Source organism: Delphinapterus leucas, chromosome 1 (assembly GCF_059928025.1).
Source record: "Delphinapterus leucas isolate spDelLeu-1000000601 "Yukka" chromosome 1, BTC_Dleu_Yukka2, whole genome shotgun sequence".
NCBI lineage: Eukaryota > Metazoa > Chordata > Mammalia > Artiodactyla > Monodontidae > Delphinapterus > Delphinapterus leucas.
The window spans coordinates 101,998,259-102,259,528 of record NC_143129.1 but is presented as its reverse complement, the minus strand read 5'-3'; the positions used below and the strand labels follow the sequence as shown (position 1 = coordinate 102,259,528).

Below are 261,270 nucleotides of genomic sequence, written 5' to 3'. Positions count from 1 at the left end.
GATGATAGTATTGCTTGCTATTTGTATTTTCAGGGAGTAAATTTTATAAGTTAATTTCTATAACACATAAGGCATGAAATGTCTTTCTATTTTAGAGTCAAACTACACTTTTAGTACAGCTGTTGGAGGGGCTGTGATAAGTTTGGGGGTTTTAAGACTAGTGATGATATCTGCTGCTTCTGATGAGGTGTGTGGCAGTGTTAACGAGGTAGGTTGGAATGCAGAGATTGGGAATTTTGGAGCAAGAGATTTAAGGTCAGCAGTGTACATGATGGGTTTATGATTAACCTTGGCTTGGGTGTGTCACTACTGTTAGTCTCAGCTTGGGTAAAATAAAGGTGGGACTACTGCAAAGAAATTTTTGTGAAGTTCTTGAAGAAGATGTTTATTTTCCTCAAACAAAATTGTACTTCTGTTCCTACTTCTGTATCTGAAATTGTATTGATATTTCAGTATGCATCTTCATTTTTTAATAACGACCTAATCCAAGTAATTCTGTTGATTGGACCCTGTGTGCACAATGGGTACATTTAATATTCTTTAAAAATATTCTTTAGTGACTTTCAAGCAAGGGTATTCATACCACTTGAGTTTCACAGAGCCTTCCCATGAACTTCAAGTTTTCAGATGTCAGTAGTTTTTAGAGAATATGTTTCCAAATTTCTCTACTTAAATATGTACTTCTTTCTAAAATAGAGTTGCTGGCAGTCAAAGTAGGACTTTGCAGTTTCTCCTTTTTAGCTTCTCTTTCACAATCTCCATTTTCCCTCTTTACAAAAGGAAAGTTTATTTTTTACCCAGCCTAATTTTCCTATGGTGTATTCCCCTGGAATATAAGAAAATCTCAAAGGCACCAAATAAAGGGACAATCTGAAATATTAGTCTCTGAAAATTCTTCTCAAACTAAGAGATAAACCTGTACCTTATTATATATATTTGCATGATTTTAAGTAAGGAGATGAAAGCTCCAATGTTTACTTTCCACAGATCAACATGACACCTTTAAATAAAGCTTATTTTTCTGATTATTAGGAGAAACATTTTCAGTAACTTTGCTGAAAGGCTACTAGAAAATATAAATCTTTTTTTAAAAATTAATTTATCTTATTTTATTTTATTTTTGACTGCGTTGGGTCTTCATTGCTGTGCACGGGCATTTCTCTGGTTGCAGCGAGCAGGGGCTACTCTTCGTTGTGGTGCGTGGGCTTCTCATTGCAGTGGCTTCTCTTGTTGCGGAGCACGGGCTTCTAGGCTTGCAGGTTTCAGCAGTTGTGGCTCACGGTCTCTAGAGTGCAGCCTCAGTAGTTGTGGTGCACGGGCTTAGCTGCTCCGCGGCACGTGGGATCTTCCTGGACCAGGGCTCGAACCCGTGTCCCCTGCATTGGCAGGTGGATTCTTAACCACTGTGCCACCAGGGAGGCCCTAAATCTATTTCTTTTTAAACTTTGGTAGATTACTGCTTAGTAAGAATTATGAGTTACTTCTCTGCTATCTGTTCACCCCTGCCATGTGGAGTGTGTTGTAGCTTCTATAATCTATATTATTAATATTTTGTAAATATACACACAACAATTATATATTTTTAAGCCCCACACTTGATAACCTTTTTGTTATTGATTTCCATTGAGCTATATCTCATCCCAATAATTAACATTATCTGTCCATAGATACATGATCTAATTTTTTTAAAAAGAACATCGGTTTCATTAAGAGATATATTTCTTTTTCTTCTTTCCCTATTTTTTGGCCACAGTGCGTGGCATTCAGGATCTTAGTTCCCATACCAGGGATCGAACCCATGCCCCCTGCAATGGAAGTGTGGCATCTTAACCACCGCACCGCCAGGGAAGTCCCAAGAGATGTATTTCCATAAATTTTACTTTTATATTTAGTGGCATATCAAAACATGTTTGTTATGCTCCATTTTGTAATAATGCTGATAGTAATTAATCAAGCCAGAAGAAATTTAAAAAAATTTAAGAGTCTTGTGTTCACTGAAAATTTTAAAACAATGTAAATTAAAATACATATTTTTATTGCAGAGAAATATAGCGAGGTGAACTATTAAGCATAAAACTATAAAATTGTGGGGGAAGGGAATGTATTTTTTTAATGGAGATGGTAGATATTAAACAGCTATGGTTTTTAGAGTCTAGTAGATAAGTTTGAGAGTGATGGAACAGTTTTATTTTAAAATGACAATATTTATAACATTGGTTACCTTCTTTCCTAGAACTGTTGAAATTTATGATGAAAAATTTTGAATCCCAGATCTGTTTAAACAGTATTTTTTTGTGTGTCCGTGAGGATGTTTCCGGAAGAGATTAGCAGCTGAATTGGTGAACTGAGTAAAGTAGAGTGCCCTCCCATATGCAGGTGTACTTCATATAATCCTTTGAGGGCCTGAATAGAACAAAAAGGTAGAGGAAGGTTGAATTTGCCCTTTGCCTGATTGCTGGAGCTGGGACATCAATTTTTCCCTGCCCTTTGTGCTCCCGATTCTCAGGCCTTCAGACTCAGACTAGAACCTACACCATTGGCTCTCTGGCTCTCAGGCTTTTGAACAACACTTCTGGCCTTCCTGGGTCCCCAGTTTGCAGATGTGGGACTTCTCAGCCTCCATAATCACATGAGCAAATACCTTGTAAGTCGCTCTCTGTCTGTCTATATGTCTTTCTGTATATCTTTCTCCTATTGGTTCTATTTCTTTGGAGACCCCATGACTAATACAAGTGATTTTATCAGAACCTACAACTTTGAAGGAGGGGCTCTCTGGGACTGATCATGTCTCTCAAGAAAGGGTACTCTTTAGCTGGTTATCAGACCTCAGGAGCATTGTGGTTGGTACTCAGACTTTTAAAGGAGAGGGATGCAACCTGGCAGGTGCTTAGATGGTTCAGGTGGTACGGCCCAGCAGGTGAGGGAGCACAGCGGAACTAATATCCTTACTGCCAAGGGAGCGTAGCAGGGTATGTGGCAGGGCCAGCTGAAGAAAGCTTGGTTGGAGCCATAGCTGGCGGCTGCTGTTGTTGCTGCTGCTGGAGCATCCCTGACAGGAGCTGAAAGCAGGAAGAGTCCTTTCTTCTCTCCTCTTTCCAAGTTCCACCTTGGGCTTCCCTTTTGCAGAATCTAACCAGAAACCAGTTGGCAAGGGAGTCTGGAAGTTTTAGTTTGTACACCCAAACATCATGGACAGAGTCTTGAAAGGTGTGCTTGGAGCTGAGAGACAGTGAATAGCTATAGCAGAATCTATTTTTTTTGGTCGTTCAATATCCATTTACATGTTTCTATCTTACAACAATAACATTCTTTGCTTTTGCTTCACAAGATGCAACTGTCCTTTTTACAAACAAAGATATTTCCATCCTCTTCTTCAAAAGAAATCTAAAGTCCCAACAGTCACCATAGCCATCTCTGGGGGATGTTATCTGTTTTACTCAATCCCAACTAAATAAATATTCTGTAGCATACAGACCAAATTGTAAAGTTAATCACCAGTAATAGTCCTCATAGAAAATAAAGAGGGACAATGAAGGGCAAGGAAAAAATAAGTATATATATATTAATATATACATAAGGAGGAAGGAGGAAAATTTGCATAACTGCTGCAGTTGTGTGCACTCATATCTGCTATAAATTCTCTGTTTTCTCTACCCTCAGCTGGCACCACAGCCAGTCAGCATTCTTTTCCTGATGGAGGCAATCCAAAACTTCACTCCCAAAGGGTCTAAATCTTAGTGGTCTGTGTTTTTATTTTTAACATGGGCAAATAAAACAATGCTTTATTTCTAATACCTAAAAAAAGTATTCTAATATAACATTATTTCAGGAGGTAAACCCACATGTATTTTTCTATATTTTTATATCATTGTGTAACTTTAAAACACCTAAATACCCTAAATCTGTTCTTAGTGGTCTGTCTTTAATGTGTTGCTGTAGTTTTGCCTTAACTTGTACAACCAGATTTGAGAGAACTCAGAGAATGCCTTGGACTCTAGACATAGTCCTCCTGGACTGTTATAGCAGCTACTCAGTTTACCCTTAGTAATTGGGAGCAACTGCCCCAGGAAAAGCAATGATCTCTTCCTTGTTATTTCAATAGCATGAGAAGCTCAGCATAGCCAGTGGAAGTCTTATCTTCCAGTTCATTGGAGGTATTGTCATGTTCTCTGGTGGGAGCATTCTGCCTTTGGGAATTAAAACCTCTAAACCAAGAGCAATCACACTTGCAAGGAAGGAAAACAAAATTTGGGCAGGGTGGTTGTAATTAACTATTATATTGAAGGAGCCTCTCCCACTTCTACCCCTTGGTTCATGTATTCAGGCTATGGGAGAAAAGAATACCCTATATTAGTTTCTGATCCCAAGAATAGCCTACATCCTACAGGATAGCGCCCTAACCTTTCAGTGTGTTATTTCTCAGCCTGCACTGTGACTGATTCACTAGGCTCTTTTATCAGCTCTCCTGCTTCTGAGGGATGTCCTTCCTAGCTGGCAAGACCAATAAACCCAGTGGGCATGAGCTTACTGGCACACTTTTTTAGTTGAGAAATGAGTTCCTTGGTCAGAAGCAATATTGTGTAGAACAACCGTAAGTCCACAGATAGTCATTATATTTATCCATTATTGCATAGCAGATTGCTTCAAAATTTAGCAGCTTAAAACAGCAAACATTTATTATTTCACAGTTTCTGTTGCTCAGGTGTACAGGACCAGCTTAGCTCGGTGGTTCTGGCTCATGGCATCTCCTGAGGTTGCAATCTAGCCAAGCCACTGGGCGGAGTTACAGTCACCTTAAGGCTTGAGTAGGGTTGAAGGATCTACTTCCAACCTCACTCATAGTTGTTGGCAGGCTTCATTCAGTTCCTTCCAGGCTGATAAACTGTGGGCCTTTCCATAGGGCTTCTCACAGCAAGGCAGCTTGCTTGCTTTCCCTAGTGTGAGTGGAGAGAGAGAGAGACAGACAGACAGGCAGAGACAGATACTGACTTGAAAATGGAAGCCACAGTCTTTTTATAACCTAATCTCAAGTTACATCCCATCATTTTGCATATTCTATTAAGTAGCAAGCCGCTAGTGCAGCTCATACCCAAGGGAATGGGATTAAGGGCATGAGTAACAGGAGATGGGGATCATTGAGAACCATTTTAAAGCCTGGCTACAACAGTCATGCTAGCAAAAGCACAGGCCACTAGGGTTTTGGAATAGATAACTATCCTTTTCAGAAACAGCTCTTGGTTTGCTACTGGATCCTGGTACCAACTGAACCTCTGATCTGGGACATCTAAGAGACCGTATGACCTGAGCTTCCTATGATGAACTGGATGTTTTCTCATCCACCAAGATACAAGGTTGGTTGAAGGCATCAGCAATCCACCATCAGGTGGAAATGGTATAAATAAGATTAAGTGCAAGCAGCTCCTGAAGACATAAGCATCTGATTTTCACAGTGTGTTGGCATCAACTGGAAGCAGATGGCTGCAGCATTACAACTCCATTCAGGGGTGTCCCTGCAAGACCGTTGTGGTGGAAAATCCTCTCAGCGAGTAGAACTTTGAGCAATGCATTTGTCCCCTGTGTCTGCATTGAGAGATGGTCAAAAATGCAAATATACTGATTCATGGATACTGGCTGGCAGTTTGTCTAAAAGTTGGGGACTCAGAAAAAAGTTTTGGCAGGTTGGTGACAAAGAAGATGGGGAAAGAGGTATGTGCATGAAACTTTCAGAATGAATATAGAGTGTGAAAAAAAATTGGGTCCCGTAATACTCAGCAAAGGGCATCCATGTAGAGGAGACTTTCAGTAAACAGGTGGACAAAACGACCTGTTCTGTGAGTGACAGGCAGCCTCCTTCTGCAGTTACCTCAGTGCTTGCTCACCAGCCACAGTGGTGGGGGTAAAGGTTATGTGTGGGCCCAACAACGTGTACCCACCCCGCTCCCCCAGGGCTGGTGTGGCTATCCTCATTGCTGAGTGCCTAACCTGCCAACAGCAGAGACTGATGCTGTGCCCTTTACACAGCCCTTTCCCCAAGAAAGACCAGAAGGATACCTCATGGCAGGTCGATCACAATGGAGGGGGCAGCCGTTTGTCCTCACTGGAAAGAACTTCCTCAGGATATGGGTTTGCCATTCCTGACCACAATGGTTCTGCCAATATGACTATCCTTGTACTAATGGAGATTTGACACAATATTGCTTTTGACTAAGTTCATTTTTAAGTCATCCTTATGTTACAAAAAAGCAGCTTTCTTGGAAGAAAAGAAAAAGAGAAGGTAGGAAGGTAATATATCAAAATGTTAAAAGTAGCTGTCTAGTGGGAATTGCTGTTTCCATTTTTCCAAATTAGCATGTATCTGGAGTAATATATTAAAATAAATTATGAAGGCAATTGAAGATAGTTTTTAAACTGCACTCCTAAAAAAGTTCAGTTTCCTGACTCAGGATTTCCTGAAGGCTACTCTTTTTTTTTTTTAATTAATTTTTATTGGAGTATAGTTGCTTTACAATGTTGTGTTAGTTCCTACTGTACAGCAAAACGAATCAGCTCTACATATAAATATATCCCCTCTTTTTTGGATTTCCTTCTCATTTAGGTCACCCCATTGCATTAAGTAGAGTTCTCTTGCTGTACACTATGTTCTCATTAGTTATCTATTTTATACATAGTATCAATAGTGTATATGTGTCAATCCCAATCTCCCAATTCCTCCCACCCCCTTTCCCCCTTGGTATCCATACATTTGTTCTCTATGTCTGTGTCTCTATTTCTGCTTTGCAAATAAGATCGTCTGTACCATTTTTCTAGATTCCACATATATGCGTTAATATGCGATGTTTGTTTTTCTGACTTACTTCACTCTGTATGACACTCTCTAAGTCCATCCACGTCTCTACAAATGACCCAGTTTCGTTCCTTTTTATGGCTGAGTAATATTCCAAGGCTACTCTATTTTAATCATGATTTCAGTTTGGTTATTTTCAGGCAAAGACTGTTGCAGCCTCAGTCAGTGACATTTCTGTATAATCTCAGAACTTCAGTGTACATAAGCCTCCAGGGAGGCATAAACATGAAAACTCTCAGTCCACCTCTCTGTCCTGGAAATACTGACTGGGTGACTCTGGGTGGGATGTAGGAATCTGTATATTTTGAAAAGGAGTCCACCCTTGTTGAGGTGGTCCACATAACATCCTTAAAGGAACACTACTCCAGGAGGCTCCAGGGCTGGGGAAAAGCTAGGAAGAATTCAAATAAGACTCTGGGGAAAAAAACAGGTGTAAGTTGTTATTCTGTTTACAGTAGGATCAGATTCCAGAAATACAAGTAGAAAGACAACCCCAAATCCTTTTTCCTTTGCTTAGCATTGATTCAAAATGTAGCACGTCATTGCACTCACATTACCAATCTAGGTATGCAGAACAGTTCTCTATCTGCATGAGAAAGGCTACACAGCATAATGGGTGCTGGTATCCGATTGCTCTTTCACGACCATATCACAGCCGCCTCCAAAGCCAGTGGAGACATCTGAATTTGAATACGAGCTTCATCATTTATTAGTTGTTGATTTTGGGTGAATTAACTAAGCCCTTGGAACCTTGGATGTTTCATGGGAATAATATTTTTGAGCTCTTACAGAGTATGAGTTCTGTTGAAAGACTTAATCATTGTAGACCTCAGTTCTTCTATAAAATAAAGAGGACTAGAATCTGATATTCTTTCCAGCTCTAAAATTCTTTGTATATTTTACTAGGATCCTATTTTTATTATAAACTAAGTGAAAACATTCAGATACTTGCAGAAAACAAAAAAATCACAATGTAGAGATGAAAGCTGTTAAAATCTGCTTCCTTGGGCAGATTTTTTTTTTTTTTTTAATAATCAGTATACTCCTAAATAGAATAATGAAGGATAAGGCAGTGATTACTTCAGGTGAAACGAGACTACATGGTGAAGCCATAGGGTCTCCTGAATTACAGGCAGTCTTTGGACCTGCCCCCTAAGTGCTGCGTTATCAGACAAATCCTGTGAATGTCCTCAGTGGACCCTCTATCATGAAAAAGAGTGTCCACTGATGACAACCTGAAGTTCCATCACACTGATCCTGACGTTACCAGCTCCAAAGTGGAGTATATGGAGAGTAGATGATGCTAAATTCCTAAGGAGCCTTTGAGCTAAAATAGGGCATGGCATCTCATCTCACCTCTGATGTGTCTCAGATTTCCCCCCTCTCTGTCACCACCAGAGAATACAAAGGGGAAGGGTTTTCCTATCAAAGACCAGGATCCTGGAATCCTGCCTTTTCCCCACTTTCTCTCATTTTCCTGGCACCCACCTGTCTACTCCAACACACATTGTCTAGGTTTGTGTAGACAACTGACCTCTGCTTCACAGTGGGGCTTCTGAGACATGAGTACTCCCTAGTTGGGAGTTTTTTTCTCAAGTGCACTTCATATCATTCAGTTGGTTTACACAGTTACTAAATCTCCTAGGTAGGCATACTTGCCAAACAGTCTTGCAGGTTTAAAGTGCTAAGCAGATATTCTTCTTGGAATTCCACCTAGCTCTTAGGTCTCTATGGGGACCTCACCACTGGGAGTATAGTTACTCTGATGGCTCTTTCTCCCTTTTCCATACTCTGGGTCTTTCTGTTCCCTGGAGGACTTTCCCTCACCCTGAGAGGGAGCAGGCAGCATCACTGAATCAAGGAGAAACAAGAGTAAGTAAATAAACCAGGTTCAAGAGAGCCAGTGAAAAGGCCAAGAGTGAAGCACAATAGAAAACAGAAGGGCTACTCTCAAGTCACCCTGCGAGAAAAATTTCATGAGAGTCCGGGGTCATGTAGAAGTTATAGGTCAAACCAGGGGAGCACTCAGGAAACCAGAAGCAGATATAGAGCAACGCAAATAAGACCTTGAAACTGAACTGAGAAAGGAAGCACTATGTAGGGTTCTCTTTTTGCTGTCTTGCTGAATTCTTGTTGCATGACGAATGCAGGTGACTTACTTTCCCAGACAGGCTGGTCCAATGCAGGGTTGAAAAACTCACCTCGCCTTTGATGAAAGAACTTTATTCCATTCGGTGTGTAATCCAGATCTATACTCTGGCTTTTGGCAAAAGTGGCAATGATTTTTCTTTGTCAATTTGGCTGGTGTAGCTTCTCTTCTGCCCCAGAGATGCTGATTTTTCTGTCACTCCTGTCTTATCCATAAAGATTCTAGATAATCTATTTTTCCCTGTCTCATTTTTTTGGTTTGTTTTTTTCTATCAGACAGTGATATTCTTTGGATTCTTCCTCTTGAGTTTCTCTCTCTTCTTATTTTCCTCCTTTGTCGATGATCTGCTGTCACATTCACTTTTATACCCTGTGCTTTTTTCTGGCAGGTATTTTGGTTATTCTCATAGAGTTTCCCCACCTTTCTCTTGCAGATATTTTTTAGCTCATCATAACTTCAGTCCCTGTTTCTCCTCATTGTCAAATCATCTTAGATAAAGTAGAGATTATCTTGTAGGAATTCTCTTGCTGAAATACATCTTTAGCTTTTTCAGTGTGGCTACCAACTTGATAGCAGTTTTATTGTCTTGCACTGAAACAATGTATATCAAATAGGATGTTTTATACAAGAATTTAAACATTTTTGTTTTTTCAATTCAGTGATTATTTAAGAATTAATGTAAGCATATTCAGGATCATCACAGCAGCCAAATAATGCTATGAAAGTTCAGTATTCACAGTAGCACATATAGACACCAAAGAGAACAGAAGTAGACTTAACATATAAGTGACATGTTTGAACAAAGTGAAGGCTGAATGAGATGAATATTTTTCAGTGATTGAAATACAGAGAACCAGTGGGAGAAGTGAGTTACCACAGCCAAACTAAAGCAAACCTATGCTTTGGCAATTAATACTATGCCTTGTTTAAACCAAATCACATCATTAATCACCTGAAATTAATGTTATTAATTCACTTCTGGATTTGATGATAATTAATTTGTAAAATTTTCAGACTTTTTAGTTGTATAAGAGTTATATGTATAAGGGGCTTATAACTTTTTAATTTGAGGATATTTACATAACAATAAAAAACCCAATTTATCGGGCTTCCACCAAGATGGAATAAACTTACCCTTCTGCCTGAGACAACTTAAAAAGTGAAAAAAATATATATGGAACAATAATTTTCAAGATATTAAGCATCAATGAAGGATAGTGTTCTTTGAGAGATAGAAAACAGCGCCCTGTAATTGCCCCAGCTGACTGCCAAGAGAAAGTTTTCAGGCCATGGCACAGGGAGGGAAAACCCAGGTGGAGCCTGGTGAACGCTCTGATTTGAAGATACTGACTGAGATCTTGAGGTAACCTGGATGGCTAGAGTTTGCAGGACAGAGTACTGGGGAGGAGAGAGAGTGAGCATCATGGAGAAGTCCAAAGACCTGCAGAGGGTTCCCCTCAAGTATTCAGCAGGGTACTGAAGAGTGTGTGCACATGAGGAAACTAACTGAGGCCGTGAAAGAGTCACCCAAGAGGATTAGAGGAACTAACACTTGGTGTTCTCACAGGGCTAAGAAAAGTACCTGTCCGCTGCCCATTCCCGCCCTCCCCCCACCTCCTGCCAAACTAGAAAACCTCATAATTCATAGGACATTGTATAGAAAACTCAGAACAGTCGTGGCTCAAAAGTGAGGAATAATTAGCCCTAGAATAAATGCTGAATTGGGCGCACCTAACAATCTTGAAAGACAGATCTAAAAGGGCCAACTGTCTCCTACTAACTTATGTATGGCGCAGAACCAATCTCCAGGCTATTTGCAAGAATACAGAAATATCTAGCTTCTAACAAGGGAAAAAACAATGTTTGGCATCCAATCAAAAATTACCAGGCAGGGCTTCCCTGGTGGCGCAGTGGTTGAGAGTCTGCCTGCCGATGCATGGGGGCACGGGTTCATGCCCCAGTCCGGGAGGATCCCACATGCCGCGGAGCGGCTGGGCCCGTGAGCCATGGCCACTGAGCCTGCACGTCCGGAGACTGTGCCCCGCAATGGGAGAGGCCACAACAGTGAGAGGCCCGCATACCACAAAAAAAAAAAAAAAAAATTACCAGGCAATCAATGCTGCAGGAAACATGAACCATAACTATAGGAAAAATACATCAATAGAAACTCACCCAAAACTGACAAAGATGTAATTATACATGACAAATTTAAAATAGTATGACTGTATTCCATATGTTCAAAAAGCTAGAGGAAAGATTAAATATGCTAATTAGAGACATAGAAGATATTTTAAAAGATACAATAGAACTTTGAGAGATGAAAACAATGATATCTGACATGTCACAGAGACATCCATCCAGTGTAATTCCCCTTATGAAAACTTCAAAAACATGCAAAACTATACGTTTATTTTATTGGGGTGCAATAAATCCCAAGATAATGCGAAAACTCAATATTTAGAAAAGTAATTACTCTAGAGTAGGGGGAGGGAGAGACAAACAGGCAACAAAAGGCACAAAGCAAGTTTCCAAAGTGCTGGTGATAGTCTATGACTCGAGCTGGTGGTAGGCATGTGGGATGTTATATTGTTCTAAAAAGCACACACATATATGCCATTTTGTATGTATATTTATATTGTACATATGTGTAATATACACATTTCATAACATATTTAATAACAGAAAAGATTACTCTGGTAGCCATGTGGAAGAAGGGAGATTAACAGAGTCAGGGAGAAAATTAAAGCCACTCATGCAGTAGTGATAAAATGGGAAAGGACAACAAAGCTCACAAGTCTTTTGAAATATAACTTAGGACTTGTTAATTAAGTGGATGCTGTAGGTTAAAAAAAAAAAAATGAGGTTTTTTTTCAGTTTCCTAGCTTGTGAGACTTGATTGATTGATTGATTGGCGGCTCCGCGCGGCAGGTGGGATCTTAGTTCCCCAACCAGGGATTGAACCTGCGCCCCCTGCAGTGGAAGCAGGGAGTCTTACACTGGACTGCTAGGGAAGTCCCTGAGACTATACATTTTTATGAATTAATAGAAAATTTCTGAAAGGCTAACTATAAACTGGCAACATTGTTGCTTTCATTAGAGAACAGAATAGTTCCAGGCCCAGGAGGCAGGGTGTCTCTTGAAATCTGAACCGTGTTTGTGTATTAATTACACAAAAAATGGAAAGCAAAATTAAAGAGTAGAGACTTTTGTTTAGCTCAGATATGGCTGCTCTAATTTAATGATGGGAAAATTTTGGTAGTAGCAATATGATTATGGAAATGACTTCACCTGTGTTTGGTGATCTGCTGCTAAATTAGGCTAAATAGCAAATCTTTTGTGTTTATCATAGGCTAGGATGGGAGTCAGGGCTGACTGTGCTCTGGTCAAGCGCTGACTCTTGCTGAGGTAAAATGCGGGTCCCAGGGTTGCCCCTTCAGTAGGGCAATGGGCGGGGCTGTCACCATGATTGACATGTTTAGCATAACAGCACGAAGAAACTATAAAATATTCCCAGGTGGATCCTTGTGGCTAGCAGCACCATTTAAAAACTATGAGCTGAGGTTGAGCCTTGACACTATCTTTCTGTATCTTTTTCCTGGTCATGATCCTCTCCTGCATATAATCCTGCACACATGTTAGCTAGTCTTCAGTAAGCTGCTAACTTACTGATAAAGTCTTAAGGTATTAACCCCTCAAGAGGGTTCTGCATTTTTATCAGAAATCCTAAAAAAAAAAAAACCCCTCAAAACTAAAAAAAAAGGATGTTGTTGTACACTTTCTAATATTTATGCCTTTTCCTTTATACTATTTGACTAATTACTAAGGTTAATCTTGCCTTCATTTTATAATGTCATTTACATAATATAAAAATTTTGATCATTGTTTAATTTTTATTCATACTTTACCTCATTTCACAAAATATTTTCAGAGACTTGTAATAAGCACATACCATAAAGTGGTGAGCTACAAATAAATTAAAAATCAGGCTCAGAAAAACAAAAACTAGAGTAGAAAGTCGTGCCCTGGTATATAAATAGAACACAAATGAACCACTAGAATTGAGTTTCAAGTATGGTCTAGGATTCCTGGCGAAAGTGAAAAAGGAGACGTGATATGTTACTAGTTATTCCCTCCCCCTCCCACTGCCATCCGCACCAAAGCCCACTATTTCCTTAAGGGAAGTATATAGCTTTTCCTACACATGACCCTAGAAGAAATTTCTCACCTGGGCTATAAGCTTTTATTATCACATTCAAATCCACATACCTTTGCAAAATAAAGGACACAAAACCAAAGAGAAAATAAATTTTAGCTGAGCACTGGACAATGAAGGGAAAGTAGGTATAGTTGACATGACTTCAGAGAGGTGTGTATTTGTTTACCAGTTTATATCTCAGTATCAAATAACCAGGGATTTAAGAATCCTCGTTCGTGTGCTTCAGAAATGTCATGCGACCACCTGGTACAGTTGGATCATTTGGGGGGTTCATATGAAAACAGTTGAAGTGATGTTCACTTGAAAATTTTGTTTGCTGAACTTTGTGATACATGTCATTGTTTTATAGTATATTTAAGTTGTTCTCTACAGAATTAAATACCTTTATTTAATGGGCCACTGGGGAAATAATCGTAGTTTCTAAGGAAAAGTTTTGTCCAGCATGTTTATCGTTGACCTGGATGAAGAGAGAATATATTGATTAAAACTGTTCTGAGAAACAGACTCACAGACTTAGAGAACAAACTTATGGTTGCCAGTGGGGGAAGGGTGGGAGGGAAAGGAAAGGGAGTTTGGGATTGACATGTACACACTGTTATATTTAAAATGGATAACCAACAAGGACCTACTGTACAGCACAGGAAACTCTGCTCAATATTCTGTAACAACCTAATTGGGAAAAGAATTTGAAAAAGAATAGATTAAAAAATGAAACAAAACTGTAGTTGACATGAAGCTGGCAGGGTGAATTGGAACCATGAATGACAGAATCTGGATCTCATTTCATCTTGGGTCCGTAAGTGACCATATCACAAGTTGTCTGAAACATGTTTACATCCAGCCAGAAACATTTCTGCCTGTCTGTGGGATTTTTCAGACCACTTCTCCTTCTGAGCTGTTCCCTGCTCTGCTCTGTGGCTCTGCTGGCTCAGCCTCTCTCATCCTAGGATTTTCTGCAGGTCTTTTGCTCATTGACCTATTTGGACCCACTTCTCCAGCTAGGCCCTTGGTGCTGTCTGCTGGAGATGGGCTGGTGTTCAGCCTTTGGCTCTGTGCCCTGAAGCTCTGTGGCAAGGCTGCCCCTGCCCTCCCCTGCTCCTGCAACCGTGACCTGGCTTGGCCCAGCTTACCATGCTTCCTCATGGTATGGGAGTGTGTCGGGGTATCTCCTTTGTGTGTTGACTAGAGTCAAGAGTGAGGAAACCTAAGTGCTGCTCTGAGTTGTTTAAAAAACAAAAAAGCTCAAGGGTATATTCATTCATTCATTCATCATTCATTCATTCATTGTCCTTTGTGTGCTGGGTACTGAGAACACTGAGGTAAAAATGACACGCTGTTCATCTTCACAGAGTTGAATTAATAGCAAAGGAGGAAGTAATTTTAAGGCAGCCTTCTATGTATGTGATTTATTTATCATTTAGTTACCTAGTAGACGTAGTTGATGGGACACTTAGGCAAGAGTGATAAGACAAAGATGGTAATGTCCTTAACAGCAGTTATTAATTGTTCTACCACAGTGGTTCTCAGACTGAGGTGATTTTGCTTTCCTTTCCTCCCCCAGAGACATTCAGCAATGTCTAGAGACATTACTGGATGTCACAACTGAGGCAGTGCCCCGTAGTGGTTAGATGTCAAGGATGCTGCTAAACATCCTACAGTGCTTAGGACGGTCCCCCATAACAGAATTATCGAGTCTAAAATGCCAACAGTACTGACTGAGAATCCTTGACTAGTGTATGTGTCGATTGTGTGTTTCTGAGAGAGCAACTATCAGGAAAGCTTTCTTTAGCCTGATATTTATTATTATTAGCTGTAGCTGACATTCGTTGAGGGCTTACTATATGCCAGGCATTTATGGTAAACACTTTAAATGGATTATCCCATTTAATCATCAAAAACTCTATTGAGTAGGTATTATTATTAGCTCTGTTTTACAAATGGAGAAACAGGTTTAGTGGTGTTAAGAAACTTGGCCAAGATCTCATTGCTAACAAGTGGTAGAGTGGGGAGTTGAATGCAGGATGCTTGGCTCTTCACTCTTCACCACCACAAACAGTTAGCATCTCTAACTCAGAGGCCAGACCCTCCCTTCGGCTGGGACTTAGCTCCTGAGAAGTTGCTTTTAATGACAGGCTGAGCTAGCTCAGTCCTTTATTGGCTATAGGCTACTATTGGATGCCTGAGGGGAAAGAGAGGTTAATTTAAGAGTATAATTCAAACCAATTTTGGGAGAAGAGAATCTAATATTACTTTAAACATCAACATCTAGTTTATGATGAATGGTTCTCCCACATGGGTGTGCAGCTGGCTCATTAATCTGACCCAATTAAACAGGATCAACCCGAACTGTTAGTCATATCTAATTCAGCAATGATTGTGTTGATACAGAGTGAGCCACAGCACTATAAATAGCAGAATGGAGCTAATAGGCTCTGATGCAGTCAGCTTTCATCATCTTACACTTTAGCTTTACTTTTCATTATTTTACACTTCTGCTTTACTGAGAGATTCTGGGCAGTTTTTGGTAAAATCTTAGGCGCAGACTGCACTTTTTGTCAGTTTGGTGTTTTCCGAGGGCAAAGCAGCAGTCCACTGTCATCCATACCTTTACTTGCATTACAATGCCTGAACACTCCTGGACTGTAATTTGATCTAGTTCCTTAACCCCATAATCTAACTGATAGAAGGTAATCGAACACCACGTCTGCCCATGTGATAGGGCAGAATTCTTCTGTCTTCTCACCTGAGTACAACAGGCTTGTGCCACCCAGAAGAATGAAAAGGTAACTCAGAATATGTGGGGTCCTTATAGCCCAAGCGGATATCCTTGTGAAGAAGAGGAAGTATGGGCCCTACAGATCTCAGGTTAGTGTGAACCGAGTGTGGTTTTGGTCCCAGTAAGTTTCTGAAATGACACTCTGAGAACAGTATATGTGTGCTTCATTTTGAGGTCCTAGGAATTTTTAGAGAGAGTAACTTCCCTGGAATTCCTATCTGTTTGGCTGACTGTGAAAACACCTTTGTACTCAGGGCCAGTAACAGCTTCCAGTGGGCTGAATGTTAAGGATGTTTTCTTCTTTATTATACCTGTAGTATGAACTGGTATCATGTAGAGGGGAGGTTGGCAGGTGAAGATTTTTGGTGGGTGAGCACCTTTTTTCTTGCTTGTTATCAAGACTGTTGTATTACCTTTCCCCCATATCATTCAATAGGTCTCATAGACGCTATTTCATTAATCACCTCTCAGAATTCCTGGGGCTACTGCCTGGTGGGTTTCTTTTTTCTTGTCCTTTAAAAGTTATGGAAAGGTTAAATATCTTAAACTGAGCGATAATATAGTAGTGATAATAGCAGCTATCATTTATTGATGGCAATGTGCTAAGCACAGTACTGACTGGCTTGAATGTGCTGCATTCTCTCCATCTGCATAACAGCCCTTTTATTTATTCATCCCCATTTTATAGAGGATAGAAGTGAAACTTATATTAAGCAATACATTTTGGATTAAGTCTGGTAAGAAGGCAGCTGGTAAGAAGGCAACTAGGCTGGGATTTGAATACAGGTCTGCCGGTACCGAGGTTCCTGTGATTAACCACTCTCCTGCACTGGGCACCCTTCTTGGGCTCAGGGTTTAGCTGAAGGATTATAGAGCATAGAGATAATAGAATAAGAAGTGAAAGAATAGAGTGGGGGTAAAGGAGTGGAACTCCCTTCCAGGAGACTGGATATCGGTTTGTTTCTATTTTTCTCAGCCAGGTCCTGCTTCTGTATTCCACAACAGTTCTAAAAAGTGGCAAAGTGCTCTAGGAAAACTGATGTCACCTTCCAGATAGGTAATACAATATTTCATGAACATCATTTTTAAGGGCACACACTTAATACATTTTCCTAGTGTTACAGATCTCAGGCTTACTTCAGAATTTCCCACCCTGCTCTTTTCCCTTTAAGAGGCAAATAGAAGCTTAAATAAGTCTCTTAGTTAAGAAGCTAGTACAAGTGTAGTAGTCATTTGATCAGAGATGTAATATGTTTAGTTATAATTTCTATCCAAAAGTCTGTATGTCTTTAGAAGGACGTTTCCCAATACTTAAGCTTTGCAGTCTTTGCACAGACTGTGAATCTTTAGGGGAAAATAGGAAACGTAGGTTCTTTTTGAATGTTTTCCAATACTTCTTGATTCTTACCTGCTTTTGACTCAACTGTCATACCTGCAAAATTTTCACCCGATTCAACTGCAAAAGATGGTTATAGAGTGGTAGTTAAATAAGCTGGTACTTCACTGTAACATCTAATAATAGCTAATGTTTATTGGGCACTCAACTATCTGGCCCTGTGCTGAGGCTAGGTACTTTACATCACACTATGTCATTCATCCTCACAACCCAATGTATAGGTACCAGTGTCATCCCTTTTACAGATGATAAAACTGAAGTTCAGAGAGGTTTGGAAACTAGCACAGTTAGTGACAGAGCCTAGGCTCAATCATAGGTCTGACTCCAAATTCAATATTTTCAATTTTGCCTCAGTGGTGTTTGAGTTTCAGACTCATGAGGGTAATATGTATGAGAGCATTTTTTTCTTTCACTGTCTGCTAAAAATCTGAGTGCTCTATTTTTGAATGCTGACACAGACTTTTAGCTTTAAAAACCACTATTAGCCTTATTTACTGTAAATGGAAGAGCAAGGCGTCAGGAGGCATAGGTTTGTGCTGTAACACTCCCTATGCCTCAGCTGGTGTTAGAAATCTCCATTATTTTTCTAGTTTTATATCCCAGAACTTCCTTTCATGTGCTCTTTGCTCCAGTCACATCGGATTACTCATCTTACCCCAGGCATAATTCACCTTTTAATTTTAATTTAATTTTATTTTTTTTTACAGTTTAATTAATTGATTTGAGGCTGCATTGGGTCTTTGTTGCTTCATGCTGGCTTTCTTTAGTTGCAGCGAGCGGGGGCTACCCTTCGTTGCGGTGTGCGGGCTTCTCACTGTGGTGTCTTCTCTTGTTGCGGAGCACGGGCTCTAGGCGAGTGGGCTTCAGTAGTTCTGGCACGCGAGCTCAGCAGTTGTGGCTCGCGGGCTCTAGAGCACAGGCTCATTAGTTGTGGTGCACAGCCTAGTTGCTCCGCGGCATGTGGGATCTTCCTGGACCAGGGATCGAACCTGTGTCCCCTGCATTGGCAGGTGGATTCTTATCCATTGCACCACCAAGGAAGTCCCACTTCACCTTTTTTTTTTTTTTTTTGCGGTACGCAGGCCTCTCACTGTTGTGGCCTCTCTCGTTGCGGAGCACAGGCTTCGGACGCGCAGGCTCAGTGACCCTGGCTCATGGGCCCAGCTGCTCCGCGGCATGTGGGATCTTCCCGGACCGGGGCACGAACCCGTGTCCCCTGCATTGGCAGGCGGACTCTCAATCACTGCGCCACCAGGAAAGCCCAACTTCACCTTTTTAATGTAACAAATTTGTCAAGGATTTAATAGATGTAAGGCACCCCTTAAATATGGGGAAATTTAAAGAAGAATAGGCAGTTCATAGCCAAGTGAAATCCAAGGATAAAGGCAGCTCATTTCTTCCATTATGATTGATCCAGTGATGTCCCAAGTCCTCTTCTATTCCTCTCTCCATTCTGCCTTCCACAGGCTGGCTTTATCCTTGGATTTCACTTGGGGGTAAAAAGTGTAGTTACAGCTCTAGACATTATCTTTTCTAGCTATACCATCCACCTGTGGGGAAGGAACAGCTTTTTTGAAGTTGCTCTGGCAAGGAGTTTGGGATTCATTCCCTTTCTTTGATGCACATTGTGTCCCCTTTTCATCCCCGGCTCTGTCACTGTGACCACTATGGGGGACAGAGTATGCTGACTGGCTAAGCTGGCTAGAGCCCACCTCTAGACCTAAGTGGGGAGGCCGAGGTTAATGCTACCACAACGATGTGTTCGAGGGTGGTTGAGGGATGAATATTTCAAAGGAAAATTAGGGTTTTATTGGAGGAAGAAAGTAAAAGTAGATGCTAGGGAGCCAGCCAAGACAAGACTAGCTTTAGCCTGTCTCTTTCAGGTAATTGACCTTCTCTGTTCCCAAGACTGGTCCTGATGCACCACAACTGTAATGGACTGGTTTCTAATATCAGTTGGGCAGTATCCTCCCCCACCCCCATGCTGTTTCATTTCTATATTTCAAGTATTTCAAATATCCACCCCTCTCCAAAAAGTCTCTACCTAGTCCCACTCTTCTGTTAGGTGATCCCAACTTCTAATTCATAAAGAAAATAGCAGTAATTAGACAAGTATACCATTTTTACCACTTGCCAATCCAATTAATAAATGTAAGTACATTTGCTCTTATTCTTACCTTCTCCCCTCTAATCTTAGAGTTGAGGTTGGCGAACTACAGTGTCTGGGTCTGCCATGTGCTTTTGTAAATAGAATTTTATTGGGAGACAGCTGTGCCCATTTGTTTATGTATTGTCTACGGCTTTTTCTGCAATCTGAAGGTCAAGTTGAGTAGTTGCGACAGAGACCCTGTGATGCGAAAAGCCTAAGCCTATTTGGCCCTTTAAGATAAAGTTTGCTGATCTCTGTCTTAGAAGATGGGGTGATCCTCACATGATCAAGGCTAATCTTTCTCATTCTTAATCTTGTTCCCTTCAGATCATTTAGGCTCTCCCTCTGTCTTCTGCCTCTCCAACTCCATTGGCCCCTTTCCCTCAGTCTATCAGTGTGCTCAAACATACCAGCCTTAAGACAAAACAAAACAAAACAAAACAAAATGCAACTTTCCTTTGGTCTTTCAACACTCTCATGACCTTGTCTTATTTCTCATCTTCCCTACTGACCCAAGCTTCTTAAAAGTGTTGCTTTCATGATTGATCTCGTATTTCTCAATTTCTAGTCACTCCTCGAACCACTTATCTGTCTCTATTTCTGCCTTGTAAACCGGTTCATCTGTACCATTTTTCAGGCTTGCTTTTGTCCTCACCATTTGCTGTTAATTACTTAATTAAACCAATCAGTTTAATTAATTACACCATTTAGTCAATCAATTAAAATATTTGTTGGGTTACCACCACGTGCCAGGTTATGTACTAGGCTCTGAGGACACCATTCGGTGAACCAAACTGGCAGAAATTCTTGCCATGAGGAATTTATAATCTGGTTGGGGAGACAGACAATGAACAAAATAAGTAAGTAAAATATCGAATATTTTAGAAAGTGGTAAGTACTGTGGAGGAAAATCAATCAGGGAAGGGAGATAGGGAGTGTTGGTTGGGGGTGGGACGTTCAGATTTTAAAAGAGTAGTCATAGAAGGATTCAATGAGAATATGACATTTGAGCAAAGACCTAAAGGAGGTGAGTGAGTGAGTCCCTGGCAGAGAGAACAGCAGGGCAAGAGCCCTGAAGTGGGAGTGTGTCTAGAATGTTCAAGGAACTACAAGGACCAATGTGGCTGGCGTGAATAGGAATAAAGGGCAGAGTGATAGGAGGAGGGACTGGAGGAATAATGGGAGGCTCTGTCACTTAGAGCCTTACAAGCCATTTAAAGGCTTTTACTCTGAATGATTTGGGACATTTTGAGCCAAGAAGTGATATGATCTGACTTATCATTTTAAAGAAACTTCCGGTTGCTCTGTTAAGACAAGACCATAGTTGACAAGGGCAGGATGAGGGAAGCCAGTTAGGAGACTGTTACAGCTATTCCCAGATGATGGTGGCTTGGATGTGTGTGGTAGTGAAGAACTGTTCCAGTTCTCAATATAATTTGAGGTAGAGGTGACAAGATTTGCTACAGATTAGGTGCAGTATGTGACATAGAGAGGTGGGTCAAGGATAAATCCAAGGTTTTAGACTGAGGCACTGGAAAGGTAGAATTGCCGTTAATTGAGATGAAGAAGTTTGTATGAGGAGAAAGTTTTGGGAGAAAGATCAGGAGTTTGGGACACACTGAGTTTGAGGTGCCTTTTAAATATTCAAGTGAAAATATCTAGTTGGATGTATAAGTCAGGAGATCAGTGGAGACGTCAGGGTTGGAGGTAAACTTGTGAAGGTCAGCACATCAATCAGAGTTAAAGCCAAAAAATGAGCTGCGTTGGAACAGGAGTGGCCGAGATAGAGAAGAGAAGTGTATAGGCTCTGAGCCCTGGGGTACCCCAATTTTAAGAGGTTGAGAAAACGGGGAGGAACAGAGTGCAAAAAAGCAGTAGCCAGTGAGACTGAAGGAGAAGGAGAATCAGGAGTTGTGGTGTCAGGGAAGCCAAGTGAGGAAAGTGATTCGAGGAGGAAGAGGTGGGAAACAATGGGGTTCAGTGTTGCTAGTAGGTCAAATAAAATGAGGACAGAGAATCAACTGTTTAATTTAGCATTGTGTGGGTCATTGGTGACCTTGACAAGAGTAGTTTTGATGGAATAGTGGGGATAGACGCCTGATTGGAGTGTGTTCAAGAGAGAATGAGAGGCAGAATTGGCAACAGGGAGGAAAGAAACATTTTGAGGAGTTTTGTCATGAAAGGCAGCAATGAAACAGCCTCTAATGGACAAGTCCAAAGACACTCGTCATTTCTGAGTTTGTTTACCTGTTATCTTTGACTCTATGGACTGTCACCTCCACTGGCTTCTAAGACTTCCATCTGCCAACCTCTGCATCTTTGTGCTTAAGGAGTCTCTCTGAAACATGCGTGCACCAAAGGGAAGTGTCAGAGAATTAACACCCCCAGGAGTAGCCCTCAATCAATGGATGGTGAGGGGTGGTAGACAAACATCAGATGTCCTTTGCCCTTTGGGTGAGTTGGGGGTACTCTGGGACAGGTGGTTTTACACCCTTATCCAGTACACTGAGTGGTAGATGGCCTTGAAAACATACCCTCTATTGGTTGACTTCCCTTCCCTGCCCACTTCCTCACTCCCCAGGTGAAGTTCCTTGCACCTCCCAAATAAATTACTTGCGTTTGAACCCTTGTTTCAGAATCTACTTCTTGGGAAACATAAACTAAGACACTGCATATACAGATATAATCTAAATAAAGGTCAAATGGCCTCATGTTAATAAATACTGATTTTTGGCTTATAGTTCATGTATTTGCAATTAAAAGCCCCTTCTTAACAAGTAGTTTTGGGCAGTGTACCCAGGCATTAGAAAATGGAAAGATTGGGAAAGCCTCCTTTCCCAAATAATCCCTAGGCTTTTCTTTTTCTACCTGTGATAAGAAATCTATATTTGGTCTTTTTCTGTTCCTGACACAGAGCTTCTAAAACCCTTGGAATTTCCTGAGTGGAAGGGGTGAGGGGAGCATCTTTTGTTATTTGCAACAAATCCTACCTGAGTTTATGCTAATGAGGTGAAGCCTGGTGGGCCCACAGTTACCTCCTGGAGGGCATAGGTGTTGGTTACCAGAGGAACGAACCTTTTAATTAGAAGGTTGGAACTTTCAGCCTCACTCCCAGACAGCCGAGAAGGGGAGAGAGGCTTGAGACTGAGTTCCCTAATGGCCAACGATTAAAAGAAAGGATTTGGAGAGCTTCAGAGTAGGTGAACACATCAAGGTGCTGGGAGGGTGACATGCCCAGAGAGGAAGGACGTGGGTGCTCTGAGCCCCTCTCTCCCCCAGACGTTGCCTTATGCACCTCTTCCATTTGGCTTTTCCTGATTTGTATCCTTTGTAATAAACTTGTGTTAGTAAATAAAATATTTTCCTTAGTCTTGTGAGCTATTCTAGCAAATTATTGAACCTGAGGAGGGAGTCATGGGAATCCCTGATTTATAGCTGGTTGGTCAGAAATACAGGTGGCAACCTGGGACTTGTGACAGGCATCTGATGTAGGGGCAGTCTTGTGGGACAAAGCTATGGGGTTTGTGCTATCTCTAGGTAGACAGTGTCAGAATTGAATTGAATTGTAGAACACCTAGTTAACGTCCACAGAGAACTGGAGAATTGCTTGGTGTGAAAAAACCCCACATATTTGGTGTCAGAAGTACTGTGAGTAGAAATAGTACAGAACTATCAAAAACTATTTTTAAAAGGTACATTTCCTGCATTTTAAAGGCATTACCACACTATGAGCATTGCCGGATATGGGGATGAGAGTAAAAGTCTGATTTCATGCCAGGTGAATTAATTTTGTATCTGTGGTATCTAATCACGTAAAGTCTAGGAAACTATTAATTAGACAATAATACTCAGTGCTCTTAAGTGATTTTCCTTTTGGAACACTTTATGAATGTTCATTATTCAACCTAGAATCTGTGAAAGACATTATTTTATGGTCAGAGTAGCTTTATTCCTTTTGAGAGCCTGTGCTTTTTCCTAATACAGCACACTCAAAAGCTTTTAAAATGTGAGGCTTCTTTATAACTGGAAAAAGGATACTAGACACTTCCCGTTCAATGTAGCTAAAGACTTTCCTTCTCTCTTGTGGAACCTGTAAACGTTATACTTCTAAAACCATCTGAGAGCCTGCCTGTTAAAGTTGTAGAGAATCTGGCAGGAGCAGTTAAGCCCCAATTCTCTTATTACCTCTATGTCTCAATGTCTCAGTTTTGATGGCTTTGGAGGAAAAAAAACTATTGAAGTTTTTTCTCATTTTCTTTCAGGAGTACCTATTTCTTTACCCACACCTTAAAGTGTTAATATTCCTCATGGCTAATTCTGGTTTTCTTCAACTTTTGTTCCATACACTCTTTCTTTCTTTTTAAATTTAAGTTTTATTTAATATTGGGGTATAGTTGATTTCATATACTCTTTCTTGGAGACCATTTTTATTTGAAAAATATGTGTATGAATGTTTACTGTGTGCTGTGCACTATTCTAAGGAAACAAACTGGTTTCATCTTTGTTAAAAATTTTAATTTAATTAACTTACTTTTTATACATCAGGTTCTTATTAGTTATCTATTTTATATATATGCCAATCTCCCAGTTCATCCCACCACCACCACCCCTGCCACTGCTTTCCCCCCTTGGTGTCCATACGTTTGTTCTCCAAATCTGTGTCTCTATTCCTGCCTTGTAAACCAGTTCATCTGTACCATTTTTCTAGATTCCACATGTATGCGTTAATATACAATACTTGTTTTTCTATTTCTGACTTCACTCTGTATGACGGTCTCTAGGTCCATCCATGTCTCTACAAATGATCCAATTATGTTCCTTTTTATGGCTGAGTAATATTCCATTGTATATGTATACCACATCTTCTTTATCCATTCATCTGTTGATGGGCATTTAGGTTGCTTCCATGACCTGGCTATTGTAAATAGTGCTGCAATGAACATTGGGGTGCATGTGTCTTTTTGAATTATGGTTTTCTCTGGGGATATGCCCAGTAGTGGGATTGCTGGGTCATATGGTAATTCTATTTTTAGTTTTTTAAGGAACCTCCATACTGTTCTCCATAGTGGCTGTATCAATTTACATTCCCACCAACAGTGCAAGAGGGTTCACTTTTCTCCACACCTTCTCCACTATTTGTTGCTTGTAGATTTTCTGATGATGCCCATTCTTACTGGTGTGAGGTGATACCTCACTGTAGTTTGATTTGCATTTCTCAAATGATTAGTGATGTTGAGCATTCTTTCATGTGTTTGTTGTCAATCTGTATATCTTCTTTGGAGAGATGTCTATTTAGGTCTTTTGCCCATTTTTGGATTGGGTTGTTTTTTTTTGATATTGAGCTGCACGAGCTGCTTGTATATTTTGGAGATTAATCCTTTGTCAGTTGCTTCATTTGCAAATATTTTCTCCCATTCTAAGGGTTGTCTTTTCGTCTTATTTATGTTCCCCTTTGCTGTGCAAAAGCTTTTAAGTTTCATTAGGTCCCATTTGTTTATTTTTGTTTTTATTTCCATTTCTCTAACAGGTGGGTCAAAAAGGATCTTACTGTGATTTATGTCATGGAGTATTCTGCCTATGTTTCCCTATAAGAGTTTTATAGTGTCCACTCTTACATTAAGGTCTCTAATCCATTTGGAGTTTATTTTTGTGTATGGTGTTAGGGAGTGTTCTAATTTCATTCTTTTACATGTAGCTGTCCAGTTTTCTCAGCATCACTTATTGAAGAGGTTGTCTTTTCTCCATTGTATATTCTTGCCTCCTTTATCAAAAATAAGTTGACCATAGGTGCGCAGGTTTACCTCTGGGGTTTCTATCCTGTTCCATTGATCTATATGTCTCTTTTTGTGCCAGTACCATACTGTCTTGATTACTGTAGCTTTGTAGTATAGTCTGAAGTCTGGGAGCCTGATTCCTCCAGCTCCGTTTTTCTTTCTCAAGATTGCTTTGGTTATTCGGGGTCTTTTGTGTTTCCATACAGACTGTGAAAATTTTTGTTCTAGCTCTGTGAAAAATGCCATTGGTAGTTTGATAGGGATTGCATTGAATCTGTAGATTGCTTTGAGTAGTATAGTCATTTTCACAATATTGATTCTTCCAATCCAAGCACATGGTATATCTCTCCACCTGTTTGTATCATCCTTCATTTCTTTCATCAGTGTCTTAAAGTTTTCTGTATACAGGTCTTTTGTCTCCTTAGGTAGGTTTATTCCTAGGTATTTCATTCTTTTTGTTGAATGGTAAATGGGAGTGTTTCCTTAATTTCTCTTTCAGATTTTCATCATTAGTGTATAGGAATGCAAGAGATTTCTGTGCATTAATTTTGTATCCTGCTACTTTACCAAATTCATTGATTAGCTCCAGTAGTTTTCTGGTAGCATCTTTAGGATTCTCTATGTATAGTATCATGTCATCTGCAAACAGTGACAGCTTTACTTCTTCTTTTCCGATTTGGATTCCTTTTATTTCCTTTTCTTCTCTGATTGCTGTGGCTAAAACTTCCAAAACTATGTTGAATAACAGTGGTGAGAGTGGACAACCTTGTCTTATTCCTGATCTTACAGGAAATGGTTTCAGTTTTTCACCATTGAGAACGATGTTGGCTGTGTGTTTGTCATATATGGCCTTTATTATGTTGAGGTAATTTGCCTCTATGCCTATTTTCTGGAGGTTTTTTTTTTTTTTTGTGGTATGCGGGCCTCTCACTGTTGTGGCCTCTCCCGTTGCGGAGCACAGGCTCCAGACGCACAGGCTCAGTGGCCATGGCTCACAGGCCTAGCTGCTCCGCGGCATGTGGGATCTTCCTGGACCGGGGCACGAACCCCTGTCCCCTGCATCGGCAGGCGGACTTTCAACCACTGCACCACCAGGGAAGCCCGACTTTGTCTTTTTAATAGTGAGAGGAAAAGGAGAGAATGAAAGAGCCTGTTAAGTGGAGCTTAGTCTATATTCTTATTGTAATTCTGCCTCTTTGGGGATTAATGGGGTAAGCTCCAATCTATTTACAATTAGCGTAACTACTTTGTAGACTATTTCCAGCAATTTTTAAATCCCCACCTGACTAGGCTTTTTCTACTTAATATATTTCATTTTGGTGACCTATTGCCCTCTGGATAACGTCCACATTTTTAACCTTTCTTACCAAGATCCTTTCCCCTCTCCTCCCACTTCACACTCTGTGCTGGAGCCAAATGGAACTATTTCAGATCCCTGAATTAGCCTTTCTCATGATTGTTTACCAGCCAGTGTACATCATGTTTTCTCAGCCTGGGACTCTCTCCTTGCATCTTCCTCCTTCCCACCTCCCCTGCTACTTTGCTCCCTTCTCAATCTGGCTACCTCCACCTGGCTAATGCCTGTTCAAATTCAAGTCTAGGATTCTGCAGGGAACGCTTGCCTCACTTCTCAGCGCTAATGTTTTCCACAAAGGCTTCCTGATGCTCTGTACTTTCTCCAGCCTATCATATGTCTCTTGCTTATGGAGACTGCTTCCTTATCTATATCACTTTATAGAATGTAAATTCCTTAAGAAAACGATCTGCCTTGTTCTTGATTGTTATCCTAGCACCTAGTACAGTGCCAGGCAAATAGTAAACAGCAGATATTTGCTGAATGAATGAATACATAAATATAAAAAGAAAATATATGTTTGATGTTACGGGAAATAAAACACGGTTATGAAGAGAAATATTTTAGGATAAGCAGAAATTATTTTTGTTTGTGTGCACATTATTCATATCGTTATTATCCTACACTAACAAGTCCAAATTATACTTTAGATAGAACCTGAAGAATAACATAGAATCTTCATGCAGGAAGGCTTGGTACACAGAAGATATTGTGTGTTTTTTCCCATTGGAATCAATACAATTATAGGTGTTAATAACAACAACAGCAGCAAGAACAACCATCAGGAATCTGTTCAGTAATTGTATAGCATTTTGTGATTGGAAAAATGAAAACCAAGGATCTCCCATTAGTTTGTTGAAATTATTTTCTCCTGGAGTTTCTGCACAGGGGTAGGCACCAGAAAACCTGGGATTCCAAAGGGGCACCAAGGGTCACCATGGGAACCAGAGGGAGCAACATTTGTGTTCCAGGCTTCTGGAACAGAACGATTGAAAGAACGTGAGCCAGAGCAGGGGAATTTAGGAATCCATGGAGGATGCCTGAATGAGGTCGTTGGCCCCAATCACATTCTAGGGACAGTACCATGCTTCAGGCAATCAGAAATGAAAGACAACATTAACTTGTATCCTGTGGAATTGTCTTCAGTTGATAAAAAGAGCTTCTCTGTGAGTGTATATTTTGCTTGTGTTTTTTGTTTGTTTTTAACATCTTTATTGGAGTATAATTGCTTTACGATGGTGTGTTAGTTTCTGCTTTATAACAAAGTGAATCAGTTATACATATACATATTTCCCCATATCTCCTCCCTCTTGCGTCTCCCTCCCACCCTCCCTATCCCACCCCTCTATGTGGTCACAAAGCACTGAGCTGATCTCCCTGTGCTATGCGGCTGCTTCCCACTAGCTATCTGTTTTACATTTGGTACTGTATATATGTCCATGCCACTCTCTCACTTCGTCCCAACTTACCCTTCCCCCTCCCTGTGTCCTCAAGTCCATTCTCTATGTCTATGTCTTTATTCCTGTCCCGCCCCTAGGTTCTTTAGAACCATTTTTTTTTTTTTTTAGATTCCATATATATGTGTTAGCATATGGTATTTGTCTTTTTCTTTCTGACTTACTTCACTCTGTATGATAGTCTCTAGGTCCATCCACCTCACTACAAATAACTCAATTTCGTTTCTTTTTATGGCTGAGTAATATTCCATTGTATATATGTGCCACATCTTCTTTATCCATTCATCTGCCAATGGACACTTAGGTTGCTGCCATGTCCTGGCTATTGTAAATACTTTGCTTGTGTTTTTAATCTAGGAGTAAATTAAGTAACGATACCTAGATCCAAATTGATGTAATTTGAGGCTTCTGATCATCATATTTTGGAAATAATTTAGTATTTAATATCGGCTTTAACACTAATAACAAATATTTGTATACAATGGCATCACAGCATGGTAGTCTTATTTAATTCTACTCTTATTCCTGTGAGTTAGAAATTATTATAATTCCCATTTAACACCAGAGGAAATAGTCTAAGATAATGCATACTGTTGGTGATAGAGCGGTGCCTGAAACCCAGGCTTCTGATTATAAATCCGGTATTTTTTCCACTACTCTAGGCTACAGATATAATTTACATATCCAAGCAATTCACATAAGTTCACCTCCCAACCTTTTTTTTTTAACTATGAAATTCATTTTTATTTTCACAATTATGGACAAAAATACAATTATAAGATTAACTGCAGGAAAGATAGGTAAGAAATGACAATGTGAATAGAGCCTGGTAGTAGAGATCAACTCCCAACATTTTAATTACTCATTTATTTATTTATTCTCCAAATATTCCATGAGCATCGTTTTGTGGCAGTTTCCTCAACTGTAAAATGGGCGTAATCATAGTACCTACCTCATAGGCAACTGATGTGAGACCTGAGGTATAGATTGCCCTGCTTGGTTTTCGATAAAACTTAACTATTATTTTCCTGATAGAAACATATACAGAGTATAGTAGGGGCATGTATTAAATATGCATGTGGGAGTGAACATGGAAACAAGATTAAAACATGAGCTCACTAATGATATTTCTTAACAGGGCGATGGTAAAGGGGTGGTGGTAAGTTGAGGCAGTGGTGATGAGGGCAAGGAGTGGTGTGAGGAATATTATTTTATATATTCTCGGAGAAAAAAATGTCCACTTCTTCATTTCTTCTCCAAAAAGAGTATAGAAATGACAGATAAATGTAGATGGATAAACTATGTAAATTTTAAAACCGCATTTTAGCCTATTTGAAAAATGTAGCAAAGTGGTTAATAAATTGAGCAATCGTATGTATACTGACCTGCCCATGGAACTTTCTTTTACCTTCTAAAACTACATCATTCTTTCCTGGCTGCACTAGTCAAGGATGAGATGATTATCAAATTATTTTATTTAATGTTCACTAAAACAGTATTTCTTAAGCTATGTTCTGTAGAACGCTGGTACACTATTAATAAATTACAGGAGTGGAAAAATAATTCAGATTTTTATAGAAGCCACATGACAATAATAGCAGTGGCAGATAATGAAGCATCTTTTATTTTTTCATTCTGAGTTTAAATCATTTTCTCTAAAATTTTGAAGAAAAAAGTTATTAATATACATTATATTGCTTGATACTTTATCATCTCAAAAGTTTCAGAACCTATGAACTAAACAATGTTAGATAAGCTAAGTTAGAGGAAAACTGAGAAAAGATTGCTGGTATTAGAGCAAATAATGAATACTGGTCTCGAGTCTACCACCAATAAGCTACATAACTTTGGAAAATTGATTACCAACTGCGGACCTCAGTTTCTTCTCTTTTCTTTCCTCTATTTTGACACATACTCTTTTACAAATGAAATATTTTGTAAAAGCCCTGCCTGCTCATCTTTCCCTCTCCACCCCCAACCCCATGTGGGGTCTCTTGCTATTTTAGACTCCATGGAGTCTTTGTGAAAACTGGACCTAGCTGATCTTCCAGGTCCCTTCTGGTTTTTACTGTCTTTGATTCTGGCTTGAAATCCTTAAACAGAATTAATGTGATGCAGAATATGGCTGGGTCAGGCCAAGATCTTAGCATCTGTGGGCAGTCATGTTGTCTACAAATTTTTGGTATTCTTTTTGTACTGTAATGACTTTTTTTTGCGGGGGGGGTTACTATTCCTTTTATTGCACTCAGATTTTCAACAATCCATGTGTAACATATTTGGCAGTGATGATAATAAAGTCGAAAACCCCATTCTTCCCCATTTTTCAAGGAAGCTTCCTGAATCAGATACTGACAGGAACAGGGGAGAACAATAATGGCCTGGGAAGGTTGTTTTTACAAACAGGATGAGTGCAGAGTAGATGAGCTGAAAAATAAGGGCAGAATTCTCATTCTGGATTTGAATCTTTTTTTTTTTTTTTTTGCGGTACGCGGGCCTCCCACTGCTGCGGCCTCTCCCATTGCAGAGCACAGGCTCCGGACGCGCAGGCCCAGCGGCCATGGCCCACGGGCCCAGCCGCTCCGCGGCATGCGGGATCCTCCCGGACCAGGGCACGAACCCGCGCCCCCTGCATAGGCAGGCGGATCCCCCAACCACTGCGCCAGCAGGGAAGCCCTGTATCTTTAATTGTAAAAGAAAACTAAAGAATGATCATTAAAAAAATACTATTATAATACTCCATAATAATAATACTCTATAATAATAATATACAATATAATATATATTAATATATAATATAATATATAATAATATTCTATAATAATAAACCTCAATTGTTTTCTGCCATTATTCACTTTTGTATACATTCTCATCAGATTGGGACAGGCTTGTAATGACTTTTTTGGCATATATATTTTACTAAAAGCTGCTTTAAATTATTTTTGGCATTATATAAGCAATTTATCTAATTACTTTGATTACTTTGAATTTCATATTACTCAGCAGTGTAGGTTTCTACTGTCCCTTGGTTCATAGTTAAACTGAAAATTGATTTTTAGAAAGAATTCAAAGTATGTATTATATATTCCCTTTTATTTGCTTAGATAACATAATCATGACTGAACAAACAACTAAAAGAGCATGTTAAAATCAGATATTCTGAGAAATGAAGATAATTTTAAAAGAATAGAATATGTAAATATCACAGCTGTCAGGCCTTTGACTATCCTGAGCAACTTTTTCCCCCTCTTCCAACGAGAGAATATTTCCTTTTTTGCAACTAAATAATAAAACTTAGTTCTTTTATGTTTTTCAGTGTTTTTGTTCCCATCTGAATTTTCATCAGTGCTTTTTTTTTCTGATCTCAGAACTAGTCACACCAGGTCACCACAGGCCTGCATTCAGTTCTGGGACACACTTTATGAGGGATGCAGACAAATTGGAAAAGAGAGTGACTGGACAGCAGGGCTTGAAGCCATGTAATTTAAGAAAAGGTTGAAGAAAATGGAGATTTTAATCTGGGAAATACCAAAGGGGAAGAAGTGGCCCAAGGGAGCTGCCTTTGTATTTTTGAAGAGTTGTCATATGCAAGAGTAACTAAGGGAGTTCAGCACAGCCTTAAGGAGCAGAATTAGAACCAGAGGGTGACAACATATTTTAGAGCTGCCTCTAGCAGTGAGTTTTCTAGCTCTCCAGGTGCATGAGCATAGGCTGGAGACTACCCTCAGGGCACTGGAGGCAGGATTCAAGCTACGTTTGCAGAGTTAGAATAAATGTTGTCATTTTCAAACTTGAGACACTTCTATACTTACTAAATTTCTTTTTTTAAAAAAAAATTATTTATTTAATTTAGGCTCCGTTGGGTCTTCGTTGCTGCGCACGGGCTTTCTCTAGTTGCGGTGAGTGGGGGTTACTCTTCGTTGCGGTGTGCAGGATTCTCATTGCGGTATCTTCTCTTGCTGCGGAGCACGGGCTCTAGGTGAGGAGGCTTCAGTAGTCGTGGCTCACAGGCTCTAGAGCGCAGGCTCAGTAGTTGTGGCTCATGGGCTTAGTTGCTCCGCGGCATGTGGAATCTTCCCGGACCAGGGCTCCAACCCGTGTCCCCTGCGTTGGCAGGCGAACTCTTAACCCCTGCGCCACCAGGGAAGCCCTATACTTAACTAAATTTCTCTGTATAACATTACCTTCCCTTTCTGCAGTTGAGTGAAATCTTTATTCTCCTAGTATTTTCTTTATGTGTGCAACACCATTCTTTATTGTTGTTTAAGATAAAGTCTTCCTAACATTTATTCTGAGTGATTGGAAAGTTTTTTCCATATCTTCCTCCATAGACTGTGAAGTCATGCCTTTATTATGAAACTACAACCAATAAGAACTCTGACCTCATGATAATTGAGAGAATATAGTATTTTATGATCTCATTAGAACCTTGACATGTATGTGTGCTGTATGAGCACTATCTTGTTCATAATTTTTCTTGTAGGATTTTTTTATACCATTTAGGTTGTGCAGACTTTGGTTTAGAGAGATTTGATTATACTGACAATCACTTATTTTCCTTTCATTGAGCTTCAAAAAAAACATTATAAAGTCTTAACAACTTCAAAAATTTTATTGTAATACTCATACTGTAAATATGCTAAGGAAAAATAAACTTTTTCATTTTGAGTTCTTAATTTTAAGGACTTCTATTTGTTCAGGTCATAATTCATTCCTCATGACCAAAATTTCTAAGCAGGAGAATTATATGAAAGAGAATGTTTTTGTAAATTCATTTCAGAAAATAACAAGAGGTGTTTAATTCAATCTGACTTCTCTGAACATGTAGATTTAGAGTTCTTTTCATTAGTCTATTTACTTAGTAAAATTAAAAGTTTATGCGTTGAATGAGAACCTGGGCTTCTTTTTCTAAAGCAGTTTTTCTAATACAACACTTGGATGAAAAGTTGTTAGGAAATTTGTTAAGAGAATTTAGGTTCTACACGAATTTCACATCATAAAATTTGGAAATAGATTGCCATCATTGAATTAGCTTTTTTAAACAAAGTGGGTAAGTTTACTGAGACATTCATACACTTTGCTTTTCCATAACTGTCACATATAAAGTCTCAGTTGGAACTTTTCAACAAAATAATATGAATTGGCTAACATGATTGTTGACACACGATTTGTGGGAGTAAATATCAGGCAAAATTCGAAGAATTGTTGAGTGTGGACAATACATTTAGAGATACTTCATTCTTTAGAATTCCGTAGCCATGGCCAGGGGCCTGGAAAACATGGACTGCATCTCAGCAGAGTGGAACACTCATGACAACTCATATTTTCAGGACTTTTACGGTTTTAAAAACTCTTTTGAGATAGTCTTTCCTCGTGGGAAGATTAGGGGATGGTAGGAGGTCGTCTTTAGTGATTCTTCCAGCTTTAAATTTATACGGTTCTTACCTCAGAGTTTAAAGATTTGGAATGTTAGGATAGGTTTTCTTTTAACTGTCTTGCAAGGGCATGTTCTATTAGAATTACTGATATGTTCAGAATATTTTTTCTGAATATCTAAGTAATATTCATTTATCATTTTTCTGTGGGCTCTTTAGCTTTTTGGAGAGCCAGTAAAGCTAACGGGTTGAGACCAAGAGATTGAGCTTTACTTGCTGACCTCAGAGCGGTCCTTCAAAGTCAGTGGACTCTTTCTCTTGCGCGCCCCCTTTCTCCAAGAGGTAAACAAACGACTGCGAAACCGAAGGCTGGCACAAATCCCTGTCTGTTTCTGGAGAAACCACTCAGAGCGCATGCTCTTCCGGTGATGGGTCTGTAGCGCCATTTTCACATGGAAGGGACTGCTCTCAAATTAGGCACACCGGTAGGACACCCTGCTTTAAAGTTGTTCGAGCTGTACGAGAAGCCTCACAGAAACAAGTCAAGGGCTTCTTTGAGATGAACCACTCTCTGCAGCGCTTCAGCTAAGACTGTGTAAAGATATTCTTTTGTGATAATTTTCCCTGTGGACAAGTGGCCCTCTTCCCTCTCCCCTATTCCCTCCCCTCCCCCCCGGCTGGCCTCGCTCCTCCGCCCCGCCCCCCTCCAGAACCAGAGCCACATAAAGGTTAGGTATTTGTGATGATTTTGCGCCCACAGCGGCGACCCAAATGAGAGGACGTGGGGAACCGGATGGGAACCTTTTACCCAGTGAGAACAAAGCACAAGTTAATTCAGAGTCCAATATGTGTAGAGGAAACCAGTAGGTGTTCTTCTGAGCTACGAGGTAGGGCTTCTTTTTTTAGTAAAGATAGAGGTCTGTCAGTGGTGAGGATGGGGGTTGGTTGAAAGATTAGCTATAGGTAAGGTGGGGCACGGAGTTCTGAGATCTTTAAGGGTGTGTGTGTGTGTGTGTGTGTGTGTGTGTCCACGCGCGCATGCAAGAGTTTAGAAGAACAAGGGTGAGTGGGGAGAGAGAGGTAGAGAATGAGAGAGACAGACGAAAAATCTGGAATAGGAAGAAGACTAAGTGGGTGCAGAAAACGGAGGGGCGCGGGCTCATTCTTGCCTGCGAAGCCGCTTCAGCACCCTCCGGGACCACTCCCAACTCCACCGTTTCATTCATAACTTTCTGGTCTGGAGGCCCCGCCCGGCTCCTCATGGCCCAGGACCGCGTTTCCCGTACAGCAATTGGTGGACGGCAACAAAGCCTTAGCAACCGGCTCTTAGTGATCCGCGGGGCGCTTGGTAACTGGGGCGCGGTGCAGGCGCGGAGAAAGGAGCGGCGCTGTCCCTTTAAGGGATGGCCGCGGAGCCTTGAAAGTGGAGGGGGCTGAGGGAGGGCGGGGAAGAAGGTCTGGGGGCGGACCCAGGGGCAGGAGGAGGAGGAAGAGTTGCTGCTGAAAGAAGGTGGCGAAGGAGGAGCGGGAGCAGCTGCTGCCAGCCGGCGGGCACCAGGGTCCTGCCCGCTGCCGCATGAGTAGCCACGGGCGCGAGCGGGGCCAGAAGTCTCCTCCTCCATGATCCCTTTGGGAGCCGGGGGAAGACTTTGCCCGGCCGTGAGAGCTGGTCTGCGTTTCCCAGGCGCGGCGGCGGCGGAGCAGCGGCAGCAGCCGGGTCCGAAGCGGAGTGGCCACAGACCGGGGCGTGTGCGCCCCGCTCGGAGGGTGCTCGGGTTCCCCACGGAATGTCCCCGGGGCGCCCTGCGCGCTGACCCCCCAGCCGCCTCCGCCCTCGGCGCCTGCTGCCTCTTTCGGGCGGGCTCGGTGTTCGTGACAGCAAGCTTCCCGGCTCCTGGGCAGTGGGGAAGCCCCCGGGGGCGGGTGACCTCAGCTGGCCAGGACCCAGCCCTCCCCCGTGCGTATCTCGCTTAAGATGGCAGCGGAGTCAGGGGAACTAATCGGGGCTTGCGAGTTCATGAAAGGTGAGGAGCAGCCGCCCCGCATCCTCCAACCCTCCGTCGCCCCCAACTCTTTTCACTTCTCGCCCCAACGTCCCAACCACTGTCTCCGGCTTCTTCCTGGGCCCCCAGCGTATTGCGGTCGCTGCGCGGGCTCTCGTCCCCTCTCGGTGCTATCCTCTCCCCGAGGACCCCCTGCTTCCGGCTTCTCTGTCTTTCTTGCGTCCCTCGTTCCCTCTGCAGCACGCTCGGAAGGCCTCCCCGCCCGATAATGGGACGGCGCCGGCCTCTCCCGGGCTCCTGCATGCAGCGGCTTGTGCGGATCCTTTCGGTTGCCTTTATCCTTCTACTGCTGGACTCGGTTTTCGGGACATCTCCAGACACAAACCCCGTCTCTCCTCCCTTCCTCTTCTTGAAGTCTCCGGAGCTGCAGGGGAGAGGCTCGCCTCTGGCCTCTCCCTTCCCCTTCCGCAGCTGCTGAGGTCTGGACATTTCTGAACCAAACTTGCATCTCCAGTGCTACGGGTACCCTCAGCTTCTACCTGCTCCCGCTGGCCTGAACAAGGGGGATATGGGAGCTCTGCCCACCGCTGAGTTCCTCAGTCGGGCCCTCTTCTCGCTTCTCTAACTGGTATGCTCTTGGATCTCTGTCGCTTTGTGGGAGAGATCAGGGCTCTGCAAGAATTCCATGTGTTAATGGGGTCTTTAAATAATGGGTGGCTGTTGTTATTTTGATCTTGTTGCATTAGCAACCCCCCCTGCCCCCAGCTTCCCTACTTCTCATATGTTTTCTCCTGTCTTTTAAACTTGTCTTTCAGATCGGTTATATTTTGCTACTTTAAGGAATAGACCAAAAAGCACAGTAAATACCCACTATTTCTCCATCGATGAGGAGCTGGTCTATGAAAAGTAAGTTTCTTTCTTTCTTTCTTTTTTTCTTTTTTTTCTCAACCATTTAGTTTGTTGGCTCTTTGGTGAGGAAATGCAGTGCACCTTTATGGCGGTTTTATTCACCTTCCCCCAGTGGTGCAAGCAACAAATCCAATTTCTTTAGGCTCAGATGCTTGGGGAGAGGTGCAGGGAAAGTTAACATAATTTGAACCTATCGTCACGTCATTTCTTTTAGACCTCTATCTATATTAGTTCTTCCTACCACCACAATAAACTGCAACCGTAGATTCCTAACACTCCCCAGCGCAGGACCAGGGAGACGCACCCTCTGTCCTTGCCAGATCCTGTAGTAGGCCTGTGAATCAGTCATGGAGTATTTATTGGAGCACCTACAGAGTACAGGGCAGTGTGTGTATTGAGTTTATCTGTGTGGTAAATTATTGAGTTATTTTATTTGGGTGCCCCAAGCTTCACAGTATTATTATTTTTGCCTTTGAGGAAGTGGTATAGGAGTGCTAATTTACATTCTTTGTTTACTCTGCCTCTGTGGGATTAGGATTTGAGAGTGTAAGATACAAGTAGGGAACTGTTTTCTGTGAAAGACCATTGATCTACAGGAAAAAGATATCGTATAGTATAGTAAAAACTTAATTAAAGAGAGATAAATCTCTACTTAATAAAAGCAACATATAATAAGGAATAAGAAGGCTGAGTTGACATAATTATGTCCTTTTATTAAAAGAGCTAGTGTTTCAGAGTTGTCCAACATATTCTAACAAACATTTAATTTTACTTCCTTGTTTTCTTAACCAAACGTGCAATTAAATGAACATAGTTAAATGAACCATAGTTACTTAGTAAGCTTCCTAGGATTTGTCCTGTTAAGAGGGATTTTGGCAGTTCTGCCAAAGGATTTGTGGGTACCACCAGGTATTGGAAGAGTGAGAGTATTCTCGGACTTCAAGAGCATATCTTTTATTTGAGGGAAAACATTCTTTAATTTCACTTAATCATAGGGATTCTTGAAACTGATGTCTTTGGGACATTTCTGTCAGTGGTGCTGGGAGCAGGATGCTCCTTGAATGGCTGAAGTGAAAGTGGGAATGAAAGAGCCCTTTGCTGCTGCTCATGAATGCCCAGAGTTGCTGGGCAAAGAGGTCTAAATCCCTGGTGTCAGATTACAGCTATGCTCCTAGATAGCATGGAGTACTGCACTGCCTGCTCTCTGACCTCTGGTACCTGGATGATGTCACTGCCAGCAGTGTTTATGGAGTGTTCATTCTGTTGTTGGGAATGTGCATTGTTGTCGCCCTCTTTTTCTGGGTGTAGGGTTTGGGGACCTCTCATGAGTCCGAGGGTAGGGACTGTGTATATGCCGTTACGTTTAATTCTTCAGTGATGTGCCAGAAGTTCATATGTCACTGAACAAGCTCCAGGCCTTGAGAGTTGCTTCTCTTGGGATTGCTAGATGGTAGATCTAGCAGAAAATTACATTTAGTCAACTAAACACAGTCAGTACTCAGTGGTTTTTTGATTCTAATATTAATATACGAGGAAAATTTTTTGTGTGATTTTAATGTTAGTATTTTCGGATAGGGCTACAAACCACATTCTTCTTATATTGATTCTCCTGTATTTCTGGTGTCCTGTAAAGAAAGACTTGCTGGAGAGACCATCCAATTTATATTGTGAGTTTTGATGTCATTCAAAACTATGATGAGGACTCCAGTCTGGGCAGAGTGTGTATTTCTTTTTATTTGATGTGCCTAACTACTATGCCACAGTAGTGGCTATGGTTCTGATCACCCACACCTCCGTTTTTTTGTCACCTCAACATATTTCACAGGACTAGAGGATGTAGTGAATACACGGATGATGGATGCATATGTTACCTTCAAGGAGCTCCAAACCTGCAGGGAGAAAGACAGGACTGCAGTGAGACGGAGAGAAAAGATAACTGCCATAGAGTAACATAACCCCTGTGCTGGGGGGAATTCATGGGCATTGGGGAGCACTTCTGGTTGAGGGGTTCAGCAAAGTCTTCATGAAGGAGTTAAGACTGGCTTGAAGGATGGACAGAGATATGAGATGAGAGATCCCAGAAGTGGGAACAGTGAGCATGAGGAGGGAGGCTCTGGCGTGTGTTCAGGGAGTAGTAAGACCTCTGATTTGCCTGGTGTGTGTACAGGTTCAAGTGGGGCTGTGTGATATGAAGCTGAAAGGTCAGCTGGGCAGATTGAATGCAGCATGGTATGCCATGGGACTTTCTTGAGGATCTGGGGGCAGTCCAGGATATGACTGGACCTATGCTAGCTGCAAATAATGGCAAACATTTATTGAGCATTTAAATGCATGCCAGATGCTGTTCTAGGTGCCCCAGAACTATTAATTTATTTTATGTTCACAACAGTTTTGAGGCAGCTACTATTACCATCCTTAGTGTACAAACGATGAGAGTAAGGTACAGAGAGGTTAGGTAACTTGCCCAAGGTCACAGAAGTAAGAAGTAGCAGACCTGGAGTTTAAAACCAAGCCCTCTGGTTCCAGAGTACATATATCCTCTCTAAAAAAATTAATATGATGCTACCATCACTTAAGATGGATTAGAGAGGAGGTAGAGCCCACTTAGAAAAATTCCGAAATGTTCAGTGGGGAGAAATAAGTGTCTAGATTAGGACTGGTGGCAATGGTGGTGGAAAGAAGGGCTCTGCATCCATGTGACTTGGGAACAGATCAGGTGGGTGGGTTGGTGGGGTGCTGAGGAAAAAGAGGGGTCAAAGAAGTCTTTAAGACAGCCTGGGTCATGGTGAACCTGCTGGGGCCATTGACTGAAATAAGAAATAGGGCAGAAGAATTGGCTTTAGTGGGGAGATCAGGCATTCCATGTTGCAGGTTGGAATTAAGGAATTTAAGGGATGTGCACGTCAGTGTTGGATATCACATAAATTTGAAGTCCTTAAATTTGGGAATTTTCCACAAAGAGATGATAAAGCCTTGAGAATGATGTGATTTCTGGGGAGAAAGAGAAAATATCAAGGCCTGTATTTCATAGGCATGACCAGGATGAGAGGAGCAAGGGAAAGAGGTGGAAATAAGCAGCCAAAGAGGTGGACAAATGCCGAAGGAGAGAGAAGAAAGGGGAGAGGGACAGAAGTGGTGCAATCCATCTCTTCAGCTCCACTTCAGGGAGGTATTGAATGAGAGAGACTGTAAAGCCCCTGAAGGATGAGTAATATCTGGGTTTTTCTATGGAGGATGGCTTATGGTGAGGAAAACCTTGACTATCATATCAGATTGTACATGTCTCTAAGGAAAGGGGAATATTAGTATACATAATCACACAGGGCCTTGTACAGCCCTGTATCTGTGTACTTATTTGCTGAATGTATAAGTGAAATACTGCCTCTCTGACTAAATTATCACCCTGGAAATGCAACTATTATTTTTGAATCAGGAAGTAGACTCTTTAAATATTAGGCTATGGGCATTCTGGACACAGCTGTGTTTTGTGCAGATGTTTATTTAGCTATGGAGAGACATTAGTGCGTTATGATTGAAATGGTAACCTTCTGAGAAGCTGGTGGAGAAAATTTAACAAAGTGGCCTTATGAGGTCAGGCTGTTTATTAGAAATGAAAGTATGAATTTTCTCCTTGATTTTTTTTTTTTTTTTTTTGCGGTACATGGGCGTCTCACTGTTGTGGCCTCTCCCATTGCGGAGCACAGGCTCCGGACGCGCAGGTTCAGCGGCCATGGCTCACGGGCCCAGCCGCTCCGCGGCATGTGGGTTCTTCCCGGACCGGGGCACGAACCCATGTCCCCTGCATCAGCAGGCGGACTCCCAACCACTGCGCCACCAGGGAAGCCCTCTCCTTGATTTTTAAACAGAATTTATCACATTGATATAAAGGCCTGAGCAGTTTTAGTAAAATGTGGTTGATAATAAACATACATTTGTCCTTGGTTTATGATTTCACAGATCAGAATTAACATCAGCGTATAGACTAACACACTTGTGGGAAAAAAATAGCCCCATAAAAAGGGAGCCTTTCAAAGATTTGTCTGTATGTGATTAAGCTACAAATAATGTACAACCCTCCAGAAAGGCTAGTTCTTTGGTTTTGGAATTGGGCCTTGTAATCTAAATAGAGGCTTACTTTTTATAACTTGGCTAAAATATTTTTTGGCTCAAAAGTTAGCAAAATCAAATATTTTAATTATTATAACCTTTGTGTGCCCCTCTTAACGGTGATGGGTGTAGGGTTGGATGTTTATGCATAGAAAGCCAGTTTGCTATAAAGGAGAGTGTAGAGGTGTTGTCCATTTTCATTTCTTCTCTCCTTGTGTTTGCACAGGAAAGGTATTGAAAATGCAGGAGAGAACTCTTCATGGTCATACTCTGGGGACTGAATATTAAGCAGTTTCTGAAACGATTCAAAGGATTTCACCAAATGTTTTAGCATGGAAGAATGAGCAGCCTCTAATGAGGACTAATTAGCTAACTTGAAGATTTAAATAATTTAAAATGTTCAATTTTCATTTAAACTTTATTAAAGCAGCCTGATATTAATACAACCGGGAATTTTTGGATAAGTAATTTATAGAAGAATGATTTCTTTTATGTAGCCTGTAGCATAGGTTTGAGTTGAAATGTGAGCCTAGGACATCTTTGAGAGAAATACAGAAAAACTTCTCTTGCCCGGAAATACTTGTGGGAATGGATATTTAGGTTAGATAGAGGTAGGAAGAAACACTTTTGGTTTTTCAATTTTTATTTTAAATTTAATGTGTAACAAGTAGGTTTATTTAACGGACAGCTGAATGCCATCTAAGCACATATATACATACACAGATATGTGATCTTATAAGAGCCTTAGGGCCATCATTTGGTACCTTAGCTTTCATTATAAATTGCCATGATGTAGACAGATATTTATAGTCCTGTGACAGGCAATGTTCTATATCCTTTATACACATTAACTCAATCTTCAGAGCAACCCTAGGAGTTAGGTGCTATTATTATCACCACTTTATAGATAAGGAAACTGAGGCCCAGAGAGGGTTATGTAGAGCTTAAGGTCATTGAGCTAGTAAATTTGCCCTGAAGTCTTGCTCTTATGCTTCCAGCAAGTTCCCAGTTGTCCTGAGCCTGGTTGGGGGGAGGGTGCAGAACAGCTTTGCCCCTCCCTGGCTCACGTGGCCCTTCTAACTTGGGTGGTGATGGCTTTGGCAGTAAATGTGCTGCTGACGTTGTGTGCAGGCTGTATCTGGGAATGTGTGATAGTAATTAAAATGTTTTTCCACGGCTCCACTTTTGTGGGTGTAATTTTGCTTTTTCTCCTTTCAGTGGACTGCCCTGCCTAAAAAGGAGAGAGAAAGTAAATTGAGTTAATTATCATTATATATTAATAGGAGAGATGAGAACAAAAGCCCAGTTTTTATAAGCCTGTGAAAACTTTTTGCAGGCTGTCTGGTGAAATGTTCTTGCTGCTTAACTGGTGTAACATAAGATGTAATGATTTCTGTATAGAATTCTCCTAAAAACTTGGAAAACTCTTTAGCTTTTAAAAGATGGTATAGGTTTCTACTTTCTTCCCCTTTTCTCCTTCCTCTCATCCTAACCTTGCAGAAATAACCCAGTATTGTTCAGGGCCACTTTTTCCACTCTCTGTTGTGAACACATGAGTTTTAGGCGTGTGCTTGTGTATGTGTACACCTGTGCACATAACCAGGAGTACTATGCTGTGTACGTGATGAGGAAATAGACGTATCTGTATACATTCACTGGTCAGTTCTTAATTCTGTGTGACCCACTGGAGTCAACTGTTACTTTCAGGATATTGGTTTATTAAATAGTTGCTGTTTTGACCTCCTAGGCATTCACAGTGGGTAGTCAGTCTCTGCTCTTCATAAGGACAAATTGTTACTCAGTTCTTTCAGTTTGCTTGAGATAAGCCTGGTGAAAATGCAAAATTTAACGGAGGTGCTGAGGACTCGGTTAAAACTGACAGGGCTAGTCTTAAAAGGGCAGCCTGAGAGAGGGATCCGAATGGACTGTACTGAGAGTCCAATGAGGAGCTGTCTGCCGTCCAAGTTCTTTGTCAGCCAAGTCACCACAGGGCAGCTTCATTATTGTGTTTGAAGTAGATCCCTAAGACATCAGATGTTCTCATTTGTAAGTTCATAAACACATTCAAAAGCTGAAAGTAAATGACCTTTACTTGGCCACAGCTTAATACACCTTCGTGCTTAAAAAACAAAGAAAAAGAAAAAAAGACTTGACACATTTTTATGGGAAGTGAAAAAAGCAAAATTTAAAAGAAAGTTGTAAGCGGTTGGAAATAGAGAAAACTTAACATTTAGATGGGATAGATTTTGGTGCAGAGCACTGTGCTAATGCTTTGGGGATACACAGATGCATAAAGAAGGAAGTGGAAACAATACATTGCAAGGCAATATATGACAAAAACTGTAAATGTACATATTAGAAATCTAAGAAAGGAAGAGATATAAAGGCTATGATATTTGAACTAGCTTTTGAAGGGTGTGTAAGAGCAAAAGAGTAAATTTTATGATCTCCGTGAGGACAAGTACTGCCTATTTTTGCTTACCACTGTATCCCTATACCCAGCACAGTGCCTGGCATAGAGATGGTGTACAAGAAATTTTAGCTGAATGAATGAGTGAGTGAAGAAGGAGGAAAGAAAGAAAGATTTCAGTGTTGGGGAATAGCAAGATTCTGTCAGGTGAGGCAAAATACTTGCAGTGCCAGAGAGGTCACAGGTGAGGCTGGAAACATGGTTGGGGACTGGCCTATGGAAAGCTGTTTGGATCTCAGTTCTGCTGGTTTATGAATGACAGGGAGACAGAGCAGAGCTCTGCTTAGGACAAATACTCCCATGGCTGGGAGGTGGGGTGTCTGTTGTCTGTGGCCGGGCTGGTTTATGGTTGTAGCAATGGGAACAGAAAGGCCCGGTGGGGGAGAGGCTAGAGAGGATGGAGTGACTATATTTGGGACTGACCAGATGAGGGGGTGGGGGAATTGAAGGTTAAGTTCAAGGTTTCTGACTTGGGTGATTGGGAGAAAGGGACACCTTAAAGTAGGCCATGTCTGTAAATCAGATGGAGGAGCTGCCTTTTTTGTTGCCTTGTTTTATTTTGGGGATGGCGAAGAGAAGTAAAAAAGGGGGGGTCTATAATGAAAGTGGACGAGGAGTCTTTGTGTTTTGTGATCTTTCAGCAGAAAATAGACAATGTCTGCCCTGGATATTTAGATATTTACTTGTTTAAAATCGGGGGAGGTGGGTGGGACAGCTGATCTCAAGTTCCTTTCTGGCTCACTGATTTGAGTTGGGCTTAAGCGTGGAATTCATTGTTTCTTTACAAAATTTTTTTATATTTAAAAAGTTGGTTTTGGGCTTCCCTGGTGGCGCAGTGGTTGAGAGTCCGCCTGCCGATGCAGGGGACACGGGTTCGTGCCCCGGTCCGGGAAGATCCCACATGCCGCGGAGCGGCTAGGCCTGTGAGCCCTGGCTGCTGGGCCTGCGCGTCCGGAGCCTGTGCCCCGCAAAGGGAGAGGCCACAACAGTGAGAGGCCCGCATACCGCAAAGAAAAAAAAATAGTTGGTTTTGTTAATCACCTAAATACTTCCAGGACCACCAAAGAATCAGATGTTGAATGAGAACCATCAAATATATTGCCGTATTTATTAAAGGATGTAACAGTCCCGGTCCTTGACAACTTGGAAACATCTGAAAAAGGATCACGATTACTTGTGATTCATAGAGAATTCCTTTATGGAAAATAGTTTGTGTGAACTAGAGTTTTTGAATAAAATGTTTCATTTATTAATTTATTAGTTTAATATTTTGGTCTTAAAGACGGTCACGTCCTATTGACAAATTAAAGAATTTGCTAGTTTGGACTTCTTCTTTTCTTATAAAATTTAATTTTCTTTTGAGAACCGGAAAAGATGGTTTATTTCAGATTTGCTCTCCTTAATGGATATACTCTTGTAATGCATTTATCTTGTCTGAGAATGTGGCATTTCACTGGGGCAGCTTCTACAAAGAGTTAGAAAATCACATCTTAAAATATCAAAGCAGTTTTGTCATTTATGGAAACCTTCCTAAAATGAATGTACATTTTTGCCTTGTTAAAGAATTTACTGATTATGATTTGCTTTTTTTTCTGTAATACTCAGACTCTATTATTATGAATACATTGGTTGTATAGTTTCACTGTAATTCAGGGATAGTTTTAGGAGCTCCTAAGGAATAAAGGGATCTCTGCTTATGTAGCAGATGGTGCCTGCTTGCTAAATGTCTTTTGTCTTTTAGTGGTTTTAATTTGTTCAGTCAGTTTTTGATGATGACTACCATGAGTACTTTCTAGGTGTTGCATACTGTTGGGTTAGCTTTTGACATTACTGTCAGTGTACCAGCTGCCAGTAGCTGCCTCCTGCCTATGATCTGTCTGATGAGTCTAATATAATGTGGGCATAGGAACTAGATATCACATTTTATACAAAATAAGGCTAAATAGGACTCCAGGCGAGTCTGAGAGTGTCTTATAAACATCGCTAAAGGGCATGGGTTTGTGACAGGCTTTAGAAAAAGCAATGTGACTTTGTTTTTTGCCTTACTTGTGATTCTCACTTATATTCCAGATTGAGATTTCTGAGTTGGGGATCCTTGTATAACTAATTTCTTATTCTGTACATTTATCGTCCTTTTAAGAGAGTGTGCAATATATACAGCATTTATATTAGTCCTGGTAGTCAAATTATTGATCATCGGCAGCTGAATTAACCTGAAATGCTAAAAACATTTTATTTTTTTCTAAGTGTGTGATAAAGAAAAGGGTTAAAAGGTCTTTTCTAGGGAGCTGTGAATAGTGGGCTTGAAAATAGTGTCTTTCATGTTCTGCCAGATGCTTTAACTAGTGTCAAATGTGTTTTATTTTATATCGCCTATAGCAGATTGCCTACAGTTCTAGAAAACCCAAAAGTAAAGGTTTAGAATGATTTTAACTTGGCAAAACTCTCAGATAGAATTGAAGGGGCTGCTAAGCAAAAAAGGAGTTGGGATGGTGCTTAGTTGGGGTGAGTCTTTTTAGATTGGGGGTTACTTCTGGAGCAGGTCACATTGGGAGCAAGCCAGTAATAAAGATGCAGGCCGGGTGGGGGGAGACTGTGGAGATGGGTGCTCCCAACCTTTCCCTGCTCTAGAGAGGCGGATGACCTCGCCATTCTCCATCCCCCTCACTGTCCTTTCCTTCTTAGGTTATTTTTGTCAATTTTGTCTACTTAGTTCAATTTTGTACCCAAAGCTAGTAAAATGTGATGTCGGATATCTTTCCCCAGATTTGACCTGGTGTATAGCTTAGGATTAAATGGAAGAAGGCGGTATTTTTGCAGATGAACCAACCACGTCAATCTTTCATTCATTTACTCAGTCATCTCTGTGCCAGGTCCTAGGGAGACATTAATGAGCAAATTTTAACCCAACCCTGTTCTCATAGAGTTTATAGTCCAGTGAGGCTTTGGGAGGCTATTAATCAAATATTGAGACATAGGACTGTTTTGTAAGTTCTCTGAAGGAAAGACCTGTGGTTTTGGAAGCACATAACAACGAAAACTGGCCTGCAGGGTGAGGGGGTACGTGTACGTGTGCGTGTGCGCGTGCGTGTGTGTATGTGTGTGAAGTGGGGTGACAACGGAGGTGGAGGTAGAGGTGGGGGAGGGATCAGAGAAGAATTCACTGAGGAAGTGTGACTGGTGCTGAGACCTAGAGGATAAGTGGGTGTTAATTAGGCCAGGGAGGGTAAAGTGCCAAGGGCCTGAGGCAAGAATTAAAAGAAACAGCTTGGTTGGAGCTTGCTAGTACTAAAATGGGGGAAATGGTGCAAAATGAGGCCCCAAAGAGAGATAGGTAGGGGCTGCATCACCCTGGGCCTCACAGACAAGTTTGAGGGTTTTGGTTTTACTTCCAAGAGCTTAGAGAGGTAATGTGATCATTGCTGGGTTTTAGAGTAATTATTTTCCTTTTCAGGACCTCACTTGCTTTATGACGTATGAGGAAGGTTAGTCTTTTGTGTAAAGGGGATCAGTCCCCATTCTGTTTTTTACCAAAGTCACATGCATACTGTCTGCATGGCCCTCTTGCCTTCAATACCTGCCATTAAACAAAGGGGTTAATTTCCACTGCTTGAGAGTGTTTCTGTGGGAGTGAATTTTAATCTTGCCAGTGCATTCCTGAAAAAGTCTTCTTTTGTTTATGTTAGTTTGAGAGTCAATGCGGTTTTTAATTAATTGACCTGCTCCAAAGAGGGAAGTTACAGGATTACAGACCCTGGTGCTGAAGGTTCCTTGATATCATTTAGTCTGTCTTTTGGCTTTAAGGCAAAGCAGCAACCCATTTTACAGAAGCAGCAGCTGAAGGCTTAGGTGGCCCTGCTACTTGCCCCAGGTTAATAAGGTGGTGAGTGGAGAAGGGTTCCTCATATTCCCAGTTGTGTATCTGGACTTTCCTAAAAACCTAGATAATGTACCAAAGGACAGGCGTGAGAGTTGATATTGGGATCCTCTCCTTCCTTGGTGATCTCAACAAATTTACTTACCTACGTAAGGTAAGGTATTTACTTACCTTACGTAGGTAAGTAAATAGTACTGATGTGAAGGTTCCTACCTCATGAAGCCGCTCTCTGGACTGTGGCTTTGTTTTCCGGCTATGTAGAAAGCATAGTGAATATTAGGAAGAAAGCTGTGAGGATCTTTCTATTCTCTGAGGAAAATGCCTTCTGTACCTAGACCCAACACATTGAGAGGGCAGAGTGCATCAGATAGGGCAAGCAGCCCTTGAAAAACATTTGAACTGTTGAATGGTTTGTCTAGTATGGATAACTAGAGTCATAGACAATCTAGACTATTTTATTTATATATATATATATACACACACACACTACAATATATATAATATATATACAATATTATATATTATATATACTACAATATATTATTATATTATATTATATATAATATATATAATATGTGTAATATATATACACACTATAATATATAATATATATAATAGTCATATATAATGGCTAGGAATGTGATATGATAGGGTAATATAATATAATATAATAGCTGGAAAGAACTTTAGAAGCCATCTAATTCAGCATTTTTATTGATAGATGAGGATGTGGAGTCCCAGAGAGGCTAAGGCATCAGCCCAGGGACTTTGAGGGATCAAGTTGAGACACGAACCCCTTGCTTCCCAATGGTCTTTAGTTTTCCATCAGTCTCTAGGTGACTGATGTGGAGCGGGAAGCTTCTTAGATGTCTAGCCTCTCTTCCGTAGGAGGTAGACATCAATGTGACTGTGGTTTGTTATACTTGAGCAAAAACTCAGACTTGTACTTTGATCTTAGATTAATGTTTGCTGAGCATTTGAGACCTTTTTGAAATGTGATCATTGTGAGTTTAAGCCATGTACAGGATCTTTATCATCAGACTGGAGGGGTGCTGATAATATTTTAGGGATAGGGAAAATATTAGGTGAAGTGTATAGCCCAGAGATCAGTGCTGATTAATTTCACCAAAATTTTGCACATATGTACATACACACACATACACACACATCTCACTGTGCTTTGGAGGATACTGCTATCTTAGCATTTATCAAAGGTAATTATGTTTACTTGTCTGTCATTGGGTGGTGAGCTCCTTATGGGTAGGGACTGGTAGTCAGCAGTTTTTCAGTAATATTTGAGTGAGTGAGTGAATGAATGAACAGACGAAACATGTCAGCAGTGCTGGTAAAAAGTTTGAAGAATTGGCATGCGTTATAATGATCTTACAGAATTTTTTCATATTTTTTTTGTATTGTCAGCACTCTTTCATTATTATGTTAACTTGTAGTGCCTTGCTCAGAGTAGGTGGTCATAAATTTTGTTCAGTGAGTATTGCTTGGAATATAGTTTATCTTTTTGCTGAGGAGTTGACAGTTTTCAGAGGAAACTTCTGATATGTAGAATAAGGTACAACTGTGCTTTAAATTATGATTCCTCTAGGAATGGACCCACTTAAATTAGAGTTTGTTAGAAAAACCAAACACAAAAGAATGATACATCATAAACTTCATAAATCTCGTGAGAAGAGCTAGACATGTAGGGTATAACAGAAAGGCTTCTAGGCCCAAGTTCTATTTCCCTTAAATTCTGTGGGTAGTGGGTGACCCTGGTAAACATTTGCTCTGGTCCCATTTCTTCATTCTCCCCAGAAGATAACCCTATCTTTCCTTCCTTCCCCACTTGCAGGACTCCAATTCTTTTCATTTCTTTCCTATCAAAACAGGGAAGAATTTGATTTTAGCTATTTACACTTACTGAATAAAAAGACAGATTGACTGTTTTTCACTTAATAATTCATGAGTTTCATTCTAGGTATTGACCCATAATTTACCAACCTTACAAGGGGAAATTTATATATACATAAGGGATACTTATTCATTTGTTCATTCGTGCATTCATTTGGAGGGGAAGCTCAGGGTACTCTGCAATAATAAAATAATATATCCATGGTTTTCCTTGTCCAAATGAGACGAGTTTCCCCCCGACCCTAGAAAAAGCGGGGGCCCTTGCTTGACTGTGGCTCTGGAGGCCTCTTCCTGGGAATTGCCACAATGGAGAAGACACTATCATGTATCATTAACCTCAGGTTTAGGAGCCCACTCAGCCCTCGGGTTTCTTTATTGTGTCTCTACACGGCTTATCTCTGCCATTTCTCCTCTCCATTTTCGCTGTCCCCAGCTTGATGACTTTCCAGTTCTCCTCTTCTGCCCTGAGCCCAATTCTTTTATTCTCCTGCCTTGGTTCCAAGTTGCTCAAGTACATATTTTATACCTTTTAGCATATTTGAGTTATTTCAATTGTTATCAGTTGATTTTTGTATTTTAACATTTCCCTCTAGCTAATGGTCTGGCCTGTAAATGTGTTTCCATTTTCCCCACCTCTGGTGAGGAATTTTCTTACAAAGAGGCATGTTGTTGGAAGGTGTCTTCTCTGTTCATGGCATTTTATTATATCTAAGTCAGTGATAACCTAGCATGGTGTGAGCAGCTGTGACCATTTTTTCTTCAATGCTCTTGACATTTTCAGAAATGTATTTAGCTTGTTAGAAAATTATATGTATATAAAACTATATTATAAATACATATATATTTTTAGAACTGTAAGCACTGTAAGGAAAGGATATATAAAATGACCTTAAGATAGAGTTTGTTGGCTTTATATTTGTCTGTGACAATTCTGACTTTTGAAGACATGTTCTAAATTGCTCTTGGCTGTGCAAAATTTTTGACTGAATTTCTTAGTGTGACTTGAAAGCCATCCCTCCTTTTGTAGGATATAAACGCTGGCTCATTGAGCTTCAAGGTATTGTGAGGTTAGAAACCTTCTAGGTTAAGATTGCTTGTTTTTCTTCTACCCTTAACCTGGGGCTGTGGTCAAGATAGAGGTATACATCTTTCATTGTAGCTATCTGATGCTCTGAGCTAACTGTCTCTTTGAGGGACTGTGAAGGGTAGTGGGGACTAGGTCCTCTTCTATTTTTCCACCCTCTTCTGTCCTAGGTCCCAAACTGGCTTTCTGGAACTATGACCCCCTTGAACAGGAAGGGACAAGAATTACCAGAGCCTAATCTCACTGTTGGGAAAAAATGTGGGCCCCTGAAAGGAAAGGACATTGTCCTTAAACATTTCATCTATACCTCACTCATGGTGCTTCATTATTTCTCTAGTTATTTTAAATAAGTTATTTATTTATATTTCTTTAGTTGTTTGTTATTTTTTGTTTCTTTTTTTTAAAATCTTGATCAGTGTTGTCTATCAGCACATAACATTTTCTGCAGTGATGGAAATGTTATATATCTGTATTGTACATCTTGGTAGCCATTAGCCGCATGTGGCTTTTGAACTCTTGAAATGGGCTAATATGATGGGAGAACTAAATTTTTAATTTATTTAACTTCAATTAATTTAAATTTACATAGCCACGTGTGGCTAGTGGCTGCCATATTGGAGAGTGCAGATCAACTTAAGGACGAGGTTTGTATTTGATTTACTTTTTCCTGTGCTGTTGGAGTATACCAATTTATTTTCATGTTGTTTGGTGAAATAGGTGTGTTCATTAACCATGTTGCTTCCAAAAGTACGTGTGGCTAAGCTGGCTCTATTGTTAGGAATAGCTTTGAGTCTGGAATTGAAGTTGGCTTATAATGGTTAGTATGAAACTGGAATTAGATGACCTGAATTCTATATGCTTTCCTAAAATTTGTTCATAGTGAGTTAAAAAAGTTGAAATAATCTTAACTAAAAATTCCAGATTTACCTTAAAGTTCTATGTCTCAATATTCATGTTCAGGGCTTCCCTGGTGGCGCAGTGGTTGAGAGTCCACCTGCCGATGCAGGGGACATGGGTTCGTGCCCCGGTCTGGGAAGATCCCACATGCCACGGAGCGGCTGGGCCCGTGAGCCATGGCCGCTGAGCCTGCGCGTCCAGAGCCTGTGCTCCGCAACGGGAGAGGCCACAACAGTGAGAGGCCCATGTACCGCAAAAAAAAAAAAAAAAAATTCATGTTCAAGTAGCAAAATAAGATATATTAGTTGAGTTTTGCTTACAATAACCCAAGGATAAGGAAATCTCTGTGATAGAAACAAGGCTGCCTTAATCAGTGCTGGTACATACTTATTTGTACAGTCTTTTCATTTTGGTTCTTTTGAGTGGATTCTTGTCGACAGGGCTTGAACTTGTCGGTAATTGTTGTAGGCATAGTGCATTTTGGATTCATGGGTATTTTTTTATACTTAGAGCACAGCATCACACTGGGGACTAGAAATAGAAGAACTTTTAATTTCAAATTGTTGCAGGTTTCCTTTTTTGGCAAGTCTACTCTTACTCTCATGAAACCTGTGTGCAGGAACGGCTAATTTTCATGTTACCTTGAATATAAGGGCCAAAATATTGTCTACTTGTTTAAGATGGATAAAATATACAAGTATAGTATTCTTTTTTTTTTTGCGGTATGCGGGCCTCTCACTGTTGTGGCCTCTCCCGTTGCGGAGCACAGGCTCCGGATGCGCAGGCTCAGAGGCCATGGCTCACGGGCCCAGCTGCTCCGCGGCATGTGGGATCCTCCCGGACCGGGGCACGAACCCGTGTCCCCTGCATCGGCAGGCGTACTCTCAACCACTGTCCCACCAGGGAAGCCCAAGTATAGTATTCTTAAGTAAGGCAAGGGGCTTTTAGCAGATTTGTAACGACATATCTATGGTAGTGTAATTTGGGTAGCAGAAAAAATTAAATCCTTATTTTTATTTAAAAATTAAATGTCTTTTGGGGATGCTTTTTTTGGAAACATGTTGATATTTAGTAAATTTATAGTCTAGGCTAAATTGAATTTGGGCATTAATGAGCAAAATAGTCATAATGAAGACTTATTTGTTGAAGTTTATTATGAGCAGGACATTCTCAAGATGTCCAGTCCCTGAGTGAGAAACTTACACTGTAGTTGGCCAGGTAGGATCTACACTTAAAAAGATAATTCATAGTATGTGATAGTATGTGTCGTGGGCCAAAACAGTGGCTCAGATGATAAGTTTTGGGAACTTTGAGAGAAGGGTGGTTAGTTTTCTCTTAGGGTGAGTGCAGGAGGTAGGACTTGAACTGGATTTTGAGGAAACTAGAGGGTAGTAGAAAGAGAAAAGGAGAGCATTCCAGGCAAGGAGACCAATCTGAGCAGCGTCTTGGATTAAGAATATGCATGGAGTATTCGAGAATGAGGAATGGACATATTTGTTGGAATGAAGATTCCATATGGGAACTATTAGGAGAGATCAGCCTGGAAGCTAGGGGTGTCATGGTTAGGGCTTTGATTTCTGAGCCAAGGAATTATTCTGAAGGGAGTAAAGAGCCATTAAACATTTTTGAACAGTGAGAGGATATGTGAGAAGTGAGATTTTATAAAGATTAATTTCTAGTGTGGAATATAGGTTGACTGGGCAGGAGAGAGAGAATTAAAACACTAAAGATGTGAGATGAGGAAAGATCTGGACTTTTGTTGCTAAAGTAGGAATAGAAAAGGAAGGGATGACTTAGAGTAGTAGCTTATTTGATATATAATAACTAAATTAATATTTATTTGAACTAAATTAATAGGAAGTTTCATGTCTGAGCAACTGGGAGAAACAAAATGTTTTCAGCCTGGAGGGCTGATTTGAAGGAAAGATGGGTTGAGTTCCAGGTGATGGAAGGACGCATAGATGGGAAGTCCAGCAGGTAGTTGAAGATGGGAAAAACTGATGTTGGGTTTTGGGTTAGGAGCCATCTGTTTTCCATAGTGTTATCGTTTAATTCATGACAGCAGATGATCTGCACACTGATGCGTGTATCCTGGAGAAGTAAAGGGGTGGAGAGAAGGAGACGAGCCAGGGTGTTATATAATACAGAAAGTCCAAGGAGAATGAAACTGAAAATAAGACCACTGGATTTAAGATACTTGAAAATTGAGAGCAAGGTTTGAGTGGAATAGTTGGAATTAGAACTTAGGGTACATGAGCTTTATGACTAAGTAGGTGATAAATAAAACCAGGAAGTGTAGGCCACATATATGTTTTGTTCATGTTGGTTCTTTCAGTGCTTGCTTTTTAATTCTTTTACTTAATGTCCTGGCAGGGAGATAAAAGGAGGTGGAACTCAAAACTGTCCAAATAGTTCCCTGTTACGAGACTGGTTATAGTAACTGGAGGGCATTGGCAGGGTGAAATCACTAGTTATTTGGATTATTATGATTCAGTCGTATACTAACCTTTATTTCCAAAGATAATTGAAACTTGATTGTAACTTTAATGAAAATAAAAATGAGCATTGATGTTACTGAAAATATCTTTACTAAATACTACTTAAAAAAAAATCTCAGTTTCTATGCAGATTTTGGACCTCTGAACTTGGCAATGGTGTACAGATACTGCTGTAAACTAAACAAGAAACTAAAAGTGAGTATTGTGGTGATGTTTATATTTTGGTATTAAAAATTTGAACTGTGAAATCTAACCAGTGGGGTTGCTGTGCATATACCATTTAGTTAGGTAATCTTGATCTTTGGAAATTTAAGTGAGTAGTTCACCTAGAAGTTGAAATTGATCTACCTGATTACCCCACAAAGGACATGTTAACCTCTTTCATTTTTCAGGATCAATGGAAACATGAGCTGAATGAAGTCATTGAAATAGTGATCTAAGAAAGCAAACACAAATCCTTTCAGGTTGTTGTTAATGAGTTTATCAAATTCCCTCCTAGGATGATTTTTCTGAAACCTTCAGGTCCACTTCTGGACACTGTTACCAGGTGATGAAGGGGGCTGGCTCATCATTGCACGGCAGGAGCTCTGGAGCATAAGCTTTTTCTATCTGATCAAGATTGAAATTTTTGTGTATTTCTTGAATGTCACCTCTGTAGAGTTAACAGCCAAGTGAGACTGATCAACTAGCAGCAATAGAGCATGGATTTTACCTGTTATGACAAAATTTGGATCATACATTCACTATTCATCTCTATTTTTTAAATTTTACATGTGGCTTTTTTTCCCTCTTAAATTCTAAGCATATATGAGGAAGAGTGACATCTATATTCCTAGTTTTGGTAAACTTACTTCATCACATAGAAAGAAATATTTATCTTTTTCTCTCAATTTTCTAAATGAGGATCTTAAATGTTTCAGTTTGCAAGGTGAAATCTACACAGCATGCTCTTGAGGATAACCACTAAATTATAATGCTTGGATAGTTTAATCTTTCTGCTGGGTAAAATGTTTCTGGCATGACATAGTGCAGTGCCTTGTATATATTACCTGCTTAATGATATTTTTTGATTTGATTGATTTTTATTGTACTTAGGTATAAAAGACAGTCTATCATGGAGAATTTCCTGTAAAATATGAATTCACAGATTTTTGCCATTGATCTCAAAATGCTAAATGGACATGGAATGATACCAAAGAGAGATTTTTAAAGTCAAAAATCACATAAGATCTGTTGTAATCAACTTTTTAGGGGATTAATTTCTAAAGTAGTGTCTGACTCAGAAATACATAGTATGTACATTCCTTTAACTAAACCTACTTACATTTTTTAAAAATTTTATTTTTTATTCATACTAAATTTTTAAATTTCATTTTCTGTTTTTTTCAACATCTTTATTGGAGTATAATTGCTTTACAATGGTGTGTTAGTTTCTGCTTCATAACAAAGTGAATCAGCTATACATATACATATCTCCCCATATCTCCTCCCTCTTGCGTCTCCCTCCCACCCTCCCTATCCCACCCCTCTAGGTGGTCACAAAGCACCGAGCTGATCTCCCTGTGCTATGCGGCTGCTTCCCACTAGCTATCTGTTTTACGTTTGGTAGTGTATATATGTCCATGCCACTCTCTCACTTTGTCCCAGCTTACCCTTCCCCTTCCCTGTGTCCTCAAGTCCATTTTCTACGTCTGCGTCTTTCTTCCTATCCTGCCCCTAGGTTCTTCAGAACCATTTTTTAGATTCCATATATATGTGTTAGCATATGGTATTTGTTTTTCTCTTTCTGACTTACTTCACTCTGTATGACAGACTCTAGGTCCATCCACCTCACTACAAATAACTCAATTTCTAAACCTACTTACATTTTTCAGAAAAGAAGCTACTGCCTATCGTTTAAAAGATAAAGTTAAAATTTTTGTAATCACCAAGGAAGCAAATAATATCCCCAAAAGGATTTAATAAAAAATGGACTTTTTATGGATGAATGAACAAGGAAAGGATAATTCATAAATAATTAAAAGCCATTTCTTCCTTTTGAGGACCTAGGAGTTTCTTCACTTTCTTGATTAGTCCTGTTAGTATGTAGTTGGTATGAACTGGGTATTATAATCAACAGTGTGGAACCTGTCTACTATCTGGAATGATTGAAGAGAAAGGAATCATTATCAGGAAAACAAATTTTCTGGTCTGACTCAGTGCTCTACATAACAAGTACATAAGAGTAGATGGATTGAATTAAGACTATTTTACTGTCATGGTCTATACTAAACAGTATGGGTAAGCATATACAAGGACTTGTTTTGATTTTTTTCATTTACAAAGCTTTCTTTCAACATTATACAAATTTAATAAAGTTCAGACAGTCCCCTCTGTTCATTTCAGTGATCAGGTAATCTGATGGATGCCTGGAATGAATGACCTTTTTAGCTTTAGTACAGTTAGTGGGACCCTTGTTACTTGCTGAGGGAATGAATTTTAAATGTTAGTAAGTCATGGGTTATCTCAATAAAGCATACCAAGTAGAATCTCTTTATCAGGAGAAAAAGACTTACATTACCAATTCAAAGCTGCAGTCGCTTCAGCATTGTAGAATCTGTTTCTTCAGCTCTAAAATAGGGCTTATAGAGCTTTCACAGAAAGGTGGTTAGGATTATATATGTACAGAGGTTAGAAAATATGTGTAAGAGAGCTTTGTAAATTTTGAAGTCCTATACAAAAGAAAGTTACTAAGGTAACATTCGTGAATTCTGATAGGAGATACAATAAAGACAGTTCTTCAACAAAGTTTACGAACACCTTCTCAGCCTCATAGCTATCATTTCCATATGCGAAAGCTATCCGATATCATTTTAGGAATCCAAATAACCATTTAGTCCAGGCTCCTGATTTCATAGGTGCAGAAAGGGAAGCCCAGGAGAGGCATGTGACTTCCCCAAGGCTGCAGGGTAAGGTCGGGGCCGGTTCTCAGGCCCTTGACTGCATCATTCATACACTTCTCTCCACCTTCACTGGTAGCTGCAGCCTCTGGTTTATCATCTTGCTGCACTCACCCACAGCACTGCCCTGACTAACTTCCCCTTGTTGTCCCATGGTGGCCTCATAGCTCCTCTGCTTCTTTTTTACTCCAGTGACCGTTCCTGCCACTCCGGCTGTTTTGCCTCCTGGAACCCAGACTCTAGCCTTTCCGATTTTGAATGTACCCCCTTGTTACACGCCTCCCACATCGTCTCTCTCACCCTTGTGTAATCTCCAGGCCTTCAGTCTCCCTATTCTTTTAGGCTCTCAGCTCCCTTCCGATGTCTCTTGTCTGCAGCCCATCGTCACTCATTTTGGTAAGACCTTTGGCACCATACTTCCATGCCTTTTGTCTTGCTCACTTTGACAACTCCCACCCTTGGCATCTTCCCAGTGGGTGATTTCATGCACTAACTTACTGAGTTACTGAAGATTGCAGTACCCCTGCTGCTCCTAGCCTTGAACTTTACCCCGAACCACAGCGCTGCTCCACACAATTGCGTGTGACACCCAGTATGGCTGGAGTGCCCTTGCCCTCTGGTTTGATAACTCCTCATTCTTTAAGACCTTGTGCAAGCACCACCACCTCTAGTAAGCATCTCCTTGTGCTGCTGGACAAAGTGGGAGGTGCCTCCTTTGTTTTCCTGTAATTCTTTGTGCAGATCTCTGTTACTGATGAGTTGTAATTTTAATTTTAATTGAAATAATAATTTCAGTTATAATTTGCAATTTTCAATTGCATCTATCTTTCTCACTAGACTTTGAGCTCCTAGAGGATGGAGGCATGCCTTATCAAAAGATGGAGACTTTTGTCTCCAAGTGTCCAGCACAGGGTCACTAAACACACAGAAACTGCTTTGGCCTTATCATGATCCCCATGACTTACAGATCCTCTTCCATCCTTTTGCCTCTAGAGGTTTCAATATCCTGCCCTCAGCATGTTTACATCCTTACTTCACACTGATTTCTTATCATTTACTCTCCTACCTTTGTCTTCCTAACTGTGCTGAAACTGCTCTAGTGACATCTTAAATACCCAATCTGATGCCACTGACTTGGTCCTCAAACTCCTTTCCTTCTCTGAATAATTGGCATTATTTTAACAAATAACTTTTGTTAAAATAACTTAAATAACTTCTGTTCTTTTAACAAAGAACTTCTTAGAATTCTTTTTCTGTGTGGTTTCCTAACTCTTTGAGGCGCATTTTATTTTCTACTTTGGAAATTTTTATTTCTTCCAGTAAACCTCTTATTATTTTTTCCCCTTTATTTGGTACCTTAGGTAGATAGGTAATATTTTACAGTACATTCTATTCCAAACCCAAATTTCTTATTTTTTATATGTTAAAAGGTTTTTTTTTAAAGTTGATGATTTGAGGTGATGATTTACTGATTTTTTTTGTGTGTATTTGTATTCATTCTTTTCCCAATGGTCTTCATTTTAATTATATGAATTAAAATGGAAAATTATCCATTACACATTTACTTAGATTAAAAACCCAAAATCAGAAACCACTACCACCAGCAAAAACCCTGTTTCTCATTTTAAACTATACTTTAAAAAATGCAAGTATTAAGAGTTATACAGTAATAGGTAGTAGTTTGCTATTTCTGGTCAAGAGTTACCATAATAAGGGAATCAGTCAAAGGAAGAAGATTTAATGAAGTGAGGACAGTTTGCAAAACTGTGTATGTTATTTAATTTAAAATGTCATCAGTGATTGATAGGCTAGACCCATTACTGTAATCTTATACTTCAAAGAATCCATAAACTCCTGAAATTATATATAAAATTTTGTATGTATTTACATTTTTCTTCTGAGAGGATTCATAACTTTTTAATAGGTTCTCAAAGGGATTTTTGGCACAGACAATGCTAAGAACACTGGGCTGGAATATATGAGCTTCTAAAAGAGAAGACTGTAGTAATTAAAGACAAGGTAGTGGTATTTTGAAAAGCAGAGTACCTTTTTCAAAGTTAATCAGTTAAGAAAATCTTTCAATTACTGATTCAATAATTTGACAGTATTATAAACATAATATGATTGAACTGGCTTTTTCTAAAATAATCAACACAGTTTTAACTGTTGATTTCACTTTTCCTCTGAGAAAAATAAAACCCCAGCCTGCGGGAAAAAAGAGTGTCTCTGAAAAAAGGGGACGTTTTCTAGGGCAGTGATTTTTTTTTTTTTAATACCTGCTCTTATGAATCAACAGGACAATCACAGTAATCTTGGGGACAATTTAGAAAGATTTAAAAGAATATTGCCAGAAAGGTAATTTTAAATGTACAAAACATCCCACATGGCCCTTTCAGGGTAAAAGCAAAAAGGGGAGGGGGGCATGGTGAAATGGATGATTATATTAAAGCACTGAAAGTACCTGGCAGATGGTAGGGCTCAGGGAATGTCCTTGTTGCTGAATGAATCAGTGCAGTAATCCTATCTGGTAACCAGGTACCTGCCACGGTATCAGGTGGTTGTACACAAGCACTCTTTTGATACAGTGATCAGACCACCCTCTTATTATAACTACAAAAACATGTTGAAGATTTCTTCATGAGGTTATCTTCTGTTGCAGGTTCATGGGCTTTTGGGGGAAGAAGAGCAAGCTACATTCTGGAGAGTGTTCATGTAGTTTAAAGAGGTTTCAGGGGTGCTAAAAGTGTTAATTCCCACAGGAGTGAGCTTACCTAGAGTTTGCAAGGCCTGGAGCCCTTATGCCCATTCAGAAGCCTCAGGCAAGAAAACCCCCTTTTATAGAGAATCCCCAAATACCTTCAACTATATTATCAGCCTGATCGATTAACCTTTATGAGCAACTTTTCTTGATGTTTTGACTTCTACTTTGATCAAAGGTGCCATTTCATTAAATGAAACATACTGGGTTTGAAACAAAATGGACCATAAAGAGACACCGTTTTCTTTTTAAATAAACTATTCGATCTGTTTTATTTTAGCTTTAAATAAAAACATAAACCGTATTTTGTTTTGTACAGCCAAAGAAAATTTTCAAGAATATCCCTTTCCTGGGGAAGTTGGAGGTAAAACATGTAGAGGTCATGGCTGCTCACAGGAAGACCTGTTCTTTTTATCGCTTTTGCAATGGAATGACCACTGATTGCTATGGAGACGCTGATTGCTGCGGCCATTACTGGGCTAGCCTAGTCACTGTAAGAGAATGATGCCTTGGTCACCATGGTCCCTGTGCTGTAATCTACTTAATCTGACCACCATCATTGGCAGAGCTTGCTTGTTTAGGGAAGTGCATGGGCTCAGTTTGTTTTTTATTAAAGGGCATATAATCCAGGCTGCACTAATGTCTTCCTTAGCTTAATCAGGCCGAATGACACAGCTTAAACATCCCATTCTAACCACTCGACTTGAAGATTTTACTTTTAAGCATGGCAAACAACTTTACCGAATGGCTGCCCCCCAAATCTGTTTTTTTAAAATTGGCCATTAACTCTTTTGCTTTTTGGCTTTGAGCTTAATTGCATCACCTTTTAATTTTGAATGGTTAAGTAGTTTGTGGTCTCCTGACCTAAACTGAACAAGTGCATGATTTGTGTCTGTCACCATAACTCAAGGATAGCCTGGGGTATTTGTGATTTGTGTAGCATGTCATCATTTTCTCTCTCTGTCTGAGTTGCCGTGGCTTGTTTTTCACCAGGAGTGATCCCATTAGAATGCAACTTTTCACATAGCTTTCCTTTCTGAGATAGAAAATGTCTGTCTGGGGTCAATATCCTCATCTTAGTTTGTATTTTTCTAATATGGCAGTCATTGTACTTGGGTTTACAAGTACCATCAAACATTTATATGCTATATTACACACTTGTCATGATTTACGTAAGAGTGGTGGAACTTTAATTCTTACTCAGGTAAGCAGTACAGGTCTGGAAATTTCCATAGGTTTGCTTATGTTAATTGATAGATATTCATTACTAAATCCCATCTTTTAGTTACTATGTTTTTACCTTGTTAAGTGAAACAATTATTGTACCTGTAATTAAGATCATTCCATTGGACCTTGCTGTGCTGTGAATGCCTCCCTAGGTAGTTATTCTCTTCCATTTGTAATAAGCCTTGGCTAATATTTTCCCCTGGTTTAGCATCAAATATTCATTAGACTTTGAGCACTTAGAAGGCTAGAGACTGGGGTTCTGCTTCCCTTGTTACCATGTTGCTCAGCACTGTGCTTGACACACAACAGGTGCTCAATTCATGCTGATTGGATCATTAGAACTTTCTTCAGCTGCAGTATCCCAGCACTCAGATTCAGCAAACTGATTGCCTATGGGCTGCTTTCAGTCCACAGACATGGTTTTTTTGGCATGAATGCTGTTTAAAAATTTTGAATTTATGGTCAACATCTGTAATTTATGAAAATTTTCATTAAATTTTAGATTTCTGGCTTCTTTTATATATTGCGGTATCTTATTTGGGCCCAGATTCCTGCATGAGAGCTAGGTCTGCATTGGGTAGGGCATGCTTTTCTAGTTTCCCAGCTGACCCACTTTAAATTCTTGGCCCCTGAGGGCATCTGAATTTGGAACCTCTGGAATAACACCATTATTTATTTATTTATTTATTTATTTAGTTTTGGCTGAGTTGGGTCTTCGTTGCTGTGCGTGGGCTTCCTCTAGTTGCGGCGAGCGGGGGTTACTCTTCGTTGCGGTGCGCCGGCTTCTTATTGTCGTGGCTTCCCTTGTTGCGGAGCATGGGCTCTAGGCACGTGGGCTTCAGTAGTTGTGGCTCGCAGGCTCTAGAACGCAGGCTCAGTAGTTGTGGAGCATGGGCTTAGTTGCTCTGCAGCATGTGGGATCTTCCTGGACCAGGGCTCAAACCCGTGTCTCCTGCATTGGCAGGCGGATTCTCAATCACTGCACCAGCAGGGAAGCCCTGGAATAACACCATTTAAAGCAGCTTAGTTACTGAAACATTAAAGAAACTTTTTCCTTAAGTGTTATCAGCTGGAATGCAAGAATTTACAAATTGTAATAAAGTTTTCTGAGGAATCTGGGGAAATATGTTTTCTATAACATGCCTTTAAAAGTCACATGGCATGATTTGGAGTTCCTAAAAGAATTTAAGTGTCTTTTGGGGCTACTTGACCAGATGGACGGTATTTTAGGATCCATATAGAGCATTTCCAGGAATGGGGCCTTTTCCCACATTTTCATGCACTCTTTTCCAAAATTTAGCAATATCTTAGCACAGTGGATTTCAGTGTGTGGTCCCTGGACCAGCAGCATCAGTATTAATTACCAAGGAATTGTTAGAAATGCATATTCTCTGGCCCTTCCCTGCTGAATCGGAAACTCTAGGGGTGGGGCCCAGCAATCTGTGGTTTAATAAGCTCTCTAGGTGACTCTGAATCAGTCTGTTAAGAGGATGAAATACAATATGGTAATATAATAAAATATAATTTAGATTGAAATTTAGTTTGTTTTTTATTTCTGAAAAGTTTTAAAATTATTGACCAATTCAACCTGAGAATTATTTAAATTTTGAACTGTGAAACTTGTTATGGCCTTATAATTGAGAATTAAGGTTTACACAAGTTATCAAGCTCAGTGAGAGAGTTCTGGATTCCTCCCATCTACCACACTTGTGGAGAGCACTCAACTCTCTCATCTGGCCTGGGAGCTATTGGCCAAGTGTGTTAAGCCAGGCCCTCCATGGCTCCAGGCTTATGTTCTCTTGGTAAAAGAGAGACACAGCATGCTCATTATACTTCAGCCTTGCCCAGGACCTCTGGTTTGGGAGTCACTCTGTGTCTGGTCAAACTGGACGCCTTTGGCACTGTCCTACTGCTTTGAGAAATAATGGCATGTAGCAAGTGACTAATAAATATTACTGTTGTTGTTGTTATTATAGAGGGCTGGCTGTGTCCACTTAGGTTAAGAAGATTCACAAAGCTGTATACTCCAGTTTCCACATAGAAATCTACAGTATAGTGTGGATAGTGGCTGCATGTTATAATTTGCAATGGGTCATGTGCAGCCTTGCTGCAGAGCAGACAAATAGTCCAGAGGTCTTAGTGTTCCTTCTGTGACATCCTCCTCTTTATATTTAAGACTATATTCATTTGTTTTACCAATTTCTATCTTTACTTTGCTATTGTGCACAGTGTTTTTGTAATCTCTAAGCTTTTCATGTAAAGCAGAAAGAATCTGTATTAGAGCAAGGAGCTCACTAAAAGCCAGAGGTGATGGTATGGTTTAGCAAGTAATCTCCATGAAGGGTGTGGCCGGTACACTGGACTGTAGGGGTGGCAGCCAGGTAAGGAAGAGGCAACTGTCCAGTTTGGAGGCATGAAATTCTCCTGATATTACAGCAGAACTTGAAAAAATATCTTCGGGGCTCATTTATAAAATAGAGTCCTATTGTCTGCAGGACTTTCTTTTCTTGCATGGTAAAGTTCTTCCATATGAAAGATCTCAAAGGACGAGCCAAATGTTCCTCTAAAGGCACTTTAGTCATCAGTGTGCTTTGATATGTAATAGGTAGTTTTTGTTTTTAAGATAAGGACATGTTTAATATTTGGAAGGAGAAAACGTTAAAGAGGTTGTGTAGATCAACTCAATCATATAAAGCACCACCTGAACGATTGGCAAAATGTTTTGTTATCCCTGAAATTTTTCATCCTAGTACCAGAATATCTCCTCTGTTGAACAGCGTTACTGCTGCAAGACTGGGATATGCTGACCCATAAGAGGAAGGCCTGGCTGTGACAGGGAGGGAAATTAGGACAAGGCTTGTAATATATAAGATTTTTCTCTGTTATCCTTCACTTTGAATTAGTTTTGATTCCTTGAGTGAGAACTCACCTCTCTGTGATCTGACCTAGGAGATATTGGCCAAGCTTCACTAAACAGAAGATCATTTCTTGACTTGCAGTGCTGAGAAAAACACTTGAATTCCAAAATATCTAACCCTAAGCAAGGTAAATGCTAGGAGTTTTAAAAGCTTTCCTGAAAGTCAGATACAGAACTCTCATTTTAAAAAGTCAGTTATTGTAATGTACAGCATGGTGACTACAGTTAATAACACTGTATTGCATGTGTGAAAGCTGCTGAGAGAGTAAGTCCTGAAATTTCTCATCACAAGAAAAAAAATTTTGTTAGTAGGTAGGGTGACAGATGTTTTAAAAAAAGTCAATTATGTTTGCATCCTGTAGGCAGCTTCCAACAGGAGGTATTCCATTTTATTTTATTTTATTTTTTAATTTATTTAATTTATTATTTTTATTTTTGTCTGTGTTGGGTCTTTGTTGCTGCGCATGGGCTTTCTCTAGTTTTGGCGAGTGGGGGCTGCTCTTGGTTGCGGTGCGCGGGCTTCTCATTGTGGTGGCTTCTCTTTTTGTGGAGCACGGGCTCTAGGCGCACAGGCTTCAGTAGTTGTGGCTCGCGGACTCTAGAGCACAGGCTCAGTAGTTGTGGCGCACGGGCTTTGTTGCTCCGCGGCATGTGGGATCTTCCTGGACCAGGGCTCGAACCCGTGTCCCCTACATTGGCAGGCGGATGCTTAACCACTACGCCACCAGTGAAGTCCAGGTATTTTAAAATAGTTAAAATTTCTAGGTAGATTTTGTGAAGAATATTCTTTATCTGATATAATTTCTGAAAGCTTGTAAAGGTAAAAAAAAATCTTCCCTTAAAATTTTAATTTGTATTATGTTTACTTTAAAAAATGTATAAGTATACAGTGAAAAGAAAATTTCCTTCAGAATTCTGTCCCCATGGTTCCCATTGTAGGATGGTTCTCTGCATTCCGTATACTTTAGAATTAGAGAGAAAAACAAAAAAGAAGCAAACACAAAAAGTTCAAAAACAATCCAACAGTAAAGACCATTGGCGATGAAGAAACAGCCATAGGAGTTTGTCACTGTTGGTGAGTAAATTTGTAAAATAAATTTAATTCCACATTATTTAATGATGAGAGTAGCTTGTTACGAAACCTAAACTCTTAGTAGGAAAGGGCATCGAAACAGATAATTTAAACTTCCTCAGAGGTGTGTTAGGGATCCAGGAAATGAAAATAGTGAGAGGCTGAGAGCCAGAAGAGCTGAGTCCTTGTGTTCCATCTGACTCATGTTAACGGGGTCATGGCCTCTGTAAGGCAGTCTTTAGGTAGTGTAGGATTTAGAGACAGTAGAAGAAGCTTAGGTCTTAAGAGCCTTGATTCTTCTTTCAATAAATCAAACATAACTTATTGATGGAGATAAATCACTGGCAAAAACAAACAAATGAGAAATGTCCAGCAGGTAACAATTCCAAATTGAGAAAGTAAGTAGACAAGTGTCAACACCACTGATAGTGACCTTGAAGTCTTTAGATAACTTGTGTGCTTTAACTCCACTGACCTGAATTCAATAAAATGTACTCTTTAAAAAAAAATTTATTATTATTGTTTTTAAATGTACTCTTTTAAACTTTATATCATAGGGGTATTTTAGTAAGCTTGTCTGGAAATAAGGACTTTGGTAATAAGAGACCAAACCTCAAGGAGGTTTGAGGCAAACACTTATTTTTCAAAGTTCAATTTAAAAGAGCAGTGCTGGACTTCCCTGGTGGCGCAGTGGTTAAGAATCCGCCTGCCAATGCAGGGGACGCAGGTTTGAGCCCATGTCTGGGAAGATCTCACATGCTGCAGAGCACCTAACCCTGTGTGCCACAACTACTGAGCCTGTGCCTTAGAGCCCACGAGCCACAACTACGGAGCCTGCATGCCACAGCTACTGAAGCCTGCGCGCCTAGAGCCCGTGCTCCGCAACAAGAGAAGCCACCACAGTGAGAAGCCCGCGCACCTCAACTAGAGAAAGCCCGTGTGCAGCAGTGAAGACCCAATACAGCCAAAGATAAATAAATAAATTTAAAAAAAAATAAAAGAGCAGTGCCATTTTCAGAACATGATTCTTGGTTATCAAAGAAATGCCTGACTTGGGACGGTGAGGGCTTCTAGGCTTACAGCCATGATGCATAGAACTATGTTTTCTGTGGTTACACATTAAAGCCAGAATGTTGCTGTTTCATCTTAGAATGGACTTCAGAGTTTTAGAAGAGCTTCTTTTCCTTGTAGAAAACAGCAGGGTAAAGAAAGGTATATAGTTGAGTTCTTACATTTTTAAGGGGGCTCTAAAAGCAGATATTCTGTGGGTTGTGGTTAGTGTGTAGAGTATAAAAAGCTGCCTTTCTAGTCGGTATGAATTTATAGATAAATATGAAAATGTACTTATGTGTCTGTATTTTGAAAACCATTTGTTTTGAAATATGAGGAAAACCATATAACTGTTTTGAAATATGAGGAAATGGAGTGGATTTCATTGAGTTGTATCATGTTCTCATTGTCTTATGTTTGAACTTTTACTAATAATTTGATTTCATTTTAACAGATCTTTTTGTTTTTACCTTCTTTTCATGTTTAGCATGTGTACAATATACTATGTCGCTTATTTTGGATTTAGTTGAGCATGCAGCATATTGCCTGGCGTATAGCAGCTGGTGCTTAATAACTGTTCATTTGAGTCCATGAATTTAATATATGGCTATTGTATTAAGATGTTTGCTGACATAATCCTTTTGATGGTTCATTTTTTTCCATTAACCATTTATTTTCAGGTAATTAAAAGGAGATTTTTTAATAGAACATTATAAAAAGAAAATATTAATATTGGTGCTCTGGTTAATATAGACATTTAAAAATATTTAGAGAGGAAAATAGATTGGTTGACACATTTAAAAACAAATGGCATAATATGAAAAGCATAGATAAATTTTCTGGGAGTGGGTGTGGTGTGTTAGGGAATGAAAAAGGATGAATAGACTTTACATATAAGATCAAGAGTAAATCTTCAAAAATGATTCCTGCTATAATAAAGATGCCAATAATTTATCTCCCATTGTATCAGTCTCCTTTCTTGGAGAGAAATATATTTGGTATGTGCTAATTCTTACGTTATGGTTGAGCTGTAAAAAGTATGAGCTAGTATCCCTCCATCCCGTACAACTTATGTATGAATGCCATAGAAATTGAAGTCGAAAGTTGTTAAATTTCACTGATTGTGAATTGTCTCTGTGGTTACATGAACTCTTTTTATTCCCTCTTTCTAGTCATACAGTTTATCACGAAAGAAAATTGTGCACTACACCTGTTTTGACCAACGGAAAAGAGCAAATGCAGCATTTTTGATAGGTGCTTATGCCGTAAGTACTTTTTTCATGATTGTTTTCTATAATCAGGCCAATGGAATGCTAACACTGCCAAATAAAATCCAGGCCACTTTTTCAGTGGAATTGGGAGATGGTGAAGATTATTAGCAGCTTAGGAATTGATCTGGAATGGAAAGTGTGGACCAGTATTGATCATCTGTTTACTCTTGGATCTTATTTTCCATTAGCTAATGAGAGAATCTTGGGACTGCAATGTGTAGCTTGTATTCCACAGTTGTATAGGTGTTTTTAATAAAAAGAATACCCAGAAAGGATATTTACAGGAAACAAATATATAGTGGAAGATTATTAAAGACTTAATGGTTTCCTTTTTTTGGGGATAAGAGGAAATCCTTGATTGCATGGGGGAGGATCATTATTATTATTATTATCAGTCCATTTATTTATACAAGTGTTTGCAGTAAGCAAACTGATATAAATCCTGCTTATATTGCAACTTCCCTAATGACTAGACATGACTTTTCAAAAATAATTTTGATTAGAAATTTTGTTCTCTGTAGGCACTAAAATGTAAATGTGAGTTCCCCATGAATATGCTACACAATTTTTTTTTTTTTTTAACTTTTTTTTTCTTCTGTGGTACGCAGGCCTCTCACTGTTGCGGCCTCTCCCATTGCAGAGCACAGGCCCCGGATGTGCAGGCTCACGGGCCATGGCCCACGGGCCCAGCCGCTCCGCGGCATGCGGGATCCTCCCGGACCGGGGCACGAACCCTTGTCCCCTGCATCGGCAGGCGGACTCTCAACCACTGTGCCACCAGGGAAGCCCATGTGCTACACAATTTTGTTGTGAATACTTCTAGAATTTTCTATATATACTGGGATTGGGCAGGCAGGGGAGAGAGGTGTCCTTTTCCCTCTCATCCTTCAGGAAGGTCGGTGTTTCTCTAAAGCCTGGAAGCTCACTGCTGCATGACCTTTCAGCGGCTTCCTTCTGAAGACCTTGATGGAAGGAGGCACCAGCTACTAGACATCAAACTCTGCCACATCAACCCAAAAGCTTTGGGGGAAAAAGCCCAGCTGTGCTGTTGAAAAGACTGTCAGCTGTTGCAGGGTGTAGGCTGCGGATAGGGGCAGGCTGACAGCCAGACCGCAGCCTGGAGCCTTTTTTCCAGAACTGAGATGCCCAGCTCTGTCCACCTTTTCTCATCAGGATGTGGCTACAGTGAAGCCTTGGGCCATCCCTTGTGGTACTTTTCTTTCCTGCTCCGTAGACAGCATGCTATAGTATTTGGAATCATGACTAAGAATCAGAAGCACAGTTTTTCATCCTAAAGTGGCTCTAGGATGAGGGGTAAGCCACTTTATCTTTCTTAGCTTTACTTAGTTTCCTTATCTGTAAAATGAGAGGGTTGGATATAATGACCTCTAAGTTTCCTTCCAATTCTGAGGATACTAGGATTATTTGTAGCGCCAGCCAGGCTCTTGCTTTTATTTTAAGAGCATGCATGAAAAGCTGGCTGTTGGCATGAAGGTTCAGTGAAGTGCTGGTTTAAGCTGAATTAAGCAGGCATGCTTATTTTTCACTTTGATAATTACTATTTATTTGAAACTGATAATTGACACCGTGTTTAAATTATGGAGAGTCTGTAATAACCTCTGGATTCAAGCCACGTAAACAAGCCTGTCTTCCTGAGGGGTTTTGTGATGTTTTTGAGCATGTTATTCGTGAGTCCTTTGTCACAGGGATTGCCCTCAGGAAGAGGTCATTTGCTACTCGCTCCTTCCCCCCTCTTCCCCTCCTTCACCCCTTCTTTCTTTTATTTTCTTTCTTAATGCCCGTCCTTCCTGTTTTTAGTGTCTTCCTTAATTTCAGCATGGCACCTTTGGAATTTTGAATGGAAGTTTAGTTCTAATAGATGCGTTGAGCTTGGGGATAAAATATATCTTCTAATGCAGAAGTTTCCACCACTTTAAAGCAGCCAAATGAAAGAAAAGCAGTCTAAGGAAATGCTGAGGGCAGCATGAGCTTGTCTTAAATGCTGATTGCGGTCCTGAGAGGCAGTGTAATTATTATTTTACTAGTCATTTCCCAGTTGATTTTCTTTTCTAATTTTAGAAATGTGTTCCCCAGAGAGCTTTTTGACACAACCCTTAAAAAATATGAGAACCAGGAATTGTAAACTTTCCTTAAAGAAAATTTTGTACCTTACTTTGTATTATATGTATGCATTTAATAGTTGACTCAAGTATTTTAAGAAGACAGTAATGGCATTATACATACATTTCAGCTAAGATTCATATGTATTACATATTGCTATTTGGGTAAGTCATAATCTCCTGGGGGAATCTTCTTGGACACAAAAGACTTTTACTTTTGGAGTAGCCGTGTAGCCAAACGGGGTGAGCTATGTACATGTGTATTTTTCAGAATCCCCAGCTGTGAAGGTGTTCCTCTTTTTAATATGTGGTATCAGCCCTCTATCAAGGGGCACTGACGACTAATTTGTACTAAGACAAGCCTTTTTCCCTGAGCCTTATTCTTCTCATTTGTAAAATTTGGTTAATACCAGGGTTTTCTGGTCTACTTCACAGGATTATTATCAAGGTCAAATATCTAACTGCCTGTCTGATAGCACCACATAATATATCTAAATGATGTCACATTTACTGTGGCAGAAGTTTTTATTCCTTCTCTCCACAAACCTATTTATTCCCCTACTCATTGCCTTTTTAGTAAATGAGCTCCCATCAGCAACTTACTGAATCAAAGGATAGTAGTCATTTTGATTCCTGTTGTTTCCTCTTCCCACATTATACTCATCAGTAATTTCTAACTCTAAAACACATACTGAGCCAGAATACTTCTTTCCCTCTCTGTTGCTGTCACCTAGTCCAAGCCACTGTCACCGTTCACCTGGATGCCCACCACAGCTTCATACATTGTCTCCTTTTCACACCCTTGCTTCCCTTTAATCCAGTTGCTACACAATTGTCATGTTTTAAAACTATAAATTAGATCATTGCCCCTTTCAAATCTGTCTAATGATCGCTCGCTCTTCTTGGCATGAAATTCAGCCTCCTTACCAATGCCATGAAGGTCCTCCCTGATCTGGCCCTTTCTCCCTCTGTGATCACCTTACTCAAGATGCTCCCATCACACTGGCCTTCTAGCCGTGGAATCGCAAGTGTGCTCCTGCCGGAAGGCCTTGATATTTCTGTTCTCTTTCTCTCACCTCAGGTTTTTACCTCAGACCCTTGCATTGCTTCTTCCTTCTGATCTGATGTCACCTCCTCAGAGAGACTTTCTCTTGACTTACCTTGCTTCCTCCACCTCCAGTCACCCTCTAGCCCTTTGCTGTTTTAGTCATTATTTTGTAGTACTCTACTACTTGAAATTATCTGGTTCATTTGTGTATTTACTTATTATTTCTTTCCTAGACTAGAGGGTAGGGACCTTGTCAGTTTTGTTCATTGCTGTGTCTAGGAGGTGATAAACTATTTAATCAGGGGTTAGGCCCAAGCATTCACCAGTTGAACTGGAAACTGGCCACAGTGGGGCCTTTCTGCTGTGCTGAATCATGGGAAAGTCCAGGGTCGGGGGCAGGGCCTCAGGGAAGAGACGAGGTGGCCAGCCTGGAGGGGACTGGAGGATTTACCAACTGGAATGGAACTATTTCGGTACTTGAACACTGAGCATCAGTTTAGAACGGTGCCTGGCCTATGGTAGATGCTCCATAAATATCTACTGAATGAATGAATAATGGAATGGTAAAATATGAAAGAAAGAAGGAAGGTGACTTTCTTTGGGTAACTTCAGAGAGAAACTGAAAATGATCAAATTGGATCAAATTGGACATAAAGTTTAAAGTCACGTCTTCCTCATTACTGGAAATATTTGCAGTAATGATTGAGCCAACCATTTTTTTCTTTTTAATTTATTTATTAAAAAAAAATTTTTGGCTGCGTTGGGTCTTCCTTGCTGCACAAGGGCTTTCTCTAGTTGTGGTGAGTGGGGGCTACTCTTCGTTGCGATGTGCGGGCTTCTCATTGCAGTGGCTTCTCTTTGTTGTGGAGCACGGGCTCTAGGCGTGCGGGCTTCAGTAGTTGTGGCACTTGGGCTCCGTAGTTGTGGCTTGCAGGCTGTAGAATGCAGGCTCAGTAGTTGTGGTACAGGGGCTTAGTTGCTCCGCGGCATGTGGGATCTTCCCAGACCAGTGCTCGAACCCGTGTCCCCTGCATTGGCAGGTGGATTCTTAACCACTGTACCACCAGGGAAGTCCCTCAACCATGATCTTTAAAGATGCAGAATCAAAGCAAAGGTTATAGACCAAGGACAGTACCTGTATACAAAGTCACATCACTATCTTGCTTCTTTTTTTTTTTCTTTTTTGATAAACTTTGTTTTCAATTATTTTTATTATGGTAAAATACTATGTGTAAAATTTACTATATTAATAATGTTTTCTTTGTTTTTTATTATTTTTTATTGAGGTATAACTGACATAACATATTAGTTTCAGAGGTACAACAAAATGATTCAATATCTGCAGATAATTGCAAAATGGCACTGCAACCAATCCAGTGAACATCTGCCACTATAGTTACCAAAAATCTGTTTTTCTTCGATGAATCTTAAGCATTTTTAAGGGTATAGTTCAGTAGTATTAGGTACGTTCATATTGTTGTACAGCTATCATCCCTTGCTTTTGAGTGTGACATCTTGTGCAGACATTATGTACCTACAGAGTCAGGGCTTTGCCTGTGGTTTCTCTGTTAGATCATGACTTTAAGTATGTCACAGAAGCTTTTGTGTTTCTATTTCCTTATCTGTAAGTGAGGGAGAGCCTTTCTATGTTCTATCTCCTAGAGGTGTCATGAGTATCAAAAAGGAGATAAAATACAGAACATCATGTTCAGTAGGAAATCCACAAACCCTTCTCTGTGGGTGATCTGAAAGCCAGAGTTGCTGGAATGATGTGGCCACTGGAGATCACAGTGACGCTCAGCAGATGACAGGCACCCATTTCAGGGCAGTCCCCACTCATGGAGCATCTCTTTATCCCTAAGCTGTGACGTTGTGCTCCTTGAGATGGAGGGCTCAGATTTTAAGAACAGACCAACTTTGTTGGAAAGGTGTTTCCCTTCCAGGACAATACTCAGTGCAGTTTCTGTTTTAGAGTTAGGATGCTTAGATTATCATAACATCCAAAATACTCCCATATGAATTTGAAGAAGATGGCTTTTAAAAAATTAAAAGCATGAATTAATTAGGCTCTTGCCACACGCTTAGAGACCAAATCCTCACTTGTTTCTGTATTGTTTTCGGTTCACAGAACTATGGTAAAGAGATCAAGGAGAATTTGGAGCAGGCCATGATGATTGAAGGATTGGAAAATAATTCAGAGTTAAAGAATTAAGAATTTTTTCAGCTATGTGGAGGATTCTGGTTACCACATTGTATGTTCCTTAACGCACTTGTTAAGGCCTCATATTGCTAAATAAGGGGTCTAATTATGGATTAACTGGGACTGGCCTGAACCAGATGTCATGTCTGAATCAGGGATGACAAGGCTAAGGTTTGTAGACTTTTTAACCATATCTATGTCTGCTGTTTGTTTTGTAGACTATACTTAAGGCCTTAGCAGTTATATTATACCTCTAAGTCTACTACTAATTGCAGAGAAGCCGTTCTCCATCTGGTGTAGTGGTTGAGAGCAAAGACTTCAGCAGAGCCACAGGCTTGGCCTTGAATTCACTTGTTTTTTGTGTGTCTTGACCAAGTTATTTAACTCATCCAAACTCCAGTTTTTTCCATCTTTAAAACAGAGATAATAACACCCCGCCTAACATAGTTGCAGTGAGGACTGAAGGAGGTCATGCTCATGAAGGTGTCAGGGCAGTGCCTGGCATTTTAAGCACTTAGGAGTGGCTGGTGCTCTAGGCAGGAAAGTTATGTGGCCTTCCAAATCATTTTCTGAGCCATTGTCTTACTTTGCCTGAAGAGCCAAAGGCTGCTCGCCTCTTTTTCTCTTCTTGTCTTCCCTCCTTTCCATCCCTTTTCACACTTAGATCCTTCCTTGACTCAGTAACACTCAGAAGGTTGTTAATGTGATGATTGCTTAGAATAATTCACTGGAAGCTGTGAAGGTGTGTGTATGAGTTTTTTTTCCCCCTCCTAGGACGTTATCTGCATTCTAAAGGAAGAACCTGTCTAAAGCAAATGAATTTCTCATTTTTGAGATGTGTATTCAGGTATTCGTTAGTTCAGTGAGTATTTATTTAGCTCACATGAGCTCGACTCAGCATTGTGGTGGGCTCTGGGAAATAAAATAAAAATTTTTTAAAAAAGAAAGAAATAAAAAACGAAGAAAGAATGAATGCCTAGCTTTAGAATAGGGGAACAGATGAGCAACAAGTAATTTGGGAGAAGTGTGTAGTAATAAGTGCCAAATTTGGATAAAAATTCATTCAACAAGTGTTTTTCCAGGCCTTGTCATACATGAGGTATTGTTCTAGGAGTTGAGGATACTAAGGTGAATAGCTCCCTGCCTTCTGGTGTTGGTGTTGGGGGACCAGGGTCAAACCTGGAGAGATCTGAGAGGGATCAAGGATGACCAACCCCAGTAGGCCAAGTTGGGAAGGGAATATCAGATGGGGGGCATGGCATGGAGGGGAGGATGCTTTTTGGGGAGGATAGGAGGGGTTGGGAAATGATTAAATTATTTTAAACATCTAGTTTGAAAAGAGGATAATTTAATGAATTTAACCTAACAAATTGGCATAACCACATTATGGAAGAAAAGTAGAAAGTTTCTCTTGTAATTATATCTCTCTAAGTTTGAACTATTTACTTAGGTATAATTGCAGTGTAGTTTTGTGAACCTTTTTTCTCTTGGCCTACATATGTTTTGCCTTTTTGTTACCTACGTGACCAAATAATATTCCCTTTAGAGTACATACCATTGTTTAACATTTTAGATTCTTTTCAAAATTTTTTATGATGTGACAAACAACTTTCTGCACTGTGAATGCTTCTTTCTGTGGATTTTTGTCTTTAGATTGCCAGAAGTGTGATTAATAGATTAAAAAAAATCAGCATAACTTTAGGCTCTTGGAGTATATTACCATATTTAAGCCAATTTCCACTAAATTTGGTATCATGTGGACTCTTCAGTGTTATATACCTTTGCATAATGGGGATAAACACTAAAGATTTAAAAATTTACTTGGTGGGGCTGGGGGAGGGAAGGATTGGGAGTTTGGGGATTGCAGATGCAAACTAGTATATATAGGACGGATAAACAACACGGTCCTACTGTATAGCACAGGGGACTCTATTCAATATTCTGTGATAAACCATAATGGAAAAGAATATGAAAAAGAATATATATGTATAACTGAATCACTTTGCTGTACAGCAGAAATTAACACGTTGTAAATCAACTATACTTCAGTAAAATAAAAAAACATAAAAATTTAATTGGTGAAAATATTTCATTGTTTTACTAATCATTTTTTAATGATTAGTACCTAGGTTGATTTTTCCTGTAGTTTTATTTGTGGGTTTATTAACTTTTTGAATAGCTTGTGTTTTTAAAATTTGTTTATTACTGTATTTGGACCATTAAAAGTTGAAAAGTTACTATCAGTCTCTTTCCTTTAAAAAAAGAAGTCATTTCCCTGTGTCTAATTTGTCTAAATAGATGTAGACCCCTAGAAATCACATCCACCAGTCGAAGTTTCTGTAAGAAATTAGGAAGTCCGTAAACCTTAAGTTCTGTTACTTATCAAAATGCTGTATTAATAAGTACTTCTGTGTGGTTGAATACAAAGATGGTTAATTGGAACTGCTGATAATGGACTTATTGATTATTTAACACTGAGTGGCTTACTGAATTTTACAAAAAATTATATTTGGGACAGTATTATTTAAAAGTGGTTAACGTGTGTGTGTGTGTGTGTGTGTGTGTTTAAATCATTGGAAAATGGTAAACGAGGCCAACTGACTCTGAATTTGTTTTTGTCTTATTTCTGACTCACAGTTCATCCATAAATTGCAATTTCAGAACTGCTTTAAATTATCATTAAAAAAACTATAGGTTAAACAAATGTTATTTAAAATGTAGGTAAAATTATCAAGAAAATAGTTGGTTCAAAATAATAAAGGTGTTTACCTTAAATATTTATTAAAATAGTAATAAAGTGGATGTCAGCTACCCGTGTTCTGTCAACCTCTGTGGCTTCTTGGTAAACCTACCAGGTAGCGTTTGCTTCTGCTTATAGAAATTGTGGAGAGGAAGGGAGGAGTGGCTTATGGCTGGGGCAGGGCAATTTCCTGTTTGCAGTTCTTTCCTTTTATAGCTTGATAGGCAAGAATGCTAGTGCCTGCAAGTGGGCCAGAGAGGCTTTTATCCTTGCATTTTTGGTGTCTTTAAGCAGGTCAGTCTCCCTAAAATCATATAGCATTTTCAATTTCAAACTCTTTGAATTTGGAAATTCTGTTAATCTTCTGCATATGGATAGAGCAATATTATCTTTTTCAACTCTCCTTACATGTTTCATTTAGCTGTGGACTAGAGAAATTAGCTGTTTGCTTTTCACTTGTGGAAGGTTTGTTTCTCAAGTTTAACTGTCTTTTCAGTCTTTTTTTTCCCCCTTCTTCCTGCTAACAAGTTTCCTCTGTGCTGTAAACACACACACACAGACACACACACACACAGACACACACACACTGTATTTTTCAAGGTCAGTATATTTCAAGGGTGATACTGTGTCTGCTCACACAGTTTTGAATCTCATTAGTAGCCTTGAAAAGGCATATACTTTCTATGTGAAAAGCTTATGTCCGTTTGTTTCATTTCCATACTGAATTCAGGGGATGTACTTTTTTTTTTTTAATTTATTTTATTTTTGGCTGCATTGGGTCTTCCTTGCTGCACATGGGCTTTCTCCAGTTGCGGTGAGCGGGGTCTACTCCTTGTTGCGGCGCGCAGGCTTCTTGTTGCGGTGGCCTCTCCCGTTGTGGAGCATGGGGCTCCAGAGCGCAGGCTCAGTAGTTGTGGCGCACGGGCTTAGTTGCTCCGCGGCACGCGGGATCTTCCCGGAACAGGGCTCGAACCTGTGTCCCCCTCATTGGCAGGCGGACTCCCAACCACTGCACCCCCAGGGAAGCCAGGGATGTACTTACTTAATGCTTGGAATGGGAAATTTCGTTTTGTTCCCCACAGCAGCCGCAGCATCTAGAGCAGTGTCTGACGCATCCTAAGTGCTCAGTGAATACTTGCATGAATGACCGAATGTTTAATTGATAAATAAACATTAGTAACATTGATAAACACATTGATAAATAAGTTATCTTCCACGATTCTTGAAAGTTTGATATGGGGTAATTAAAAAGCTGGAGTGCTTAAAAATAAATTAGGAAGTCAGTACTAATTATAGAAATAACAACAAGAATCACAGTGTTTTGAGGTATTACTTTTTTAAATTTACGGAGTAAAATAAGGTGTTTTTTAATTTTTTAAATTTACGGAGTAAAATAAGGTGATTAAATAAGGTGATTTAATAAGGTGATTTAAAATAAGGTGATAAAATAAGGTGATATTTTAAATAAGAATTTAAAATAAGGTGATAAAATAAGGTGATTAAAATAAATTTAAATTTTTTAAATTTACTTTTTGAAATTTACGGAGTAAAATAAGGTGTTTTTATACCGCAAAAAAAAAAAGTCAATCACTTTTTTAACAGTTGTCCATATACTCTCCATATACTTTTCAATAAGAACTAATTCAAATACTCAAAAAAAAAAAAAGAATACTGGAAAAATTTTCAATCAGTTGCATTAAAAAAATTTAACTGTATTCATTTTTTTTGTTTTTTGTTTTTTGTTTTTTTTTGCGGTACCCGGGCCTCTCACTGTTGTGGCCTCTCCCGCTGCGGAGCACAGGCTCCGGACGCGCAGGCTCAGCGGCCATGGCTCACGGCCTCAGCCGCTCCGCGGCATGTGGGATCTTCCTGGACCGGGGCATGAACCTGTGTCCCCTGCATCGGCAGGCGGACTCTCAACCACTGCGCCACCAGGGAAGCCCAACTGTATTCATTTTTTATGGAAAAAAATTAGAAAAGAGACACTGAAAGCCATGAAGACATTATTCATTATCATCATGTGACTTGGTGCTAAAAAAAACCCAAAAGACTCACTTTTGCAGAACCACTGAAGTATCTCTGTAAGAAACTGACTAGGAAAAAAAAATCCTGCTCCAGTCCTGCTTTCTCAGATGGAGAATCTGAGACCAGAGAGGTCAAGTATCTTGCCCAGGGTCAAATCCAGTTAGTGAAAGAGAGAGACTAGAACCCTCCGCCAAGTTCTCAGTTGGAGGTATATCCACCCACAGCACATAGCTGAGCAGTGCTAGTCTTGTAATAATACTGTGTCTAAACCACAATATTCTGCAGAAGATTCAAAACAGCATGTAGTGTGAAAGGGTAGGATGTTCCAGTTGGAAAGCAATGTTTCCAATACACTGGTCATGCAGTTTCTCTTCCAGGCAGCATCTAAGCTCTAATTCTGGCTGATGGCGCTAACACTCCAATAAGTTTGTGTAGCAACCAGGTGAAATGGCAGTTTTCCTCACATTCGCCTCAGTGATGTCTATGAATGTCCTAAAGTGGTTCTAAGTGTCAGGAATGATAGAAAACAGGAGATAGAAAAACAGGAGAACCAAGGAGTGACATGAAGTAGTTTATCTTAGGACTGGGTTTTCCAAGCTTTTTTCACTATAATCCACAGTAAGAAACATATTTTACATTGCAGCTTAGTTCACATACTCATACACACACACACACACACACACACACACACAGACACACACACAGACACACAGACATGCACATACCATTCACATGAATAATTGAAACAAAAGGTTCATGAAACAATTTTTATCTTACAATGGGTGAGGTATACTGACATTTTATATTCTGTCCTATTTTATTAAAGAAAAGTCTTTATCCATTAAATTGATTTTGCTGCTCACAGCCATTGGAGAATCTGCTTGCTGTGCTTAGATCTGAAATGTATTTGCATGTTTTTTAGGGCATCAATTTTGACACTGAACATGCAGGTGATTGTTTGGCCCATCTGGGTTAGTCTACAATTAATGCCAACAGCTTAAGTAAATTTTAAAGTGTCCTGAACTCCTCAGAGGTGCCTCTCTCTAAATATCAAGATGTACAGCTGGCTCCCACATGATTTTCATTCATTGGCTACTTGATTATTAGAAAAAGCTGAGTTTGTTTTAAGCCCTCGAATAATACAATTTATCTTTGCACATCGCACTTCCATTTAAATCACTGTGTTTCCCTCAAACTCCTCTCCTACACATCCCCTTCTTCCTGGCAGCCCAAATGTGCATTTATTCATTTGGGGACAACCTTGAATGAGAAACGTCTGTGCTTGGGTCAGCACTGGGGGCCCTGAGGAGCCAGCGCTGAGCCTGCCTCTGGGTCTGTTATGTGAGTGCCTGTCCAGTTTAGTTTCTGAATTTGTGCTCATGATATGTAATGCCCTATTGACCTCACGACATCTAATCTTAAACCTTAGGTTTGTAAGGGTTTTTGAGTGCATACTTTTAATCTTTGTAAATTTTATTTCAAGTCTTTCTTTTCTATTTGACATAGTGAATAAAATAGTGGCCGTTTCCCCATTATGGACAGTGAACTAATAACTGAAAAGCCCTCTCCATATGTACTTTCTGAAATTTTAAATAAAGCAGGAGCTAACTGCAGCTCCATTGAGGTTGCTGTGTGTTGAGTTATTCCTAAGACTCTTAGTGCCCCAAATATGGTCACCACGGCAATAAACTCAGACCGTGCCCATGCTGGCTACTAGGTCCCATGTCAGCGCCACTCTGCCCCTGCATCTTTCTTAGTTCTCTCCTTCACTGTGCCTCTGCCTCAGCCTTGCTTCCTGGTGTCCACCCCCTCTCACCTTCCATAATAAATGCTTAGAGGGCTTCTGAATTTTCATTATGGAAAACCAGGCTCTTATGATGAGAACCTAAAGCGAGGGATGTAGTTGGTCAGCAAATTCACGGTTAAAGTAAATAGTCAGGCTAGGTAAGTGTAAGTTCAGCCTGAAAGAGATATTTAGAGTTGCTGTAGTACCTCAGAGAATTATTTAATAGGGGAGTAACATTTGTGGTTCATAGTTTCAAATTAAGGCGCAGACAGACAAGCCTTTCCGTGTGAAGATACATACTGTAGGATGAATCAGACTTTAAAGTTCTTTCGTGAGTGGGTGTGTGAGTCAATTAGTGGGGCCTACTTTGGGAAATTTGTAAATTGATTAAAAAAAAAACACCCCATAATTCCTTTCTCAGAGAAACTTTCTGATGTTTTTTCCGTAATTGGTCCAGTCTCCTCTCCTCTCCTCTCCTCCCGACTGTTTATTTTGTCATTTCTTATTATCTGACCCAGAACCTGGCTTAATTATAGCTTTTCTCACCTTGTCTTGTAATTAATTACGTGTGATATAATCCACTAGAATGAGCTCTTTGCTATTACTTGCTTTGCCATCTCTCTCCTACTAGAATGAGCTCCTTGAGTAGAGGAATGACTGTTACTCACATTTATATCCTCGGTACCTAACATAGTGCCTGTCTGTGTTGTTTTAAGGAATAAGGAATGAACAAGGTAGGAGACAGCCGTGGAGGGAATTCAGATTCCCAAGGTGACTGATCTTGTGTTAACAGTGTGTGAGAAATAATGCAGACTCCAAGCTCCAGGTCTTCATCACACCACTCCTACCCCCAGGTCCTGCAGTTGACTTCTGTAACCCAGGTCTCAGCTGCAGTGCTTTCAATTTGAAATCCACTGCTTATGAAAACTTATGGGAATGGACCCATCCTGTACAAAGAATTTAGGGTTATGCTGTAACTCTCTTAATAGCGTTGCAGGGTATTGTCTGTCTTGGAGTTGGGAAAGCCTTAAATCCCATTAGTTTGAAGGTGGTATTATGTTCCCTTCAGAAATGTGTGAAGTTTGGAGAAAATTCTCAGTGTCTGTAAGGGAGTTGCAGTTTTGGCAGCAAGCTGCATATTTTGCCAGGAGCCAAATTTTAAGTTTTATTGTCTTTCTGGAAACACATCTGTGAAATAATGGAAATAGTGACAAAATGTGCTTAATATTTTAAAACAGTTTCTAAAATCATTTTGTTTACTTGTCTCCAAGTCAGATATTTGAATTAAAAAACAACAACTTTTAGAATACCCTGACATTGGGCTATGACATTATTAACACAAAGTTTAAAAAATATATTAGATATTAAATTTTATATATGTGTACTGGCTAATGACAGTATTTTACTTCTGAATTCATGGAAGAGGAAGTTAGATTTTAGTTGTTGATTAAGATCATTCTATTACAGTTAAAAATTGGGGGATTTACCCAGAATGTGGGCAAGTGGATTTCCTTGATAAACTTTATCTTACTTTTTTTTTTTTTAAAGGAACAGTAGTTGACCTAGACCTTGAGTTAAACACAACGACTACAGGGTGAGATGGTGGTGGGAGTTGTCTACTCTAGCAATCCAGAGAGTAATTCCTCCTCTGAAGAACTGCTCCAGTCGAGCTGTATACAGTGATTCTCCCCTAAGTTACAGAAATAGACGGACCTTAGATAGGCTCTCCCCTCACCCTGCCTGCCCTCCCGTACCCTTCCCTCCTCCTCTGCCTCATTGTACTAGGAGACCTCGAGAAATTAAGTAACTGTCACAAGAGGCAGAACAGGGAGGGACAAGAACCCCCTATATCATTGGCATTCCATTTCTTCCCCTCTTTGTTAGCAGCACCCCCTGTTCAGGTAGACACCCATAGCCAAGTTACCACCATGTGTGAAGTAACCAGTTACCTCTTTTCTCACACTTCGCTCTTGGCTTTCCTTTATGCCTGTTACTCGTTCACATTCCTTGTTATCTCTGTGTAGCTCTCCACTTCATCTTTTTTTTTCCCTACTATTTCCATCTCTTTCTCCTTCCTCTGTTTCTGAACACATCTCTCCCATTGCTCTGTTCTCTTCCTTTCGCCCCTCCTTCTGTCTTAATTGGCTGGTATATAGAATAGAAATATTGTAATAATTGGAGTTTTTTTGTTATGTGTAACAGAAACTGGCTCTGACTTGCTTAAGCTCAAAACTTTAGAATGAATTTCCTTGTAGTTTAGTCAAAAGAGGGAAGTAGAGGGCTCCTGTAGCCTTCACTGTTTAATAAAAACTCTATTCATTTTAATGGGAAATAGCCTTTCCCTCTCCCCTTCTATCTGGTTCATTTGTTCATTCTGTCATTGAGCAAATAATTATTGAGCAGCTGTGCCAGATACTCTTCTAGGCTCTAAGGATATAGCAATGAACGAGAGAGGTAAAAATCCCTGTCCTCATAGAGCTTATATTCTGCTGGGGGAGACAAACAAAGAAATAAAAGGTCAGTGATAATGGCTTTGTGGTGGTGTGCTAGTGTTTGGCTAGTTCAGATTGGAAGTTCAGAGAAGCTGAACTTTGTCTTTGAGGTGATAACAGTTAAGCTGATAAAGAGGAAGAACGTTCTAGGCAGAGGTAATAGCAAGTACAAAGGCTTTAAGGTGGGCATGAACTTGTGTATGACTGAGGAGCCAAGAGAAAGCCGATGTGGCTGGAGCACAGCGGGTGAAAAGGCTGACGCAGCGATGAAGTGTGAGGTCTCTGCCAGTGTTTGTGTGTGAGGGGAAGAGTTTGGATTTTATTCTCCATGACTTGGGAAGGTGTTAGAGAGTTGAAATGATCTGATTTGCACTTAAAAGGACTTTTAAAACTCATCTTTTAGAAACCTACTCAAAGCTCTCCATGATACCAGTTATCTCTGGGTTTCAAATTTCTCTTATGCTACTGTGCCACGATGGTCTGAGTGTTTATGTGTCTGCCTTCCCTGTCATCTTCATTTTTATATCCCTAAAATATAGCTCAGTGTCTACAAGCAGACAGTGAAAGAAGAGGTGCATTTGTCACATGGTTGTCACGGGCATTGGCAAAGCCTATTGTGCCGTTGGAAGTTCATTGAGAATGGAGACCTCCTTTCTTATATTAGCTATCACTTAAAGCTAAGGGAATAATATTTGTAGTACTGTGATGTAATTCAGGTACCGAGCCTTCCGACTTCTATAAGAATAACATTTCTAATATTGGTCGTCAACTATAATTATGTATCAAATACCTGTGGGCCTGACCTGTCATATCTGGCAAATCAGAATCTCAGATGGGAGAAGCTAAGATATCTATATCTTAAACAGCTTTAAAGGTTTTTCTGAGGAATATTTGAAGTTGTGATCCCCTGGCTTGGAAGATCTGAAGTAACATACAAAGGATGCTCCCTGAGGTCAGGAATATATTTGCCTGTTCTTGCATATTATCCATGGTGCCTGGTACCAGTAACTGCTGTATGAAGAAATTAATTACCTGTGTGTAGAACTTTGGAGAATTCTCTGCTCATTTCCTTTTCCTTTCTTCTCCCTCTTCCTAATTTTCCTTACTATGAGTAAATCTGCAATGCAGGTCTTTTTTTTTTTTTGCAATGCAAGTCTTTTTCTTTTTTTTGCAATGCAAGTCTTGATGCTGATGAAAAGATGGTGGTGAGAAATTGCTGGCCAGGGGTGAAGGGGGTGTTTTCTGGAAGTAGTGAGGTCTGTCTACCTGCAGTAGTGAGCTGGAATGAGAGGGAAATTTCCAGTAGCTGCAGGGAAGGTGGATGGACTTCTATATATTACATATTGGGTATGTATGCAATAGATAGATCTGTGGGTTGGATTTAAATTATTTTTATTAAGTTGAAGTTTCCTTCACTTGCTTCAGTTCTACTGTTGGGAAATCAGTAAACTAAAGTATTTAAGGAATGTGGTTACTTCTTAAAAAAAGTATATACATTTAAGAATGATAAACCATATTATGTTCTTGTAGGATACATTTGTCATGTGGCATCTATTTGAACAGTTTGGGATAATGCACAGTAAAATTGCCACTGAATCCTTTCTGCAAACACCTGCCTGGTGGGCAAAGCTCTTGCTTCTCTGCTTTCTCTAAGCAACAACTCTTTGTAAATACTGGAAGAGAACAACCAGTTCCTCATTTGTGTTCATTGTTGGCTTTCTATTCTTGAGTCAATTCAAAGAACAGCAGCTTACAAGTTACTATGAGATTCTAGATCTGAGATTTAGTTCACATGCTGTGTGGCTTCTGTCTTAGAAGTTTTCAAATTGAAAAAGCATAAGGTGACTATATTCAAAAAGGAAAAAGCTTTTTTGTTTTTGGTCCCTCAGGTGCATGCTCTAGTTACGAACATGAATACAATGGATTGTCTGGTCTACCTCCTTCCTTCCTAGGAAATCTTAGGCAGCTGTAAGTTGCCTTAAGTCATAGGAAGCGAGCCACACTTTTGTCTTATGGAGCCTGGGTTGGGTTCCATACCTGGCAAGTTTGGCCATATTCCTCTTGTGTGTGTCCAGAAAGTTTTTGACCTTTCTCATTCGTTTTTCTTCCAATTATTTTGCTATATTTACATTGAGAAAATCTTTTTCCTCTCATATTTTCCCTGCCTCCCATTGCCTCAGATTTGAAATTAGTCCTAATCATAATGCCAAATATTGAGGAAAGCTATGCATTTTGAAGTGGAATTAGATGTAATAAAGTACCAGTCAGACATTTGAAATAATTCAAGGTTCACTTTAGAGTCATTGTAAACATGTTCATTGATCTCATGTTTTTCTAACCTAGCCTTTCCTCAAGTACTAGCATTGAGAGAAAATAATTTAAAAAGCAAACATACTTATTTAATTTAATTATTTTGTTTTAGTTTTTGAAATATGTTTTCTACTACATTTTATTTCAGATATCTGATTTCAATGATAATATGGAATATATCATCATTTTTGGACTAGGCTACAAGACTAACAACCATAAGATTTTATCTTTGGGAAACTATTTCCAGAAATCTAAATATTAGCTTTTGGAATAGAATTCAAATAAGCTTTTGGAATAGAATTCATTTGCAAGTTAAGGGCTTTCTATAATTGGTCATAGGTATTAAGAGGATTTAAACACTGATTCTTGGTCTATTACAGTGGATCTACCATCTGCATCTTCATAATAAATGAAGTTATGGTTCTTGCCTTCTAAGCTTGATCGAATTCAGTTCTTGGTTTAAGGAACTACTCTTCTCACTTTTTTTTTTTTTACTTTTCTTTTTTAATTTGAAAGGTTTTATGAAATAAGTCTCATATTATACCCAGAATTAAACAGTGAATGTCAGTATGAGGAGTTTTTAATATGAAACCATTTCGTTTGAGAGTATGTATTATTCAAGTGGTATTCCGGAGTGAGTCTATTTTTGTGCTTTATGCAGAGACTGCCTTCTGATGATGAATGATAGATGATATACAAGGTGTATCATTTATCTGTGTGTATTTATCTGTGTGTTATAACATAACAGCCCTGTACTCAGCTTATGTGAGACTAGGGACTCAGGTTTTCTTGGGACCAAATATTTTCTCCTTTTCCCCTTTAAAGGTGTCCCTTTAGACTTCTGTGTGCTGAGAATATTGGCTTAGTGTTTCCTTGGTTTGCTTAACAAGGGGCTGGACTAGTTCAATGAGATACAACCAGCTCAGCAGTATCTGTTTTGGGACATGATCTCTCCTCAGGCAGGAGAAGGCTGTGGTACTGAGACACTACTAGCAAGAGATGTATATTTGTCGTGGCTATAGCTGTCAGTTCTGGAAGGACATCTTTTCAGGCTGATTCTGACAGTTCTGTTTCCCATCAAATTAGATGGAAAGATACACATGGCTGATGTTGTCTGCAATTTTCCTAAATTACCCATCAAAGAGCTCCCAGTGGTTTCACCCTAATTACACCCATGAGGGTGATGGAGAGAGGATTTCTATTTTAAACTAATTCTCACATAAATAAAGCCTGCTCCCTACTCACTGAATGTCAAATCCCAAATTCAAATTCAAATGTGAAGCAACAACACATGAGAGTATTACAGAGCAGACATCACCTTACCAAAAAGCACAGTCATTTCTAGACCTTGTTCTGAAGAGGATGCCAGATGATTTTTAAGTATTTTTTGGGCAGAAGTAAGTGATGGAGATAGAGACCTAACATGAGGTTCTGCCTTTCTTCTATAATTAGTGTTGCCTCCATATTTTCAAGCAGATGCATTGTCTAACACTCTGCAGGCCTTGTAATCTGTGGTTTATAATAGACTCAAAACTTGAAGAACAGGAAGAATGACTTTCTTTAACAGTGTGTTCAAAGACTCAAGATGCATTCATTCTTGTTCTGTTTTAATTAGACCAGTAGAATAAACTTAAAATAGACTGAATAATGCAAGTTGTTTTAACTATACAGTTGCATTTCTGGTTTGTAATTAGTCTTACCTATCTAATTTGTGATTGTTTAACACTGAATATTTTTATTTCTGTAAGCAGTTAGAACAAAAGTAGAATCAGCTGTGCGTTTGGGAAATGTTTGCCTTTTTCCTATTTTAAAATTTTATTTTAAAGTTGAATGCAGATATTGTTTTCTCAGTCTCTGGTTATAATGGGAGGAAATGATAAAGAAGAAAAATGTTGCTAAAAATAAAAAATTAAGCATTTTATTTGTGCTTGTGTATGACAGTTAAGACTTAATGCTGTCTTCAGGAAAAAGCAGTTTATAAATTAAGTGCCCTGACACTTAAGAAGTCTGAGAACCAAGTCTTGGGAGGCAAGGAAGGGACTTTAAAAGTTTTGTTTCAGCCCTTTGCAGTTTCTCACCTCATCATGTGTTTTTATAGATGTTCATTCCATGGACTTCTGTGGTTTATGTTTTGTAGATAACTGGTAATTGCTCTCCTCTCCTAAAAACAAACCCAACCTGGTAATCTTATTCTTCAGCTCGTGAGAAGTTCACATAAGGAAAAATGAGTACAACATCCACTCTCTTCTGGTTACTTTGTTAGAGAGAGATGTGGGCCACATCAGCGAGCTTCTGATATTTTGACAATGGGTTGATAAAACAGGAACCAGTGCATTTATTTTGTGGTTGTTGATACTAAGGCACCAGGAGACTCAGGAGACCCTTTGAACAGGCAAAACTGAGAGTAGGATCGATATCTGTATGCTAAAATGAGAGGGTTGAACTAAATGATGGTCTGTATGTTGCACCTTTGGTATATAGCAATCATGAGGGATGTTTACATCCTCATGTTTTGATGTTTATATGTATAGGCAGGCTTTAGGGCTAAGGTGTCAGAAGTAATAGCAGTTGTGGATCCTGATTCACATGGATACAGGTGGTGAAAAGGAGAAGAAAAAAATATTTTGGGATCAAAGTTTATCTTTTTCCTGTGGTCCCTTGCTATAGAAGAGCCATGTGTCAGGTACAATTCTGAGCACTTTACATACATTATTAATTCACTTAATCTTCCCAACAAGCAGCCTAATGAGGCAATTACAGTTTTATCCCCACTTCATAGGTAAGAATATGGAAGCACAGTAATACAGCTCATAAGTGAAGAGCATGGCAGTTTGGCTGTGGACTTGGGGTGCCTAACCACTCCACACTGTCACCTACTCTCTGGAGAGGTGATCAGTATTCTGTGACCCTGTCATGCTTGTTCTCACATAAAACACTCTCTTTCTCTCCACTGTTTTATCCTGCAGCCGTTAAACATTTTTTGAGTGTGTGCTGTGTGCCAGGCACAGTGGTGAGTCTTGTAGATACAGAAGAGATAGAAATCCTGCTCTCAGAGATACAAGCCTAGCCAGGGAGATAGACTAAAATAACCACAGAAACATGTGATGACAAACAAGGGTAAGAGTTGGAAGGAGAAGGGCAGGGAGCTTTGAGAACATAAGGCGGGGGCCTGATCTCATCAAGTTGCCAAAGAAGGCTGCCCTGCCAAAGTGGCTTAGAGCTGTGGTGCCAGGAGGCCATCCAAATGCTACCGTGATGCAAGGAAGACTCAGGTGGAGTCTGGTCCCTTTGTGGACCATTCCCCAGCCCCCTTTAGAGCCCTTGCTCTCAATAGCTTTAAGTACCATAATGACGTTGCAGACTTTTCCTTGTGTCCCTGTATGTGTGCAGGTTCCTATGCAGATTATAAGCATGAAGTAAATACATGCTGGTCTTTGGTGACTGTGTTCTGTTCCACTTCTTGCTTCCTGCCTTTTATCACATTTTGGGAGTGGCCGAGTGTTGCTTCAGAACAGACACGGGGAAGTGGGAGAGTGAATGTCTGGGTCGGGTAGCCTGCCTTGGCTCTCGAAATACTTTCTGTAAGCTTATACAGATCGTTTGATCTTTTGCCCCTGTGTTTGAAATCAGTTTCTTTCTTACTTTCTCTTTTAGCACACCATTGAAGTATTGTCTCTAAGTATGTAGTTTGATGTTTTCATATAACTGGGATCAGAAAGTTAATTCCACTAGGTCCTCTGGGCATTACCACTAAAGTTGTAGCGACACATTTAAAAAATCTCATTCACTAATTATTAAATGAGCTGAATTAACCCTCTAGGGCAGGTGCACTCGTTGTATCTTACCAGGTTAATGTAGTCATTCACTAAACATATACATATTTACTGAGCATCTTCAAACGAGGCCTTGTAAGGCTTATAGAAGTATGGAGCACTTGGTTACTGCACTTAAGGAGCTTCCTACTTTAGCATAAAGGAAAATAATTGCAACAGAGTTGTGAGGGGCCCATCAGGAAGTGGACTGGAGGGCCTGTGGGAGCTAGACTGCCTGACTCCACTGCACCCTAGCTTTGTGGCCTTGAGGCAACGGGTTCTCTGCATTTCACACGTAAAAGGGAAATTGTGATTGTGAGGATTAATGAGCCAAATTATGTAAAGTGCTTAGAATAGTGCCTGGCACATAGTATATACTATATATCTTTTATTGTTATTATTATCATCATCATTATCACGGTCACTATCACTCTTATGGTCAAGCCTAAAGGCAAGGGGAAGGGTTTCTGAACTAAAGGAGAAAGACATCGTGGAGGTGGTATTTGAGTTAGGTCTCAAATGAAATGGGAAGAATTTTAATAGGCAGAGAGGGTGTGGAGAGGATTCCAAGAAGCCTCAGGTGCTAGAAAGTATCACCTATGATTAGGGAATGGTGAGGAGTCCAGGCTAGTGGATGAAGTTCTTTCAAGAAACAATGACAAATTCACCTGGAAAGGTGGATTAGGACCTTATCTTGGTGAAGAGTTGGCAATCTGGCCGGGCTTTTTGAGCAGGATTGAGTCTCTCAGAGCCCTGCTCTAGAATTCCTGCAGTAGGCAGGAAATGGAGGCTGAGAGAAATAGTGTAAGTCTTAGCATGTGACGATAGGGCTTGAAAAAAGGTGATGATGATAGTCATGAAAAAAAGGTCAAGAGCATATCTGCTGGAGAACTAATGAAACTTAAATAGTCAGGGCCCCTCACATGCTCAGAATCCTAGTGGTGGTTTTGTAAAATTTGAAAAGCTATTTGTATCCTTTGCTTCTTTCTCTAAACGGTATGTTTCAGACCCCCAAACCTGGTTCCACGCCATAATTGAAAGAGACTGTGGAGAAAGAATCAGTCTGTATATTGATTTGATGAGGGTAGATAGAGTGAAGCAGAGAGACCAGAGTTAAAGACAACTTGTGAGATTTTGTCTGGGTGATGGGGAGGGACCTGATAGGAAAGGGGGATGATGGGAGAAGCCAATTAGGGAGCAGTGGTTTCAAACCGAGCGAGTGTTCTAGATTGGTTAGCTTCACCAGGGAAAGAACATTTTCTTTTCTTTAAACCTCTGCCCATCCCTATCCTCAATTGCTGTGTCGCAAGTGTGATAATTTTAAGTTATATGGGGGCTGGAGAAAGGGCTGCAAAGATGACTGCTGATTAGTGGGCTAGAACCCAAGCACATGTCTTCGGGACATCTTTGTAATGTCTACATGTAGTACTCTGTGTATGCTAAGCCTAGTTTTCTGAAAACTTTAAAGAAAGTCTCTCCTTTTTTGGTATATCTTTGGTATAGATTCTTCTATATTCAGCAAATTTTAGTGCTTCTAGACTATTTTCAAGTTATAACATCTGTTTTCTGGAAACTTCTATTTTGAAGAAATTTAATTGACTCAGAAGTGGTTGGTAATGCTGATTTCATAGCTATCATGTCAGTGTTCCTGTGGCAGTACCTGACTGGTAAAGGCTGTTCTCAGCCTTTGTTACCTCTTTCATAAACAAGTAAAATATTAAATAACAGGGAATCAAAAGCCAAAATTGAAGAATACTCTCTCAGATGGCCAAATAGAATCTTCAAGACTATTTTTACTTTCCAGATCACAAAATATAAATATAATTTACATAGGGGCTCAGGCTTCATTTTTAAATATATTACGGGTGTGTGTTGGCTTTGCCATCAGGCTTTTTGTGGGAAATAATAACACCTAAAAACAGAGCTAAAAACATAGTAAGATCTGAGGCAAATGTCCCCAGGGAAAGACCATTAGCAAATTCATGACTCAGAGTCTGGTTTAGACTTCTATATTAAACCATGTGTTGTTTAAAGAATCATCCCTTGTGTATCAGAGGGATTAAATTATCTGAGTAGAGAAATACAGTTGTAGATTTCAAACTGCTTCTGAAATTCACATATATTATTTTTTGACAGGCTTTAAGAATTTAATGACCATAGGATTTAGTTTAAAGAAATGATTTAGAAGTATTTGCAGATTAATTCTAAGAGGATTTTATTTTATTTTATTTTATTTTTAACATCTTTATTGGGGTATAATTGCTTTACAATGGTGTGTTAGTTTCTGCTTTATAACAAAGAGAATCAGTTATACATATACATATGTTCCCATATCTCTTCCCTCTTGCGTCTCCCTCCCTCCCACCCTCCCTATCCCACCCCTCCAGGCGGTCACAAAGTGCCGAGCCGATATCCCTGTGCCATGAGGCTGCTTCCCACTAGCTATCTACCTGACGTTTGTTAGTGTGTATATGTCTATGACTCTCTCTCGCCCTGTCACAGCTCACCCTTCCCCCTCCCCATATCCTCAAGTCCGTTCTCCAGTACGTCTGTGTCTTTATTCCTGTCTTACCCCTAGGTTCTTTATGACATTTTTTTTTCTTAAATTCCATATATATGTGTTAGCATACGGTATTTGTCTTTTTCTTTCTGACTTACTTCACTCTGTATGACAGACTCTGGGTCTATCCACCTCATTACAAATAGCTCAATTTTGTTTCTTTTTATGGCTGAGTAATATTCCATTGTATATATGTGCCACATCTTCTTTATCCATTGATCCGATGATGGGCACTTAGGTTGTTTCCATCTCCAGACTATTGTAAATAGAGCTGCAATGAACATTTTGGTACATGACTGTTTTTGAATTTTGGTTTTCTCAGGGTATAGGCCCAGTAGTGGGATTGCTCGGTCATATGGTAGTTCTATTTGTAGTTTTTTAAGGAACCTCCATACTGTTCTCCATAGTGGCTGAACCAATTCACATTCCCACCAGCAGTGCAAGAATGTTCCCTTTTCTCCACACCCTCTCCAGCATTTATTGTTTCTAGATTTTTTGATGATGGCCATTCTGACTGGTGTGAGATGATATCTCATTGTAGTTTTGATTTGCATTTTTCTAATGATTAATGATGTTGAGCATTCTTTCATGTGTTTGTTGGCAGTCTGTATATCTTCTTTGGAGAGATGTCTATTTAGGTCTTCTGCCCATTTTTGGATTGGGTTGTTTGTTTTTTTGTTATTGAGCTGCATGAGCTGCTTGTAAATTTTGGAGATTAATCCTTTGTCAGTTGCTTCATTGGCAAATATTTTCTCCCATTCTGAGGGTTGTCTTTTGGTCTTGTTTATGGTTTCCTTTGCTGTGCAAAAGCTTTGAAGTTTCATTAGGTCCCATTTGTTTATTTTTGTTTTTATTTCCATTACTCTAGGAGGTGGGTCAGAAAGGATCTTGCTGTGATTTATGTCATAGAGTGTTCTGCCTATGTTTTCCTCTAGGAGTTTGATAGTTTCTGGCCTTACGTTTAGGTCTTTAATCCATTTTGAGGTTATTTTTGTGCATGGTGTTAGGGAGTGATCTAATCTCATACTTTTACATGTATCTGTCCAGTTTTCCCAGCACCACTTATTGAAGAGGCTGTCCTTTCTCCACTGTACATTCCTGCCACCTTTATCAAAGATAAGGTGTCCATATGTGCGTGGGTTTATCTCTGGGCTTTCTATCCTGTTGCATTGATCTATCTTTCTATTTTTGTGCCAGTACCGTACTGTCTGGATTACTGTAGCTTTGTAGTATAGTCTGAAGTCAGGGAGCCTGATTCCTCCAGCTCCTTTTTTCGTTCTCAAGATTGCTTTGGCTATTCGGGGTCTTTTGTGTTTCCATACAAATTGCGAAATTTTTTGTTCTAGTTCTGTGAAAAATGCCAGTGGTAGTTTGATAGGGATCGCATTGAATCTATAGATTGCTTTGGGTAGTAGAGTCATTTTCACAATGTTGATTCTTCCAATCCAAGAACATGGTATATCTCTCCATCTATTTGTATCATCTTTAATTTCTTTCATCAGTGTCTTATAATTTTCTGCATACAGGTCTTTCGTCTCCTTAGGTAGGTTTATTCCTAGATATTTTATTCTTTTTGTTGCAATGGTAAATGGGAGTGTTTTCTTGATTTCAATTTCAGATTTTTCATCATTAGTATATAGGAATGCCAGAGATTTCTGTGCATTAATTTTGTATCCCGCTACTTTACCAAATTCATTGATTAGCTCTAGTAGTTTTCTGGTAGCATCTTTAGGATTCTCTATGTATAGTATCATGTCATCTGCAAACAGTGACAGCTTTACTTCTTCTTTTCCGATTTGGATTCCTTTTATTTCCTTTTCTTCTCTGATTGCTGTGGCTAAAACTTCCAAAACTATGTTGAATAAGAGTGGTGAGAGTGGGCAACCTTGTCTTGTTCCTGATCTTAGTGGAAATGCTTTCAGTTTTTCACCATTGAGGATGATGTTGGCTGTGGGTTTGTCATATATGGCCTTTATTATGTTGAGGAAAGTTCCCTCTATGCCTACTTTCTGCAGGGTTTTTATCATAAATGGGTGTTGAATTTTGTCAGAAGCTTTCTCTGCATCTATTGAGATGATCATATGGTTTTTCTTCTTCAATTTGTTATTATGGTTTATCACATTGATAGATTTGCGTGTATTGAAGAATCCTTGCATTCCTGGAATAAACCCCACTTGATCATGGTGTATGATCCTTTTAATGTGCTGTTGGATTCTGTTTGCTAGTATTTTGTTGAGGATTTTTGCATCTATGTTCATCAGTGATATTGACCTGTAGTTTTCTTTCTTTGTGACATCCTTGTCTGGTTTTGGTATCAGGGTGATGGTGGCCTCGTAGAAGGAATTTGGGAGTGTTCCTGCCTCTGCTATATTTTGGAAGAGTTTCAGAAGGATAGGTGTTAGCTCTTCTCTAAATGTTTGATAGAATTCACCTGTGAAGCCATCTGGTCCTGGGCTTTTGTTTGTTGGAAGATTTTTAATCACAGTTTCAATTTCAGTGCTTGTGATTGGTCTGTTCATATTTTCTATTTCTTCCTGATTCAGTCTTGGCAGGTTGTGCATTTCTAAGAATTTGTCTATTTCTTCCAGATTGTCCATTTTATTGGCATAGAGTTGCTTGTAGTAATCTCTCATGTTCTTTTTTATTTCTGCAGTGTCAGTTGTTACTTCTCCTTTTTCATTTCTAATTCTATTGATTTGAGTCTTCTCCCTTTTTTTCTTGATGAGTGTGGCTAGTGGTTTATCTATTTTGTTTATCTTCTCAAAGAACCACCTTTTAGTTTTATTGATCTTTGCTATTGTTTCCTTCATTTCTTTTTCATTTATTTCTGATCTGATTTTTATGATTTCTTTCCTTCTGCTAGCTTTGGGGTTTTTTTGTTCTTCTTTCTCTAATTGCTTGAGGTGCAAGGTTAGGTTGTTTATTCGAGGTGTTTCCTGCTTTTTAAGGTGGGCTTGTATTGCTATAAACTTCCCCCTTAGAACTGCTTTTGCTGCATCCCATAGGTTTTGGGTCGTTGTGTCTCCATTGTCATTTGTTTCTAGGTATTTTTTTATTTTCTCTTTGATTTCTTTAGTGATCACTTCATTATTAAGTAGTGTATTGTTTAGCCTCCATGTGTTTGTATTTTTTACAGATCTCTTCCTGTAATTGATATCTAGTCTCATGGCATTGTGGCCGGAAAAGATACTTGATACAATTTCAATTTTCTTAAATTTACCGAGACTTGATTTGTGACCCAAGATATGATCTATCCTGGAGAATGTTCCATGAGCACTTGAGAAAAATGTGTATTCTGTTGTTTTTGGATGGAGTGTCCTATAAATATCAATTAAGTCCATCTTGTTTAATGTATCATTTAAAGCTTGTGTTTCCTTATTTATTTTCATTTTGGATGATCTGTCTGTGGGTGAAAGTGGGGTGTTAAAGTCCCCTACTATGAAGTTACTGTCGATTTCCCCTTTTATGGCTGTTAGCATTTGCCTTATGTATTGAGGTGCTCCTATGTTGGGTGCATAAATATTTACAATTGTTATATCTTCTTCTTGGATCGATCCCTTGATCATTATGTAGTGTCCTTCTTTGTCTCTTCTAATAGTCCTTATTTTAAAGTCTATTTTGTCTGATACGAGAATTGCTACTCCAGCTTTCTTTTGGTTTCCATTTGCATGGAATATCTTTTTCCATCCCCTTACTTTCAGTCTGTATGTGTCTCTAGGTCTGAAGTGGGTCTCTTGTAGACAGCATATATAAGGGTCTTGTTTTTGTATCCATTCAGCCAATCTGTGTGTTTTGGTGGGAGCATTTAGTCCATTTACATTTAAGGTAATTATCGATATGTGTTCCTATTCCCATTTTCTTAATTGTTTTGGGTTCGTTATTGTAGGTCTTTTCCTTCTCTTGTCTTTCTTGCCTAGACAATTTCCTTTAGCAGTTGTTGTAGACCTGGTTTGGTGGTGCTGAGCTCTCTCAGCTTTTGCTTGTCTGTAAAGGTTTTAATTTCTCCATCAAATCTGAATGAGATCCTTGCTGGGTAGAGTAATCTTGGTTGCAGGTTTTTCTCCTTCATCACTTTAAATATGTCCTGCCACTCCCTTCTGGCTTGTAGGGTTTCTGCTGAGAGATCAGCTGTTAACCTTATGGGGATTCCCTTGTGTGTTATTTGTTGTTTTTCCCTTGCTGCTTTTAATATGCTTTCTTTGTATTTAATTTTTGACAGTTTGATTAATATGTGTCTTGGCGTATTTCTCCTTGGATTTATCCTGTATGGGACTCTCTGTGCTTCCTGGACTTGATTAACTATTTCCTTTCCCATATTAGGGAAGTTTTCAACTATAATCTCTTCAAATATTTTCTTGATCACTTTCTTTTTCTCTTCTTCTTCTGGAACCCCTATAATTCAAATGTTGGTGCGTTTAATGTTGTCCCAGAGGTCTCTGAGACTGTCCTCAGTTCTTTTCATTCTTTTTTCTTTATTCTGCTCTGCAGTAGTTATTTCCACTATTTTATCTTCCAGGTCACTTATCCGTTCTTCTGCCTCAGTTATTCTGCTATTGATCCCATCTAGAGTACTTTTAATTTCATTTATTGTGTTGTTCATCGTTGCTTGTTTCATCTTTATTTCTTCTAGGTCCTTGTTAACTGTTTCTTGCATTTTGTCCATTCTATTTCCAAGATTTTGGATCATCCTTACTATCATTATTCTGAATTCTTTTTCAGGTAGACTGCCTATTTCCTCTTCATTTGTTAGGCCTGGTGCATTTTTATCTTGCTCCTTTATCTGCTGTGTGTTTTTCTGTCTTCTCATTTTGCTTATCTTACTGTGTTTGGGGTCTCCTTTTTGCAGGCTGCAGGTTCGTAGTTCCCGCTGTTTTTGATGTCTGTCTCCAGTGGCTAAGGTTGGTTCAGTGGGTTGTGTAGGCTTCCTGGTGGAGGGGACTTGTGCCTGTGTTGTGGTGGATGAGGCTGGATCTTGTCTCTCTAGTGGGCAGGTTCACATCTGGTGGTGTGTTTTGGGGTGTCTGTGGCCTTATTATGATTTTAGGCATCCTCTCTGCTAATGGGTGGGGTTGTGTTCCTGTTTTGCTAGTTGTTTGGCATAGGTTGTCCAGCACTGTAGCTTGCTGGTTGTTCAGTGAAGCTGGGTGCTGGTGTTAAGATGGAGGTCTTTGGGAGATTTTCGCCGTTTGATATCATGTGGAGCTGGGAGGTCTCTTGTTGACCAGTGTCCTGAAGTTGGCTCTCCCACCTCAGAGGCAGAGCCCTGACTCCTGGCTGGAGCACCAAGAGACTTTCATCCACACGGCTCAGAATAAAAGGGAGAAAAAGTAGAGAGAATTAGTAGAAGTATGAAGAAAGAAAGAAAGAAAGGAGGGAAGCAAGGAAGGAAGGAAGAAAGAAAGAAAGAAAGAAGCAAAGAAGGAAAGAAGGCAAGAAGGAAACAAAGGAGGGAGGGAGGGAGGAAGGAAGGAAGGAGGGAAGGAAGGAAAAAATAAAGAGAGAAGATACAGTAAAATAAAATAAAGTATAATAAAGTTATTGAATTAAAAAATAATTATTTAGAAAAAAAAACGGGATGGATAGAACCTTAGGATAAATGTTGGAAGCAAAGGTATGCAGACAAAATCTTACACAGAAGCATACACATACACCCTCACAAAGAGAGGTAAAGGGGAAAAAATCATAAATCTTGCTCTCAGAGACCACCTCCTCAATTTGGGATGATTTGTTGTCTAAAGGAGGGAAGGAAGGAAGGAAGGAAAGAAAGAAAGAAAGAAAGAAAGAAAGAAGGTAAAGTATAATAAAGTTATTAAAATTAATTATTAAGAAAAAAATTAAAAAAAAAAAAACCATGAACGGATAGAACCCTAGGACAAATGGTGGAAGCAACACTATACAGACAAGATCTCACACAGAAGCATACACATACACATTCACAAAAAGAGGAAAAGGGGAAAAAATCATAGATCTTGCTCTCGAAGCCCACCTCCTCAGTTTGGGATGACTTGTTGTCTATTCAGGTATTCCACAGACGCAGGGTACATCAAGTTGATTGTGGAGCTTTAATCCGCTGTTTCTGAGGCTGCTGGGAGAGATTTCCCTTTCTTTTCTTTGTTCTCACAGCTCACAGGGGCTCAGCTTTGGATTTGGCCCTGCCTCTGCGTGTAGGTCGCTGGAGGGCGTCTGTTTTTTGCTCAGACAGGACGGGGTTAAAGGAGCCGCTGATTCGGGGGCTCTGGCGCACTCAGGCCGGGCGGGGGAGGGAGGGGCACTGCGTGCGGGGCGGGCCTGCGGCGGCAGAGGCCGGCGTAACGTTGCACCAGCCTGAGGCCTGCCGTGCGTTCTCCCGGGGAAGTTGTCCCTGGATCCCGGGAACCTGGCAGTGGCGGGCTGCACAGGCTCCGCGGAAGAGGGGTGTGGAGAGTGACCTGTGCTCGCACACAGGCCCTTGGTGGCGGCAGCAGCAGCCTTAGCGTCTCCCGCCCGTCCCTGGGGTCCGCGCTTTTAGCCTCGGCTCGTGCCTGTCTCTCCTAAGAGGATTTTAATTTACCAGGTTGGTCTGCTGTTCTATAAAATTGGTCCAAACTTTATATTTGTTACATTGTTTCTCAATGTGGGGTGTGCACAAACATTTTATTTTATTTTACTTTTTTCTTCCACATTTATTGATACAATTGACATACAGCATTGTATACGTTTAACTATTAACATACAGCATTGTATAAGTTTAAGGTGTGTAACAATGATTTGAGTCACATACATCATGAAATATTATCAGTGTAAGTTTAGTGAACATCCATCATCTCAGATACAAAATTAAAGAAACAGAATTATTATTATTTTTTTTTGCGTTACGCGGGCCTCTCACTGTTGTGGCCTCTCCCGTTGCGGAGCACAAGCTCCGGACGCACAGGCTCAGCGGCCATGGCTCACAGGCCGAGCCGCTCCGCGGCATGTGGGTTCTTCCCGAACCGGGGCACAAACCTGCATCGGCAGGCGGACTCTCAACCACTGCGCCACCAGGGAAGCCCGAAACAGAATTTTTTTATGATGAGAATTCTTAGGATTTACACTCTTAACAGCTTTCATATATAACATACAACAGTGCTAATTATATTTATCATGTTGTACATTACATCCCTAGTACTTATTTATCTTATAACTGGAAGTTTGTACCTTTTGACCACCTTCATTCAATTCCCCCTCCTGTGAGCCCCTACGTCTGGTAACCACAAATCTGATCTCTCTTTCTATGAGTTTGTTTGTTTTTGAGATATAATACTTACAATACTATGTTAGTTCCTGTTACATAACATAGTGATTTGGTATTTCTGTACATTTCAAAATTATCAACATGGTAATAGTCTAGTTGTGATATGTCACCATTCAAGATACTGTATAGTTATTGACTATATTCCCCACATGGTGCATTTCATACCCATGACTTATTTATTTTGCATCTGGAAGTTTGTACCTCTTCATCTCCCTTACCTATTTCTTTCCTCCCCTCACCTCCCTCACCTCTGGCAAGCATTCTGTTTTATGTTTGTTCATTTGTTTTTTAGATTTCACATATACGTAAAATCATACAGTACTTGTCTTTCTCTGTCTATTTCACTTAGCATAATACTCTCTAGGTCTGTCCATGTTGTTGCAAATGGCAAGATTTCATTCTTTTTCATGGCTCAGTAATATTCCATTGTGTATTACATCTTCTTTATTCATCTATTGATGGGCACTTGGGTTGCTTGCATATCTTGGCTATTTTTGTAAATAATGCTGCAACAAATATAGGGGGGGCATATATCTTTTCAAATTAGTGTTTTTGTTTTCTTTGAATAAATACCCAGGGGTGGAATTTCTGGATCCTATGGTAGTTTTATTTTTAATTTTTTGAGGAGTCTCCCTACTTTTTTCCATAGCAGCTGTACCAATTTACATTCCCAGTGCAGTGCAGAAGGGTTTTGTTTTCTTCATTTGCTGTTTGTTGTCTTTTTTGATAACAGCCATTCTGACAGGTGTGAGGTGATATCTCATTGGGGTTTTGATTTGCATTTCCCTGTTGGTTAGTGATGTTGGGCATCTTTTCATGTGGCTGTTGGTCATCTGTATGTCTTCTTTGGAAAAGAGTCTATTCAGATCCTCTGCCCATCTTTTAATTGGGTTGTTTATTATTTTTATTTTTTTATTTTTTTTGCGGTACGCGGGCCTCTCACTGTTGTGGCCTCTCCCGTTGCGGAGCACAGGCTCCGGACGTGCAGGCTCAGCGGCCATGGCTCACGGGCCCAGCCGCTCCGTGGCATGTGGGATCTTCCCAGACCGGGGCACGAACCCGTGTCCCCTGCATCGGCAGGCGGACTCTCAACCACTGCGCCACCAGGGAAGCCTGGGTTGTTTATTTTTTTGATGTTGAGTTGTATGAGTTCTTTGTATATTTTGGATATTAACCCCTCATCAGATATATCATTTACAAATATCTTCTCCCATTCAGTAGGTGTTCTTTTTGTTTTTCTGATAGTTTCCTTCACTGTGCAAAGCTTCTTAGTTTGATATAGTCCCCTTTATTTTTGCTTTTGTTTCCCTTGCCTGAAAAGACATATCCAGAAAAATATTGAGATTGTTGTCAAAGAGAGTACTATGTTTTATTCCAGAAGTTTTATGATTTCAAGTCTTATATTTAAATCTTTAATCCATTTTGAATTTGTTTTTGTGCATAATGTGAGAGAGTAGTCCAGTTTGATACTTATGCATGTAGCTGTCCAGTTTTTCCAATACCATTTATTGAAGAGCCTGTCTTTCCCACATTGTATATTCTTACCTCCTTTGTTGTAGATTAATTGCCCAATGGCATTTTTCACAGAACTAGAATAATGCTTAACTGTGTATGGAAACACAAAGACTTCAAATAACCAAAACTATCTTGAGAAAGAAGAGCTAGAGGTATCATGCTCCCTGATTTCAAACTATACTACAAAGCTGCAGTCATCAAAGCAGTATGATACTGGCACAAAAACAGACACATAGATCAACAGAATAGAATAGAGAGCCCAGATATGAACCCACACTTGTATGTGCAATTAATCTTCACAAACATTTTACAGATTTAAGAGTTATATATTTTAAAATTCATTTATGTGTAGACTCTGTGGCAAGTGATACTGGTTTTCCATTTATAGCAATGATATAAACCACTTTAGAATACATTGATTTAAGTTAAAAGGGTATGTCTTTAAAGAGAAATGGTAATACGTGGTGCTACGTGTGGTGGCAGAAGTTGAGAAAGTTGATGCATGATTAATTGAAGTTTGGGAAACATTGGCTTATTTGTAAATAATATTTTATACTAGCTTGTAGTACTGTAATTTCAATTAATTGTTAAATAAAAACCTCATAGTCATTTTAATTGTTTGACTCTTACTTAGTTAAAAGTAAGAACATATATGTCAAATGCTGTTCTATTGAGAAGGTTTGTAGGACTTCCTGGCAAAGAGTAGGGCAATTTTATAAAAGTCATACATATACTCACTAATTTCAAGGATAAATTGGCATGGCAAACCAAGCACTATGCAAAGGGCTTTTGTTAAATTTTATCAATCAAAAGTTGCGGAAGATTCTTCTGGTTTGGGTTCATATATGCTAATATTTAGTGAGAAGAGTAGACAGCATATTATTTTTTCCCTGAGAAGCAGAAAAGGAAAACCAGGATATTTAGAATATGCTTTGAAGTTAATTTTATCCAGAAAGCATTTTTAGAAATATTAGAATATCTGGGAACAAATCTTTGAGTAATAGTTAAATATAGATTTTATTTTTATTTAACATTTCATAACTGATTTAGTTACTCCACATTTAAAAAACAAATTAATACACCTTACTACAAAATACAAGAAATATGGAGATAGTAGAAAATATAAGTAGGAATTCCTTCTTCTTCTACTAATATTCCCCCAGCCCTATTCCTTAGGCACAACTACTGTTAACAGTTTGAAGTCACCTAATTTTATTTTATTTATTTATATTTTTGACTGTGCCATGCGGTTTGTGGGATCTTAGTTCCCCGACCAGGGATTGAACACGGGCCACAGGGAACCCATGGCTGCTAGGGAATTCCCCTGAAGTCACCTATATTTTTTTAATAAATTTATTTTTAAAAATTTTTGGCTGTGTTGGTCTTCGTTGCTGCGCACGGGCTTTCTCTAGTTGTGGCGAGCGGGGGCTACTCTTCGTTGCCTATTGCGGTGGCTTCTTTTGTTGTGGAGCATGGGCTGTAGGTGTGTGGGCTTTGGTAGTTGTGGCACGCAGCTCGGTAGTTGTGGCTCTAGAGTGCAGGCTCAGTAGTTGTGGCGCACAGGCTTAGTTGCTCCGTGGCATGTGGGATCTTCCCAGACCAGGGATAGAACCCGTGTCCCCTGCGTTGGCAGGTGGATTCTTAACCACTGTGCCACCAAGGACGCCCTGAAGTCACCTAATTTTTTTTTTTTTTTTGTGGTACGCAGGCCTCTCACTGTTGTGGCCTCTCCCGTTGCGGAGCACAGGCTCCGGACGCGCAGGCTCAGTGGCCATAGCTCACGGGCCCAGCCGCTCCGCGGCATGTGGGATCTTCCCGGACCGGGGCACAAACCCGTGTCCCTTGCATCGGCAGGAGGACTCTCAACCACTGTGCCACCAGGGAAGCCCTGAAGTCACCTAATTTTAAAAGTCAAGTGTAATGGCATTTAGAAATTGGAAGAGTAGGAATCTTTTTGTTGTTGTTGTTCCAGATTCTGCTTCCATTACCTGCATCTACATTTTTAAGCAGATATGATGTATGGAATTACTGTGGGCTTTGGAGTCAGATCTGTGTTCGAATTCTAACCGCATCACAGAGCAGCAATGAGAGTTTGGGAAGTTCCTTACCTCTCTGAGCTTTAGGTTCCTCAACAGCAAAGGCTTAATGTTTTATTTCCAGCCTCTGATCTGGCCTAGTCTGTCTCTCTGTCTTTTTTTAATAGGAAACATATCTAAGAAGACCTGGCATAAGAATCCATGACATTTTTTCTCCTGGAGAAATGGAATTTGGTATTTTAATGACCACAGTGTACATACATTCAGTAATACACTCCTTTATTAGAACATTTCACCACCCTCCCAAGTACCTATCATCAGGTTGTAAAAGGACATTGTATTTACCTGCCCCTGGAATCTTCCTGGAATTTAGATGGCCTCTGTTGGGTTTCACTTTGCACTTATTAATAATTTAACATTGGGATAAAAATAAAAAACAAAGACTCTCATCTTACAGTGTGAGAACATGGGTCATGTGTGCTAAGTCATGCAGGTAAGATGAGTAGCAAAACTCAGTGGGGTATCCAGTCTAAAGAGGTCTTTCATGTGGGCTGTTGTGTCCCTCCTGTAGAATGATTGCCTTAGAATTAAAGAGAATTAATGTAATTGCTCCTGAAGAGGGAAATGTATTTTTGCTTTTCAAAGGTGGTTGTATAAGCTTTAATTATCTAATCCAAATACAGGAGCTTTCTACAAGCAGCTTTCCCTTTTACCAGGCATAGTCAGCTTGCAAATACTGCTGCATCTTTAGGTTTGAAAAATCACTGCATCATAATCAACTCTGTTGAGTATATTGTATAACCTACTCGTTAGGGAACAACAAAGTCCTGTTTTAATATTGGTTACTGAAAATGGTCTTTAAAGCTAGGGTTGGTTTACGTGGATTTTTGTAATTATTTGAGCTGCAGCTTGAGATATGGTTCTCCGTTGGTGGAATCTGTGTCTCATGTCTCGATCATTGTTTTACTGTGGTTTCATTTTCTGTGCTGTTTTTGTTTCATATTCAATTTGCTTTGTTTGGTGTGTGCTTTATCAGACCTTCTTGTTTACTTGTCACAGGAATATGGAGCTTTCTTAATAAAGTTAGAAGTATCTTTTTATGTATTTATTTTAGCTTTCTTTCTTTAGAGAATTGAAGTGTTTTCTAGTCCTGAAATTATTAATAATTAAGTACATGTAATATATTGCTAGTGGAACAGCGTAAAGCTCAAAGAAACTTTGTAAGTAGAGAAGAAAACCCTACTTTTTAAGAACTGGGACTCTGTCATTCTTGTTGAAATGCATACTTTTTTTTTTTTTTTTTTTTTGTGGTATGCGGGCCTCTCACTGTTGTGGCCTCTCCCGTTGCGGGGCACAGGCTCCGGACGCGCAGGCCCAGCGGCCATGGCTCACGGGCCTAGCCGCTCTGTGGCATGTGGGACCTTACCGGACTGGGGCACGAACCTGTGTCCCCTGCATCAGCAGGTGGACTCTCAACCACTGCGCCACCAGGGAAGCCCCATAGGGTTTCTTTTTTGTTTTTTGATATCTGTATATCCATAGGAATAACTGATATTTATGGAAAACTATTTTAGTCTACAGTGCCTAGTCAACCATTTCAAAAATTATTTCTCTCTTGTCTTTACAAGCTTATAAATATATATGCATATATGTATATATACATATACATTATATGTATTTATTTATATAAATATATAAAAAATTATATGTAATATTACTATATGTACTAATGCATAGGGTTTTGATGTTGGAACATATTAAGGAAATAATGTCATTCTTTCTAGGTAGAGAGGATTTTAGGGATGAAAGTTGATTCAAACTATAGAGGAAAATGATCAGTGCTCCTGTCTGAGAATTAAAATATTAAATTGCTCTTAGAATAAAACCAACCTCTCCTCATGGTTTGCAGTGCTCTTCACAATCTGAACACTACCTGGCTTTCCCTTCGCCCGCTGCTCTAGTCACACTCATCTCCTCTGTCCAACTCACCAAGCTCTTCCCCCCTCAAGAACCCTGGCCCTTGTTGTTCCTCCTTTCCCTTAGCTGTTCCCATGGCTCTCCTCCTGAATGTCTCCAAGAGACCCCTCCCTGACCACGTCAAGGTATTAAGTAAGTCTACTCTCTTTCCAATACTCTGCTTATTTCCTTTTCAGCACTTATCTCAGACTGTATTTCTTTTTGTTAATTACTTTGTTTTGCCCCACAAATGTGATTTCTATTAAGAGAGGTGCCAGTACCTGATAAAGTGCCTAGCAGCTAGTATATAGTCAATAAGTTGATTAAATGGAAGTTATTTACTGGTTTTAAGAGCTCTTTTTTGTTTGTTTCTTTATTTATGATTAGTTTATCATGCTGGACTGGAGGGATTTAAGTATCCTTGACATCAAGAGCCAAGCCAATATGCTTTCCAGTGCTCTTACCTGCATGCATTTCTCCCCATTTCATTGTGATTTTATTGATTGTTTGGAGAGCAACATGCGCTTTCCTCAGAGGAGACAGAGAACTCTGTAGATCTCCCAAGGGTATTGTGCCCTGAGATGTCTTTCAGAATTCACCAGGAACTAAATTACCTCGCAGCAGATCTTCTACGAAGGACAGGGAAGTCTGTATTGGTCTTTGGTGAACACACAGTTCAATAATGGAGGTACAATTATTCTGCTCCCAAAAGGGAAAACCTTGCCATTGTATCTGTTCAATGTGCCTTGTAAACAGCCCTGGATGGCCCCTTTATGGATTTGCCCTGTGTCTTTAAGCTCTTACTCATCCTTAAGCCAAAGGCTGTTGTTCCGCTTCAAGCTGAAAAGGAAATTTTGGCAGCTTGCTTGCTGTCTAAAGATCAACATTATCACCATGACAGTTGTCACTTTCAAAGTGGAAGAAGGGAAATGCAAATTTGGTGAGTAATTAAGTTTTGTGTCATTCTTTGGTGGTGTTCTAAATGTTGCTATTTATTTGTCTTAGGTAATCTATTTAAAGAAGACACCAGAAGAAGCCTACAGAGCACTCCTATCTGGCTCAAATCCCCCCTATCTTCCATTCAGGTATAACTGCTTGTGAGACTTGAGCTATGGCAACTTTGCTAGACAGCTCGCTACTTTAGAATTGGAGAATTGTGTTTTTTAATTGTATGAAGAGTGTGACCATGATATTACATGGAATGAAATGAGACAGTAGTTTTTATTATTTTGTTTTTGTAGAGACCCCCTCCCCCGTCTAGTAAGAATAAAATAGCTTTCCCTTTTCAGGAACTAATTTTTTTCCTTGAATTCTTTCTATACCTTGACAGTTTAAGCACAAACAGTGCCTGATTTATGACCTAATAACCACGTCAAGATTTGTTAGATTTCAGTCATCTACATCACTGATTCATCCATTCATTCTTTCATTTTGTGAGCATTGATTGATCTCTGACCAAATGTCAGGGGCTGGGAATATAGAATAAGAGCCTCAAAGCACCTTCCCAGAAGTACATATTTAGTGGCGACCCTAATCACCTGTTGAGCAGACAAATCTAGCTTCCATCCTGAGGAAGGCTGTCTCTCATTACAGTGCTGGAAAAGAATGTTTTGTAAGTGTCACCTGAAGAAGATATTTTAAAAATTTCGTGTAAACTTGAGCTTATTTAAAGAGTAGAAGGAAATGTACTACTTCTACTTCAGAAGAACTTCCACAACAGTCATCTCTGAAATGTACTACTTCTACTTCACAAGAACTTCCACAACAGTCATCAACAGAATTGTGAATGATTCTAATATTTTTGCCTTTTTGTTTATTTGTGTGTCCAAATCTACAAGCACATGGATTGCTTCTTATTGTTACTAATATCAAAATTACCAACAATAATGAAAGAAAGGAACAGGAAAGAATGAGGCGGCCTCTTTGTCTTCATTACTCTCCTGTAAACTCACAGAGGGCAGGTCTCAGTGCCTGACACTTAAAAGTGCTTTTTGTAAATATTTATTTTAATGAATAAGTTAAGACTAAATCCCCTAAGATCCAAAGGATTCCCACGTCTGTTTCTCAGACCACAAGAGGGAGAGTTATTAGGCACAGGGTGGGTGTCAGGTGAGGAGGATATAGGGACAACAACAGCTAGTATGCTTGATCTTCTCAGTGAAAGCAAGGGGTAAAGTACTGGAGTTGGGACAGTGAGAGGAAAATATCCTCAAGCAACCTAGAGAATGAGCTAATTAGCCATTGAAGGACAGATAAAAGGTTACAGATTATGTAGAAGAGAGTTTTAATGATGAGGACAAAGCTTTTTTTCTCCCACTTCTAATGGCTTCTATAATTTGAAAGCTCTTTGTACAATTCTATTTTTTAGAAAAGGGTAATTGTTTTAGTTAATTTGGGCTGTTGTAACAAAGTACCATAGACTGGGTGGGTTGTAAACAACAGAAATTTGTTTCTCACAGTTCTGCAGACTGATCAGGTGCCAGCATGGTCAAGTTCTGGTGAGGGCTCTCTTCAGGGCTGTAGACTGCTTACTTCTCGCTGTGTCCTCACATAGTGGAAAGAGGGCAGAAAAACGCTCTGGGGTACCTCTTATTAGTGCCCTCTTATAAGGGCACTAATCGCATTCATGAGGGCTCTACCCTCATGACCTAACTACTTCCCAAGGTCCCACCTCCTAATACCATCCCATTGGGGATTAGACTTTCAACATATGACTTTTGGGGGGACACAAACTTCCGTTTCATTGCAGTAATAATGATAATATTAATCACTTCCTAAATTTTAAGCAAAGTGGTTAAGAGTACATGATTTGGAGGCAGAGACACTGCCTGGGTTCGAAGGTTCATTCTGCTCTTTTCTATATGTAATAAGTAAGTATATGTAACTTGGGCAAATTACTTATCCTCTCTGAGCTTCAGCTTCCTTTTCTGTACAATGGCTTCAGAGCTATCCTGAGGATTAAATGAGGTAATACATATATCACCGTGCCTGGTGCAGTACCTGGTTTTTGTTTTTCTTGTTGTTGTTAGTACTATTACTATTATTCATAAGAAATAAGGATTATCCACAAGGATATAAATATGAATAGGAAGTATTTCTAATGATCACACATTCTAGTAGGGGCAGGTAGCTCTATAGGCACGTAATTAATTGTTAAAAAGTTGGGTTTTATAAAAATAGAAGAAAAGATTCTGACAGAAATACGAGAAAGTATCAGACTCATTTAAACTAAACTTTTAAAGGGTTTCGCAGGTAGAGGAGGAAAAGTTAGGCATCTGTGTACCCTACTGGAAAGCCCTGGAAGGGATTGTGTCTGAGGCAACTTCCAACATCCTCTGTGGTAGGAGCCATAGCATCTGTGGTGAGAGAGGGGCCAGCGACTGTGAAGGGATCATAGGTGTACTTTTCCTTGAGACAGTGAGGACTCATTAAATTTGTTTTTTAAATCAGAAAAATGTTTACAATTTTTTGTTGTTATTTTGAAAACAACACATGCACCTGGGGATTGTAATGCTGTAACATTTGTAAAATTGTAATTCCAGTCAATAGGCCCAGTGGACATTGTGGCTATTCAGACATTTTAAGTGGAAAATATATATTAATTTTTATGCTTGTGATAGTATCCACTCAGAAGTCATGGGAGATGTATTTGTTTCACAAGCCAGGTGAGCCTTGCTAACCTTAATTGTGAATTTAGATGAAGATACTGGAGAAGGAGAAGGAAAGAATGAATTCTTCCTTTAATCATAATTATATTTTAGCTTATATGTGATAGGTAATTAATTTGTTTCCTGAGAACTAGAATCTTTGAATAATTGATAAGATTGGAATGGAAGAAAAGATATAAAAAATTATTACTACTTAACGTAGAATAAAATCATAATTGTTATAATTGTAGCTTATTTTTCCAAACTGTTTTTATTTAAATATTTGAAAATATAAATACATTAACATGGTTCAAATATTTTAAAATATATATAGTTTATAGTGAAAACTCTCTCTCCCACCCTTGATTCTTATCTGTCCAGTCCTTTCCAAATAACTTCTGGTATTAGTTTATTCTATATCCTTTCTTTATGCATATATAAGCAAATACAGATGTACAGTCTTATTTTCCCCATTTTATCACAAAATGTAACATACTGTATGTACTATTCTGCGTCTTGATTTTTTTTTCACTTAACTCATCTTGGATATATCTTTTCACATCAGTAAATAGAGAGCTTCCTTCCTCATTCTGTCTTACTGCTGTATAATGTACAAGAATGCATTTAATTGGTCTCTGACAGGTAGACATTTAGGTCATTTCCTATCTTTTTAACTGTAGCTTTTTAAGTCACATGGTCTCAACTGTATTTTAGAAGAAAGAAATTGAGACAATACTCTGGAGAATATTGTAGTGTTGTTAGACATAGAGAATTTTAGTTATTTGTTTACCTGAAAAAAAGAATGCTTAACACAGACGTCAGGCATTTTTTCCCCTTAGTTTAGGCACCTATTTCCAACTAAAAGTTTGACCTTGAATATAACTAAGCTGTATTTCTCTGATAATGTGACACCAAGAGTTGGTGTACAACTTAATGTATTTACATTAAGTTGCATTTCTAAATCCAGACTCTTCATAAATCCTACATTTGAAGCAGAAAATACCACACAGTGTGCATTTATAATTCAGTGGAAAATTTAGTTGATAGAATACTACTAGTTTTCTGGAATTTTGCTACAGAAACAATTTTTTTCCTAATGCTGAGATAAGATGTGAGTTGATTTTAGTCTACTGCCCAGATCAACTAAAGCTAATGCAGTATTATCAAGAATCATCTTCATACTAGTCCTAGTCAGTCATCATTGCCTTTGCCTTCCTTTGATAATCTGGATTCTATCATCCACTAGGTTTTCCACCCCATTTATTGTTAAATTACATCTTTATCTTCATTGTCTAGATTTTTTTATCCCACTTCTGCATTAATACTTTTATTTGTAAAACAGGAAGCCTCAAAGGAACTTCTATTTAAATGTGATTGTTTTATTGTCTAAAAATTAAGAAAAATGAGGACAGTTTTGGAGGCTTGTTGACGTGTGGTTGGTATCTTTACATGCCCTCTTTACTGAAATGCCTATTTACCATTTGTGCTATAGGGTTTTAGTCTTTCTAATAAAAGTATTTTAAGGTTTTAATTTAAATAATGCTGTTCTTCAAGATTTATTGATTTAACAAACATTTATTGGAGCAGTCTCTTCCGTAGCACCTTTGCTCATTTTTCTAGAGAGGGTTGGCATGTCCTGTGCCTATAATTTCCTATTACATTTTGTTCATGCCCCATTACATTTGCTACATACACCATTAAAACAGATGTCTTATATTGTAATTATTTGTTTGCATGGCTGACTTTCCACCAAATATGGCTGACTCTTCTCTCAAGGGCTGGGATTGGGTTCTTTCCTTATTTGTGTGCCAGGGAATACATAATTAATTTATTGCTTTTTCTGTGCCAGTCACTATGTTAGACTTATGGATCTAAAGATTATTAGGACAACTAGGTACCTGCTCCAGGAGGAAGGAGATTTAACACTGGAACTGGAGATTGGAGGAGCTGTTAGGGGTAGGCATCATGAATGCCTTTCACATTACGATGAAAATGGAGAATAACAATCCAGGTACTGGCTTTAGGTGCTGTAAGTTTTCATTTGTATGGCATAGGTTGTTTTTTATAATGGTAGGTTAGGTAGGATACTATATAATATGATGCTTGCAGTGTATTACTATAACCACAAGTACTGTCTAATTGAGTTTTTCTATTTGGATTTATCTTAAAAATTTTAAATTAATAGTTTTCTACTAACCTAGTTAAAAATTCACTAAAGATGAAGCAAATTAAAAAAAAAGATTTGGGTAGATTTACTGCTTATTCTTTTTTTTCTGTCAGTTTTATTGAGATATAGTTGATATACAACACTGTATAAATTTAAGGTGTACCGCTCAATGACTTGACTTTCATATATTGTGAAATGATTACCACAATAAGTTTAGTTAATACTTATCACCTCATATAGTTACAATTTTTTTTCTTATGATGAGAACCTTTGGGATCTACTCCCTTAGCAACATTCAAATACCCCATAGAGCAGTGTTAACTATAGTCACCATGTTGCATATTACATCCCCAGTACTTATTTACCTTATAACTGGAGGTTTGTACCTTTTGACCACCTTCACTCAATTCCTCCCCCAACCCCCATTTACTGCCTATTTTTTTAAAGATTTTTTCCCATTTTATTCCATTTTCTTTTGTTTTTAATTAATTCATTTTATTTTTGGCTGCGTTGGGTCTTCATTGCTGAGCGCGGGCTTTCTCTAGTTGCGGCGAGCTGGGGCTAGTCTTCATTGCAGTGAGCTGGCTTCTCATTGTGGTGGCTTCTCTTGTGGCGGAGCACGGGCTCTAGGCACACGGGCTTCAGTAGTTGTGGCACGCAGGCTCAGTAGTTGTGGCTCTAGAGCGCAGGCTCAGTAGTTGTGGTGCACAGGCTTAATTGCTCCGTGCCATGTGGGATCTTCCTGGACCAGGGATCGAACTCGTGTCCTCTGCATTGGCAGGTGGATTCTTAACCACTGCGCCACCAGGGAAGTCCCTACTGTCTATTCTTGATTACATGAAGTATAGTAGACTTTGGAGGCATTTGAATTTCTGGCTTGGTGTGACACTCAAGGAGTATTTGTTGTGATGTTACTGTCTGCAAGTCAGTTTTAGGGTGTTCCATTTAATGGTAAAGTAGGTCTGTCGAAAACTGTACTCTTCACTTGTACTAAGGATAGCCAATGTGTTTTGTCAACAGTGACTTTATCTCAAAACTAGGGAAAGAGGGTATTTTTCACCTATTTTAATTCTTTAAGTCCATCCATCTTTACTGTAGGCTTGCTTGGCAGTTGGCCTTCAAGGGAACAAGGGGCTTTTCAGTTCTGGGGCCAGAGTCGGAGTTTGAATTGGCAAGCCCAGTATGAATCTTTTTAGGTTCTCTTCCTGTCAGTCAGTGTACTACCAAATTGATAGTCCATACTGTTGACCAGTCATTCTACAAGGTCATATTAATTGCAGCCTCTCTACAGTCCCATGAGACCACCAACCCTTATTGGAATTCTTAGATTATTTTCTTGGCAGTGGTTTTTAAATCTGCATTTTTGGGTGTTCATAAAACAGGTGTTTGTGAAAACTTTCTAAATCTCACAGAACACTGAAAAGGTAACCCATCTAAGTTGCACAACTCTGCTTTTAGATCTTTTTTTGTGCTTTCAAATTCACTTTGTGCTTACTTCTTTTTTTATTCGTCCATATGTATTAGCTTGGTAACTTTTTGGGTATTAATGATTCATAAATCTGCTAAAACCCAATTTTTCTAGGACATATAAAATTAAATGGGGAATACAACTATACAGACAATAAATAACATCTAGGGGCCCAGTTTCGAAGACAAATATAGAAAGCATGACTTAAAAACTAATGACTAGGTGCAGAGGTGAGGTTGAGGTAGGGTGCCGTGCTGATATCCAGTGGAATAAAGCTGGTTGAAAGTTGGATGTCCTATCATCACCAGTTTTTAGTTTAGTGTGTTTTATTTTTTTGGTGGGTCTCTTCCTGTTTAGGTCCAGGAACATATATTTGTGTGGCTATTTTATTTTAGTTTGGAGAAGAGGCTTATAGGTCAGTGTTTCCCAAAGTTACATTGGTTCTCATACTTGGTTTTAAAAAGTCTGGGAAGCGCAGTGGTTAAGAATCCAGCTGCCAGTGCAGGGGACACAGGTTCAATCCCTGGTCCGGGAAGATCCGGCATGCCGTGGAGCAACTAAGCCCCTGCACCACAGCTACTGACCCGGTGCTCTAGAGCCCACGAGCCACAGCTACTGAAGCCCGTGCGCCTAGAGCCTGTGCTCTGCAACAAGAGAAGCCACCGCAATGAGAAGCCCGTGCACCGCAACAAAGAGTAGCCCCCGCTCTCTGCAACTAGAGAAAGCCCGCGCACGGCAACGAAGACCCTACGCAGCCAAAAAAAGTCTGGGAAGCTTTAAAAAATATTGATGCCAGGTTCTACTCCCAGAAATTCTGATATAATTGGCTTGGGGTGAAGTCTGGGTGTTGGGATTTTTAAAAACTACCTACATGATTCCAATATCCTGCCAAGGTTGTGCACTACTGCTCTATAAGGTTTACCGTGGCAAAAAAAAAAAAAAAAAATTCAACAGTCAAATAAGTTTAGAACTCTCCATCTTGGAGATTTTACAGAGCACATTCCCATTTTAAAGATTCTGCATGGTTCTGAGTAATAAAGTAACCTGTTTAACTCAGAATTTTCCCAAGTACTTCAGCCTGAAATCGGTCCCCATCCCCCTCCCACTTCTATTAACATTCCAGCAGAACTAGCTTTCTGAAACTCTAGCATACATTTCCTGATCCACACCTGTGTGGAACAGAATAGATCTCTTGGGATTAGAATAATAAGCTTCCATTTGGGGAAATGTTTTTGCGTGGTTTCCTGAGTTTTAGAAATAGATGGCTTATCAAATAATGATATTTTATCTAATATGAACAGGAATAACGAATTTTCTCTTAAAGCAGACTTGACGCCAGAAAACCTTCCTTAACAGAGAACCCACAAACCTCCCTCTATCAATCCTTTAATGACGTTTGTCATTAAAATGAACCCATACTGTTTGTGTTCAGGGATGGGTTTGTTGTGTTTTGGGGATGACCCCTAGTGATATCCCGTTTGCTGAGCTAGTGTTAATGTGGCTGAGTCTTAATGGGAAATCTCACCTGGGCATGCCAGAACTTGCAGGTCTCTTAACAAAGGCCCAGAGGGGTCAACTACTTAGAACTTGGCATTAGGCTGCCTTCTTTCTTCTAAAGCAAAGTAAACATGTGCTGGTAGATGTTAGATGCAATTATAAAATGTATCTCTTTACATAAAATGTTAAATCAGATATTTGTTAGTTTAAATATGATACTGTGATTTTTGTTAAAGTTTATTTAGCATTAACTTTGTACTTCAAAGGGAAAGTTCTCTTTACCATGTTTTTTCCCTGAGTATCAAAAATGTAGAAACAAAATTTATTTTATGCTCTCTTAAGACTTTCATTCTCAACTTTTCTTTATGATGGCTAACTCCCTGCTTCTCAGTGTTGATCTTTGGGGTCATTTCTACCTCCATGGATCTTTAATAAACCTTTACTTTTGATGCTTGATGTGATGGGAAAGAATCTGCATTAGTTTTGATTAGTGAGGATGGGCCAGTTTCCTGAGTCTTGAAAATAGAACAAAATAAATTATCCAGTCCGAACTGTGGAATCTATTTTCAACAGCTGGGGCATATTGAATAACTGAGACCACTATGAAAAGCAGACTCTTTATCCGGTTTTCTTGTTAAAGTGTTAAATAAGCACCACTATTCAGGATCTGAGGACAGAAACAACTGTCAAGGTTTCTAGGACCCAATAATATGCAGAAGGAAGTGAGTAATATCTATTATTATTTATTTTTTTTTTTTGGGGACATGGCAGTGCTTCAGTGGTTTGAGTTGTGAAAATTGGCTCAGATTACTTTTTTTGTTTTTCCTGTTTTTATGGTTTCAGACCAGTGTACCAAACTTTCTGTAGAAGGGTAAGTGCCAAATTTTTGTACTCTTTACAGTACTTTTCCGATAGCCAGCCTTAGTTGATAAAGGTGGTTTGGAATAAGTTTGCAATCATTTATGTTGATGAACATAGTTATTTTGTTGAATGCCTCATATATGAAGCTCTTATTTTCAATATTGGAGTCAAAGATAATTTACTATTATTTTTATCTTTAAAACAAAATTACTGTGGTTAAATAGGGGATAGTCAGGTGTTGATAAAAGGCCCAGAGCACAGCCCTTGGCCTGTTTTTCTGGTATCTGTTATTGCTAGGGATTCTGTTCTGCTGACTTATGACCTTTTAAGCCATGACTTAGAAATGAATTTTCACAAATCTCTGTTTCTTTAGATGAGCAAAATGATTAGTGTATAGCTTTATGTTAAATCTGAAAAGCAGGAGATTCTGTGTCCTGTTTTTTTGTTGGGTACTGGTCATGTTCAATTTTTGGCTCTGCCCCGTGAAGCCATTTGATTTTTGTTCTTTTGTAAGTGGGAAATAGCTTCGTTCTCCCCACTAATTCTTAGCAAATACATTTTTATCTTATAGGTCTAGATAATATAAACCATTGGCTTGCTCTTTTCCCTGGAGCTGGTGCATATATAGCGTGGATGTGTTCAGAGACTGGAAACCAGGTGTAATTTGGACAATTGTGTAAAGTATTTTTGGACATTGTCTAATTCCCAAGTATCCATACAAATTAGGGCTGAATTGTCTAGTACAGTAGCTATTACCTACATGTGCCATTCAGCACTTGCAATTTGTTTAGTCCAAACTGAAATAGACTACAAGCCTATAAAATACACATTCGATTTCACAGGTTTAGTATAAGAAAAGTAAAATATCTTATTTATAATTGTGTTGATTACATGCTGAAATATTTCAGATACATTGGATTAAACAAAATATATTATTAAAATTAATATTATTTATTTCTTTTTATTTTAATATGGTTGTGAAAAAAATTAAAATTACACATGTGGCTCTCTTTTGTGGCTTTCATTATATTTCCATTGGAAAGCAGTGATTTAGATTACATTTTTGTGATTGTACACAGTTTATGATTACAGATTTTTTAATATAATTTTTGCTTTGAAATGTCCGTAGTTCCCAGCCACTTAGAGTTGTTCAGGCATATGTTGAATGGTCTCCTTGTAATGGTTATTCATTCATTCATTCATTCATTCAACAGCTACATGAGAGTAATGTGCCCAACACTGTACTAGATTGTGGGCATACAACATAAAGGACACATTCCCTGTCCTTAGGAAGCTCTTGATCTTGTGCTGGTTGTGTAGATGGGATTCAGTTCAGTGATTGGAAGGGTGCTCAGATGACCTTTGAGATCCTTTCTAACCCATTGCTCTGCAGATATTTGCCTGCCTCATAACTACTTGTTATCTGGAGAATTTACAGAGAATCAGAATCAAGATGTGTAAATCACAGCCATTTCTGTTATTTCTTATCCATTTACTATAGCTCTGTTTTATTCTTTAATGTAGTCTCCACATTGTAAACACTGTGATTCTGTTTTTCATTTATTCTTCATTTCAAACAACTTCATTACCAGAAATGCTTTCTTATTGTTTTGTGTAAATATGTTCTTTCATCTCTGGTTTCATCTGCTCATTATTAACATTGACAGGGTTGCTTCATTCTGAGTGATTTCTTAGATTCGTAGGTTGCAAACAGTGGTGTGTTGGTAAACCGGCTCTGTAATTAAAGAGCATTTGCTGATTTGTGTGGTGTAAATTTTCCCTCCAATGCTGATTTGGGCTCTCAAAATTTTTGAATATCTAACAGTTGACTCTTGAGAGCCTGTAGAAAGACAGCTTTAGTACAATAGGGAATCAAGCCCTTTCTCTTTGTATCTCTTTGTGGGTGGTGATTCTAGTTTTCTTAAATTTAATTTTCCTTCTACTGCTTCTCTGCAAAATAAATGTAAAAATAAACAAAAAATCCCAATTGCTTCACCTATAAAATATTCATAATTCAGTCTTCCATTCAACAAATATTTATTGACTGCCAGTGATTTTTATAACCACTTCATCATAGTTTTATGGTTCAGTTGACTATTATGCCAGAAATCACATTTAGAAAGATAGAATTGCCGGGATGGATAGAATTTGGATGGTCAAGCATGAGGTTGAGCTAAATTTGTATTTGGATGTGTCTAGATAGCTGTTGGTTGTAACATTAGTCTTCTGTGTTGGGGGTTAGAGACACACGATGTATTCTTCAGCAGGGATGAATGATTAGAAATCCTGGGTGTTTGGGGTATTATTACCTTATGTCCTGAATGAAGAGCAGCCTTGTGTTTACCTGTTTAAGGGAGTGATGCAATATATGGTAAAGCTGTCGTGGTATGGAAGTGTTAGAGCTGTAGTTTTCCCAGGCATCACAGGATGTGCAAGTGTTTCCCCTCAATTGACGTCTATGGGATTTCAGTGGTCCTTTATGAGGGAGGTGGAAAAATACATGTCCTCTTATTCAACTCAGTAACTATTTGGCTCAATAAATATAAATGAATGCATGGATGAATGAGTAAAAAAGCAAACCAGGAGTTAAATAAACAACTGGGAACCAAAACCGCAATAAAAACTGTGGGAGTATAAAACTTTGTAGCACATTGGTATAGTGATTTAAATCCTGAAAGCTCTGTGTAGCCTCTCTAAAGTGTCTGGGTTAAAATAAAAGTGTGTTTAATACCACTTGACAAAGAAAGAGAAAACTACTTTGAACGTCACTGCTTTTTAGCTTTATTCAGTTAATACTCTTTGGCAAAGAGAACAGAAAGAAATGATCTTAAATGGACAGAAGGGATTTGGGGTTAATGCAAAGAAAGCTCTTCTTGCTAGTGAGGATGGAGGTGTCAGGCTCTCGAGTTAACAAAAGTGGCCATAGGAGATCATCGAACATTTTCTTGGGATGATCTCCCAAGCTCCTTTACTTAATTGAAACATTTATTGACAAACATTTATTGACTATTTCATGTCAGGCACTGTATTAGGTACTAAAGAGACAATGGTGAGTAAAAAAACATATAGATCCCGTCTTCTTAGGGACTATTGTAGAGAGAGAGTCAGGGAACCAAATAAGCACATCATGATATAATGTCAAACTGTAGTTAAGTCCAGTGGAAAAAAATGGGGACCTGATCTAGCCGGAGTGGGGTTGGAGGATTTTCCCTGAGACAAGTCATCTTTGAGCTGGGATCTGAAGGGTGAGTAGGGTGACCTAGGCAAGGCGATTGGAGAACATGTGACCAGGGGAGCAAAGGTTCAGAGTGCCCCTCTGAGGAGCTCAGGGAAGGGGGTTGTGATGGGCACAGAGAGTGAGGGAGCATGATGTGAGGAGGAGACTGGAGAGGCGGGCAGGGCCAGATACCACAGGCCTTGCATCCATTTTAGGATTTGAACCTTCCCTCGAGAGAGCAGTGGAAATCAGAGAAGGGCTACAGTAGAAGAGTGGCTGGGTCAGACTTGCCTTTTAAAAGAAATCACTCTGGCTGCAGTGAAGAGAACTGATTAGAAAGGCGAGGGGTGGATGTGGGGAGGCTCTTGTAGTGTGTGGAGAGATGCTACGTGAGAGGCAGCAGAACCGAGGAGAAGTAAATGCGTTCACAAGATGTTCAGGAGGGAAACACAGTGGGGCACGGTGCAGTAGGGTACGGGAAATGAGAGAGACAGAAGGACTTCTGGGCTGTAGCTTGAGTGATTGTGGAAGCTGTGTCTTTTACCAAGTTACAGAGGGTTGGAGGATCAGATTATTGTTGTTGTTTTGAGGTAGGGGCAGATTGAAGAGATTCTTCTTCCACAATGAGTTTGAGATGCCTTAAGACACCCAAATGGAAATGTCATGTATGTGGTTGGCTGTTCTGCCTTGGAGTTTTAAGGACTTTGTGCTAGGGAGATAAATTTGAGGGTTATTGGCAGATAGATGGTACCTTACATAGATGAGATTGTGTAGGGCAGGGATTTTCAAAATGTGGTCCCTCCTACCAGCAGCACTGATACCGCCTGGAAACTTGTTAGAAATGCAGATTCTCAGACCCCGTTCCATACCTACTGAATCAGAAACTCGGGTGGGGCCCAGCATTCTGTGTTTAAGAAGCCATCTCGGTGATGCTGATGCTGATGAATGCTCAAGTTTGAGAGCACCTGGTCTCGGAAGAGAGCATGGAGTGTGGAGAATTTCAGTCTGGAATTGAATCTTGAAGAGACTGGGAGGTGAAGGATGACTTTGCAGAGGAGATTGGGAAGGAGTAGTGTTTAGAGAGGTCAAAGCAAAATCCAGGAACAGTGAAGAGAATATTCAGAGGGAATTACTTGTTCTTGACCGAGTAAATAAAATGATGCTTGCAGAATGTTCCCTGAACTTAGAATAAGCAAATCTAGAGACAGAAAGTAGATTAGTGATCGCCAGGGTTGGAGTGGGGACGGGGAATGAATGAGGAGTTATTGCAAATGGGTATAGAGTTTCTTTCTGGTGGTAAAATGGTTTTGAATTAGTGGTGTGCATTGTGACTATACTAAAAATCACAGCATTATGAATACATTGAAAATCACTGAATTGTACATTTTAGAAAGGCTAAAATGGTGAATTTTATCTCAATTTAAAAAAAAGTCCCCTGGGCTTAGCCATATGGAGATCATTGGTGACCTTAGTGAGAAATGTTTATGGCATGGATGAGGGTGGAAGCAGAACAGAGGAGGTTAAGATGTGAGAGAAGAGAAAGTGGGGGCAGGAAGATGAATAGTTTTTCAGAGAAGCCCTGTTTTAAAGAGGAGGCCAAAGAGAGGGTGGTGGCTGAAGTTAAGAAAATTTCAGATATTTTTTTTCTTTTAAAGATGGTAGGGACTTGAAAATGTTTGACTGCTATTGGGAAGGATCCAAGAGAGAGATACGGAGAGGAAAGAAATCATCCACTGTGTTGAATAATGATGCAGTTTCAGGGTAGGAAAGGACTTTTGAGTTTACTAGAGCCTGGTGTTTTCCTAATCTTCACCTCCATTTCCTATAACAATGTAGGTGAAAAATATTTCTTGCAAGCCATCTGCCAATTCAAACTTGAACGTCGTGTGGGGCAGGTTATCTTGCTGCCTTCCAGGACCAACCATTTTATTTTTAGATGGTTCTAACTACATTGGGTGGTTGAGGAAACTCAACAGGTAAGATTTATTTATAAAGTAGGAGATAATATTGCTTTTATAGAGTAAAATTTTTCAGCTTCTTAAAGTACTTTCAAACTTATTATAGTCATTTCCTTCATTCTTATTTCCAGAAGAACCCAGTGCTGCCACTTCCTGAGCCTTTTGCGAATTATCTGGTATTAGTTGGGTTGATGCTCTGATTTTTCCCCTGTCACCTTAGTATTCAATTTTCTTGGTCTTCTAATTTATTATCACTCATGTATCTGACTTCCAGCTTTCAGAATTTTATTGCTGTTGTCTGTTCTCATTCTCCCTGACCTTGTTGGATTCCATTTTAAAAAGCCTTTTAAAATTCTCTTTTTAGTGGTGTTTTTGTAGATAACATGGATTTACTCTGCCACCTTTATCTTTCTCCCTTTTTTTCCCCCAGAGAATATGTAACATGTTTTTGTGTCCCTTCACTTTTATGGTTACTTTCCTTTGACTATGTATGAACCAGGTGCCACTAATAAGCCATTTCTCTCTTGCCTAGTTATGAGGGCAGGTTTTGGGAACCTGTTGCCTTCATGAGGATTAAATGTGTTAATGCATCTAAATTACCCAGCATAGTAAGTGTTGGAAAAAGGTATGTCATCAACTTTCCCCAGTCCTGAGGATGTGACTTAATTTTATTGCATCCTTTATTATATATCAGTTTGTGAATGTCAGCCTGTCTTTCTAGCCTGCTGTAACTGCTTTGTATCCTAATTTTGTCAGGTGGCCTGTTAACGCACCCTCGCTCTCAGGTCTGCACATTTGATCACCAAGTCACCAGAGCTCTCTTTTCAGTTGTTGGTAAAAACTGTGGCTATGCTAAGACAAGAGATATCATGATAATCTCACCATGCTTTGCAGACAGTACGAGAGACTGGATCTGGAGCTTTTCTGATAACTTACATTTGTGGATCGGTCTAGCTGCGTCTAGGTGGGAAGATACACTTGAGGGAAGTAAGGAGCACCTTCAATTCTTATCATTTCTTTTACTCTTTTTAAATACAGATACGTTTTTTTCCTAAGTTTTTTTCTCTACCAAAGCAGTAGTTTTTAAACTAGGGTCTATAGAGAGAATTCAGATGACAAAAATATCTTTTTTTAAAAAATTATTTATTTATTTATTCTTGGCTGTGTTGGGTCTTCGTTTCTGTGCGAGGGCTTTCTCTAGTTGCAGCGAGCGGGGGCCACCCTTCATCGTGGTGCGCGGGCCTCTCACTATCGCGGCCTCTCTTGTTGCAGAGCACAGGCTCTAGGCGCGTAGGCTCAGTGGCTGTGGCTCACGGGCTTAGTTGCTCATGGGCCTAGTTGCTCACGGGCCTAGTTGCTCCGCGGCATGTGGGATCTTCCCATACCAGGGCTTGAAGCCGTGTCCCCTGCATCGGCAGGCGGACTCCCAACCACTGTGCCACCAGGGAAGCCCACAAAAATATCTTTATTTTCACTAGCTGTGTAAGTTATAAGATTGCATCCAATTATAAATGTTGGAAGTAAACTATAGTAGTATTAGCAATATAAGTGACTTTTTCACAATAGAAACTACATTTTTATATCCCATTGCAGTTGTTGCATATATCTTAAGATATTTATGTTCATTTCTTCTTTAAAATTATAGTTGTTATCAAACCTGCTACTAGATCTTGTTATATATCAATATTAACAATAAAGTATGGTATTATAAATTTGTTTTGTTACATTTTGATGACTTTACATTTAATTGCATTAGTGTTCTGTTATTTCTATGTATTTTATTTTATGCATTTAAAAACATTCTGAGAATAGACATTCACAGGCTTCATCAGAATGATGAAGGGGGGTCCTGCTGAAGGGGGGTCCATGACACACAAAAGATTCTGAACTCTTGTCCTAAAAAGACAAGTTCCTACAAAGGAATGTGTGGTTATTTATATAAACTAGTATTTTGTCTTAGATCCCCAGCTACTCCTTTCTCTGGTTTAATCCCTTAAAATTTGCTTCTTAATATATGGCTTATATCTTTACAAGATATTTGAAATGGGGTTATTTGTTTTTCACTGACCCATGAGTTCAGATGGCATTAAAAAAAGAACTCTTGAAATCACGATTAAATATCTAGAATAACCCTTCCTTAACATAGGTTAACTTTGATGTTTCAGGACTTAAACATTTCTGTTAGGCTGCTTTGCTAACTTACTATTTTTAAATTAGGTTATCAGGATGCTGAAACTCAGTGATGTTGACATTGCATTTAAATTCGTGGCTTAGCAGCCATAGTTTCAAGTTACCTTAGATGGTTGTGATACAAGATTCAGTTTTATGTTAATTATGTGTTAAAGCCTTTAATAGTCATTTTCTCCCCATGGAGCATCTTCTGTGGCCGCCCCCTTCCTCCCCACCTTGGACCAACTTTGTGTGGTACATTTGACTTTGTGATTGGCAGGTGCCTGACAGCTCTATTCCTTCAGGTCAGCAGTGGGGGCTGGGAAGAGCGACTGAGAGCCTTGAGGTCAAGTTTCTTGCCTTGGACACCTTGGAACATTGTTAGTGTTAAAGCTCCAGTGCCAGTTCTTGCTAACTGACCTGAACTTGATACTTCAGTTTTATGTTGCCTAAAGCAGGCCTGCTAAGTTGCTCTAAAAATTTAAATAAAGGATGAAGCACTCAGTTTTCGGTGCAGTAGGTCTCCACTCCTTTTGATATAACACTTCATGGTGCATTAGAAGCTCTCCTGGATCCTGAGAGGAGATTGTTTGGAAGCATTTTCCTTGGCATTTTTTTTTGTGGGGGGGTGGGGGAATGAGGGTGGGGCAGGGGGCAAAATGGAGGTAGTGGCATATAATCCATGAAAACAACTGCCAGGTTCTGTTGATCTGCATGCATTGTCCCATTTAAATTTTTATGCTAGTATTTGCCATATTCCTGACAGATGGTTGTTTCTCTGTCTGAATACTTCTCATGATGATGCATGTTTTCGTTAATGAAATACTCACTGTTAATAATAATAAGAATAGTCATAATATTTATTGTTTCCTTTGTGCTAGGCACTATAGGAAGGACTTTATATTTTTTAAATGTAATCTGACAACAATCCTGTGAACAGTAGCTGCTATCAGTACCTTCATTTCACAGATGAGGAAACCAAGACTCATAGAGGTAAAATAACTTGCTTGAGGTCCCAGCCAATTCGTGGCAGAGTTGGAATTTGAAGGCAGCCTGATTCCAGAGCTCAGGTTCCTAAACCTGCTTTCTTATTAATTCAGCTAGTTGGATTAAAGCAATTTCAGAAGTTCTGGAGTTAAGCTAGTAGGATATGATGTGTTACATAAGTTTACCGTGTTGACAGCTGTGAATCCAAATAAGCATGTCTCCAACTGACTTTGGTATTTTATTATTTGAGTGTTCTAAATGCATGTTTTTAATGTTAAGTTTTTTTGTGTTCATAGGGATGCTTCCTTTGGAAATTGCACTTACAATCTCACCATCCTCGACTGTTTGCACGGAATCAGAAAGGTAATAACAATCTCCTTGCTGTGGTCGACATTGTAGTTTAACAGTATGAAAAAAGAATTATGTCTATATCCTTGTTTGTTGTTGGAGGGAAGAGAGGGGAGGGAATAAGAAGGCAGCTTTCCACTTCTTAAACAATGATGGATCTGTAATACACAGACCACAGGGCAAATAGGGGTGGTGTTTCAAGGGATAACTCTTCTTAAAGAAGTGGAAGGGGTCTCCCTTTCTCACTTAAACTATTTGTGTTATCACTTCTGTCTGCTGCCGTGCCTGTGATGTTGCTTTGTCACCTGCTCAGCTTCATTATCAAGCTAGATCTTGGTGTGGGAGGGACAGGAAGTTATCTAAGTCTCCTCTGTTAATGTGGAGAACATTTCCACATTGTTTTTCTAACTGGATAGTATTACATGCCCATGAACATGAAGTAGTAAGCAGGTCAGATATTATTATCTCATTTTTACAGTTGAGGAAACAACCCCAGCGAGGTTAAGTCACTCTCAGGGCCACAGGGAGTTATTAGGAGGGCTCGTTCTAACTCAGATTTCCATATCAATATGGAGTTCTTTCTCATATCCTATCCAGGTATGTCATAAATCAATGGTTGTCAAATGGTGGGGACTTGTGGAGAGATGCAAATTCTCAGACCTCATCCGAGACTGATTGAACCATAAATTCTGGGAGTGGTGCCCTGCTGTCTGTGTTTGTATAATCCCTCCACGTGATTTGATGCACTCTGAAGTTTAGAGTCATAATTATTTAGTTATTTATATATATTATGGAGAAGTTAATCTAAAAGATCTTTGAGAACTTTGGAACATGTTTTAGAAACATTGATTTACAAGCTGAGAAGTCATGCATGCTATACTGTGAATTCTAATGAAGGTTCAAGGTACATCATTCCATCTAGAACATATAGTCATGACTTATGAGTCAGGAATGTACGTGTTTCAGAACCCATTGGCAAGGGTCATCGTGGACTGTAAATATAGTATCAGTAGTGAGTCTTGTTCTAGTTTCTTTTCTCTGATGTAATATAACATTGCTTTGGCCCTGTTTTAATTTGAGAAAATTGCTATGGTAAAATATGCTACTTGTTTTCTGTATGTATATTTTTGACTTTGATACTTCATCTAGAAATGAATTTAGACTCTGTAAAACTTTAGTTCTCTTTTCACTTAAAAACTATCAAGATAATCTAGCCTATCCCCTGCAAATAACATCAACACACACTTCCAGTAACACCAGTTAAGAACCCTTATATATCCAGTATACCCTTATGTATACTGGATATATCACCCAGTATACAACCTAAAATTGTAGCATTTAAAAAAGTAATTTACTTATTGTTACATTATTATTATTTTGCCTATCCTGCCATCTGGTACAGGCTTTCTTTTATAAAACTTATGAAATTGAAAAAGAGTTCACACTGGAATATCCTTGCCTGTTATTATGGTAACTGGTAACTTGATATAGACATTTATGACATCCTTCCTGTTACAAAGGAAAGGCACGACTTTGTTCATTAAGGTCTTCTGTAAATTTCTTGTTTCATCAAATGCTGGGTTTATTTTACCCAAATGAAGATGAGATTTTAGAGGATCTGATAGATTGTTCAACATGTCTTTAAGCAACTGGGACACACTTTCCCTCTGTACATTCTTCTATAAAGCATCGTGTGCTGGGCTATTTTTGTGGCAATGAGCATCATACCTCCTAAGAAGGTAGACAGACTATGGCCACATTTTTCCCTTTGTTAAGAAGCATATCTTTCTGATTTTGATGTATTAGCGTCATTATAAGCATCAGTTATATATGTGTGAACCACACACAGAGGCATACACAAACACAAACACATTTAAAAAAAGAGGAAGGAAAGTGATACTTCAGGGCATTATATTCTCACCATTTTCTCTGAAATGGTACATATGGCTGAAGCAAGCGTCTTTGTTTCAATGTGGAATAATTTAAATAGCTTGTTCTGCTTATCCTGTAGAGGTTTTCTAAATCAGTGTTGTCAGAATTTATAAGAATCACCTAGCAAGGCATTTTAAAAATGATGATCCCACCCCCAAAGAACCTGATTTCATAGTTCTGGGATGGGGCCTAACGGTCTGTATTTTAAATATAAATTACCTTAAGTGCAGGTGGTCCATGTTCTACATTTTGGAAAACACTGGTCTCTAAGGTATTTTCAAAGATAGATGTACTAAACTTGGCTTAACAGTTTCTTCTATTTTTAAGGACTTGATCATGTAAGTTTCACAAGTAACTGTGGTTTTGTATTCTATTGTAATCTGTATAGCTTCATGACATACAAAGAAAAAGACTGTCCTCTTCAAAATATTTTTTCTGAGTAAGCCAGATAGTTTTTAGTTCTAAGTCATTGGTTACAAAAAGGAGTATGAAATTTTTCTTCATGTTGTTAAACAGATCAATTCTTCCTTCTAAATTGTAAGAGTAGTCAAGTACATTTTTACTCTGTCAGAAACTATCACCATAAAACAAATTCTCTCAATGTAGAGTTTTAGGAACAAATAAGGGCCTAAAATGCTCTTTTTACTAAGTATCTCACTAATGATAAAAGGAAAATAAAACCTAAGAATAATTGTTTTTTCTTCTAACTGAAAATTTAATCACTATTATATACTCTGTCATAGTTAGGTATAAATTAATTGCATAGTTCCCAATAGGTTTTAACTATACATTTGCTAGTATGTTCCATTTGATATACATAAGTAATTTTACATACAAACTAATGTATATTAGACCTTAAGAGACATATTTTGTGGGACATATTTTCATGTTTTTCTAAGTGTTTAGTCCCACTGGCAAGAAAATCTCAAAGCAAAATTAGATGTTAGATGATTGCTTGGTATGCATTACAAATAAATGTTTCAAGCTTTCTCCTTCAGATCAGGCAGGATCATTTGTGAGCAGGAATTCCAGAAACAGCTAGAAGTCGTTATCAATTTCACATGCAAAAACTAATTAAAATTCTTATTTTAGGGATTACAACATGGATTTTTTGACTTTGAGACCTTTGATGTGGATGAATATGAACATTATGAGGTTTGTACACTTTATCTTTTTGCAAGATATAATTTCACATTGATTAAATTGTTCTTTTTTTCCTAGCACTCAGGTATTGCAAATTGATTGGCTGCTAAATAAAAGCATTCTGCAGTTTTCTATAGTTGTCAGTTTAATCCTTTCAGCTTTGGTTATTGCCTTTGAACCAGGACTTATCATAATTTTCGTTGGGAAAATGCCATACCTCTCTATATTCTTTCATCAAACCTTTATTGACAATTACTTTGAACCTTCAGCTTGTAAGAAAAAATAATTTAAAACTACATTTTGGTAGTAAAATTTTGTTACTTTTATTTTTTTAAGTTTATGTTTTGGTTAAAACAAAACCGGATTTATGCCGTATAATATTTTTGACTGCATATATTTTATTTTGAAATACATCTGAATGTACTCAGTTCTAAGAGTTGGCTGCATTTTTTCCCCATGGTGCCATTACAAAGCTTTCGAATAGTATCTTGCCTGTTCAGTGAAGCAATTTAGGCAAAGGCTGTCCAAGTTACATTGTGCTATAAGGAGATGTTGAGGAAGAGCACTTCCGGGGTAGTAGAGGAGTCTAGAAGTAGTTAACTTTTCCTAAAGATGAGACATCTGTAGACTCTGAGTAGTCTGACCACTCCATGAAACTGAGCTCGTCTGTTGTGGCTCTCCTGAGGAGTTATAACATTTATCACTCTCCTTAGCAAGACAAGGGTAGCCCTCCCATTCTGGGCTCTAGTTCAGGATGTGTCTATTTGGATATCCTGCTTACATGTTAAACTTAACACATCTGAGAAGGAATTAATCATCTTTCACCCAAACATGGGCTTCTGCTTTGTTCCTCTGTATTAATGGCATCACCATTCTACTGTTCACCCAGGCTCAAGACTAGAAACATTACTTTTTTCCCACCCCCCCAGTCTAATGAGTATTTGAGTTCCCGTTGCTAGGGACCCAGGGTGTATATCATCTCTTTCTTCCTTTCTGTTCTCACTTCCTTCCCCTGGCTCAGGTCTTGTGTCCCATCCGGTAGACTATTACAACTGCTCTTCAAGCAGCCCAGGCCCTTCTCCTCTTGGTCTTTCACACACTTGACTGAGTGGTCTTAAAACAGAACTCTCATCTTGTCTTGGCCCCAAACTGGCTGCTGCTCTCATTACTCGGCTCAAATGAGGATAAACTCCCCTGTCCTCGTATTGTTAGCTTTGGATGAGGTCCAGCCCACCTTGCTAGCCTGTCTCCTGTTTCTCCCCTGTATGCACTCTCTGTTCCAGCCGCACCGAGCTGCTTATTTACTGTTTCTTGAATGTCTCTGCACTCTGGCTGAGCTTTCTTTCTCCAGATACCTGTCTCCTTTAACATTTCCCTCCTCCACTTGTGTGTGTAAAATCCTCCACAGGTCAGCTCTCACTCTCTACTGAATTCTCTCCCCCTCAATTTCATGTGTCACAATTTGTGCTTTCCATTTTTCTTACATCATGGCTATTTGCACACAAGCCTTATTTTCCTTATTAGATTGTAAATTCCTTGTGGGTGGGACATGACTAAATGGAAAATATGTATTGTGTTCTTGGATAGAAAGATTTAACATCATAAAACTGCCACTTCTCCCCAAATTAATACATGTAGTACAATTTATTAAAAATCTCCAAAGTATTTCTTCTTTTTAAACTCCAAAAGCATCGTTATTGTGGCATTTCTAGTAGTGTCAAAAGAAAAAAAATCCTCCCCCCCCCAGAAGAAAAGAACTAGAAACAAAAAGACTATGTACTTATAAGGGGAAAGGTTGAATAAATAACCTGTAGTACAGATACACCATGGAATGTTACACAGTCATTTGAAAAAATTGATGTGAGCTATACCACTTGTCTTGGAATGATTTCTATTATATATTGACGGGAAAAAGTTGATACAGAAGAGTGCTTATAGTATAATCCCCCCTTTTTAACTAACAATGACAAGACCCCCTCCACCCTGTACATGTATATGTGTATCTGTGTTATATGAGCAAAGGTAATTTCCTGTGAAGCGAACGAAGCTTAAATTTTAGAGGGCCCCACTTGCATGGGCGCCTTTTTTGTGTTCTTAACATTGTATTCTTTTCTTAAAATGGGCCTCCACATTAGCTAAGTTTCAGTTGCCGCCAAAACCTGAATCTCTGTCCCACGTATATGAACCTGGAGAAAAATATATGGTGAAACTCTAAAGCCATTTCAGTGAAAGGAGAGATTACAGTGGAGGCTAGAGAGGGAGGAGGGGGAGGACATGCCACAGTAAAGAAAGAAAACTTGTCAATGTCTTACTTATTCCTTTAGCTTTTTAAAAACTTTAATGGTGATGTTGAGAGTTAGTTGAAAAAGCTATTGAAAAACCTGAAACATAGTACAATTTCATTCTTGAGAACCAACTGACAAACCAAACATCTGGTAAGAGTGTGGTCACACTGTAACCTGAATAAATAACCACTACCACCACCACCACCACCACCACGAGCACCACCACGCCCACCACCATCACCAGTACCACCATCACCACCACCACCACCAGCACCACCACTCAGGTAATGGCAGGAGGGAGAGGAGGCAGTTGGTGAGCATTTGAAAAGTTTTCCGTTAGATAACTTCCTCTTTGAGAATGATATATCCATTCTGTCATAAAGCCAAAAAATAGAAAAGCACAAGTCGAAGCGTGATCGGCAGGTGGTGGGCATTTCATAAACGCTGCTTAAGGAATAAATGGATATAAGTAAAGGAACTCTCTTCCCGACAAACTGTGGACCATTCGTTCCTTGTCATAACTTCTCCCACTGTTTGCTCTGCTTCGGTGAGTCTGGACATTTGGTAAACTTGTGGAATAGCTAAGTTCATAGGCTTCATTAGCTCCAACAGTGTCAGTATTCCAATGTTGTTTGTAGTTTTCAAAGTAAAATTTTATCACTGATAGCAAATTATGAGAATGTTAAGTCTTAGATAATATGGCAATGCTCAAGTTAAAGCTTTTTAAAAAGGCATTTCTGGACTAAACCACATTTAATATATAATATGACTCAAGAAAAAACCTAAAGTAATGATGTGGCAGTTCTATGTGAGATTAAAAGGGAGTCTTATGGAAGAAAAAAAAAGAGAGTCTTTATGGTAACAGTGCTGCTTATAAATGCTGTTAATGACAAGGTCAGCACAAGAACCACTCTGCTCATTCTGCAAAAGGGTCTAGAGCAGTGCTGTCCAATAGAAATATATGAGAGTATATCTATCTATATATATATATTTTAAAATTCTAGCAGCCATATTTAGAAAAAGTAAAGAGAAATGATGAAATTAATTTTAATGATATATATTTAATGCAATATACCAGAAGTATTATTTCAACATGTAATCAATATAAAAATTATTAATGAGGTATTTTATGTTTCTAACTTTGAACTGAGCCTTTGAAACCCAGTGTGTAGTTTATACTACGGCACATCTCAGTTTGGACCAGCCACATTTCAAGTGCTTGGTAGCCACACGTAGCTAAAGTGCAGATTCTGCAAGGACAGGCTTGCCAATGAACTATCATAGCCCCTCAGAATGACATGAAGCCTAGGATGAGCAGTACAGGTTGCACCTTCTAGCTTCAGGTGATCTAAATGTTCACATAAGAATTAATTTCAAGGCTCTGTTCTATTTAGAAGGCTTGGGGTAAGATATCTCAGATAGCTTGCTTAATTTTCTTGTGGCTTCCAAATAGTCCACTGTATTAATTATTGATAAACAAATGTATCTTCTAAAATATGGTCTCTCAGGTTCTTTGCCAAGCTGATGTGGAACTGTACATTCTTCATATTTGCACTGATCAAATAGATATAAGCCTGGGAGCTATGCTGGGAAGGTCCAGTAAAGTAACTGCAAGATGGTGGCCCAGAAGCTTCTGCTAGGAATCAGTGTCACCTTTTCCAACAGGCTTCTTAAGGTATTTTCCAAGAACTTGAGAAATCTAACCATTGATCAGTACATTTGAAAAATAGAAATAGACCTTTTGCCCTCAGGAAAAACAATGAAGATGAAAGAGTTTGAATATTCAATCGAGTTATGTACCTGTAGGTATGTGAGGAACTGTATCCTCTCTAGTAGTAAAGCTTAGTGGTTTATTGCTAATATAGGACAATATTCTGCTTGTAAGACCCTGAAGTGGCACCCATATAGAGGCTGCCTTCAGTCAACTCCTGTTCTTTTGGGAAACTATCCTTACCAAGTAAGACCTTGTCTAAACACCACCGATCACTAATGATGCTACTCTTAAGCAGTCATTATTCATCAAAGAGAATTTGAAGTTGTGTCTTCAGTTCCTTATATTGGGTGTCCCCTAAGCAAAGCAAAATGGGACTTTCCACTGTTTACCAGAAGGCTTGCCATATTTGATGACGTCCCTGTGTTGGCCATGCAGAGATGAGCTCACAGAGCAGTACCATGTGCCTAGTTGAGGGGAGGGGAGAGGGAGAGAAATGCAAAGAAATGCAGCTTCAGTGGCAGCATTTGGAGATGCCTTATCAGTGTGGCTTACATTAATTACTGCATCCAGAATTTGGTCCATGCAACTTTGAGGAGCTGCCTTAAATACCCTTTTGGGAATCATCTGGAGCTTAAAGTTCACGTAAAACCTACTTCCAACGCTAAGAAATTACTTTGACTTCTTTCTTTGAGCTATTTCATATCCGCCATTATTTTTTTTCTCCATAAATCATTCCTTTATTTTGAGAAAAAAATGCTTTCTATGAAATAATTTTGTCAATATGAGGATATTTTCCCAGAATATCAAGTTATTATTGACTTGCCCCTGTGCTTTTTCATGCTGGCAAACCTGGGACACTTCTTCACCATGGGTTACTTGATGGAAGTGGTTAGAGCTGGGCTTGGCTTCTGTAGGCCTGGTGACAGACAAATTGGTTCCTGCCTATTTGAGAGTGGAGTCACAGCATAAGGCTTCCTCTTGTTTCTCCTGTCACGGCACACGTGGAAAATGTGACAGTATTTGATCAGCACTGTGTGATCATAGCTCACAGCTTACGGCAGCTGGCTGGGGAACTCTGGCTGCCCCAGCACCTGCCCAGGAAACTCCATTCTGTTACACCAATTGGGAAGCTCTGTTCTACAGAAATAACGGTGTACAGGTCAACGTTTGTTTTTCTTTTTTTTTTTTTCATTTTTAAATTTATTTTTGACTGCGTTGGGTCTTTGTTGCTGCAGGCAGGCTTTCTCTAGTTGCGGCGAGTGGGGGCTACTCTTCATTGCAGTGGCTTCTCTTGGTGCGGAGCACGGGCTCCAGAGCACAGGCTCAGTAGTTGTGGCACACGGGCTTAGTTGCTCCGTGGCATGTGGGACCTTCCCGGACCAGGGCTCGAACCTGTGTCCCCTGCACTGGCAGGCGGATTCTTAACCACTGTGCCACCAGGGAAGCCCTTTTTTTTTCATTTTTAAAAGGTTTATTATCTGTCTGTCACTTAAGTACAAAAAATATTTCAAGTGAATGTTGTATTTCTACCCTCTAAAATATATATTTTTTCTATTTTATTTTATGTATTTTTTTATACAGCAGGTTCTTATTAGTCATCCATTTTATACACATCAGTGTATACATGTCAATCCCAATCGCCTGGTTCATCCCACCACCACCCCCAACCCCCTGCCGCTTCCCTGCCTTGGTGTCCATACATTTGTTCTCTACATCTGTGTCTCAATTTCTGCCCTGCAAGCTGGTTCATCTGTACCATTTTTCTAGGTTCCACATATATGTGTTAATATATGGTATTTGTTTTTCTCTTTCTGACTTACTTCACTCTGTATGACAGTCTCTAGATTCATCCACATCTCTACAAATGGCCTAGTTTCATTCCTTTTTATGGCTGAGTAATATTCCATTGTATATATATACCACATCTTCTTTATCCATTCATCTGTCGATGGGCATTGAGGTTGCTTCCATGACCTGGATATTGCAAACAATGCTGCAATGAACATTGGGGTGCATGTGTCTTTTTGAGTTATGGTTTTCTCTGGGTATATGCCCAGTAGTGGGATTGCTGGGTCATATGGTAATTCTATTTTTAGTTTTTTAAGGAACCTCCATACTGTTCTCCATAGTGGCTGTAACAATTTACATTCCCACCAACAGTGCAAGAGGGTTCCCTTTTCTCCACACTCTCTCCAGCATTTGTTGTTTGTAGATTTTCTGATGATGCCCATTCTATCTGTTGTGAGCCAAGAAGATGTATCACACTCTTTACGGCCTCAATTTGGTAACTTTTCAGTTAATTTATTGAACAGATGTTTATTAAGTACTTCCTGTTTGCTCAGTATATTTACTAGGCTAATATTTTTTTTCGGAAGGCCTCCTGTAATTTTGTCTCTTCATGGGTGGGGTTAGAGCCTTTCTTCTTATCACCTGCTGTCGTAGATTCCATATATCCTTGTGCCTCATTCTGCAGATGTTATCATGTTTGACCCTTCTCATATGTTATACTTCCATCTTCATGTTTATCAGATTGTCTACACAGAATTTCTCACTGATCTATGACAGGCTGAATGTCATAGTGAGAATCAGTGAGAAATTCAGCAATTCATAATCCATCATTATTGCTATTATCACTAAAGGATGCTCTTTTGGGAAAAGAGCATTGCTGTTCTAGAAGGTGATTTCACATTATCTTGGCCACATTGCAATGTAGCCCATCTGGGAACTGTTGGTGAGAAAGTGTTGGTCAATTCTGGATGCCTGGGACTGGGTCTTGGCTCTTGGGCCGCTTCTGTCAAGTCTCCACATAACTCTCAGAGTCTATGTTTTAGAAATTAAGTAAGTCTGATTACATCACTCCCCTACTTTAAGTCTTTCATGGGCTCCATCCTGACTGAAGGTGTGGAGGAAATGCCAACTCCTGAATGCAGCGCATAAAGCCCTTCTGGACATGGGCTTTGCCATCTTCCCCATTTTCGTCCTTTTCCCTTCCCTCCTCATACCCAAGTCCACGCAGCAGTGCATCTTCATGCTGTTGTACCTTCAGACATGCTCGTTCCCTCCTCCTCTTCCCTGTGGTCCTTCCTCCTCTGCCCACCGAATTCATGTATTTACATGTCTAAGGCATTTTTAGCTCTATGGGAGCTCTTCTCACACAGCGTGTGTGATGCTCTGTTTACACACCTGTGTCTTCCCTGCACTCTGGGTATTTGAAGTCAAGAATGTGTCTCTCTGGACATATATACACTACCAAATGTAAGGTAGATAGCTAGTGGGAAGCAGCCGCATAGCACAGGGAGATCAGCTTGGTGCTTTGTGACCGCCTGGAGGGGTGGGATAGGGAGGGTGGGAGGGAGGGAGACACAAGAGGGAAGAGATATGGGGATATATGTACATGTATAACTGATTCACTTTGTTACAAAGCAGAAACTAACACACCATTGTGAAGCAATTATACTCTAATAAAGATGTAAAAAAAAACCCACACAGATAACAAATGTTGGCAAGGATGCAGAGAAAAGGGAACCTTAGTGCACTGTTGGTATGAATGTAAATTTGTACAGCCCCTGTGGAAAACATTATAAAAAAAAGAATGTGTCTCATCTTTGTGTCAATAAGTAACCCACTGGCACAGTACACTTGTAGTGGGCAGTCATTAAATGTTTGTAGAATGAAAGAACTAATGAATAAATGAGTCAATAAGTTCTAAAAAAAAAGCAGTATAGCACATTTCAAGATATTTTATATAATCTGTTAAAAGTAACTACTTTTCAATGGAAAATGACCAAGACATATTAATTAAGAATCCATTCTGATTTTGTAGTAACACTCCAGGGGGAGAATGTATTGACTATGGTAGACAACTTCCTGAAATGCTGTTTCTGTTTTTTCATTACCAGCCAATCTATGCAGCAAGAGTGAGTTGTTGTTGTTTTTTTTCCAACCAGTTATTTGCAGCACAGATCGCTAGATATTGTAATCTTCAACCAGGGCTTGCGTGTAAGGCCAGTTTAGTTTAATATTACTAAACCTGGAGAGACTGTCTCCAGGTTGACTATGTCATCCTTCATTGCAGTTAATAAGTAAATTGTCAAGTGATAAGGTGGTGTAGACTCCCAACATTGCCCTTTTGCATACACATTGAGAACTAATAAGGTTTGTTAGGCCTCTTATCTCTCAGTGTGTCACCTCAGGTCAACAGCAGGAATAATTGAACATCTAGGGGATGATGTTTCAAGGCTTTGCTTTGGATTAGAATTTGTACAGCAATTTAGAATGTAACCTGGATTCTGCTTGATTTGCCCTCGACTTGTTCATGAATTATAGAACTGGAAAAATGTGAATTTCTGCCACCGTAATTGTGAATTCCTGCCATAAGACTGGGATCAGGCAAGCTCCAGAATGCAGGGATATGGGCATGTCCTCACACCTGGAGGAAATGGGGAGCTGTGCACCCCACGGTGATTTGACTGTTCAGAGAACTATTAGAAGCATTTCCCTGAAGCTATCCTGTAGTATTGATTATACCCCTCAAAGGCCACAAGTTTAAGGAAGCAAGATTCAATCCTTCCTGGACCCAGTGTTTCCACATCTTCTAATACAGTGCACCCATTGCTGGTTCAGAGATTATGTTGGTTAAATCTATAAAATGTTTAGAGGTCTGAGAAATTTCCCATGTTTTTCCCTTCCTCTTTAATTATTGTTTGTTCTCTGTCCCTTCTTTTACCTCCACTTCTTAAGAGAGCAACCTTGACTCTGTTTTCACGCAGTCAGTCAAAGTTATGGTCTGGCCTTTACTCTCGTGACTCAACGGAAACTGTTCTTGCTTAATGGCAACACTTAGCCAAACCGAATTGTTGTGCTTGGTCTTCTTCCTACTTGATTTACTCTGTGGCCGCTCTCTAATTCTAGAAACTCACTTTCTTTCCCTAACCTCAAAAGTTCTGTCTCGGGCTTCCCTGGTGGCACAGTGGTTGAGAGTCCGCCTGCCTATGCAGAGGACATGGGTTCGTGCCCTGATCCGGGAAGATCCGACATGCCGCGGAGCGGCTGGGCCTGTGAGCCATGGCCACTGAGCCTGTGTGTCCAGAGCCTGTGCTCCGCAACGGGAGAGGCCACAACAGTGAGAGGCCTGCGTACCGCAAAAAAAAAAAAAGGTTCTGTCTCTTACTTTTCTCCTCCTTCCATCTCTGGCCATCTGTCTCAGGATCCCCTGCAAGTCCTTTCTCTTCCCTTGCCCACCTGAAATGTGCTGGTCTCTAGGGCCATGTGATTTCTGGTTAAATACATTCTCCATGAGTGAGGGGACTGTCTCCAAATTTCAACAACCATGTATGTGCTGCTGGCCTCAAATCTTCATGTCTTGAGCACTGGAAAGGTACCTGCACACGTGCACTAGATTCTTGCTCCCTGTGGTTGCATTAGCACGGCGTTCACTGGGTGGGGCTGCGAAAGCAGGCCGCTAAATGTTTTCTATGTTTAGAGGTGAAGCAGTCGTCCACCTGGGGCTCCTCTTTCCCTCTACCACACTGTTTCTCTCAAAAGTAAATCCTAAGTAATAATCTAGAGTTTTACTATTATTTAAAGCCAAATGGCAAGGGAACTTAATTTAAACCAAATACCTCAAATATTTACTTTGATTTAAGCTCATAAAGTACCAAATTTGACAGCATATTTGCTGTTTACGTAATACAACTATACTATCAACGCTGTTTTATTGTTTCAGAAGTAAGGAAATATAAAGAAGGTGCTTTTTAATGAATAAAAAAGACTATGTAGTTCTGTCTTTATTTTTAAAATAATCTTTGTGCCACCATTAAACCTCTTATGTACTTGTATTGTAACATTTATCAAAGTTTAATGCAACTTTTTCTTTAATGGGTATCTTAGTTCAGGCTGATATAACAAAATATCATAGACTGTGTGGCTTAAACAATAGACATTTATTTCTCACAGTTCTGGAGGCTGGGAAGTCCAAGATCAAGGCACCAGCAGAACTGTTGTCTGGAGATAGCGCTCTTCCTGGTTCGTAGATGGCCACATTCTTCCATGTCCTCCCTGTGTCCTCATAGAGGGAGCTCTCTGGGGGTTTCTTTTATAAGGTCACTAATCCCATTTATAAGGGCTCCATCTTCATGACCTAATCACCTCCCAAAGGGCCCACTTCCTAATACCATCACGTTGGGGATTCGGTTTCAACATATGAATTTTGTGGGGGACACAAACATTCAGCCTATCGCAATGGGTAAAATGGAGATGGTAATAACGCCTACCTCACAGGGTTGCCCTAAAGATGGAATGAGTTGCATGTCATAGAGTAGTGCCTAGCAGAGAGTCCGTGGTATATCTGTTAGCTGCTATTATTATTAATGTGTTTTGTTACTTGTTTTCAGACTCCTTAAGGGCACAGAGGGAATGCTTTTTATTATTTTATGTGTGACACCAAGTTATAGTCCTTGATATATAATAAAAGCTCAGCAAATGTTTTAATGAATGTTGAATTGTGCTTCGGAACTGTTTATCCATGTTGTCTTAGAAAACACATCTGTTGATAAAGGGAACCAATCCAATAATTGTCAACCTGAAGGTCTGTCTTTTCTCTCTTACTGTCTGTTTAACATTTGGTAAAAAGGCCAAATGTTTTTCAGTGTTTTAACTGAAAAGTATCTCTGTGACCATTAGAACAGAGGCATGCCTTACTGGCACAGATTTATTTCTTAGAAGTTATAAAAATCCATGTTTTCAAGTCAAATTAGATTTTATTTAATTTTTTTTCAGTTTTAATACAGTTTGTTTTTACTTTGTAAGACACTTTGATTTCTTTTTATTTTTTCAAATTTTATTTTAAATGCACCAGGAGAGTTAGCTATTCCAAAGAAATCTGGTGAGTCTTATATGTAAGCTGAAGGATCTTATAGTAACATGAATATTAACAACTAACTGTATCAGTTTCAAGAATTCACATTTTCATTTTGGGGTTTTCTTGTAGTGAAGAACATCTGCAGTTTCTCTACATAGTACTTGGTAGGTTGTAGGCTTTGGATTGGAAGAGGTAAAATTATTCTCTCACCTCATCTTTGCCTAGACATTTGTTTATAAAATGTGGTAATGTTGGAAAGTACCTTAAGTTCCTATCTGATCTAGGTTTCTTGGAAGTGTGTGTGCACTCGCACTTGTGCACAAACACATTTAATTAGAAAAACCAGCTTGTGCTATCTTAAATATTTTGTTATTGATAAATATTGACATTTGTATAATCCACTGTGAAAGAAGGCACAGATACTAATTTTGGAAGCTTACCAGTAAGGTTATGTTATATTATTCAGTTAAAAGCTGTAACTGTCTTATTCATTTTTTTTCAGATTTGGATCTAAGACATAAATCTTTTTGTTTACTCCATCAACCTTGTCCAGGTTACTGAATATAGCCCAATATTATCTAATGTTTATCTTTTTGGGTAGGCAGATTTGCAAACATATTCTTTTGGTTCTGTGAGTGAGTTCATTGCTTCTCTCCATATGATTGATTATAAAAGGTTACTATTTAACCAAATGGATGTCTATAATCCAAATAAACAGACATAGCACAATGTATATATTTATCTAGGCCAACTTCGTGGTCAAGGATACAGGAATAGTGAACATAGAAACCTGTTTTCTCCTACTGTTCATAAATAATTGGTTTTAGCCTTTTGATGGTTAGAGCATACCCTTATTTTTGAATTTTTAAATAATGTTTTAAGCTTAAGTATTACTTGAGATGGATGTTAAATTCTTTATCCAAATTGTTCTAAATAGATAGCTATGCTTGAGATTTAATTTGGCATGTGTAATCATAACACTTGGCATCTCTAAGATTTTATTTAGGGCATTATGGAGATTTTATGTTTATTATGATTAGATTAATGCAATTCAGACGTTTACAAGGTGTCATGTAAAGTTTCATTTGTAACTTTTTATAACTGGGAAGAAACATCTGCATTTTAAACATGAAAATTATACAGCCAAGTTATGATTTTTGTGGAAATCAAATCTAATGGGTAGTATAAGTAATTAAAGTAGAGGCTCCAGATTTCCTTGGTAGGATTACTCCAATTTATTTTAACAAATACTTATGAGCTCTTACAGCAGAGTGCAGACTCTGTATTGACACAGATTCCTACCATTGAAGTCTGTGCCATGTAGTGGAGCAGAGAGCCTTTTCTGTGGATAACCTTGGCCCAGCAAAGAGAACTGCCTTCCTTCCCTGCCTGGGGAGGTATCTATGCAGTGCTGTAGAGGGTGGAGACTTGGAGACTAAAAGCTGTGCCTGGTGGTGGAGGATGGGAGTAGGACTGGTGTTGGGGGTGGGTGAAAGAATGCTTAGGGGAAGAAGAGATACATATATTTTGTGATGCATTGCACAGCTGTGTCCCAATAGCCTGCAAAGTTTGGGTCCCCTCAGCCCTGCCCCAGTGTTCCCTGGGTTCAGAGGCACACCAGGAAGGGAAGGAAATGAAGGAGGTAATGGAGCAGTGGGAGGATGCTTGGCCCCTTGCCTGGTCTTCAGGCCTTTTCTGAGGACCCTGGAGTGTGTGGACCAGAGGCTGACAGCTGGTGATCAAAGTCAGCCCACAGATGTGTTTTATTTGCTTTCCTAGTATTAAAAAACAATTTAAAACAGTCAACATTTCAAATATAGAGAGATTTTACATGAACATCCAATTGGAAGATCAGCTATGTTCAGTCAAGCTTTCCTGTGGTCAGTTGGCCAGAGCTGAGGAGCATTTGCCTTTATTTATGTCTCTTGCCTGACCCTTGTAGCTGTTTGGTTTGCAGCTCCTGCAGGAGACTGTGGCAGTCTCCAGTTTGTGGTACACCCTGAGGGTTTGATGAGCCTCTATTCCTCACTCCTGTCTTCTGTTTCCCCGTCTAAAAATCAGCACCGACAACAGATAGAAACCTGTAAAAACAAACAAAAAATGGAGGTGTGTTCATCATGACCCTGATATTTATAGATTTTTTTCATTGTTTAAAGTATGTTTACCATGTTCATGGAAAGTGCTTATATTTTCTGTCTTCTCTTATTTCCCATTATTTCTTGCTGGGGCAAGCAATGTTTGTTTTCATTTCATTCCATTGCAGAGTGGCCAAGAGACAAAATTATTTTCAGCAAAGTACCTCCACTTTAAGTAAAGTTTTCTAAACTTTTCTTATGGTCTAGATAAAAATTTTTCGAAGTGGATTGAATTCATAACCATTTTGAGAATCAGATGCATGTTTTTATTTTAAGCTATATTATTTTGTCTTCATGTATGTCCAACTAGTCTAGTACTAATAGAGTGAAAAACGGTTATATTTGTAAGGGTTTCCTAAATTGTATAAGAATTATAAAATATTTTTCTTCTCTTTTCTCACAAAATTCTCCCAGCGAGTTGAAAATGGTGACTTCAACTGGATTGTTCCAGGAAAATTTTTAGCATTTAGTGGACCACATCCAAAAAGCAAAATTGAAAATGGTAGGTTTTTATTTACTTTACCCTCCAAAAATTTATTTCAATTCATCTTCTTTGAGTTCTTAATATCCTCAGATAATCCTTTCTATTGGTAATATGCTCCAAAGAATATTTATTAATTAAAAAAATTGAACAGTATTTCAATTGTTAAATTACTAATTAGTGTGTTAAATATTAGAGTTTAGTAAGTGGAACTATAATCACTGTTTTAAGACTATCAAATTTTTAGGTTGCCATAAATAGGGTGTTCACTTTACCTTGACCCAATTATTAAAGAAGAATCTGAGAAACCAACTGGTCAAAACAGTAAGCAGATTGCTGCATTCTGTCAGTGGTTCTCAGATTTATTTGGTGGTGGTGGCGTGCTATACCTCAAGGTATTCTTTGGTAACACCATGTTGAATAATGACGATGATGGTGACAATAGGTGTCATTTATTAAGTGCTAGTTACTAGCTAATCACAGCATCATCTCATTTAGTGCACACACAACTCTATGAGGTGTAGGAACTATTACCTCTGTTTCACAGAGGAGGAAACCGAGGCATATGAGTAGGAAGTTTGCCCAAGTTCACGAAGTACTAGGCAGAACTGGTGACACTCCAGCCAAGAGCGGGGCTCCTAAGCATTGCCACTACACTGATCTGTTTAGTTCCATCATGGCAACTAGGAACAATTTTCTAGCTGACAATAATTTAATTACTTACTTGCAGTATATGTAGAGCCAGGGGCATACATATTCAGGAAAATAAAGCATGACAAAAAAATAAGCCTCTTGAATGAAACATGATAGGCTATGTGTGTCTTCCCATTAACATATATTTTTTACTTAATTATTTTTTTTTAACCTCAGATTCCCAGAAGACAAGTAATGATAGGTACCAAAGGTTTAAGAATAGTTGATGGGAGAAGTACATAAAATTAAGAAAATATCACCCATGAACATAATAGCTCCTTTTTTGCTCCCTCTCTAGCCTTAGAGCTGGAACACTAGTCCTTGGAGGAACATAATTTGAAACGCTTAGTCTAGATTTATAAGTTTGTTCTTCTTTCATAACCATCATCATCATCGTAAGTATTCTGAAATCTAGTGTCATTGTATATGGTTGTTCATGCATTTAGATTTGATAATTCTTTTTGAGTTTCCACACATGTGCTTAGCATTTTATACCTATGACATATCTCACAGGGAACTCTGCTTAAATCATGGGGATTGAATCATCCGCTCTGGGGATGGGTAATCCAGGTCTACAGAGTTACCCTAACAAATAGGATGTCTCTGTACTGAAACCATAATTAGATCTTCTCATTTACACATTTGCTCATGAATCCGGTTCGCTACAGACATTGACTGAATAACCTGTTATGTTGGCTTGTTAGGAATAACTTGTTAAGTGCCCGAGGAAACTGCTCTCCACCGTTGGTCTTTCAAGACAGGATTGATTAAACCTCCCTTTAGCCTTCTGTGCAAAATGATCTGACTCAGACCCAGAAAACCTTAGTAGGTGTATGGTTTTAGTAGTGGCTTTGTTGTTGGGTGTTCATTTGGTGAAACAAAGAAATTTGCCATATAGGATTCACTTTTTAAATGAAATTTTCTTAAAGAGAAGATGAGAGGTGTAATTTAAAAAACCCATTTAAAATATTTTTATAGAGATAATGCATGATTTTTTTAAAAAAGAAAATGCAGATGGACTCATAAAAACAGCATTAAAGTGGCCTATAATTCTACCCACGTTTTCTAGGTTTACTAGTTGGTGGTGGGATTATTGGGGATTTTAATTTTCTTTCCATCTGCTTCTCTGTATTTTTTATTTGCACATATTTTTTCTCTCTTAAAGAATATATATACACACACACAGACTTACAAAAATATTCCTTTTTTTTTAACTAGCATGGAGTCATAACATGATTACTGTCTTATAGCAGCTTTTTTTTCACTTAATATATCACATACTCCTTTCCATGGCAATAAATGTAGATCTTCGTTATAATTTTCCATGACTGCATTCAATGACTATGCCATAATTTTACTAATCAATCACTTAATTTTTGAATGAGATCTAAGTTGTTCAGTTTTTCACTTTTTAAAAACTACAGTGGTTGGTATACATGTCCATACATCTTTTTTGCAGCCCTGGTTTCTTTTCTAAATTCTTGGAAGTAGAATCACAAGATAAAAGGACGTATTTTGTGTGTCAATTGTTACTTGTCAAAAGTCTTAAAAAAATTATTTTTGGTCCTATATTACAATATAGGGAAATAATTATCCACCATTTGCTTATATGCTGGGAGTGGTGCTAATAAGCCTTTTGTGCACACCTCATCTATTTAATAAGCAGAAACACCCCCTGGAACAGGTGGTAGTTATTTTGTGGAAGAGAAGATGGAGACTTGGTAACCTAACTTGCCCAGGTTGACATAGCCAGAAAGTGGCAGTGTGTGGATTCAAACACAGGTCTCTTTGATTCCAAATTCTGTGTCCTTTTTAATTTTACTACAGAGAAAGAACATGTTCACTACAGAACTTTAAGCAATCTAGATAAAAAGTCACCTGTAATTATATAATCTAGAAATAACCACTGTTGAGATATCGTTCTCTCTATATCTTTTTTTTCTATGCATATACTGTGCCCTCTCACATTGAGAAAAAAAGGTGTGAAAGTGCTGCTTACCTAATACTTGCCAGTTTTTATGTCTAGAATAATTTCATTTAAGGCTGTTGTTGGTAAAATATTGATATTTTACTGGAATCCCCATTTTAAGATCTGATATTCACTAGAAGTGTCATTTTTTTTGTAAAGTGGTTTAACTCTGTAAATTCTTTTTGAACTTAAGAAATTTTTTTTTTTTTAGTTGAGAAACCCCTGTATTTTCTGAGGTGGCTGAAAGTCATTTTAGGGGTCTGTTAGTAGAAAAAGGTAGATTTTTTAAGGAGTTAGCACTGAAATAGCTGTTGCTAGGATGTAGCAAAAGGAAGCACTAAAATCTTGGGGTCTGGCAGAATGCATTATAGCAGTCTTAAGTGTGTGTTGTCAGCAGAGACCAACTAGGAGTTCCTTTCAGCCATCTTTGTTCACATTGTTTTGACAGGGGGGACAAGAGGAGCCCTAACCCTTTTTTGATTAAACAAGTGTGACTTGATAAATGAATAATATAGCAGTAGAACAAATTGGATTTCAGATTTTCCCCCAAAACCCTCAAACTCTTAGGTGGCAATGTCCTCATCTCTACTTCAGAAAGAAAGAAAGAAAAAGGAAAGAAAGAACAGGGAAAGACAGCTCGAGACAGGGAATCCAAACAGTTTGAAGCATCAGCCTGCTCATTGAATGAGAGAAGCTAGGTGTGAAGAGCCTGGGCTGCTTGACGTCTGGCTCTGCCCCTAACTGGCTGTGTGAACTTCGTGAGTTCCTCAACTTCTCTCAACATCAAACGGGGAAATAGGATGCACACTGCAGGCGTTTGGTGAAGATTAGGGATATTATAGGAAGTGAGTGCCTTGCACAGTGTCGGGCACATGAGTAAGTGCTTATTAGGTAGCAGATATTCTGATTACATTTTTATCATTAATGAACCTGATAAACATATTTTATTGCTTTCCACATTTGCCTGCCTATTTTGCAGTTTTTACTTTTAATGAATGGGTGGACTAATCATTTGACTCTGCTGCTCTTCTGTTTCCTTTAAATGAGGGTCTGGGAAGAGATGAATTTTACAGCCTCTCTCTGCTTTGAAATTGGTCAGCGCCAGGGCTCTGCCTGTGCTTTACTGATGCCAGGGCACCATCTAGTGGCCAGATGGAGTAAGGGTCGGATGAAAGCTCGGTCAGCTCCGTGCACATTGCTAAAACCAGTCCTCCATCAGAAGCAAGCAAATACAACGAAAACAGTTGTTCAGAGGTCAGAAGATATTGTCATTGTTGGTTATAACTCATTTGAAACGCTTTTGAGGATTTTTAAGAAACTGCCTCACAAATCCAGGAAGTGCAGCCCCTAATGTTCACGTAATGTCCCTGTTTTGGAGATCTAACAAATAGAATTGAGTTGGATTTTACCTTAAATCATCCCCAGCACTGGCCCTAGAATCTGACTGTCAGGGTTCAAATGCTGCCTCTGTCTCTTCCCAGCAGTGTGTGCCTGGCTGGGCCCGTTCACTTTCCCAGGCATCAGTGACTGATAATTGTAAGGTTTAATGAGATGATGTACACAAAACACTTAGCTTAGTGCCTGGCACATAGTAAGCGCTCAATAAATGTTAGGTGCTATGATTACCATTACTGTTATTATTTCAGTGCCCTATTACCATATTTGGATAACTGTTCAGTGTTCTTTTCTCAAAAGATATAAGCAGTTTCTCTTGATAGTAGATTTAGGTATATTATCTGTAATGCCATTTACTCATGATGGGAAATCATATATGTAAAGAGAAGTTCTTACAGCCTTGGTGGAGGAGGGAAGGGACAGACACCAAAAGAACCATGAGCGTGCTTCCTGACAGGTGCCATCATAGAGGTGCCAGTGATCACTAGGAACCCAGGGTTAGAAGTGCCTGTCAGACTGTCACACCATGTCCCATCCCATGTGTTCCTAAGCCCTCTCCTTCCCATTCCTTACATGATAGAAAAGCTCTTGTTTCCTTATGCCAACCACAGTTCTTTTTCCCTTTAGGCTGGAAAATGATTTGAGCAAACCAACCAACTAGGAAAACAGATTTGATTTTTTTCCAAGTGGAAAGGATCTGTTTTCTCTAAATGTGTATAAGTCACTGTTTCTACACAGAAGATTGTAAGTAAGCTCTGTCTTACCTGTTTGCTCAAAAGCAGCCTGGCCTGTGAAAATCGTGTATGTGGGCTGCCTGCCAATGCTGCCTTCACCCCTTGTGTGACCTTGGCTAAGGCTGCCAGTGAGGGCTCTTGGTTGCACGCAGCAGATATTGGAAGTATGCTGGGGAGCTCACAGTCTCCAAGCGAAGGCTGGAAAATGAGGCTTAGAAAATGAACAGGGTCTAAGGGAGGTCATGTATCAGCAGGATCCAGGCAGGAATGGAAACCACTTTATTTCAAACAGAGGGAATGCAATATAAGGAATTTGTTAGAAGGAAGGCTAAAAAGTAAAAGGGCAACTCTGAAAAAAACAGCATATTAAGGAAGAAATAGCTATTGCCTTTAAGGCAACGAGGGACAGAAAGGAAAACGTGGGGTTAGCAGGACCTGGGACCTTGGCAGGTGCTGGGAGCTCCGAAGGGCTGGTGCTTGCATTTGGAGCCTGAGGAGTGGGGACCCTGAGGCTGGGCTGCAGGCTGGTGCCGGGAGTGCCAAACTAAGCTGGGAGTTCCTCTCTTCTGCTGCTGAAGCCATGCTGGCAGGAAAACAGAAGATATCCCTTCTCCCTCCTCTGGCCTCCAGTTGCTCCGGCAGTGCTTTAGTGACTCCCACTTTTCAGATGGACAGGAGCCCAGTGGGAAAGGTAGCTTGGGAAATGTTGTATGTACACCCTAGCCCCGGCCTATGAGTTGGCTTGCAACTGAGAGAAAATAGGAAATGACCAGGCTATGCAAGATTTGAGGCAGCAGGAAGTACAGCCACAGTGCAGAAACTGCTGGTTCACTTTGCTGGCTGCTGCTGCCAGCACCACTCGGAGCCCACCATCATGAATGAGTTCTGAGCGAGATCCCCTCACCTGGTATGCCCTGAATGGCTTACAGATGTGGTAATCAACGGACTGAGAAATTAGTCCTTTTAAACCCTGGGGCCACTAGGCAAGGCTTGCAGTGGTCAAAGCCCCCAGTGGTCACCTTGATTGACTGGCCAAGTCGAGGCCATGTGTCTGTAACCCAGCTGACTGCAGCTCCACGTGGTGCTGGACCCACTCACAGTAGAACGGGGTTAGAGCCCGACCACTTGTTCTGCTCAAAGAAGGAAATGTCTACAAAAATGACCGCTTAACCTCTAGTTTCTTTTTATTGCTTTTTTTTTTTTTTGCGGTACGCGGGCCTCTCACTGTTGTGGCCTACTCCCATTGCGGAGCACAGGCTCCGGACGCACAGGCTCAGCGGCCATGGCTCACGGGCCCAGCCGCTCCGCGGCATGTGGGATCTTCCCGGACCGGGGCACGAACCCGTGTCCCCTACATCGGCAGGCGGACTTTCAACCACTGCGCCACCAGGGAAGCCCTCTTTAGTTTCTTAACTGTTACATGGGGTTTACTATTTTTATCTTAATAGGCTGTTTCGAGAATTAAAAGAAATTTATGCAATTGTGACTTGTACATGGTAGGTGCTTAATAATCAGTCTCTCTTGTGGGGGACTGCATTGTAGATTAAAACTGTACACCTGGCAAAAAGGCTGCGGTTCAAAAGTATTTGTCAAGAGGAGTAAAAAGGACAGAGTCCTTCCAGGCCTACTGTACACATCTGAGGGCCTCAGGAATGCCTTTGTTTTGGCTTGGGAGGCGTGTGCTCCCAGGATTTGAAGCCTAAAGCTTGAGGTTTTGAACGTTCACGAGCTATTTCCAATACTCAGAAGAGGTTTTTTTTCCCCCCTCCTATGGTGTTTTTCTCAGTTTTTCAGACTGCTGCTTTTAGGAACGTTGCTTCGACCTTACTCTCTCCTGAAATGTGCTTTCCTCCTAAGCTCTGTTGAGACTGATCATCTTTATTGTCAAGGGTTTTCGTGTTCCTGGGTTACGTAAGACGAAATGCGTGCCTTTTGCTTACAGCCCCTGCTTTCCTTTAGGTTACCCTCTTCATGCCCCCGAAGCCTACTTTCCTTATTTCAAAAAGCATAACGTGACTGCAATCGTGAGGCTGAACAAAAAGATTTACGAGGCGAAGCGCTTCACTGATGCTGGCTTCGAGCACTATGACCTCTTCTTCATCGATGGCAGCACACCCAGCGACAACATCGTGCGAAGGTTCCTGAATATCTGTGAGAACACGGAGGGGGCGATCGCGGTTCACTGCAAAGGTGCGAGCGAGGAGGCCTCGGTGGGCACTGGGTTTCTGAGAGGGGGTGAGCCAAAAGACAGCAAAACGTGAAACAAAGCCAGTTAGCGGCTTAGGAAACAGATGAGTTGTTTTTAGTTTGAGAAAACTGGAACACAAACCCATTTAAATGACCCCTTCCTAAAGAAAGGATCGCTTGGATGTGGACAGTCGGTGGTGTGCGGCTTTCTGGACAAGGCAGTTGTTCTGGCCTTACCTTCCCCAATTCACAATCGCTGACACCAGGTGCCATGAGGAGGGGAAATCGCAGCAGCACTGTCGGTAGGCTGGCACAGTTGTCAGGAGGCAAGGGTTGTTTGTTCCCCTTTCTCCTTCTCTTCCATAATTGCCCATCCTTTTTCCATCCTCCTCCACCCATCTGATGTTTAATGCTCCCATTTCGTGACCCAGCTATCTGGAGCCTCACTTCGCACCCCCCTCTTCCTCTCCCCTATTAGCCTTTTGCATCGTGGAACAGAGTGTCTTACTTGCCCATTGCAAGGGGGCGGCAGCATACCTAACCCTAACCCTGACCCTAACCCTAACCCTAGGGGCGGCAGCATACCCGGCTCATCGCTAGCTTCCTTGCCACAGGTCTGTTACTGCCTCTTTGAAAGATTGAAAGACTTATGTAAATGCATCTGTGGTCTCCAGGAGTGGGTACTTTGGAACAGGAGTCGCCAGATTTAGCAAATAAAAATACAAGATGCCCAGTTAAATTTGAATTTTAGATAAACAGTGAGTACTTTTTTAGCATGTCTCAAATAGTGCACCAAGCATACATTCTGTATTTTACCTGGCAACCTTGCGTCAGCTACTCAGAAAATATGAAATACCATTTGCTCTAAGCCTAGTTGTTATAGACTCTGAGGAGGCTCGCATGGTAGATTTTCCAGCACGGTGGAAGGTATTTTACGGGGGTCTTTCTTTTCAGTGAGGAGAAATCACTTTGGCCACCAGGGATGGAGCCTGTAGTTCCTCACATGCAGCTTTTCATACCGCCACTGGGTGGTGCTGTTCTCCGGTGTTGAGTGTGAGAACCGGTTTCTGTGGCGTTTTATGCTAATTGTCTGGTAGGTGTTGGGGATTGTACTGTTCTTTTCATGTGCCTAGTGCTGCTGTAACTGACTTACTCAGACGAGGTGGCTTTGGTTCTAACAGAAATTAAAATACCATTTTGTAGGCCCTTGTTTCTATGTTTAAGATTTGAGTAGGTGGAGGTACTTTGCTGAACATGTGAGCGGTAACTGGAAGCGGCATTTTGCGGGAGCCCCGGCGAGGGAAACGAGCTGCACGTGGCCCCTGGTTCATTGGAGGGCTCCTCAGTCAAGCTTCGTCCACGTTGACAGAGTCCCCTCCCGCCCCTCCGCGTTTCTCAGCAGGACGGGGCCCCGACTTGCTGGACTTCCTGGACTTCCTGTCTCGGGGGTGCGGGGGGCGTGGGTCTGTTAGGAAGGACTGCTGCTTTCGGTTCTGCCCAGGTCACTGTGGGGTTGGCGGTGTCTGCCTTGCCCCCGAGTGATCCATATGCGCCCTGGCTTTGCCTCTCCATCCCATTTTGTTAAAGATTGCCCAGACCCAAGGAAAAGCCTGCATTTCACACGCAGTCGGCCCTCCGTGGTATCCGGGGTTTCCGCATCCGCCAAAGTGACTATAAGGGACTTGAGTATCCCCAGATTTTGGAATACGCTGGGGTCCTGGAACCAATCCCTCGCGCATACCAAGAGACCATTGTATTTCAGCTATAAGTGGAACTTGAAAGCTAATGGGAATATGGCAGCTGCTAACGTTTAGTAGGAGCTATTCATATGTTCTGTTTCAAAGCTTATTTTTGTGTCATAAAAATCAGTATTTTTCCTGGGATTAATTTGGCCTTATTTCCTAATCAATTAGTTTTATGGTTACCAAGGCATATAGTTTCTCTGCCTGTCATTGTCTTGGATTGACAAATTCAGGGGAGGAGAAATGCAAAGCTTTCCCTGAAACTCAGCATCTCTCTTGATATTATTCCTCACCTGACAAACATTGGGAAAATGAACCGCTCTGGTGTTAAACATTCTTGTTACAGGTATTCTGTTTATTATATCCTTGACCTGTGAATGTTGACCTTGTAAAGAATATTTTAAGAAATGCATATATTTTATGTTGCAGAGGTTTTTATATTTTAATCAGAACCTTTAGCATCGAAGTCAGTTCTTTTATAGGAAGGTCACAATTACAGGTGGTGACATCTTTTTGAGAGTGTTATTTCATTTGCTTCCACTTGTACACACATGTAGGATTCTTTCATAAGGATTACACTTTTGATTTAATTACAGCTGTATTGTTTTAAATAGCGTGGTTAGCTACTATAGGCCTGTTAATTATTTTGACATCTGCCCTAATTAAGTCAGCTTAGTTTCCTGGTAATTAAAGCAGCACTGAGCATTTTAATTGAACTATAAGGAGGAGGGAAAGAGACCCTTATCCAATGTCAAATGAACTTTGGTAGCTGCTGAAAAAAATGACTATTCCATGCCTCAACATAAAGTACTAAAAATAGAGACAAACTGGAAACTAATTTTCTGGGAATGTGTGAAACCTTACAATGATTCAGTATCTGCAGTTTGCCTCCTGGTTGATAGAAGGGATGGCTATGATTTCGTGAAATTCTCTAGCACAAATAATCATTAAACAACAGCAACACTGTGATGTTCCAGTATGTGATTTTTGATGTTCTATGGGAGTTTCAAAAAACGCCTGGAACTGTAAGGCAATCAGTGCTTAACTTGGTATAAATAGAAGACGTTTCAAAGTCTTCTCTTGCTGTGCCAGGGAGCCCTTTAATTATGAATGCTTTAAAAAATTTGTTAAAGTTTTTATAGAAACTTAGTGAACTGTTCCTATTCTGTTGAACTGTGGTAAGAGCTCCTAACTATTGAGTGCTAAGTAGGTTCTTTTTATAGATCTAAATTATAGACTCTTTTTAAAAGGGGGAAGCAGCTTTAGTTTTAGAGAAAGTTGAAAAATTTCTGCACCACCTTTTTTCCTTGGTGGTGAGTGTGTGTGATGAGGAACGCAACCAAGGGAACGGGCAGCCTCCTGCACAGGGAGGGGTTCAGGGAGAGACAGTGTTGTCTCCGTAGGGAAGGCCATTTTCTTCCCAGATAGAGACCCAAATTGGTGACTTGAAGGAGGACACTGGAAACCAACTGGGCTTCCTGCTTCAGGCTGTCCAGCTGTGTTGTATCAACATGATTGCCTGTAGTCTTGTCAGATGTCTGAGGACTTAACAACTCTGCAGAAACAGAAAATATTTGCTCTGGGCACAAACATGAAGGCAAATAACTCATATTAAAGAAGGAGAGTCCTACTGAGACCATGATTAAGCTTCACTTTTTTCTAAAGAATGTCGATGTTTTATCTGGGGTAAAATGTACTTCAGATGAAAACAGGACACACACACACACACACACACACACACACCCCTCATCTAATAAAATAGTGTAAATATAATTTTTAAAAAGGAAGAGTGAATGGGAAGGGAATGCCAGGCATCCATAAACATGAGCTTGATTGTAATTTCATTTACATTTTTGATATGTATTCTCAACCTCAGGTGATACTGCCCTCAAGGGGGAAAAATTGTTTTGGGGTGGTAAAAAAACATTTTCTTTTTCTGTATACAGTGTAGATTTATACACGGCACATAAAGAAATATGTGGTCTGTCTGTGACAGTAAAATTTCATGGGGTACAGTTAGGGAAAAAATGCCTAGAGAGGCTCTTGTTTGGGGGGGAGGACAATAATGAAGAGAAGATTGAGAAACACTGACTTAGAGACATGCGTTTTTAAAATTTTCACATTTATGAAACTAGGATGGATCTTAAAATTGATCGCATACCATAGTTTAATTTTTTCTTAGTGGAAGTTAAATAATGGTGTATGTTACACCGTTAGATGACATGGTATCTTAGATTTGCTGAAAAATTGTGTATTTCCAAGTACTGAGGAAATTAGAGAAGATTCTCTTTATTATTTGACTAGAAAAAGCTGACAAAAGGCCCCCTCCTTTTGAGGGAGGGGGAGATTCCAAAACATGTAAAAAACGAAGACACCAACACTTTCCTATGTCCTTTTCTAACTAAATGTTTTCATGGATGACATTGTACCAATTTTCCAGGCTAGAAATATCCATTGCCTTTAGCTTTCCCTGTGACCCAATCAAAATGTCTTTCTAATTCAGCTCTTCGTTGTTACCACTGTCTCCCCCGTCCATGCCTGTCAGCCAGCCTTGCTCCTGCCCCAGCCTTCCAGCTCCCCTTTCTGGCTCCCTCTCTGTCCTTTCCAATCCAGAAGTATGCTGCTGCCTCATCCAGCTGCTTTTATCATGTCACATTCTTTGACCCCAAATACATGACAGCTTTATTTTGCCCTTTACATTGATTAAAGGCAAAATCAGATTTTTGCATGATACCAATTGTATGTTTATTAGTTGTTGATAATATCATGAATTTCATAATAGCTTTTTTTTTTTTTTGCGGTACGCGGGGCCTCTCACTGTTGTGGCCTCTCCCGTTGTGGAGCACAGGCTCCGGACGCGCAGGCTCAGCGGCCATGGTTCACGGGCCCAGCCTCTCTGCGGCATGTGGGATCCTCCCAGACTGGGGCATGAACCCGCGTCCCCTGCATCGGCAGGTGGACTCTCAACCACTGCGCCACCAGGGAAGCCGCCATAATACTTTTTAAATGAGTTGAATTTCGTTCATCAGAGGCTCATCTACATGTTTGAGGAGTAATAACACATATATGCAGGAGATGTGCCCTAATCAGTGCTCAGAGAACTTTGCATCTGGATTTGGGGATTCCTAAATAACTCAGCAGTCTTTGGTGTCTTTGGCCCACAGTTGATAACCTGCTTCTGCTAAGTACAGGTTCCTCCACTTAAATCAGAGGTGCCCTTTAATCTGCTTCCTCTATACCCATCTGCCCTTATTTTCTACTCAGCACACACTGACACATTCTCCAGACCAGCCAGGCTTTCCATCACTGGACCCTTTGCTGAAAATATTCCGTGACCTTCCTATTCTTTAGAGTCTGTTGAAGTCCTTGTCATCAATGACACATTCTTTGAAGACACCAACAGCTCACACAGTCCCTTTCTTTGAGAGCCCAATTTCAGTTTAAACCTAATTTCTTTGCTTCTTGGTTAATATTCTTGTGTCTACAACTTCTTTGATAATGTATCCTGGTCAAAATTATATCCTCTACTTATCTCCTTATCCTCTGAGCAAAGCCCTGTCCTGGGTAGCTTTTAGACAGCAAATAAACATTGGACTAGCTGAATCAAAGGATTAAAAGCAAAGAGCCACTTTGTCATTTCTAAGAAGAAGAGTATACGATAGGAAGAGATTAAGTAGTGGAAAAATAACTCAGCACAGTGTCTTGCTCGTGGGTGGTACTTAACAAATAAAAGTTTATAGTACTGAATTTAATTCCAAGAAGCCAGATATGGAAAGATTTAGAAAATGCTTGTAAATAAGCATTAGTGGCTCAGTACTGTATATCTCATGAGGGCAGGCATCCTGCTTGTCTTCATGTTTCTGGCCCCAGCGTCTGTCACAGCACCGCATGCTCAGCCGGTCTTAGTATTTGTAGAATGGAGTGACTGAATGGATGAGCCGAGAGTGGAAAGAACTCTGGGACACTCACAGGACCTCTGGGGATTTTAGTCCTGAATTCCATATTCACTTGTTATGCTAATGTGAGTGAACTGGTTAGTATCTTTGGGCTTCAGTTCTGGTGTGTGAACAACAATCACCATATTTGAAGACCCTATAGCTTGATCAAATTTTTGAATATTTTGGGAAAGGAGGAAGCCAGTGTAGATTAAAAAAAATTGTCTAAAATGTAAAATCCTATCACTTTTTAAAATAGATTTTTATTGCAATATAATTGCTTCACAATACTGTGTTAGTTTCTGTTGTACAACAAAGTGAATCAGCCATATGCATACATATGTCCCCATATCCCCACCCTCTTGAGCCTCCCTCCCATCCTCCGTATCCCACCCCTCTAGGTGGTCACAAAGCACTGAGCTGATCTCCCTGTGCTATGCGGCTGCTTCCCACTAGCTATCTGTTTTACATTTGGTACTGTATATATGTCCATGCCACTCTCTTACTTTGTCCTAGCTTCCCCTTCCCCTTCCCCGTGTCCCCAAGTCCATTCTCTACATCTGCGTCTTTATTCCTGTCCTGCCCCTAGGTTATTCATAACCATTTTTTTTTTTTTTTAGATTCCATATATATGTGTTAGCATACGGTATTTGTCTCTCTCTTTCTGACTTACTTCACTCTGTATGACAGATTCTAGGTCCATCCACCTCACTGCAAACAACTCAATTTCGTTTTTTTTTATGGCTGAGAAATAGTCCATTTTATATACATGCCACATCTTCTTTATCCATTCATCTGTCGATGGACACTTCGGTTGCTTCCATGTCCTGCCTACTGTAAATAGTGCTGCAATGAACACTGTGGTACATGTCTCTTTTTGAATTTTGGTTTTCTCAGGGTATATGCCCAGTAGTGGGATTGCTGGGTCATATGGTAATTCTATTTTTAGTTTTTTAAGGAACCTCCATACTGTTTTCCATAGTGGTTGTATCAATTTACATTCCCACCAACAGTGCAGGAGGGTTCCCTTTTCACCACACCCTTTCCAGCAGTTATTGTTTCTAGATTTTTTGATAATGGCCATTCTGACTGGTGTGAGGTGATACCTCATTGTGGTTTTGGTTTGCATTTCTCTAATAATTAGTGATGTTGAGCATTTTTTCATGTACCTCTTGGCCATCTTGTCTTCCTTGGTGAAATGTCTGTTTAGGTCGTCTGCCCATTTTTAACTGGATTGTTTGTTTCTTTGATAATGAGCTCCATGAGCTGTTTGTATATTTGGAGATTAATCCTTTGTTTGTTGTTTCATTTGCAAATATTATTTCCCATTCTGAGGGTTGTCTTTTTGTCTTGTTTATGGTTTCTTTTGCTGTGCAAAAGCTTTTAAGTTTAATTAAGCCCCATTTGTTTATTTTTGTTTTTATTTCCGTTATTCTAGGAGGTGGGTCAAAAAAGATCTTCCTGTGGTTTATGTCAAAGAGTGTTTTTCCTATGTTTTCCTCTAAGAGTTTTATAGTGTCTGGCCTTACATCTAAGTCCTTAATCCTTTTGGAGTTTATTTTTGTGTATGATGTTAGGGAGTGTTCTAATTTCATTCTTTTACATGTAGCTGTCCAGCTTTCCCAGCACAACTTTTTGAAGAGGATGTCTTTCCTCCATTGTATATTCTCACCTCCTTTGTCATAAATTAGGGGACCATATGTGCATGGGTTTAACTCTGGGCATTCTATCCTGTACCATTGATCTGTATTTCTGTTTTTGTGCCAGTACCATATTGCCTTCATTACTGTAGCTTTGTAGTATAGTCTGAAATCAGGGAGCCTGATTCCTCCAACTCTGTTTTTCTTTCTCAAGATTGCTTTGGCTCTTCGGGGTCTTTTGTGTTTCCATACGAATTGTAAAATTTTTTGTTCTAAATTCTGTGAAGAATGCCACTGGTAGTTTGCTAGGGATTGCACTGAATTTGTAGATTGCTTTGGGTAGTATAGTCATTTTCACAATATTGATTCTTCCAATCCAAGAACATGGTATATTTTTCCATCTGTTTATGTCATCTTTGATTTCTTTCATCAGTGTTTTATAGTTTTCTGAGTACAAGTCTTTTGCCTCCTTAGGCAGGTTTATTCCTAGGTATTTTATTCTTTTTGTTGCAGTGGTAAATGGGAGTGTTTCCTTAATTTCTCTTTCTGATTTTTCGTTGTTGGTGTATAGGAATGCCAGAGATTTCTGTGCATTAATTTTTTATCCTGCAACGTTACCAAATTCATTGATTAGTTCTAGTAGTTTCCTGGTGGCATCTTTAGGTTTTTCTATGTATAGTATCATGTCATCTGCAAACAGTGACAGTTTTACTTCTTCTTTTCCAATTTGTATTCCTTTTATGTCTTTTTCTTCTCTGATTGCTGTGGCTAGGACTTCCAAAACTATGTTGAATAAGAGTGGCGAGAGTGGACACCCTTGCCTCATTGTTCCTGATCTTAGTGGAAATGCTTTCAGTTTTTCACCATTGAGTATGATGCTTGCTGTGGGTTTATCATATATGGCCTTTATTATGTTGAGGTAGGTTCCCTCTCTGCCCATTTTCTGGAGAGTTTTTATCATAAATGGGTGTTGAATTTTGTCGAAAGCTTCTTTTGCATCTATTGAGATGATCATATGGTTTTCATTCCTTAATTTGTTAATATGGTGTGTCACATTGATTGATTTGTGTATATTGAAGAATCCTTGCATCCCTGGGATAAATCCCACTTGATCATGGTGTATGATCTTTTTAATGTGCTGTTGGATTCTGTTTGCTAGTATTTTGTTGAGGATTTTTGCATCTATGTTCATCAGTGATACTGGTCTATAATTTTCTTTTTTTTGTGATACCTTTTTCTGGTTTTGTTATCAGGGTGATGGTGGCTTTGTAGAAAGAATTTGGGAGTGTTTCTCCCTCTGCAATTTTTTGGAAGCGTTTGAGAAGGATCAGTGTTAGCTCTTCTCTAAATGTTTGATAGAATTCACCTGTGAAGCCATCAGGTCCTGGACTTTTGTTTGTTGGAAGATTTTTAATTACGGTTTCAATTTCATTATTTGTGATAGGTCTGTTTATATTTTCTAATTCTTCCTGGTTCAGTCTTGGAAACTTGTACCTTTCCAAGAATTTGTCCATTTCTTCATGGTTGTCCATTTTATTGGCATATAGTTGTTTGTAGTAGTCTCGTATAATCCTTTGTATTTCTGCAGTGTCTGTTGTGATTTCTCCTTTTTCATTTCTAATTTTGTTGATTTGCGTCCTCTCCCTTTTTTTCTTGATGAGTCTGGCTAAGGCTTTATCAGTTCTTTATCAAAAAGAACCAGCTTTTAGTTTTATTGATCTTTGCTATTGTTTTCTTCATTTCTTTTTCATTTATTTCTGATTTGATCTTTATGATTTCTTTCCTTCCACTGACTTTGGGTTTTCTTTGTTCTTCTTTCTCTGGTGGTTTTAAGTGTAGGGTTTGATTGTTTATTTGAGATTTTTCTTGTTTCTTGAGGTGAGATTGAATTGCTATAAACTTCTCTCTTAGAACTGCTTTTGCTGCGTCCTATAGGTTTTGTGTCATTTTGTTTTGTTGTCATTTGTTTCTATGTATTTTTAAATTTCTTCTTTGATTTCTTCAGTGATCTCTTGGTTATTTAGTAGTGCACTGTTTAGCCTCCATGTATTTGTGTTTTTTACAGTTTATTTCCTGCAGTTGATTTCCAATCTCATAGCGCTGTGGTCAGAAAAGATGCTTGATATGATTTCAGTTCTCTTAAATTTTCTGAGGCTTGATTTGTGACCCAAGATGTGATCTATCCTGGATAATGTTCTGTGTGCACTTGAGAAGAAAGTGTATTCTGTCACTTTTGGGTGGAATGTTCTATAAATATCAATTAAATCTACCTGGTTTATTGTATAATTTAAAGCTTGTGTTTCCTTATTTATTTTCTGTCTGGATGATCTGTCCATTGGTTTAAGTGGGGTGTTAAAGTCCCCCACTATTATTGTGTTAGTGTTGATTTCTCCTTTCATGGTGTTAGCATTTGCCTTATGTATTGAGGTGCTCCTATGTTGGGTGCATAAACATTTATAATTGTTATATCTTTTTCTTGGATTGATCCTTTGATCATTATGCAGTGTCCCTCCTTATCTCTTGTAACAGTCTTTATTTTAAAGTCTATTTTGTCTGATACGAGTATCGCTACTCCAGCTTTCTTTTGATTTCCATTTGCCTGGAATATCTTTTTTTATCCCTTCACTTTCAGTCTGTATGAGTCCCTAGGTCTGAAGTGGATCTCTTGTAGACAGCATATATATGTGTCTTGTTTTTGTATCCATTCAGCCAGTCTGTGTCTTTTGGTTGGGGCATTTAATCCATTTACATTCAAGGTTATTATCGATATGTATGTTCCTATCACCATTTTCTTAATTCTTTTGGGTTTGTTTTTGTGGGTCTTTTTCTTCTCTTGTGTTTCCTGCCTAGAGAAGTTTCTTTAGCATTTGTTGTAAAGTGGTTTGGTGGTGCTGATTTCTCTTAGCTTTTGCTTGTCTGAATAGCTTTTGACTTCTCCATCGAATCTGAATGAGATCCTTGCTGGGTAGAGTAATCTTGATTGTAGGTTTTTCTCTTTCCTCACCTTAAGTATATTCTTTTTGTTTTACTTAAGTGAAAAAAACTGTGTGATTTATTAACATATTAAAGCTATAAACCTATTAATGAAAATTTCAAGCAAATCTTCCTTAATTTACGTTTTGGGAGAATTTGTTTGAATGAACAGGGTAAGACAGAACTGTATTCATTTTTTTTTAAACATCTTTATTGCAGTATAATTGCTTTACACTGGTGTGTTAGTTTCTGCTTTTTAACAAAGTGAATCAGTTATACATATGCATATGTCCCCATAGTCTTCCCTCTTGCATCTCCCTCCCTCCCACCCTCCCTATCCCACCCCTCTAGGTGGTCATAAAGCACGGAGCTGATCTCCCTATGCTATGCGGCTGCTTCCCACTAGCTATCTGTTTTACATTTGGTAGTGTATATATGTCCATGCCTCTCTCTCACTTTGTCACAGCTTACCCTTCCCCCTCCCTATATCGTCAAGTCCATTCTCTAGTAGGGCCGTGTCTTTATTCCCGTCTTGCCCCTAGGTTCTTCATGACCTATTTTTTTTTTCTTAGATTCCATATATATGTGTCAGCATACAGTATTTCTTTTTCTCTTTCTGATTTACTTCACTCTGTATAACAGACTCTAGGTCCATCCACCTCACCATAAATAACTCAATTTTGTTTCTTTTCATGGCTGAGTAATATTCCATTGTATATATGTGCCACATCTTCTTTATCCATTCATCTGTTGATGGACACTTAGTGTTCTTCCATGTTCTGGCTATTGTAAATAGAGCTGCAGTGAACATTTTGGTACATGACTCTTTTTGAATTATGGTTTTCTCAGGGTATATGCCCAGTAGTGGGATTGCTGGGTAGTATGGTAGTTCTATTTGTAGTTTTTTAAGGAACCTCCATACTGTTTTCCATAGTGGCTGTATCAACTTACATTCCCACCAACAGTGCAAGAGTGTTCTGTTTTCTCCACACCCTCTCCAACATTTATTGTTTCTAGATATTTTGATGATGGCCATTCTGACCGGCGTGAGATGATATCTCATAGTAGTTTTGATTTGCATTTTTCTAATGATTAATGATGTTGAGCATTCTTTCATGTGTTTGTTGGCAATCTATATATCTTCTTTAGAGAAATGTTTATTTAGGTCTTCTGCCCATTTTTGGATTGGGTTGTTTGTTTTTTTGTTATTGAGCTGCATGAGCTGCTTGTAAATTTTGGAAATTAATCCTTTGTCAGTTGCTTCATTTGCAAATATTTTCTCCCATTCTGAGGGTTGTCTTTTGGTCTTGTTTATGGTTTCCTTTGCTGTGCAAAAGCTTTGAAGTTTCATTAGGTCCCATTTGTTTATTTTTGTTTTTATTTCCATTTCTCTAGGAGGTGGGTCAAAAAGGATCTTGCTGTGATTTATGTCATAGAGTGTTCTGCCTATGTTTTCCTCTAAGAGTTTGATAGTGTCTGGACTTGTATTTAGGTCTTTAATCCATTTTTTGTTTATTTTTGTGTATGGTGTTAGGGAGTGTTCTAATTCCCTACTTTTACATGTACCTGTCCAGTTTTCCCAGCACCACTTATTGAAGAGGCTGTCCTTTCTCCACTGTACATTCCTGCCTCCTTTATCAAAGATAAGGTGACCATATGTGTGTGGGTTTATCTCTGGGCTTTCTATCCTGTTCCATTGATCTATATTTCTGTTTTTGTGACAGTACCATACTGTCTTGATTACTGTAGCTTTGTAGTATAGTCTGAAGTCAGGGAGCCTGATTCCTCCAGCTCCATTTTTTTTTCTCAGGATTGCTTTGGCTATTCGTGGTCTTTTGTGTTTCCATACAAATTGTGAAATTTTTTGTTTTAGTTCTGTGAAAAATGCCAGTGGTAGTTTGATAGGGATTGCACTGAATCTGTAGATTGCTTTGGGTAGTAGAGTCATTTTCACAACGTTGATTCTTCCACTGCAAGAACATGGTATATCTGTCCATCTATTTGTATCATCTTTAATTTCTTTCATCAGTGTCTTATAATTTTCTGCATAGAGATCTTTTGTCTCCTTAGGTAGGTTTATTCCTAGATATTTTATTATTTTTGTTGTAGTGGTAAATGGGAGAGTTTTCTTAATATCCCTTTCAGATTTTTCATCCTTAGTGTATAGGAATGCAAAATATTTCTGTGCATTAATTTTGTATCCCGCTACTTTACCAGATTCATTGATTAGCTCTAGTAGTTTTCTGGTAGCATCTTTAGGATTCTCTATGTATAGTATCATGTCATCTGCAAACAGTGACAGCTTTACTTCTTTTCCGATTTGGATTCCTTTTATTTCCTTTTCTTCTCTGATTGCTGTGGCTAAAACTTCCAAAACTATGTTGAATAAGAGTGGTGAGAGTGGGCAACCTTGTCTTGTTCCTGATCTTAGTGGAAATGCTTTCAGTTTTTCACCATTGAGGATGATGTTGGCTGTGGGTTTGTCATATATGGCCTTTATTATGTTGAGGAAAGTTCCCTCTATGCCTACTTCCTGCAGGGTTTTTATCATAAATGACTGTTGAATTTTGTCGAAAGCTTTCTCTGCATCTATTGAGATGATCATATGGTTTTTCTCCTTCAATTTGTTAATATGGTGTATCACATTGATTGATTTGCTTATATTGAAGAAACCTTGCATTCCTGGGATAAACCCCACTTGATCATGGTGTATGATCCTTTTAACGTGCTGTTGGATATTCTGTTTGCTAGTATTTTGTTGAGGATTTTTACATCTATGTTCATCAGTGATATTGGCCTGTAGTTTTCTTTCTTTGTGACATCCTTGTCTGGTTTTGGTATCAGGGTGATGGTGGCCTCGTAGAAAGAGTTTGGGAGTGTTCCTCCCTCTGCTATATTTTGGAAGAGTTTGAGAAAGATAGGTGTTAGCTCTTCTCTAAATGTTTGATAGAATTCGCCTGTGAAGCCATCTGGTCCTGGGCTTTTGTTTGTTGGAAGACTTTAAATCACAGTTTCAATTTCAGTGCTTGTGATTGGTCTGTTCACATTTTCTATTTCTTCCCGGTTCAGTCTCGGAAGGTTGTGCATTTCTAAGAATTTGTCCATTTCTTCCAGGTTGTCCATTTTATTGGCATATACTTGCTTGTAGTAATCTCTCATAGTCCTTTGTATTTCTGCAGTGTCAGTTGTTAGTTCTCCTTTTTTATTTCTAATTCTATTGATTTGAGTCTCCCTTTTTTCTTTATGAGTCTGGCTGATGGTTTATCAATTTTGTTTGTCTTCTCAAAGAACCAGCTTTTAGTTTTATTGATCTTTGCTATTGTTTTCTTCATTTCTTTTTCATTTATTTCTGATTTGATCTTTATGATGTCTTTCCTTCTTCTAACTTTGGGGGTTTTTTTGTTCTTCTTTCTCTAATTGCTTTAGGTGTAAGGTTAGGTTGTTTATTTGAGACATTTCTTGTTTCTTAAGGTAGGATTGTATTGCTATAAATTTCCCTCTTAGAACTGCTTTTGCTGCATCCTGTAGGTTTTGGGTCGTCATGTTTTCATTGTCATTTGTTTCTAGGTATTTTCTGATTTCCTCTTTGATTTCTTCAGTGATCTCTTGGTTATTAAGTAGTGTATTGTTTAGCCTCCATGTGTTTGTAGTTTTTACAGATTTTTTCCTGTAATTGATATCTAGTCTCATAGGGTGTGTTTGGAAAAGATACTTGATACGATTTCAATTTTCTTAAATTTGCCAAGGCTTGATTTGTGACCCAAGATATGATCTATCCTAGAGAATGTTTCAGGGGCACTTGAGAAGATTGTGTATTCTGTTGTTTTTGGATGGAATGTCCTATAAATATCAATTAAATCCATCTTGTTTAATGTATCATTTAAAGCTTGTGTTTCCTTATTTATTTTCATTTTGGATGATCTGTCCATTGGTGAAAGTGGGTGTTACAGTCCCCTACTATGATTATGTTACTGTCGATTTTTCCTTTTATGGCTGTTTGTATATGCCTTATGTACTGAGGTGCCCCTATGTTGGGTGCATAAATATTTACAATTGTTATATCTTTTTGGATTGATCCCATGATCATTATGTAATGTCCTTCTTTGTCTCTTATAATAGTCTTTGTTTTAAAGTCTATTTTGTCTGATATGAGAATTGCTACTCCAGCTTTCTTTGATTTCCATTTGCATGGATTATCTTTTTCCATCCCCTCACTTTCAGTCTGTATGTGTCCCTAGGTCTGAAGTGGGTCTCTTGTAGACAGCATATATAGAGGTCTTGCTTTTGTATTCATTCAGTCAGTGTATGTGTTTTGGTTGGAGGATTTAATCCATTTACATGTAAGGTAGTTATCGATATGTACGTTCCTATTACTATTTTCTTAATTGTTTTGGCTTTGTTATTGTAGGTCTTTTCATTCTCTTCTGTTTCCTGCCTAGAGAAGTTCTTTTAGCATTTGTTGTAAAGCTGGTTTGGTGGTGCTGAATTCTCTAAACTTTTGCTTGTCTGTAAAGGTTTTAATTTCTCTGTCAGATCTGAATGAGATCCTTGCTGGGTAGAGTAATCTTGGTTGTAGGTTTTTCTCCTTCATCACTTTAAATATGTCATACCACTCCCTCTGGCTTCTAGAGTTTCTGCTGAAAGACCAGCTGTTAACCTTATGGGGATTCCCTTGTATGCTATTTGTTGTTTTTCCCTTGCTGCTTTTAGTATTTTTTATTTGTATTTAATTTTTGATAGTTTCATTAATATGTGTCTTGGCATGTTTCTCCTTGTATTTATCCTGCATGGGACTCTCTATGCTTCCTGGACTTGATTAACTATTTCCTTTCACATATTAGGGAAATTTTTAACTATAATCTCTTCAAATATTTTCTCAGTCCCTTTCTTTTTCTCTTCTTCTTGGACCCGTATAATTCGAATGTTGGTGCATTTAATGTTGTCCCAGAGGTCTCTGAGACTGTCATCAATTCTTTTCATTCTTTTTTCTTTATTCTGCTCTGCAGTAGTTATTTCCACTATTTTACCTTCCAGGTCACTTATCCGTTTTTCTGCCTCAGTTATTCTGCTATTGATCACTTCTAGAGAATTTTTAATATCATGTATTTTGTTGTTCATCACTGTTTGTTTGCTCTGTAGTTCTTCTAGGTCCTTGTTAAACGTTTCTTGTATTTTCTCCATTGTATTTCCAAGATTTGGATCATCTTTACTATCATTATTCTGAATTATTTTTCAGGTAGACTGCCTATTTCCTCTTTACTTGTTAGGTCTGGTGGGTTTTTACCTTGCTCCTTCATCTTCTGTGTGTTTCTCTGTCTTCTCATTTTGCTTAACTGACTGTGTTTGGGGTCTCCTTTTTGCAGGCTGCAAGTTCGTGGTTCCCGTTGTTTTTGGTGTCTGTTCCCAGTGGCTAAGGTTAGTTTAGTGGGTTTTGTAGGCTTCCTCGTGGAGGGGACTATTGCCTGTGTTCTGGTGGATGAGGCTAGATCTTGTCTTTCTGGTGGGCAGGTCCACTTCTGGTGGTGTGTTTTGGGGTGTCTGTGGCCTTATTATGATTTTAGGCAGCCTATCTGCTAATGGATGGGGTTGTGTTCCTGTCTTGGTAGTTGTTTGGCATAGGGTGTCCAGCACTGTAGCTTGTTGGTCGTTGAGTGGAGCTCTGTCTTGGTGTTGAGATGGACATCTCTTGGAGATTTTTGCTGTTTGATATTATGTGGAGCTGGGAGGTCTGTTGTGGACCAGTGTCCTGAACTTGGCTCTCCCACCTCAGAGACACAGCCCTGACGTCTGGCTGGAGCACCAAGAGCCAGCCTTTCATCCACACGGCTCAGAATAAAAGGGGGAAAAAAGAGAAAGAAAGAAAGAAGAAGGTAAAATAAAATAAAATAAAATAAAGTTATTAAAATAAAAAATAATTATTAAAATAATTTTGTTAAGTAATAAAAACATAAAAAAAGAAAGTAGAGAGCAACCAAACCAAAAAACAAATCCACCAATGATAACAAGTGCTAAAAACTATGCTAAAAAAAAAAAAAAAATGGACACACAGAACCCAGGACAAATGGTAAAAACAAAGCTATACAGACAAAATCACAGACAGAAGTATACGCATACACCCCCACAAAAAGAGAAAAGGGGGAAAAATACATATATCATTTCTCCCAAAGTCCATCTCCTCAATTTGGAATGATTTGTTGTCTATTCAGGTATTCCACAGATGCAGGGTATATCAAGTTGAATGTGGAGGTTTAAGAGGCTGCTGGGAGAAATTTCCCTTTCTCTTCTTTGTTCACACAGTTCCTGGGGTTCAGCCTTGGATTTGGACCTGCCTCTGCGTGTAGGTCGCCTGAGGGCATTTGTTCTTCGCTCAGATAGGACGGCGTTAAAGGAGCAGCTGATTCGGGAGCTGTGGCTCACTCAAGCCGGGGGGAGGGAGGGGTACGCAATGTTGGGCGAGCCTGCGGCAGCAGAGGCCGGCATGATGTTGCATCAGCCCGAGGCGTGCTGTGTGTTCTCCCGGGGAAGTTGTCCTTGGATCACGGGACCCTGGCAGTGGCAGGCTGCACAGGCTCCCGGGAGGGGAGGTGTGGATAGTGACCTGTGCTTGCACACAGGCTTCTTGGTGGCTGCAGCAGCTGCCTTAGCGTCTCATGCCCGTCTCTGGGGTCCGCGCTTTTAGCCGCGGCTCGTGCCTGTCTCTGGAGCTCCTTTAAGCAGCGCTCTTAATCCCCTCTCCTCATGCACCAGGAAACAAAGAGGAAAGAAAAAGTCTCTTGCCTCTTCAGCAGGTGCAGACTTTTCCCGCACTCCCTCCCTGCTAGCTGTGGCGCACTAGCCCCCTTCAGGCTGTCTTCACGCCGCCAACCCCAATCCTCTCCCTGGGATCCAACCGAAGCTCGAGCCTCAGCTCCCAGCCCCCGTCCATCCTGACGGGTGAGCAGACAAGCCTCTCGGGCTGGTGAGTGCCGGTCAGCACCGATCCTCTGTGCAGGAATCTCTCTGCTTTGCCCTCAGCACCCCTGTTGCTGCATTGTCCTCCATGGCTCTGAAGCTTCCCCCTCCGCCACCCTCATTCTCTGCCCACGAAGGGGCTTCCTAGTGTGTGGAAACTTTCCCTGCTTCACAGCTCCCTCCCAGTGGTGCCAGTGCCGTCCCTATTCTTTTGTCTCTGTTTTTTCTTTTTTCTTTTTCCCTACCCAGGTACGTGGGGAGTTTCCTGCCTTTTGGGAGGTCTGAGGTCTTCTGCCACCGTTCAGTAGGTGTTCTGTAGGAGTTGTTCCACGTGTAGATGTATTTCTGATTTATCTGTGGGGAGGAAGGTGACCTCCGCGTCTTACTCTTCTGCCATCTTGAAGCTCTTCTCCTCATTCTCCTTACGTATATTCTGCCACTGCCTTCTGGACTGCAGAGTTTCCTTTGAAAAATCGGTTGATAACCTATGGGGATTCCTTTGTGTGTTATTTTTTGTTTTTCCCTTTCTGCTTTTAATAGTTTTTCTTTGAATTTAATTTTTGTTAGTTTGATTAGCATGTGTCTTGGTGTGTTTTTCCTAGGGTTTATTCTGTATGGAACTCTCTGTGCTTCCTGGACTTGGGTGACTATTTCCTTTCCCATGTTAGGGAAGTTTTCAACTATAATCTCTTCAAATATTTTCTCAGACCCTTTCTTTTTCTCTTCTTCTTCTGGGACCCCTCCAGTTTGAATGTTCGTGCATCTAGTGCTACTCCAGAGGTCTCTGAGATTGTCCTCAATTCTTTTCATCCTTTTTTCTTTATTCTGCTCCTTGCAGGTATTTCCATCATTTTGTCTTCCAGCTCACTTCCGTTCTTCTGCCTCAGTTATTCTGCTGTTGATTCCTTCTAGTGTATTTTTCATTTCAGTCATTGTGTTGTTCATCTCTGTTTGTTTGTTCTTTAGTTCTTCTAGATCTTGTTAAACATTTCTTGTATTTTCTCAATCTGTGCCTCCATTCTATTTCCAAGATTCTGGATCATCTTTACTGTCATTGCTCTGAATTCTTTTTTAGGTAGATTGCCTTTTTTCTCTTCATTTATTTGGTCTTGTAGGTTTTTACCTTGCTCCTTCATCTGTGACATCCTTTTTTCTGTCTCTTTTTTTTTGTTATGAGTGGGATTTTGTTCCTGTCTTACTGATTGTTTGGCCTGAGGCTTCCAACAGTGGAGTTTGTAGGCTATTGTGTAGAGCTAAGTTTTGGTGCTGAGATGAGGAACTTTGTGAGACCTCATTCTGATGACTATTCCCTGGGGTCTGAGGTTCTCTGTTTGTCCAGTGGTTCGGACTCGGACCTCCCACCGCAGGAGCTTCAGCCTGACCCCCGGCTTGTGAACTAAGGTCCTGCAAGTTGTGTGGGATGGCCAAAAAAAAAAAAATAGAATAACAAAGTAAAAAAAATTTAGATTAGGAAACTGACAGATATGTTAGAAAGAATATAAAAATAAAAATAGAGATGAATCAACAACCGGAAGGTACATCAGTACCACAATAGTAAAAAAGAGGAGGAGGGAAAAGAAAAATAAATAAATAAAGGAAAAGGCCTTGGCTGTGGAGGGCAGGGCCTAAGCAAGGGCAAGGTTTGGGCGGTGGGTAGGGCCAATGCTCAGGACCCACAGGGCTGGAAAAGGCCCTGGGGGCTGTGGAGGGTGGGGCTTAGGCTCAAGGAACATAAGGGGCCCAGGTGTGCCCCCCATCCCTGGTCTCAGAGAGCAGGGGACCTCACCTGGGAGGCCAGCAGACTTCCTGGGCCTCAGTGAGTGGGGCAGATGCCCTCCTCTCCTCTCCTGCTCCTCCGGTCTGGGAGGGCTCCTCCTGCCTACCTCTCCTGATCTCCCCAGCCTCCCTCCTATGCCCCCAGTGGTGGGGGGCAGCCTTGGAGTGCAGGGAACCGGCCTAGGAGCTCAGCAGGCTCCCCCAGGCCCGAGTTGCCAGGACAATTGCCCTCCGCACCTCTCCCACTCCTCCCAGATGCCTCCTCCCACCTGCCTCTCCTGATCTCCCCAGCCTCCTTCTTATGGCCCCAGGACCCACGTGGCCTTGATGGGGCTTTGGAGAGGGGGTACCGGCTTGGGAGCTCAGCAGGCTCCCTGGAGGGCCAGGTGATCGCCCTCCACTCCTCTCCTGCTCTTCCTGGAGAGTCCCTCCTGCCTGCCTCTCCTGATCTCCCTGGCCTCAGGGGCACCGATCCTGTCTGGCCTCCACTTCTGCTCCCTCCTCAGTCCCCCCACATCCTACTGGTTCACTTGGGGGTTCCTCCCATCTCCTTGGGCGTCAGAGTCCCCCACTGGTGGCTGGCAGGTGCCCTAATCGTGGGGAGATGCTAACTCCGCGTCTTCCCACACCGCCATCTTCATTCTATCACTTTTGTTTCTGTGGAGAGAGGAAAAAGAAATTGCAATTTGTAAAAACCCTTTGAAGAACATTTTGATCATGATCGTAACCAATACATCCTTGAAAATCATTTCTAATTATATTAATTTCTCCTACATACCAGAAATTGGGTTCAACATAAGAAATATGTTGACACAAAAGTTTCCAAAAAATTTAAGAGCCTCAAGAAAGGAAACTTGAGCACTTCTGTTGGCTTGGTTCTTAGTGGATTGTGTGCTGTCATAAGGGCCAGGACCATGTCTGTTTTATTCGTCACCTTATCCCCAGCTTCTAGCACAGTACTTGGCAGGTAGTAGCTGCTCCATCAATACCTATTGGCTGAGGAAATAATGAAATCCTGGTCTCTGAAGGAGTTACATAGAGGTTAGGACCACCTGGTGGAGATAGTATTGAAACAGTCATGAGTTAGGCAGCTAATGGGGCCTGATGATGCTTATGGTGTCTTCTTACTTTGATTCTATAATTCCTTATTCTACGATAAGTTGAAAAAAACCTCACCATTTACATAGCCTTAAAAAAATGACCATGATAATATAATCAGTTACGCTGACTCAGAGTCACACACACAAAGTTTTTTTTTTTTAATTAATTATTTTTTTGTTGCATTGGGTCTTGCTGTGTGTGGGCTTTATCTAGTTGCAGCGAGTGGGGACTACTCTTTGTTGCAGTGCACAGGCTTCTTGTTGCGGTGGCTTCCCTTGTTGCAGAGCACAGGCTCTAGGCGCATGAGCTTCAGTAGTTGTGGCACGTGGGCTCAGTAGTTGTGGTGCACGCGCTTAGTTGCTCCGTGGCATGTGGGATCTTCCCGGGCCAGGGCTTGAACCCACGTCCCCTGCGTTGGAAGGCAGATTCTTAACCACTGCACCACCAGGGAAGTCCACAAACTGTTAACTGAAGGTTCATCTCAGCCTGGGCTGGAGCTAAGGATGGGGAGCATGGGGACACCTGACAGCTGATTTTTTTTTTAAGTTAGTTTATATATTTAAAAGAATTTATTTATTTACTTTTGGCTGAACTGGCTCTTTGGTGTGGCACACAGGCTTCTCTGGTTGCGGTATGTGGGCTTAGTTGCGGCGAAATGTGGGATCTTAGTTCCCCAACCAGGGATCGAACCTGGGCTCCCCCTGCATTGGGAGCGTGGAGTCTTAACCACTGGACCACCAGGGAAGTCCCTGACAGCTGATATTTTGCAAGTGCTTGTCTGGAACCAGTATTGCCTTAACAATGTTCACAGTGACGGTCATTCTCAAAGGCCCTCGGGGGTTGAACTCTCCATAATTTTCAAGATACTTGCTCTGACTTTTATATATATTTTTACGTATGTTTATTTTGATCCTATGATCTATTTTTTTAAAATTTCTTGAGTTAGAATTATCTTTCAACCGCCCCCCCCCCCCCCCCGCCGCCACCCAATCATGAAAAAGCATTACATTATTGCCTGGGTTTAAAAATCTTGTATTATATTTGAAACCATAGCAACTTCTGGACAGGGTTTAATTTCAGAGTTTTTGTGGGTACATTTGCTGTATTTTGTATTTCTTGTTGTGTTTCCCTTTCTTACAGCTGGTCTTGGAAGAACAGGGACCTTGATAGCCTGTTATGTCATGAAACATTACAGGTTTACACACGCGGAAATAATTGCTTGGATCAGAATATGCCGGCCCGGCTCTATTATAGGACCCCAGCAGCACTTCCTGGAAGAGTAAGTATAGTGTCTCCATTATCACATGATGTTCTTGTTCCTGATTATTTCTGCCGCTTGTTCCCTGGTTGTGGACTATGTCAAGCCCGTGGTTGTGAAATGGCTGCATTGTTAGAGAAGGCTGTACCTCTAATGGAACGTTGTTGATTTGACAGCTAATGCATTCTAACTTTGTACCTTTTATATTTCTTAGATCAGGTGAGAGTGAGGAGAAAATCACAGAGCCGTCTCTGCCTACCTTTTTTCTGTCATTTTCTATGTGTGATCTGGCTACAGTGCAATTTTCTTATGTCAGCCCACTTGGCACTTTTCATTCTTTTTTTTTGTTTGCACATCTAAAAGCAGAATGAGAAAAAACACACTACAGAGGTCAGTCCAGGATTTCGATGACATTGCCGCTCCTTTGACAACTAACTAAGCTGCTCATGTAGCTGCAGCTTATGAGTTACCAAGGAAGAAATAAAGAAGACTGGGTTTTAGTCCTGGCTATACCACTAACTAGCTTTATGACCATTATTTAGAAGAATACTTATAAATTCCTTCTTTCATCTGTTCACGTACTCATTCATTAACTGTTTGTCAAACCCCAGCCGGCAAGGCGGAGAGGTTTAACCTGTAAGAGTACAATCCTTTCTGATTTCCCCTTAAAATTTCCGAAATTACCATTAATTTACCCATTAAGAAAATGAAGAGATGAAATTAGCACTAGCTGATTGAGGTCTAGCTCTAAAATCAATTGGTGATGTCTTATACTGAAATTTCATTTTTTCTTTTTATTCTGGTGTGGATCTATACGGAATAGCATTCTTTTCCAGATAATTCCTTTCCCATTTAAATCATTTTATGTCGGTGAGAAACAAATGATCATGAATTTCATAGAAAGATGCTGTAAGCAAGCTTTAAGCATCTGAAATGGATAAAAGGATTTGAAATAGCCTACTGAGCAGTTACTTTAATTGCCAATCCCAGAGGGAATAAGTGATAGGAGAAGACATGCTGAAACATGTGCAGTTATACCTTAGCTTAAAAGAATGAGGTGGAAGTGTAATGAATACACAAGGAAAAAATACCCAAGAACAGGATCATTAAGAAGACAAGTTCCTAGGTTTTTGGCCTGTGAGATACAAATAAAATAATTATATTATTTTAGAGCTTTCTTCTTGTCAGATTCTCTGCCAGAGGTTTCCATTATTTTGCATTATGTGTGCCTACAGCATGGGACTTTGTGCTGTGTATCTGCCAGGGGCTTGTTGTACTAATTACTTACTAAAGTTGGATAAATGGCCTTAGGGTTAGAAAACAAAAAAACATTCCTAAACCTGGATCTTTAAGCCATCTCTTAAAATCATTGTTTGGCAGAATGTTCATTCATTAGGTACCTACCGAATACTCACCTTGCCCCCGGCTCTCTGCTAGGCACAGTTCACAAGGTGAGGAGATTTTCCTGAGAACGCCACTGGTCAAATTCACCTAGATGCCTCAGGCCGCCAGATGCCACAACCTTCCCACTTCATGCCTGCATACTCCTCCTTCCTACTCCCTACTCTGCCTTCTCTCTCTGCCATGTCTCAAAATAATAACAGAAGAAATTAGGGTTATGAGGCAAAGGCATTCTAAGTTGAAGACTTTTTCATTTATAGATACTTAAGCGGCAAAACTTAGGTTATTTACTTAGGTGTGAGTCAATACTGTAGTTTTCTACTATCTGTGAATCTGAGGTGCAGGAATGACTTCCTTATATAACGAGATATTAAAATCAGTTATTACTAATGTTTAGGTCAGAACCTTCCTGAAGGCAGGTTCTCGATCTGAGGCACTATATCTTCTATATTTTGCAGTATTTCCTATAGAGCCATTTCTATGGAGAAATGTCTGCATTACTCATGGGCTTTCACAGGCTTTTCTGATTGCCTCCTTCTACGTATTGGTCTATGGCCTAATTTACTTTATGCCTCTAAGTGGCACCAGACGTAGTATTTTGCTTTACTTAATTGTGTACACTTATTTTGTTTTCTCCTTCTCTCCTATTTTCCTTATTCAAGACTATGTGTTTTGCAAATATTTTCTCCCATTCTGAGGGCTGTCTTTTCATGCTTTGCGATGACCTAGAGGGGTGGGATAAGGAGGGTGGGAGGGAGGCTCAAGAGGGAGGGGATATGGGGATATATGTATGCATATGGCTGATTTGTTGTACAACAGAAACTAACACAGTATTGTGAAGCAATTATACTCCAATAAAGATTACAAAAAGCCCAGCTCACTAAAAAAATAAAAAGAGACTATGTCCTGATGTACCTCATGGCAGAAGACATACTTTACTGTGTTAGTGACATTCATTCTTTCAACAGATGTATGTCAGGTGCACACTCTCTGCCAGGCAATGCTCCTGATCCTGGGGCTGCAACAGTGAATGCAACAGACGAGGTCCTTTCCTCCCAGGGTGTCAGTATCTCTAGTGGAAGGAACACACAATAAACAAGTGTATAAGTTTATATACAAGATGATTTCTGACAGGGACATGACAATAGAGGCCAGCAGCAGGGGAGGGGGATGACTGGTGGGGGAAAGCCGTTCTGGTTGGTGTGAAATAGTATCTTAATTTGTATTTTCCTGATGACTCATGATCTTGAACACCTTTTATATATGTATCTCCTTTGTGAGGTGTTTGGACCAAGTCTTTACCCAGTAAAAATTTTTTTCTGTGGTAGTTCTTTATTTTTTAATTAAAAATATTTGTTGAAGTTAATATAAAACCATTATTTTTCACAGTACTATATACAGAGCTGATGTTGTTATTCTACAAATTATTTAATATTAGGAAAAGCAGTTAAGGTTGTATCTGGCAGCTTTACAAGAGCACTTTTGCTTTTCAGTGAGATTTTTTTTTTTTAATTGAGGCATGATGGACATAAAACATTATATTAGTTTCAGGTGTACAACATAATGATTCAATATTTGTATATATATTTTAGATATGAGTTCTTTGTCAGATGTATGTGCTGTATGTTTTTTAATGAGCAAAATTAAAAATTTTGCTGAAACTGATTTTTAAAAATTAACTTCTTATCCTGCAACCTTACTATTTTCATTCATTAGTTCTGGTAATTTTTTTTTTTTCCTTTTTTCTCGTTGCTAAGATTTCCATTACAGTGTTAGTTAGAAGTGGTGAAAATGGACATCCTTGTCTTGTTCTCAGTCTTAGGGGGAAGGCATTCAGTCTTTCATCGTTAAGTATGACGTTAGCTGTGGGGTTTTCATAGATGACCTTTATCTGAATGAGGAAATTACCTTCTCTTTTTAGTTTGAGAATTTTTATTAATAATGGGTTTTGAATTTTGTCAGTTTTTTTCTACATTTATCAAGATAATCATAATCTTCTAATGTGAATTACATTGATTTTTGAATGTGGAGCTATGATGTGCATGATGTGCTATTATTTTTTCATATGGCTGGATTCAATATGCTAATATTTGTTAAGGATTTCTGTATCTGTATTCATGAAGGACATTGGTATGTAATTTTCTTTTCTTTAATACTTTGGTTAAGTTTTGGTATCAGGGTTATGCTGGCTTCATAAAACAAGTTGTGAAGCATTTCCTTTTCTATTTTCTACAAAGAATCTATGTATAAGACAATATTGGATTTGAGGGTGTGGGATGGGAAATTAGGGGATAAGAGAGTCATTTGGAAATAAGGGCCTGGTTGATGTTGGATTACCTGGAAGTGTTGATCGTCTGGTGTGACAAAGGTAGACCAGGATGTGAGACATGATGGGTTTTGTTCTGAAAAGCTTTTAGAGCCAGGTGGGTCATCAGTAGAGGCCAGAGGGTACGAGTCCTCTGATGACTTTCTACCTAGCAACTTCTGGGGTGTGGTAACCAAGGGGATGAGGGACCACTTGCTTAGGTGGGTAGCAGAGGAGCATGAGGCACCAAGGTAGTCTCCGCTCCTCTGCAGAGCGGTGCTGTGGTCTGCTGGAGGAGGTGCTGGGTCACAGGGAGCCTGGGGGACTCTGGTGGTCAAGCACTTCTGTTCAGTTCCTTCCCTGACTTTTTCTAACCATCCTGCTGGGCAAGGTTATTTAACATGCCTTTCTCTAACCATTCCAAACATGACCTCAAGCCTTCTTCCAAGCTACGTTTTATGCCAGTAGTGATTTTTCTCTTACCTTTCTCATGTTGCTCCTATTAGCTGATAAAAGTTTACTTCCTCTGTTACATATAAACCGTGAGAGGGAAAGGGTTCATTTATGGTTCTACTTTCTTTTAACAAGCTCCTAATGATAAAACTTTAAAATAATTTTCCATCTTGAACATTACTGTTACAATTTTCTGTTGGTTTTAAGTTTTTTTCAGTGGTCTTTAATATACCTGTCCATATCATTCTTGTCCCAGATTGCAGGGATGCCTCCTTTTCTCCCTCATTTCCTGCCTTCCTTCCTTCAACGACTATTTGTTGAAAGCCACTGGTAGGCAGTGTTCTTTGCACCTGGTAAGCTGCAGTGAAAGAGTAATTTCTGACCTATAGAGATGGAAGAAAAAGAAAGAGGACGAGGAGAGGGGGAAGGGGGAGGGGAGGAAGAAGAAGGTGGGGGAGGGTTGATTGGTTGTGTGGTTAATAAAAAAATGCATAAATTATATAGTTTCTCTGACCATGATTGGTGTGATGCAGAAAAATGAAGCACAGAAGAATAGGAGAAGGAAGAGAAGGCAGTTTTAAATAGCGTGGTAGTGGTGGGGCTCATTGAAGACTTTTGAGCAAAGATCTCGAAGAACTGATAGAATAAATCGTGGGTGTTTTGGAGAAGAGGGTTTTCCTCTGAGGGAACAGCTGCTGAGGCTCTGAGTGGGAATGTGTCTGAGGCCACCATGGCTGATGGGGAGAGCAAGGGAGATGAGGCCAAGAGGAAAAAGTCAGATCAGGCATCCTTCTAGGCCTTTGTAGGAGTTTGGCTTTTCTTTGCATGAGATGAAAAGTCAGCAGAGGGTTTTGAGCAGAGGAGTGAAGTGATCCAACTATAATACACACACACACACACACACACACACTTTTTTAATTAAAATTTTTACTTTGGGATAATTGTAGATTAACACGCAGTTGTAAGAAATGACAGAAAGAACTCTTGTGTACCCTTTACCCACTTTCTCCTAATGCTACCATCTAGCAAAACTATAGTATAATATCACAATCAGGATATTGACATTGATACAGTTAAGATATAACATTTCCATCACTGCAAGAATCCCTCACATTGCCTTTTTATAGCTACTCTCACTTCCTCCCTGCCCACATCCCCTCCTTGACTCCTGACAACTGCCAATCTGTCCTTCCTTTATATATTTTGTCATTTCAAGAGTGTTATATATATGGAATTATAGAGCATGTAACCTTTCGGGCTTGGTGTTTTTCACTCAGTATAATTCTCTGGAGATTCCTCCAGGGTGTTGCATGTAGCAATAATTGTTCCTTTTTGTGGCTGAGTAGCATTCCAAGGTATGAATGTACTGCTGTCTGTTAACCATTCACCTGTTGAAGGATAGCTGAACTGTTTCCAGTTTTCAGCTATTATGAATAAAGATGCTATAAATGTTCATGTACAGGTTTGTTCAAACGTAAGTTTTCATTTCTCTGGGTTAAGTGCCCAAAAGTGCAATTGCTGGATTGTATGGTACGTGTTTAGTTTTATAAGAAATGTCAAACTGTTTTCCAGAGTGGCTGTACCATTTTACATTTTCACCAGCAGTGTTTGAGTGATAGAGTTTCTCTTCATATTTGCCAGCATTTTTTTTCAGCCATTCTGCTAGGTGTGTAATGATATATCTTTGTGGGTTTGGTTTGCATTGAAATTGTAACTGTAAGTAATAATGAACAACTTTTCATGTACTTATTTGCCATCCCTATAACTTTTTGATGAAGCATCTGTTCAAATCTTTTGTTTATTCTTTGAGTGATTTGTTTTCTTATTATTGAGTTTTGAGAGTTCTTTAATGTTCTAGGTACTAGTCCTTTGTCTGATAAATGGTTTGCAGATATTTTCTCTGTCTGTAACTTGTCTTTCATCCTCTTAATAGAATCTTTCACAGAGCAAAAGTTTTAAATTTTGATGAAGTCCAATTTATCAGTTTTTTCCTTTTTTAGATCATGCTTTTAGTATCAGATCTAAGATCTCTTTGCTTAGCCATAGATCCCATAGTCATAAGTTTATGACTCCTTTTGAGTTACTTTTGTGTAAGATGTGAGACTTAGGTCAAGGTTCTTTTTTTTTTTTTTTTTTTGCCTATAGATGTCCAGTTGTTGTGGCACCATTTGTTGAAAAGGTTATTTTTTCTCCATTGAATTACTTTTACATCTCTGTCAACAATTAGATGGGCATATTTCTTTGTTCTTTATTCTGTTCCATTGATGTATTTTTCTATTCTTCCTCCAATACTGTACTCTCTTGATACTGTACTTATATAGAGAGCCTTAACAGAAGAATGACTCCTCCCATTTTTCATTCTTTAACAAAATTGTCTTAGCAATGCCAGTTTATTTTCTTTTCCATATAAATTTTAGAATAATCTTGTCCACATCTACAAAAATATCATTCTGCAATTTTGATGCAAATGTGTTAAATCTCTATATCAGTTTTGGGAGAATTGACATCTTTACTGTTGTTGAGTCTTCTAATCCATAAACACAATATGTCTTTTCATTTATTTATATCTTCTTTGATTTCTTTCATCATCATTGTTTAGCTTTCATCATATAAGTCCTGTTTTGTTAGATTTACACCTAAGTATTTCAATTTTTTTGAGTGATTATAAATGATACCGTTTTTTTAATTTCAGTGTCCATGTATTAATTGCTCATACGTAGAAATACAATTGACTTTCTATCTATACTTATTTTGTATCCTGAAATTTAAGAAAGAGAGAGAAAGAAATGTGTGTGAATTCCTGGGGATTGCTGCATAGACAATCATGTCATCTACAAATAGGGAGAATTTTGTTACCTTTCCAATCTCTATGTCTTTTACTTCCCTTTTTTCCCTTGGTGCACCAGCTAGAACTTGAATAATTGTGGCGAAAACAGACACCCTTCCCTTGTTCCCAGTCTTGGTGGGGGAAAATATCCAGGCATTCACCATGAAATATTAATTGGAGGTTTATCAAGTTGAGGAGGTTCCCCTCTATTTCTGTATTTCTGAGAGTTCTTATTATAAGCAGGTGTTGAATTTTGTCAAACGCTTTTTCTTCATTGATATGATCATGTGATTTTCTTCTTTAGCCTGTTAATATGGTGGGTTACACTGATTTTTTAAAAATATTGAATGAGACTTACATCTCTGGAATAAACCCCACTTGATCTTATAAATGGGGAGTTTGCAAATATGATCAAGTAAAAGATCTCAGAGCGAAGAGATTATTCTGATGGGTTCAGTGTAATCACAGGGACACAGGAGGAGTCAACTAGACAAGAAGGTGATGTGATGATAGAAACAGAGATTGGATTGAAGCTGGAGGACGGGACCATACACCAAGGAGTATGGGCAGCCACTGGTGGCTGAAAAAGGCAAGGAAACAGATTCTCCCTTCATAGTCTCCAGAGCGAACCAACCCTGCCAACAATTTGACTTTAGCTCAGTGAAGCTGATGATGGACCCCTGACCTCCACAACTGTACGAAAGTAAATATGTGTTCTTCTAAGCCACTAAGCTTGTGGTAATTTGTGATAGCAGCTTTGTTCAGAGAAGAAACTAATACATCTGTGTACATTGTATACATTTGGGTAGATAGTCAGTAAATATGTACAGTAAGATACACAGATCCTAATTTGAACATGTATATTCCAGACTGCTCTTATTCATCATATTTCTACTTTGGAGTATTTGATGTAGTAGAGTTGCATGATTGACATGTTATTTAAGGAAGATTGGGCTGCAGCAATGTATAAGATGAATAGAATGGAGGGAGATTGTAGTCAGAGAGGCTAAAAAGGAGACTACTACTAAAATCTAGGGGACGGGGACTTGTCAAAGGGGCTGGAAGTTAGACCGAAGAATTAGAGATGGGCACCAGGGCATTTCAAGGAAATCAATCTCAGGCTTTGGAGACTGACTAACGATATGAGAAATGAAGAGCATGATGTCAGTGATGACGTAGAAGCATGAATAAGTAACAGGTTCATTAGGAAAGAAAGAGGATTAAAAAGTTTTCTAATAGGTTTTCATCTGTCGAAAATGACTGAACAAGTTAGAGGGATTGTATTCTTTCAGAAGTGAAAAATCCAGTCAGTGCTTTTTAGATAATGTTAATTCTAAATCTGTGACTTTAGGAAAGCTGGTTCGTCACATCGTGCTAGTCCTTGAACACCAAAGTGTACCCAGGTGTTGATTTCTATGCCTTGAAGAAATCTTCCTCTTAATGTCACCAGCAGTAAGAGAGATGTTTATTAACATCCTTGTGAACTGATGAATTTATGTATTGGCTGATCAAGACATCCCTTTTGTAACGGACTGAAATTTTATATTTAAATTTTTTTCTAGCATATAAATAAAGCTATTTGCAAAACAACCATCAGGTGTTTTTCTTCTACTTGAAGTTCGTATTCTTAAGCTAAAAATACCATTCTGCACCCAAAGTATGTCTTCTACCAAATATCCTCAAAGTTCTTAAAATGCTGCACAACCATGCCTCTTTTGTTACTGAGACAAGTCTAAACTCATCCTTCTCAGAGAGAGCCTGTAGAATATATATAGTATATAGACAGGATCAGGGCTGCTTTTTTTTTTTTTTGTGGTATGAGGGCCTCTCACTGTTGTGGCCTCTCCCGTTGCGGAGCACAGGCTCCGGACACGCAGGCTCAGCGGCCGTGGCTCACGGGCCCAGCTGCTCCACGGCATGTGGGATCTTCCCGGGCCCGTGTCCCCTGCATCGGCAGGCGGACTCTCAACCACTGCGCCACCAGGGAAGCCCCAGGCTGCTTTTATGATTTGTTTTATTGAATATTCACTGTGTGATACTATGCTGACCTCTGGATCATGATCCATTGAAGCTTTCATTCATTAGAAAGGGATCCTTGAGGGACAGGTATGCAGTTCCCATGGGGACTTTCAGCTCACAGAGATCCTTTACTTATGGGAACTGATATGATGTTATTGTTTTTATTTTTTAAAATCCTCCTGAGGCAGTAAGAACTCAGAGCTTAAATCTGGATTCTGCAGGGCGTTCTGTATTTGCAAAGTAGAGCTTTCACTTTGAAGTTATCTTTAAGAAAGCAATGTTGTGGCTGAACTCTTTTGTTCCTAAACCCATAAATCAGAAATTGCCCCATTCTGCTTTATTATCATAGATATTTTCATCAACTTCCAGTAAATTGGATATTTTTCAGCATTGTAATTTAGTTATAAGCCTTTGGTTATCTGCAGTACTTCTCAGCTATTAAAGTGTGTAACATTCATTTGGGGATTTTGTGAAATGCACTTTCCAACAAGCTCCCAGGTGATAACTATGCTACTGGTCCACCAACCACATTGTGTAACAAGAGTCTGTGGCTTATTTTTACTTGTAGATATCAGCTTATTCAACATTTAGTTTGGTGCTTATGGCATTTGGTTAGTTTCACAATTGGATTGAACAACAATAGAAATTAATAGTTCAACCGCTGGTTTTTATTTCAGGAAATTACTAAAAATAAGATGAAGAAAACCTGTTCAAGAAAATGGAGAAGTGCTTAAAAATGTCTAACAATAACTGCTTGAGTTTTAAATTATAATTTATTTATAGTATTTTTTTAAGATACATGGGCTAGGTCAAGAAATATGGATTAAATTTTTTTAATGATCCTTTTTGAAGATTTAAGAACTTGTCTTTCCTAAAATACAGTACTTAAATTTTGAAATATTGTGAACAAAAGAACTTAATAATAGACAATATTGTGATTTGTTTATTAAACTAACAAGCACATTGCATAGGTTTGAGTTTGCACTGTTTATTTGACAGTCATATTTTTGCAGTAACACTCAGCTATATTGCTTTTCAGTATTTACTGTTGCATCATTTGATCCATTTATTGACTCTCAGTTGGCACTGAATCTATTGGCTAAGCAAAAATAAAATTCTAATATGGGTCTAAGTAAAAAGGATAAGGTATATGTAAGAATTTTTGGCAACGATGGCATCAGAAATTTATCTTGAAATACTCCTATCAGTTACTGAAGATAGAAGATTGAATGGTTTTTGTTTTGTTTCCTTTTTTTTCTTATTAAAATGTTTTATTTGTTGACTGAATAATGCTAGTTCTATGTTTCCTGTGTAAAAGGGTTAGAGTTGGAAAAACAAAATGTAAGCCATAAAGCATTAGGTTTACTTATAAAGTTTGTACTTTGGTATGATACCAGTGATCTAGGTCCTAATTGTGGGGTTCTATCCCTAAATGAGAATTAGCTAGTTGAATCTTTTTGGGAATTCCCTAAGTCATTTTTTTCTCTCTTGTGTATTTCAGAATCGAGAACTTTTCCCTACACCCTCATAAATTCTTTCTAAGCATCTTCCTATTAAATCTTCCATTCTTACTCTCCAAAGTAAGAATAGAACTCCTTGAATACCTGTCTCCTTCCCACCCCCTTAATCTTGGGTACTGCTGTCTAGTCTGTCTTCCTTTGATATCAGGTTAGACCATTTCATTAGTCCAATTCTTTAAACCAGGAACTACTCTGTTTCCGAAAGAGCCCTGGGGCAGTGGAAGGAGGCACACAGGGCAGATTGGTGCTCAAGTCACAGCTAGAGGAGGCCTAGGTTGAGCTAGAAAGTTGGTTGGGTTTCTATATGAAATGACCAAATGGTGGCTTTGGATGGACACTGGGGTCAGGATTAGGTCATACTAGAAAAAATATGCGTTGAGGATGGAAGAAGTGATTAAGAGGAAGAGTTAGGATGGTGTGGAGATGGGATTCGGTTACAGTCAGGAAAGTGAGAGAGAAGAGATCAGCCACAAACAGAAGAAGCTGCACTGTGGCTGCCACTGTGTTCTGAATTCAAAACCAGGAATATTTGTAACAATGCAACTGACCTGACTTTCTTTAGAGGAATTTTAAAAGCAGTTTTTGTTTTTTTTTTAAAGACTCATGAAGGTTTTATATCAGAATTAGCTATGACTTGGCTTGTAATGAGGTGAAGTTAATTAGTTTTTTTCTTATGTCCCAGGCTTGGCTAGCCCAAACCTGACTAACCTAGGGCCAGGACATGGCCAAAAATAATGACCCTAGCACTGGCTACTTTTCTCAACAAGACTCCGTTCAAAGTTACTTCAAAGCACTTGTTCTTTTTTGGTAGAGGGTCAGTTATGTCACGCTCTCTTAGAAAATGCACTACTTTACTGGGGGATTTACTTTTGAGTTGGTGTGTTAGCTTCACAGGATTTGATTTTTAAATGCTGAATACTTAAAAATACATGTTTTACTTCTTCTGTTTGAGATGAGTCTTTTAAGGAGTAATAGACACCACAATAAAAGCTAGCGTGGTTTCCACTGTCATTAAAAAAGGTATTTGCGTGAAGTGCTGCTTTTTCTTAAGGAGCACTTGAGTACAGCATCGCTCAGCAACACATAAATCAACTTTGACACCTTATCATCTGTATATTCAGGTTTCAATCAAGTCTTTCCAGTGATGGGACAGATTGAGTCTTTTAAACTGAGCAAGTGAAAGGTGTCATGTTGTCATCTTCATCTTTAGGTTGGCAGAAAGTTTATAACATTTTGGAATTAGAATTTTTTTCAATTTATCCTCTTGGGCCTCCAGCTTCTCAGCTTCTGTTCCCTCTTCATGTTTTTTATACCTAAATATCCTTACAGGGTCTTCTCTTCAGTTCTGAGATCTAAGGTAAGCCCCTTAGCATGGTGCGCAGAGCTTGCCAGGAGCTGCTTCCCTTCTCCTCTCCTATGAAGCAGAAGGGCTTTAGCCAAGCCAAACAACAGTTTTCCATGCATGCTATGTTCTTTGATATCACTGTTTCTTCAAGCCCACATTGTTTTCTTTGTTGGGGAGTACTCTTGCTGGCTAAGCCCTGCTCATCTTTCCAGATAATGTCTGGATTCTCAGACAACTTCAGTCTGATTCTTTCAGTTTGAGTTAAGGGCCCCTTCTCCTAGGCTCCTAAGCAAATCTTGGTCATAGGACTTTAATATTGGATTTCAGTTGTTTACTTGTCTCATACTAACCTGGGAATTTCTTTTTTTTTATTTCTTTTTAATTAATTTATTTTTTATTCATTTATTTATTTTTGGCTGCATTGGGTTTTCGTTGCTGCTCGTGGGCTTTCTCTAGTTGCAGCGAGCGGGGGCTGCTCTTCGTTGCTGTGTGTGGGCTTCTCATTGCGGTGGCTTCTCTTGTTGCAGAGCACAGGCCCTAGGCACACGGGCTTCAGTAGTTGTGGCTCGTGGGCTCTAGAGCACAGGCTCAGTAGTTGTGGTGCACAGGCTTAGTTGCTCCACAGCATGTGGAACCTTCCTGGACCAGGGATCGAACCTGTGTCCCCTGCACTGGCAGGTGGATTCTTAACCACTGCGCCACCAGGGAAGTCCTGGGAATTTCTTGAGGGACAGGAATTCTGTCTTATCTGTTTATCCCTGTCCTTTCTGGGGGTTTCATGCAGCTGATTTTTTCATTATCTGTGACAGGGCTGACTTTTCTTTCCTTGTGAAGAAGTAGTTCTTTATTACTGGGGGGTTTTGACCAGAGGCCCAAGACCTCTATTATTTATAAATTTAACAGTTATTTTTTTGAAGTATCCATACTGTGCCAAGGGCTGTGCTTTTGTTTACTACTACTGGAAGGATATAGATTCAAGCATCATATAAAAGGTTATGCTAGATGTAACAGTAAGTGAAAAAAGTTTGGAGGAGCAAAAAATTAAAGCAAGAATTTTTGAAGATACAAAGTATCAGGAAGGCTATTCCATGGTTTTATGAAGATTTCCACAAGGGGAGAAAAAGTTAAGAAGAGTTCGTTTTGAATACATATTTTTACAACTGGTATAGAAAAATTGCTTCATCAATTTATGTATCCTAAGCTCAGGAAACACTCCTCAGTAGTTTGCTTCCAAGAAGCAAAAAAAATCTGCCATGATAAAAGGTAGATACTGCCATACTCCTTAGTGAATTGGTGTGTGTGGATTTCTGAAATTTTATTCATATATTTAAAAATTCACCAAATTTTTATTTTAAAATTTAATGTATTTAGAAACATTCTTTAATCTAGTTTCAATTTTAGAACAATGTTAGGAATGAAAAGTCAGTCTTGTATGTGGACAGCGTTTTATATCTATAGTGGCTATCTATATCCGTATCATATCTATCTCTACATCTATATCTATATATCTGTATCCATACAGGCTGTCTCAGAAATTATATCTAAAGGTATTTCTTTTTCTCTTTTGCTTTATTTGGAAAATATTGAAAAATGAGCAAAAAGTAAAAGAAAAACAAAATTTCTTATTTGAAAGTAGGGTAGGATATTATATTTAAAATAAAGAAAGCCCCTCAACCATTCATTTCTACCCTATGCTGTTAACATTTGGGCACTTCTTCTCCTGACTTCTAAAGATGCTCTTGTTAACACAGTGTAGTCATGTGCTGCATGCTGTCTTTTATGATAGCAACTTTAAAGGTTCCTTTTCAGAATTACTCTATCTTTGTTCTGCTTTGAGCTATATTTGTATTTATTTATTTTCAGATCATTTATTTTTTACAAAAGCAAACAAAGCACATTGTTTTTAAAAAGAGTAAAAAAGTGTAGACATTATGTAGTAGAAAGCAAAATTTTCCTTTGTCACTGTTCTTCGGGGTAACTCATTAATATTTTGGCATATAGTCTTCTAAATAACTGTGAACTGTGAATTGTAACCTTTTTCCCTTCTGTTTTTGTTTTTTAATAACAGGGTCACACTTTCCACACTCTGTCACTTATATTATTCATTCACTAATGCTTTATTTCATGGCTACTCTTCCCTGTCACCACATGTGAGTCCATCCCAGGCTTTTTACTGACTACGTAATATTTCACGGAATAGATCTACTGTAATAAGCTGTTGTCCATTAGGGTGTCTCCATTATTTTGCTATTAGAAATAACATTGTAACAAGCATGTTTGTATCTTGTACACAAGCGTGTATTTCTGTAGTGTAATACCTAGGTGTGGATTTGCTTGGTTGGAGGGATTGCATATGTAAAGCTTTGCTGTAATTTAAAGGATAAACTCTTCTTCAAGACTTTCAACAATTTTTAACTGTAAACAATAAAGTTCTGATTTGAGAATAAACATGGTTTAAAAGGAAAGACGGATTCCTGTTTAAAAGGAAAGATGGATTCCTTTCCTGAGGGCTCAATGAGACAGTACATTTCAGGGAGGGTTATTTGTTTTTCTCCTCATGTTTTAACCTGGATTTTCTGTGATATGTAGAACCTTTGAGAGAAAGTATTACTCGGTCTCCCTGCTGCTTTACAAAAGAAATCTATGTTCTTATTGGTGGCATCTCCCTGATAATGCTATTATTTCATTGCATGTTGGTATTCCTTGTGATGAACAATAATGTTTTTGGTTGAATTCTAATCTGTACAGTATGGTATAGTACAGAACAAAAACTGTTCTGTGGGGTAATTTATCTTAAAAGAAATACATGAAGGTGACTCGATCAATAAAAATAGTAGCCCCAGATTGTCATTTTACTTACACATTTAAGTTCTTTTCTTATAACCTTGAAAACAGTTGTAAATATGTCTTGTTTGAATAAAGGAAAGCTTATAGATGAACGTCAAATACATTTTCTTTTTCCAAAAGGATCACCTAATTGAGGCTATAAACCTTATTTTTAGGTTATAAGAGTGGGTTTGTAAAGTTATATGTTCATGGCTTTTCATGATACCACATACAATTAGGTGTTTGGTACTTTTTTAAGGTACTATCTCCAGCTAACTTAAGTTTATTCACCTACATCTTTGAGTCCATTTCACTCCAGCTATTTTTACAGATGTATCAAATTGCTATTTGAGAACTATATTACAGATTTCAAATTCATGTTTAAAAGACAAATTGGCTCACTGTCTTTATGGCTGTGGAATTTGTCTTAAACACTGGGAACCTTAATAGTCAACCCATTTAGGGCTATATAGACATATATTGGAAGAAGGGTTTTGTATTTAATATATAACTTTATTTATTTATTTTTTGAATTTTATTTTATTTTCTTATACAGCAGGTTCTTATTAGTTGTCCATTTTATAATCCCAATCGCCCAATTCAGCACACCACCATCCCCACCCTCCCTGCGGCTTTCCCCCCTTGGTTGTTCTCTACATCTGTGTCTCAATTTCTGCCCTGCAAACCAGTTCATCTGTACAACTTTAAATAATTTATTTTGGCATTCAGAAAATGACTTTATTTTTCTTTAAGACTTCATAATCTTTCTAGTCTGATCTGCAAATGTCTATCTGCTATTCTTTTTGTCTATAAGATATACTTTTGAGGAGGTGATACTCACTTATTTCAAAGATTATTTTGTTTTTTTCTCCTTTTTACAGGAAACAGGCATCATTGTGGGTCCAAGGAGACATTTTCCGATCCAAACTGAAAAATAGACCATCCAGTGAAGGAAGTATTAATAAAATCCTTTCTAGCTTGGATGATATGTCTATTGGTGGAAACTTATCTAAAATACAAAACGTGGAGAGATTTGGAGAGGTGAGTTTTTTCCAGGAGGATTTTCGTGTCTCCTTAAGACTAATGTTCTGCATTTCTTTGTTTCCCAATTGAACACATATAACATAGCCACATCTCTTCTCTGAATGCTGCAGTACTAAATTTTTAGGCATGGAGTCAACACCTATAAAGCAATAATAAAAGCAAAGAAAGCAATTATCCTTAAAAAGAAAAAAGCTGTAATTTAAGGAGTACAATTATAAAGGAGTCTACTCTGGTTTGGAAAATACAAAAAAGAAATAGAAAAGCAAACTTTCTCTTTTAAAATGGAAATAGGTATCAACAAGAAAAATCTTAATGGAACAGTTGGATATTACATACCACAAGTGGTACATTGAAGCCTCAAATTCATGATTTCTAAAGTAAGTCCAGAGTTGAAAACATAATCAGGGGCAACCTTTTTTTTTTTTTAATTGAGACTCCATTATAAACAAACCACTTTAAACAATTGACATACATCGTCTGATTTAATCTCCATAACTACCTGGTGAGTTAGTCAATATTATCTCTATTTTATAATAAGGAAATTGAATATTAGAGAAGTTCTCAGTGTCAGAAACATGATTCAGTCCATGTCTATCTGATTTCAAACCCATATTTTTTTCTATTACACTTGCTACCTCAATAAAAATGGTAGTGATTCACTAAGAATTAAGATCATGGGCATTTTTGGAGGTAGAAGCAACCTTGAAATAATTTGTTCTAGTTTCCTCTCTTGTGTGGATCAGAAACCCGGGTCGCACAAAATTTTTTACTTGCCCAAGGTTACAGAGTTTTCAAGTAGTGGGGCCACCTTAAGAGCTGGTAGTCTGACTCCTAGTTTAGCTCTGTCTACCACAATATGCCTGAGGTGAAGCTAAGCACCTAGTTTATATTTATATTTTTATGTCACTAAAGGGGCAAAAAAGCTATTAAAATATTTAAGTAGCAAGTGTAGGTTTACATTCAATTAGGCAGTGACCCATTAGACATGGACAAGGACCTTGAACAAGCTTAGCCCTCAAGGATGGAAAGAATGCATCATAGCTCTGTTAGGTCAACAATTGGCATCCCAAACAGATTTTTTTTCACCAGGAAAGATAACAAGAGTGCTCGGAGATAGGGAATGTTTTCTTCAAGAGGAAGGATGGGGACTGCTGGAGGAACTGAGTTTTCAACCCTGTGGTATGTTCTCCAGGACAGCCACTGATGAAGTGGCTAAGTTTACTGGTTTGAGTCATCTGTCCTGACCAAGCATAAATCTTATTAGCCAAGGTCGTGTTGATGTTCAGAGCCCTTGTAGACCTTTTCTTGTCTCTGTGTTATGGTTTGGCCTTTTCAAAGCAAACAAAAAGGATCTGGACTGACATTTTAATGAGATAATGTAGCTAAACAAGAACACTTTGTTGCTCTGGTCAGCATTTCCTCCCCAGGTTTGAGTTCAAGTAAATAAGGCTTTTGAGTTATGACCTCTGAAGAGGCACATGTGAAACCCATCCATCTATCTGAGAAATATATTTATCTTGCAGGAACATAATGCTTTTTATATCATAATCTGTATTAAACTAACATCTGGTAGTTAGAACATTTCATTCTCATACTTTTTTAGATCCCAGTTTGTTGAACTTGAGACTGATTAACATTTATTTATCACTGGAAGGGTGATGAATGCAATATGATTGAAATTTAAAATAAGTCAGTTTGAAATATGAGCATATATTCAGATGTTGGCTGTTTTACCTCGTTCCTATTTCCCACCCCCCAAATTAATTACTTAGCTCTCATTCAGAAGTGCTATTATTTTTGAAATTAGAGGACAGAAATGAAAGAGTTCAGAAATACTAGAGAATGATGGTGTGGTTAAGATTGTAGACAGTGACATATCTATGGGTTTTGGACGGCTTTATAGTTAGATGATGCTTTGTGCAAGTACCTCTTCTGATTCTGAGCCTTTTTATTGCTATGCTTATCTGGTGCTGTCTCCATGAATATGGGGAGTTAGTTTACTCAAGTGAGTGTAACAGAGTTAGTGATTGCTTTATCATTCTTGTGAATTCCAGTTGGGGAAATACGTCAAGAATGCTGCAAGGGTTTTAATGTTTCAAGTTCTATACCAATGTTCAGGATAGAAGCCCATGGAAATCCTGGATTTATTTAGTTTATATACAGAGAAAGTGCAAAAAGCCAGTGTTCTTCTAGAGGTAGTTTTTTTTTTTTAAGTCAAAAGCAGAGATAGCAAATTATTTTTTGATTTCTATGCCTATAGGAATTTTCCTGTGATTGGTTATTAGGAAGCTTGGGAAGCTCCGTAGTTACCTGATTTGGGGAGCTTGAATGTATAGTTTTTCAGTGCTTACGGGGTGGGTAAAAGGAAAATAATCAAAAGTATGAACCAGAATGATTCAGGCCATAGTAATGGAGTAGGTTGTGGCTTTAATGAATTCTCTTCGCCCACTTAGAGTTATGAGAAATCTTTTAAAAATAGAGGCTTTTCCTTTATTGAACCTGGTCTTCAGTGCTGGGCTAGGAACTATGAAATGTACATAGCCCATCCTGTGGGTCTGGAGGGGGCTCCCTGCTTCACGGCCCTGCCTTGCACTGTCCTTTTCCTCCATGGTCCTTACCTTGCCTTCCTTGCTGGGCAATACGCTTTGTAAGGATGGAGGCTTCTATCTGCCCTCATCATAAGTCTATTCCTAGCCCACAGGGCCTTCGTAAATATTACCTGAATGAGTGAAGACTGACAGTTTCACAGAAAACAAACAAGAATACAGACATGAAACTGGTAGTAATCCAAGCTATCCAAGGGTAGCATATGCTCAAATATAAAATAGTACCAGCAATAAGTGCTCATTTTGACATTGAGTGGCCTTAGGATCCATTCTGTATTGGGGTTATTAAAAAATGGCTTTAAGTGGAATCTAATGCACTTTATTTAAAGTGCCAGATGTATAAGGAGTTAAATGAGGAGCTTACAGGGCAACAACAACAACCTAAATGGCACCTACTATGTGCCCGGCACTGTCCTAAGCACTTTATTACATGGATTAATTTTAGGCCCTAGAAGAGCTGTATGAAATAGGCACCTTTACAAGGTCCATTTCACAGATGACATAACTGAGGTGGAGGAAGCTAAGCTGCCTGCCCAAGGTCACAAAGTACAGAGCGGAGTTGTCATTTGAACCCAGGCACTCTGGCTCCGCAGTCGGCCCCTGACCGTGAGGCCTCTCACAGTGCTATGCTGCCTCTCCACTGGGTCCTCTTTGTGGCTCTAGTACATTTGCATACAGTCATTTTGGACATAACCTTAGCCAGCGTGTCCTCATAAATTTCTCGTGGAACTGCAATTGCTTTTATCTTCTTCCTACTCTAGGGTGATAGTCCAGTATTAGCACACCAGTCAGCGTGTGCTCTTGAGTTAGAGATATTAATTCGATACAGGTGCTGCTGACGTTTAGCCATGAGTTACCATGATTTATAAAACCCTTTGCCCATGAGCAGGGTACATCTTTAAAAAAATCTATGAAGTAAAAATTAAATCTCTAAGGCCCTACTTTTAAGCACCTTTCTTTCCACTCTTAGGCCCACTAAGGCATTCCAGGTCCAATCTGAAAGCCGCAGGGATCCACCAGAGGCTATCAGTAAGGGGAGTGACAGTACACAGATTCACCCTTTGAGGAGCTCACCCTGGCTGTGCTGTGGAAGGGGTGCTGGTGTCTGTGTGTGGCCCGGGGTTGGGAGGCCAGGGAGTTGGTCATGAGGCAGTGGTCCAGGTGACAGAGGTCTGAACCAGTGGCAGGGAAAAGGAAGAGGAGACGAATCTGGGGAGCTCTGATAAATCCAGACTTTTTATTGATCAGAAACAATTTATGAAGGTGACCTCTTTGCCTTTCTCCAACTTTTACATCTCATAGGTTTAACATCTGAGAGATGAAAAGAATTTTAGAGATGACCCAGTCATTTTTCCTTGCCAAATCATTTAAATCTGCTAAAAATTCCATTTTTGTCTTTTTCTTTCAGTCCTTAGACTTCTATTTTTACTTGTTTCTATTTCAAACTCTGCTTTTATGTCATTTTTCTATTATAACTCTTCCATCTTTATTCCATAGTGTGCTATATTTCATCTAAAATATCTTTTCTTAATGGCATACACAATGGCCTCCCTAGTAGTTTTCTCTGTTACCATTTTATTAATGGTGACATTAATAAATAAATTTATTAATGTGTTGGTCAGTAATTTATCCAACTGAAATCTATGGGCACAATTTAATTTATTTGATTTTGGTTTTCATCTTGTCTGCATGTAGAGAACAACTGGTGGAATAAAATACATCTTCATATTTTATGCTATTTGTTCTTTAGCTAGACCATCACCTATAAATAACAATATCTTTAAAAATTCTCCTTCTTTATGTGTTTTAGTTGGCTCTATTTTCCTGTCTTTATGTAGGGCAGGCTTGTATCCAGAAGAAAACGCACTGATGCTCAGACCCTCCAGAGGGCGACAGGGGGTCTGAGAACAGGCCCCCGTCCTTGGGGGAGCCAAGATATCAGGGTCTTCCCTGAACTAGGCTTCTTCACCATTGCCAGCAATCGTGTGGCTTTGTTTCAGGGGATCTGCTGCTTCCAGAGTAGCTGAGAGCAAGAGGGGGGCTACACTGGGACTCTGGGGAAAGGGGCTGGAGCCCAAGAGCACACGGAGGCCTGGGTTAAATTCTCAGCATTTATCGTTTGTGACTTTGTTCATCATTAGTCATCATGAGGAATGAATTTGGTAAAAAGGATGCGGTATAACAGTACCTGATGAGAAACATCTTCAAACTGCCCTCGGTCCCCCAGTTCTTGGGATTGATTTATGCCTCATGACAAATGGAACTCTATTTTCTAATATACTTTTCCCCACGCAGGCACTTGTGACCTAGTATATATTATAAGTGCCCTAATAAATACAGGGGTTGGTTATATTCCTGTCTGCATGACTTATTCAGGATTCCAGGAGACCAAAGTCCTCTTCTATATAGTTTTTTTTTCTTTTTATAAAAATATTTTTTATTGAAGTATAGTTGATTTGCAATGTTGTGTTATTTCTGCTGTACAGAAAAGTGATTCAGTTATATATATATACATTCTTTTTTTAATATTCTTTTCTATTATGGTTTATCATAGGATATTGAATATAGTTCCCTGTGCTATACAGTAGAACCTCGTTGTTTATCCATTCTATATATAAAAGCTTGCATCTGCTAACCCCAACTTCCCATTCCATCCCTCCCCCAACCCCCTCCCACTTGGCAACCACCAGTCTGTTCTCTATGTCTGTGAGTCTGTTTCTATTTCATAGATAGGTTCATTTGTGTCACATTTTAGATTCCACACATAAGTGATATCCTATGGTATTTGTCTTTCTCTTTCTGACTTCATTTAGTGTGATAATCTCTAGTTGCTGCAAATGGCATTATTTTGTTCTTTTTTATGACTGAGTAGTATTCCATTGTATATATGTACCACATTTTCTTTATTCATTCATCTGTTGATGGACATCTAGGTTGTTTCCATGTCTTAGGTATTGTGAATAGTGCTACTGTGAACATAGGGGTGCATGTATCTTTTTGAATTATAGTTTTGTTGATATATGCCCAGGAGTGGGATCGCTGGATCATATGGTAATTCTATTTTTAGTTTTCTGAGGAACCTCCATACTGTTTTGCACAGTGGCTGCACCAACTTACATTCCCACCAACCGTGTAGGAGGGTTCCCTTTTCTCCACATCCTCTCTAGCATTTGTTATTTGTAGACTTTTTAATGATGGTCATTCTGACCAGTGTGAGGTGGAACCTCATTGTAGTTTTGATTTGCATTTCTCTAATAATTAGTGATGTTGAGCACCTTTTCCTGTGCCTATTGGCCATCTGTATTTCTTCTTTGGAGAAATGTGTATTTAGGTCTTCTGCCCATTTTTTGATTGGGTTGTTTGTTTTTTTGTTGTTGAGTTGTATGAGCTGTGTATTTTGGAAATTAAGCCCATGTTGGTTCATCATTTGCAAATGTTTTCTCCCATTCTGTAGGTTGTCTTTTCTTTTTATGGTTTCCTTTGCTGTGCAAAAGCTTGTAAGTTTGATTAGGTCCCACTTGTTTATTTTTGTTTTTATTTCTGTTGCCTTGGGAGACTGATCTAAGAAAACATTGGTATGATTTCTGTCAGAGAATGTTTTGCCTGTGATCTCTTCTAGGAGTTTTATGGTGCCCTGTCTTATGTTTAAGTCTTTAAGCCATTTTGAGTTTATTTTTGTGTGTGGTGAGAGGGTGTGTTCATTGATTTACATGCGGCTATCCAACTTTTCCAACACCACTTGCTGAAGAGACTGTCTCTTTCCCATTGTATATTCTTGCCTCCTTTGTCAAAGATTAATTGACCGTAGGTGTGTGGGGCTTTTTGTTTCTTAATTTTGTAATTTGTGTTTTGAATAACATTGTATATAACTGTTTTTGTCAAGAGTTTGAAGGCTGTTAATCATTCACTAAGAATTTTATAACTCATATATTTTATATTCTTAGTCCTAAAAATGGCTAAAACTTCTTACAGTAGCCACAGAAATAAAATAAGGGGAGATAGGTTGAGACAAAAAAGCCCATGATTTATATTTTAGCAGATATTTTTCAGACCTGTACTGTGTGTCCAGATCTTTTCCCCTCCCTCCTCCTTCCCCAGGTCCTGAGTACCAGGCAGTTTCTCCTACCTTAATCCAATCTGTCCTCTCTCACCAGACCGCTGCTGTGCCCCCCGCCCCCAGTCTTGATCTTTCTGAGTTATTCTCCTCACATTAATCAACTGGGAGGAAATATTTACAACACATTCAAATGAAAGTTTTTTTTATTTTAATGTAAAGAGCTCTTAAGAAATCAATGTGCTGCTTCCCTGGTGGCTCAGTGGTTAAGAATCCACCTACCAATGCAGGGGACATGGGTTTGAGCCCTGGTCCGGGAAGATCCCACATGCCGTGGAGCAAGTAAGCCCGTGTGCCACAACTACTGAGCTTGTGCTCTAGAGCCCACGAGCCACAACTACTGAGCCCACACACCTAGAGCCTGTGTTCCACAAGAGAAGCTACCGCAATGAGAAGACCGCGCACCACAACGAAGAGTAGCCCCTGCTTGCGTCAACTAGAGAAAGCCCGTGCACTGCAATGAAGACCCAATGCACCCAAAAATAAATAAAGAAAATAAATAAATTTATAAAAAAAAATCAATGTGAAGACTCCATGTACACAAATAAAACAAAATGGGGGCCCTTATGGTTGGTAAATATAAAAAAATGTGCTACTTCTCTAGGAATGAAAGAAACACAGATGCTATTTATGCCTATCAACTTGTATGAGGTTAAAGAAATGTATGCAGTATTAGCAAGGGTTTGGGGATTACAAAGCTCTTAAACATTGCTAGTTGGAGTTTAAAATGGTGTAGCCTTTCTGGAGGGCGGTTTGATAACATGTAGCAGGAGACTTTAATCTAGCAATTCCACTTCTATGCACTTATCTTAAGGCAATAATAATAGGACAGTGTTCAGAAACCATGTGTTTGTAGAAGGATGTTTGTTGGAACTGTTTATAGTGATGAAAGACAGCAAACAGCCTGACTTAGGGCAAAATATATAAAATTTGATACATCTCAACAATGGAATTTTATGGAGCAATAAAACATGATAATGTAGAAGATTTTTAAAATTTACCCTGAAACACTTCTGTAGTATATTTAAGTGAAAAAGTAGGTTACAAAGCAGCATGTATAATTCAACCTCCTTTTGAGAGGAAGAAATGTGTTGGTGGGGTATGTATAGATAGCACAGGGGAAAGTCTGGAAGACTATATGACAGAATGCTAATGTGTTTTACTTTGATGGTAAGTATGTAGGTGGCTTTAATATTTTTTTAATCTCTTTTCTGTAGTTTGTTGTTACCTATGACAAACAAGTATTATATGGTAAAATATATATTTTTTTTCTTTGGAAAAGACATGGTTTCCTTCTCCAGAGGTTGAGAGCTGGGACTTAATATATAATGTTTTCATTTTCTTTGAGAGCCAGTGTACCTAAGTAAACTCCTTAGGGAGCTTAAGAAAAAATATATTAATTCTGGGTAGTTAGGTACATGACTGGATGTTACATCATTTTGTTGTTTTCTACGTGTTTGAAATGTATTATAATTTAAAATTTTTTCACCTTTAAGATTTACAATAAAGTGGGAGAAATAAACACATGTAAAGTAACTATAATATAAATATACTGTTACTTTATTTAACTGTATATTTTAAAATTAATTTTTATTTTAGAAAATAATATATGACCACAGTTTTAGAAATAGCAAAAGTACTGAATTCTAATAAAAAATCAGTTCCCTATCCCACCTTTCTGTATCCCCAGACCCATTCTCAAACGGGAGAAACCTGTAAGCAAATTAACTGCCAAATTTCTAAATATCTTTTTTTTTTTTTTTGCGGTACGCGGGCCTCTCACTGTTGTGGCCTCTCCCGTTGCGGAGCACAGGCTCCGGATGCACAGGCTCAGCGGCCATGGCTCACGGGCTTAGCCGCTCCGTGGCATGTGGGATCTTCCCGGACGGGGGCACGAACCCGTGTCCCCTGCATCGGCAGGCGGACTCTCAACCACTGCGCCACCAGGGAAGCCCTAAATATCTTGCTATAATGCTACTTTTAAAAGCTTATCAATTTCGGACATTTTTCTATTGCCTCCTGGTTATGGTAGATAGGATTAGTTCTCCTACCTTGCTATCACCTCTACTTCCCCTAGCCTCCCAATATAGCTATATTATAATTTTTGGTTAAACCCAAATAGTGTATACATTATCACAAATATTGCTCACAGTTGAGCTTAGTAGCCCACTATGACTGATTTCTTTGTTGAAGCTCCTTTTTTCCCCCTAGAGTTATTTGCTCTTTTTATTTGTGTAGTTTTCTGTATATCTGGGAAAAGAGAATGCTACTCTCCCCTCCTCCCCAAATTGTGCCAAGCAATTAAAATTTTTTTCAAAATCTCAACACAGCAAAAAAATCTTACCAAGTCCGTTGTTTTCCTGAAGACACTTCTGCCTTCCAACCTGGACTAATTGTTCTACAGCCCAAATATAGAGTTCTGACCCAAGGCCTTCTCTTCACACTTCTCAGTTGGATCCCTAATTTTCCTGGATCTCATGTTGTCTTCTTTCCTTCTCCTGAAGCATATCCTATAATCGTTTTCGCAGAAAGATTGTCAGGGAGGTAAATTTTTGTACTTCTGTTCTACTTTTACACTTGACAGATAGGTTGAATATTGCAATTTCAAGTTGAGAATTACTTTTCCTTAGAATTTCGAAGGCATTTTAGAGCTGAGAACACAAAGATCCTCCTAGTTGAATAGACAAACGTGCTTTCCTGGCTTTCTCACTAAGGCACTCATTAGACAGTGAAACTGATTGTGGTGTGGATCCGGTCCGACCTTCAAGAAGCTCTCCTTGCCAATCTTATGAAGGCTTATATACTTCTTGATACCCCCTCGTATTTTGGAGCCTCTTGGCTATGTGCTTGTCCTTCTGTCAGGCACATGTAACTGCTACCAACCCAGCATGTTGGGTGCTAGATGAAGCTAAGCTCAGCTTCTCAGGTGTTACTATCCTGCTTGCAAGCCTAGCCTTCAGGCGTGCCTGATTTCTGTTCCTGCAGGCTTCCTTGGGTGGTAGTAGATTTCCCCCCACTGGGATTGTATGGACAAAGATGAATAATATAATTGATTCCTCGGGACTTTATAGGTGGGCATCTCTTAATAACTCTAAGAGAACCCCCTGACTTTGAGGTTCCATGATCCTGTGACTGTTAAATTGGAGTTCTTTGCCAACATGGCCCTTCCTGTGATCTTGGTTTGGCTTGCTTCACTTGTACTCATTCTTTAAGACTCAGCTAAGGGATTGTCTCCTCTGGGAAGCTTTCATCTTCATTTCTTTTCCTTTCCTATTAGCTGTGTATTTTGTATGTCTTTTTTTTTTTTTTTAAATCAGAGCTGTAGTGGTGGGGTGTGGTCTTTTTACCCAGGATATGCCTGCTGAGCCCCAGATGAATCCATGGACCCCAAAATAGATGGCAAGGAACAAAAAAGTGTTTTGATTCAGGAATGGCTGTCAAAAATGACGAAAATGTCACTGAGGGAAGTGCGTTTTTGTACATTCTTCATCAAATAAGACTTCTAGCTTTAAAGAAGAGAGGAGACTCTTATGGCTAGAAATGATCTTAGCAAATTCAAACCTTTTGATTTATTTTCAGGTGAGGAAAAATACAATCTTTATGGTGGAATGTTAGTGTGCCGTGGCATATATTTTAGAAAGAACATTGTATCTGAGGACAAGAAATCTGATTTTAAAATCATAGCTCTGTCATGAAGAGTTTAGGGGAGCTTAGGCAATAGTCTTATCTTCCACAAGCACCTCCTTTTTTCATCTTTAAATTAAGGGTAATGGTGCCCTCCCCACCACCGCTCCCTGGGTTGTGAGAATTAAATGTGACCTGGTATGCAAAAAAGACCTGGTGTGGTACTTATATATATTTTTCCAACTACAAGACTTGTTTCAGCAGGAAACACACTTTCCCAGTCTAGTAAGCTTGGAAAAATCTTGAGTGCTTTTAATAGTGTTAAATGATGTTAATAAGTTACTGTATAGATATCCTAAATTGTTTTATCTTTCACTTATGTAAACAAGCTATGGAATTTGCAGTGATGGGTGCTGGTAGCTTCTGGAAAAATATTTGTACTGTATCTATTGAGCCAACCTATGTCTAAGCTATATTCAAAAGCATAATTTTGTCTGCAAGAAAGTCTCCATGGTTGTGGTCCATTGTAACAGAGCTCCCTTTAATAAAGTCTACCACATCCATACCCATGCTTCTTTGATTTGGAATTTGACCAGTATATTTAATTGGTGATTAGTCCAGCGTTCTTTAGTATATATGTGGCCAATGCTGAATTCATAGTGCGTTAAAACTATTTAAGATAATTTGTATAAAACATATCCATATACCGAGATAATCTATAAACTGTTAAGAAATCTATATAAAGTAGAATTACTCATAATGACCTTTCTGTGGAACATGAATTTTTTTCCAGAATAATTTAGAAGAGGATGAAGATGTGGAAATGAAAAATAATATAACCCAGGGAGACAAACTACGTGCCTTAAAAAGTCAGAGACAGCCACGCTCCTCACCATCGTGTGCATTTAGGTAGATCTATTTGAAACTTCTAAATTTATATTGTACCTCCATTTGTGGATAGAATATTTAATCTTCTCTTTTGAATATCATTCTACAAGTACTATGTTTACCTCTCATTTTTTGGCTTATTACTATTTTGTGTCATTCTTTTATTATTTTATCACCGCGGGGAGTAGCTAGATTTTCGAAGCTTATTGAAAGCAGCTGCTGCATCTTAATCTCTGGAATTCCACCTTAAACTGCTAAGCAGTTGGTTGTCTTCAGGACGCTTCAAAATTCCACTTGGAATGGACTCTTCTCCTGTGAATGGGTTTCCTGTCCTCTGGTGAATTCTCACAGATGTGCCAAGCATTTGTATTTAATCTAGAGTGTGCAGATAAGTATAGTATGCCCAGCTTTTGTTATATCCTAACTCCTTAGCCTTACTTTCTATTTTTGAGAATTAAATAAGCAATTCTTGCCTGTAAAGTTATAAACCATCTTGGTTTGGAGGTCTGAAATTACTCATCAGAATCAATTGATGGGACTTAACTTCTGACCACAACCTTTGAAATCTTCTGATAATTCAGATTAAGTGAAAAAAAAAGACTTCAGAATCAATGTAGGTACAAAAATCTGTAAATATCAAGATTCTTTATTGTAATGTAAGGAATGGCAAGTCCACAAATGAATATAACCAGAAGTGGCTACTTTCCTTTGGTTTTTAAGTGAGAGAAATGCATAGCAAGAGAGATGTTTTGCTAGTATGATAAATGTCAAACAGACTTCTCACAGGGAATTTAGTTTTATGTATTATCTGGGAGGATTATAACACTTAAGTCAGGTTGGGTCTGGTCATACCATTATCTGTGCTTTGGGTACTGGTTTCCTGCCCTGAAAAATGAAGGTTCGTATAGCTCAAAGTTGAGGTGATTGTTTTCTATAGTAAAATGGAAAGGTGGGATAGCAAGTTTGGTACTTAGTAATAATCACCAACTACCACTAGGAAGTTGAGGAAATGTACCATTTACTGAGCAGCTGCTATGGGCCAGGAATCTTGTTAGGTGCCTAGTTTGGACATGAGGATTAACCGAGTTAACACAAAAGGTGTGCACCATTACCCACATTTGTGTTGGTTGCTTGAGGTCAGAGAGGTTAAATCACTCCCTAGCTGTTATTCAAGCCCAGCACTGTTCAAAGTTCATGCTCTTTTCACTATATATATTGTCTAAGTCAGTGGAAGTTTCTTCAAGATCAGTTTACATTACCAATTTTTTTTTTTTTTTTTTTTTGCGGTACGTGGGCCTCTCACTGTTGTGGCCTCTCCTGTTGCGGAGCACAGGCTCCGAACGCGCAGGCTCAGCGGCCATGGCTCACGGGCCCAGCCACTCCGTGGCATGTGGGATCTTCCCGGACCGGGACACGAACCCACGTCCCCTGCATCGGCAGGTGGACTCTCAACCACTGCGCCACCAGGGAAGCCCACCAATCTTTTTTTTTTTTTTTAATTCACCATTTTTTGTTTGAAACTCTAAGAAATTGCATCATATTGATTAAAATTAACTTCATACAGATTTATGTTTGATTTTTAAGAAATCATAGGGGGAGGAAAGGGTAAGTTGGGGTGTAACTTGACAAATAAAAAGGCGAAAGAAGCCAAAGAATCTTCACTACACAAAACTTTAGAAGGTTCGTTCCAACATGGTGTTTTTCTTTTTCTTTTTATCCTCAGAAATATTCTCATTTTTTGGAATTTAGTTTTTCTTAAAAGCATCATGGCACCATGATCAAACATTTTTAACCTGAGTAGATGCAATACCACCTTCTGATGAAAAAGCATTTTGCTGTAAATGAAATTCAAGAGGAAACAAAATGACTAAAATAGATTTCCTGCTGGTTCTAGGATTTATTTTATAAAGTGAATAAATACTAATATCCATTTGCAAGGTTTATCCCTCTTGCCCATTTAATAATTTTGCTGGTCTGACTCCAGATGATGTGACTTTTGGTCTTGGCTTAAATGTGTGACCCTGGTGTTGTGTGAACATTTGTCTTTGGTTTCTGTAGGTTGGAGGATATGAAAGGGCATCCAAGAGCAGTGTCCCAGCCTTCCAGGTACTGTCAACCAGGTTGAATTTCCAGTAGCTTATAAACAAATGCTACCCTTTAGATACATTTCCCAACCCTTAAGCCCATAGAAATAAACTGCCCACAGCTTTTCACTTTTAAAATTCCTTCCTTTCTGTTCTAGATTGTTACAATATGCTTTGTATTTAATGCTCACCATGCAAAAATGTTATTTTCCTGAGGTGTCTACAGGGCCGTATGGCTGTGGGAATGATGCCAATGTACTTGGTGTGCCCAGTGCATGGTGGGATCTCTAATAAACTACAGTGGCTCTGCAACATGCCTTTCAAGCCAGTGATAGATTTTGCCTTGAATTTTTAACATTTCTGTTATTCTTCTTTCCTCCTATTTTTGCACGTATTTGTTCCCTTCCTTTGTTTTCTAGTTTTATTTCCTTCCCTATTCTCCATTTGAGGAGGAAACATTAGTGTTTTTCTCTGGAAAAATGTTCCCTGAACACTCCCTGGTGGTCTAAGTGATACCAGGATCCAGGGTAGGTCTTAGTGAGGGCTGTAGAAATGTTTGCCCAAAACTGTCATCAACAGATGGGGAAAAAAAGCTGATTCACTCCTCAGCTCTGTTCTTATTCAGCTCTAGGTTTTAGGGTTGTTTAGTGAAGGCAGCTCTGAGATGGCCCAGACTTCTCCAGAAGCTTGAGCTGCTTCCTTGTACAACTTTTCCTGTTCTTGATTTAGAGGCAAACCATGTTGTAAGCTGCTGTTTGGAGGGACGATGATGAAGAAAAGAGTCTACAAGTAAATCAGCTTTTCTATAGCAGATAGGAAAACAGTGTCCAGCTACATTAAAAGATTTGTCCAGGACAAAACACATTTGGTATTAAAACCATGGCTGGGCCCTGGTAGTCCAGATTTGAGTCACTTTTCCCTTTTCGTTCACTCAGCAAATATTTCCTGAACACCTACTCTGAGTCTGGCACTGTGCTAGTCTGGGAATTGAAATGAGAAGCAGTTCTTTGCTCGTAATGGAGCTAATTTCGAGGGAAGTAGACGATATTAGACAATGAAATGTGGTACAAGAGCTGTGATTTACTATGAGAATATATGATGAAACTTGATGCTTACCCCGCCTGGGAATTCAGTGAAGGCTTGCTGTAAGAGGTAACAGCTGATTGGACCATTAAAGGATAAGCAATGGGAGTGAGTCAGATGGAGGTGGAAGAAAAAGGTGTGTGTGGAGGTGAGGTAAGGACAGGAGAAGATGCCTTGGCAGGAAAAATAGCGTATGCAAACTGGACAGAGGTGTGGACGCCGTCTATCCAGGCATCTCAGGGCATTTTCTGTAGCTGGAGAAGAGGTGTCTGGTGGGAAAATGTGGAGAATTGGCAAATGCCAGATTTTGGAGGGTTTTAGAAGCCAAGCCAAGAAGTTTAGGCTTTCTGGGCACTGAAGAAAAATTAGATGGTTTAAACAGTGAAGCGACATGATTAGCTATTTTAGATTTTGTTGGAGGCTATTCGGAATGTGAGTTTTAAGGAACCAGATTAAAAGGTGCTGCTAGGTGTCAAGGATAAGAAATAATGATGGCCTCTCCTAGGGCAGTTGCAGAGTGGAAAGGTAAGGATAGATTTGAAATATAGAGAGGTAGAATCTCAGGACTTGGAAGGAATGAATGCCAGTGTCAAGGAAGGGAAGTGATCAAGGATGGCAGGATGGTAGTTACCCCCAGGACTTTGGATCCTGGATTTGAATCCCAGCTTTGCCTCTCGCTCGCTGAGTGACTTTGGACGAGGAGCTTTTCCTTTGTGCCTCCATTTGCTCACTTGCAAAGTGCAGTCTTCGCTACCTCGTGGGGTTGCTGTGAGGAGAAGCTGAGTTAATGTCCGTCAGGTTCTTAGATGAGCGCTCAGCACAGAGTGAGGGCTGCGTCCGTGTTGGCTACTGTTACTAGGACCTGCCATGATCTCTTTAACGTTTATTAGTTTATCTTGTCCTAGTCTATTGCTGAATGTTAAGATAACACAGCTTTTGTGTGACGCTTTGCCCATTTTTCTCCACAAAGATTGAGTTCTTCCCCACAAGGATCTGCATCTGCTTTGAAGACCTCAAAAGTGGCTTTGTCCCCTTCGGTGATGGCCAAGAGGATAAACAGAGGCTCTTTGTCCTCAGGCACCAGTGTAAGAAGGTAATTTTTCTCTCCTCCTTCTGAGGCACTGGCAGGAGGTAAAGGAAGGCAGCAGCAGACAATGAGTTTGGCTGAAGTTTGTGAGAGGAGGGGACTGGGGGAAGGGGAGAAACCACAAAAAGCACTGCGACCCTCTAGGCTTCTGTTCCTGTCTTGAATTGTGGGGACATGGCCATGGAGGGAATGCTGTACGGCATCCCTTTCCAGAGCTTGCCCAACATGATCCAGGGAACAGAGCTCAGTGGCGCAGACTAATAATATACGACATAGTCATTTCTCCCCTGATGTGTATGGGCCGAACTAAAATGGGTAGGGATGTTTGATGTAGTCATATGATTGAATATATAGAAGTTAAATCTTGTACTTAGGTCTGCTTTGTACTCTCCCCTTATATAGTCCTTTTCATTTACTTCCTGCCACAGGGCAAGTAGAAACCCGCACATATTCTATTTCAGGATCTCTGGTCAAACTGTTCTAGCCAGCTTCTTGAGTCCTAACTACTTTTGACAGAGGAACTTACCATGTGTAACTAAAGGCCACATATTATAATATCACCAAGAGCAATTCTGTCACCAGTTGCGTTGATCAGAACTGTCTTCATCCCATTCCCCTAATGTCGTAATCATGTGTTTTAGAAACGTGAACCCTGTGTGAGTATACATGGCTGTCTATGTTCCCCCCCTGCCCCACCTGTGTTTTTCGTTCAGCTTTTCCATGAACTCCCGGCTAGCCAGTTCTCTAGGGAACTTGAACGCTGCAGCAGACGATCCAGAGAACAAAAAGACTGCCTCACCCTCCAAGGTGGGTTTCGTAGGCAACCCGTTCACCAGCCTCTTGAATGGCAGCTCCCAGCTGCCTGCCAGAAATTACCCTGAGCTCAACAACAACCAGTACAGCAGAAGCAACAGCAGCAGTGGGAGTGCCCTGAACAGTCAGCCAGGCCCTCACAGCGCCAAGACCGAGGATCACGCCACCGCCCTGCGGCCCTCCTACACCGGCCTTTCTTCTTCCTCAGCGAGATTCCTGAGCCGATCAATCCCTGTAAGTTCACAGACACCACCTCTTGGCCCTCAGAACCCTGAACACAACTTTTGTGCCTTGCCTTCCCAGCCGAGGCCGCCACCAAAGAAATTTAATTGCGCCAAGGAAGCCTTCTGATCGATGCCTTCCCTCTGTGCTTTGTGAAACTGTCTCTGCACGTACATTCTGCTGGCTCTTCTTCAAGTAAATGCCAAGTGTCGACCCAGTTTTCTTCCTTCCTTCTTTTTCTTCTCCTTTTCCCACTCCTTTTAAAGTGATTTCTCTAGGAAGGGTAGCAGCTTTCATTCCCTTCATCATGGACACCGTTGTCTTCAGTTACTTTTCACTGAAGTTTCGAATCACTCAGCAAAGTCAGGGGTCGAGTCATACGACAGACAGCATCTGCTTTGGTTGTAGTGGCTTTTTTTTATCCTGGCTTTTTCTACATCATTTATCAGTGGATGAATTTGGAGTATTTAAATGTGGAAGGTGTTGAATGAACAGTGTCTTCTCAGAACTAACCATCAAGCCCTTGACTAGGTCACCTGCAGGGAGCTGACCCAGAATTATTAAATGGCAAATGGAGGGTGCTTATATGGCAGGTTTATGGTAGGTACTCGGGATGTAGGGGACGGGAAGGCAGGGTAACAGGAAGACGTTTAAAATTAGCTGTCACTCTTCTAGAGACAGGATGGAAGATCTCCAAACACATTTTACCCATGAGCTCTTCATTTTGGTTACCAAGCCCCCTTTGTGACCAGTAATCCCTATTAGGGTAAAATCTTGTTGGTCCACCCCCCCCCCCGCCGTGAATCACTTTAATCACATATTTTGATTGCCTCAAAGGGAATTGAGATCTATGGGAATGTGAGTTTTGATGTGAGAGAACAAGGACAAGATAGGAAGGAGAAGTAGAAATAGATGCCACAGATCAAGGCAATGTCAGTCAATGTTAAAATGCAACATTGACTCCACTCAGGCACAAGCAAGCCCCAGGTGTTCTGGGAAGGCTGTGGTCTGGCACCCCTTCATGTCCGCTGTTCTTCAAACACTTCCTCAGCCATTATCCTGGAAGAAGCGGGTCTCTGCAGGGGAGGGGAGGGGAGGAGAAGTGCGGGTGGCAGTGTGCCTCTCACCGCCTCTCAGCAAATCCATACCCCACGGTAAAAGCTAATGGGACCCACTTTCCCTAGAAGGCAGTTTAGAAACCACCTTGTGAATGTGAAGATGCAGCGTGTGTGTGTGTGTGTGTGTGTGTGTGTGCGTGTGTGTGTGTGTGTTGGTTGGACTCATTACTACTCCCATCCCTACCTCAGGCCTCTTTCAAAGTTTTTTTTCCACTCTATCCACACACAGTCCTTTCTGGCACATATGATTTCCCCCAATCTGATTTTATTCCCAGTGATGTTTCTCAACATTATTTTAGATTCCTGTAGAGACTATAGCCTAGGCCCACTCTATCCCTTAATTTGACTCTAATCCCACTAAGTTATGGGTACATATGTATCAGTAAAACTTAAATCCTAGTAACTGGGATTAGATGGAAAATGAAGTGTATTTATTATACATTTTTATAACTAGTTTTACAAGTCATTATACTTCACAGCAGGAATTGAGTTCAGTCAATATTTTCATATACTGATTGTGGGTCAGCCTCTTTTTTAGACCAGAGTACAGGTCTCTCCATTTTCAGAAAAAGTGTTATATATATAGGTAGATAATTATATGAATACCTTGTAGATTTCATGGCTAAAGGTTTTGTGTAATCCACATTTATAGCTCAATACCAGAAGGATTGGTAGCTTGATAAGAATGACATTCTACTTGTTCTGGATCTCAGTTTTCCTCTTTGCTAGTGGCAGCATGGGAGCTTCCTTTAGACGATTGTTAGTCCCCTAGCCACCATGTTTATATAACTTGATTTTGGTTTCCTTCCACATTTTCCCTCTCCTGGCCTGAATACAGTGATTTTCCAATAATTAAATTTAAAGTAATACTCTGTGTGGGCAGCTGCTGCTTCTTGCCCTTCTCCTTCTTAAATTTGTCATCTTATTGTAAAGAAAAGCATTTATAAATAGAATTGCCATCAAGACAACATTTTCCTCCCTCTCACCCTCCCAGGAAGTAAGAATAGCCAGGTGTCTTGTAGCCGATTTTCCCTCCTTCATCTTTGCCTAGACAACGTCTGTGAGAGGGAGGGTTCCAAGTCCTACCCCTGCTGGCTCGCTGGCAGAAGGTCTAAATTAAGATGGAAACTCCCATTTTATGGGGAATAAAGTAGGAGGTTGGGAGTTTTTTCCTTTATCGGTTCAATGAAGCTTTTCTGATTGTTACAGGTTTCTTGTCTAAATAAGATGGTCCTTTTTTCCCAATGCTTCTGAAGATGTGAGACATATGATCCTTGAAGAACTAGGAATAAATCACTCAACAAAAATGTTTTTAAATCCTTAGGTAGGAAATGAAGTCTAGATGGCAATATCCTCCTCGCACCTTTAAGAAAGACCCAGAAACTCCTAGGGGACGGGGGTTGCTGGGTGTTTAGAGGGCGTCTAATATTTTAAAAGCTGCAATTAGCATCTCTTCTGAAAGCTGCAATTGCTTCTCACTTTGTGCAGCAGTTCAGCCCCCAGAAAAATGTGGAAATGATTTCCTTGTTCTGTCATTAAATGCTTTAACACAGATAACAAGAACAGATGTTAAGGAATCCTTATGGTTGTGACAGAATTCTGAGAAGCAGATTTTATTTTTAATTGGACTGTTCTGTTAGTCTTGAGGTTTCTACTGACCAGTGCAATGCACCAGGTTTCATTTTGGCCGACCCACCTACTGTAAAAAATCAGTTTTCCCTCCCTGACGTTCAGAGGCGTTTTCAAATCTTAAGAGATGAGGGACGTGTGATTACAGCGTGGGTGGGGTGGAAGTATTTTATTAAATTGAAATTACTTGCGGTATCTGTCTTGAATACTTGCTCTGTGTTATTTTTAAGAGACTTACCACTGAATTGCTATTCATCGGCATTGTCCTTACCTGACCCTGCAAGTCTGGGTTAGGTCACAATGCTTCCCGCATAAGCTCTTCTACACCCTGCCTTGGTCTTAATTGCAATACTCAGATTCTCGCTCTGCATTTTAATCAGCTGTTCACTAGTCTGTATCTTCTGCTAGACTGTAAGTGCTGTGGCGGCAGGGCCAGTGTCTGTTTTTCACGGTTGTATGCTCTGTGCCTTGCATGTAGTAGGCATTCATTAAGTATTTCTTGAATGGGTATATTATGGATGGCTGGGTATTTAAATGAATGAATGTGGTAAGAATTATTGCTTCCATTTTAAAGGTAAATAACTTGAGGGTTTGAGAGTTTAAATATTTTGCCTTAGATTGTACCACAAATATGTAGCAGAGCCATAATTTGTACCTGGGTCAGTTTGACTCCAAGAAAGCATATTCTTTTGATTACATCATGTCATAGATATGCTGTGATATGTGTTTAAAATAGAGGGATATCTAAAGGATATGCCTTTTTTTCCAAGAAGGGTTAGGGAAAGCTATGAAGAAGGCATAACATTTTAGTTGGGCTTTGGAGGATGAATAGGAGCCTTCTAGAAATCTAGTGATGAAAATAGGAAGACGGAGAATGGTCATTTCAGACAATGGGAGCTACAAGAACAGAGGTACAGCCTTAGTACTATAGTTAAGTTCTTAGTTTCTAAAGACGAGTAGACCTGGGTTCAAATCCTGTCTCTACCATTTCCTTGTGGTGAGTACTTTGGCAAGTTATTTAACCTCTCCGAGCCTCAGGAGATGGGAATAATAATTTTCAGGAGCATATTTAGGTTTTGTGCACCTGAAACTTATACAGTTTGGTGAGATCTGTTTAAGATAAAGAGTACAAACTATTTTTGTAAATTGTATACAAACATATGACTGTGTGCTTTGAAAGGGGTTTGTGTGACTGTGAGGCCTTAAAGCTTATGTGGTAATGATAATAATCTTTGTAATAGGGTGGTTGTGATGATTCATTGAGATAAATCATATGAAATAGTTTACACAGTGCCTGTAGATAATGCTCAATAATTTTAGCTATTATTGTTTTAAGAGCAGTGAGTATTCCAGTGTAGCTAAAGCCAGGGGTGGTTACCTAAAGATAAGGCTGGAAAATTAAGCTGAAGCCAAACTGGGAGGTGCAGTGTGAGCTACTGGAATCTTGTCAGCAGGAGTGGCTTGATCAGATCTGATTTGATGAAGATAATCCTGGCATTCATGGGGATGGGAGCTCTTGCTAGAAACCCTGAAGGCAGGAGACCAGTTTGAGCCCTGTCTGCTGTCTCCCAACCCTACCTCAGCAGGTTTCTTTCGGTAAATTCTATGCTTTTCAACAATTACGCTGTGTTTCAATGCACATACGTAGTAGTATAGATACTATTAAATAATCATATATGACCAATAGCTCTAACATATTTTTACTATGAAATTTTAAATGATATATTTATTTTTATAAATGGAAACTTAGCTATTGAAAAAAAATTATGGTCCTTAGAAAACATATTTTTTACAACATTTGACATGAGGAGTTGTAAAATAATGTGCTTTGTTATAAAAATACACATATATAGTCAGGTTGGCTACAAAGAATTTTTTGTGACTTCTGTGTCAGAAATTAATCTTTGCTTGATGGGAACAGCCTTTTATAACAAGCTTTTATCGTATTGACCCGTAGGGAATATAAGCATAAATAAGATAAGCAGTCCTGTAATAAGGTTCTTCTGAAAGCTTCTTCGGGTATCACCTATTAAAATCTTTTTTGTGACTTTTAAAATTGTTAAGTAGTAGCTTATACTAAGCTTTGTTATTCACTCATATATTGATCTTCAAACATTTTCAAGAATATTCTCTTAGTGATGTTGCAGGTTATGTCAGTGATGCCATTCATTGTCTCTTGGAATTTTCCCATTCTTCTCTATTCTGCTGCTTTCTCATCTTCTTTGTTGTGTTAGCCTTGTTGATAATCTTCTTAACTCAGTCTTAATTCATACATTAAACTGGGGTCACAAACTCTTTCTGTAAAGGACCAGAGAGTAAATTTTTGGCTCTGTGTCCCAACTCTTTTATATATGTGTATGGAGGGTGTGGCTGTGTTCCAATGAAGCTTTATTTACAGAAACAGGTGGTGAGCTGGATTTGTCCCCTGGGCTGTAGTTTGCCGATCCCAGCTTGAGAGCATAGCCAGGTAATAGATACTGATCTCATCGTCATTTGAAAGTGACCAGTGATCCCCTAATGCTAGAACATTGATCCTGAATTCCTTTGCTGAGCTTTCAGGCTCTCTGTCCTTTGTTCTCCTTATTGTATCTTTGTACCAGCTTTCCGCTGCTTGACCCTGAGTGTGGTCTCCTCCCCTACCTCTTGGCCTTTGGGAAGCTCTTTCTTGGAAGCCCCCTTCCTTCTTCACTAATTTCTCATTATGAGAAGACATATTATCTTCCATATACGCTCTGAAACGCTTCTCAAGAAATCGAACCCACCAAACGTTTTACTTTTTAACCTCTGTTTCTATTCATGATGACTATTTACTACTTTATCAATATGTAGTGTTGCTTTGCATACACAAGCATCTGTATTTGTTTACATATTGTCTATACATGCAAGACTTTATACATGCAATTTTTATTTGCAAGTCTCCAAATTTTAAACTTTCTTTGTGTAGACATTTTATAAAATTCTTTTCTATTTTATGGTTTCTAATGCAGTTCTAAACACAGAAAAGTATTAAAAATACTCATTTGGTTTAAAGTTGAAAGGAAGATTGAAATGAAATATTGTGTACTACTTTAATGTTCTCCTTATGCCACCGCTGAAATCGCCTTAAATGCAGTTCCCTGTCCCAGTGGTCGTTACCATTTTTATACTCAGCTGGTTAGTCTGCTCTTTGGTTGTGAAGACTCTGTGGATGAGTTTCCACCTCAGATTTGACCAGTGTCAGAACAACCTGGGTAGCCTATGAATAGGTTAAGTTCTGTGTTCTAGCATTAGGGGGAAAATATATATATTTTAAGGTATTATTTGTTCTTAAAGTAGGAATTGGAATAAGATCAAATTATTAGATCCAGCTTTCTGAAATAACCAGTTTGATGAAAATCTGAGCAATTGGTGTGTGCATTAAAGCATGCTTCATTTTTACTTCGGAGTAATGTTAGTGTGACAGTGATGAACTACTTATTGATTGTTTGAACATCCATACCCAATAAAATGCGCCTACTTTCCAATGCTATGTAATAGCTTTTCCTGATTTAACGTCATGTCTTTTCACTCTGCCTGTTCTACATTTAAAAAACTATCATCTTGTCCTGATAAAGGATTAAATATCATTTAATATATAGGGTTAGTACTAGCTTTCTAACCTTGCTGTATGTTCAAATTACTGTGGTTTTTCCATCTCTCCTCTTTGTTGTGGCATTGCCTTAAATTTGATGCAATTTTCCAGCTAAGGGATACTAATACTATCAAGAACATGAGCTCGGTCTCAGTATTGAACTACATCTTTGTCATTCTTTCAGCATTGGTATTCTTCTGTTCCCTTCCCAGGGGGACTTGGGAATGTTACTTGACAAAGCATCAAATTGTTCTGAGGTCAGCACGGTTCAGGTGATGCCTAAATTTACATATAAGTTATTTAGGTACACACGGTATTTGCAGATAGAGCTGAAGGTTGTTCAAGCTTCTAATGTTAAATAGTGGTTTACATTAATTTGCTATATAAATCCTGCAGCTGTTTTTTGTTTTTTGCATTACGCGGGCCTCTCACTGTCGTGGCCTCTCCCGTTGCGGAGCACAGGCTCCGGACGCGCAGGCTCAGTGGCCATGGCTCACGGGCCCAGCCGCTCCGTGCCATGTGGGATCTTCCCAGACGGGGGCATGAACCCGTGTCCCCTGCATCGGCAGGCGGACTCTCAACCACTGCGCCACCAGGGAAGCCCCTGACAGCTGTTTTTGACTCTCCATTTGAAAGGATTCTTTAAAACACAGAACTTCCTTTAATCTCGAATACATTGGAGTTATTGCCTTGGTTGTTCAACTTAATTTGATACTTTTTTTCTTATATAATGTCAACAATATGCTAAATCAATAGAAAAGGATCTTATTTTAATCTTCCTCTAGTTTATTTTTGGCCAGCAGTAAGTGCTTTTTGTATATGTATAGAGGCTTATCCAATTAAAAAATTATCCAATATTTATATGAGTGTCTACCATAAGCTCAGTATTGTTTTAGTGGAGGAAGGTAAGACAAAGATGTGTAAGCCATTGTCTTCCACTAGATTGAAAGCTCCATGAGGGCATCTTCTGGCTTAGTTAATCTTAAGCCATCATTTTCTGGTCCTTCAATCTGTCTTTGTACTGCTGCCAGAGTATGCTTAAAATTCTAGTTTCTTAATGTTATCCTTTGCTTCCAAAGCTTCTCAGTTGAAGAGTAAAACTAATTATTATCAGATTTTTCTCTTTTTCCTTGAAGTTCTACAGTTTCACCATAATATATCTAGATATTGATTCATTATAGTTTGTCCTTTTTTGGCCTCAGTGTGCTTTCAGTCAAAGGGCTGATGACTTTTTCAATTATGGAAAATTGTCAACCATTATCTTTCTGGATAATGCTTTTTGGCCTTTCCTCCTACTCTCTTCTTTTGCAATACGCCTAGACTTATGTTAGAGCATTTCAATCTGTCCTCAGTATTCTTGCCTTCTATTTTATGTTTTGAAATTCCTATTGCTCTGGCTGTGTTCCTTTTTTTAAAAAAAGTTTATGTATTTATTTTTGGTTGCATTGGGTCTTCGTTGCTGTGCGCGGGCTTTCTCTAGGTGCAGAGAGTGGAGGCTACTCTTCATTGCGGTGCGGCGGGCTTCTCATTGTGGTGGCTTCTCCTATTGCCGAGCACGGGCTCTAGGCGCGCAGGCTTCAGTAGTTGTGGCGCACAGGCTTAGTTGCTCCACAGCATGTGGGATCTTCCCGGACCAGGGTTCAAACCTGTATCCCCTGCATTGGCAGGCGGATTCTTAACCGCTGCCCCACCAGGGAAGCCCTCTGGCTGTGTTCTGATTGACTCTCTCCTATTATTTTCCAGTTCACTAATTCTCTTTTAACTGTGTCCATTCTGCAATGTATCCCTAACCTATTTACCTTTTGATTTCCACAGCCATAGCTTTCATTACCAGCATTTATAATTCATTCTTTATGATAGTCATCTGTTCTCATTGGACCTGCCTATTTCATTTAATAAATTCTTATTCTTTTTATGGCTATTCTTCATTTTCTCACCTTGAGGATCTCAGATGATAAGTTGTTTTGAGATTGCTTTGTGATTTGCCTGTTGCTTCAGCCTGTGAGAATTTGTCTCCTGATTGCAGACTTTGTCAGTTCTCTTGGTGTTCACGTTCCTTGTGTGCTTTAGAATTTTCATTTGTAGAGTCACTCTGGATGAGAGTTTTTTGTTTCTCTCCCCTCTCTCTTTGTTTTCCCTGCCTCACCTATTGGCTTTCTTCTTGGCTCCACTTGACGCCCTAGGTATTCCAGTCTAGAAACACATTCTTCATGTCCCAGCTTCTCCTCCCGTGGTGAGCTCGGGAGGCTGACTTCTCAGGCAAGGATGCAGCTGTGCACAAACCTGGCCCAAGGCATTGTTTGTGGCTTCCCTTGGCCCCTTTCACAGGTGGGAGAGCCTGACCCCAGCCTCAGATTCAGGCCAGCAGCTTTTAGCCTGTGTACCCCCAGGAATGGGACACCTGGCCACCTCTACCAGTTTCCAGCTCTGTAGCCAGTGGCCTACCACTGTGTCTTAGTTCATTTCTGGGCCATGAACATGTTGATCTTACTTTTGTGTCCTGTTGTGCCTTTTCTTCCTCACATTTTAAAAATATTTGATTTATACCCAGAGTGGTCATTTGGAGCATAACTTTCAGCTCCATCTTGACATGAAGTAGGTTCAGTCTCTGGGGTTAACCATTCAGGGTCTTTTTGAGTCTTCCCCCCACCCTCATTTCAAATTCATTTCCCTTCACTCCTGAGCATGATCCTTTTACTTCTTCTATGTGGAACTTGAATATTCCCTGCTCCAAGGGCCTTCGTCCTTTTCTTCCATGCTATGCTCCCAACCTGGTTCACCTTTGCTTTCAGACTCCTTCCCTTCAGAAGTTAGCCTAAATCCTACTTCCTCCTCTGTGAAGCCTTCCTTGGCCTCACCCAACTATAGCAGTCTTGACTTTTTCTTAATTTGTCCTCTCTGTATTGGTCATTTGGCCTTTATCATTTCTGTTTCGTATTGAGAGTCACCTTTCCCATGGGTATACGCCTTGGATCCCCACTGAGTTGGTTGGTAAACTTGAGGTTAGAAACCGTGGCAGCTTACTTTTATTAACTTCATAGTATCTAGCATTGGACTCTGCTTACTTATTTGATTATTGGTTTATTTATTCCATATTGTCGTCTTTTCTAATATTGAGTAAGTCATTTATTTCTTCCAAAAATTTGAAATTTACTGTATGTGTGTAAGGCGTTTAAACCAGAAAGGCATGTTTTTATTGCAACCCCCTATTACACACAGACACACATACATGCAGGTGTGCATGCATGTGCAAACAAGCACAGATGTCCCATGCATGTTACTTGTAAAGTCATTGGATCTGCCCCTGATAGAAGAAGTCTTTGGTAAACGACACAGGCTGTTTGCTGTTGAATATCTGAACTCACAGGGCTGATATGTGTGAGAGAGAACCGTTTATCCATAGAAGCAGATATTTCTCTCTCTTGGTCAGACTATTGTGAAACCCTCAGTTCCGTAATATTAATGACTTCATCATCTGTGTGGGCTTTGGCATCCTCAGGTTCAGTCTCTGATTGAAAGTTATTAGATGAAAAGAAAGGACATAAAAAACCAGTATGTTAGTGAGCTCAGCTGCTATAACAAAATACCCTAGACTAGCAGCTTATAAACAACAAATTTATTTCTCACCATTCTGGGGGCTGGAAGCCAGAGATCAGGTGCCAGCATGGTCAGGTTCAGGTGAGGGCTCTCTTCCGGGTTGCAGGCTGCCATCTTCTCATTGTATCCTCACATGGCTGTAAGAGAGTGAGAGAGCTCTCTGGGTCCCTTTTATAAGAATACCAATCCTGCGGCTTCCCTGGTGGCACAGTGGTTAAGAATCCACCTGCCAATGCAGGGGACATGGGTTCTAGCCCTGGTCTGGGAAGATCCCACATGCCGTGGAACAACTAAGCCTGTACACCACAACTACTGAGCCTGTGCTCTAGAGCCCGCGTGCCACAACTACTGAAGCGCATGTGCCTAGAGCCCGTGCTCCTCAACAAGAGAAGCCATTGCAATGAGAAGCCCGCACACCGCAACAAGGAGTAGCCCTCGCTCGCCGCAACTAGAGAAAGCCCATGAGCAGCGATGAAGACCCAACGCAGCCAAAAATAAATAAGTAAAATAAATAAATTTAAAAAAAAAAAGGAACACCAATCTCATTCATGAAGTCTCTACTCTCATGACCTAATTACCTCCCAAAGCATCTGCCGCCTAATACCATTGTACTGAGGACTTTGGCTTTACTTTTTAGCTACCAAGCTGCTGCCAGCATGTGTGACAACTGTAACATTTTTCTAATCCATATCATCATCCTCATCAGTGATTTACTGAACACCTCCTATGTGCCTCACATTGTATCAGGTGCAATATTTATGCATCATCTTATTTATTTAATCCGTAATTGACAGATGAAGAAATTAAGACTCAGAGAGGCAGTGACTTGCTCAGTCTCACAGCTACTGTGTTTTAAACTTCCTTAACTTCAGTGATCTTTGCTTTTATTCACTTGGAAATCCGTTTCATGGATCTTCTTATTGCTTAGAGCATTGCTTCTGATGTCTTGAATTCTATAAGGCCCATATCAAACATACCGCCCCCCCCCCACTGACTCTTCCCCATGACCTCTTTATGACCCTTGCCTGTTTCCCTTCACAGTTTACTTCCTTCTGTAGCCCCATAGTCATTTCTGCTTCCTTTTTCCAACATTCAGAGAATGTTGGACCTTTTTTCTGTAGCCGCTTTATCACTGGCCTCCCAAATTAGATCAGTTCAGCCATCTCATGTCTGTTTCTAGTCTCTCTCTTCTGAGCTCTGCTGGAGAAAATCCCAACTGTGCCAACTGACTCCATTTCAAATGAATTTCTAATTTACCCTGACCCTTCGGTGCTCATAAGTAGTTTGCTTATCCCATTTGGCTCCCTTTCTCTTCCCCACATTGGCTGTTCCGAAGCTTTTTCACGCTCTTCATCAACACAGCCCCTCCAACCTTAGTTAACCTGGTCCTGAGTTCTCCTGAGAACATAGAATTTTTCAGGAGTAATTCCTCTTCACTGTCCTCTTCTCTACCTCAGAGTGTATCTGCATCTGACGTGTCCTTTTATTCCTTTTTTATAAAAGGAGCCCTACTGTTTTCCAGTGGTAACCCTACCTGCCTGAACTATTCTTTCCAAACTGTTCCTGGGAGTTGCCCTATCCACATCCTTTCTCTGCTAGATCTTCAGTGTCTTACCGTCCATTTGCCTGTCTCCTCACCTGTGAACAGGTACAGAGTGGTACCAATTTCTCCCCTCAGTTCTGTCACCTATCATAGTGTCTCCTTTATGGACAAACTTGGACAAGGGAGGTGGCACCACAGTATGGTGAAAGTCTGTCGCACAGGCTGCCATTGACTTCCTTCAGCCAGATCTGATGATCTCTTGTTAGTCCTTCCTCTTCTTAGTCTTCCTACAGCATTTGACTCTGTTGGCCACCCTTTTCTCCTGTTATTTTTGGTCTCTTGAGTTTTGGAATATTATTTTCCCATTTCTCCTTTTCCCCCCATTAAATAGTTACCTGTTTGTCTTCCTCTACCCGCCCCTTAATGATTTTTCCTAAGGCTCTGATCCTGGTCTGCTTCTCTCTCTGGGTAATCATCTCCTGAGCATTGAACTTGCATTTCTAACTTCCTGTGGGCAGTCCTGGAAAAGAATACATGCTTTTTCAGTTGTCTACTCCTCCTTTTGTTTCCTGGCTTACTGACTGCGATCTTTATACATCCAATCATCCAAGCTAGAAATTTGGAATGGTCTTTGACGTTACTTCTGCCTTCCCTGTGCCACATCCAGCCACTAAGTCCTAGCAGTTTTCCCTTTGAAATGTCCGTATTTTGTTTCTCCATTCTTATCACTGCTGCCTTCATTGAGGTCTTCGTGGACTACTGGGTTAGCATTTTAAATTTCCTCCCTGCCTTCAGTATCTCTTGCCTTTAAACTTTCCTCTGTACTGCTGCCAGCGCTGGATGTCTAAGGCACAGCTGATTAAATCATTCCTGTGTTAAGAGTCATTCATCGTCTCCACTTTGCACACAGGGTCTGGTCTGGATCCCTTGCCTGCCCCTCGGCGCCCTTCCCCATCAGACCACGTGCCTCCCGCCCTGTCTTCTCCAGCAGCTCCACCCGGCATCCTGACTGGCGTTCTGCCTCGTGCTGAGCCCCTAGCACAAGCAGTTTACTCTGCTTTTCCTCCTGTCTCTGCTTGGTTTTTTATTTCCTGGCCTGGCTCACTAGTTATCTTTTTGATGAGGCATTTGTGACCCATCCAGGCAGAAAGCCTTGTCCTTCTCATCTCTCGTGGGACTTTGTTCTCACCCTCTGGTTTCTCTCATAGTATAGTCAGCTGTATGTGATTCTCTCTCTCCTCTGCTGGCTTTTAAGCTCCTCAGAGGCATCTTTGTTTTCTCAGGTTCCAAAGTGTGGAAAGCACCTAATAAATATTTATTGAACTAAACGTTGGATAATCTATCTAGGTTCATGAAAGTTAAGCAAAGGGCTAATTAGGGGCCCATAATCATTGCAAGCGCAGGAAGCACTAATAAAAAGCAAACAACTTCTCAGCTTTAACTTTAATATACAGCAATCTGAGAGTTTTGTTTTGTTTTTTTCTACAAATGTGGCTTTATTAAAATAAAAGAAAATACATTTCAACCAAGCTTGCATCAATATAATTTTGGTGTTCAGATGAACTGAAAACACGCATGTAATGGTTGGCTGAGTCAAATTGAGTGTCAACAATCTGTCATCTAACAATTGAGCTCTTTGTGATTGTTGAAGAGCACATATTAAGTTCCCCTAGAAAAAAGAATCTATTAAAAGTTATGCAGGAAGGTGAAAGAATAGTTTGTATAGCATTTTAGTTAACCAAAATTGCATTGTTAAATCTTAGGGTCCCTGAAATGCTTAGAGAGCACTGTAGAAAAATACTTATACCTCTTTTGAAGCTGATTTTATCACAAACCTGATTTTATCACAAACCTTAACCTAATATGATGCCAATAAAACCTTATCCAGCTATGCTTCTCCTGGTGTTATTGCAGAAGTATTATCATGTTAGCAGAGGCAAATACTTTCAGTAGTATTGTGAAACCACATTTGTGGAAGTATGTATCAATGCACGCATTTTGTGTGTTTTTAACTTACAAACGTTACAACTGGAGACTCCATTGCAAAGCCATAAAAGACCCAGGAGTATAGAGGCAGTTATAGATAAATTTATTTTTCACCAGTGTTTATTTTTTCCTCATTTGTTCATTAAAACTTAAAAACACTGGAGTTATATATAAGAGACCATATTACCAAACATGTGTTTCTTTCCTTTAACTATCAGTGATGCCATTAAAACAAATCACTTTTTAAAAATTGAAGTAGAGTTAATTTACAATATTGTGTTAGTTTCAGATGTACAGCAAAGTGTAAAACAAATCACTTTTTTGCCTCTGTAGGTGCTTTTTGCTTCTGTAGTTAGAACTCAAACCAAGGTAACTAGTAGACTATTTTTTTCTTCCTAAGGGACTTGGGAAAATGGGGAAATGCAGGAAAGAAAAAGTCAGTGTGACAAAAGCACACGGTGATTTTGACCTACTAGGAAACCAACACTCCAGATCATAGGGTCCTTTGGTCCAAGTTGTTTGAACACTAAGACATTATCGCATTCATTTGCTCGCAAAGACCTTAACTTTCATTATTCTTTACAATTTGCTGTTTTTGATAGTTTATAGTTTTATGTATTAACTATTTGTACAGTATTTATATCAATAATTATTAGACATTTTTCTACCATGATTAGGTAACTGGGCTGTTTAAAAAAGAAACACCCCCAGAATACCTAAATTTTTAATGTCACTACCTACATCTGCCAAAACAGATAGTAGCACATTTCCAGAACAGAACAAATTGTCTTGATCTCCTTACCTAACACTGTGTTTTGTGTCAAATCCAGCTGCTTTCAGAGCAAGAATTCTTGCTGGAAGCTTATATTTTGACATAAAAATTTTGGGGGCTGCAGTGTAAGGTAATTTTATCCTTCATTTGCAGGCTGAATATTGCTGTGTTACTAGTTTAGGGTGTTCATACTGTAAAAATACCATATGATCGTGATAAACTTGATCTGGTCTTAACTCACTGTGACCCAGTTGAACCTAATGGCCACATGAACTTGAATTTTCTATTAAAGAAATTAAAATCTCTTGGTTATATAAATAAGTGCTACTTTGTAAAATAATATTTACACCTCAGGTCTCGCTTCCTTCATAACCATATCATTGTCATTGCTGAGGGGTTTTTTTTTTTTTTTTTTTTTCAGATACATTAGGTATCAATTCTATGGCAATGATAAAAAAATTGGCTAAGCAGAATTAAAACTTTAATCAGAATATTTAAACATGAGTGTTCTTATAAAGAAAATTTCCTTATAGAATATTCCTGAAAATTCTTTTGGATTCAGTTCTATTGAAAATCATTTAAAAATCATATCTCCTTTGCAGTAATAAATAGTACCCTCTCTTTTGTATGTTAGTATTTCTTTGCTTGCTCAGGATCATACCCTGCTCATTATTTGTCTGTGTCATGTGATAGAGAATGTTTATTTGAATATGTAGTGAATCACAGGACAAATGCTGGAAGCGTCTTGAGGCATTATATTGTGGTGGCTAAGAGTTTGGGCTTTACAGCCAGACTGCTGGAGTTCAGATTCCTTCCTAGTTACATGATCTTGGGCAAGTAACTTTACTGCTTTGTGCCTCAATTTCCCCATCTGTAAAATGAGTTGTTCAGAGCGTTTAATGAGTTAATACATATAAGATGTTTACAACTGTGCCCGGTATGTAGAAAGTATTCAATAAGCATCTTTTACAGAATAATTGACCTGTTAAGTAGTATATCTAATGTACCAAAAATTCCAGTTAGTTGTACTTCAGTTAATCTATTTTTTGAATAATAAAATCAATAGCAATAATGATATTGTTTATGGAGTACACAGTGCATTTTCATTTTTACTATAAAAATTAAAAGTGCCAATAACTGGGATATTAATAACTTTAGGATACATGTACATTTGGAAAACAAATGAACCAGATACCCTGAGTACAACCCCATTATATAAACACGTGGTGCCTGAAATCTGAATTTCTGTCACTATTGTTTCCCCAGTGAAAAGGCCTCAAAATATTAGTTATACTTTTCAAAAATGATAGGTCTTGTAGATTTTAACAATTCTCTTTCTTCCCTAAGTCCAGTTACATTAAGATTTTTGTTTTAGACTGAAAATGAAAAGGGGTTAATTTGTTGCAAAACACTGATGTCGGAATAATTTGCTAAACCCGTTTTACTGATCTCTTATTTTCTTTAATTTTTTTTACACCATATAAAGAAACCATGGGATATGTTTGGTTTCGAGAATTTTGGTATCATATTTTTATCCCACAGTACCTAATATATACATACTATTGATGTTCAATAATTGTTTGTTGAATGAATTAATCAGCATGACAGAAGTTTCATTCTTTGGCCAAATCATGTCTTCATTCGTTTACAGAGACCTGCAGAGAGAATTAGGCAATGTAAGTGAGCAAACTGGGTGAGTGGCAAAGGAAGCAGTAAAGACTGTGGTCATCTGAATCTGAAGGCTGGATTAAACACCAGCCAGAGTTTCTGACCTCTGCTGTGTGCAAGGAAAGGCTGTCTGCCAGAGACTAATGAATATATACTTCACATGAATGATTGAAATCCTTAGTCTAATATTCTAAACTATTTCCATTTTCTAGTTCAGTGGGTATCATGATTCCATAAAATAAATAAATACATGTACACACATATTTACCCCCTATATATTGACGCATAATGTAAAACACTTTAACCTGGAAGAAAGTTAGTTTAACAAAGGTCACTTGTCTAGTGTCTGTTCATTTGCTGTATTTCTATTTATTGAGAGTTGATGGAACTTTAGAGGTGCTTGCAAAAACAACTTTGTTGTAAATTTTCAAGCAATCAGAGGAGCTTTATAATTTATGTTAGTATGAATAACTTTTCTAATTAGAACAAAAGCGAAAGTTAAAATATTCCCAAGAAAGCATTGGCCAGTGTATAGCATGCATGTGTGGCATTTTTGCTGCTGGGGAGGCCTCGTGGCTCTGCCCTCTCTGCAGAGATTTCAGAAGAAACTGGGAAAAAGCACCTAGAAAAATGATAGTCCACTTTCAAGCTCTAACTGCTAGGATGGTAGCTGATGTCCCACAAGTTAAATGGGCTTCAAGGCATTGGACCAGTTTCACTGGACTTTCTCAGAGTTTTACCTCTTATTCTCTCTGTGAGTTCAGGTATATTTACATTATAGTACCCTAAGTCTTGATCATCTCTCCTGTTTTGAAGCCTTGACATAAACTACATGCTATAGTGAGAAAGCCAGTTTGCCAAACCTTTTCCTTTTTTTCTTCCTGCTCTTAACATTTAACCTCTTCCTTGAAACTTGCAGCCTCAAGAACGCACCTCCCTGCCATGACCTTCCTTTTCCACCCCTTGCCTAATCTTTTGCTTGTGCACAATGTTACTGTCACCCTATGTATGTTATTATTTAATGTTGGCACCTTTGTCTTTTCACTTTATGTCTGTGTGACAGTGTGGTCTTTTGCCCTTTGAGGGCAAGGACCATAACTTTTGACTCACGGTGTTGATAGATACTTATGTAGTAAATGGCTGTTGATAGGGTATAAAGTTCACTGGGATTTTGAAGCTGTTCAAAGATAGTTTGAATCCTTTTGTAAATTATATGCAAAATGGACAGATTCTTTTTTACTGATACCCATACTATCAATACAATGGACCATTCTCAGAATTGATGACCTATTAATAAAATGCTGCAGATAAATTTGAAAAATAATTATTGGAGGAAGAGAAAAGGGCATTTGGTAGCAAATCAAGTAAACTTTATTTTTCTAAGGTATTTGACTAGAAGAATTATGCAGAGAAATTGTTAATGTTTAGGCTGATTTATGTTTCTTCTTTCTAACTGCTGTTTGCTGCTCAAAAATAACTGTTTGGCAGATTTTCTCTACCTGTCTTTATCTTTTCCTGGTTTATGTCTATTGTCAATGCATTCTGATTACATATCTGAAGCATGCTCCTTTTATATGTTCTTATCTAATGTGATGTGGGATGTTGCATTATTTATTTTTCTTGAAAGTTGCCCACTGTTTATTATGTTATGACTGCAAGACTCTTCTACACAAAAGCTTTTTGGGTCTTAAGATCAGATTTCAAAGCTATAAGTGCTTTGTGTCCCCCCTAAGTGGAAAGGATTTATAAGGTATTTATTATATCCATACATCCTTAAGGAATCTATTTAAATGATGGCTAATTCTCCTGCATTAGAAGCATTAACATTCATTTGCTATGCATTGCATTAAATAAAAAGTATATATATTCCTCAAAGTATACTCTAATAATCTTCTATTTAGTTACAAATGTCATTTAGTACTTTTGAGTAAAACTCAGTAGTATTGTACAAAAGCTTAAAAGCAAGTTTAGTGCTACCTACCAATTTCCAAATAATACTTAATTTTTAATCACTAGTATTAAATTAGTAAGCCTTTTAAAATATAAAGTTTTCTTGCAATTACTTTACCTAATTGAATATCTCATTCTTAGCAAATACTTCGTTTCCCTCATCTTTTTCTATTCTTTTCTAGTTTATTCATTTATCTTTTACATAATAGACCCAAATTGCCTTGTGTTGAAGAAAGAAGCTGCATAATGTACAAGAAATTTTGTGTGTGGTGGAATTTAACCTCAGTTTATGTCTCTCCCCTGCACAGTCCCTTCAGTCTGAATATGTTCATTACTAAGGCCTTGCTACTCCGGTGAAAACTGTTCTACTCTTAGACACAATTGCTTCATCTGGACGAGCAATGTAGAGAGAAAGCAGCTGCTTTTGCCAGAAGAATATCTCTGCCTTCTTACCTTAAATTAAAGAGAGCACTAAGATAAGACCTTCATGAGACTTGAAACCAGAAAACTCTGGTTAATGACTACTATAAATGCACTGAAACTATGTTTATGAAGATGTCAACCCTTTTTAAGACAGTTTTCATGTTGAATTTGGTATTTTGAAAGGTTATTTTTTAATGTATTTCATAATACATTTGTTATTACATTTACATGTACAGTGTTATGTATGTATTGTGAACTTTAAAAGACTATTTTGATAAATTTATAAATATATAAAATTATGTAAAAACTAGACTATATTTTGACTTAGGTTTTCTTCCTGTTTGCTACCAAAAATTTGTATTTTGAATTTGTTTAGTATGGTTTTATCTACAATGAATAAATAATTCCTCTTTATTAAGAAAAAGTAAGGGAGAAAGTTTTTAGAAAGTGATTTTTCTGTTCCCACTATGAATATGGCAGAACAGTTCATTCTTTTGGGAAGTCAGTCTAACTTAAGTTTATCCGAGTTTATCTCTAGCAAGAGTACAGTCATTTGATATGGCTTATTTAGACCATTTCATTTCCCTTTGTTTTTGTTGCTGAGCCATTTAGTTTTGCATCTTTGGGGGTTTTAACAAAATTTAACATCCAGCTGAAGATCAGAATTCATCGAATATTTCTTCTGAAAGAATGGTTTTGCTCTATGAAATGACTCTACAGTCCAAATGCTTTTCTTTCCTCCTCTCAAAAGAGTTCGTAACCCAATTAGAGTATTCTGGTTTTTGGTACGAGGTTTTTGCCTGTATTCACACATGGTCTGGCACCAGTTCTAAATCAATGAAGAGAAAAAAAACTGAAAAAGATGCTGCTAAGTAGTTCAATGTATTAATAGAGGAGATAAGTTTAAAACAGATCACAAACCCCTGACACACAAGCTAGCATATCTGAAACCTAACATGAAAATGAAAGGACTCCTAGGTACTTCACAGCCCTTTCACGTAAATGTAATCTTATATTTAGGCTCCAGAAGCCTGTAAGCTTCTTTTCCTTGGGGAGTTGGGGAGTCTTTGATCCTGTTTGTTTTCCATGCTGCTTAAGAATGGACTACTCAGAGACAGTTCAGTGGATTCATATGAAGCGCTTTACTCTCAACCATTGAGTTATTTATCATATATTTATTAGAAGGGGGTACATTGAGACTATTATACATGCTTCATCAAACATCTTGTTTATGTTTTACATTTTAAAAAAGGCATTTGAATGAATGTTTGACTCAGGTTCGTTAATTTAACCTTCAAAAACTGAAGTACCAAACAATTGCACTAAACTGATGAAAAAAAGGAATTGTATGTTTTAGGAATCAAAAATTAAACTAAGTGGAATTAAACTGTATACCTTTTCTAAAGCTAAAATAGTAAAATATTTTATTATGAGTTATTGTAAAAAATGATTGGTTAATTGTATAGGAAAATGATAGTATTTTTTCAAAATTATCAGTGAAGGGTAATTCAGATGATATTTGAGAAGTGGGGGAAAGGGAATCATAGTGACAGTTTTAGTTCTGTGAATACTAATTTATGTGCAGCTACTAAATGATTGTAAAATTGACTACTGTAAATTTTTCATAATTATGTGTGTATTTAGTCATATGTATCTACATGGGTATGTCTTAAAATTATTTATACACATGTGCATACATAGACAAACCAAGAAGTATATGTGTATAATATAGAAAGTATATAGCAACGTGATTCTACTCCAATAATAAAAATTGTTTGACATGTATTTTGTTATGAATAGTTTACCTTCAAAAAGATATTTTGTTCTATTTTAAAGTGTAGAATAATACACTGCTAATAAATAATAAAAGTTTTATGCAATTTACATTCTCCCTGGCTTTTGTAATTTGGATTTGGAGTTATCAATGTACTGAAGTATTTTTATAATTTTATATTTAATCCACTCTGGTTGGTGCCTTACGAGCTTCTGAAATTCTCTGTTGCAGGTTTTTAGTTTATCTTTTATAGACTTTCCAGGTTGTGGTCATTTCCTGAAATACGTGACAGTGAGCACAAAGAAATCTTATACTTTGAATTTCACAAGAGTCAGGTAATGTCAGGCTCTTACTGTCTTCCTCTATATATAATTTTCCTTTTTGTTAATAAAATACTGTTCATATCAGTGTTTTGGGCCTGCTTGATCATTTATGACTATCGTATGATACACTAGTCATCAGTTCCTTTTGAGAAAGAATAGCTGCTTTTTTTTAAAGGAGAAATTATAGAAATAAGTCAGATGGCACAAACCTCGCCACTGTTGGATCTATGCCCTGAAGAGCTGGCGTGGGAGGGAGAAGCTGCATTATTTATTGGAGATATTTTATGTATTCAACTAGATCTCTTTGGGTTGTGATGTTTCTGAGGTTTTCCCCTTCTCTTTTGTCTTCTGAAATTTTTCAGAACACATAGGAGAGATTGTGGGTGGGAAGATAGTTTCAGTTCTTGAGTTGGGAATCTGCCAATTAGCTGTTCTCACAACACTGCATGAGACAGTTGGAGTACCGAGGTTGTCATGGGACCACACCTTAGAGAAGGAGGTTTCTTATGAATTCATCAACCTGTCTAGAAGGGCAGAAAATCAGATTTAGTTCTTACAAAAAACATAGTAGAAAAATCAGTTAACTAGATCCAATAAATTTCTCACCTACCAGTCATTGAGTTCGCATGGTTTTGTTACCCTTAGATGTCAAATGATTTCTTTCTTTCTTTTTTTTTTTTTCGCTGCACTGGGTCTTTGTTGCTGCGCGTGGGCTTTCTCTCTAGTTGTGGCGAGCAGGGGCTACTCTTCGTTGCGGTGCGCGGGCTTCTCCTTGTGGTGGCTTCTCTTGCTGTGGAGCACGGGCTCTAGGCGCGTGGGCTTCAGTAGTTGCAGCATGCCGGCTCTGTAGTTGTGGCCTGTGGGCTCTAGAGCGCAGGCTCAGTAGTTGTGGCGCACGGGCTTAGTTGCTCTGCAGCATGTGGGATCTTCCCGGACGAGGGCTTGAACCCGTGTCCCCTGCATTGGCAGGAGATTCTTAACGACTGCGCCACCAGGGAAGTCCCTGTCAAATGATTTCTAAATCTCCAAACACACCTGGAGAGGCTACCCTATGTATGTATTCAGCTGTGATTCAAATAACAGCAGGAACATGAGTTGACCAACGGTAAGCTCTACAAATGTGTTTTCAAAATTGTTCTCACTTGTATGCTTTCCTTGGTGACATGTGTTAAACCATCACTATGTTAAAAAGTTTCTACTCAAACCAGTTGTCAGTGTGTAAGCTGAACAGTACTCTGTGGTGTTTCATATCATATAAGAAGACTGTGCTCTTTCCCAAAGTGCCCTCCTAAGGCAGAGTTGCCTGCGAAAGCCTTGCAGTCCTCTTCGCAGCACTCAGCACAGCAAGAATTTGCTCGCTGTGTATCTGCTCAGAAGATTAATTAGGGAGGTTTCCAATTACAGCGAGACACAATCTACAGCATAACAGAAAACTTTTTTATTTACACATAGGTTGTGTAGAGGTGGCACCCCTGGCAGAGAAAGGAAAGCAGAAAATAACTGCATTAAGTTATTTTGAGCTGGATTGATATGTTAATATATTCCCACCCAGTTCCTTCTCTATGGATTGAATTATGATAATCATCTCAAGAAGGAGAAAAATAGCTTTTCTAGAGAATTTAAAACTTTTTTTGGTAAGTACAAGTAGAAACTTATATTGGAAGACTGCTTTTAATACAAAATTGAAATTATTTGGAATTGGGTTTAAATGGACGAACATAAATTAATTGACTTTTCACTCACCATACCTCGCTTTAACCTGCATACCACCAAAATGGAGATGACTCACAGTGCCTATTTTGGTTTGAATCAAGTTGATCAAAGCTTTTATGAGAAGCTGGACTGCAAACGTTTACATTTACATTAAACTTCAGAATCAGGGGTAACGATCTATCAAATGTGTTTTGTTTATTTATATTATGGTTCTCTCCCAAAAGGATTTAAGGTGGCTTCAAAGATTGGAGAGGGCATATCATAGAGGAGTGAGAAGGAAGGGGCTTTGGACACCAAATTTTGAGGAAACTGATGCTGAGACTTTAAACTGAGATGAACAGCCTCTCAGATGTCATAGGATATGGTCTACTCTTAGGTTGGGCTCATTTATACTAAATGCACACCTTTGGTCGGTTCCAGAGCTCCTTATTGGTATTTATTTTACTCAAAACTTTAATATAATACATGATTGTTAATTATAAGCTCTATGCTGTACAGTGGATCTCTAGAACTCATCTTGTGGAACTGAAACTTTATTTGTTTGACTAATGTGCTAAGAGGGTAGATCTTAAGTTATCACAAAATAATAATGATAATAATAAAGAAGATGGGAGGAAACTTTTAGAGGTGATGGATATGTTTATGGCATGGATTGTGGTGATGTTTTCATGGAAGTATACTTACCTCCAAACTCATCAAGTTGTATACATTAAATATGTACAGCTTTTTGTATGCCAATCATACCTCAATAAAGTAGTTTAAAATTTTTTTTAAAGAAGAGGTTATCTCCAAGTGAGATTGTCAGTCTTGATATCCAGATCCCCCAAAATGATTACGTCAGGTACATGGCATAGGAAGTTCAAAGGACAAATTGAAACCAGAGATCAGAATAGGATAATAATAGTCCATGTAAGTATCTGTCTATCTATCATCTATCTATCTATCTATCTATCTATCTATCTATCTATCTATCTATCATCTATCTAGAATTTATCTGACCTTTACTGAGAGCTAGTGTACACTAAGCTGTAAAGTGTAACTTGTGCCTTTTTGTCTTGAGAAGTAAAATTTGGAGGATACAGGGGTCCCAGAGCCTTGAGATTAAAGAAGCCAGTCCATTTTGTCTTAATTTATTTTTGGATTTGTTGGGTCTTCATTGCAGCACATGGGCTTTCTCTAGTTGCGGCAAGCTGGGGGCTACTCTTCGTTGCGGTGTGCAGGCTTCTTATTGCTGTGGCTTCTCTTGTTGCGGGTGCTCTGGGCGTATGGGCTTCAGTAGTTGCAGCATGCAGGCTCAGTAGTTGTGGTGCACGGGCTTAGTTGCTCCACGGCATGTGGGATCTTCCTGGACCAAGGCTTGAACCCATGTCCCCTGCATTGGCAGGCGGATTCTTAACCACTGAGCCACCAGGGAAGCCCCGTTCATTTTGTCTTTGTTTAAAAAAAAAAAAAAAAAAAAAAAGTAAAACTCTGGAGGAAATGGAACCATTTTTAAAAATCTAGGTTCCTTGCAGGCAGAGAGAATTTTAGCATCATACCGCACATACTAAGATCCCATACTCCAAGAGGCAAGTTCCACGCAGTTTTTTTTTTTTCAATTCTAGAAGGGTGTAACCAATTCACCTCTCATGTAGCTTGGGTTGTAAACTAATATGGCATCTGCTGACAGTGACCAGCAGGGTTGGATAGACCTAGTTTTTCCTGATTTGAGGAAATATATAAAATTCACTTCCTCTTTCTCCCTTGGCCACTTTTCATACCAATTTCTTTCACAAGCATAGCAGCCGATTCCAGACTTTTCCTGCTGCTTGAGGCCTAGCCAGGAGCTTACATTACCACTTAGATCACAGGCCTTCAATGACCAAAGAATAAATGCCCAGGGCCATGTTGAAGGGGAACACTGCAGATACCATAAGACAGAGCAGAGACAGAGGTGGCAGAATCACTGTGCTCAGAGATTCTCGTGTCCCCTCACCAGAGACCACCTCCATGGAGTTCTCTTTCTCAGATACTGCACCAGTGGCCGAATGAGGGACGCTGGTCTGAGATGACTGTACTGTCACGACAAGAAGTGGAACTGCTGAGAGAGACCTTGATAATCCACCAAGCTGACAAACAGAGACTTTAGAAAGTTTGATCTTTTTAAAGTCAAGTCATGGGGAAAATTATCCTTAATTAAGGATTCCAGTTTAAGTGACAGGTGGTTAGGATTGTTAATTTTTAGAGTAAACCGAAAGAGGAAAGTTCATCCATCTGGTCTGGAGGAGAGATACCAAGATAGGAACTAAACCAGGAACTAATTATTTATCAGCCAGTCTGGAGATAGGAGAAGCCCTGTTTGTCGGTGTCCCCAGGACCACCCCCAGGTTTGATGATTTGCTAGAAGGACTCACAAGACTCAGCACTTGTTTGCACTGACAGCTAAGACTTATTACAGTTTGATGCAAAGCAAAATCAGCAAAGTTGCGTGGCGTGAAGTCTGGAGGAAACCAGGTGCAAGCTTCCAAGAGTCCTCTCCCAGAAAGTCACACAGGATATGCTTAATTCTCCAGCAACCAGTAGTGGCAACACATGTGAAGTGTCGTCTCCCGGCGAAGCTCATTAGACCCTAAGCACCCAAGGATTTTTTTATCGGGGCTGGTCATGTAAGCACCCACCACCCAGCATGAACCAAAATTCCAGACTCGAAGAAGGAAAGCAGGCATTCTGCATAAACTTTATTGTTTGCATGGTCTAAGGACAGTGAACCACCCTTATCATTAGGGGATGTCTGATAACAGCCCAGGGATCTGTTTACCAGTCAAGTTCCCAGGTGCAAGCCAAGGCCAACCTTGAAAGCAGGCTTTTCTAAGGACACCTGTCTCAGGCCTGCTACATAAACCCTTTTTTGCACACTCTGTATCTTAGCCAACTGATTTGTAGTAACTAAAGCACATTTAAATTAATGTGCAGTTAGCTTTATCTCAACAGGACTGACCCAAAATCCCTGTTTTCAAAAGACTTTTTTGTGGAGGGGAGGAGTTGTGATCCAGGAGACAGGGGATCTATCCTTTGAGTCTCCACTGCTCCAGATGGGCCAGAGTTCCTGTTTCTGCTTTGTTTTTAAATGGATAAATTTGGAAGTGCTACAGCTTCCCCTTCCTAAACACTACTGGTTATAGTAGACATGCCACCACCCAATGTCTCCAATATTCTAATCCCTTTCAGGGCAAACTAGAGTAGGAAAAACTCTCTGAGTTTCTTTGCTTTAAGAGATGAACTAGTCTAAATTTTTCTCCTAATATTTACCCATTATTTAATATGTAAAAAGAAATAAAAATATGGGTTAATATTTTTTTCTTTCCTTTTTAAAAAAAATTGTATTGGAGTATACTTAATTTACAATGTTGTGTTAGTTTCTGCTGTATAACAAAGTGAATCAGTTATAGATATACATATATCCACTCTTTTTTAGATTCTTTTCCCATATGTCATTACAGAGTATTGAGTAGAGTTCCCTGTGCTATACAGTAGGTCCTTATTAGTTATCTATTTTATATATAGTAGTGTGTATACGTCATTCCCAATCTCCCAAAATATCCCTCTCCCTGCCTTCCCCCACCCCGTAACCATAAGTTTATTATCTACATCTGTGACTCTATTTCTGTTTTGTAAATAAGTTTATTTGTATCATTTTCTTAGATTCCACATATAAGCGAAATCATATGATATTTGTCTTTCTCTGTCTGACTTACTTCACCTAGTATGAAAAAAAAAACCAGAAATATAATTTTAAAATATTGCAATTTTTACAATATTAAGATAAAAGGTATTGAAAAATTAAATATAAAATATAATTAAATAAAAATGATAAAAGATTTATATAAGTTGATAAACTGCTTAAAATAAAAGGCAAATCTAAATAATAAAATATGCAGTGGAATAATACCATTAAGGAACTGAAGATTTAAAAGAATGAGGAGAATAATCTAAAATAAATTAAAAATAAATCAAACAAAAATGGCCTGGATTGAAAAAAATCAAAACATAAAAAATAAAGATGAATTTAAAACACTCTTAACAAAGCAACAGGGCTGCTTGAGCAGAGAGATTTACAGATGCCCACAGGCCTCCCATTAAGCCTTATCCCAAGGTTGTGCTACCCTGGACAGGTGTGAGAGTCAAAAGCCCCAGGCAGAATATTCCAAGGAAAAGACTTACGAACAAGACGTTTTGTCGGCTCAGATTCTCTCAGTTAGATTTCCAGGCTGGTGTGTGCAGACCTGCAAAAGCTGTCAAGCCTTGGGGGAATATTAAGAATACATTATTTTTATTGAGTCATTGCTTTAAGCCAGACATTGTGTTAAGTGCCATAAATCTATAAGTAAATCTATAAGCTATCTTACTATGTAGACCTGAGAGGTTTTAGGTGGACAAAACAGAGGTGGAGAAGTGAAGTGACTTGTCCAAGGTCATATGGCTAGCAAGAGGGACAGCCCAGATTTAGACACAGACTTAATTAATGCTGAAGCCCATCACCTAAGCTTTTTTGCTATATTACATGTAGCCTAAGAGCCTCTTTTAAATATGGCCTGATTGCTGTGAAAGAACACATCAAAATAAAATACCAGACACACCAGGTATTATTACTTTGAAAATAGAGCATGTTTCGAGGCAGGGAGTCAGAGATACGTATATAAATTAATCATCTCTTGCTGAGTCTCAACTGGCATGAAAAATCTAAAAAGGCTAAGAATTCATGCACTGGAATCTAATGGAAGAAAATTAAATCCTTGAAATTTAAAAAAATTGTTTTAATACAGTGTTGAAAAAATTAGCTGGCCAAAAAGCAGAGGGTTCAGGTTTGAAGTTTCCACAGCCACCTGGCCGTGCATCTTTTTGACATGCCTGAGTGAAATCTCACACAACAATGAGCGATGTCTAATAAACAGGCCATTTAAGGAATTTTTAATATAAATTTTTACATTGTCCTAATAACAAACCCATGGCAATTCTTTTCCAAAACATATTGTTCTCTTGGTTTTAATGGGCTCAAACACTGTGCATTAATATACCTGACATATCAGAATTAGAGTCCTATTTAATAAAATATTTCATTGAAAGCATACATTGTGGTTTTAAGTTAATATGTTATTCTTATTTTAAAAAGTAGGGCTTCCCTGAAAAATAAAAAATAAAAAGTAGGGCTTCCCTGGTGGCACAGTGGTTAAGAATCCGCCTGCCAGTGCAGGGGACACGGGTTCGAGCCCTGGTCTGGGGAGATCCCACATGCCGCAGAGCAACTAAGCCCGTGCGCCACAACTACGGAGCCTGCACTCTTGAGCCCGCGAGCCACAACTATTGGAGGCCACGCACCTAGAGCCTGTGCTCCGCAACAAGAGAAGCCATCGCAATGAGAAGCCCATGCACCACAACAAAGGGTAGCCCCCGCTCTCCGCAACTAGAGAAAGACCTTGCACAGCAGCAAAGACCCAAAGCAGCCAAAAATAAAATAAATAAATAAATTTTAAAAATATATGATTCTTGTAAAAACAATCAGAGCTGTACAGAGTAAAAGATTCAAATCCTCCTTTCCCTCAAATCTGCTAACCTGAAGTAATTGTGATAACAGATTAGACTTCCAGAATTTTTTTCTAAAGCATGTTCTGTACTTAAATAATGACTCTACCTGAACACCCAAAATGTTATGTGTTTTCTTGTTCCTGCACAGATATACTCAGTGTTCCGAACCATGTGCTGGATAAAAGTAGGCCCTGTCCCCTCTTGTGAGTTATGCTTTAAGGCTTCTTCTTACATATTTTTACGTGCCACATACAGTCAACCCTTTTAGTGGATAGCATACTTTTTACCTTCTTCAAAAAGCCTTTTCCTACTTTGGATTCGGTGAACTGTCATTTTTTGCCCCTCACTGCGCTGTGACATCTTTGATTAAGTCTGTAGGCCCTTTGTTGCTTATCCCAGGTACCCGACTCATAATAGGGTAGTTTGGACCCTTTTATTTCACTTTGCTTTTTTTCGTATTTTCTGAGTGCTTCAGAAATTAAGGGCTACATAGGTTTTATTTTCTAGGGGAGACTCTTAGTCATTAGATCCAGAAGTTTGAGTGAAATCTGGTTCAGGATGTCGTCCTGCTGGGAGCAGAACTTTGAAGAGGCTTTATCAGAAAAGATTTAGGAAAGTTTAATGTGCTGCTGGCTCTGGTGTCTTTGCTGGTCTAGAAAGAATGGAGATGATGAGAAAGGCATAAAAAAAAAATAACTCATACTTCCCCACAGAGATTGGAAAGTTGACTGTAGATTAATATTTCATTCAAAAAAGTTTATGAGAGGCTGCCAAGGAGCTACAGATATAAAGTAGAAGTCCCTGTGCTCAAGTTCACAGTCTTGGGAAGAACACAGACACCTAAATAATGCCCATGCAGTGTGATGACACCTTTTTCCTGGGAAATGCTGGCAGTCCCGAGGAGAGCGTGTGGGTAAAAGAGGAGGCTTCCCAGAGCAGCAAGCATTTGTTGAGATGGTTTTGAGGACAGCAGGAGGTGTAGAATTAATGTTGGTCTTTTTTTCCTAATTAAAAACCTGAATGTGTTCACCCAGCAAGGAACTCGAAGAAACAATAATCTTGAGACCGGTGGAGTCACCTGCTGTGGTGATTCCCACCAGCTCTCTGCCCTAGCAGGATCCATACTTTTGAGACTTTAAGGTGGGCCCCAGAGGAGATGAAGTGGTTTGCGGGACAAATGAACTGCCTGCTCCATCCTTCCTGCTTTTCCACAAATGTACAAAATCGACTAAGGGAGGGGGGCAGGGTTGTGTGTTGGAGGGGGTCATAGAGGGACTGCAGGAATAGAGGCATGAAAACACTTTAACTTTATTGGAATGTGACTTTCCTGACACTCAATTTCCTCAACTGGCTGCTTTAAAGGCTGTATATAAATGTAACATTAAAATGATTGTAAAGTGAGATTCATATGGAACTATGATTCTAAATTCTGGCTGCATGAGAATCACTTGGGGAGTGTTTTAAAAACAGTGACGCCAAGGTCTTACCTCAGAGTAATTATACCAGAAAGTGGTGCACGGGGCCTGAAATTGCTTTTTTAGGCTTTAAAATTAAACAAAAACAAAAACTTCTTCATTAATTACTGGTACACAGTAGGATTAAGGAATTGAGGGGAAAAAGCCAAGGTTTCCAAATATTTAACACTGTCTTTTTAAAATAAGATATTTAATTGTTCAGAGTGGCTTTCAAAATCAAGATTTAGATTGAGAAATAATAAGCTAAATAGGGCCCCTCCCCCATCTATCAGTTAACAAATATATTGCTCAAGGGCTTGTGCTCAGAACCCAAGGGAATAAGGGAATAAAAAGAAGGGGGAAAAGGGTAAGAAGGTATCTTCTCCCCGCCTTCATCTAAGTCTTCAAGGAGTTCACAGTACAGTTGGGGAAATTATCTAATCATGTATTGGTTGGGTTTTTTGTTTGTTTTTTGGATTGTGAGGGATACCCAACTTTAACCAGCTTAGGACACAAGGAGCTTATAGAGCCCAAGGACTAGGAAGTGGCTGGACTTAAGGTAAAGCTGGACCCAGGATCTGGAAACCAGCAGGTGTGCCCTATCTCTTTCTCTGCATGGCAGACAACAGGGCTGCTGGGAGCTGCTGCTTTATCGCAACTTCAGCTTCAGTCACCCGGAGAGGTACTGGCTGCCTCTCAGACTCAAGCCCACACCTCTGGGAAGGGACTCACATTCACCTCTGGACTTACAAACCATATCTAGTGGGTTGGGATTGGGCTCACAGAAGAACAGGTCACCTCCCGTTGAAATCAAGTGAATGATAGATTTCTGAACAACAGGTGTTCTAGTCCCAGAAGAGCAGGTGGAGGGAGGGGTTTGCTGGGCCATCAAAACAAGCGTCCACTACACTGTTACAGGACAAGAAGGTTACAGGACAACCCTGGAGGACAGTGTGGTGCAGATGTAATGAGCAAAGGAATAGTACAGAGTACTGCTAGCCCCACCTGAAGAAAAGCCGGACCTTTGGAGCAGCCTCTTGGCAGGGTTGGGTCTATGTACACACTTAGGTTCCCCACTGCGTGTGGGGTATGGAGGTGTTTGGGAAGAAACGAGGTGGTGCAATAGCGTGTTTGTGCACAGAGAATCACCACCTACTCCACACCCAATGGGCAGTAGCACGGGAGGAGTTAGTTTTATCTACAGTGTTTGAGGGACACCTAAGTGGAGATGTGTGTGTTACAGTCAGAAATGGGGCAAAGCCCCCGACTTTTAAATTCCAGGACAGGGAGGCTTCTCACACATATTTAGCAGCTGCGTTCACCAGGGCTCATGGGGCTGGCCCAGTATCCAGAGAAAGCCTTCAAGGATTAGAAAATAAAGGAATGTGCTGAGAAAAGGGCTTCTGGAAATTGATGGGGATTGGGTGCCTTATTTCTGAGATGAGGAAAATAGAAAATATTAGTTTTTCTAACCACCACTGATTGCCTAGATGAGTCAGAAATAGGGTAGCAGCTTCTGGTCGTCTTGCTCCCTAATCTAATTTTGACTTTAAAATTATAAGGAAATTTCTTAGATTTTTCTTGTTGTTTCTTTCCTGATCTTGTCAATCTTGCTTACCGTCATCATTAAGGATGGTGATAATTGTGATCAGACACCCAAAAGTGTATGATTTTTTTTTTCTTTTCGGTGATATGTGAAAACACACACACACAGCGCTCTCTTAAAGTAATTTGATCTCATCACTAAAACTACCTAAAATAATTCCTAAACACTTGACAACATGAAACTCTCTCCATCCAGTTCCTATCTCTTTCAGACAGAAATATTTTTTAAGCAGATTTAGAAAATAAACTATATTAAACCGCTTACTGGAAAAAAGTCACTTCTGGACAGAGACCAAGCCAAAGCAATTTTACTTCAAATTGGTTTTCCTGGAAAAGCTGAAAATGTAGTTCAGAAAAGCAATGCCTTGGCAACTTTACAAATCAACACTCAGAAACTAACAAGATCGGTCTACATATCCTCCACTGCAGTGATTCTCAAATACTAGTGTAGGAAAGAATCTCCTGGGGAGTTTGTTAAAATGCAGATTTCCGGGCCCACACAGTAACTCTGACCCAGACCCGGGTGGTTTTGGTACAGGAGATTTGAAGATCACAGTTCAATTAACTGAAAAGACAAACAGAGGGATTTATAAGTTGATAGGACTAGAAGGAGGAATTGTGTTTATTATGTTGTTTTGCTATGAAGTTATTTTGTTATGAGGTAAACACAATTTATCTCTTAGCGCACCTCAGTGGAGCCACCTGTCTTAGTGTCATGGGACAACTTGGTTCGAGGCACAGATCCGTCACTGTGTGTGTAAGTAAGTCATTCACTCTCTTTGGGTTTCAATTTTCTTTTTTGTAAAGTGAGGAGACTGGATGACATCAATGGTCCTTAACCATTTTGAGATTACAGTCTCCTTTGAGCAGCTAATAAAATTATTTTATCTTTTCTCCAGAAAAATACACAAATACACACATACATTTTTGCACACAAATTTAGGGAGTGTGACATTTCCCTTAACAACCTCACAGGAAATTCCTATGGCAGTGACGCTCAGAGCTAGAGAGCTGGCTCATCTAAACTATGTTTCATACCCCCTCCCATTCAGATTTGTTCCATTACGGGGCATCCTCCGCTCTCCACCCCCTGTAGGGAACCACCTTTGTCACCAATAGGTGTGGCACACTTATAAGATGACCACTTCATGAAGCTGTTTGCATAAATTTAATCATTATGTGACTCCTCAGAGGCAGTTGACATGATCTTCAATTTACAAATGAGAAAACTGAGGTTTGTAAAGGTGCAATCACTTGCCTGAGGTCACATGCTAATAACAAACAGGCTTTGGATTTGACCCTGAGCTCTTAACCTCTCTGGCTGGATAATTCTTTGTCGCGGGGTGGGGGGTGGGGTGGGGTGGTGTCTGTCCTGTGCCTTGCGAGATGTTTAGCAGCATCCCTGGCTCTACCCATTAGATGCCAATAACATTGCCCCACCCAAGTTGTGACAACCAAAAATGTCTCTAGACATTGCCAAATGTACCCTGGGGGGGCAAACTAGCCCCCAGCTGAGAACCATGCTACACGGTACACCCCCCTGATCACTTTACTATAGTGAGCTGATGTCACTGAGGAGGAAATAGAGAATCTCTCTGAGGGCAGGAGAAAAGTTGAGGGCCATGATGACAAGGTCTCACGGACCCCAGGTAAAGGGCTTCAGGATAGAACAAACTATAGGTCATTTTCAGCTTCATAATTCTCTAAATTCTTAATTTCTAAAAACTCGACCATTGAGCTTTGTGGTAATGGTAGAATGCTCACACGCAGTTGAATTATTCCTAAGTTTGGCTGTGAAACATCAAAAGCTGTTGCTCTTTAAAAAATCTCTTCTACGGTCCAAACTGGCCCATAACCCACGATTCCCAGTTGTGTTACTTCTGAGAGACCAAGATCTGAGGAAGTACAGCTGGGATTTGAAATGGGATTTTAGACTGCCTCAGTGTTGTGCTCAGTGAAGCTGCGCTGTGGCTTGGCTGACAGCAGACCACAGGAAATGAGCACTTTGTCAGTGCTGCCACTTACCCCTTGATTTCGCAAAGCACTTGAGACAGTTGCTAGATCTTGTTTTGGTGGGTTATGAAATTGAGTACTAGAAAAGTCCACACTGGATCCTGTCACGGGTGGGGTTATATGAGGAGGGGTTGTTAGGAACAAAAGTTCTATTTAAAGAAAATCTGGTGGCATAAAGCATGAAGATATGGTTACAGGAAGCTTTTAAAGTGTTTGAGAAAAATCGCAACACTTTGCAGCATGACTGAGGCTGGTTGTATCTCTTGAGAAGCAAATTGAGATAGAAATTTTGATCCCACATATCAAAGGTTCCCAAGGGACCTATTCAGTCAACAAATATTTAAGTATTTCCAATGTGTCAGGCACTCTGATCAAAAACAGAGCCTGGCCCTGGACTAGCTTACGGTTTGGAGAGGGAATAAACATAGCCGGGAAGCCTGGCTGTGGCTGGGATATACTCGGGTGCTTTGGGGGCACCCAGGCTGGACACTCGCTCGTGGAGATAAAGAAAGGCTCCTTGCACAAGGCGAAGCCTGAGCTCATACCTGGAAGCTGCGTAGGACTTAGCTAGGCAAGAGTGGGGCAGATTGTGGAGAGACAGCCATGAGAAAAGCATGCGCTGAACAAATAGAGATGCCCGGATGGGAAGGAGAGGAGAGGCTGGGCCACACTCAGGAAGGGCACGCCCACAGCATGGCTGGAGCACAGGTGAGGAGTGAGGATGCAGTGGAGAGGTGAGGATGTAAGAGGTCACGTGGGGATTTATGTGGGACCGTTTTAAGACTTCTGCAGACCTCAACACTTTTGGAGGTCCCATCACAGGTCATATCAAACATGAAAATGTATCCTGATTCCACCTTAAACTAATTTATGAATAACAATGAGTTGAATTGCAGTTGACTATTTAATAGCATGTCCCTTTCTATTTCAAAGTTTCCTTTTTGTTTTTCAGAGCCAGTAATTCTTTCTTTCAGATACCAAACCTTTTCAAAGGGTATTAAAAAGCTGGCATGAAACTATAATTCAAAAAGATACATGCACCCCTATGTTCATAGCAGCACTATTCACAATAGCCAAGACACAGAAACAACCTAAACGTCCATCGACAGATGAATGGATAAAGAAGATGTGGTATATATACACAATGGAATACTACTCAGCCATAAAGAAGAATGAAATAATGCCATATACAGCAATATGGATGGACCTAGAGATTATCATACTGAGTGAAGTATGTCAGCCAGAGAAAGACAAATACCATACGATATCACCAATATGTGGAATCTAAAATGTGACACAAATGAACCTAACTATGAAACAGAAACAGACTCACAGACATAGAGAACAGACTTGTGGTTGCCGTGGGGCATGGGGGAGGGATGGAATGGGAGGTTGGGGTCAGCAGATGCAAATTACTACATATAGAATGGATAAACAACAAGGTCCTACTGTATAGCACAAGCAGCAGTATTCAATATCCTGAGATAAACCATAATGGAAAAGAACATAAAAAAGAATGTATGTATAGCCAAATAAACTTTGCTGTACAGCAGAAATTAATACAACATTGTAAATCAACTCTACTTCAATAAAAAATAAAATAAAATAAAAATGAAAAAACTAAAAAGCTGGTATGCTCTAGGCACTGTGTTTATAGGGCCCTAATCACAATGTCTTGTTTTAAACTTGCAGGTTTAAACCTGCGTAAACCTGAGAACTGCCCCCCCTCCACTGCCCAGCGTCCATTCTCTCCGTTCTCCTGCCCCTCCCGAGTTTTAGTAGGGCACATGAGCTAGAGTGGTCCCAGCTTCTCTTGCAGCAAGGAGCAGCCATGTGACTGCTGGGGTTTTGGCCACTGGGGTGTGTGCAAAAGTGATAAGTGGAATTTTCAGTTCACATCCTTAAGTAGAAAGCTGGCTCCCCCACTTTCTTTTTATCCAATCCCTGCCAGCTGGAATGTGGACACGGTAGCAGGGAAACAATGTCAGCCATGTAGACAAGGATAACATCCCAGGGCACTGGCTCTTGTACTGTAGCATGCATCAGAGTTACCTGGAGGGCTCGTTAAAACACAGATCACTGGGCCCCATCACCAGGAATTATGATTCCTGGTGATTCACAAGTTTCCAAGTGATGCTAATGCTGCTGGCCAAGGAGCACACTTTGAATACTATCATCACCCTAAGGGGTGGTAGAGCACTGAGAAGATACCTGGGTTTCTCAATGGTCCTGGGGGGTTGATCTGTCTTCCATCTGGACTGCTCATTATTTTTTTAAACCTCTATAGTTTTGGGTCTCCTTGTTACATTAGCTTAATCTACCTCAGCTAATCCACGTTAAGAACATTAAACTTCACCAAAGGAGGTGGTATAGTGTAGTGGTTGAGTATGGGCTAGTGGGTTTGAATCTTAGTTATGTCACTTCCTAGCTGAACTTGGGCAAGTTATTTAACCCCTTTGTGACTCTGTTTTCTCATCTATTAAGTGGATTTAAGGGGACAAGTTTCCCTACACCTTACATCCCCTTTCTAGACCATGTTCATTACCAGGAACCCAGAATTCTGTGCCTGGTGGCCATGAATGCACTTCCATGACCTGTGTGGACCTCCTCCCTGGCTTTGCCCTTCTGATGACCGGCTATGCTTTCCAGGTACCACCCTAGGTCTGAGGTGTTGCCAAGGAGTAGCTGTGTGACAAGGATGTGAATGAAACTTGGATGGGCAGGCTGGCATGTCCTATGTTAAAATAAGGCCCCTCTGGCATGTGATGGTCGAACAGAGAGTGGGGAAAAACTGGGGTGAACTGTGGGCCAGAGGCAAACTCTCTGAGTTGTCACATTCCAGTGGCATGAAACAATTTATAAATCTGAGAATTCTAAATTTGAGCCTGGCTTTCTAGCATATTTGTCAGGATAGGAGAATAGAACATGTTTTATTTAACAGTTTGATAGCTTGATTTATGATTTTAAAATATTTAGACATGTGACCTATGGACTTTTATCTGGACTCCTGCCCTGGCCTGCAAATTTAGGCCCTAGCCTGGCTACCTTGTAGGTCTGGCACGAGGACTAAATAAAACAAGAGATGAAAAATACTCAAAACAATGCTTGGTACATATGGTATGTGTACATCATTAGCAATGATGATATTAATGAGTCTCCTGAGGGCAACAGGTGACCCAGTGAAAGGTTTTAAGCAGAATGTGACATTTTCTTGCTAGTTTTCCTATAAATATTGATTAAGGGTCTACTATGTGCCTGGTACTGTTCTGGGAGCTGCCAATAATAGTAGTGAACAAAGTAAACCTCCTTTTTCCAAGGAATGTATATTAGAGTAGAGGGTAGGAAACAGATAAAAATAAATATATTTACTATGTCAAGTGATGTCTTTTGGTTTTAGAAAGATCATATTGTCTGGAGGAAGGTAAGATTGCACACAGAGTTAGAGCTTGTTGGAATAATTTTTTTTTTTTTGGTACGCGGGCCTCTCACTGCTGTGGCCTCTCCCATTGCGGAGCACAGGCTCCGGACACGCAGGCTTAGCGGCCATGGCTCATGGACCCAGCCGCTCTGCGGCATGTGGGATCCTCCTGGAACGGGGCACGAACCCATGTCCCCTGCATCGGCAGGCGGACTCTCAACCACTGTGCCACCAGGGAAGCCCTTGTTGGGATACTTTAAAGAAGAGATGATGGTTGTCTGATGCCAGGTAGTGGCTAAGTGAATAGAGATCAGTGAAAAGATAAAAAAAAATTAATATGGTAGAATGATGACACTTGGTGACTGACGGATATTAGGAGTAAGAGAGAAAATAAGGAATCAAGGGTAATAGCTAGGATTCTGACTTAGGCACCAGGATACTGGCAATACTGGTCACTGAGAACACAGGAGAAGGAGGAACTGATTTGGAAAGAAGAGGAAGGGATCAGTTTTGGACATCTGGGGTTTGAGATACCCATAGGATAGCCATGTGGAGATGTCCAGTAGGCAGTTTTATATATGGGCAGACCTTTGATCAGTTGGAAAGTGTCTCAGTCATGAGAGCCAAAAGCAGTGTGGGGTGGGCATTCAATGCGAGCAAAGGAAGTAGAAACAGAAAGCGAGCACTTTTGCCAGGAAAGGGAGTGAGCTGTGTAGGCACCTTGAGAAGGAGGTGAAGTGCAGGGAAACTTTATCGGATTGCAGTGATATCAGCATTTTTCTAAGGCCAATGGAAAGCAAGCAGTGGAGAGTAGAGAGATTGGGTCAGCATCAGAGGGCATAGTTCACAGAGCAAGTTCCTGCGGGGGTAGGAGGAAAGAGATGCTAATGAAAACTATTTACTGTCTCACCATGGAAAGAAATGAAACCATTTATACACACATCCATTCGTTGATTCACTAACAAGTATATTAATTATAATTGAGTACTGTTTTGATGCTGGGAATAAGATAGAAAAAATTCCCACCCTATATTATGTAAATGCAGTAGCTTAAAACAAAAACAAACCCCCAAACAAACAAAAATTTGTCCCTTTCCAGGCCAGGGCTAAAGAAGGGAGGGTCTTGGCAGAAGTGTGTGACTGCAAGGCATCGGAGTTCCCCAGCAGGGGCTTCGCTCATTCCACGCAAGGCAGCAGCTGGGACCAAGGACCTGAAACTTGAATCCTCCCCCACCACGTGAGAGGAAATTTTTATTTCAACAAGTTTTAACTATAAATGATTAGAGGGATCTCTTGCAGGCTTGCTGTGCTTGATGTACTCAAAGCCTTAAGATAAATAACAACAGATAAAAGACACTGGCAAAAAATCCCCCGACTCAACTATTAGATACCACGTAAACGGACCAAATCCATCAAGTCCTGCTTTAGCCCTACCTCCTCAGAGTTGTCATTAACTAACCCTGTTTCTGAAAGAGAGAGAGGGAAGCAGAGAGCAGAGGAGGTGCACTTTGTGCTTCATCCTGAATAGGCACCCTTAGGGACAGACTGGAAAAAACTTGCTGCCATGTGACCTGAGACTGACTACATTACATGTTAGACAGAGTAGGTATATTTCAGGTGTCAGACTAGGGTGGAGAAATGTCAAATTTATGCATGAGGATTCATAGAAAGTTCGAACAGAAAGGGCCTTGGAAGTCACTGAGCGAAACTTCTTATTTGACAAGAATGAAAACGATCCATCACAAGGCCATTTATTTGGTGGACACCCAGCTTAGAACCCAGGTGTCCTGAAACCCCACCTAGCATTTTTTTCTATTATGCCATATTACCATATTCTATATTGAGTTACATTTTCAAATAAATGATTTTCCCGGTGAAAAATGATTTGTGGGAGGTGATGACTTTTATGAAAAATTTCCCATGGGGAAGATTCCAACTTCAGACTGCAAATCTCTATCTAAGACAGACCACAAGATTAAAAGTTCTACAGTAAAGAGACAACTTTGCCCCTTAAACTGTGTATCATCCATGGCCCTTGCTTTCCCCCAGATGCCCACTTGTATTTAAACTTCTGACCATTTCATTTTTACCCTCTATTTCATTACTGAAACAGAAGCCACCCTCTAGAAAGGAGTTTGGTGATGAGAAAAAAACTGAAATTATGATTGAAATTAAGACTTGGAGATTTTGTGTGGATAATGACCCATGTCCCACCTTACCAAAGAAAAAGTGAATTTCAATTAGAATATAAGTTCTCCCTGAAAATGTGGGATGGAAGAGATCAGTCGTAGGTATTAGGAGTATATTTATCTCTCAGAAAAACTCACCCCCAGGATGCATCAGACTGGGATGAAATACATTGGGGGTATATTAAATTTTATTCTAGCATTGATGGAAGGAAAAAAAAAGAAGAAAAGAAAAACGAAGCAAGGTGAAAAATAGGGTGATTGAGAGACTGAGAAAAAACAGAGAAACTTGTTTAATGACAGCACTTTCTGAGCAAGATATTTTTCTTCCCTTTCACAAGTTAGAAGCTATTGAATAATTCATGCAAGTGTGGAAAGGCTGCCTTTTCCCTGCGTGATGTATAACTGAGCAGGAGAGCGCTTCGAGTGGGTTCCCCTCATCAGCCACCACTCTTGCTTCTGAGCACGGGGTGCTTGCTCTCCTCTTGAGCTGAGCTTCTGCTTTTGCAGCCAAGCATCCTTGCTGCTGCCGCCTGACTACCTGCCCACCTGCCTGGGCTTGCAGCCTGCCACTTCACTTTCTCCAGCCCTGCTGCCAGCTGAGAAGTCTCCCTGCAGCTGCTGGTTTCTGCCTAGGGCCATGTGCGTGGATGCTGCATTGGAGAAGGAGGCACTTGGCTCCTGGCACTGATCCCAGATGAGTTTCTCCTATTGATTTCGGGACCACAGATGCTGCTGCTGAGGAGGTATTTCCTGGCATCCCTCCCTCTGCTACTGCCAGCTAAGGACCAGTCCGAAAGTAAGATACCCCCAACCCCTTACCCCTGGTATTTTTCCCAGGTGGGATATCTCTGCTTTCTCCTGGAAACTGGGGGCTCCATCTGCCATTCCCGTGTTTGTGTCTATGTGTGTGTTTAGGGGGAGAAGAGGAAACTGTTCTCTGTATTGCTCTGTCCTAGGGCTTCCCTGGTGCTTGCTGAATGTAAAGAGGCCCTTCGCCTGGCACTAGAGACATTTCCCAGGCAGGCACCTGTCGTTTGCCACCCCCGTTCTCCTAGAGCTCCCTCTCTCCCCCTCCCCCAGCCCATTATTCTGCTTCAGCCTTTTGTGTCGGTGGCAGAGGGCTGAAGGGATGTCTCTGCCCTCTCTGCAGGCGGGTGTCAGGATGCGCCGCGCTGCGAGAAGCCGACGCTAGCCAGAGAGGTGTGAAGAGTTGGCCAGAATGACCAACTCTTCCACGTCCACTTCCTCCGCCACCGGGGGATCGCTGTTGCTGCTCTGCGAGGAAGAGGAGTCGTGGGCGGGCCGGCGCATCCCCGTGTCCCTCCTGTACTCAGGCCTGGCCATCGGGGGCACGCTGGCCAACGGCATGGTCATCTATCTCGTGTCGTCCTTCCGAAAGCTGCAGACTACGAGCAACGCCTTCATCGTGAACGGCTGTGCCGCCGACCTCAGCGTCTGCGCCCTCTGGATGCCGCAGGAGGCGGTGCTCGGGCTTCTGCCCGCGGGCTCCGCGGAGCCCCCTGGGGACTGGGACGGCGCCGGGGGGAGCTACCGCCTGCTGCGGGGCGGGCTGCTGGGCCTCGGGCTCACCGTGTCCCTCTTGTCCCACTGCCTGGTGGCCCTGAACCGCTACCTACTCATCACCCGGGCGCCCGCCACCTACCAGGCGCTGTACCAGCGGCGCCACACGACGGGCATGCTGGCGCTGTCCTGGGCACTAGCCCTGGGCCTCGTGCTGCTGCTCCCGCCCTGGGCGCCGCGTCCCGGCGCCGCGCCCCCGCGCGTCCACTACCCGGCGCTGCTGGCCGCCGCGGCGCTGCTGGCGCAGACGGCGCTGCTGCTGCACTGCTACCTGGGCATCGTGCGCCGCGTGCGCGTCAGCGTCAAGCGGGTCAGTGTCCTCAACTTCCACCTACTGCACCAGCTGCCCGGCTGCGCCGCCGCCGCCGCCTTCCCGGGAGCCCCTCACGCGCCAGGCCCGGGTGGTGCCGCGCACCCGGCTCAGGCCCAGCCGCTGCCCCCAGCGCTGCACCCGCGGCGGGCGCAGCGGCGTCTCAGCGGCCTGTCGGTGCTGCTGCTCTGCTGCGTCTTCTTGCTGGCCACGCAGCCGCTGGTGTGGGTGAGCCTGGCCAGCGGCTTCTCGCTGCCTGTGCCCTGGGGTGTGCAGGCGGCCAGCTGGCTCCTGTGCTGCGCTCTGTCCGCGCTCAACCCGCTGCTCTACACGTGGAGGAACGAGGAGTTCCGCCGCTCCGTGCGCTCCGTCCTGCCCGGCATCGGCGACGCGGCGGCCGCCGCCGCCGCCGCCGCCACGGCTATGCCTGCGGTGTCCCAGGCGCAGCTGGGCACTCGCGCCGCAGGCCAGCACTGGTGACCCGGGCAGGGCGGGCGGGAAGCGGAGATTCCCAGCTTCCATTGCCCTTGGGCACCACCGCCTCCTGATCTTGGAAAGCATCCCCTGCCTGAACGAAGACTCCTGCGGGTGAAGCTCAATAATATATCGGTGCGAAGATTTCGCCTTCGACCCCAGTGGGATACCTGAACCGAGGTTTCCGTATACATGGGGTCCGCGAAGTCATTTTCGACGGCCACCTGATTTTTACCCTTTGTTTGCGTGTTTTGGAGAAATCCTAAAGTCAGAACACCGGGAAACTTCAGGAACTTGCACACTGACATTTTGAAAGAACCGGTTAATTTCTTTCAACACAGTTTTGGAAAAACAGCTTTGATAACATAATTACCATTCCCACCTTCATCATCTTATAATATATATGAAGCGCGTTGAGTGTGCATGAGCCAAAGGAAATAATATTGAAGGAAATAATATTTATGAAGCATTTTAGAAAGTAACCTACCTTCGATAATGCTTCTGCTATAACTTAGCCTTTGTATACTAACCTGAAGAATGAAGCCACAGATGTGCACACCAGTATGAGTTGCCATTAAGACCTTAAGCCCTTTATTTTTAAAAGGGTTTTTATAAAGTAAAATCATTCCCGAATGAGATAGCATCTTAGCCAGTGAGGGGGAAAACCCCCAGATTTATTATTTTACACCCCCCCCGCCGCCCTTTGCACTTCTAAGACTGAAAATCGGCATTGAGTGTTAAAGTGACAGATTTCCATTGTGCTGATTGATGGTCTGAGCCAGCTATGGAATTTTGGAAAACATAAGGGGGCTATCTATTTTAGGTACCACTTTCAGGTTTTCTATAGCATGCACATTAGTTGCTACCCTCATTTTGTCATCAATTTACCTGCCTTATGAGTGTGATTGCAGCTGTGAACATTCTGTACTCTAATGGTTGCTAAGGAGAATAAGTCCTTCTGTTTTCTCTTTAACATTTAAAATATCTCAATGCACATGAAATAATTAAACACTAATAATACCATGACTGCATAGCTAATATTAACCTCTATTGCATGCTCTCCTAGATGCTAGAACTTATTGGGCATGTGGTACTAAAGCAATACCCATTTGACAAGGACATTTTACTTCTTCCACACACCAGAAGAAGTGGCCATCAATTATTTGAAAAGAGACACAGAGACACCTCTGGCTACCTAGAGTTCTTCTTGTCTTGACCCAATTTATGAGAAGACTCCCAGGTGGGACTTTATCTTGCAAATGAACCACAGTCAAGATGGATCAATAATATGATTTGGCTCTGCAAAGCCAACTGTGCTCTTTTTAGGGTTTAGACAAGTCACACATTAGAAAGTAACAGTGTTTTTTTATGTATTACCATTTTTATGTATTACCAATGACACTTACCATTAATATCATATCTGTTAAAGAAGGTGTAATAAACTCGGTTATATAAAATGAACAGTTCAAATGGGAATCTGTTCTAAAACATGATTTGAGGCTTGCCAGTTTCATCTCTGGTTTACTAAATTTATTTAGAAATATTTGAAATGCAAAATTGTGTGAAATCACTTTAGAAAATAAAAATGAGAGGAAAGTAATAAGATACTCAGCTATCAGCAATTCTGACTGTTCACTACATCAGATCTGGGGCTGAACAGCCTCAATTAACTGTGTAATTCAGGAACAAAAACAGCTTGCTTTGTTGGCCTCCTGGACATTTGTAAGCCAGGATAGTGGGAACATTTGTGTGTTTGAATAATTATGGGAGTTGCAGGAAACTTTGACATGTTTGTAGAAAAACAAAACAAAACAAATGTGTTTATTACCAATAATAGATCAGCAGTCATTTTATTAATCTATCCCCTTTGTGCATGCACCATTTCTCTCTTACTAAGGTTTCATCTGTTCCCATTTTTCTTGATTCAAATATTTAATTAAAGTTCAGACAACTTATTCCTCCGAGTTTTTTTTCTTCGGTCTCTGATCTTCTTGCATACCTCCTCGAGAACGCTGAAGCAGATGACACTGTATCCTGAAGTATTGGTGGTGAAAGTAATTTCTTGGTTCTGGCTTTATTTAATTTTACTTTTAGTTTCTAAAATTATTTCTACCTTTTATAACTAAATAGGATCCATATGCCAGCATTGAAAAGAAATAGGTGTAATTTCCTTTTTGTAAGTATAACTGATTTGGGGAATAGGCTGCAACAACAGAAAGCTGAATTTTTTTGGGGGGGGGCTGGGGGACGCTTGTCTAAATCTCTATCAAAATCTCTATCAAAAAGGTCTTCTTTTAATTAGGCCTTTATCCATGTTTCTCACTGTGGATGCTACTGACGACTTTTCCCGCTATTCCTATAAACTGTTGCCAAGCCTATAAACTTAGCTTTTCAAGTATCTGATACCTTGCAGTGTTTCTGGCTAACACTGAGAACACCTTATGCTGGTTCAGTGCCAAGTGGGAGAACTACTTCCGATTGTATTTACCGGTAATTAACTCCACAGGACTGATTCACTTTAAATTTCGAAGTAGCAATGATGTTTCTAAAAATGCCTTGCTCGCGGGCTTCCCTGGTGGCGCAGTGGCTGAGAGTCCGCCTGCCGATGCAGGGGACACGGGTTTGTACCCCGGTCTGGGAGGATCCCACATGCCGCGGAGCAGCTGAGCCCGTGAGCCATGGCCGCTGAGCCTGCGCGTCCGGAGCCTGTGCTCCGCAACGGGAGAGGCCACAACGGTGAGAGGCCCACGTGACGCAAAAAAGAAAACAGAAAAACAATAAAGCTGCCTTACTCGGGCAATAGCTGGGAGTTGGAGTTACTGCTTTTACAGATTAAGTTAATGAAGATTGTGTTCCTATTTAAATGAAACTACACATTATCCACTCAAGAAAAATCCTAATTGCTGTTTTGGGCTGCCCTACTTTGCCTTTTCTACTTTTTTTCTTTAGGTATATGCCTGTTAAGACATATAGCACACTCTCCCCCTGCACCACCGTTGTACTTTAATGGCTAAATTCTAGGAAGTAATAGGTATTACTTGTAGCACTTTCCTTCTTCCAAAATGAAATATGTGCTTAAACAATAATTCTGTTTTGTACAGAGGTACAGAAGCATCCACAGGTTTGTTTGTTTTGTTTTGTTTTTTAAATACTATAGGGTTTTGACTCTCTAATAGAGAAAGCCCTTGAAAAGATCTGCTTACCAAGGAAATGTTGGTCTGCCCTGGCCCCCTGGTTTAATGCAACTCTGTTCTTCTGATGACAACTGTATTGGCCAACTTTCTTGTTTCACGTGTGACCATTTATTCCATTCTTCCAGGTACTCAGACACTGCTCATCTGGGTCTTTGGCAGTCCTAGGGGCTGACCTGACAAAGGGCATCAGTAGCATAAATTTAAATTCAAGAACGTTGAGGAAAATTATAGACGTTCCTCACTTTTAAAGCGCTGCCCTTATTGTTTGTGGGGCATGGGGGCAAGAATGGATCTCTGGACGAGAGCTCTTGCTCTGCAGAAACAAGGCCTTTCTGCCTTTCCTCTCGCAGTCAGCGTGCTGAGGGGCCTCCACATGTGTGCGTGGACTCAGCCCACAGGTCCAAGCTCTGCCCACATCCACCTCTCAACCAGCCACCTTGCCAGTGCCTAGTGGTGCACATATAGGGTAGAGCATGTCCTGGTAGTGACCTCAAGCCATTTAGGCAGGGAATTCCGGGGGTCCAGGAACCAGGCCTGTTGAAGGAGTCACAGACTTTGGATTTGCACATTTCCTTGGGACCCCTTTCTGTGTGGGAAGGGGAGACACCAGAGGCAGGTGGGAGCAGGCCCTTTGAAGCATGAGACACAGCTTGGGACCCCAGTATCTCCAACCTAAGGGCAATGCTGCTTTCACATGGGTCATCCTTGGGTATCTTTTCCTAACTCTTCCCACCTGCAGGGACTCCTTAAACAGGCGCCACACATAGAGTTTCCCCAGATGTTTAATCACATCAGGCCTAGTGCTATAGGTAAGGAGGATAGTGGGGAGGGAGTGGGAAGGGTGTAGATGAAAGAACGGAGGTCAGATGTCGAAGGTTATTGAAGGGGAACAATGGGTACATGGGATGTATTGCACAGTTCACTTGTACGTATCTTTGAAATTTTTCATAATGAAAAGTTAAAAAAAGTGAAGTCAAACTTGAAAAGTAAAGAAGGAAGGGAGGAGAGAAGGAAGGAAAGAAAGAAGGAAGAGAAAAAGTAAAGGAAAAAACGTAATTAATGTGCCTAAGGTCATGTGGCAACTTAAATGGTGGGGCTGGGATTCAAACCTTTGTCTGACTCCAGAGAATGAGATGGTAACTACTGTACTGTAGGACAAAATCGGAGTTTTTAGTTAAGTGTGGAATTCCCTCCATGACGGGACTGTTCCCTAATTTCCCCAATCTCTCTCTCCCCTACTTGCATCCTTCACTATAGCCTAATTGGTCTCTACACTGCCTTCTAAACATGGCCCATGTTCTGTGTCTGTAACCTGTTCATTCAAGGACCTTCCTGGAGTCCCCCCCTCGTGTCTCATCACTTACCCAGCCCTCATCCTTCCTTCCAGAAAGGCTCACTTTGTTTCTCCCCTGCTCATCAGAGCTCCCCCAGCCATAAGCTCTGCCCCAACAGAACTGCGCCTCTTTTTTTTTTCTTTTGCAGTACGCGGGCCTCTCACTGTTGTGGCCTCTCCCGTTGCGGAGCACAGGCTCCGGACACGCAGGCTCAGCAGCCATGGCTCACGGGCCCAGCCGCTCCGCGGCATGTGAGATCTTCCCAGACCGGGGCCCCGTGTCCCCTGCATCGGCAGGTGGACTCTCAACCACTGCGCCACCAGGGAAGCCCAGAACTGCACCTCTTTGATCGTACCACATATTCCCTTGTATTCCCTCTGTTTTACTGTGTGTGTCATCTTCAAAACTAGATAGGAAAGATTTTTTTGGCTTATTTCTTTATTTTTGTAGAGCAAATACTGCCTTTTATATTTTAATAACCAGTTACCTGAAATATACTAAATAATTAATATATGTTTATAGTTGAAGACAGTAATTTTGAGAGAAAAAAGATTTGATCTTTTCCCTGCACATATATTTTCCTCTTAATGAAACAGACTGAGAATAAATCCTATCTCCCAACTCATATCTTGCCAAAGGATATCCCAGAGTAATAATGTATGGGATTATGAGCCATGTGTATAAATCACAGGCTGTCATTTGGGAGAGATTTATATTCCTGTTATCCAAGCTCTGTTCACACTGACAAAAGCAACAATAAGTTTCAGTCCTAAATACTACTTTAAATTCAAGGTCAAATTACTGAACATATATTCAGTAATTACACATATACTTTTTTGCTCAGGGTCTTGCATAGTAAAGCTGTGTGTTTTTGATTTCTAAAAGCCTTAAACTGCTAATCAATGGTCATGCAGTTTTGCTAAAATCCTGGGAGGAACAACTGTGGGAATGTCTTTACTTCGGGTCAGTTCACTGGATGGTAGCCCTGAAGATCAGCTAGCCAGCCCAGCCCCCTGCTATTTTTATTCAACAGAAAGTGCTTTAGTTTTTAATATTTCCTGGTATAAATTAGGCCCACTTCCCATTTTTCTATTCTCATGTAGTAGATAAGTACATAGCTTCCTTTGTATAGTAATGCTATAGTGGATACTCTGCTTTTAGCCAAATGAAAGTTCTATGAAATGTTGGCATGGTTGAATTCTGATATTACTACAAAAAAATCTGCCCCTATGAAAATTTTATTTCTTGAAAATGAAGTGTGTTTTTCTATGTGCAGATTAATGTCTGTTTTCATAGCAAATTTGTAAAATATAGAAACGTAGAAGAAATTATATCCTTCATTACCACTCTTAGCATTTTACTGTACTCATATACTTTTAAAAATTTCTTTTCCTACGTATATTTGATTGTGCATAATTATAGCCAGAAAGTATATATTGACATACATTTATATGTATGTCTATTTATACATCACCTATGTTTTTTTTTTAATTTTTTAAACATCTTATTGGAGTATAATTGCTTTACATTGTTGTGTTAGTTGCTTGTATAACAAAGTGAATCAGCTATACGTATACATATACCCTCATATCCCCTCCCTCTTGTATCTCCCTCCCTCCCTCCCTATCCCACCCCTCTAGGTGGTCACGAAGCACTGAGCTGATCTCCCTGTGCTATGCAGCTGCTTCCCACTAGCTATCTATTTGACATTTGGTAGTGTATGTATGTCCATGCCAATCTCTCACTTCGTCCCAGCTTACCCTTCCCCCTCCCCATGTCCTCAAGTCCATTATCTATGTCTATGCATTTATTCCTATCCTGCCCCTAGGTTCTTCAGAACCATTTTTTTTTTTTTTTAGATTCCATATATGTGTGTTAGCGTACAGTATTTGTTTTTTTCTTTCTGACTTACTTCACTCTGTATGACGGACTCTAGGTCCATCCACCTCACTACAGATAACTCAATTTCATTTCTTTTTATGGCTGAGTAATATTCCATTGTGTATATGTGCCACATCTTCTTTATCCATTCATCTGTTGATGGACACTTAGGTTGCTTCCATGTCCTGGCTATTGTAAATAGTACACTCACCTATATTTAAAAAGTGTAAGCAAAAGAAAGATGTTATAAAGAGGGGCCTAGGCCTTGTAACAATTAGAATATGTTCAACTACAAGCAATAGACTACCTAACTAAAAATGCTTAAACAATGATGACGTTTCATCATCACACAATTGAGAAGTCTGTAGGTAGTTTCCAGAATTTGTTCAGTAGCATCTTTCTTTTTTTTTTTTATTTTTTTGCGGTACACGGGCCTCTCACTGCTGTGGCCTCTCCCGTTGCGGAGCACAGGCTCCGGACGCGCAGGCTCAGCGGCCATGGCTCACGGGCTTAGCCGCTCCGCGGCATGTGGGATCCTCCCGGACCAGGGCATGAACCCGTGTCCCCTGCATCGGCAGGGGAACTCTCAACCACTGCGCCACCAGGGAATCCCTGTTCAGTAGCATCTTGATGTCATCAAGTGCCCAGGTTCTTTGCATCCTTCTGCTTCATCAGCCTCAATGTTGTTGGGTGATAGTTCCAAGATGTCTGCTATAATCACACGACAGCACCCAGAGCAGAAGAGAGGGAAAAAGCTTCTGCTTGCTTGCCTCTCTTTTTCATGAGAGAGGAAAGTCTAAGAACTCCCCTAAAGATGTCTCCCATCTCATAGGTCAGAAGTAGGTCACATAGCTACCCCTAAAGGAAGCTGAGCTGTGAACATCTGGCATTAAAAAAATATTATCATGAGAAATCTATCCAGTGCTTGTCAATGTACAGGATTCATTGTTTGCCATTTGTGCTGCTCTCTACTTACTCGGTGGATTTTATCTCTTTTTCAGAACTTACAGCTGGACTGCAGGTTAAAATGAGTAGGTCCTTGTGCAATTTCTAGTGTCTAGAAGTCATTTATTGTTAAGTCTGTTGCACTGAAATAGGATCTCCTCTGACCCCTATTACTTAGCTTCTTGACAGTGAAAAGATAGAGCATGTAAAAATCTACAACCTACCAGGTCTCCTTCTGTTTCTGTCCCTCTCATAGTTGCTCTCTGGCTGGTTGTAGAAAGAGAACTCCTGCTGCGGGTGGAGCGGGCAGAGGTGAGAGCAACCCTCAGTCTTCCTTGCACATCAGCACTCATGCGGTAGGACTATTTCCAGATCATGGTCAGAACATACTGAGGTCTGGAAGTGGCCAGGAAATAGCGCCCCTCTTCACTCACTGAGTTTTGGACGATGTGATACATAAGAACATAGCGTGTGCAAACGGTGAACCACAATACCACTTCTATATTGATAAAGGCTAAGTTAGAGGATGTAACTTAATGTGAGGGCCGAGATGGGCTTACTAATGCCCTCCCTACCAGTCTAGTCCTTGGAATAAGCAGGTCAACTGGCTCTCGCTAGTCCAAGTAGAGAGGAAGGAGAAAGATACCACATCTCTTGGGCTCAAGACCTTGCTAGATTAGTTCCACTCTGATGAGAAACTTGGCTAGTGGATGTTGCCTATCCATTAGGTAACTCACTTCACCTCCAAGATGTAGACTAAAAGATGGGGCAATACTAGCAAAAGTGACTTCTCTGGAGACCAGACGAATGAGAAAAAGGTGTTCTCTTCTAAAAGTGTAGACCTGTGGTATTGAACCAGGGTGCAATCAGGAGGAACAGGCAGGCTTCCGGTAGAGTTGCTCAGATGAGCTGCTTTTCTATCCAGTTTTATTTATTAGAGGAAATGCCTCCCAGTTTCTGAGAACAGGTAAACTGCCAGTTGTATCAGGAAGTGTTAACCAGGTATAATTTAAACTAGCCCCTAAATGCAAACTTAAGCTGTAAACCAGTGCAGTATCCAGATCTGGGACAGAATAATTTTTGCCATATTCTGAAGTACAATTGAAGGAAATGCTCGGCTTGGAGAAGACTATACGGAAAAATAAGATGCTTGCAAATGTCTGAAAGGCTGTCAAGCAAAATAATAAAGGCAGATCCCATTTATTGGTAACATACTATGTGTCAGACGCTGTGCCATGCACTTTATGTATATTACCTTCTCTGATTTTCACAACCTTATAAGGCAGGTACGATGACTCCTGTATTATAGTTGAAAATTTTGATTCTTCGAGAGTTAGGCTTGCCTAAGTTTATGCAGCTGGCAAGGGAAACAGCTGACAGTTGAATTCAAGTCCAGCTGATTCTAAAGCCTGGCCTTGTAAACAAACACAACACCCAACCGTAGAGGAAGGAGAAAACAGGTGAGGGGTGTGGTTCTAGAGGGAAAATCTGGCTCAGTGGGTGGGAGATAGATTTCAGCTTATTATGAGAAAGAACTTTGTCTCAGTAGGTGCTTAAAATAGAATGGGCTGTCTCAGGAAATTGTGACTTTCCTAACACTTGAGGAATTCAAGTAGGGTGTGGAGGACTAGCTCTGAAAAGAATGTCTGTACTGTGTGGGAAGTTTTATCAGAGCAACTCTGAGATTGCCTTGAAATCTAATTTCTAAGATTATATAATATCTCTTCTTCTACTTGGAGGTGACAAAATCTTTCTTGCTCTGGGCTTATAACATTTTAAATAATTAGTGAGGAGGACTGCCTTTGCCAGAAACCTTACCCACACCAGCTAACAGAGAAGCAAGCCTAGGTGACCAGGGATGTCCCTCCTTGGGCACAGGGACATGAATATGCAACACTCTTTGCCTCTATGCAACAATATACAACAAAGACATTCTTGGTGTTTCTGCCTTGTTTCTGATGCTTTTTTTTTTTTAAACAGGAGAAGATCAAAGTTTAATAACATGTATATATACATGGGAGAGACCTAGGAAAACTGAGTAACCTGTCAAAACGGCTGAAGCCCTTACCTTAAATACCATTCTCAGCTAAAGATAAAAGGAAGTCAAGCATGAGGAGAGTTGGTTAAGAGAGGCTGCAGGAAAAGCACAGTAAACAAGGATGATTTTGTTACAGATTTAAGTCTTTGCCTATTCCATTGATAAGTTTCTAGAGATTTGGTCATCCACCTATTCCAGAGTCAGAGAGGGAGACGCCCTTACAAACAGAGATTTCCCTCACAAATATAATGTTTCTTAAAAAAGTGCAAGTCCTACCTGGTGTTTTTTTTTTTTTAGTCTCACTTTATTTATTTTTTGAATTTTTTGAATTTATTTTTTTATACAGCAGGTTCTTATTAGTCATCCATTTTATACACATCACTGTTTACATGTCAATCTCAATCTCCCAATTCATCACATCTCCACCCCCACCCGCACACTGCTTTCCCCCCTTGGTGTCCATACATCTGTTCTCTACATCTGTGTCTCAATTTCTGCCCTGCAAACCGGTTCATCTGTACCATTTTTCTAGGTTCCACATATATGCGTTAATATATGATATTCGTTTTTCTCTTTCTGACTTACTTCACTCGGTATGACAGTCTCTAGATCCATCCACGTCTCTACAAATGACCCAATTTCGTTCCTTTTTATGGCTGAGTAATATTCCATTGTATATATGTACCAAATCTTCTTTATCCAGTTGTCTGTCGATAGGTATTTAGGTTGCTTCCATGACCTGGCTATTGTAAATAGTGCTGAAATGAACATTGGGGTGCATGTGTCTTTTTGAATTATGCTTTTCTCTGGGTATATGCCCAGTGGTGGGATTCCTGGGTTGTGTGGTAGTTCTATTTTTAGTTTTTTAAGGAACCTACATACTGTTCTCCATAGTGGCTGTATCAATTTACATTCCCACCAACAGTGCAAGAGGGTTCCCTTTTCTGCACACCCTCTCCAGCATTTCTTGTTTGTAGATTTTCTAATGATGCACATTCTAACTGGTGTGAGGTGATACCTCATTGTGGTTTTGATTTGCATTTCTCTAAAAATTAGTGATGTTGAGCAGATATTCATGTGCTTCTTGGCCATCTGTATGCCTTCTTTGGAGAAATGTTTACTTAGGTCTTCTGCCCATTTTTGGATTGGGTTGTTTGTTTCTTTAATATTGAGCTGCATGAGCTATTTATATATTTTAGAGATTAATCCTTTGTCCGTTGATTCGTTTGCAAATATTTTCTCCCATTCTGAGGGTTGTCTTTTGGTCTTGTTTATGGTTTCCTTTGCTGTGCATAAGCTTTTAAGTTTCATTAGGTCCCATTTGTTTACTTTCGTTTTTATTTCCATTACTCCAGGAGGTGGATCAAAAAAGATATTGCTGTGATTTATGTCAAAGAGTGTTCTTCCTATGTTTTCCTCTAAGAGCTTTATAGTGTCCAGTCTTACATTAAGGTCTCTAATCCATTTTGAGTTTAGTTTTGTGTATGGGTTTAGGGAGTGCTCTAATTTCATTCTTTTACATGTAGCTGTCCAGTTTTCCCAGCACCACTTATTGAAGAGACTATCTTTTCTCCATTGTGTATCCTTGCCTCATTTGTCATAGACTAGTTGACCATAGGTGTGTGGGTTTACCTCTGGGCTTTCTATCTTGTTCCATTGATCTATATTTCTGTTTTTGTGCCAGTACCATATTGTCTTGATTACTGTAGCTTTGTAGTATAGTTTGAAGTCAGGGAGTCTGATTCCTCCAGCTCCTATTTTTTCCCTCAAGACTGCTTTGGCTATTAGGGGTCTTTTGTGTCTCCATACAAATTTTAAGATTCTTTGTTCTAGTTCTGTAAAAAATGCCATTGGTAATTTGATAGGGATTGCATTGGCTCTGTAGATTGCTTTGGGGAGTATAGTCATTTTCACAATATTGATTCTTCCAATCCAAGAACATAGTATATCTCTCCATCTGTTGGTCTCATCTTTAATTTCTTTCATCACTGTCTTATAGTTCTCTGCGTACAGTTCTTTGGCCTCCCTAGGTAGGTTTATTCCTAGGTATTTTATTTTTTTTGTTGCAATGGTAAATGAAAGTGTTTCCTTAATTTCTCTTTCAGATTTTTCATCATTAGTATATAGGAATGCAAGAGATTTCTGTGTATTAATTTTGTATCTTGCAACATTACCAAATTCATTGATTAGCTCTAGTAGTTTTCTGGTGGCATCTTTAGGATTCTCTATGTATATAGTATCATGTCATCTGCAAACAGTGACAGTTTTAATTCTTCTTTCCAATTTGTATTCCTTTTATTTCTTTTTTCTTCTCTCATTGCCATGGCTAGGACTTCCAAAGCTGTGTTGAATAATAGTGGTGAGAGTGGACATCCTTGTCTTGTTCCTGATCTTAGAGGAAATGCTTTCAGATTTTCACCATTGAGAATGATGTTTGCTGTGTATTTCTCATATATGGCCTTTATTATGGTGAGGTAGGTTCCCTCTATGCCCACTTTCTGGAGAGTTTTTATCGTAAATCGGTGTGGAATTTTGTCAAAACTTTGTCTGCATCTATTGAGATGATCATATGATTTTTCTTCTTCAATTTGTTAATATGGTTTATCACATTGATTGATTTGTGTATATTGCAGAATCCTTGCATCCCTGGGATAAATCCCACTTGATCATGGTGTATGATCCTTTTAATGTGTTGTTGGATTCTGTTTGCTAGTATTTTGTTGAGGATTTTTGCATCTATATTCATGAGTGATATTGGTCTGTAACTTTCCTTTTTTGTAGTATCTTTGTCTGGGTTTGGTATCAGGGTAATGGTGGTCTCATAGAATGAGTTTGGGAGTGTGCCTTCCTCTGCAATTCTTTGGAAGAGTTTGAGAAGGATGGGTGTTAGCTCTTCTCTAAATGTTTGATAGAATTCACCTGTGAAGCCATCTGGTCCTGGACTTTTGTTTGTTGGAAGATTTTTATCACAGTTTCAATTTCATTACTTGTGATTTGTCAGTTCATATTTTCTATTTCTTACTGGTTCAGTCTTGGGAGGCTATACCTTTCTAATAATTTGTCCATTTCTTCCAGGTTGTCCATTTTATTGGCATAGAGTTGCTTGTAGTAGTCTCTTAAGATGCTTTGTATTTCTGCAGTGTCTGTTGTAACTTCTTTTTCATTTCTAATTTTATTGATTTGAGTTCTCTCCCTCTTTTTCTTGGTGAGTCTGACTAATGGTTTATCAATTTTGTTTATCTTGTCTAAGAACCAGCTTTTAGTTTTATTGATCTGTGCTATTGTTTTCTTTGTTTCTATTTCATTTATTTCTGCTCTGATCTTTATGATTTCTTTCCTTCTGCTAACTTTGAGTTTTGTTTGTTCTTCTTTCTCTAGTTCCTTTAGGTGTAAGGTTACATTGTTTATTTGAGGTTTTTCTTGTTTCTTGAGGTAGGCTTGTATAGCTATAAACTTCCCTCTTAGAACTGCTTTTGCTGCATCCCATAGGTTTTGGATCATAGTGTTTTCTTTGTCATTTGTCTCTAGTTTTTTTTTTGATTTCCTCTTTGATTTCTTCAGCGATCTCTTGGTTATTTAGTAACGTATTGTTTAGCCTCCATATGTTTGTGATTTTTACGGGTTTTTTTCCCTGTAGTTGATTTCTAATCTCATAGCATTGTGGTCTGAAGAGATGCTTGTTATGATTTCAACCTTCTTAAATTTACTGAGGCTTGATTTGTGGCCCAAGAGGTGATCTATCCTGGAGAATGTTCTGTGCACACTTGAGAAGAAAGTGTAATCTGCTGTTTTTGGATGAAATGTCCTACAAATATCAATTAAATCTCTCTGGTCTATTGTGTCATTTAAAGCTTGTGTTTCCTTATTAATTTTCTGTTTGGATGATCTGTCGATTGGTGTAAGTGAGGTGTTAAAGTCCTCCACTGTTATTGTGTTACTGTCAATATCCTCTTTTATAGCTGTTAACAGTTGCCTTATGTATTGAAGTGCTCCTGTGTTGGGTGCATATACATTTATAATTGTTATATCTTCTTCTTGGATTGATCCCTTGATCATTATGTAGTGTCCTTCCTTGTCTCTTGTAACATTCTTTATTTTAACATCTATTTTATCTGATATGAGTATTGCTACTCCAGCTTTCTTTTGATTTCCATTTGCATGGAATATCTTTTTCCATCCCCTCACTTTCAGTCTGTATGTATCCCTAGGTCTGAAATGGGTCTCTTGTACCCAGCATATATATATGTCTTGGTTTTTGTTTTTTTTTTTTTTTTGGTACGCGGGCCTCTCACTGTTGTGGCCTCTCCCATTGCAGAGTACATGCTCTGGATGCGCAGGCTCAACAGCCATGGCTCATGGGCTTAGCCGCTCCATGGCACGTGGGATCTTCCCGGACTGGGGCATGAACCCGCGTCCCCTGCATTGGCAGGTGGATTCTGAACCACTGCGCCACCAGGGAAGCCCTACGTCTTGTTTTTGTATCCATTCAGCAAGGCTGTGTCTTTTGGTTGGAGCATTTAATCCATTCACGTTTAAGGTAATTATCAATATGTATGTTCCTATTACCATTTTCTTAATTGTTTTGGGGTTTTTTTTTTTGTAGGTCCTTTTCTTCTCTTGTGTTTCTCACTTAGAGAAGTTCCTTTAGCATTTGTTGTAGAGGTGGTTTGGTGATGCTGATTTCTCTTAGCTTTTGCTTGTCTGTAAAGCTTTTGATTTCTCCATCGAATCTGAATGAGATCCTTGCTGGGTAGAGTAATTGTGGTTGTAGGATCTTCCCTTTCATCACTTTAAGTCTATCATGCTACTCCCTTCTGGCTTGTAGAGTTTCTGCTGAGAAATTAACTGTTAACCTTATGGGAGTTCCCTTATATGTTATTTGTTGTTTTTCCCTTGCTGCTTTCAATAATTTTTCTTTGTCTTTAATTTTTGCCAATTTGATTTCTATGTGTCTCGGTATGTTTCTCCTTGGATTTATCCTGTATGGGACTCTCTGCACTTCCTGGACTTGAGTGGCTATTTCCTTTCCCATGTTAGGGAAGTTTTTGACTATAATCTCTTCAAATATTTTCTCTGGTCCTTCCTCTCTCTGTTCTCCTTCTGGGACCCCTATAATGAGAATGTTGTTGCATTTAATGTTGTCCCAGAAGTCTCTTAGGCTGTCTTCATCTCCTCTCATTCTTTTTTTGTTATTCTGTTTCGCAGCAGTGAATTCCACCATTCTGTCTTCCAGGTCACTTATCCATTCTTCTGCCTCAGTTATTCTGCTATTGATTCCTTCTAGTGTAGTTTTCATTTCAGTTATTGTATTGTTCATCTCTGTTTTTTTGTTGTTTAATTCTTCTAGGTCTTTGTTAAACATTTCTTGCATCTTATCAATCTTTGCCTCCATTCTTTTTCTGAGGTCCTGGATCATCTTCACTATCATTATTCTCAATTCTTTTTCTGGAAGGCTCCCTATCTCCACTTCATTTAGTTGTTTTTCTGGGGTTTTGGCTTGTTCCTTCATCTGGTACATAGTTCTCTGCCTTTTCATTTTGTCTACCTTTCTGTGAATGTGGGTTTTGTTCCACAGGCTGCAGGATTGTAGTTCTTCTTGCTTCTGCTGTCTGCCCTCTGGTGGATGAGGCTATGTAAGAGGCTTGTGCAAGTTTTCTGCTGGGAGGGACTGGTGGTGGGTAGAGTTGGCTGTTGCTCTGGTGGGCATAGCTCAGTAAAACTTTAATCTACTTGACTGCTAATGGGTGGGGCTGCATTCACTTCCTGTTGGTTGTTTGGCCTGAGGCGACCCAACACTGGAGCCTACCTGTAATCTTTGGCAGTGCTAATGGTGGACTCTGGGAGGGCTCACACCAAGGAGTACTTCCCAGAACTTCTGCTGCCAGTGTCCTTGTCCTCACAGTGAGACAGAGCCACCCCCCACCTCTGCAGGAGACCCTCTAACTCTAGCAGGTAGGTCTGGTTCAGTCTCCTATGGGGTCACTGTTCCTTCCCCTGGGTCCTGAATTGCACAGTACTTTGTGTGTGCCCTCCAAGAGTGGAGTCGCTGTTTCCCCCAGTCCTATCAAAGTCCTGCAATCATATCCCCCCAGCCTTCAAAGTCTGATTCTCTAGGAATTCCTCCTCCTGTTGCCGGACCCCCAGGTTCAGAAGCCTGATGTGGGGCTCAGAACCTTCACTCAAGTGAATGGACTTCTGTGGGATAAGTATATTCCAGTTTGTGAGTCACCCACCCAGCAGTCATGGGATTTGATTTTATTGTGATTGCGCCCCTCCTACCATCTCATTGTGGCTTCTCCTTTGTCTTTGGGTGTGGGGTATCTTTTTTGGTGAGTTCCAGTGTCTTCTTGTCAACGATTGTTCAGCAGTTAGTTGTGATTCTGTTGTTCTCACAGGAGGCAGTGAGAGCACATCCTTCTAGTCCGCCATCTTTAACCCATCTCCTTTCTGATGCTTTTTTTGTTTGTTTCTTTTTTGTTCCCACTTCATTCCCAAACATTTTTTTAATGGAATATAGGCTGAAAGAAGTGCATCATATTTAAGATGTCTTAGTCTAAATATTAGAGTCTTATGTACTACCTAATTCACTTAAGAACTTTTATAAACACAATACTTTAGAAGACTTTGTTGGGAGTTGAACAGATTTTAGAGAACACTATTTGGATGAGAAATAAGCTATTTATTGTCTACTGGGTAAAAGCTACCTTTGATGAAAATTCCTGGTTGAGTTTTTCTCATGTGACAAAGTCCCCTGCAGATTTTAACCAAAGTCTGCTTGTACGTTCAGAACTGAGGCAGCAAAGTGACTCTATGGCCCCTCCCAATGTTCTGACAAAATGGGAAATAGATTGAAACACTAAAAGTTACCAATACAAAAGCTAGGTTAAGAGCTCTTTTGGATTTGTTGGAGATCAATAACAGACCAATAAACCTAAAATCTATAGACACTGTGTTTTCCAATTTACTTGAACAAAAATTTTGAAACTCTTCAATTTATAAGCACTGAAATTTCCTGGTATTGAGATATGGAAACGATGCCACTTACCTTCTTGTTTTACTAGGAATGAACGTGGCTTTCTTTAATCTTTGTCATTGTTTTTATTGTCACTGTCATTATCATCATAATCATTGTGAGTACCATCAAAAATTATTCACAAATAGGTCAATGCAGAGCACTGAGTTATATGTGTTAGCTTTTGCTGTTTAATAAACTACCCCCAACCATTGACTTTAAACAACAATCATTAATTAGCTCAGGAATCAGTGGGTCAGAAATTTGGATGGGGTCATCTGGGTGGTTCTTCTGCTGATTTCTGCTGAACCCACCCTTGAGTCTGCAGTGAGTGGTGGTCCATGGTTCATACACACCTGTCTGACATTTGATCAGCTCTTGGCTGGGCTAGCAGTTGGGCTAGTTGACTGGGCTAGTCCAGGCTCATTCATTTGATGGTGGTCTCAGAGTCAACTTTCTTCTTCTACATTTGCTAATCTACATTGATCAAAGCAGGTTACAGGACCAACCCAGATTCAAGGTGTGGAGGAATGTAATCCATCTTTTGATGGGAATATCTTCAAAGTCACATTGTAAGACTGTGGAAGGAAAGGATTTGTGGCCATTTTTGCAATGGACTGCAATTATTAATACATCATTCATGTTCCTAAGGTTCTTACAATCTCATTATAGAGTTAGAGCATAAGCATGAAGAAATAACTAGTTGCCCTATATAAATATATGTGCCAACACATAGAACAGAGTAGGGAGTGAAGTCAGGATTGCTTCACTGAGGATGTGGGATTTGGAAGAATGTAGGAGAGGAAAGGGCATTGTAAACACAGAGAAAGATAGGAGCAAAGACATTGTATTAGGTTTTTATTGTTGTATCATAAATTGCAAGAAAATTTATGGCTTAAAGTAACAAAAATTTATTATTTTACAGTTCTGTAGGTCAGAAGTTCATTACGGTCTTACACCATTTATCAGTTAAGTTCCCTCTCTCTCCCCTGTTTCTTCAAACCGGATCCTCCAAAATGTTGGCAGGCTGTGTTTCTTTCTGGAGGTTGTAAGGGAGAATCTATTTCCTGCTTATTTGGGTTGTTGGCAGGATTCAGCTCCGTTTGGTTGTAGGACTGGGGTCCATGTTTTCTTGCTGGCTATAAATTAAGGATGATTCCCAGCTCGTAGAAGCTGCTGCTTTTCCAGGCTCATGGTCTCCTCCCTCCAACTTCAAAGCCATCAATGGTGGGGTGAATCCTTTCTGTGTCTTCTGACCTTTCAGCCTTCTTGCACTTTTCAAGGATTTATGAGACTAGATTGGATCCATCCAGATAATCCAGGATAATCGCCCATCTCAAGGTCCTTAATTTTAACCTTAATACAAAGTCCTTTTTATCACATAAAGTAACATGATCATAGGTTCTGGGGATTAGGACATGACATATTTGGAGGGGGCATTATTCTGCCTACCACAGACATGGAAGCAGGACTGTGTATGGTGTGTTTGACTACAAAGAAAAAATTAACATAGGGAAAAGGAGACAAGGTAAGGTTAAGCGAGGTAAAAAAGGAAGGGAAGATGGTACTGAACCAAGCATATTTCTTTTCTTAATTGGGACCAATCTTTTTTTGTTTTGTTTTGTTTTTGTTTTTGTTTTTTGCGGTACGCGGGCCTCTCACTGATGTGGCCTCTCCCGTTGCAGAGCACAGGTTCCGGACGTGCAGGCCCAGCGGCCATGGCTCACAGGCCAATCCGCTCCGTGGCATGTGTGATCCTCCCGGACTGGGGCATGAACCTGCATACCCCGCATTGGCAGGTGGACTCCCAACCACTGTGCCACCAGGGAAGCCTGGGGCCAATCTTATGACTGGGTTTTTTAGACTTTTGCCCTCCTTGACCAAAGATAAAAATCTTTGGCCTCTTAGTGATTCCAAAACCTTTTCTCCATATCCTTATTAATCAAGAAATGTATACCAAGTTTTAATTTTTAATGTTGTATTACAAAACAATATTTTTAAAAATATAAAATTATACCTCAAAAATACTTAAAAAGCTACATGTCCTCTCCCCACCTCAGCCTACCTGATATTCAGGTCCCCTGTTGTCTTCTACTCCCTGCCCCCCACAAGAAACGGGATTCTCACAATGAGATCCCTCCTCTGTGCTGACACCATCTTTCAGCTGACAACTTTGCCAACAGCACTACATCTGTTAACCCAGAAAGCTACCTGACCTTGAGGACATCTTCAAGACATTATATAAACTGTATTTGTTTGTGGGAGCTTGTAGCTCATTTTTATATGACATGACCTTTTTACAAATATAGTAAAAAAATCTATGTAAGGCCAACTGGCCCGAGGCAGGGGAACACAATCAGATTCACAGGTTGCATCAGACCGAAATTCTCCGGACCACCCAGTTCCCGAAACTTCCCTGGAGACATTCTGGACCACCCAGTTCCAGGAACTGACTTGGGGACTTTGAACCCAGCCCAGCCTTCCCGCCTTTCGAGGGGTGGGACAAACGGTCCCCCAGGATACCCGAAAAGACCACCAAATAAGGAATACCCTGCGTGCTCCCAGATTCACCACACCCCTTTCCCTTCTTCCCCTATAAAATCTTGCCCAACCTTCTCCCGGGTGCGACTTCTCTGGCCCCTTTCTCTCGGACCAGTGAACCTCGCCCGGGAGCGCTCCCTAATAAAGCTCACTTGAAGCTTTCCTCTGTTTCGTGGTGCGTTTGTTAAGATCCGACCTTACAATCTATAATTATACAATGTCAGTTTCTTATTAGCCAATTGGATAGAATTGCATGGAACACTATGTCTCTGACTAGACTCACAGTCAAATCTTCATTTTGTTTTGTTTGGACTGAGTTTCCCCCACCCCAGTTTGAGTCTGCAGTGTCATTACAAAAAGTATGGAAGGACCATCCTTACTCTCAGGAATAGCAACAAGCAGCTCTCCAAAATCTCTTTGAACTTCCAAGCTGGGGTGATGAAAGGAGAAATGCTCTTTGTCTTAAAGACTATCTTCTCTCTTCATGAAAGAAGTCAGTCTTGATGCTGAAAAAATGGAAGAACAAGAGAACTCATTTGCAGAGATAAAAATCTAAAAGCATAAAGGAATGGTAATTTGCTGTAGCTAAAAATAGACCCCACCTTGATGCATTTGCATCACGTGGGTTGTTGGCAGCGGGTCCAGCCTTCATCTGCAAAGAGACCATGTCAGAGCCTGCAGTCAAGAATCAGATACAGTTGGTTTTAACGTGCTTTGCTTCCAAGTGGAACACATTCCAATGATTTCTTCTTCTGACTCTCCCCACAGAGATAAGGGGAGACATAATTATTACATTTTTGGTTCCAATCGTTTATCATAAGACTACTATATACCTGTGCAAACAATAGAGTTGTGGTCCCTGCCTTTTGGGGACTTAGGTCCAGTAGGGGAGAGAAACATAAAACAAATAATTACACACATTATTCATTCATTACAGTTGGGATAATTGACAAGAAGCAAAAATGGTAAGTGCAATGAACACTTATGAAAGGAAGCACTAAATTTGTTTTCTAGAATGATCAGTGCTCTCTGTAGCCTCTTGAACATCATAAACTGTATTCTTTGTTTAGAAATCAGATGATTCCTTCCTACTACCTTACATTTTTCTGGCTTTTGGAAATTGTCTTTGACCTCCTAAAACTGAATTAGGTAGCCTCCCTACACGCTCTCATAACCCCCTATGATTAACCTGTAGCTCGTATCTCGCGATATAGCAATTGTTTTGTTTAGTTTTTGGTCTGTATGCCTATGTAGGCCATAAATTCCTTAAAGGCAAGGACAGTGTCTTATTCAGTGACATATTTCCTACTACATAATATACACCAGATAAATGCTGAGAGTGTGAAAAGGAGCCAGTTGACACTGATCTCTTCAGTGAAGCCATTTATCAGTTAAGTTCCCTCTCTTTCCCCTGTTTCTTCAAACTGGATCCTTCACATCAGCACTTCAATATGTTCAAGCTGATTCCTCTGCAAAGAAATCCTCCCTATGGAGGATGAGCTATCTCCATCCAGGTACCACCTTATTTCTCTCCTTACCTTTATAGCCCAGCTTCTTGAAAGAGGTATTTTCTCTTGCTGTCTCTACTTCCATTTGTTCACCCAACTCACTATCTCTCATTTTACCACACTCTCTAGCTTATCAGTGACATCGCTGTTGCCAGATAGAGTGGTCTCTTATCTTACTGACTTCTCTGCAGCATTTTGCACTGTGGGCATCCTTCATTGCTGTTCTTCCTGCTCATTCTTTGTCTCCTTGGTGGGCTCCTCTTCCTCTGCCCACTCCTCAAAGGCTGCTTTTCCCAGTGTTTTCAGTCTTGACTCTCTTCTATTCTCAATGCACACAATCTCTTTGAGAGAGGTTATCCATTCCAATGATTAAAACAACAATCTGTATCCAGCTGATCCAGCCCAGATGTCTCTCATGAACTCTACATCTCTGTTTACCCTTGATTGAATATACACACGTGGATGTTCCACCAATTCCTTCAACTCAAATTGTCCAAATCTGAAATAATGAACATTCCTCCCCAAATTATAATTTCTATGTTTTCTACCTCAGTAAATAGTATCACAGTCATCTGACTTCTTATTTATTTATTAGTTTGTTTATTTATTTAATTTTTTAAAAACATCTTTATTGGAGTATAATTGCTTTACAATGGTGTGTTAGTTTCTGCTTTACAACAAAATCAATCAGTTATATATATACATATGTTCCCATATCTCTTCCCTCTTGCGTCTGCCTCCCTCCCACCCTCCCTATCCCACCCCTCCAGGCGGTCACAAAGCACCGATCTGATCTCCTTGTGCTATGCGGCTGCTTGCCACTAGCTATCTACCTTACGTTTGGTACTGTATATATGTCCATGCCTCTCTCATGCTTTGTCACAACTTACCCTTCCCCCTCCCCATATCCTGAAGTCCATTCTCTAGTAGGTCTGTGTCTTTATTCCTGTTTTACCCCTAGGTTCTTCATGACATTTTTTCCCCCTTAAATTCCATATATATGTGTTAGCATACGGTATTTGTCTCTCTCTTTCTGACTTACTTCACTCTGTATGACAGACTCTAGGTCTATCCACCTCATTACAAATAGCTCAATTTCGTTTCTTTTTATGGCTGAGTAATATACCATTGTATATATGTGCCATATCTTCTTTATCCATTCATCCGATGATGGACACTTAGGTTGTTTCCATCTCCGAGCTATTGTAAATAGAGCTGCAATGAACATTTTGGTACATGGCTCTTTTTGAATTATGGTTTTCTCAGGGTATAGGCCCAGTAGTGGGATTGCTGGGTCATATGGTAGTTCTATTTGTAGTTTTATAAGGAACCTCCATACTGTTCTCCACAGTGGCTGTATCAATTTACATTCCCACCAACAGTGCAGGAGGATTCCCTTTTCTCCACACCCTCTCCAGCATTTATTGTTTCTAGATTTTTTGATGATGGCCATTCTGACTGGTGTGAGATGATATCTCATTGTAGTTCTGATTTGCATTTCTCTAATGATTAATGATGTTGAGCATTCTTTCATGTGTTTGCTGACAGTCTGTATATCTTCTTTGGAGAAATGTCTATTTAGGTCTTCTGCCCATTTTTGGATTGGGTTGTTTGTTTTTTTTGTTATTAAGCTGCATGAGCTGCTTATAAATTTTGGAGATTAATCCTTTGTCAGTTGCTTCATTTGCAAATATTTTCTCCCATTCTGAGGGTTGTCTTTTGGTCTTGTTTATGGTTTCCTTTGCTGTGCAAAAGCTTTGAAGTTTCATTAGGTCCCATTTGTTTATTTTTGTTTTTATTTCCATTTCTCTAGGAGGTGGGTCAAAAAGGATCTTGCTGTGATTTATGTCATAGAGTGTCCTGCCTATGTTGTCCTCTAAGAGTTTGATAGTTTCTGGCCTTACATTTAGGTCTTTAATCCATTTTCAGCTTGTTTTTGTGTATGGTGTTAGGGAGTGATCTAATCTCATACTTTTACATGTGCCTGCCCAGTTTTCTCAGCACCACTTATTGAAGAGGCTGTCCTTTCTCCACTGTATATTCCTGCCTCCTTTATCAAAGATAAGGTGACCATATGTGCGTGGGTTTATCTCTGGGCTTTCTATCCTGTTCCATTGATCTATCTTTCTGTTTTTGTGCCAGTACCATAATGTCTTGATTACTATAGCTTTGTAGTATAGCCTGAAGTCAGGGAGCCTGATTCCTCCAGCTCTGTTTTTCGTTCTCAAGATTGCTTTGGCCTTTCGGGATCTTTTGTGTTTCCATACAAATTGTGAAA

The 261,270-nt window shown here is 39.8% G+C and overlaps 2 protein-coding genes across 7 annotated transcripts; both read left to right on the top strand.

The window, feature by feature from the left end:
* The first annotated feature begins 34,265 nt into the window (after positions 1–34,265).
* On the top strand, positions 34,266–218,304 carry CDC14A (cell division cycle 14A). 6 transcript variants are annotated; one of them, XM_022584226.2, is made up of 16 exons: positions 34,936–35,511; positions 36,306–36,396; positions 53,357–53,432; positions 66,373–66,465; positions 103,350–103,429; positions 120,612–120,678; positions 123,688–123,750; positions 137,146–137,233; positions 143,963–144,193; positions 165,449–165,587; positions 181,144–181,303; positions 192,444–192,559; positions 194,597–194,644; positions 196,676–196,798; positions 197,506–197,839; positions 216,009–218,304. In XM_022584226.2, exons 1-16 carry the CDS (start codon positions 35,463–35,465, stop codon positions 216,036–216,038), a joined length of 1,788 nt encoding a protein of 595 aa, XP_022439934.1. In that variant the 5' UTR covers positions 34,936–35,462; the 3' UTR covers positions 216,039–218,304. The 6 variants fall into 6 exon arrangements, with proteins under 6 accessions (XP_089779244.1, XP_022439932.1, XP_022439934.1 ...); XM_089923118.1 differs by lacking the exons at positions 34,936–35,511; positions 216,009–218,304 and adding an exon at positions 34,266–34,374 and having other exon boundaries at positions 197,506–203,216; XM_022584224.2 differs by lacking the exon at positions 216,009–218,304 and having other exon boundaries at positions 34,931–35,511; positions 197,506–203,216.
* Positions 218,305–237,377: 19,073 nt separating this feature from the next.
* On the top strand, positions 237,378–238,663 carry GPR88 (G protein-coupled receptor 88). The gene has a single exon (XM_022583850.2). The coding sequence runs from the start codon at positions 237,394–237,396 to the stop codon at positions 238,543–238,545; it is 1,152 nt and encodes a 383-aa protein (XP_022439558.2). The 5' UTR covers positions 237,378–237,393; the 3' UTR covers positions 238,546–238,663.
* The last annotated feature ends 22,607 nt before the right edge of the window (positions 238,664–261,270 follow it).

Coding starts and splice junctions, on each gene's coding strand:
- CDC14A (XM_089923118.1), top strand. CDS start 34,281: ATGGGAACCTTTTACCCAGTGAGAACAAAGCACAAGTTAATTCAGAGT. Junction 103,430..120,611: donor CCCCCCTATCTTCCATTCAG/GTATAACTGCTT, acceptor TTGTGTTCATAG/GGATGCTTCCTTTGGAAATT. Junction 123,751..137,145: donor ATGAATATGAACATTATGAG/GTTTGTACACTT, acceptor AAATTCTCCCAG/CGAGTTGAAAATGGTGACTT.
- GPR88 (XM_022583850.2), top strand. CDS start 237,394: ATGACCAACTCTTCCACGTCCACTTCCTCCGCCACCGGGGGATCGCTG.